We start from the raw sequence: 288358 nt of genomic DNA, 5'->3' as shown, positions 1-288358 counted from the left end.
CGACGCTTAAGCTTCTCGGCCATAGTGGGCATTTTTCTTTATTAACTCAACTAAATTTTAAAATATATAAGTACGTATACTTTCAATATATATGTTCGATAACACATATATTATGCATCGTAATTTAACTGACATATGCAACTGACAATCATGCTTCCAAAAGCTTCTACGATTTCTCACCGACTACACGCTGACCAGTGGCGTACTCATTGTATTATTACAGTAGATATATATATTTTTTAGCTGTATTTATATAACAAAAATATGAGGACAACTAAAAAATAACTATAAATATTCTTGCAACTAGTATTAACATAAATTATGTATAAGACTGATGAGAGTGATGAAATCGAATTAAATAAAAGTTCATATATCTACTTCTTATTCAGTTTTATTGTTAACTACAATTTATATATTCTGCTTACGTAAGAGTGAGTTTTGGTGGACGTTGTTTTATTAGCTTCAATGTAATTTTTACTCATATAAATTACCCAGTCTTTTATATAAATATTTCTGTGTCATGTTGTAAACGTTTTGAATTTTCAATGTGTCATATCCATCCATATAGGTACGTAAAATAAATGAATTTAAAGATAAAGTTAAATTTTTTGACCATGTAGGTATGATCCTAAGAAGATTATTATCGTATGGTTGATGCTAAAAGTTGATTAGTCGATAATTTGGGTATTTAGAGTATACAATAGAATATGTGTCTACATATAATTATTAATATGTATGCTAGAAATCAAATTCAAGGTCATATAACATACACATGAAGCACAAAAAATAACGTTATGCCTGCTTTAAGGGGGAGAGGCACGCCAGCTGAGAACCTAGCGGAAAAATACGAAGCTAGCAATTTGAGATTTTTTTTTGATAATTAACAATTTCAAATGTATTAATTAATAAATATGTATCTGAAAACATTAAAAAGATTCAATTTTTTTTTAATTTAAAGATAAACTTACAATTGTAAAAAATGTGAATTCGTTGCCTAATTTATCGTTTTATAATTTTTTTATATTTATTTTAAAAAACATCGATTTTTATAAAAATATAAATGTGTATAACTTCTTTGTTGGCATGCCTCTCCCCCTTAAGAGGGCAAGTCAAACTTTTAAATTGCAATTGCTCCATAACATGATCAGGAGATGAGGACTCAAGAAAACCTCAGCTGACCAGAAGGTAATGAAGATTACCATATAAACCCTAGGACTCCACTGCGGACCAGTCATGATTGTGATTTTCACGGTCCTATGAGTCTCTCCGTCCTCCCTAATATGTTTTCATAGATAATGATGTTTGTCGAGGCCTCGCTGGACTACGTCGCATATGCACCGAATGCCATACACGCTACACCCATATTCACACCTATAGACCATTTCACCAAAAGATGCAAACTCGTCAAATTCGGGCAATTTAAATAAAGCAGCAATAATGTATTAACCATTTAAGCATAACGCAGAAAGCAGATAATCCACACAGAACATAAACAAAGCAACAGGCACTTTTGTGTTCTTATTTGACTGTAATACAAAATATTTCTTTTATGATAAATAACATATTGTATTATAGTGTAAATAACTTTTAATGAGATAAAATTGAATATTTATGTTATTTTAGTGTAATATGTTTTTTGCTAATGGAAGGTGACATATTCTACGATCAGTGAAATTATAACATTATTGTATAACGATAGCCGGTGTAAAATATGCAGAGTGTAGAAAAAAACATGTTACATTTTGATAAAACATGGTAAGTCACTTTTGATCAAATCGGGGACTGACTCTTCCACCTTTACTTATGTATATCATACCTATATATAATACATATGACAAAATATATAAAATAAAAGCTGAAAAATGATTGCTAAAATAAATAATAATGGTAATGAATAAATTAGCTTCAAGTTGTTTCGCATACCAGGTTCATTTCTAGCTAAATCCGCCAGCATCCCTCACATAACTGTAAGCATTACAAAATAGGTACAAACCAATTTAAGATTCATCCAATCAATAATTACATAATTATCAAATATCTGCAGCAAGAAATAAAACTTTAATTTGTTAATAATAATTCTTTCTTTCGACCATGTCCGAATATATCCTAATAGGATCATATGGGCCTCCACAGAGTAGAGGTTTGTATTAACAGATTTTGTTTTTTACGAGAAATGGATGTCAGCCACATGGTCAACCTATTAGGTCCATACCCTGACAGACACAAATTGAAAAACAATATGTGTACTTGCCAGACCCAGGATTCGAACTTGGGACCCGCGGCGTTATAGTCCAACGCTTAAGCCGCGCGACCACCGTGGGTGTAATTGGTAACTGTTATTGGTGTAGTAATTATGTAAAATTATAGAAAATTGTATATAAACAATTCAAAAGCGTCAACACTAGATTAATTCACTATGGCTTGACTGATTTTATAAAATATACATTGCATTAGTGTAAAAAGTGTCAAACCAGTTTATATGATACGATGTGGTATTTATATGAGCAATCACAAGAAGTAAAAAATATCAGTGCGTACATAATAAGTAATTTTTCATATACTTATATAAGCCCCTACTTATATTTTTTCTATAGCTATCACCAAAAAATATCGAATCAAATCTTCACACGCCTTCAAGTTATGGTCCAAACTTTTTGATTTCTACCGACTTTATTATTGTGATAGATATTTTTAATTGTAATAGGAATCACATTGCAAAATGGACTATATCACGCGAGCGTTGTCAGTAATTGGATCATGTGATCATGAGAGCGGAAGTGTATGTCGGAGTGGATTTGACAGAGTGGCAATACCACGTAAGCAAAAATCATCGCAAAAAATAGCAAAAATTGGCACCGTACCATCGAGGGTAGCTGAGAAGCGAATAAAACTGCTACGATGTTAACATGTTTACGAGACTTTGCCTGGATAAAAATATACGACAAAATACGGATACGAAGACTATAATATAATCATCATATTATTCGATTGCCTCGGGCTAGGTCATCGAAACGCTCGAAGTTGTAATAATGCAGAGTCCATCAGATTTCTCAATTGCAAACTATATCAACAATGACTCTTGCAGTTTACCGAATATCCATGTATATAGCAAGTGTCATAGTTGATGATTAAATCTTGATATCAACAACCTTAAGCTCGGTCAGTTCAGTAGTATCAGCATCAATCTTGATCGTTCAGTAATCTTCGTGTCAGTCAGATCATAGTCTCCGCACAGCATCTCAGCCACTGAGTCTCGGACCTTGGAGCAGTAACATAACTCTTGTACCGACTGTTTATGCTGCAATAAAAACTTGCTCCTCCATCCATCGAAGCAACCACCAAATCTGACTCTCGTCTCAACATTTGGTCACTTAATAAGCGGCCTCGTTACTTTATAACGAGATCTGCCAAAATATACACTATATAATTATTTACTACTACATACAACAGCTTATTAAACGAGTGATTGATTACCTATCCCTTTCTGAGGCTGTGGATTATCTTCTTATTCTTTGTTCATATCCGCACATTAGTTGGAGGTTGGAGCATATGAACACCACACGGCCGTATATATCAGTCTGTGAATAGTATTTAGCGGCTTTCCAGGATGTTGAAATTCCGTTGGCTTGAAGAACAGGCAAGATACGGTGAAATTATCTTGAAGCATCCGCAGCATGTGGCCGAGCCAGATCCAACGTCAATTCTTCACCCTCAGTGTGATAAGAGGATGCTTGGTCTGTTCTCTTATATCCTCGTCACTCAAGTTATACCAACTAATATCCGGCAGATTCTATCCACTGCAAACATTTGTTTGCGAAGCTCAGTATAAGTTTGCTCTGAGACTTCGTACCGAAAAGCAGCACCATCAAAATGCTAAGACGCGATTTGGTTTTAACCTAGTTCAGTCGTAAATTTTTATATTTCGTTAAAACATTGTGAATTAGCATTTTTATTTATTTCAAACCAGCGCATGTGGGCTGTCCACAGAATGATTTTTAGTCATTTTATGTTGATCGAACATTCATTAACAATGTGGATTAGAAGCTGTGAACCTTGGTAATACATTGATGAACGTTCTGCCACTACTCCATATCGGACAGATACATTTTATTCGTATATATAACATATTTATCATTCTTCTAAGCAAAAAAATGTTTACTATTTATTATCTGCCCATTAATTTTTCGAGGTATTATTCAAAATTCAATCATGTGAAAAATCGCTTCACAGATTTTCTCCATAGAAACCAATTTAACAATGCTAATAAAGTGAAAAATATTTCCAACCCTCATTTGGCGTCTACCCTCTCGATATTGAAAACGACGACGCGGGTAGTTGCCGAGGGAAAATTCCATTTACAAAAATCATTTTTTAACTGTTATTTTTGGTGGTATGTGCACACAAATATCTTTAGAATTATTAGTAATATTAAAAAAGGTTTTGAAATATTTTATTAACCATAATTTATTCGATTCAGCAGATCTACAAAAATTAACAAGACCTATTTTTTCCTTTTACAGTGTTAACTGTCAATTTATTCATTGGGCATTGTATTATTTGATTAATTATTTGTAATTAAATGAAACACAATTTTATAGTAGGTACTCATTCCACTTTTTAATTAAATTCTGTACCGGTTTCGTCCTCTTCAAGGGGACATTATTATATTAAATACATTATTAAATAATATATTTTCTCAGAAGTGGTTTTTAAAATTATGTTTGTTCAATAATTAGAATGGTGCATTCTTAAATCTTGTGAATTATTCGTCGAATAATAGAAATAATTAATTAAAAATTATAAGCAAGTTCTAGTAAATTACAAAATAAAATATTGGAGAGAACCGTGACGTCGGTTAGTAATTAAAGTAGTGGGTAGGCACCTACTTTGATTTAATAAAGAAAACCCAATTGCCAATAGTAGCTTGGTTTGGAAGAGCGTTGATGAGCAGGTATTAATGGCCAATAGTAAAAATTTGTCGTAATTAGTATGTCACCTTGAATCATAGTAGACAATGCACATTGGGCGTAAACCCAAGAGATGCAGGTTCGATTCCTGCCGGGTGTCTTACTTTAAAAAAAAAAGATTTTTTTTATTGATTATAATATATTTAATGAGAAGTGTTTCAAAATTATGTGTTCAATTATTAGAGTGGTACATTCTTAAATTTTGTGAATTATTCATTGAATAAATGGAATAGTTAATTAAAAATACTTATCGATTGCTAACAACTTCCTTCAAAGCGCAATTAGCCGCATGTTAATATTATTGAAATTAAATTTGATAACGGTCGAGTCCTATATAATATTGGTAAATGTCGTCGTGGTAAAGCACGTTGATCGGAATCCAATGGATACGGGTTTGAGTCCCACTTCTAATAGACCGACTTATTTATGTTTCAAAAAAATTACTTTTACTAAAATACAAATATTATTTTTACCAAGATGAAGTGCAGTGGTTCAGTAATTCTACCATGGGTATCTAACGATACATCACGAAGCTTGCAATTATTTTATAATACTAGCTGAGCCAGCTCGCTCTCACCAGTCTGTCTCGCTAGGTCTTGCAGACAGCTTGTATAATATAATGTATTTACCGAAAGTTAAAATTTTAAAGTGTTTTAATAACGACTACTCAGTACTGATAAAATGACAATTAATTATTTATCTTCAAACATACGCATCTATATACCTACTAATTGTTATCTACCTACTGAAAAACATGCATATTTTTAGATAATAGAATATATAATGATGAATTCATTTGAGAAATATTACAACATTTAAGTTTCAAAGGAATTTCTCAATAATATAAAAATCAGTTATCTAGTTTCCAGCATTTAAGTATGTATATATTAGTAAGTTGGTGAAAAATTGTAATATATTCGTATTTTTTTTTTTTTTGGAAAATTGCGACATATAAACTACCGAATTTGCCATTTATCAACGTATTGCATAAACGTATTCCGTATTAAATCAGAGTACAGATAAAAAGTGCAGCCATTGGACTCATAAATCCCGGCCAGATCTTGGCTAAACCACTCCATGAAAATAAATCAAGGTAAACCTCGTCGCATAAAGAGTTTTACTATTAAACTATAGGTACATCACTGTAATATATTCCTGACACTGAAAACTTTTCAAACAATTTGTGAACAGTATTTATTAATAAATCAAATTATATTTCGAACTAGTGACATGTTTGGAGAATATATCTCTTAATTATTAGATGCCATACCTTTCCTTCAAATATTACCTCTACATTAACTTTATATGCTAAGTCAGTGATAGGTTTAGTGACATAGACGACCAACGCACTAACTCAGTGGTTTACAAACTTTATGTTACTACGCCTCTCTTTAAAATAACTAATCTTGGCGCCCCCTCCCCTTTATTTCAATAAATAATACAGACACCTTTTTAAATAGTCAACAATGTACATATACACAAATGAAAAAAAAATAAACAACGTTTTACTAAGTATATATCTGTTCATTTATAAATTTATTTGTTTTTCATGCGATGAATGTGCTTGTTTATTAGCACAATCAATTTCAATAGTAGTTAATCCAAATTTATCATCGTTCATTGACAAATGAATTCTATCATTAGCCCCACATCCTGAAGCGGACCTCGAGATCAGTCTTTCAACCACATATTTAAAATATTTAATAGGCCCGAAACAGAATAGCGCCGCAGGCGACTTGTTACTGCTAATAAAATAATGTTAAAAGTGCAGTATCAAACTAACCAAGAACTCAGTAAATAGATTTTTGTTTGCTTCAATATATATCTGGAGTAGAAATAATTTAAATGTGGATACATGGCAAACTTATTTTTTTGAAATTTTGATTTCCAAAGCTCCAAATTATTATGAATGCCTTCACTTTGTCTTTTTAAATCAGTGAATGCATTAGTGGTCCTTGCATTGATTTATTCACTCATTTTGTTTAATTTCAACCACATACAACAAAATTATCGTTCCTAAACAAACTTGCGTCAAATTTCAACATTATGATTTGACCCTTTTATTCAGACTTAATTTCTTCACGAGTTAGCCAGCGTGCTTCACAATAGTGTAGAAGTGAGGTATTATAAAATTTGTCTCCATATTTTCAGACAGGTTTGCAAGCAACCTTTTATAGGACTGTTTTTGTATAGTTTATAACTAGCGGCCGTTTTATAAACTATGCATTTGCAAACTGCAAACCTGTGGCTACATTATTTTTTTATTCAATTTTAAATAACTTCAACATCTAGATATTCAAATAAATATTTGTCACGTCACTTTCACTGTTAGAAAATATGGATTCTGGTTTTAAGTGAATTGTGTTAAACTTTTCGCGCCTCCCAGTTTGGAAATCGCTGCACTAACTGATCACTTTAAAGTAACAGATTTTGATATAGTTAATTTTATGACTGGTTTTAACTGTTTCTGTGCCTCTTTTTAAATCCTCTGATGAAACGATTGCGTCATCTACGTTAATTAGTGAAGCAGGCGTGAGTAGGTACTATATTGGCCTTTATTTATATTCGCACTTATTTCGGGATCCAGATCTTTAATCCAAGCTATCAAGCACCGACATGTAAGTTCGAGGTTGTGATTTACTCAATTTAATGCGCGAAGCGGACGGAAATGGGCCTGTTCATTATTAAGGCAAATACTCCACCTACCCGAGGCACCTAGCGGAAAAAACAAACCTTGCAATTTTTGCAGTACATATCCAAAAACATTAAAAAGGAGAATTTATTTAAACCCAAAGATAATGGGATAAATAAAACTTGAATCTGTATTCGTTAAAGGATCCCGTTATTTTATTATAATATATTATGTTATGGTTTAAACTCTCACAAAACTCGAAAGACCTCCAAGGTAGAATGCAAGAACTCGCGGATGTCAGTCAAACGGTTGGCCTAAAGATAATTGTCTCTAAGACAAAAGTGATGAGGAACTATTTTTCGGACCCTGCGATTATCTGTATTAATGGCACCCAACTCGAGCAAGTCAGTAGCTACGTCTATCTCGGACAGCAGGTGCCCATAGACGGAAGCATGCACGATGAAATTGCTCGCTTTTGTACGTCTGAATAGTACCTTCAAGAGTGACCTACCATTATGTCTTAAGCGTATGGTGTTCAACCAATGTGTGCTACCCGTGCTCACATATGGCTGCGAGACGAGCTTGGACCCTCAACACGAAAGATGTCCAAAGGCTAAGAGTCGCACAGCGAGGCATGGAGAGGTGTATGTTGGGCATCACGCGAAAGGATCGTTAGAGGAACGAATGGGTTAGGAAGCAGACAGGAGTACGCGATGTAATAGACGTTGCCAAACAGCTGAAATGGAGATGGGCGGGGCACATTGCTCGCCGAAAGGACGGCCGCTGGACAAATGCCGTCATCCAGTGGTACCCAAGGGGCACGAAACTGCCACAGGGTCGCCCTTAAAGCCGCTGGATTGACGAACTGGTAAACTTCGGCGGAAATACGTGGCAGCGAATGACACAGGACTGAGAGAGTTCGAAAAAGCTTGGGGAGGCTTTCATCGAGCAGTAAATTGACCCCGGCTGATGATGATGATATAATATATTATTAAAACTTATTTTATTACGATTTTTCTAGCGTACAGAAAATATTTTTAATGAATTTATAGCTGTAAGTTTTTTTATGTTTTATTTAAAACATCGATTTTAATAAAACAAAATTGTGTGTCACTTGAAATCCTTTCTATATATATCATCGGGCTTCAATACTGTGGTCATACCAGAATTAGATAAAGTAAGCGGAGGTTCAGTCTAATTTATGTGGATTAAGTAGTAATTTGTTTTATTTTATCAATTGCCAAATATCAAGAGAAGTAATCCTAAAATACCAATAAATTTATCTAGAGCGCAACTAATAATTTGATTATTTGAATAAAAACCCGAAATAGTATTGGTATTATAAATAGGGAATATGAAAGCTATCTAGGGTCATTGTGACCCTTAACAATAAGTTACAAAAATCAATTAATATTGTTTTTGTGGCCGGATGACTCCATCCTGACATAGACTCACTCGCCAAGCGTAACTTGCCAATATTTAAGTAGACGTAGGTACGGTGGCTGCGCGGCTTAAGCGTTGGGCTATAAAGCCGTGGGTCCCAGGTTCGAATCCTGGGTCTGACAAGTACACATATTGTTTTCAATTTGTGTGTGTCAGGGTATGGACCTAATAGGTTGAGCAAGTGGCTGACATCCATTTCTCGTAAAAAAAAAAAACAAAATCTGTCAATACAAACCTCCACTCTGCGAAGGCGCATATATTATCCTATTAGAATCGGACATGGTCGAAAGAAGGTGCATAAATCCAGCACGATGCATATACGCAAGTTCAAAATTTAACAGCATTTAACAGTGAAATTATATAATTATTGATTTTCCGGGTACGAACGTCCCAGAGCCGTAAAATAACGTCGGGGCAGCGAGCGGTTCGCTGCAATAATACAAAAAGATGCATACCTCTGCTTGGTCCAGTACGCTTCGCCGAGCATTCCTAATAGACCGCTAGATGGCGGGAGACGACGCGTAGCAAGTCGACATTGAAATCCTTTTCAATTTGAGAACCATTAATACAATTAGATGATCATTACCAAAGCAGACACAAAATACTAAAACATACCTACCTAATTTCAAACCGAAATCAAGAAGACATTTTTTAAATTCTAAATCTAGTAAATATCATTTTAAAAAAGAGGATTTATAAAAAATCGAAGCTCATAAAAAAATCAGCTGTAGCTAGCTGGTTTAGAAGCGTATATATTATATATCAGAGTTAATTATATAGATACATACCTATGTTAAGTACTTAGTAACTAGTACTTAGGAATACAAACTGCCACTATGCATGGGTTTTATAGACTATGAGAAGGCGTTCGATTCGATAAAGAAATGTTCAATACTCGACGCACTCAGAAAACAAGGAATCCCTGGGCGCTATATAAATATTTTCAATAATATATACAGTAGCGCAACAGCATCTGTCAATCTCCATAATCCATCGCGCAGACTTCCTATCAGCAAAGGAGTCCGACTAGATGATACAATCTCACCTAAACTATTTACAGCTAACCTTGAAGACTTATTCAGGCAACTTGACTGGAATGATAAAGGAGTCCCCATAAATGGAGAATACCTGAGTCATCTGCTTTTTGCCGATGACATAGTAATTTTAAAAGACCTCCAAAGCAGAATGCAGGAACTCGCTGAAGTAAGCAACAAAGTAGGTGTGAAAATAAATATAACAAAGACGAAAGTCATGTTCAACTGCTTTGCGGGCCAAAAAGAGATCCTCGTCAATGGCACTCAGCTCGAACAGGTGAAAAGCTACATCTATCTATCATATTTGATGAAATTGTTCGCAGAGTAAAGCTAGGTTGGAGTGCTTTTGGCCGCCTGAATAATGTCTTCAAAAGTGACCTTCCACTGTGCCTAAAGCGCAAAGTGTTCAACCAGTGTGTGCTTCCCGTGATCACATATGCGTGTGAAACATGGACCCTAAGTAAAAGAGAGATCCAGAAACTTAGAGTAGCACAACGTGGTATGAAGAGGTGCATGCTGGGCATAACGCGAGACGACAAAAAGAGGAATGAGTGGATAAGGAAGCAGAAATGGGTTTGCGATGTAATAGAATTTATTAAAAGCCTTAAATGGAGATGAGATGGACACATAGCTCGAAGAAGAGACAATCGTTGGACAAATCTAGTCATCCAGTGGTATCAAAGAAGTACAAAAGGTCCGCAAGGTAGACCTAGAGGCCGCTGGATCGATGAAATGATTAAGTTCTGTGGAAGTACGTGGCAACGCAATGTACATGACCGAGAGAAGTGGAAGCAGCTTGAAGAGGCCTTCATCCAGCAGTGGATAGATTCAGGCTGATGATGATGATAATGATATTAATGATAGTATTAAACTAAACAAAATAATATTAATTTTGGTTTGGGATCTGAAAAATCATAGAAAGTAGCTGATGAGTTCAGTAAGTTAAGTATATATTTTATTTCCCGATTAAATTCTTCTACTTAGTCAATTTCTATACTCTAATCGAGGATAGATACTGACTAAAAAACAGAATTTATAAAATTCAAGTGTAGCTATCAACTCAAAAAGCATAGTTCTGAGATAATTAGGAAAAAAGATTTTGGGCGGTTTAATCTTATACTGTAGGTATAACTAATTTTTGTAGATTTTAATGAAATTCTGGGATTACATAAAAAATATATTTAAAATAGTAAGGTATAATATTAAGTATTATAAACATAATTTTATGTTTTTCTTATATTAGATTAAAATAGGAGTTTTCAAAGGTTTCCACTGGATTAACGTACTTATACAACTAAAGAATAATAACCACTGTCATTCTAAAATAATCACAGATTATCAGTTGTAACATTTTGGAACTGGTAAATATCGGTTTTCTCATTTTCAAGCATTTTCTCATACTTAAAAATCTCAAACTGCAATTTTTTGACCTGTGTATACTTTGGAACTGAGGTATCGAATTATTATATTTAAAATAATTATTATACTACTGTACAATTAAATTACATAAAGTAAATGATATCTCAAGTTATTGGTATTTTATTCAGTAATAATGTTCAAGATATTGGATCATGATTTTGCATCAATTTAATTTATTGGCATTTATTTATAAAGAATTATGACCCGGAAATTTCACAAGACAGGAAATCAATTCAGAAAAAATTAATTCGATATTCTTTCCATTTCCCGTTGCCTCTGTTCTGCCCCCGCCTCATCCCTCACCTAACCCCGCCCTTTATCAGATGGGAATCCCCTTTTCTGCCTACGCCACTGCCTAGAGAAGTCGGAGACTGATCATCTCGCCATTTCTGTTTTCTGCATCCCGTTTTTTGCTCTTTTTGCTCATCTGCCTTTACGGTTTCAGGTGTAGTTACGACTGACAAAGTAAGGGCCAAATGCAAAGATATTGAAATCATTCAAAACTAACTAACAATGAACCATAGGCTTAGTTGACAGGTTTATAAAAAAAATACCTAAATAACATTGCAACGTCGCTTTTTTATAATTCCGACAATGATTATAATATGAAAACTGCGTTATTACAAATCAACAATTTGTAGAGTTAAATGAAAAAATATAAAATTAAGTGTTTATTATTTCGATGACTCACCATGCATTTAGCGAAAAAACTAATATGATAAATTAATGATAAAATCAACTTTAAATAATTCAACGGTTAGTTCATCAATAGTTTTAACATGGAACATGTTTTACTCATGATCTCCAACGCAAAAGCGTTACGAAAAATATACGTAGAATAACTATAGACGCGCAGTCCGCGCCCCGCCCCGATTACTTACGTGTGCCGATTATTTTCATTTTACGTTCAGTATCAGTACTACAGCCTACATTCTGTGCGATGTATTGTTCGTCTGTTATTATTACTTATTTAGTTTTATTATTGTCATTACATAATTTTCAGAAAGTAAAATTGTTTGAATACACTTTGGATTCAATTACTTTGACAAATAAATTTTCTTTCTAAATTGGACAACCAGCATTCAGAGAATCAGTAGGCAAAACATGTTCCATGTTTAATAATTTTAGCCGTCATGGTTTAAGTAACCATCATCTAAAGGGCCCAGGGGGGCGATGCCCCCCTGCGAGGCCCAAATCGCCGAGTTTTTTAATATATGTACCTACACACCATGAATGTAATATCCCTAGCATTTGGACGATATTACCAGAATTGCAATTATTGAAATAATGTGTTTAAATAATGCCAAACTGATTTTAAACGTTTGAAAAAAATAATAAATTACATTTTTTACTGTTAGTAATGTTAATCATGCTTGTGTAGACAATCGGTATTTACTACAATGTTGCTTTGTCTGAAACGAAATTCAATACTAAGTATATTTAGTAATACAGTGAACAAAAAAAGGTTTTTAACTATGACGATGATATAAAGTAGATTTATAGAATAAAGGTTTATAGTTAACTGTTTTTTTTATTCGACGAATAATTCACAAGATTTAAGAATGTAACAATTTTGAAAACACTTCTGAGAAAATATATTATAACCAATAGAAAAAATCTTTTTGAAAAAAGTAACACAAAGTGACACCCCGCAGGAATCGAACCTGCATCTCTCGGGTATCAAGCTCACGCACATAGTCAACTATGCTAAAGAAGACATACTTAATCACGACAAATTTTAACTATTGGCTTTTTAAGACTCACTGAAGTGCTTCCCAAATTGGGAATCCTTTTTCAAAAAAAAATCTATTGGTTATAAAATACCTAAGTATTTATTTATTTTTCAGAAGAGTTTTCAAAAATATGTATCTCGAAGAAAGATTTCTTTTTGATCGGAATCATTTTATTTTGTAATAATGATTGCTCAGTTATTGTTAATGTTATGTTATGTTTTTATTTCAGTTTATCATTTTTACTTATCTACTTTACCGCCCCATTATTTGTTACCTCTGTTGCTCGATCCTTGTTTGGGGCAAAGTTAGTGGTATAGGTGAACATAAAAGTAAGGGGTTGGCGTACGTACCTCCTTGCTAGACAGAAGACGACGTCTCAGATTTATGGCTTTTGTATAATGCCAAAAATGGTTTTCCTCTGGTAACGCGGGTAGGGAAAGCTTGCATAATTATTGATGCTTTCTTCATGAAAGTTTATGTTTTTTTACGGAACACATAATTAATTGTTGGCTTCGATAAAAATTTCTTTGCTATGGCGTCACGAATAATGTTACCACCGTAATAATAGATCAGCTATACGTGTGAATCAATTTAATATTGTAATTGAGATCGATTGACCAAAGCAGAGCCGGTTTGATTTTATTTGAAATCGGCACGTTTTTAACAAGACATTCCCTGGCTTGTGACGAAAACAATTAATAAACATAGTCTTCGATCTCAGACATTGTTTCAGATACCTGAAATAGGTCGGTTTATATCAGGGCTCGAAATGGACCAAAACATATCAGAGTGCCGCTCCGGTTCACGAAATCCTCAAATATATTGCCCCGCCCCGTGGAAAAACTAATTTGACCATCTGAACTTGATAGGCCATATAACAAAAAATCTAATAATTTCTTATTTTTATAAAATATACTCACATAAAATTTGATAAATAATTAAATATATTAATATTTTCGGATAATTAATTAATTAATTATAAAATTTTCCATTTTAAGCACTGTTGGCCATCACCCTTGGGAACATGAATAGGTATTACATTCAAAATGTAACAACTTCCCTAGGCTTGTTTCGATTTCAGGGCGAGAGAATGTAGATATAGTCTCGAGTCCCTTTCAATAAGTAAAACAAATCAATTCCACAAACATGTGTAAATTCTGGCCATAAAGAAAATTAAAGATATAAATGGAGGAACATAATTAGCCACATATCAATGCAACTACCCCTCCCAATCACCTTCTACGAAAAAGCAAGGGCACAGTTATTAATATTAAAAAAAAAAAAACATGTATATGTAAATATCGTCAAAACAGACGGTGGCTCACGTGAAATACGCAAATTTAAAATTGAGAAACACTTGGATCCAGACGTGCACTTCTACACTTCACAAATCCATCGCTACTTATTGTAAGTGCATTATTTCCGATAACTTTTGAGATACACAAATGAAACTCGAATAAATTAATACCAATCATGTAGTCAATGTGTAAGTTTTGTCATAGTTTTCGAGTTATACAGAATATACAGACAACATTAAAAAAAATTACTACTTAACGGCCCACATGCCCAACGTAGGTCAAAATGGAGATTTTATGGTACTTTCAAAGCATAATCCTGGACATTCCTTAAACGTTATAGATAATCTATTTATGTAGTTTTGAAACCTTATTGTCCTTTATATTTGTTTTAAAGATTTGATGACTGCATAAAGTATTTTTATTACATAAAATTGTATTCTTTTAAACCTCTATATCTAATGTTTTAGAATATAGTCATATTTCAGTACATCAATGTGCAGTGGTGTTAAGATTTTTAGATTTATTAATTTTTAAACGCATTTATAAAACTATTAGTAAAATTTATATTAACATTATTATAGTGAAATATTTATGATAAAAAATTATATTGATAATCTCTGTGATCCCAAAGCTCTTTTCACACATTTGACTCACAAAAAACAATCTAACACCTTATTAGGGCGACTTAAAACTCTATTACTTGGATGAAATTTTAATAAAGATATATAGGTAGGTAGGTATGTCCTTTATCCGTTCTAGAGGAATGCACGTAATCTACTCCCATATAAATTAATTAAATACGTAAAAATTGATCAATTTCTATTTTTGGTTGGAATCCTGGATATCCCCTCCTCTTCCTGATCAAAGTTTAGAAAAGACGACGCCAGATACCACTGGTGCATTCTGGTGGAACAAACACGCAAGATTTATTTTACACACAAGCTGGGTCTGTCAGTGACATCGAATGAATTTTGTTCAAGACACTTCACTTTGTTAAACGAATATCCAATTAATTCTCTCTTAGTTTACTGAAGTCTTTAGAGAAAACAATTCAAAAGCTTTAGTGAATAAAATCCTAGTGGTTTACATTGAAAAATCCATTCAAATTTAATATTGAAAACTGCTCTTTTCCGTTTTTCAGACATCGTGAAAGCTTCCATAATTTTAAAATTTGCCATAAAAACAATTCACATGTATAATGTGTAAGTCACAGTCTTCTCTTGCCGGGGGTTTCAGGTTCGTTCTCAGTGGGATCACAATATATCTAGGTATGATATTGTTGCATGTCTGTGTATTTCTTTCACTACTACACTGCAGCAATGATTCGATATCGTAGACACTCAATACAAAAAGAAAGAATAGAATATAGGTTACCGTCTTTTAATCCAATGCACAAAACTATCTGTATTTGTTCAACACATTATTTATATGACAAAGATAGCATAGCCATTTGTAATTATTTACAAGAAGAACAGAGATCGAGCAACTTACTGTCCGGGAAGTGAAATAAATGTGGTATCGAATTCAAATTGGTCTGGATTTTAGTCTAAAAGTTTTTTTAAATTATCTATTGGTAATTACATATGCGAAACCTTTTACATTGGGTTGTAGTACATACATATTATGTACGTATATGATAATACATAAATTAATTTAATTTGACTTTTACTAAACAATATAAAAATACCTACCCCTTTATCTTTTCCACAATATCCTTTGGTTGGTATGCGTAATATTTTTAGATAGGTATGTATTTAATTTCGATAATTATTACTGTCCGGATACACTTAAATAAAATGCTCCCCAAATATTTTTCACTAATGTATTTATTTGTTTTAATATGCATGTTATATATTATATTATATAATTATTATTAATTGTTATATGTCTTAAATTGAAAGTATAAAAAAGCACTGCATTTTCTTATAATAAACTGAAGTTGAAAAAGTTCTTTTATTCCACCGTTCAAACTATTACGAATACTATATAAAACGGCGTACAAGAGCAACGTACGTGTATACATAACACCGTTAAGTGACGTGATAGATAATCAGAAATCAATCAATCAAGCGGTAAGACGAAGTATCACTGCCCATCATCAGGGCATAACTGACCGGTCCGGAGGAATATCTCCTTATATATCCAGGCGGGAGCCATGATCAGCTGCATGAGAGAACATTCACCATCCATCCGAACAAATCTAACCGGCGAAGACCAGTCTGCCAGCGAACGAACCGGTGCCTGAAAACCCGAATTTCGTGGCTCAGTTAACCGTGAGGAAAACTTTAGTTCACGGGGCGCAGCGTCGCAGCTACCGCCGCCGCTTGGCTGTAGCCTCCTCGAAAGCCTCCACGCGGGGCTCCGGAGGGGTGGCGGATAGAGCCTTCCGTGGGAGGGCCGGCGCGGTTAGGTGCACATCACGATTTGGCGACGAAATCACGTCTTACCTAATGATAAATGATCGGAGTACATTTTTATGCTTCGATACAATCATTGGCTTATCAATTTTTAACAATGACACAAAATGAAACAAATAAATTTGAAAAAGAATCTAGTATAAAAATAATCGATGCTCTCTTTTTTCATAATATATACACATTTTTTTTATCTTCGAAAATATTACTATGCTAAGCAACTTATAATGATAAGTCATTTATTTCTTACCGACAATATACAATATATTATACGAAAGTACAGATCGGTTGAAAATGCGATGATTTTTACCTTGCTACTGGCACGGTCGTAGGACAGTTTGTCTAGTTTGACAAAATGAGAAATAAGAGTAACATTCTTGGTGTTATTAGTTAACTGTGTCTTGATGTGCATAAAACCAAAATATCTAACTAGATGCCCGGGATACAGAAACTTGGGGCAACATTGCTTGGTATGCTATGGTGAATGTTGATCATAATATTATAACATCAAAAAAAATGAGTAAGGGAACTTAAGATCATCCCGCCAACAACATTAATTATTTAATAGCATTGTAATAATAATATTATAATATGCAAAAAACTTTACATTTAAGTTGACAGAACACATAGCTCGTAAAAAATCTAATTGTTGAGTAAAAATCTAAGAGGCAGCAAAGTTGTGAGAAAGTAGATAAGTGGCAATGGCGTTGAGAAAAATATAATTCACATAGAAAGGTCTTTATCTATTGTTCAGTAGATTAATCCAGGCTACTGACAATTAAAATAAATGTAAAACTTGGCGGAGTAATGTGTTTACTACTAAAACATTGATTCAACATACAACTGTCCAAATCACAATGGAAAAAATATTGAATAGCGTATAGTAAAGTAGGTTACCTACCTCTTCTTACATTTTAAGTAAATGCAATGCATGCTAATTGTCTGACACAGGGAACTCAGAAATAATGGGAACTGAAATATCTAACGGGTAAGGCGATAGCAAGTAACCGACTCGAGTAAGTTTAACCCGACACACGTGTCAAGAATGCGTTGTACGTCAAATACTGCAAACTGCTGTCGGTGTATGCATTTACGCTCATTTAATGTTGGTATATTACACACACTATTGCACGTGCATAATGCGTGCTTCATTTTCGTAGGACACTCACACATTCAAAAACCCTGCATCAATATGCGGCGTATTGAATATAGCCTATCTGTATTCTATTTATTATCTGTTCTATGGTCTGACATTATAACAGTATACTAGTATAGACACGGAAATATAACTGCAATTAACGAATGCAACAAACCATGATCATGGAATACGATGTAGTCTCATTAAAAGCACACTTAATATAACTGTCTTAATTACGTGATATCACAGTAAGATGCATCTTGCTACGGCGTAGATATACGTGAAAATAAACGCAAACGGAGGTACGGCAATGGATATACGTCAAAGTGAACGTAAGTAAAGGGAGTTAGGTTCCGAGAACGAGGCTTATATTTACGTTTTGTGGCTCGGTGCTACAGATTGCGGAGCAGGGGTGCAAATGCCAAATTAATAACGCTTTATGCTTTCCCAAAGAATGGCGTTAAAGGATTTATCCGTTATCTTGAGTCTCTCAGACTCGTAACGTATATATATGTAGGTATACGACGCGGCAAAGGCCTGTTCGCTTTCTCGTAGATAGTGTTTTCCCATATAAGATTTTCAGCATTTTAACGATGCATATATATCAGGAATGTTTGGTTATTTGGTTTGGTATGTTTTCTGTTTATTTAACACAACTAACATCAGGTAATTCTTAATGAACCATTTCTTTTATTCAACGAATAATTTACAAGATTTGAGAATGTGACATTCCATATATTAAACATACTTTGATTTAAAATACAAAAATCGATAGTCATTAATAACGCAATTTGATAAGCATTCCATGTAGGAATTACTAGTTTGAATCAGAGCGTTGGAGCGGACCATTTTTTTAATTGCTCCGCTCCAGCTCCGCTTCGGGACCTAATACTAGCTCCAGGGTCTGCTCTGCTCCGGGTGAAAAGGGTTTTATATGTATACAATTGTTAAAAAAAAATTAAGAGTTTTTAAAAGCGTCATTTTCATTATTAATTATATTAAACAAAATCCCTGCCAGCAAATCGTCTTTCATTATTTGCATCTTCCGGCAGTGTTGCTGTATTTCAAATAATTCCAGTGTTGCAAAGTGTCAAATATAATATTTTCATTGGATTTTAGGGCGAAAATTTAATAATAAAAAAGACATCCGGAGCAGTGGAGCACTACAAATTTTCGGTGATCCAGCTCCGCTCCTGCTCGGCTAAAACCCTATTGCTCCACTGCTCCGTGCTCCTGCTCCGAGCTCCACTAAAACGCTCTGGTTTAAATCATCGTAATTAAGTAGGAGGTCTGTAGCATAATTGGTTAAAGCATATTGGCGCGATACTAGTGGATATACGGCTTCAAATCCCGTCAGATATTTGAAGGCAAATATTTTTTTTCTAGTGGGTATATTATCTGAGATGTCTTCAAGTTATAAATGTTCCTATAATCCTATTTGAAAAACAGTGTACCCATTCTATATTTGTACATCAAGATTTATTACAAATTTCATAATTTATTACTTATCTTAAAGTTAATGGTACGGATGTTACGTATTTGATTCGTATGACAGGTATTTTAGTCATTGTCTTTGTAAAACTTAGAATTCAACACTTTCGTTAAGATTTACAATTCATTCATGAATAGTTTAATGTAGGTATTGCAGCTTATGACATTATTACAGTAAAAATAACATTGTAGTAATATTTTTTTTTTATTGAATTTAGTGATTCCAAGTTACGATTTCAATAGTTCTTCGTCAAGATTTTCAATCAATTTATTAATTTCACGCATATATCAGTACTTACATTAGTATTAAAACTTTGGAAATCACATTTTCACACTTTTTAATTAGGTTCAGTTTTCAATTATTCTGTTTATGAATTATGAATTCAATATTTACAATCCATGCATTAATTTCAGTTATATATTCTACACAGGGAACTCGGAAATAATGGGAACTGAAATACCTAACGGATGTGGAGTAACAGGCAACCGATCTCGAGCGTGGAAGATTATGGGATAAACTAAAACACTTGTTAAGAATATGCTTGTCCTTCGTTCTGACAACTGCAATCATTTATGCATTGACGCTCATTCAATAATGGTCTATTTTAAGGTTGCAACACACACTATTGCACTCTATAATGTGTGGTTCATTTTCGTAGGATGCTCATACATTCAAAACCCTGCGTCAAAATGTAGTGTAGGTATAGTCTATCGGAATTCTATTTATTAATCTGTTCTGTGATTCTACATAATATTAGAGATAAACGTATGAATGACACATTTTTACCATTTTGCATGAAGGTGCATGCTGGGCATAACGCGAAAGGACAAAAAGAGGAATGAGTGGATAAGGGAACAGACAAGGATTTGTGATGTAATATAATTTGCTAAAAACCTCAAATTGAAATGGGCTGGACACATAGTTCGAATAAGGGACAATCGTTGGACAAATTTAGTCATCCAGTGGTATCCAAGAGGTACAAAACGCCCGCAAGGTAGACCTAGAGGCCGCTAGATCGATGAAATGATAAAGTTCTGCAGAAATACGTGGCTATGAAACGCACATGACCGAGAGAAGTGGAATCAGCTTGGAGAGGCCTTCATACATCAGTGGATAGATTCAGGCTGATTATGATGATGACGACATGAAAGCACTAATGAAAAACAATGTAGGTATACAATTTAATGTCGTTATAAAATTAAGCTTTTATTGAGATTCTGAAATAAACGTATGGATTTTGGCATTATTTGTTTAAATGTGAAAGAGTTAAAAACTAAATAAAAATTAATATACTTTGATAGATTGGTTAAAATATTCGCCCGCGATAGCATTAAAAAGCAAGCCGTATTGATACTTAACTATATTGGGTTTATAGTATAGTATCTTTTATCTTTATATTAATTCATATCGGATGCAGAATGTTAAAAAAATCTCGGGAAATCTTATCAAATAAAATTATAAAAAACCTTACTGCAACGAGACTTTTAAAGATGGCATAAAAATTGAAAATCCTGAAATATCTTCTCGAATGTAAACAGAAAAAAATGTTCCAGCGTAATTTACAAATGCTTAATTTAGCGTAGCGGGATTCCTTCCGTTTTGAGGGATGAATCTTTGCAGTGATTACTAACCTTTTCAAACGTTGCTTCCCAAAATTTTTCCGACCATTTATTTAATTTTGTAGTATTAAAAATGAATAGATGTCGTCACATGTAATTAAATATGACGATGTGTGTAAAAAACATATTTTTATTTATCCATTATTAATATGCAGTATCCGGAAATTTTTACGTAAACAGTTCACCGCATGAATGTATTACATGGTGAAATGTTCAACGAAGAACTCATCATTTGATAAAATGTTATACGAACTGATGTTCCACTTACTGCAGCGCACGAATAAGTGTCCCACGATGAACTGTATACGTACAACTTACATGTAACCAAAATATGCAGCACTCTTATGAAAAGAGTATCAAGAGATGGTTTCAAACATACGTCATTATTCGATTAGCTATACCTAAGTACACAGTGAATATGGAAACACATGTGATACCTAATACTTTATCAATGACTTTTGAACGGTCCACAGATATTAAGTGTTGAGATTTTATTACAAGGGACGAGTGGTAATTATTGATAAAACATTGTTTTTCACACGGGGTCAGTATTAATGCCAGTTAGACTTATTTATACAATCACAGTTACATAACCAATAGAAGAAAAATAGCAAATTTCTTATTATTATAGACACTTTTAAACTCAATTACACAATTATTATTACTCAGGGTATAACTGAATAATCTTTCTCGCCCTGAACAATAAAATTACAACAAAGTTACATTTTGACTGTATGATTTTTAGGTAAGTAACTGTATGCTTAGCCATCTGTAATTTTCCACTTTTCATGTACGGAAAAGGAAGAGCTGCTCAAGTCTGTGCAACTAGCTGTTGGGCCCATCGGACCATATGACCTGGTCGCCACAAAGGCCAATTTTGTTGCATTTCAAAAATTTGCGACGTCATACTATCAACGTGAAGTTCTCTTCACTTAGAATGTTCGGCAGTTTTGTATTAGCTTTTGATACTACAATTTTTAATAATGCCTCTACTTGCTCATCTCTCCCATGGATACTCTTAACTACACGTAATTTAAATTCAGTCACTGCACATTTGAGTGCATGGCGATCTCAGTCTTGGGTAACTGCTCCTGAGACATACCCATTCATATAAAAATGATGCTTCACATCAAACGTAGGGTTATTTATATTTATGTAGGGTTATTATTAATATTGTAAAGATATTTATATTTTCTTATTGCAGTTCAAGAGCCTCTTCTTCTGTGGAAGAAAACCGACGATGATGAGTTACATCATCCGTGTAGGTATCTTGACGAATATGTCAAATCTTATTTTAAAAAAATAAAAAATTAATTATTAAAAAAAATAGAAAATTCCACGAACCTTACTTTGAGAATCAATTGTGAAAATGAAGATGATGCGACTCGAATGAAAGCGGGTTACGATATAATGGTTAAAAAAGAAGGACGAGGGTAGTGGGGTTGGAAAAATTCACTGATGAGTGGAGGTTTATGAATGCTATTGGCTCTTGGGTCTTGGCTACCTACATAGGTACATTTCTAAGTTATTTTAGAAAAATATTTAATTATGTAGTGACTACTAATAAATAATATTATTCAAATAAATAAAATTACCGTCATTAATATTCAATCATGCACAAATCTAGCAGTTTTAAATAGTCATCTAGCTGCAAACTTTGCGTCTGGTATATAACATTAAATCTATCGTTATCGGATGCTTATTCTTCTTATTGTGCCATACCCTATCTGAGGTTGACCACCATCAGGACGATCTTAGCTTTGTCATTTGATACACAGGACAGTTCACTGGAGCTGCATTCGTACCAATCACTGAGGTTCTTATGCCACGCAGTGTGACGTCGTCTTCTGCTATGCTTACTGTTGATCTTTTCTTGTACGATAAGTTGGAGAATACTGTTCTTTTGTCCTTCCCCATATTTTTATCATAGTACTGCCCAGCGTTTTAAATCTTGAATTTTAACTTTTTCCTTGTTATTTGATTATTTTCTGAACGCTCAGATCCACCCTGGATGCCAGGCCCACTAGAGTTTAAGGCACGATGCCTGATTGTGCCCAATCATACCGCCTAAAGACCGGCCATTGTTTTTTTTTGGTTTTATGCATTCTGAAGAATTAAATGGCTTTCACAGACAATCCTTTTTCATCTACGTATGGTCATAAAAATGAATTGTTTTGTAGACAGTGAGTACCTACGAATTGATGAATGTGATTGGAAAATGAACTATTCCTATATTGCAAAAAAACGTTCATGTCATCTCATCATTATTATTGTCCTATTATACTAACGAATACCCTTATAATATGGTCATATATAGTATCTCGCATAGTAAAATTGTGCATGTTTGATGAACATTAAATTCTGATGTGCATATTGAAAATTCGCGTTCATATCTTTAACATGTTCTGCTAACGTGTATACTTTATTAAAATTGTGTATGTAATATTGAGTTATAGTAATAATTCAATGTGCACATTAATTCTGATTTTAAGGGGCAGGCGGTTTGTACTTTTTTCATATTTTTTTATTTTATTAGTGAGTCGTTTAGCCTTGCAACCGTAAATGAAAGATTCAACGTCATTAAAATGTGCTAACATGTTGTAAAACGTAAACACTGCCTTAAAACATTAAATTCTAGAGTAACCTTTGTCCTCTATGCAAATCCTGCGGCACTGTCAGGAAATAACGCAGTACCTACCGTAGGTATAGGTAAATCGTTTTACAGTGGCACCATGGGTACGGCAAATGCGGCTTGCAGTTGTAGTGGTATTGTTTGCTAGCATTGAAACAGGCATTGTCACAAGCAATTCAATACACGCGCGAATCGCCTATGGTGCCACTGTAGAATGATTTACCTATACTAGGTACCGTTTGTATCATCTGCATAACGAATATCGTGAATGACCATTGGCACGTACATACTAGGTATAACATATTATATTGCTTCTCCGGTCAAAGAATCAGCGAATATATTGTGTTGAGTATATATATATCATTAAAGAGTATATTATAATACAATAATACATTGACTTAAATTAATTTACATTGTGTTGTAGGATGTAGACAGTATAAGCAATTTAAATAGTAGGTATTCATACTGTTTGATTGCCTTGGTTGGCACCTATTGTCCCTCATAGAGAAATTACATCGCATATATTATCATATATATATAGGTATATACATTGGCATATATTATACGTTATTATTATGTCGCTTCAGTGTTGCGGCTTCCTATGCGCAGTTTGCATAATTTCACCAATTTCACACTCGAAATGCGACCACTGTGAATCAGAACATATTATTACATATATTATATCAACTTATATATACATATATGTATTCTATATGAAGATACATTTATAACTAACATAATTATTGTTAATGTAAAATATTTTATTAAAATGTAAAACTTTATGATTTAATTTTTTAAAGACTGACATAATCGATACCTATATCTAATTAGTTAACTCCATTGAATACCCCATACGTTGCCATTGTTTTCCCAATATTGACGATTTTGCACCTATTGAATAAAGTATTATTATCGATTATTATCTAATGATCTATTATTAGGGTTTTGACAATTTATACGCATATTGATTGTATTATTAGTGATAAGTTAAGAGTTTTTTTTACAAACATTTCAACTAGGTATTCATAATTTTTTTGTTATATTTTCTATTGTGATCCTTGACTTAAGGGGGGACATGCTCAGCGTACGCCAAAATGGAGCTTATATACTATTTTCAAAGCATGATCCTGGACATTCCTTAAACGTTGTAGATAATCTATTTACATAATTTTAAAGCCTTATTATCCTTTATATTTATTTTAAACATTTGATGACTGCATAAAGTATTTTTATTACATAAAATAGTATTCTTTTAAACCTTTCGCTCTAATGTTTTAGAATATTGTCATATTTCAGTATGTCGACATTATTATAGTGAAATATTTACAATAACAAATTTGACAAGAATTAGGCATTTTATTATTCAAAAAATGGGCAAGATTTACACATTTAAAGATACTTTTAAAGATACTGATTATAAGCTATGTCTATGACCATTCAACTGTGATAAACATTCTATGAATAATGTTTGCTTTATAATAATTATTGACCTAAGAATAAGGTAGTAATTTTTTGAAATACGCCATTTCTATTGGCATTTCCCAGTGGCTAAGCTATAACATACGGCTGTAGCCATAAATTGACAAACGACAAATGAAGTAGGGAGTAAGATCATAGTAATGCGCGTATTTGAACATGAATGAACATGAAATAAAAATACTTTATGCAGTCATCAAATGTTTACAATAAATATAAAGGATAATAAGGCTTCAAAATTATGTAAATAGATTATCTACAACGTTTAGGGAATGTCCAGGATCATGCTTTGAAAATAGCATAAAAGCTACATTTTGACGTACGCTGAGCATGTGCGCCGTTAATAGGTATGTGAGAAAGTTTTTACTTACCTTATTGTATTAATTTATTATATACGTTAGAATTAACTGTATTCATTGTCAATGTGTATTAACCTTTTGGTAAGTGCATATAGTACCTGAAGATGCTGAAAGGCAAATCCCGGGTCAGAAAAAAACGACTCAAATAGAATAGTGCAAAGCTTAAATCCATTAGAATTGAAAAAATAGAGCTTAGAATAAAATGTTCCACTTAATATGTCAATGAATTAATCGACAAGCTTTTTAGCCGGTATACTCAGCTGTGATACTGTGATGGATACTTTAACATTTTTTCAGAACGGATTTTACGGAAGAAGTACCGAACTGATTTTGAAAGCTCAAGAAAAGTCAAATCTCTAAATCCAGCCGACAGATGGTACTACGTGCATCGAATTTAGAGTTAGCAAATCCCCGAACCGCCTGTTTTTAACATCGTTTGTATGTGGCGCCCCAACAGTCAAACTCTATCTACTTTTCAATACGTTGAATATAAAAGCCAGAAACGGAAAACTAAGGAATATTTTAATAATTTATTAAAAATCATTGCAAACATAGAATAATTATGACTATTGCTGCCGGTCACGATCGCTAAGAAAGCATATTATTATACCTACATACTTATCTTCTTGATAAATTTTATTGTGGCTTATATTATCATGTATTGTACCAACGTATATTATATCTGAAACATTTATTAAACATAAAATATAATATAACAATACGTTCTCATGGTTAGGTTCAAGGCCGACTATATTCAGGTCGTGGCACTGAATTGCAAATTACGATATTATCGTAGTGCTAGTTATTGATTATCTTCGAATTTAATGCTTGTAACCTGAGTGCATTAAATGAAGACTTTAGATTGAATATTTCATTAAAATCATTAGTGTTTTTCATTATATATTATATTTATGCATGAAAAACTCGGGTTTCCTAAAAAAAGTAATATTTTTTACGCTTTCATGTTAATTCGGGTTTTTTTAAATTGTTTTTTTTTATTGGATATGAGAATGTAAAAATAATATATAAGTATGGATATTAGGTACCTACATATGTAGGCACATAACATTGGTGACCAGAATCATCGAATTTAGAGTAGGTATACTATGTATATAATAAGACCAGGATTTAATAATCGGAAATGAGCACGGAAGTTTAAAATTTTGTAATCTGGTTGCTGAAAAAATATATATTTTAGTACCTAGTATGGAAAAAAATGTGCTTGTCCTTTTTCCGAACGAGGGCCAAACTTGACGACCAAAGCTGAAGACATCCATCTCCCCTACAAGTGAGTGAAGTTTCATCAATCACGGGTATGTTTCCCTATTCTTCGCGGCGACTATCTGATAGCATTAAATGGAGAAGATTAAAAAAATACTTCAAAGAAATGTGTGTAGACACGCAAGATAAATTTGCTCTCGAAATTGATGACTTCGGAATGTTAACGACTTTTTAGAGTTTTTCCGGATGTTAACTGGTGCATGCGGATATTTATTGCACTTTTTATTTATACATTTAACACGTCCACTTACCTACTGGTTTTGATAAGAAACAACAGTAATTTTAATTTAGTTTATTTCATTATTCATTTATTATAATCCTTTGTAGGAGGTACGAGTAATTACAGTATTTTATATTTGTTTTGATTTATCTGTCTGCTGTCTGCAACGCAGATAAAGAAAACAAAATATATTATACGAAACTGTACGGGAGAGACCGAGAAAAAGAGAGGAATTATTAAAAGGGGTTAGATGAGAGAAAACATAGGTACGTAAATGTGTGAAGATACGACAAAACTAAGGAACACAAAATTAATGGCAACTGGCTTACCCTACTAGGTGTGGTATAATAGGCTAAATATCTCGTATGTGGAAAAATATGGGATAAACTTAAACACCTGTTAAATAATATGCTATTTTCAATAATTACTAATATGCATTTTAGTTTTTTTCAATCTTTGGAACAGTCGATGCGGTTTTTTTACTTGGGTTTTATCGTGGTCAGGCCATTCTATACCCTGCTTCTCAGAACATTGGTCCATTGCGATGGCTTTTACATTTCTATTTATTTATACTGTTCTGTGGACACAATATACACGTAGTTCCAGAGGACTTGTTTAGCACGTGTCTTGATAGACGTGTCCGTAAGTGCAATCTTGCACATCATTATTTATCAAGCGAAGCCCGTGGAGTTTCACGTCGAAATTGTAATAGCCGGTAGGGAATTGGCTAATTCGGTAGGTGGATTGAAATATCTTCGTCTGACGCCTGTAGAATTCGTCTGAAAAAATAAGAAAATTTTCCGGTCCTTGGAGCACACCGTCCAACTTCACTGCTTCACTGATATGTCTCGAATTCGGTCTTATAAACGAGTTTGCTTACAGTTTTCCTGTAAGGTACGTCCTCGGATCTCTGCTGGACGCCAGATGGACGCCCTTGATAACTGTGCTGATCACTCTCAAAAAGAGAGTTATCAATCCACTTACTTGGATATGAATGTCGAGAAGTAGCACCCCTCACCAGGACGGCAAACACGTGGGTTGAAGTTGTCCTATAGGATTTCGTTAACGTGATCAGCCCATGAGGTTGTTAAGTATGACGGTCCAAGTATACACTGGCAGGGCTCTAGCCTGGGGCCCCGGCGTGGCAGTTCGACCAAAATACGTGAGATACGAGGGTGGGTCAATAAGTCCTTAGAAAAGCCGACAGGTGGCGCGACTAGTACTGCAAGCGGTTTGTTTTCATGCAGCGGCACTACCGATTCAGTATGCTGCGAAGTTTCAATCAGATTGGTCGGGTTGTTGTGTGTTTCTCGTACATTTAAAAAAAAAATTGCTTGTGGAAAATGGAAAAATGGAAAATGGAGAAAATTGAGTTTAGAGCTGTTATTAAACATTTTAATATAAAAGGGTTAACAGCAAAGGAAATAAAAAATGAGTTGGATTTAGTTCACGGCATATCTGCTCCTTCACTTGCAACTATTTATAACTGGTTAAATGAATTTAAACGTGGTCGTACATCAACAAAGGATGAACCACGCTCAGGACGTCCTGTAGAGGTGACTACACCAGAAATGATCAATAAAATCCACGATATGGTGTTAAGTGACCGAAGATTAAAGTTGAGTGAGATAATTGAGGTTACAGGGATCTCAAAAGGTAGCGTCATTTCTATTTTACATGACAAATTGGGCATGAAAAATATTTCTGCAAGATGGGTGCCGCGTTTGCTCACAGTCGACAATAAACGCAGTAGGGTGGTGGCCTCTAAAGCCCTGTTGTCGCTCATGCAACGCAATCCGGATGAATTTTTTCGTCGCTTTGTGACTGTAGATGAAACATGGATACACCACTATACTCCCGAGACGAAAGAACAGTCAAAGCAGTGGATTGCGAAGGCAAACCATGTCCAAAGAAGGCAAAAACCGTAAAATAAGCTGGTAAGGTTATGGCTACTGTATTTTGGGATGCACGTGAAATTATTTTCGTTGACTATTTGGAAAAAGGAAAAACAATAACAGGGGATTATTATGCATTTTTATTGGACCAGCTAAAAAACAAAATTGAAGAAAAACGGCCTCATTTAAACAGGAAAAAAATCCTCTTTCATCAGGACAATGCCCGTGTTCACACATCGTCGCTATAGGATTTGTGGATATTCGGGAAATTTTTAGCGCTCTCTCAGAATAATGGATATTCGGGACAAAACATGGACGTTCGGGATTTAAGACCGTAGCGTATTGCTGCACGGCCCACAGATTACTGAGTGGTCAAAAAGTACGCGCCTCAAATGTTATATTTATTTACACGATAATTGTTAATAATTACCTCTACTATTAAAATACTTAATGATCGTAATTACCCAAGTTCGTATGTAATAATAACACGCGGCAATCGCTTTTTTAGGTTTTTTTCGGATTAAGTAATAAAATAGTTTTTAAGTAATTAACTATTTTTTTATTGAACGAATATTTCACAAGATTTAAGAATGTACCATTCTAATAATTGAACATACTTACATATTTTTTTTAAATCACTTCTGAGAAAATATATTATAAGGTATCTACTACTTCAATTACTAACCGACGTCACGGTCATTTCTCCAATATTTTATGATGGTACTTACTCGTACTTGCTAACAATTTTATATTAATACTTTTTCCAAAAAAAAAAAAATCTATTTATATATATCTGTATATTATTATATATATATATATATTTCTATAATTGACAATTAAACTTATTACAAACCACCAAATAAATATTATATATTTACTATTGTAAGGAAAAACAACACAAAAGAATAGCATGTATAAATTAATTACCATTGGCTGCTAATATTAGGTAGGTACCAATATCCTAAGTATATAATATCCACCAAATAAATAGTTACTAACATACATATTAAATTAAATTAACTATGAGCGCATTCAAAAATAAATAATAGCATCGCCTTTATTTTCATAGAAATACCTAGATTAAAAGTAAAATAAAGACAAACAATGTTTGATTAATAATAATTTGAAATAATAATTATTTTTTACGTCATAGTAGTTGCCGGGTCATACTGTAGAATTCATATAACCGTTGGGATTTTGTGTCATTTATCAAAACAAAATGCAGTTATTTGGGTTGAAATACTCACTTCCACAACTCTATTGTAAGTTCAGGGCGAACTGGTGATGTATCAGCTATGAATGATCTCTTCAAATTTGATGAATTCACTATTAAAACAATAGTAACGTTAAAAACAATATCAATAAGACGAAATTTGAAAGAAGTCTCCAGACGGCGGAAAAATATGAAAGTGGGCGTGATTGTTTTAGAGCTAGACAGCGTGAATGTGGGAGCGAGATGCACGGCGTGAGCGCGGTTTGATTGGCTAAAGTCATATTCGGGAAATAAACACTCAGCCAGAGATATATTTCGACCGAAATTAACTTGGATATTCAGGTACGAATAGTTGGACATTTGGGAGAAAACCACGGAGTAATTGTAACTTAACATGGCGTATTCGGGTTTTTTAAAAAAATATCTCTGTTCCTAGATAAAAATATATTGTTTTTATAAATGATTTCGGTAGAGTTCGATAAAAGAAATTGAACTGCATTAAAATGTCAATTTCGACAAAAATGGATATTCGGGAAACAAATCCTATAGCGACGACATGTTTACGATCAATGGCTAAAATTGAAGAATTGAAGTTCGAATTGGTCGACCACCCACCGTATTCGCCAGATTTAGCCCCCAGTGACTTTTTCCTTTTCCCAAACTTAAAAAAATGGCTAAGTGGACAACGTTTTTTTTCAAATGAAGAAGTCATCGATCGGACAAATGCTTATTTTGAGGACCTTCCGAAAACTTATTTTTCTGACGGTTTAAAAAAAATTGAGAAACGTCTAACCAAGTGTATTGAGCTCCAAGGAGATTATGTTGAGAAATAAAAAAAAAATACAAAAATAAAAACTGTTTTAATGCTTTTTTCTAAGGAATTATTGACCCACCCTCGTAGCACATATCTAAAATTTTCTTTAATAATAAAAAACGCAATTTTACTTGAAATACACATTTACATTTAAAAATATGTCGTTGTGCGATGCAATTTTAAGTATTATGAGTCGATACTCGATAACTTGAAGTGAATGTGGGTATTAAAAACACAAAAAATCGCTAAAAATACACTGGATACCTACCCTTAATTTTACCTCGAACATCATTTGGAAAAAGCGTCACACTGGTTTTAACCTTAGCGATAGGTAGGGGGCCCGCTTCAGGATGTGGGGCCATGATACACGTCCTTTGTTTATATTGTATCGTTCATATCTCTCCGAGTGACATTCTTTGCCACTGAACAATAGCAGACATCGTTTAATAACAAATTTTACAAAAAAATATATTTATACTGGTTAAATTATCGAACTATTACTTCATATTGTGAAAACTTATCAACCGGTTAACATTGGCTTGTGACGTCACTGTTTATATGCACCCCTAAATGCGCTAACACCCATACAGGGCCTGCCTATCCGGTGCCGGCGCTGAAATAAGAAAATTTACATACAAATCGAATTATAAACGTGTTAGCAAATATTTTAGTTGGATAGTACTTAAGTGCCGAGAGCCCGAAAATGGAATTGGCAACCCTTCACTTTAGCACCGTTATGTTTGTTTTTTTTTGTACAAACCACTCTGACAATGCAGTTTTTGGCACTTTCGTTCTGAAGATTAATTCGATTTAAAGAAAAATAATCGGTTCTCGGCACTTGACTTTTTATATGCAATGACGAAGCGGTTGATGTAATTTACATTAAATTTTGTATATAGGTACGTATATTGTTTAGAGACTGATATTATATTACATATATATAGAATCGAATATACGTACAACGTCCTTAATGTATTATTCAATATTGAAAGCTATCAATAATTGGAAAATATTATATTATTATGTGATTTGTGTAGGTAATTGATTATTAATATTTTAGACTGCGATACTGCCTCTGTCGATTAGGTTAGAATAATATGAAGCATTCTATAATATATAATACAATTTTCCAACTATTAATATACTCTAAGTATTGTAATACATTATTACTCAAGAAACTATTTTCGTTTAATCTGAATATAAACTTGCAATTTAAATTTAATTTAATCTCATTAATGTGCGCATGTACATTTTGGGTAACGATTGTTTTATTAGCATTCGCTAGACCCATCTCCCAGTAACCTTGGATATCATAAAATTTTCAATTTTTTAAACTCTTTCTGCCGAAATGTCCATTCGAGAAACTTTCAGTTATAATATGTCTTTTTAGCATTTGATTTAAATGTTGCTTCTACGGTTCAACCATTCAGCCATAGGCATCTACTTGAACTCTTTACTTCATAAATTGATTTTATATTTTGAGGTGACCAACTGAGTGTTAAGGCTATACCTCAGTTGAGGCACGGTCTAAAAAGATCGTGGCTAGGCGATGCGCGGATTGCGGGTCGCGGGTGCAAATGACGTATGTCAAACGAAATATAATTTGTCATATAAATCCAACATGTGTCCATTTAATGTTCTGTTTATTGTTTTATCAGTAACAATAATAATATATTCATTGATATGTTTTCTTTTTAAAGTAAATGGGTAACGTTTTTAGTCATCTTTACACATCTTAAGAATTAATACGCCCGTCGCCATCACGAAACAAATTGACGTGTTTCCAGTTCGACGTTCTCTCTCCGAATGGCAGCGAGTCCAAAATTTCATCGCGCCTACAGTTGAAAATTATTTGCCGTTTCACTGATGTGTCACCTTAAGAACGCGTCTTATTGCTTCAGCAGGGAACCTACTGTTCGATGTATTGCATATTATTTATCTCCGTATACCCACAACGCGTGTACATGAGATGAGTATCGATCAAAAACGTGACTTGATCCCGCGGCTGGAAGGCAAATACTGAAATACGAAAACACTTTGTGCGTTCTAGATGCATCGAAAATCCATAATGTATGGCCGATCGGGTTTACGCGCGATAGCGGGCTGGATCAGTTCAGATTATTTAATTGTCATAAAGATGGGTTGTCAGTACCTATTGGAAGAAGGTTAACGATGGATAGATAGCATTCGAGACAACAACAACCAAAATCAATGAAATTTCAAAAGCAACTGTTTAATTGCCGAAAACGCGTTTACGTGGCTGTAATTACACCAGTTATTACGTTAATTGATCACTTATGTAATTATAGATCTAAGGATCCCAGAAATCATGATAAGGGATCCTGAGATAACGGGATTGCAAATCTTAGCAGGTACCCTGAAATTAGAATTTTTAAAATACCTATGTATTTATATTACTACCTAAATATATATTTTATAATTATATATTTTTTGTACCTGCATATAGGTACCTAAGTATAATGCGGCGGTGGTATATAGAATAAATAAATAAAATTTGTACATCAACTTCGAATTTCCACCGCTGTAAATACATAGCTTAGTTGACGAAAGATGGCGCTAGTGCGCTCGTTTAAGGCTTATACCCACCCAGAACTTCAATTTCCCATTACACCATCTGGCGACGATACTTTCAGTTCATTTCACAAGCAAATTTCCTATTAGCAGCCTGACGTCGCGTATCACATATTGTGACTACCTATGTACCGATATATTTACACATACCTACGTATTTTTAAATAGCTGTCATGCATTATTAATATTTACTATAAAACTAATTACTTATACGTCTTGTAGGTAACAAATAGTCAAAATCGATAATATCTGTATAACATAAATGAAGTGAACATTAATTTGTATAACATTAGCACAGCGTTCATCATAATATAAAACAAACAAACACAAAAAAAACATTGCTCAACAAGAGGTACAAAGCGAAATATACAAGGCAGTGGCAAATGGTGACTTTTGGAACGATATAGGCTGTGGAGATCAAGGAAAAATAACACACTTGTCAGGTATACTTACGGAAAATAAGAAGATAATACGATGTTACTACTGATGAATAGGTACACACTAATTCGATGACATTTCAATAACGCACTGCTCAACTCATATAAAATTGAGCGATGAGTTTAAATTATATATTTTCCTAAACGTTCATACTTACACATCAAAATTCATTAAACAAAATTATATTTTTATTTTTAAAAAGATTCAAAGTAAGTATATTTATTTATATGTGATTGAATGCTATATTTTTTTTAAATCATCTAATTATTAATTATTTTTACAATATATTATTAACAAAGATTTAGAGCCTATCATTTTGTATGCAAACTCACGTGACATAAAGTCCATACAGAAAAAAAACATCAATTTTCCCGGAAAATTATTAAGTACCTAGATAAATTTGTTAGACAGCTGTTGTCGCGCCATGTCATATTGTTTTACACTTTTAACTGACGTGCTGTAATCTGTATTTATTTATAATACATCTCAATTTTTTTTTACATAATATGTCTTTCGACAGATGTCGTTGGCTAATTAAATTATTTTTTATTTAATCAAGAGTATGGTCAACATTCAATTAAAAATATTTTTATTAAGAAGGTGGTCTTTAAATAATCGCCTAGTATGGAGTCTTTGCCACTGATACAAGGAACTAAGTAGATATCCGAGTAAACTATAAGTTTATAAGTATCATAATACGTTAGCAATAATTTTATACCTTATCTAAATCCTATGAATTTAAGTATTCAAGGCTTATTTAGACAAATACTTTACATAGAAACAAGTATTTAGCCAAATGGCTGATTCTAAAATTTTAGTCAACGTGAATGTCATGGTAGAAGGGTGAAGTTCTCTTCAAATTAAACTACAATGTCAAGTCACTTGAAGCTAATTTAATCATTATTAATTAGACCAAAGGTCATTTGTTGTTTAAATTTCATACAATTAGGCTCCAACTGTATACTAGCAGAATTTTCTTTTTAACACAAATATGGTTCGGACACACTTAACTAATAAAACAAAATTTGCCTACTTCGATGTGTAATAGGTATGGTTCCGTGGCTCTTTCTTAACACAAAGCTTATAGGCCCATTTAATTAATTTTTAATTTAACGTGTTAATTTGCATTTGAAAAGTAATTAGCAAAAACACAATTTTGTGCGGCCCGTAAGCATTGGGTTAAAATCATCAAGTTGCATAATATTAATCGGTAAGTGATACCGAAGATATCGGTAAGTGACTTAATAACTAAATTTATAATAACCCCTCCCATAGCATAGGAAATAATTGTAAGTTAGGGTTGAGTATCCATATCGACTGTGTTTAGGAAAAAGAACGTAACCCTCAATTTTTCGAAAAGTGCATTTATTAGATATTAACAACGTATAAAACTAAATACAAGTTCTGTAAAAAGGAAGTACGCCACAAATGCCGAATAATTATCTAAATTCAGGTTTTAATTGAGCTTTAATTAAGTTTTAATTTAAGGAAAAAAGCATTTACCCACAATTTTATTGATTTTTCTGTAATAACTTCTTTAATCATTATTATATCGAAAAGATATTACACCAAATCATCAATCATCATGCATCCAATATCTGTGCCTACTATTTTTTTTTTAATTGAATCAAAATCATTCAAAAAACGTTTTTTGCCCCTCCTGTAAAATTTGTTCTGTGAGGGTTACGCCCTTTTTCCTAAACACAGTCGATATCTAAATAACAACTTATATTTTTTTTACTTATTCAATATTATGAACTAATCTATTTTCTTAAATAATTATAGAATTTCAAATGAATAATTACAAGATAAAAAGAACTTTTTATATACTTACCACGTTTTTAAAATTCTGTTGAATCTTATAAACTTGACAATTATATGTATTAATAAAAAAAATTTATTGTACTTGATAGAAATACTGAATAAATATTATAGAATACAGAATTGTCATTTTGACATTTCATATTGATTTCCATAGTAACGCACGTATATATTAATAATTTTGTTGCTAGGACCTACTTAGCAACCAATAATAGTGAGTAGTAAAATATATTACTTTTAACGATTTTTTTCCAAAACATACAAAACAGAATTAACTGAACACGAATTCAATTCTGCTTAAAGGTGGCCAAAAGTATTAAAAAATGCATTGTTGTCGTGTTCTGATATATTCTAAAAGTTTCATATGTCTAGCTAGTCGGGAAGTTCGTTGAAAATCTTGGACAAACAAGAAATACTGCACAAGAAAAAATCTGTGCCGGACAAACAAGAATACGAACTAATTAAAACGTGGTAAAAAGACCGATTATATTACAAAAAAAAAGTACAGCAAAATAACAATTTCGATATTTTTATTCGAATATTTAGTTTGTCCTAGGTTGTGATTTAATTTCGTAGTGAATTCATGTGTAAAAAGCAATTTTCACCCGTTCAACTTCTTTGAAGTGCTCTTTAGATGCACTGTGCACTGTGCCGTATGGCAACAGGAAAATATAATAACCAAAATCGGAATTATCGTGGATGCTACAATGACATCGAGATTAAATATGAATTTATTACAGAAAAAACGTTGGTTAGTTTAGTTCATTTTTATTATAACATAATTTTATCCAGGTAGATAGTGAAGTAGTTTAAAGGCATAACACCTATTAGTTGACATCAATATTTTTTGTAAAAATCAAACAAAAATAGGTACAATATATAATTAACATACCAATATAATTTGAAAACGCCTAAGATTTATATACCTTCTAGAAAAGATCTATGAAAAAATACGACACCTGATGGGACTCGAACACATGTCCACTGGATTCGAGCCATTGTGCTTTAACAATAAAGCAACGTTTATCCAATCTAATTGCTACAAAAGTATTTAGTAGTTTTTACATCTCCAAGTATGTACTTAACAAATTGCGTTAATTTTTATTTACTTTAATTACTTACCGGTGTCATGAATTCACCGTATTTATTATTATAACGTACTTGGACTATACATATCATTATAGCAGCCGACATAATATAACGTAGATATAATTAAGTAGCTAAGAATTTAAGGGATTCAATTGTAAAGGTGACAAAAATGAGTAAATCGTGTTTTCAGACATTTTTCCAGAAACCAGTTATTGAATATGCTTATAACTTGTCACACAAAGCAATTACACGTGCGAATCTTTTCTCACACATACTTATATGGTTTGCAATGATGTGAAAACTACTCATAGATATTTTTTACTTATATGCCAATTTATACACCTTTAATAGTATTTCGTCAAATCATTTTAATACACATATTTCGGAACGGTGACATTATTTTGCAGCCGATTTTATTGTTATTATGAATATCAAAGATTTAATAATTTAGAATTCCTTGCAAGACGTACTTCATGTACATAATTTAGAATACCTTATGTTACAATCAAATATTATACATCTGGTATATATTTGGACCAAGTGTGGGGTCTAGGACGATTTGGCGCCGGGACAACTGGACGCCACGCAATTCGAAATTAAATAGACATTAAGTACTTATAGGTACTTTAAAAAAATATTTAATATTTGATTTATATTTAAATTATTATTATGATTTAATAGTTGGCGAGAATTTAAATATGCGCACGTAAATAATGATTTAATCGTGCATATGTTTAAGTTCCAACGGAAAAAGAGTTTTTTATTTTGTATAAAGCCTTAGGCATGGTAATTCTCAATCCACAATAAAAAAACATTATGTTAAGAGTAAAATGAATTAAAACTACTAAGTAGTAGATAGACACTGATTAAAATTCCTCGTCTATGTTCTGGTTACGTGTCTACGACAGTGCGGCGTCCAATTATCCTGGCGTCCAGTTGTCCCATTCTCCCAAGTAGGACCTAAATCCATCCAATTTCTGTCAATTTACTTTAACAATTAAGCTACCGGTGCAATACTTATAACTGTTTTATATACACCTATGCAGCTGAGGTGTTATCATTTATTTCCTTACCATTATATACACCTATGCATCCCAGGTGGAATCATTTATTCCCTTACCATATTTTGTAATTTTGAATCAATATTATATCAACAATGCTACCTTTACCTTACGACTAGGAACGTCAACTTCTTAATTATTGCTTCATTAATAATTGGTGTCCTAAAGTCCGATGGAAGTCCAGCTACAAATATTAAAAAAAAAATACTGAATGTTTTTTAGCTATTAAAAATATTTTTTAATTCATATTTTATAATTAAAATAGAATAAGTAAACGCGGGTAATGAGTTTGGTTTTCATTATACTACACATCTTGTCGATTAGGTACATAAAATATGCAAAGCTGTCGTATTATTATTTCTAACTTTAAAATTTATCAAAAAATGTTTACAATTATTTTCACCCTTCTGACAGTTGTTACAAATGTTGTTACACTCTTGCAACATACATAAGTACTTTTGCACTTGACAACAGTATCGATAAAGCGTTTATATTTCAAGTATGTAATCAAACAACAATTTACGTCCAGTGCTTGACACTTGATGGATGTTATAAGTACGACGGACTTGATGACTATCAAATTGGTAAAAATATTCAAGATGTCATTTTATTCTTAAACACTGACCTATTCACTCACAATAATTATTGTTATATGATTATAGTTTTATAAGAAAATAAACAACCAAATACAAATAATTTATAACTATTCTCGCAGTATGTAATTCGAATGATCGATTTTACAACGTTTTTATTAGCTCGTATTCTTGTTTGACCGGTGTTTGTTTGTCCAGTATAAATCTTGCAATCGATTTTTAACTAATTTTCCGACTAGCTAGACATTTGAAACTTTTAGAATATATCAGAACACGATACCAATACATACCCATTTTTAAGCAGAATTGAATTCATTTTTAGTTAAATCTGTTGTGTATGGAAAGTTATTTCAGAAAAATCCGTAAAAAGTAAAAGACTATTATTGGTAGCTAAGGAGGTGGTACTAGCAACTAAATTATTAATATATACGTGCGTTACTATGGAAATCAAAATGAAATGTCAAAATGACATTTCAGTATTCTATATTTGTTTGTTTGTTTGTTTTTGATTTACATCATATCAAGTACAAGTTTGAGCATATTGAGCATAATAATTCAACAGAGAATTTAAAAACGTTGTATATAAAAAGTTATTTTTATCTTGTAATTATTTTCATTTAATTTGTTCATCGACTTCAAAATAATGTTATTTTAAATTTAGAACTACGTAGAATATATTCTGTACGCATTTCCGGCTTATTTTTGGAAAATTATACAAATTTCCGTATATAAAAATAGGATACTTTAATTAAAACAATATCTCTTCAGTTTAATGCAAAATTTGAATGCGCCTAACACCTTAACTTCTTTTTTACTTCTAAATTTACTTAACAATCTTTACAACAAGCATAAACGTCGCTTTATTATATGGGTTTATATATGTATATATTATATTAAACTTGATTGTCTTTATGATGGTTCAAAACGTAACGTACGTCCATTACTTCGTATATTTCATTTAACTACGCGGCGGCCACATGCCCAGATATCGTTGTCCTGGCGTCAGTCGTTGTTATCAAATCAGTGATGCCTAATCAAGCCAATGTCACACGTGGAAAATAGTCAAAATAAATAAATTAAGATAACATAATATCTGGATCATGTCTAACCGGACCTAGCTCGAATTTATAATTTCTCTGGTAAGTCTATTTTAGCCGTAGGAGTTTTATGAAGGAAGTACCTACCAGAGGCACCTAGCGGAAAAATACGAAACTTTCAATTTGAGACATTTTTTTGATAATTTACAATTTCAACTGTATTATATAATTAATAAATATGTAAGTATCTGAAAAAGTATGTATCAAAGATAAACTTACAATTGTAAAAAATGTTATAAAATGTGAATTTGTCACAGGACCGAAAAATTAAATTATATTTTATAGTCATATTTACTATTAAAATTTAGTTTATTAAGTTTTTAATTTTTCCTTGTAAAGATTTTTGACTAATTCATAGTTTTAATAATTTTTGTATTTATTTTTAAAAATCATCGATTTTTATAAAAATATAAATGTGTTAAGTTGAAATCCTTTTATTTATATCAAATCGAGCTTCAATATTGGGACCATACCTAAATAAGGGCTTAATGTCCATGACTCGTTTCCATATGCATATACATATATTTGTTTTAAGTACTTATTATTTTTTTAAGTTTTCTCAATATTAAATTATTATTAAAAAATAAATAGGTACAATTTAAATTTGCTAAAATAAAACGCCTTTCAAAATATCAATTGCACACTCTCTTCGGCATTGGATGGGGGAGTATTTATAATGCAAAGTCGAATAATATAAAATATAATACAATTCGCCTTATAACGGCTAGGGACGTAGGGGCTGCGGCCACTGAAGTGTGGATAACTTGTCTGGGGGGCGCGGCGCCCCTCCGATGTACGAATGGCGCTTTTCCCAGACTAGAAAAGGTCCGACGCAACCCTCAGCCTCACCATATCAGTCTTTGACAGGGATTGTGACTTGTGCATAATAGCTATGACTAAAATATAAATTTTGTGTTATCTTATCTATTCACAGTTATTTTTTCTTCGATTGATTCGACTGTTGTACGCATATAGGTATACACAAGTTATCGTATTGCGTTATTCATCACTAAGAGAGGAAGTGTCGCCGGATGCTGTAGAAAAGACAATCCCATTGAATAAAACCTTCTCCAGAAGATGGTGACTAAATAATACTATGAAAGAAAAGCTGGAAAGGGTTGTTATTTGAATTTCCTGTAATTTAATTAATAGCCTTTTCATTTAATAGTATTGCAGATTCGTGAGCAGTGTATCTAATTTATTATACTGCTATACTCTGATATTTATTTTCCAGGTATTCAATGAGATAAAAATGCCTTGCAGTAGTACCTATTACGAGCATAAAGCAAGATTTTATACATTGAAGCCAATTATCCCCACCAAACTTCAATACACTCGCATAGTACCCGATCTTAAGACCATACGTTTAGTGTAAAGCATAAGTATTGTATATGACTGGGAATGTTTCAGGAGCAGTTAACAAAGAACGCCCATACATCCAAGTGTACTTTGACTGAGTTGACATGACGTTAAGTTTAAAAGTACCAATGTGAGAGAAAAACACATATAGGCAGTATTGTGGTGTCTACATTAAAAAAGCCAATACAAATCTGCCGAATAGTCTAAATAAAAAGATCTTCACGTTGAGAGTATGACGCTGCAAATTTTCTAAAATCTAAATGCTTGACTTGAGCAGCTCTTTCTGTACACAATTTAGGACATTTCCTGATGATGTTGTTTTTATTCTGTACATATTTCTTCGTAAAAGGGGAGTTGTTGAACGGGTAACAATACCAAGCTGAAAGTTTTTATATAATATTTATTGGAAAATCACAAAAAATGCAAACAACGGTATATCATATGTACTTACATTAGGTATAACCAAATATCAAAATAAGCCGCCATCTCATCTCATAGTAGGTATATCTATAGCTATAGCAACCAAATATATTAAAACGATTTCAAATCATGAATTTAGTACCTACTGTTGTACAAGATTAGATTAATCTAGTTATAGCCGAAAACCTGTCAGATTATTTTTTAAACGTGTATTTATTTTGTATACAAAGAATGGGCCTAATATCACCCAACAGATTTTTCATGTAGCATCCCGGTAGAGGAGTAGTGGAATATTATCATCCAAAGATGATGGTTACGCATTTGAAAGGTGCGTGTAGGGAATTCACAATTTTCATTGCGTATTTTGATCATAAGTATAAATCTAATTGATTGACCAAATACTCGTTGCTAATAACCTCTTTAAGAAGCAACCAAGACCCTTAAAGCCATTGAACATAATGTGTTATGCTGTGGTGTTAAGAATATGCAGTTCATTATATCATGATATTTAAATTTGGAAAAATAAATATAAGCATATTAATTGGTGATAGCGTATTGCAAGATAATATTTAAAAAATTCCAATTCAATGTATTGAAGTCATTAATAATTACTACATGGCCATTGAGTTGACAAAAACCACCCCAAATGCCAATTTGTTGAGCTTAAAGTACGCAATAGAAATCGGTACCAACTTGCCCCTAACTGTCATTGCCCACAGTGAAAAGTGGACATAGGGTAGAGAGGATTGACAGGGTTGGACTATTTAAAGTTATCCATATGAAAATATATATAAGGCGTTTTCTTCTTATTTTTTTATATTATGTACTTAAGCAATTAATACTGATGCTCTTATTAAGTCGGTATTTTTATATTGGTAGTATTAATTAGTGGCATGGTTAGAATTTTGGCAACATCATAAAATTATTAATAAAGTTTTACTAGCTCCAGAAAAAATAATACAAAATTTGCTTCTATGATTTATTTACGCAGTGTGGATGGAGTTGGCAACAGAAAAAGTTTCCAACTCAATAGACTATTCAAATAAAATTTGACCATTAGTGAGCTTTTTCTATGTCGATAAAAACGTTTCGGCGTAAAGCTCGTGGGAGGCGGCGCGTCAATTTTTTGAGGGTCGCGACCAGTGACGTCCCTAGACAAAATGCCGCCCCATTTTTTATACAGTATTTTATATCATCCGTGCCCAGTGTCGTTTCTCGTCACCGAAGACTTCGAAGGGAAACAGAAATAAACTAGACATCGCAAACACGAAAAAAATTACAGTCCTGTTAAACATTTTATATTAATTAATACATTTTGTTTCAAACCGTAGAGCTAAATTTTTTAATGGAAAGATATTTTCGTAATTACTAAGTTTAGGTAGCTATTTCTATATGATTATACCAAATAATTCCCCTCGATTTTCCGCCCTTAGAGTAACTGCCGCCCCCAAGCGACGCTCAATGTGCCTACCCCCACGGGATGTTACTGGTCACGACCACTGAAGTAAAATGCAATGTGTTCTAACACTGCTGCGCCCACAGAAAGCGGTGGGGCGGATATTCTTTAGATTCTATTGACTATATTATAAAAGCTAAAGGATCGCTTATGCGAATGACATTTGCTGATAAAAAATAGCTATATACTAAAAAAGTATATTATTATAAAATATAACGATATACTTAACTAGGTTATAATAATAAGGAGAACAATTTGAAAAAAGGACTTTATCTTTTACTAATATTACCCCACCAAAAAATAACTGTGACATTGTCACGAGGTGTCTCTTGCTGATAAATTTTTGGGATACTGAATATAACATACGACAAATTCTAGCCCCATAAATTATTTATTTTCACCATAACATCCCCATCGACCTTATACTTAGTACCATCGATATTATAAGTTCAAAAATACGTATTACTAGTTGAAAGACTTTATAAATTATAACATAATAATACGTGATTATTATTTCTAAATATAAGCATTTATTTTATAGACGCGCTTTCTACTTTTGAATAGAAGAATTCAAAATTGTTCGAAACTGCTAAGAACCATTTAAATCTTTTTTTGTCCTAACATTTTTCATTATTTCGGCTCTGACCATACGATCATCCCTCAGAACTATAGAGTATTTTTATCTGTAAAGATAAGGGTCACCAATTTGGATAATCATCCCCATGTAATTAATTAAGAGTGGGGTAAGGGATATTCATCCCTACGGACTCTTTTATAAACTTTTAGAATACGTAGGCTAAGTTTAACAATATAATACTGCTCAGGACAAAAAATCACGCTCATTATAGAGCAGACGTTAGTACGTTGCGCTTTATATCGATGGGTTATGGTCTCGAATTTCAATACCTAGGTAAAAGTATCCTCATGTTGTTTTTTTTTTCACATAGGCGATCATCAAAACTTTTTAAGAAATAAAGATTTTTCAAAGATTAATTATTTCAGTACAATCCGTCCGTAGTCTTTCGTAAAGTAGTTCAACAACTGCGTTCTTGATAATCCTCTTGTGAAAATCTAATACTAAGTCAATCCATAAAAGTCTTATCTAAAAGATCTTGCCTGATCGCCCAGTAAATAACGGTATGAGCTGCAGGACTATTGTAACTAGTTAACTAGGTATCACGATACCTTTAGTGCCTTACGCATCTTCTTATAATGTCGTGGGTCCCGGGTTCAAATCCTGGTTCTGGCAAATGCGAATATTGTTTTTAATTTGTGTTTGGAGTTAGAGTATTGATGGACTGCTAAAACACATACTTTACTTACCATACACTCCCATATCAGAAGCCCGCCAAGATTCAATTAGTTATATAACCCTAAGAAAATAATTTATTGAAAATATTAGGTATATGAGTATTTTTCAACAGCGTCCCTGCAAGCAAAAATCATCGCACACCACTGGTGGGTAACTATCCTATTTTTTTAACAGTCTCATTGCTGTAATGTCACCTTAGGTTACCCAGGTCATTAAACTGCAAATATTTCAGTAAATATGCACTTCGTCGTCTTAATATGTTAGCTATTCCTAGAATCATCAATACAGCATCTATGTTATTATATTCTAAATCGATTGCATTATCCTGTAAATAGGTGCATATAATTTGTAGATATCTGTCAGATTTCATTTACCTGTCATTAATTTATTATAAATACATATTGCAAACAGAATATCGCATTCTATTGCGAATATAAGAGATAGATCTAAAAATATATGCATCTAACACAGAGCGAGATACTCAATTGTTAGAAAGAGATACGATCAAGTTAGTAGTATGACCGGCGTTTTTGTAGGCTGTAAAAATGTACAGAAATACTTTGTAATTAAGTTTTGATACCTTCTCGATCATTTCATAAATACAACAAATATTAAATAATGACGATGAAACATTATTAAAATTATGTATGTAGTCAAAATAGGTATTTCCCGTTTACCTACTATATGTAATATTGTCAATATCCTACGTTAGCCGAAGATGACATCCTCCGAACGGACGGAATTTATTAGCATCGTAAAGGAAAGGTTAAAAAACTGATAATAAACCCCACATCCGGGCGTCTGGGACCGAACCTCGGAACCAAACCTTTTATTAAAAAATGTGGGTTCTAACAGGTCTGGTTATAATATGAGATGAGTTTTTCAGTAATAATGTAGACACATCATATTCAGTTATTCATAACATATTTATTTACAGTATAGTCCAATATAATATACAAAACATAAGTGGTAATAATCAAGTATCGCCTATTCTGGAAACATTATAGTAGTCGTAATAATAATAATATAATATTTATAGAAAAAAGCAACATAATATGTTTAATAAATAAACTTAAAAATAATCGGGTAACCCTTTCTTATAAATATTCAAATGGAACTGATACTTAATAATAAATTGTTTTTTTCGGTAATATTTATAAGTAATAAACATAAGACATAATAATATTAATATTATGGTAGAACTCTCATGGAAATTAATACTATTGTTCGGCTTATATATATTGACATCTACGCCATGGCGCTGTATGCGACGAGAGTATTACGTCGTGCGCTTTTTGCATGCTTTTCAATAGCAACAGTTTTAGTTCTAGAAACGGCCACGGTGACGTGTACGTCTCGATATAGAAGCCGAAGTCTAAATGCAAGATCCTAATTGGTGGTACACGTGAGAAAAAATAATTATAAAAAAATCGTTAAAAGTATTAGTGGTCAACCACTTTATATATGATGTCACGCTCTAGCGAGTGTTCGGTCTGATATACGACATGGTTAGGGGGGGGGGGGGATTTCAACGATTTTGTTTTTTACAAATAGAGGGGGGTTCAAAGATGTGACATAATGTAATGTAGACGTGGGGGGAGGGGATAAAATACGGAAAACCGTGTGACATCATTTAATGACGACCCCTTAATCCATATTTATAGTAGTTTAATAAATAAACATGTAAAATTATACACATTAATTTGATTCATAAATGAAGATTTATAAAATAGATATGGTATAGAATTATACTAAATGTATATTCGAACATTTTTTTTGGCTTATGTTATAATAAATATTAAACTCATTTAGTATGTTTTTTTTATTGTATCAAAAATTATAAAATGTGAAAAATACTGTAACCTGTGACACTGTGCTTAAAAAGCTGCCTTTAAATCATCGAAATACAGCTAAGTTATTATTTTTTGTTTAATAATTATTTTTTTCATTTGGTATATTTCAAGTCTGAATATTTCAATATATATTATTAATGATTGATTTTAGGAAAAAATTAATAATATTGTGATTGTTATGTAGTATAATTATAATTTTATAAACAGTCGATTGCAATATATAAACAATATCTTCAATTCATGATTTTTTTTTAAACTTAAAAAAATATCGGATATTAAATAGGTTCTTAAACCTGTACTTACTTAAATAATTCTGTTGAATTAAAAAAAACTCTATCTTTTACATATATAGACAAATTCACTGAAGCAATATTGAATAATGTATATAGGCTCTACATTCAATTAAATAATTTATTAGGCCTATTTGTATGAGTAAGGGTTGACCCAAAATAATCGGCAACATCGCAAATCTATCAAACACAATAATTGTAAGCATTTTAAAATTAATTGATAACGAAAAGACTTTGAGCCCTTGTACAAATAATTAATAACTGCACCATTTAAATGGATATCATACTATCTTTTTACCTACACTAAGCCAAAAATTTTGAATAAATTTCCTACTTTTTTAATGTTTAAAACATTTCATATTTCCAGCCAATAATTATTACTTCAGACACGTTGAGAATTCATTACTTATTTTAGATATATCTGAATATCAAGAAAAAAAATACACCCACAAATCTAGTTAAGTAAATAGGTAGTACTTATAACAATAGGTATAATCATTCCGTTACATTGTTTGATTAGATTTCTTCGAGATTTGATAATTTATTCATCTATACAATGTACCTACATACATACTATATTTTGGTTATACATTGTAATAATGAAATTTAATAACTTGTTATTCAGATATATCACAAAAATTAATACATTCCTACATAACAAATTTTTGTGTAATTTTATATTAATGTATTTTTTAACATCAATCCTAAGAAATTTAGCGAATATACATTTTCCGACTTCCGTAAAACAATTAGGTACATTTTAAGATATGCCATATAAAAGAGAAATTAATTAAATACATTGTTCATTTAATAAAATTTCCTCCACATTATTTCGTTAGTGTGGTTTTTTTACTAATCTCGGTACACAATATCATATTATTATTTCTAATTTTGCCAGTTTCATAAATTTATTAAACATTTTGCACACAAGTTCTGTGAATATTTATAACCTAAGTCATTACAATTTGCATAGTAAAAACGTATATAAAGTTATACTTATGAGTATAAAGAAGACAAAGTTTGTTTTTTTTATATTAACTATCAACAAAATTTAGAGTTAAACATCTAGTTGGTGGAATTTTTTTATATTTACCTGATTGAAATATATTCTCTGCAACTCACCCCAAAAGCATTTTAAGTTGTCAATATTTCTATCACCCCTTGTAGTATAATATGCCATTTTTAATTATCATTGTTATTCTATTACTATTATTGACTATAGATATACCAATATAAATTGTCTAATATTCGAATTTGGAGCTACGCTCATTACAGTTTGTCATATTATATATAAAATACTGAACGATAATAATATCCCAATTGGCATATATCACCCCCACTCAACGGACAACTTATATCGGTATAACTATAGTATGAGTATCCTACAGGATGGTCTAGAAAATATGACCGCATATCCCACAAATCACAATAAATTATTATAAACGAAAATATCTAATTATTATTTTGAAATGTGATGTTTATATACACATAATATGTAAGAAAATCAAATATTAAATCGACATAATAGTTAATTGGTGTTAATCCAGTTGAGGATTTTTGATTATGTATAATGTTTGGTATTATCCGTTTCATTTTGTAAATATTATAATGATCCGAAAAATCGGTAAATTCAATTATACATACTAATGCTATTATCTATTCATGGATTTGAATATCAAAATTTAGATAAATTAGATAAACTGGTGGTTTATATTTTTCAGTAGGCAATTGAAAATTGTATAAATGACATTAAAAATTTAATATTATATAATATATTCTGTCTATAAAAAGCTATCCATTGATTTATATACTAGAATTTATGTAAGTATATAGTTTATTTAATACAATTTCACAATTACTAGTCAAGCATTATGTTTTTTTTGTTAAATAATCAGCTATGGCAGTGTATATTTATTAATACATGGATTAATCTACCAACATTCCATGCAATGTTGCCATAAGTCAAAATGGAAAAGGAATATAGATTTAACGTATAATAATACATTTTAGACAGTGACATAGATGTCATCAAAGCTTGTAAGGTTACATCAATATAATTATGTGTCATATCTTTCTTATGGACTCTGACTTTTCATAATAATATATCATTCATAATGCATAGCCCATTTATATCTAGTCAGATATTATTTACTTATAATGAGTGAATTTGAGATCTTTTGACGATAGATAATGTAGTAAGTATATTAGAATGATAATCATTTAACTTTAATACAAGAGTAAGAAAATAGTAAAATTATTATTTTTAGATAAAAATGAACAATAAAATTATATAATGTATGGTTGAACGTATTTTTTAAAAATTTTCAAGGATTCATTGTCACTAGTCTAAAACCACCGTAAGATATGAAGTTATATTATAACTATGTCACGACATAGCACTCAAAAGCATACATATTATATTATATTACACGCCTTTTATTAATATTATATTTCTTATCACATTAAATACTTTTTCGCATATATTTCTTTTTTAATTTAATCTTCTCTTATATTAATTGAATATAAGTATAATAATATAATAACTCTATCACTAATGTCGTTAGGAAGAATTACATAAAATGCGATTTTACAATATGCAAATAGTTTTCAATTTATTTGAGTTTATATTAGTTGCCTTTTGCTATCAATTATTATAAATTTTACAATATGGAAAAATATAAAATAAATGACATTAAAATCCTTAATTTTATGAGCAATCAGTCATGCATATTCTATTACGAATAACATATATATATATTAACCAATAGTTGATAGTTATATATATTAATTATCAATTTGATCAAATCGTATTTTATTTTTGAAGTAAATTTGTAATGTTTTTGGCACTGAATACAATAAAATTGCCAAATCTTTTACCTAAATAAATATTTTATTACTTTACCCTAAGAGATTTGAAATATCATGAGATTTCAATAGTTTAGATTATTTTGTAATTTGCCGAAATATACAAAGTAAGCAATAATAAATAAAATATACAGAATTTAAAAATATTATTTTTACTACAATTATCGCGCATTAGCCTGTGAAATAAATCAATAAGATAATATAATACACTTTTATTCCATTTATCAATAATAATTTATTATTGTAAGAAGATGCAAAATTTACTAACTGATTTAATTAAATTAACAATTAAAGACTAGTTTTCTTATATCACGAACCTTCTTAAACAAAATGATCGCTATAAATAATAATATTATAATAAAAATACTAAGAATGAATAATGAGTAAAAATGCATACCTATTATAACCTATGTGTTTATGTGGAAAAACTATTTATATTTTTAATTCTTGTATTCCCTTTATATTAACAATAAAAATCGTAACTGAAAAAATAATAGTGTATTGTCTGAATGAAACTTTACAGTTTGTCACATAGAACCATTGATATACTACTAGATGAATAGTCACCATACAAGTGTAATTTTAAAAATGTACCACAAAAGAAGATATTACGAATATCATCTAATAATATTCCTTGTAGGTATAATGCGTTAAGACCGTTATCATGGATTCCTGAATATCACCCGTATTACAAGGGCTGTAAAACTTAATTTCTGTGCATAGAATAGTGACCTATAAGGGTGTCTGAAAAACACTGTTTATGGCATTAATCGAAGCATAGGACTTTTTTCATATTACACAGAAAAAAAACAAAAATGATTTAATTCAACAAAACATTCATATAGTTTGTTTCAAAATATGATAAAACATGACACCTTTAAGGCGTTCGCACTCAATGTTCCATAATAATATTACATTCAATAATATTTATATACTTAATACTTTTTTATTGTATGAGATTAAATCCGTATTAATTAACAATAATAAAAAATGCAAAAAATATCTTTTACAGTAGCTTAGGTAATATACTTTTTTTTTTTAAATATTTCCTACAGTATGTATTTATTAAATTTACAGTATGTAATAAACAGCTTCTTATTGTACACTGATAATAATAATATTATTACATATAGGAAAAAATTTGTGCTGACATTATTGGTTTGAGTTCAAATTTTGATATTTCACACTTAGGTATTTATAGCTACTCTTAGAGGTCAGGTTGGATATATACTGGATATATTATTGGTATTATTGAATAATAAAATTAATAATTATATATTTAATAATTGTTTAATCCGCACACAAAATAGTTATATTTATATACAGTGATATGGAGTTCTGAATTAATTATTAATTATTTATGTCATTAAAGTGCATTGTCATATTATAATGACGAAACAAAAAAATATTTTTACAGCTCAGTTTCATTACAATAATAGATATCACGCTTTGAAAAAAAAGTATTAGGCAATAAGTCGTAACTACATTAATTGTCTTGTTGTAAGATGTTTTTTTATATAATTGAATTAAACACATATTATTTGTTATTTTGGGCTTCAGTCAGTAGGCATATTTTAGCAATTGGTTTATATTATGTCATTGCTATACATAATTTTATTTTCCTCTATACTCACTAGGTACCACATATTATTTTAAGTTCAATCTTAATCAAACTCGATTAAATCCCACTTACAACAAGTTAGAATTCGGGTGACGAAGTCGTAGTAGTTATATTAATTTGTTATAATGAAATATCAATGTTACACACGCTATCGAGATTACTAAACCAAAAGGTCGTAAGTGCCAATTCGATATATTATAATAATTGAGAGAAGGTTTCTATATATGAGTTGCCTAGAACTCACATATTCCAAAAATCGAATTTTGAGATAATTGCAAAATTACCAGAGCACTGTTTTTTGTAATTAGAAGAAAAGTATTGAACTCCATTGAATATTAATGAGTGAGTGAGTCAATTTGCATTATTTTTTTTTTAAATATATATAATACTCATACGGCTGCAGACACATGACAATATGGGAAATAGAGCGCCCTGATTGAATAGGAAGGCCTTGATGATAGAACTCACATTATTATCACGTGAGTTATGCCATCAACAGTCAACTTTGTCAACGATTTTCACCTGGTTTAAAGTCACTTTGATAGCCAACTATTTTTCTTTATATTATAGATAATGCCTTTAGAATCACTTCAGTACATTTAACTAACTTGTCTCTCGTGCAAAAAATTGCGCAATCTTAACACGTATCTTGAATTGTGCAAATTTTACAAGATAAGTGTTAAGATTGCGCAATTATTGCTGTTTGTATTTTTTTATTTTTCGGGGTTTCGGCCTTCGGGATTTCGGGATTTCGCGATTTAGGCTTCGGGATTTCGGCCATTTGGGATTTCAGCATTCGGGATTTCGGCCTTCGGGATTCAGGCCTTCGGGATTTCGACCCAAACCCGTAATTTTGTCACATAATAATAAAATCGTTGATGACGCACTTTGAACCACAAAAGATTACAATCCAATCAATATAACAATATAAATATAATTTTGCCAAAATGTATTTTTGGGGTAGTAATCTCGATATATTGTATAAAAATGTGTAAGATGATTAGGTATTTTGAAAAAAAAATAGATATGTAATAAATAAAATAATAACAAAAAAACCTGATTGCTCAAGCTCATCTTTTTTTTAACTAATAATTGTCTATATTTAGTTATAAATTTTCATTTAAGGATAATTATATTGATTGTATGTATAATATACATTTTAATTACCCGTTAATTTCCATTCATTAAATGTATCGTTTTGTATAACGTGTTTATTAATTTAGTGGATTTAATGCAAGCATTTAAAAACCTTGAATTAATTATCAATGTCCATCGAGTATACTTTTACATTGATAAAAATACAGAAAGCAATATTATCTTCTATTAAACACGGCTGACGAGTATATCGCAATAAAAATTTGAATTAGATAATATATTCATAATAACTTACGTACAAATCGATTTAAAATTTTAGTTGTTTTCAGATGTTATTAAATTTCTCTAATTTGCTCAGTGAGTCCGATTTTGAGTAAACATTTTGTCATTGTGTCACACTGTCACATCTTTCAGAGCTAATTCACCATCTGCGTATATTCAAAACAGAAAATTACTAAACCATAAAGCCGTAAGTCCACCACTTTTAAACGCCTGAAAACCTTTAACTGCGCTTTTATCGGGCTTAAAATATTGCGGCTCTCAGGTACAGCTGATTGTATTACGTCGATATTCTTGCGAAACCAACGAAATCGCACTAGATTTTACCAATAGTCTGTTTATCGATAATTATTTGACAAATTTCTTTTTACTGAATTGTAAAATATACAATTAAGGAACTGGATAGAAGAGGGTCCTAATTAAAATTTGAGCATTTTGCTGTGACATTATTTAAAAATAATTCACCAAAAATAATTTCAATATTAATGTCACCACTGTCATTAAAAATCAAAATGTAAATATACTTATTGATAAGCCTTATATATTATAAATATATAATACAGCACACATGCATATATTGATATATGTTGAAATATATTTTTGTTATAACTATATTTTTCAGTAATAATTTACGCCCCCTTTCTACCCAGTTCCCTACATAATATATTTTCATTTATATTCATAGAAGAAAGAAACATCAGTGATATTGACAGCTGCCATTTCAAGAGATCATAGTAATAAAGAACATCAACTAGTTGTATGAATATTTTTATATAGATTACTTTAACTTCAATAATTGTTATACAAAATTGAAGTAAAGAAAATCTAGAAAGACCAGAAAGTTTAGCCGGCAGTAGTGGAAGATCATTGATCATAATAACGATGACAAATACACACCTATGTTGTAAAAATATCAAGAGAAAATGTTGAAAATGATGATACATTTTAATATTGATTTTAACATTGATACGACTGACTAATCGAGGGCTTCCGTAATTCACAGGACAAGTATTCACTATGGTAAGTAAGATGACATTTACACAAAATAAGATTCCGCGAGCTTTGATCACATCATTCATATTATGGTAATCACATAACATTGAAATACCAATGTAAAAAGCGAAAATACTCTTAAACGAATACAGGTTCTCACAGTTCTTCGGCGACGGCGATTGGAGCTTTGGCGCCGGAAGTAGGACTTTTCCGGGCGTCGCCGTTTCTCGACGCTGATTGAAAATCTTCATTGGAAAGCGACGCTGCAATTGGCGCGACTTTTAATCTGTGTCCATTTAATTTAATCTCCGTAACAGAGTGTGATCTTCCGTGTACCACGTTCGGTCTGTCTTTGGCAGGAGTGTTCTGGTTATTAGCTGCCGTTTTTTCTCTTGTAGGAGTCTTTGCCTGTTGCGATATTTGGTTTGAGGAGTTAGATCTTGCTTGAGCGCTCTGATCGACTGAGGGCTTGGGAGCTAGTTCTCGAAGCGCCATCTGGTATGCCACTTCGAACGCCTGGCCTAAGGTGAGGATTACTTCGGTCGCTTGGTCCTGGAAGAAACATATACGAAACCTTAATTAATATTTTAATATTATCACGTATTCAGATAATTTATAACACCAATTTATTGTAAGGGATTCAATGACCGCATATTAGAAAAAAAAACCTAAAACGACTTAGAGAAAAAATCTTTTTTTTTATGATATTTAAAATAAATACCAAGGTAAGCACTATTGATATAAAATAAAAATTTATATGTATCTCAACAAATTACAAATATAAATTAATAGACATAATCTAGTTTTTTTTTGTCTCGATTGAAAAAATGCCTTTTCCGTTAAGTCACCTTGGAAATCTCTCAGATCCAAATGATTTTTCAAAAGATTCAGCAATCACTTGGTGATAGATAATTCGTGATAAAGTTCGACTTTAAAAGGCTCACAATGTGAGCGAAACACGCACAATCAAAACAATTTTTATATGTGGTGAATATCAAGTGTTATTCTCTTTTATATAAAATAAATAATTAACAATATTACACAACCAAGTAAAAAGGACACATCAATATTATTATATGGTTGTTTAATAATATTATTGTGGTTGCTTATAATAGTAATAGTTACACTTTAGTTAATGGGACTATTATAGTTACTACTATTCTACTAAATCCGTAAAATTGGCATAAATTAACCGTAAACTTCAAAGTAAACTTTTAAGACTACTTAATGACCTTTTTTATTTAGTAGGTAGATAATTGAAGAATAGGTATAAAAGACTTACAATCTTTCAGAGTTTGAATGAATGTAAGAAATATTGAAGTTACTGTCTCAATATATAGATATGTAAGTATATAATACCTATGTAGTACATACACGTTCATACATGTAGGCTAGGTTTGATCTATACCAGGGGGGGCAAACTTTTTGGATGGAGGGCCAAATTCAAGAATTCAAAATGAGCGGCGGGCCGCAAGTGAAATACCATTTTTAAATATACACTATTTATTATCACGAAAAATAAATATTACAAAAAAATAATGCAAAGAATGAAACTGTTGTACATTTTTTTTAAATTCAGGTGTTAATTTTGTAGTTGATATTCTCAAAACTGCTTGTAAATGGGCATCGGAGATATTTGATCGTAAAGAATTTTTATTGAGGTTCATGATCGAAAATGTTTGTTCACATATATAGGTTGATCCAAAAATAATGAACATTTTTCTTGCATAATCTTTAAGTTGGTCGAATTTGTCTGAATTAAGGGCATTGTAAAATTTGGAGATTTCTTCACGACGATGCAATTCTCTTAAATCAGTGTCACACTGCAGATCAATAATCTCAAGTTGTAGCTCTGTTGGTACACTATCAATATCTATTGAAAATGGATCGCATACTATTGCTAAAGAAATTTTAATCTATTGTCAATATATTTTTTTTAATTATAAAAAAGTTATTCGTAATCAGAAGTACAATTAATGATGGCGGGCCGCAAAAAAATATCCGGCGGGCCGCAGTTTGCCCCTCCCTGATCTATACATAAGAAAGTTCTGCTCAACATCTTCATGTCCTTGACTCAATTATTAATATTCCATCAAATTATTTATATAATTAGGTACATACCATAGTAGCGACGCAGAACACGTGGCAATAGTGACTCTTCGTGGCATTGTCCTTTGTGATGTAGGCAAAGTGAGTCAAATCGTCAGCATCTTGACATGCGCAATGAATGTTACGAATCTCGTGTTCACAGACCAAATCCTACAAAACAAAGAACATGAATATATATCATTAATATTTGGTGATTATCACGTCGCAGTGGATAAAATAAGTGAACTAATAAAAAAATATTTTAATACGTCTCATTATATTTTTACATTATAGTACCTATTAATAATCAAAGGTATGGTAAGTAGCGTACATTCAACACATAAGATGTAATGGTAGTTTCTACTTCTTCACATCATTAAGTTTTAACTTTCATCGGATTCATACAATACCCTCCGTACTAGGGATTCCAATCCCGGGATCCCGAGCTATTTTCGATATCCCGAAAGTTTCGGGATTGATTTTTTTATCAATTTTTATGGAAAATAAAATAAAAACGAAAATATAATAGAAAAAATACTTTTAATAACAAATAACTACATTAGAAATAAACTGAGTTCGAATAAAGTTTGATTTATACCCATGTCTAAGTTGCCGATTCATTTTATTTTTTTTACATAAATTTATAAAAATGAGAAAGATTGGAAAAAACAATGTTTAGCACTATTAACAAAGTAATTCCACCATGATCTCATACGTTTTACGGCAGTTTCATATTTGGCGGACTAATTAGATTTATGAAGCGGAAAGGCCATAAGTACACCATGATTTGCTTTACTATTTTAATTCTCGCTAACCCATTCATTAAGTCTTTACTATCAGAAACAGCAATCTCATATTAAATTCAAATTATTATTTATATTACAATATTATTGACTCCATTAAACTTATGTATTTCCAAGATTGAACGTAGATATACAATATTAACAATAAATGTCTTAAATAGTATAAATTATACTACATTTATTTTTGACCGATTTTATCAATGTTAGCTATTTGTAAATATATTTTTTTTTATATTAGCAATGGAAAAAAATGCCAATCCCGGGATTGCCAAATTGTAATCCCGAAATCCCGGGATCAGAATTTTGGCTCGGAATCGGATTCCCTACTCCGTACCTATGTCCTACACTACATCGTAAATAGCAGCCAGCAAGCATGTCCAACTTCTGGTAAGCTGTGACCAACTATCCAAAATATAAAAAAAGACAGTAATCTACCGCATTGTTATTCACCAACTTGAACAAACGTATTCTATCAAGCTGATAACTCTGAACTGTTAAAAAATAAAGAACAACACACTTTTGTTATTCACCATCAGCCAACACAAAGAAATACACCCAATTTCGTCGTGAAAATGAAATTTTTTTTGGCACTGTAAAACTATAATTCGACTGTAAGGAAAACTATGCCACAGTTTAAAGTACGGATATCCACATATTCAGTAGATAATATAAATTATGTGCGATTTCAATCAAATGGATAATAGCGAAACTTTGAGGTATAATTTACCGGGTATATGAACATTAAAAATCGATTAATAAAAAATTATAGTAAGCAATAAAATTAGGTGTAGAATTTAGAATGGAAATATTCAATTTTCTTACCCTTGTAATTGTGTTAAGGAATTTAACTCCTCTATATGAGATGGATAGGATGATGTCAGGAAGAGCTCGGGGTTCGTTGTTTGTCTTCTTCAACTTTTGGATTGATTTTTGCGTCGATTCCGTACCACGGAGTTCTTTTACTACAGTTGATCCTAAATACTGCAAAAAATCAATATACACATGGAACAATTAATTATAATAATATTAATCTTAATATTTTTTTGAATTAAATGTAAAAAATGTATTAACCTAATTTATTTTAAACTTTTAATGATTATTTTCAATGAAAAATAAATTTCCAGCTTGTGGTAACGTTAAAATAAAAATAAACAGTTGAAATTATTGACATACAAATTTAAAGTTGCTAGTATCGAATTACGTAAACAAGTATTACGCTCAAATTTATCATTTTCTCACGTTCTTATTTCAAACAAAATCAAACTTTTTAAACCAAGATTAATAGATGGGTACGGATTTTGTAATATAATTAATTAATAAAACATATTACATTTTAAATTGTTTCTCCTGTTATATATAATATTATTTTTGATTAATTCGATGATGCCATTACTGGGTAAAATTTTGACACATGAATGATGATAATATTAGGTACTAGGAACAATAGAAATAAATCACTGATTATTCAGTAATCATTATACCTAACCGCCCATTGATATTCAAAACTGTAGCTAAATCAATATTATATTTCATTTTTATCTACGACGTATAATATAAAAAGTTTCGGGATGATATATTTTTAGTATTTATTCAAATTAACCAATAGCGGTAAGCTATGAATGTGTTGAATGAAGATAGACTAGGTAACTGAGAAAACATTCTAGGACAATAATATTTAGGGTAGTTGAATTTGAATTTTATTTTACGTTCAGAATTTTACTGATACAATTTAATGAACATAACATATTCTATTTTACTTTTTTATAATATATATTTCATATGTCAAAAAGACAACATGCAATAAATCTGATATTTTACTAAAAAAAAGGTGATGCCCAACATTCTAGCTAGGGCCTCACTAGTTTAGCTTCTTAGCCAATGGAAACAGTCCACTGCGCGTAACAGTCATGTAATTTTATAATATACGCAAAGGCGTAGTCGTTAGGGTTAGGATTAGGTTAGGTACGCATGATTCGATTAATACATTTACCCACATAAAACAAAAATTTCATGGACAAATCGTGTCCAACTACATGCAAAATACTTTGGATTATCCCAAGCCTTTGTTTGCGTGCATAAGTAGAAGATTCTATAAACTCTGATACAATATTATCTATGTGTAGGTGAATTCTAAATTCAATTTAGTTGTATCTAATACTTAGAGATAGATGACTCTGTTGGTTTGAAATGTCTTTGGATGATTAAAATCTAATCTTCTACGTGAGGGGTAAAGAGTAAGGTAAGGTAGGCTTGAAACAATCGTCCAGTATTATGGTGTCTTTACCACTGACCAACAGGACCATAATATACAAGATAAATAATTAATAAGTGAGGTCCAATAACAGGAGGACGCAGAAATTATTATTAAATCAAACAGTTAACAAAGTTCTTGCATATCACTTGAGTGGAGGAAAAATATGAATATAAAAAATAGAAAATGAAAAATAAAAAGGTTAGACAATATAAAAGAAAAAATAAAATATAATAGTTATCCAGCATGGCAGGAAGGAACTTATACGGCAACTTATTTTGAAAGAGGCAAGGGAAAAAAACAAAACAACAAAATAATAATATACACGAATTAGAGACCACTAAATTAAATGATACTAACAATTCAAATAAAAAGATATATCACTTACATTGGCGACATACATAACCGAGCTGGTCACTAGAACAAATGGCTGGTGTCTCCACTGCGTTCTCAAAGCACCCGGTACTCCAACCAAGAGTTCACACGGTGCCCTGATCTCCAAGTCAGCCCCTCTGGTTGGTCCTGGTGGTGGTGGAGGTCTATTCTTCTTGTGGCTTCTCTTCAATGTCTCTCCTCCTGAGCTCTGTGTTGGTGGCGGTATCAGCCCCGGAGTGGTATTTGATGGGATTTGAGATTGTGGTAAAGACGTTATTTGGTGTGATGTAATTTGGTGGGATATGGGTAATTGAGGTATTTGGTGTGATGACGGTAGTATTGAAGGAGGTTTATGAGGTTCTGGTTGAGGTATGTCGTTGATTTCTGCGCTTAGATTTTGAAGATTTTTTTGCTGTTGAAAAAAGATATTTAAATAGGTTATTAACTTAAACTTAAAATTTATAGAAGATATTATTCTACATTTTTCATAGAAAACGTTCGCAATGTGTATTTATATTTATATTATATATGCGGTATATACCTAGATAATGCGAATCATCCCCATGTATTCATTGTATAACAATTTTATATTATGTAAATATTTTTGTTTAATATCTCAAAGCTATCATACCGCAATACCACACACAGCATATCTCTTCGTTCGCTAACGTTGAATTAGCTATGAACCCGATGAAAATGAATAAATTAGATAATAATATTTAGAAAATAGTAGGTACATATTAGAATTTTTATTCAGGAGCGTCTCCGTAAGAAAAAATCACCGCACGCCACTGGCATTTACGATTATGTTACAATACATAGCAATGTTAAACTATTATAAATTAATTTTAATTAACACCAATAATTATCCAATTATTCAACTGACAGTAATAATTGTGTACCTATACATTATACTTAGAAATCTATATACCAACTTACATAATATTATTATGTACCTATACTTTTTGTTTATGTAATATTACGTTCGAAGTCTCAAATATTTTTCATATAGATAACAACTAGAGCTATTTCCTATTCATTACTTGTCATTTTGTATTGCAAATATAAAAAGAAATACTATCAAAATCTCGTCTATAAAATGAAAGCTTCTCGCTTTGTCCGCAAAAAATGCATCCCAAACAGTTTCAAGTGCATGTTTCATTTGCTATTTATATAGAGGCAAACAAAGCCAATGAAAAGCTGTGTACAATATTCACGTCAAAAGCTCTGTTTACAAAACATCCCCATTCGCAACAAATAGAGATGTGAACTTTCGGGCATTTGAGTGTAAAAGCTCCTACAGTATGACTGGGTTGTAACTTCGCGATAGTTATCAGTTATCACTTTCCATGATATTGAATAGTTATAGTTATAAAAGCTATACGATTAATGGTTGCATGTTTTATTTTATACAATGATTGACTACTACACAAAGTGTTGCCTGACATTTGATTCTCTATTGCGCGCAGTTGTTTAAATACAATTATCTTCCAGATAGATATAGCGTAATTTATTTTATTTATCAGGGCCGACGATAAACTGATAAACTTCTAGTTGTATGGAAAACCAAAATATTTTTTATGAAAAGAAGGAGGCAGTTTATTTTTCAGTATACATAGATAATTTTACGATATCACATAAAATAACATAATATGGCTAGCAGGATATGTTAATTTTATTCTGAATTGAATTGAATATAAATGCCACATACCTATGATACAAATAACTTACCTTATCTTGATGTTATAACCTGGTTTATAATTTATTGTATCTTTGAATGATACTATTTTTCTTATACATATATGCTGAAGTAATATTATATTGGCTTAGAAAGGCCAAGACTATATATATCCTTATATTAGGTATACCTATTGTCTCAACAAGCCAGTAGTATAATTATGTTATATAAACAAATGTTTCTAAACAGTTTCTATACAATGTTTATTTGTTTATTAGCGTTCAACAATTATTTCATATTTAACGTAAACAAATTTCAGAACACCTCGTACTTAAAGTCCACTACACATTTTTTAAAAGTTCACATATTCACTTTTTGTACGCTTACAATGGTATTTCATTGAAGTTATCAAAAGGCGTGACGGATGTGGAATAAAAAAAAGATCCACCGGAAGTGATTCACGGCCGCTAATTAAGCTCGAGCAACAAGGCATGCGCGAAATCGAAACATGACAACAAAAAGCGCACTGAAGGCTATACTTACTGCAGTCAAACTGAATGACGTCTGTAGATAATTTTTAATTAACTACGTACGTTCATATATATTATACTCAAGACAATTGAGATGTTAGGTATGCCGTTGCAGAGTTGAACATAATCATTAATGAAATGCGTCAAAGGAATAAAACAAAATATAAATCTTTTAAAAGGTAAATATTTACTTTAGTGAATATAAATAGAAATATCGAAAGTTTTAATCGAAATATTGAAGACATATAAAAGGTAATCGTTTGTTTTTTTATACTGTTAACAGTAAGAAAATTTAATCGTTTATTATGTACATAGCTTAGTTATGTGTTGATTCGTTTAGAAATTAAGTCGCTGCGATATTATCAATTGAAATATGAACTGAATATTGTCTGTTTTGCGAAAATACTGGGGTAATTCGCAGTCAGAAGTTCAGCAAAGTCACAACACGTATTTCTGTGCAAATTTGCTTCGTTCATTTACCTGAAACTTTATTTAAATTTCGAAAAATTAGCTTATTAAAAATTTAAAAAAAAACATTTTCCAGAAGGAAAGTGATAACAAAAAAATATCTATAGTTTAGATTTAATACACAAATAAAGTTTACAACATAAAATTGACATTCACACCAATATGTCATGCATTTAGGCAAAAAGTCACTACGTGAAGAAACATTTATGTTTGAGATATTATTATATAATAGTATTTAAAATACGAGATAATATTATACTTAATGCCTTTTTATTTAGTTTAATTAAGTGAATTTAACCGATGAAAATAGTAGGTATACCTATATTACCTATCCCAATATATTTTGACGAAAAGGAGCACAACAAGAAGAAAACGTAATTTAAGATTTTCCGGACCTCATGTACGGTTTAAAAAAAATCTCATGTGGTGAACAAAGAACTATGAGGTGAACTGGGTCTGGGAACTGGCTACGTTATGTACAACATCTGTACCTAACCCATTTTATGAAATAATGGATGGATTTGAATGCCTGAATAACAACGCATTTATTGCAAAAGTTAACATATTGGTGAGGTTTGACCAAATTATAATTTAATAAATATTCAATAAACTCCAATTTGTTAATTTAACATACAGGTAATTGGGGTTCAGGTAAATTGAAATAGATCCTACTCATCAAAAATATAAAACATACAGCGTACTCTCCATTCGCTATTTTATTTGTCTAGCCTAGCTAAATGCACACTCTAGAATAATAAATCGTCGTGTGAGATAAGACGTATGTAGTAATGTTATCTGAAGTGGGAGGATATGTGTTTTGATTACTAATTATACCTACCGCTCTTTATGGATATAAAGAAAATATTTTTCATTCTGATCGCACACTTCGGAATGTTTGCTTGTCTTCAAATATAATATTATTCTTTCGGTTATTAGGATGCTATTTTTTAATTTATCAAAAATAATACGAAACATACAGAGGCGATTTTCTTGACGTTTCGTTTCCAGACTTTGGTGTAATTCAGTGGTTCCCAAAGTTGACTGGGCTCCGACCCATCTAACAAAAATTTCCAATCTTGGGACCCACCTCTTAGCTGTCTTAGAGAAAAGAGGGCATAAATTTTGGTAATGCTCAGATTCCCTAGTGGCGAGTCATGAAACTACTTAAATGCTGTCTTATTTGTTCTAATTGAAATAAAAAAATATTTTTTATAAGTGTTACGAATATGAATGAAAAACTGTTGAAATAAGAAACACAACCTGCAAGGTTTTTTTTACAAAGTTATTTCAATGGGAAGGATGTATTTGTTTCTTATTTTTCTTCATTACAGTTTTAGCATCAACTTCAACTTTAGTTACTTTTAATCGCAGTGAGTTTGATATATCCAATTTATTTCGGTATTTAGTTTTAATGTTAACCATAGCCGAAAATCCGACCTCACATAGATATGAGGTAGTAAAGAGGAGGAGGACTTTCATAGCTTCATTGAACAGGCAAGGATAATTATCAGCAACTGAGAGCCAGAATTTCGTTAACTGTTTACGATTGAAAGTATTTTACAGTGACGTATCTTCTGATAAATCAATGAGTTCTTCACTTGCTTTTGTTGACATGCTAGATGGTAAGTCGGCTTGAAATGGGTTACAAATCCAACGCAACGAATCAAACTTTTTCATCTCTTCCCCAAAATAGTCGTCAAAGCTATTTATTAACAGTGATAAATGACTGAAAATTTCAGACAGTACGTTCATCTTAGGCTGCACTTGGTTTTCAATAAAAAAAAGTTTCAAGTGTTTCAAAACAATCATACTAAGTTTATTTAAATTTTTAGGTATTATAAATAGCAGAATGAAATATCAAATTTATCACTTCCTATTTTTTGAATTCATGTATACAGTGGCGAGGGCCCATTCAATATTTGCTCGCGACCCACTGGTGGGTCGCGACCCATAGTTTGGAAAACCATGGTGTAATTCATTGTCAATTAACACCAATGTTTATATATGCATGGCAAGTCGACTAAATAATCGTTTTTCGGAAAAATAATAAATCTCGAGATTCATAAAATTGGATGTATGTGAAATAAATAAAACATCAAGTGTCAAACTAGTGAAATTAACGAATAAACACATTGAATTTAATAGAAAATTTGTTTTTAATTGGTTGATTGAACATGTTTTCATAGTAAGAATTAGCAAGTGATCGCAGTACGCAGGAACACAGTGCTTTTCATATATAAAACAAAAACACGTATTCGACATTAGATCTGATTCGTGTTATTTTTTTTGGCAAATTATTGTAATATAGTGAACTTTTAAATAATATTTGTGATGATACATTACGTTAAGAGCGGACGTGCTCAGCGTGGGTAAAAATGGAGCTTTTATTCTATTTTCAAAGCATGATCCTGGATATACCTTAAACGTTGTTGATAATCTATTTATATAATTTTGAAGCCTTATTATCTTTTATATTTATTTTAAACATTTCATGACTGCATAAAGTATTTAAAGGTACCTAACCGATTTTTTTTAAACGGTACATGTTCAAACACGCGCGTTAACATCATTTTACTCTCTACTTCAAGTATAGTTTGTCAATTTATGGCTACGGCCGTATGTTGTAGCTTAACCACTGGGGAATGCCAAAAGAAATGGCGTATTTAAAAAAAAAACACTACCTTATTCTTAGGTCAATAATTATTATAAAGCAATCATTATTCGTAGGATGTTTATGAAACTTGAATGGTCAAAGACATAGCTAATAATTAGTATCTTTAGAATTATCTTCTAATGTGTTAATCTTGCCCATTTTTTGAATAATAAAATGCCTAATTCTTGTCAAATTTGGGATCACAGAGATTATCAATATAATTTTTTATCGTAAATATTTCACTACGATAATGTCGACATAAATTATACTGATGGTTTTATAAATGCGTTTAAAAATTAATAAACGTAAAAAATCTTAACACCACTGCAGATTTATGTATTTCATATGACTATATTCTAAAACATTAGAGCAAGAGGTTTAAAAGAATACTATTTTATGTAATAAAAATACTTTATGCAGTCATAAAATGTTTAAAATAAATATGAAGGATAATAAGGCTTCAAAATTATATAAATAGATTATCTACAACGTTTAAGGAATGTCCAAGATCATGCTTTGAAAATAGAATAAAAGCTTCATTTTGACCTACGCTGAGCATGTCCCCCCTCAAGGGAAGTGGATAAGCGAGGCACTGACTGATTTCGAGGCCACACACGATAAAAAAAAACCCAACTACCAACGTACGTAGTATAATAATAATGTAACTTTTTCGTAGAATTATATCCTGTAGGCAACTAAAAATAAATATTATTGAAGAGGACAATAATGAGTGATTACACACAATGATATTGATGGTATATTTTATTACATACAAGTACGTGCGTATATGTTTAAGTTTTAGTATTATGCGGGTCTATTATATACACAAGGAGGCTATCGACGGTAGTTTATCATATTTATGTAATTGATGCTAATTGTTAAAATAAATTAACCGCCTAACTAAACTGTCAAAAATTGCTATGTTTTAACAGTCCCTCTCTTGGTTGGGTTAACTTTTAGAGAAATATACAGTATTAACAGTTTATACGGCTAATTTATTGTAATAATTATAATATTTCAATACATACATATGATAAAGTGATAATATGTATCGCTTTAGCCGTCGATAACCACTATATGTATAGAATAGGCCCAATGGTGTTAGTTGTAGGAATTTTGTTATGCTTTAGGTAATATTGTATACCAGTATACCTACTTTACACGTGATAATAATGATGAGTATTAAGGCATCACATTAGTTACGAAGTTACTTAGGTTAGTGACGGCGATGTAAACGTACGTGTTGTAAAAATACACGATAATGTGCTTTATTAATCTTGATATTTTGTAGACCAATGGCAAAAATAATGTTTCTAATTCATAATTTTGTATTTAAAATTGCTATCTGGCATGTGAAAATGTCTGCCGCAGAATCAACGTCATGCCACTTAGCTTAGCGTCTCATGGTTGATAAATCTGACAGACGATTAGACAGACATCTTGCAGAGTAAATTTTTATTTATTAATTGAGTTAGCATTTACTTGGTAGAGTCCATTTTACAAGAAATGAAAATATAATTAATATTAAATTCTACAGGTTTTTAAAAGGTTGTCGATAACTATTTCGGTTGAAACACTATTATCGAGACTTGATAATGGTGTTACAACCGAAATAACTATAGACAAACATTTTAAAACCCTGTAGAATTTAATAATAATTATATTTTCATTTCTTGTAAATTTTTATTGTAAATAGTCCCGGCACGTGCAATGTTCGACGAAAATTTTTAGTGTTTTGTTCCTGTTGGGTTATAAAATAACCTCTGAAAATGGACAACTGTATACTTAGATACAAATACATACATATTTTCGTGTCCAGAAATTTGTACGTATGCAGTTTGCCGTATCACACTTCACTGTGAAATATTGTATAGGAAATATATGGTCGTATATTGAAGACCGTCCAACCTCTTTGGGTCATATATCTAGTACTGAGATAAAAATGTTTAAATAAAATATGGTTTTTGTCGGTTTTCAGGAAGCCAGCGGCAAACAAATTTTGAAAATAGCCGATATACTGGATTATATGTTAGGTTAGGTTAGGTTTTCATTCTTGAATTCGTGAATTTTGCCAAAATCGGCTATGAAAATGAAAACAATATTAACGTATTTTTTTCATTTCAGTGGTATAGAGATGACCGTAAGGTATACGGCCATTTCTTTCCGATAAGAAAGCTTACATGCTACGATAAAATGTAAAACGTACAATTTACATGTAACCACATTTCTACTTTATATTTACATAATGTTTGTTATGAAATAAAGTTATCGAACTTTTTGACTTTTACTCATGTATTTTGTTAAAAAAAAGGATATAATTAGTTGGGAGTAAAACCTATGAGATGACAAAACATCACATTATTATAGTAGGAACATAGGACATATAAATAAAAAGTATGAAATTAAGATCGCGTTATCTACATTCTGATGAAAACAATTTGTTTTATATTACAATTTCTAAATTAATTAATTAGTAATATTTTGACAAAAGATGGTATAGTGTTTGTCATTGTGTAGCTAATAACCAGCATTGAATGATCTCGATATTATTATACTCGAGTGTCAATTTGCAATTTTATACCACTTTTCACCCCAATGGAAAAGCACTTTTTACATTTTCCAGCCACCGTAAAGCACTAACGATCTAGTCTATTGAACGAAGAGTGGGCGACAAAAGGTGAGGAAACTTCGCACAGGCGTTGTGGCGTTAACTAGTTATTAACACTGTGTTTTTTTGTATTTTTTGTCGTGTTAATTTCAATGAGGAAAGAAGCTAAGTGGTACGGTAGTGCCAATTATAACGATGCACGCTATTCAGAGTGTCGTGGTAAATAACGCGACGTGTGAAAATGTTACAATGCAGTGAAAAATACAGTGCAATAAAACCAAACAATATAATTTAAGTATTTCAAAATTGATTATTTATAATATGTTTACTAAAAGCGTACCTGCTTGTATCGATTACTATATAAATTACATAGAAAAATCTGGTCACCTATTTAAAGTGGAAAACGCTAAAGACGACCTTGCTCTATAGTGTATTGTGACGTAGAATACGTATAAGTAAATTTGGAAAATGTTGTCGATGCTAATGATTAAATTATATACAAGTCATTTCGCATTACAGAGTCATTTGTAGCTATCTTTATAGTCATACTAAATAATGATCATGGCCCCGCCCCACAAGAGGGGGCTGACAGGGCCTAGCCTGGGGACCCGGGCTCAGGGAGAGCCCGCCGACGCGAGTCGACCAGATAAGTGAGATAAACACACATCACAAATTTGCTTCACAGTAAAAAAAAAAGTCGACCGCGGCGCTATTTTCTTTTAATGATATTATTATTTAAAATTATGTGGTTGTACGATACAATTTTTAATAATTGTGTATCTATACTCGACTACTCCATAATTCAAATGGATGTATTAAAATATACAAAAAACACTAAATATGCACATTAATTCTACGCGTACACCATTTGGAAAACGCTACTGTATACCGTCAGACTGCATTTATCATAAGCAAAAGGTAAGGTTCCTCCTTCCTAGCCTGGGGGTCCGCTTCAGGATGTTGGGAACATGCTGATGATAGGTACACGGACAATCATGTGATAACAATACATTACTTACTTATATCAATATTACAGAATTGGAATGTGCCCGTAACGCCCCCTACACATTATGTTTATTCGTCACTGATATAATTAGCAAATAAACATACCTACTCATCTATGAGGATAACGTATTTATGATGGGTTTATCATTGGTATCCGTTTAAAATGTATTACAAAGTTGATTTGACCCTTTCTAAAATTCTTAGTATATTTACTTAGGTATCCGATCAATGAGGAAAGATTTCTGTTATCTTATAAACTTTTAACTTTCTGATTTCTGGAGATAACCCCAATAATCCAAATATACCTAAAGTTCATTCGAATTTAAATAATAATAATAAGTAATAATAATAATAATAATAATAATAATAATTGATATAATAATAATAATAAATATAATAATAATTGAAGATGTTGTTAAGTAGATAATTAACATTGTAAAACTAAACCAATAAATAAAATAACTCACCAAATTATTGAGATCATTCTTGATGTCGTCGACTGGTCCATTGTGCCTCCCAGCCACTGACGCGAGTATTCGTCTTCTGTGTCCGACTTTCTGAATTTCGAGAACTGCAGTCAGTTCCACTTCCCAGATCCTCCTGACTCGTTCCATGTCCACGTACAGGTGCCGCCGGAATGTGTCTTGGTAGCATTCGAGACCTGATAATTCAGAAGAAATGGTATGAGTTAGACGCCTGTGATAATTATTGTATAAGTATACATTATTACTGCTATTGACATAATAATTATTAAATATTGTTATATATTGTCACCTCAATACTACAACTAGATAACTGTGATTTGGTCATTGTTGGGAAAATGAAATTAAAATTTTACTTGATTAACAAAAATCTAGACTATAATTGTTATTTAAAATAAAAATGGTAAACTGTGCTTGTTTAATTGGGAACAATTGAATTATGTTCAATTGTATGAAAAAATATTGTAGATATACCATTTTATTTAATTAATGCATTTATGGTTTTAAAGTTATATAATATTTTCAAACACAAAATTAATACAGTTCCCATTAACTTCTGACTTAGGACTAGGGAATCCAATCCTCAGTTTATTTTTCATGTACCTAGTTATTTGTTATTAAAAGTATTTTTTCTGTTATATTTTCGTTTTTATTTTATTTTCCATAAAAATTGATAAAAAAAATCAATCCCGAAAGTTTCAGGATCATGTTTATCAATCCCCGGATTCATAGGTATCGAAAATAGCTCGGGATCCCAGTATTGGAATCCCTACTTAGGAGTTTGTTGTATAATATTTATATTGTTAGCTATCTCAAAAACAGTAAAAATCAAATTATCTTGTTGTAGTATTGAGGTGACGATATTATATTGGACATATAAAACTAGTTGAACCAAAGATGTTGAATATTCTTCCGTGAATACTCGCAGAAGGAAATATTAGTTTGACGTAAGTGTCTTTTATCAACATTTGTAAGAAACATAGTAAGGCTGTAGGTATTAGTTTTATCACCTTCGTATATTAAAACTCTATCTCTATGGAATAAGGTTTTATTTAACAACTTTAAGTTGAACGAAATATTTTTTTTATAACTGTCAAATCCTTGTAGAATTTCAAATGCGTTATGTTATAAGTACCTATAACTGAAAAACGTTATATTATTATAAAACATTCGTTCAACCCTTGAATAATATAATATAGAGGTACCAAATTTAAAAATGTGGCATTCGTTTTAATTGAAATTACATAATTAAGCCTTAGAAATAAATCAATTGAAAAAATCTTGGATAGAGTAGAATTTAAACATACCTATCAGGAACATACATAATTTTCAAAAAACACTTCTGAAAAAATATATTATAACAAATAATAGAAAAATCTTTTTGAAAAAAGTAAGGCGCAGCAATCGAACCTGCATCTCTCGGGTATCGCGCCCATGCACATAGACCACTACGCTAAAGGCGTCATACTTAATTGCGACAAATGTTAACTAATGGCTTCCAATACTCTCTGAAGCGTTTTCTAAATTGAGCAACTATTTGAGCTTTTGAGCTATTGAGCTATACCTTTCAGGGTTGAATTCTCTTAACTATAATAATTAATTGTTGTTTTAATTTAATAAAACGCAATTTTTTTGTAGTACTTATTCCACTTTTAATCAATAGATTAGGACCGGTTTGGTCCCTCTCAGAGAGACATTTTCAACTTGCAGTTGAAGAGTTGCAGTTGAAAATGTCCCTCTAAGGCGGACGAAACCGGTCCTAATCTATTGATTAAAAGTCTAATAAGTACTACAAAAAAATGCGTTTTATTAAATTAAAACAACAATACTATGCAGTGTCACCATGAATTGACAGTTAACAAAAAAAATATATATATAATGATTAACCTATCAACCTTCTTGTGAATATTTTTTTCCTAACTCCACAATGTGACATACCTACGTATCGTAGTATATTCTTGGGTTTTCACCGTGTCTCCTTCTTCCTTCTTTACTCGACGTTTCGGGCTCGTTGCAGAGGCCATTATCAAGAGATATGTTTTATGATGAAATGTGGTGTAGGTATGTGAATGTAAACGTTGCTCTAAGAATGTCAAAAGGAATCCGATTATCTAAGAGCAAACGTTGCTCAGAGTAATCTGTCAATCATTACGACCGGAGATACTGGCTCGAATATTAGATTTTGCTGATAGTGCCGGAAGCCATGACGTTTTTAATCGTAATCCATCATCCCTATTAATGTTTTCAGGGTTTCTGTGGATTTCAATGGCCTCCTTTACCAAACGTGCGAAATATCCTTTATTACGACCCAATATCTTGGTCTCGAAGTCAAGTCAAGTCTTGACTTCGAGACCAAGATATTGGGTCGTAATAAAGGATATTTCGCACGTTTGGTAAAGGAGGCCATTGAAATCCACAGAAACCCTGAAAACATTAATAGGGATGATGGATTACGATTAAAAACGTCATGGCTTCCGGCACTATCAGCAAAATCTAATATTCGAGCCAGTATCTCCGGTCGTAATGATTGACAGATTACTCTGAGCAACGTTTGCTCTTAGATAATCGGATTCCTTTTGACATTCTTAGAGCAACGTTTACATTCACATACCTACACCACATTTCATCATAAAACATATCTCTTGATAATGGCCTCTGCAACGAGCCCGAAACGTCGAGTAAAGAAGGAAGAAGGAGACACGGTGAAAACCCAAGAATATACTACGATAAAAAACAACCGTGAAAGCCTCAAACATTATATAACATACCTACGTGTATTGAATAGAATAAAAAAAAATATTTCTTATTATACCTATACGTATTATAGAAATATACCTTACCCTTTGGAAAAACCGTAGAAAAAATCTTGGGGTGAGTTGAACCAAATTGAAAATACACCTATCACTTTTCGGAATTCTTGCGAATAATCCTCCTTACAATTCCAACTATGAAAGGAAAGAATTAAACTTTTATTACCTATAGATGTCAACCACTTGTTGACCGCTTCCGGATCCGTTTCCTTTTCAGCTTCCTCGCTATTGCTATTTCCTGTGTGTCCGTTGGCGGGAGCTGCCGACATGACGTCGTCGATTTTCAGAGGGAGGGCCTTCGAAGCGTCCATGACTTTGGTATACTCGGCCTCTTCGATTGCCATCTCTGCAAGGTCGCTTTCTTCTAATACGCCGTTCTGCACAAATGAGAAAATATGAAGTGATTAGTATCATCTGTTTTTGTTTCAATACAAATAATTTTAAAACAGGGACATCGAAGAAATTCAAATACTTCAATTTTCTATAAACAAATGGTGAGCCATTATTTTATACCTAGATGAATGAATGCATAAATTAGAGACAATAATATACCATTACGTACTTATAATTTTATTTAACTACGTATTTTTTTCGACTTATACGAGGTATAAATGAGAACTCTGCCATTCTGGGCAGTGTTGACCTGTGTGTCCCTGATAACTATCTTAGAAATAGAGAGAATCAGTTGTTTATAATTCTCCCAAGGTGCAGTACAAACCTGCCACTGGTAATGCCAATTGGGAGGGCGACAACAATGTTCAACCAAATTATTTCAGGTGTTGGTATATTCCACTTGCGTAAAGATGAGTTTAGGTGGATGCTATTTTATAAATTCTTAAAATAGGGTCTCCTTAGAAAACTCGGTGTACTTCTTTGAACTAGTATTCAAATAAACCCTGCCTAATCCAAGCTGTAGTAGATAATGGTCAAAAAATATTCGTTTATAAAATATTTAAAATTATGCCATTAAGCCACACATAATATTAGGTAATTTATAGATAAAAGAATATTTTTTAACGATTATGATTTGGTTTAGGTAGGGCTTAATGAATTTAAAAAAAACTAACCAACACTATCTGTAATACGTACATATTCAAAATTCAACGAAAACAAATAAATATGACTAAAAAAGTGTGCAGTTTTTTGTCAGATCGCCTATGACATAGGGTTTAATTAAATTTTAAAAACTAACCAGCACCGTCTGCAAATTGTGTTTTTAGTTCAATGAAAACAAATCAGTATTCCTGACCAAGTTTAGTAAGCACTATTTATGTCGAATCTTCACAGCCTACCTCCACCCTTCGCCACTGGTATATATATATTTTAATGCGCCAATGTATAGAATATTTTGTCTAAGGCCATCAATTCAACCAGACTAAAATCTTTGGAGAATTACTACTATAAATTATTGTATTACAAAAAAGTTCATTTAATATACGTCAACAGTAGGAAGCACATTTGTATTTCCGGAAAATAAGATCGCAACTAATCAAAACATAGATACATCGTTCTTTATCTCTTTTATTTAGATAGCTTATAGTGCCTTACATATTATATCGTATAAAATATTTATAAGATTATAGTAGCCCTTGGATTTTAAATTTTGTAATAAATTTTATTTTTGCACTCATCAAACCCAAAACTTTTATTCAAGCTATCAAACAGCGAAATACGTTCAGTGTTTTGCAGATAATTTCAAGTATAACATAGAATTATATACTTAAGTATATTATAATACTAAGTTATATTTCTGTCATTGATGAAATTATTCTTATTAAAATAATCAAATGTCTAGTACCTATCCTTAAAATATATATTTCATATAAAATGCAGCAGAAAATTAATTGTTGAACAGTATATTTGGTGATGAGAAATAAAATCAAAATGCAAGTGGTATGGAATATTATTTAATATTAAATTGTCATAAATGTTTGTATTAATAATAAATATATTATGGAATAAATGTGCTGTCATTTTATTAGGTGTGGGACAATATGGAAAAATCGTACTTACAATACAGGCTTTAGATGTTTTACTGACAGCCTTTTTTAACGAATCGTACTTAAATTTTAGAAAAGAGCACATTTTCAAGTTGACAAACAATTTTATTTATGATGATTGATGATTGTACGCAACGAAATGAGTCATACGTCAAAAACCGTCTAACGTGACAACAAGAATAAGAACAAAACGTTTTACGTTTTGTGCACAAAATATACTACAAAATAATACTTTTCTACCTGCTGTAGATACTATTGTGTATTTCGTTATAGTATAGGTTGTATAATGAAGGGTGATCGAATCCAATAAAAAGGGTTTTTTAAACATGGCATCAGATGAATGTGTCCAAATGTAAAATTAAAATAACAACACTGAACAGAAGCTAGTTATTATTATAGTGTATGTGTTGTGAAAGATCACAGATCACTTACAGAAGAAAGAGTAACATTTAGTTACCACATTTAAATATCATGTTAATTATATCTAATTGGCAACTAATGCAAACGCGACAGTCGCGATGTTAGCACTAAACGATTAATAACGAACACAGGAGGAGCCGCAGATTTGTTGACAAAATTGTATTGCAAACTACAGGTCAATATTTACAAAGAGTTATTATTTGTCTCTAATTTAAGAATAATTGGAAAAGGATCAATATGTTCAGAGGTGGAGGAAAGCTTTGAAGAAGATTATTAAGATATTATTTATTAAATTGGCGTTTATATTATAGAACCACATTAGGTATAATCGGCAAACAGCTCAAACCAGTCATAAATTACATAATTAAATTCTACAAAAATTTAAAAAGGATTAATAAAAAAATAAACAAAATGCAAATAATAAATCGTTCGAATGAATGGATTTATTTGAAAAAAAAAATTGAATTGGGCCTCTACTCTACGTCACTAAATGCGCCACTAATTGGAAAGATTTTGAAACAAAATATTTTGTTAATTTAACCATAATTATTATCAATCAAATCCGACAGTGATTATTAAGAAAATGTATTTTGGCCTAAATCTTGGTATTTGATTGGCTTTCAATTGCAAAATATAGGTAGAGATAACGTAAATTATTCAACATATAAGCGTAGCACTATCACGCCGTGGGTCTCAGGTTCGAATCCTGGGTCTAGCAAGTACACATATTATTGTTTTTCAATTTGTGTGTGAGTCAGGGTATGGACCTAATAGGTTGAGCAAGTTGCTGACATCCATTTCTCGTAAAAAACAAAATCTGTTAATACAAACCTCTACTCTGTGGAGGCCCATATGATCCTATTAGGATCGGACATGGTCGAAAAAAAATCAACACTATAAAATAAATATCCAAACTGAAAATCAGTCAAATCAGTTGGTAATTGTAAGAAAATTGAAATTATCCCCGCCATTTTCGAACTTAGCGACTCCCGTGTGAACTTATAGCTCAATATCTTCGAATTCCCCGTTGGGACCTTTACCTAGATTCATGATTTTATAAAAAAAATAAAGTGTACGAATTATTGAATTTTCCGAGCTATGCCGCGCACTAAAAAGTATTCGCTAGGCGGAAGCTCCGCGTTGGATTGTACAATGTACAGTCAATGAAGAATAACAGAGAATCGTTATAGATAATAACTAGGCAATTAATATGATTGGATATTTTGCATATGGCATATAATGTTTATACCTGGTAGACTACTCAACTGTTATTAAGCAAACTATACATCCATTATTTGTCACGGTTCTTTTAATCTTAGTAGCTCAAGGTAATTTAGTAAAAAAATACTCTTTTTGAAAAAAGGTCGTTATGGATTGATAACACACAAATGATTATTCATGCATTTCTACGCCCTGTCATAAATTTGTTTAACCATTTATATAAATTGTTGTTGGTATTGATATATTCATTCTATATATTTCTATGGCATATTAAGTGCAGGAAAGCTACGATCTTTGTGGCCTCATCGTAACCGGATAATCCTGCTTACAAACACTGGAGTTGATAACTACTGTGGACGAAGAGTGGACGACGGAGTAAAAATGACGAGTTGGCTTGAAACTGTCCTGGTTTAACCCACAAAAGAAGAAGATGAAATAAGAAGCATATTTTATGATCGATCCTCTGAATGCCATGACCTTCGCATCCGTCAATATTGTATATAAAAAATGAACTTGCAATATTATAGACGTGTAATAAAATGATACTCACTATAAAGTCCATATTGTCGTATCCATTGTTGATGAAATTGGTCTCCAGGTTTGGCGGTAGGGAATGTGCTATGAGCCAGCCAGGAAGAGTGTTCGGAGCTGGACTTGATGCGGAGCGCCCCAAGGTTCCCATCTGGGCCCCCGAGCCGGCGAGTGCACTTGCTCCAGTGCCCACCAAGCCTAGCCGAGCTTGAAACTCTCGTTCCAGTTCGTCGGAGAAGACGCTCTCGCGAACCAGACGGGAGCCGAATGACGCCATTATTTCTGAGATCTTTGCCCATTCCTCCTGTTGAACATTATACAAAATAAATTAGATTCGAGAGATATTCACGCACTTTTGTCTTATTATACCTATTCCGTAATGCACATTTTGTACCCACTGAATAAAAATATTAATTAAAATAAAAAATATATTTGGTATATTATTTGTACTGAAATTTATATAGTAGAACTCTATTATAATGGTTTTTAAACAAAGTTATTTTAGTTAATTCTTTAACTGAGTCATTTACGTTGACAGCTGTCTCGGGCCATAAATACGTCTTCGAAGTGGTAGACTATAACTAAAGTTGATAACATATTTCAAATTTCGGGCTGTTATGATAGACCGAGGGGGTACCTATACTGGTCAATATATTGATATCTGTTTTGACTATCACCGTAAATAATTAAAATATCGTAGAATCACTTGGTTTTTCCTCCACCACCCGCCACGTCTCCACACCCGTTATGCAGGCGTAAACCGTGGCGTAACGAACGTTAGGTGCTCTTAAAAATTGTGCTGAAAGTGTCACAGGAGATCTTGGTTGGCGTGCACAAAAGTGAGCATGATTACTACTTCGATATAATGTATTACGGTAAATTTTTGATGATAAAAGACCGTCTCGCTCGCCGTGGCTGAGAAATTTTCCCTCGTAAATACCAAGTCACAGTGGCCGACCGATCCAACTGAGGGTCGGACCGACGTGAGAAACTATTCCCTTTCAACCGACATAATATGGGGACACCCACAGAGGGTGTGATCGGCATCCTGCAATTCGCAAAGCAACTGAGGTGAAACCACCGTATCGTAGTATCAACAAAAATTGTTTCAAAACCAGAATAATGTTGAACGTAATTAATTTTTTTTTTTTTAAATTAAATCCATGGTATACAATAGGCTACAAATGTATTGTTAACGTGTATGTAAATAATTGAAAATGTTAAAGATATATCACCTGTTCATCAAACGGACTCAAAATCGACAGGCTCTTATCCAGGCTAGTATTGTTTAAATTACTACTCTGGTCTCTATCCTGCAAATCCTTGCTTTGATATGCTATATTCAGCCTAGGGTCTTCATGGTACTCTATCTTAGATCCTGTGCATCCACCTCCCCCTCCTGTATCGTAGACGCTCTTCAGTTTCCGTAATGACTTGGGTCTTTCTGCAGGGGTCGGTCTGAGGCCTACGCCGTCCAGGGTCGTCGTGGACCCTTTGAAGAGGCCTGCAAAACGGAGAAAAAATATAATAGTTAAATTGCGTTCATAATTATTTATCTACGGATTCATAAAACTATTACACATGGAAGAGTTATGTTAATTTATCGATCTATGTGGTTTAAAGTTTGTTTTAAATTAACTAATATTATATATGTAGATAATTTATTGGCAAATACAGTCAATGGTTGCTAACCAAGAAACGAGACAGCCAAATGCGAAATTATTATACGATAATAATACATTTATAGAAAAGGTTGAAATACGTGTTCATCAAGCTCAGTGCTGCACAACCTATCTGAAAGAAGGGTCAATTTATCTATTTTCTAACTTTTCACGAGCCGCAATGGGTAAAAATGTTGAATAATAATGATATACACATTGCACTAGCCGAGAAACACATTTTATTTAATATTTACATATATATAATAGCTACTACAATCACTCTCCACTCTGCATTACGTACATATGTATTTACACGATAGAACTTAGTAGGTATACAGGAAATTAGAATTTTGTCGTATTCAATGAAAACTTTGATGATGAAATAGGTGCATATTATTTTAGGCCGTAACGAAGACCATTTTGGGCCGCGGTTTGTGCATCGGTGCTCAATTTAGGATGAATAGAAAAAAAACTAATGTTTTCACACTAAAAGAAATACCTAAGAGTAAAGACAAGCTCTATGAAATGTCTCCAATGTGTTCTTCAGTTCAATGAAAACATAGCCAAAAGGGAATAATATGACAATTTAGTCAATGAATTGAATTGATTTGTATTTCTCGAAAGATATAAGTTTATTTCTATGTCTACCTTCAATACGATAACAGGCGTCTTTATATTACCTACTGTTATTCGATGTTACAATATTTTCGTGTGGTCTTATTTTTTGCATATTAAATGGATTTATATTATTATATTTTCAAACAAATGGTAAACAAGTTCACACTCTAAGATTTTTTTAAATCTAGTATTTTTTATAGACTCTCTAATAAATCTCGAAGAGTAAATTGATTTCGATTGAAAGCATCCACCGTATAGAGTCAACAATAATCGTAATTTGTAAAGGCGCCGTCAAACCATCCGGGTCTATTATCTAATAATTACCATTTAAACGTATTATGTACCTACTTTTAATATGAGATAAAAATAAATGCTTAGGCTTCAGATGATAGTGACGATAATATGATATTATTTGTGTCAACGTTCGAAATGCACTTAAAAATAAAAGAAAATTTATCTAAATTAGACAGTTATATAAAATTTATGGTTTTTCCTATAAGTTTGGTAGATTAGTTTCAATACTGTCGAATTTATAAAAACTTATACTAAATGATAAAATTCTATAATTAATTATTTCTCAAAATTGGAACGTAGTGGACATACATGTTTATTATACCTTATTGACAATAAAAACGTTCATTATTTTATCTAACTGTAACGGCTCTCGTGGTGGAGTGTGTAAGGCGCTGGCCTTCCACCCGAGAGTTCTGGGTTCGATCCCGGTGAGGGCACAATATATGTGTTTTTCTCAAAGTCTGAGTGTTCGTAATTGTTCAAAATTACTAACAACCACCTTATACGAAAAAGCAAGGACATGGTTATTAATAATTCTACAAAATACTGTAATTTTCTTCCAGATTCTATAATAACATGTTTTTATGTACCTAGACATTCCATAAGAATTTAATTTACACTGCAAATTTATAATATTGATGAAAAAAAATGTAGGCGTGTCCAGTGAACAATATCGATTATGAAAAATTAATACTATGAATAATTTTAATAATTGGGTGAATGATTGAAATGTAATATAATAGTACAAAACATAATAATATCAAAGACAAAAAAAAACAAATACCATATTTTAGTTAACTGAGATTGATGAATTATGCATTGAAAAGTTAGTTTCTTAAAAAATAAACATGATACGAACTTTACAGTTGTTATAATATTAAAAATAAAATAGGGCAAGTCAGAGTAGCATTAAGTGGAAGTAATTTAGAGTATGTGTGTATCTTTCAATAGTTAAGAAATTAGGGTCAATCTATCAAAGATTTTGCAAGATGCTCTTTTATTACAGTACCTACTATTATGCAAATAAATATTTTGTTTATGTCCTACATTAATTCAATGCATAGGGCAGTGCTTTCTAACAGGGATTCCGCAGGAATTCGTAAAAAATAAAACTGAAAAAAATTTGGTAATAGAGCTAAAAAAAGGTCTTACGTGACCTATTTTTAGATAATTGACTATTTTAAAGTTCAATTTAAAAATTCGGGAATCCAGTTGTTAGTAATGATGGTCACCGCCTACTATGGACGGTTCATTTTATTTCTGTCAAAGCGTTTAAATTTGTGCGGTAACGTTATAGGTTGCATCAGAGAAATGATTTATTCCTATCTATAATGTGTTTACTGGCCTAATCCTAACCAATAGTTTTGGAGAATGTACCTATATGTCAAAATAACTATCATAGAAAATAGCAATAGATGGCGTTTTAAGTGGCACAATGCCTCGTTATGCCCATTAAAATCTGCTGCTTGACATGTATATTATATAATTTTACTATCTCTAAACCAAGTATGTAGTCCGAAAAATGTCCCAAGGGTTCCGCCGAACAAAACAAAAAAAGGTTAGGAATCACTTTCACGGGACATCATTTTTGGAACGTCATACCATTACAGCTGATATATTTTTCCATTCATAATATGTCTATACCTAAAACTACTGTTAACTTTTACAATATTTTTGGCAAAGATCATTTTTGGTCAAAACCGAAAACAGCTTTGACTGTTGGCCGTATATGTATTGGGAAAAGTTACGTGACATAGGGTAGGTGCTCCTTTGGTCAGCCAGCTCCAGTAGTCAGCCATGCCAAACAAAACATTGTATACGAAGTAAAGTAAACATTAAATTATTTAATTTATTTGATCCAATGCTCGGTCACCTAATAACGATTATTGAAGTGGTTCGAATGAGAAATAAATTTTAATATTTATTTAGTTGCAGTTGGAAGTTCGGAGAGTGAGTACGTGTTTTTGACGTTTTGGACGAGTTGACACAGTGCTCGAAAATACGATATACTTCAATATTCTGTGATAATTTGTTCAAGGTAAGTTTTCCTTCTACTTCATCATGATATATTTATTATGTTTTAGTGTAAAAAGAATGCATTTAAATAATATTAGTTACTTTTTTAAAGCGGCTGCCTTTAGGGTCAACTTTTTCCGAGTTTTCCAAAAGTCAGCCACCCGGCCGACAACTGGATTATTTGATAAAAAAATATATAATATCGCTTGGTATTGAAATGACAAGCTAATGATGTTCTCTAATCAATACAATTAAAAAATATTTATTTTTCTCATAGGATCCTATAGTCAGCCGCTTGTAAAAGTACTATTATGCTGGCGGCCGAGAACTGGAGTTCTCAAATCCTTAGGTCAGCCACCTTTTAAGTTCTTCATTTAATCATTGTAGATTTCTTTTATAATAAAATCAGCTACTTGTCTTTATAACGAGATCTAGTTGATAAATTGATTATTTGTTTTCAGTTTACAGATATGGAGCCAAAGAAGCGTTTGTTGCGGCAATATGACGAATCTGAAACGACTGAATCAAAAAAAAAATACTGTGCTAGAAGACATATTCTTACCAACCAAATTTCTCTCAGTTCCTTCGCCTTTTTCTAGCCATCTCTTTCACCTTTCCCCACTTCCAAGCCCATCTAATTCCAAACAGAAACTTTCCAAGCCCAGTGCGATTTCTTTGAGTGCATGGAGGTTGCTTGAAACGAACAAGGAAGCTTTAAAAATTAAAAAGGCTGAAGAAATAAGAACGAGGAAAGAGGCTCGTCAGAAAGCGGGAAATATAGCCGAAAAAACTAAAAAAAGAGCACTTTCTGTAAATGTTCTAAAAGAAAATAAAAGTGTTGCAACTACGGAGATGATACCCAAGTAAAAGCTGAAAGCACGTAAAGAAAACAGTGAAAACTCTGTTCTATCTTCTGACGATGCTGAGTGCGAATATTGCAAACGAAAATTTTCACAAGGTACATTAGGGGAAGAATGGATTAAATGCGTGGTCTGCGATGTGTGGTGTCATGTGGCATGTGCTGATGCAGACACGAACAGTTTTGTCTGCGATTTTTGTACCTAAGTAGTCGTAGTTTTCTATGTTTGCAGTATGTTTTGCAAGTTTTTTTATCGTCTAACAATAGTATTATACGTACAATTTTATATAATAAGTAAATATTTTTTACCTTTTTTAATAAAATTTGAGTACCCAAATTAAATAGCCCTGTTTTACTAGCATTATCGTAAGAGTATAATAATTCAAATCCTATTTAGAATCAGGCGGCTGACTTCTGGTGCTGGGGTGGCCAGAATTAGGAACATGGTGGCTGGCCACTGGGAAATTGGGTTTACTTTACAAAAACAATATTTATATGCTAAACTCCATGAGATATAGACATAATAAAAAATGTCAACAACACTTCGTTAAATTTCGCTTATTACAAAAAAAACACAAACACCCAATGTTAATTATAAACATATTACGTCAGTATGCACTTCAGATATGTGCTAAGTGGCTGACTACTGGTACAACTACCCTACATGTTAAAGGCAAGTAGTTGAAATACGCGTAGAATAGTAAAATGTCTAAGATAGTTATTGAAAAAATAAAGTATTTGGCTAATATAATATACCTATCAGTTTGCTTTAATCATGTTGGGATGATACACGATTTCGCCAAGACAGTGAATAAACGAAAGCGATCCTTAAGTGCATAGTATCCGTAAATTTGTGCGTATGCAGATATTCGTATGGCATATAATATTGAGATCAAATTCATGTCTAAATAAAACACGTAAACATACGGAACAGAAACCACCGGAATAGAAGGTAAAGATAGAATAAAATGGGTAAGTATATAATTCTGAATGAATCAAAAGTAGGTTAGCATGTAGATGCACGTAAGCATGGCCCCCACATCCTAAAACGGCCCCCCCACCTATCGCTAAGTTTAATGGCACGTGTGACGCACAACAGAAGCGTTTTCAAAATTGTGTTAGAGGTAAGGGCATTCGGTTTATTTTTAGGGATTTTTGTAATTTTAATACATCTACTTGAATTATGTAGTTGTCAAGACATTAGTATCACCACAAAACAATCAAAATGCATCTAACGACCTCATTTTTTAAATGTAAAATTCTCTGTCGTGAAATAGCGGCGCAGGCGACTATTTTACCTACTATTAGTGCAAATTTGTGATGTGTGTTTATCTTAAATATCTGATTGACCCGCCACGCCGGGCCCCTAGGCTAGAGCCCTGTGAGCCCCTACCTTGTGGGGGCCATGCACGTAAATATCAAGTCATACCAATATCTGATAATAATGACAGCGTTGTAATCAAATATTTGACACCAATCCATATTAAATTAAGGCTATACTTCAGTTGAGGAAAGATCGTGGCTAGGCGATGCGCTGGTTGTGCAAATGACACGTGCCGAACGAAATATAATTTTCATAAAAATTCAACATGCGTTCTTTTAATGCTATGTTTATTGTTATATTACTAATAATAATAGTATATTCATTGACATGTTTTCTTTTTCAAATACATACGTAAAATTTTTTAGTCATCTTTACATGATTTAAGAATATATTCATCCGACGCCATGACAAAACAAATCGACGTGCGCACACCTCGACTGTCGGTCTCCAATTGGCGAGTCCAGGCGACGAGTGCGAAATTTCGTCGCACCTACTGTTGAAAATTATTTGCCGTTTCACTGAAGTACGCTCTTAATGTTCTAATTGAATCTAATAAAAAAATTACTATCTGCAATGCTCCACTAACGTCGCGTCATTTTTTTTATCTCAGTGCTATACAACCATCTCTTGACGGTGCGTCAACTCACGGTGTGGCGAAATTTTATAAGTAAAATTTACATGTAACCACGAAACGTATGCGTAAACGTACTTACAGTAAAATCCCATTTTAACCGTTACTTCAAATAAATTCGATCTGTATGAACGATATAAATTACGAAGGGCTAGTTTAATTCTTCACACAAATGATAGGGTATTAGGTAATTGAGTGCTCAGTAACTAGAAACGATTTGTCAGTTTTCTCTATAATTCTTTTGTCTCCTGAATGCGAGGAGGAGCAACTTATAAATGTTAGTCTTTTAACATTGATATATGACACTTAAATTGAATTAAATTGTTGAATGTTGCGTCGAAGCAAGACGATGAAACAATTACGATGTTTTCGTTCGAAATGCGTCTGCCATATTTGTACGACAATGTGTATACGACATTTTTATTTGGTTATGTTATCTTTCGTCCAGACGTGTATTAAGGGCTAAATGCAAATATGTCGACGTTATATTAAACTAACTAAGGATGTCAGGTGGTTTTTTCTAGAGTGTAGGTATATGCATGAGATGTTTTCAAATTATGTATTTTAATTATAAACTTGTTGCATAGTTGACAGTTTAGACAACAAAAAATACCATAGCAGCGTCGTTGTTTGCAATCGAAAGTGCAGACATGATTATCCGATTTTCCGTTAATTTTAAAAATATTTTTTATTTTATTTATATACAACTAATGGTAAAATAATAATAATTGGGCAAGGTACCTACGATAGAATGAATATTTTTGATTAAGAATAAATAGTTAATTTAAACTTTAAATAACTACCCAGTTTAATGATTTCCTTATCCAGTAATAGTAGTACATCTTTGTGTTTATTATTAACATAGATCTCGTATGTAGGTACATACTAAATGCATGAAAATTATTCATTCGAATAGTTTTTTTCTTGGAGTACTTGATTTCTATGTATACCTATTAGATATGTATTCATTTGAGTGATTTGATAGTTGATACCTTCTTTCTTTTTGCAACTAGAGATGCCATTTCTTTTGCAATCGAAAATAAGATAAATACATAACACATAATTATACATACTTCTGTAAGTATAATTAAAGCACAGGGTTCAAATATCACAGATTCTAGTCAAATGGGTACCTACAATATTTACAATAATAAGTATATTATACGTACCGATAAAAATATTTTGAATTGTTTATTAATCAAAAATAATCTAGCACCATGGTCGTGAGTTCCAAACTATTATTAAAAACGATCAACTATATAATATTATCTTGCAAAACAACACCTGAAATATTAACTAATTCAACCTAATCTAACCACATTGATTTACATTATTATTATTCAAAGTATGTGTGGAGAAAATAAAAATGTACTACATGTTGTAAACTTATATTAAAATATTAATTATTATTCAAACTGATAGAGTACAGAACATTTATGGAGGAAAATTCAGAAAGTAAATCCTTATCATTTACTTTATAGATTTTTACATTTATCATTAAATTAAACGCCCTGTAATGAGTCAAAAGCAATAAATCTAACCCCTGACCTATGGCGTGTGGTTGTTAAAGGACGCGAAAAGTGTGCATACAAAATAATGGGCGCAGTAAAATCTTAATGCGGTTCCCACCATATTAGATGTAACGATTTTAATTGGTTTAATAAAATTGTGTTCAAAAATAGAACACTAAATATAAAAATGCGAAATAGCATAAATACTGAGCTGTTAAGTGCAGAATTTTAATGTTGCCAATTTGTATAACGTATGATTTATTTATTGGCTGTAATCATACTTTGCTTTGTAGCATGTATTATAATTATAAATAAATAATTATTCTAAAACAATTGCATCATTTGTTTCAGTGTTTTATAATTATACATTATAACAAACTCAACTCATTGTGATTGCCAACTCCCATCGACTAAAACATGACAGACGAGGTATGAAGAGAAATCATTTAACTTAAAAAATGCTAGAGTTCCTTTCAATTTCGTAAATTCCGATAAAGAGTCATATTTTCTTATAAATCTCTTCCATGTGCAATAAAAAGGTCGTCTTAGTGCGTCTATAATCATAAAATGATCATAAATACCAGTTACGATTACAGACCCATAGTAGATATTTAATACGAAAGCTCAACACACTAGAGGCACCTAGTGGAAAAATACTAAGTTTGTAATTTGTGGCAATTTATTGAAAATGCAGGTACATAATAAACTGTTTTAATTAATCAATCAATCAAATGCGTATCTAAAATCGTTAATAAGAAAAATAAACATTTTTTTTTTAATACAAAGACAAACTTACAATAATTAAATATATATAATAATATACCTATATAATATGTGCATATATAATATTATGGTGATTTTGTTAAGGGATCTCATATTATCAGTTGTTTGTTCTACCAATATAAAGAACTAACCTGTCATTGGTAATGCCAATTGGGAGGGCAATAACTCTGTTCAACCAAATCACTTCGGATATTGACATATTCCACATACGTGAGGATGGGTGGTGGGCATCGTTTTATAAATGCTTAAAATAGGATCTCTTAGCTCATTCGGTGGACTTCTAATTTGTAATTTTTGTATCTATACCTTTTTAACTTTTTGACTGTTTAACTTAATACTGATCTATTTCTTCTTTTTTTATATTTCTTTATACCGATACTGTTTTAATAATTTTTCTTCTTTCTTTGTTTTTAAATGTCATGTGAACGTTTTAATTTGATTTGATTATCATGACATTTTTTAATGGTTACGCTTAACATTAAAATTTTGTTTATTATGTAAGTTTTCTCTAATCGGTACTCGTATAAGTATAGAAATATTTGTACCTATTTTATATTTAAAAACATACTTCCGCTTGTCTAAAAAAATATGCATAACACAAAATCCACTTTATTTATTACCAAAACTATTTACTAAACATATCGTGGTCAAATATACATGGTTTATGAGTAGTTATATGTTACTTACATGCAGTATCAAGCCAATAAAATAAATTTACATATTCACTAAAGTTTATCTCAAATGAATTTTCCCATCTTACCCACACTACATATTGTGTGATGTAATTTACAATCGATACAAAAGCTAAAATTGTTATAGGCGCTTAATGCTCACACATTTAAAAAACCGGTTACGAACTACATCTCGTAAATTACAGTAATTACATAAATAAATGAACTTTGACTGTAATTTATATTGAATTCGATAAACTTGACTTCAGTTATGCGTAAAATATGTAAAGTGCATGGACATTAACAATAACAGAAACATTATTTAGATACATGTGGTGAATGGAAATAAGATGTTTCATAGTTATATTCTAAGATCGTTAGTTTATATTCTTAATTTCCAGCTGTAATCAAAGTGTACATAAAAACTGTGGCCAGTTCATCCATTACAATGGGATAGTGTGCTATCTCATTGCAATGGATGGTTCATTAATAAGTAGTGACGTCCCTAAGAAAAGTGCCGTCCTTAAGCAAACTTAGAATACCACCTCCTTTCATTTTTAGTTTAAAAATGTCTGATTCGTTAAGTCATTACCTACCTACATCAAAAATCTATAAATTGAATTACACACCGAAAATTTGAGCATTTACACAAAACCTACTCTCAAACAGTAGTTACTTTAGATTAGCGCTGACGTTGGCTGTGGTTTGGAGGCACCCTTGTGAAAAATTCATCTGTGCGATAAACCGCAATTGCAATATGTATCACAATCGGTACCTAATACAATATAAAAATGGTAATATTGTCAGGATTGCTTGTTCAGGTCTACAGTCTTACTACAAACTTCTAAGTGTTTATTTTTGACAAAACAAATCTCACAATGAAGTAGTATTATAAGCTGCCTCATTGTTACTTTTCTTTCGTCAAAAATAAACACTTAAAACCTTGTAGTTCTCCACTCACGAGTTTTATGGTACGATTTTTTTTTAACTAAGATGTAGATACTTTTTAATGAAGCGACAGTATCGTCAGCCTCATTGAAAGCCGCTACTGCTCTCAATAGTTGTAATATTGCCTAAAGATTTGTAAGTAAAATATAGCCTCCGAAGAATCTGGGTACATTGGTATAACCACGTCACAAACGTTCATGAGAGCATGAGCAGACACGTCAGTACTTGGTGACGAATACAAAAATACGCTTTATTAGACTGGGAGATGCACCTCGGATACCCTATACTAGCACAGTAACGTGGACTTCGTCATCGTGGCCGGCCCTCTCGAATTCTGCAGCGATGCAACAAGATCAATATACGCGCTCTCGCGATCAATATCTACATATATATTATACATCTGACATGACAAGAGTCGCGGGACGTGTGTATGAACTGAATTAAATGACACTACCTTGTGCTTGCCTAATGCTTCAATGTTGGAGGGTTACAGGGTGATTTGGTAAAGTAAGTATTTATTATTTATGGTCACATAAGCACTTTGAATGAACATATTATTTTAGTGTCGAGCCAGATTAGTTTAATATATGCATATTAGTCAAAATATAAATACCTAACGTGCTATGGCCGCCTTTTTGTAGCGTAAAAGTGTAAACGACGAAAGCGGGGTCGGGATGTATATATTATAATATGTGTACATTACATTTAAAACCGTAAATTAAATTGTAAACTGTTCCGAACTGTTGAGTATGGTCCAGTTTCGTGTCCCTACTAGTTAGACAAAAAATTGTGACCCTATCACGTTGATTTTTTAAAGCTAACTTCTCTGTTTATTCAATACCTCCGTTCAGGCAATCAACTCGGGCGTCAACATCTTTTCATATTTTATTTTATTGTACTTTTTATTCTACTTCATTTCAAATTTAATCGATAAACTATTGTATTTTTGTGGTATAAATTATATACCTATGACTGCAAAATTTATTATTATTCTGTGCCCTCTATTTTACTGTTATGTTTTAAATATTTTGTTTAATTCAAAAATAAATAAACAAATACAGCGAGAGACGATGTGTAGTTCTGTTGATCACCGCAAAGTCAAGGTATAATATTATTTAACAATATTTACATAAATTATTGTGTGGCTTCGATGCTACTAAAAGCTTGCTCAAAAAGACTACCTACATACAATCGGTAGCCCTAAGCTTTCATATGACAAAATAGTACAACTTTAAACTCAAAGCACTACTTTAATTGCAAATTTATAAAACAGGTTAGAGGAGGCTTTTATTTAGAGATGTTATTAATGCAGGCAGTTGATCATGATCGCGAAACAGCTTCATTGTTTTGTTTAGCTTTAGGCAGATCCATTTTGTAAAACTAACCAGCAATAACAATAGCGGTGCTATGCAATAATTTGCAAATCCATTGTGCGCGAACAATAGTTCCATTTCTGTGAAGTGTGCAACGCATTAAATTAAACGTCAGCCATTGTTCAGTTCTGATGTACTGTTAAAAAGATAGATTTAAACTGATTTCCTAATAATGCAATATGGACACTATAATCTTGTCAGGTAGGTGCCATTTTGTTTCAAAATAATGCATCGGTGGTGCATTAGGTATAATGCACCAGTATACCAGTAACGTAACAAGGGATGTGATAGATAAATTGACAAACGCCACAAATGCAGTCCAGATTACAGCATAAAACGGAAGCTTTATCGAATGTAGATACATAAAATAAAAAGATTGCATATTTCTTAAATTATGTAGAGTTATATAATATCAAAGAAAGGGTTCACAAACACAGGATTTTATTTATTGTCTTGAATCAACATATCGAAAACCGACAAGACCTCCTCTACAGTGTAATTATAAATCGCTATTAAATAATATAATTTATGTAGGTACATAATATATAAGTACATTTCGTATTGCGTAAGGGGCGCATTTCTTTACTGCCCGGGCGTTAAAATACGTAACTTCATTCGCAGTATCTACAACTTACTAGCAGTGTTCATTATTTATGTAACATATGTGACATATGTAACACATATAACACATGTGGAATATGAGGTCACATAAGCAAATGGCGATTATTAATTTCATATCACGGATACCAAAGACAATATTTTTAAAGGGGGTAACTTAAATGCATTATGAAGAGGCCATGTTGAACATTGAAAAGTTAATAAATGGCTATTAAAATGCAATTTTTCAGATAGATCATTCCAACATGATTGTTTTTCTGTGTACCTTCAATGTATAAACCTACCAAAAGGTAGACCAGGGTACTCAGAAATAATGAGAATTGAAATACCTAACGGGTGTGGGGTAATAGGAAACCGATATCGAGTGTGGAATAAAATGGGATAAACTTAAACAAGTGTCAAAAATACGATTGTACTTATTTTTCTACGTTCTGACGATTCCTGCTCTCGGTTTATGCACTGACGCTCATTCAATATTGGTATATTTGAAGGTTGGAACACACTATTGCACGTCTATAATGTGTGTTCGCCTATCGGTATTCTATTTATTAATCTGTTCTGTGAGGTAGACATAGAAGCCGCTGATTCGACGAGATAATTAATTTATACGGAAAAACGTGGTGATGGAATGTATTTATAAAACTGAATTGGTAGAATACGGTTGAAGAGGCCTTCATCTAGTAGTGGACTGATCCAGGATAACGATGATGAAATTGTCACATACCTACGTGTTATAAAATTCAAAAAGTAGGATAATATGTAGAGTTGGGTTTCGGGAATTTCCCGAGGGAAATTCTCGAGAACTGAAATTTTTAACATTTCAGGAAATCCCGGATCTCGAGAATCTTACCTCGGGATTCGGGATTTCTTTATTATCAAATATTAATTTAAAAAAAAAACGATTTTCAAAATGGACAGAAAATACAAAACGTTCAAAGACTGATCGGGGCATTTAACACAATTAAGCCAACATCGACTCAAAATGAGAGCGATTTTTGCAACATCAGGAAATTTTGTGTCTCAAAAGCGTACGCGATTGTCAGATGCAGCGATTGACAGTCTGTGTTTTTTGAAATTCTATTTTAATAAGTAATGTTTTTGTTTCTTCTATTTTGTTTGTCTTCTTACATAAATAAAAAAAACATATTTTTTGGAATTTGTCTGTTTTTACACTGATTTTAGGATTTTTACAGTTTTTTTTTTAATTTCCCGATATCTAAAGAATTCTCGAGAATTCTTTTCTCCAATCCCGAATCTCGAGAATTCAAAATTTCATGATTTCGGGAAATCCTGAATCTCGAGATTGAGATTTTCTCGAGAAATACCCAACTCTAATAATATGTACTGATTGTGGAATCATTAGGGTATTTGCCCTTTTGGTTGTGATGTCATAATATGACAGATAGCACATGTTGATAGAAATAGTATAATATTGGGATTGTAGGTACTAATATTATAATATGTACACAATATAACATTTATGCTGATATCCGAGAAAAATATAATCATAATATGACTAACAGATGATTTTATATAGAATTCTGGAGCAATAACTACGATAAGAATGCATTTTCAGTGAATAAATTAGTAAGTATGCTCTAATACTGACATTATAACGCTGTCATGTGCATGTGTACTTAATTTCCGTTTCATTTTATTTGTTAATGAACTTGGTACTGATAATAAAAGTAGGTAACATGACTTATCCATTGGGACCAGCGGTCGGAAAACAGCGGCTTGCGAGTCACGTACAGTGCATTGGAATACACATACGATTCTTCAGGAATATTTAATATGAAAATAAAATTATTCAGTAACCAGCAAACAAGACTCATTAGCTACCATGATTTAAGTCAGTGAAAAAGCAGTTCAGTTTAACAATTTCAGAAAAAAAAACTCAAAATTCTCTTATACCAACCTTTAGATTATATTATGCTCAATTGTAAAAAATATACCATCTATGCCCCGCCCCCTCTATCAAAATTTTATAGTTACCAAACTAATTCTGGAAAAAAATGATTGAAAATGAAACCATTTTTAATTTAATTTTCGTAAGTATATATGTATATCACGTTACATGTACAACTCGGAAGAAAATTAGTGCGATCCTTGTGTTATGCTTCGTCTTTAAATGATTTTCAAGATGACCTTTTTGCCCCCAAAACATTCAAATTGCCCCCCGGTGGGGCGTACGCCGCACGTTTGGAATCACTGCCTTAAAACAAAGTTGTATTGAGTTCTGATATAAAATATATATTAATGATCTCGGATTTTTATTTTAGATGGGAAACAGTATTCACATACAGTTGGTGTTTCAGGTCTGAAATAGGCGTTATATTTAGAAGTAATTACTTAAAAACTATCTCACATTAATTATACTTAGGTAACTATTTTATTCTTAAGAAATTGCATCCACCGCACAAAATACATAACTACTAACTATCAACTTAACCGTAAAATAATTATGAAATTTCAAACAATATTTTTACTATAACCAAACTCATAAACGTTATGATATAAATAATAGTAAACAGAAACTTTTAATTGGTTGATATTAATCATAAATCCTCTAATAAATATTTAAATGATCTTTGAACAGCCATTATGTTACTATAGAACCATTGCAAGGGTTAGCAAAGTTTTAGGGAAAAACAGTCAAATATACAGAGTACCTAGCATAATGATTTACATTTATTTGAAACGCAGAAATATATGTTTAGAATAATAATATTACAAAATATAAACTACACAATCTCCAAATAAATTCAATAATATAAATTTTTAACTGTTATTGTATTTCGTTGCGCCGTTTTGGAACAAAACTTTGGTATGATATTTATTACAAGTATAGTTTTGAGAAAATGTAATCCAAAAAATTTTGTCTCACCAAATCAACCCATAAAATAATAATGAATAAAGTATTTTGTAGACGTAAATATAATTTTGTCTAATGAAAACTAAAAAGCCAAGAAACCACACTGATATAACTTACGTCTCCAATTGTTGTGTAGATGTAGCAAGTAATAAATTTCGAGCCACGACTAAACTGTAGTAAGTATTTTACAACATACACTTAATTTAAATCGAATTATAACTGTATTGTGTTGAATAACCACAAAATATAATTGAGTTGAAATATGACAATTTAACAGTTGTATATAAGATTGAATAGTGATAAATGTGGTAGAGTTAATTAAAAACTACATTTCTTTGAGATACTGCCTCCAGAATTGCGTGTTATGTATCAAAATTATAGGCAAATCAATGGAGTAATCACTGAAAATCCAATAAATCAACTGTAATAATTATAAGTGGTATATAATAATTATAAGTATATATATATATATATATATATATATATATATATATATATATATATATATATATATATATATACACACACCACACGATGGCCGCGCAGCTTAACCATTGGCATATAACGTCGAGGGTCCCAGGTTTGAATTCTGGTTCTGGCAAGGACACAAATATTGTTTTTCAATTTGTGTAAAGTCAGAGTATGAACCTTATAGGTTGAACAAGTGGATAACATCCATTTCTCACAATATGATATATCTCACATATGATCCTATTATGATCGGACAAGGTCGAAAATATATATATATAATAATCTTAGTAATACTCACAATTACCCATATACGTAAAGAATCTGACACTTATTTTGTCCACAAAAATAAATATTTTTATTGTGGATTTGAAACAATCCTTCCCACTGCACATTTTTCATTTATTTTTTCAACACACTGAGCGCTTCATCGCTTTTTACGACATACTACACTGGTTACCGGAAATAATAAAGGTAATGATTAGTTTTATAAAAATATACTTCTTAACCACAACCCACTATTAATTTAACCACATAATAAAACTGCAACTAACCGTTTACTAAAAAAAAACACACAGCGTAAAAGATAGAAGCAAACTTTTGTGGAATTCGTGTTTCGTGATAATTTTAGGTCAATGTTATATCCATAAATGGTAGAATAGTGTAATTTAAAAAAGAAACTGCAGTGAGTTCTATAACACGTCTGACGCATGCAGTATTGTGATTCACAATAATATGTACCTAGTCAGAGTTTAAGTATAATTTTAGCAACATTCGATATAAGTATGACACAAAAATGGTGAAAATCGCAAAATTAATCATCTAATCAATAACTTCTAGTCAAGTTGAAACGGGCGCGCACACAAGGGGGGTTTCCGATTCCGTACCCCTCCACAGAAACGGAAAAATACAAATAATTTAGGTGAATGGAATATTATATCTTCGTATTCTTCGTCAGAACCTCATGATTGAGGATTGTGACCAGGATAATTTGGCGGTCGAAAAGCCTTTGCACTGGTTGAGGGAACCACTCTTGGAATTCTATGTCACGCACAAATTGATGGATTTAATATTTGATACGGAATGTTTAAAATATACGATAGCGCGTACGATACAAACGGACACTAACGATTTTAATAATATTCCGTTAAGCCACACGCATTCGATAAACACTTGCGTATACAACAGCTCGTAATAACTCGTAGGTGAATAACCTTAGTAATACCTGCATGTGTTTATCACTAAATTCAAAGTGTCTGGGTATGGAGAATGTATCTGAAAAGTGCGGTATTCCGCGGTTGAAACTACGAGAAGCTATAAGTAGTAGGTGGAGTAAATGTGGAAGTCAGATTCATTTTATTAGCCTCGTTCCCTCACACCACCTTAAAACGAATAAAAAAAATTGTTGATTTCTTTTCAAAATGGACCCCTCGAACCACTTCTCTGTGTGCGCGCCTGAGATGAATAGTAAACTTTCATAGTTTGGTGACAAAGTAATAATCATCATGAATGCACGGGTGGATGATTCGATATTTGCAAGTTTATAAGTAGGTTAAACATATTTTTTTTTATTATTATGGTAGATATTAATCAAGTTTGTGGGTATTTTGCAAGGATATTCTAATAAAATCATTTGAATATAAAATCAAATCATGGTTTTAATTTGAATATTTTATTTATGTTAGTAGTCCAGATTTATTATTATTATATTTTTACGGATAATTCGGTTTCTCGATTGCAATAATTATATGTAACAAGAGTTCAAAATAATAAGATTAATTACTTATTTTTGAATATTTTCATTGACGTTGGAGAATAATTAGGAAATTGATTATCGGCTGAATAAATTTTCCACGTTATTAATTTGATTAAAATTTATTCTGGTGTATTTATTATGTGGTTAATGTGGGTTATTTTAATACTATAGTTTTACTGTATGTCAAAACACAATTAATATCACAGAGTCAACGATATTATAAGATAAATAACACATTTTGATATTCAATAGAATAGCAAATAAATTAACACCAAATTTTCAACTAAATACGGCACAGTTTCAATAATATAATTAATAATGTATTACAGAATTATTTGTCTGTAGCAAATCACTGTTGATCAAAGACACTGAGAATACGTGACTACTGACAACTGATAAGAAGACAACTGCTTGATAGGACTAAATCGAACGAGTAAGTATGGAAGTACTAATAAAAACATATATATATATATATATATATATAATATATGTAGATTTTATATGACGGCTGTCAGATGTATTGAACATAATGTGCCCGAAGTGGGCATTGTATGAAGAATATGTGCCTACGTACTATTGTAAATTTTAAATAGCATCAGATTGACGCATTTTGTGTGCTATTTTGAATTCAGGCGCTCCCGGATAACGTTCATTTCAAATACTTAGTGATTTCATCATTATTAAATTTTTTTGAAAGATTTTCATTTATCCATTTTTTAATAAATTAATTTACAAGATAACATGATAGTATTTAATTTGAAAACACTGTAAGTATATTATAATCACTAGAAATTATCTTTGAAAAAAAATACGACGCCGGGAGGGACTTAAACCTGCATCCATTGGAACCCAGAGTCTTTTTCTGGTAGGTATATATCTGAGGTGCTTTCAAATTATGTATGTTAAATAAAGACTGTTAAATTGTTTCTGAAAATCTTGTGAATTATTCGTTAAATAACAAAATAGTTTATTAAATTATTAGGAAGTATAAGTACCTACCAACGTTATAAATAAAATTTGGAGAAATCCTGACGTCGTCTAGGAATCAATACCTATTAATTAGTACCTCGATTCGAATCATAAATCCCGATTATCAAAATTAACGCTTCCTACCCGAATACCTATTATCAAATTCATATTTCGCTTAGTTTAACCCCGAAAAGAAGCGTTTAAGAAGGCAACATAGGCCCTTTTTCTCCAGCTAATTGAAAGGCAGTTGGACGACAACCACTGCGCATAAGCTGTGGTGGCAAAACGTATTATTTAAAAAAAAAATACTTTCGAGAACGAAATATAACTTTTTCATACTCTTTAGCTTCTTTCTATATTTTAAAATCAATGTATGTACCTATAACCATGTAGCATCGATCATAATAATATACACTCATGTGTTTTGTTATATAAGTAATATCGATGGCCGCGCGGCTTAATCGTCGACCTCTGCCCTATAGTGTCGAGGATGCCAGGTTCTAATCCTGGGTCTGGCAAGTAGACTTATTGTTTTTCAATTTGTGTATGAGTCAGAGTATGGACCTAATAGGTTGAGCAAGTGGCTGACATCCATTTCTCATAAAAACAAATTCTGTTAACACAAACCACCACTCTGTTGAGGCCCATATGATCTTATTAGGATCGGACATGGTATCAAAAAAAAAAATTGTAAAGATGAATACCGTCGTCGGGATCTCGACTGTGTCTTCTTTAGCCATATCCGCCCCTTAGCTGGAGCATATAGACATCACACGGCGGCTCCAAGAATCCCTGTCGCTCGCCAGTTTTCTTGCTTCGTTCCAGGTTAAACCAGCATCCCGTAGCTCCGCCGTATACACTCTGTAGATTGTATTTAGCGGCCTTCCAGGTCGCCGGAATCCGGTCGGCTTGAAGAACAGGCAAGCCATGTTAAAGTTCTCTTCTGGCATCCGCAGCACGTGGCCGAGCCACGTCCAACGTCGCTTCTTCACTTTCAGCGTGATGAGAGGCTGCTTGGTGCGTTCTCTTATCGCCTCGTTGCTCCTAAAGTACTTGAAGCTGTCGATGCTCTCGATGTTTTGTCCATCGCTAATCAGAGGGAAATCTGGATCAGGACAGGTGCTATTGCACAAGACGTTGGTTTTCTTCGCGTCGATTTTCAAACCAACGCGAGAGGAGTTATTATGCAACCTGTTGATTGTCTCTTGAATGCCCTCGATTGATTTGTCGAATAGGACAGCATCATCGGCGTATTCTAGGTCGCATAGCTTCACCGTGGGGTTTAACAGGTATGCCTCGGTCGGGTGGTATTGACTTCCGTAGTATGAAGTCAAAGAGAATGATAAAGAGAAACGGTGCAAGGACACATCCCTGTCTGACTCCGGTCGTGACCCCGAACCATTCCGTGACAGCGTCTCCGATTCTGACACAGCATTCGCTATTCTCGTGCAGGCTTTTGATTATGGCAATGATCTTGGGAGGGACTGTGTAAGAAATGCTTATTATCATTTATTACGGAAATCCTCGAAATTAAATCCCGACTAGCAACTCTTTACCTATCCAGTAGAAGACAACAATATAGAATGGTAGATTGTTCAATTTTATTGTACAGTGACAGTTTTCTATCAAACCAATACCAAATATAAAAAAGTCAGCTGTGCAAATCAACCACACTGTTATAATAATAAAGTGAAGGTTTTGATTTAAAATAAGTAAAAAATTGTAAGTAATACTATTTCACTTGAGAACACCTACTGCAGATAACATAATTCAATATTTTGTATGTAGATAAACATGTCAATGAGTCCGTGATTCCAGTAATACTTAAATACGAGGAATTCGTGTGGGTTCAATTTTGCATTGAAGGACTGCGAGAAAATTAAAATATATATTTGTCCACGATAAGGTGATCATCAATAATTGTAAATAATTTTCTTACTATTGACTTATGATGTTTGGAAAGTCTCGGCTATATTTCCTTTTTCTGGAAGGTATGTATGTAAACCGGAAGGACTACTAACAACATTGAGGAGGTATTCTTTGCATCACGTTTTGTGGAATCCTGGTTTCATTCTTCCTTCCCAGGTGTGTCTATTATTTATTTTTTACCTATCTGACCACATCTTTAACTTTTACAATTCATTATGTTATATCTCCGAGGGTGCTGCATGCATTGCATCAGTTTTATATGCCTCCGAATAATAATAATAATAGGTAATTATTTATCGAGTGTATAAAAACCACTATTTTTTACATAATTTTAACGTTGTTGTCTACTGTTTTATATATATTTATTGCAATGTTTTACTACTCTATTGCCCGTGACATCATTTTGTACCTACATAGAAGATCTCCTTGTATCCACCTATTTTCAGGGAGCTTGTTATTCGGGATGGCTTAATAATATTTATAATTTTAATACTAGTCAATACTTGTGATATTATGCACTAGATGGCAGTCTCAGTGCTAACAAAATAATAAGATGAATCGAATTCAACTATACAATAAAAATCCTTTGGTGTATACATCATGTATACCCCAACAATGGCCTGATTGGCTATAATTAGCTTACAATACGATAGAATTATTATTGATTTATCAATGCAGCATGTTACTAGGTACCTACACTATAGAAAACTACGATAAAAAATGTTATCCAAGAAAATATTAAACATGATCGTAAAGTGTCTACTGTCTCATTGTACTACGGGTGACATTGCACGTTTAAACAATATAATAATAATATTATACTGATGCATTTTACTGCATCATTATACCTACACCTACCTACGTATAAATTTCCAACATTAAAAATAATAAACTTGGAAATGCTTTTATTATAATCAAAACGCAGCTTCGAAATGAAAACTATAAAGTTGAATTACTTGTAAATACAACCACAATTACATAATACAACATAATTTTCATTTCAGTTATGTAGGTTACATTTGATGCTAAAAGTTATATTATTATAAATAATGAGTACCTAACCGATTTTTTTAAACGTTACATGTTCAAACACGCGCGTTAACATCATTTTACTCCCTACTCAATTATAGTTTGTCAATTTATGGCTACGGCCGTATGTTGTAGCTTAACCACTGGGGAATGCCAAAAGAAATGGTGTATTTAAAAAAACACTACCTTATTCTTAGGTCAATAATTATTATAAAGCAATCATTATTCGTAGGATGTTTATCACACTTGAATGGTCAAAAACATAGCTAATAATTATTAGTATCTTTAGAATTATCTTCAAATGTGTTAATCTTGCCCATTTTTTGAATAATAAAATGCCTAATTCTTGTCAAATTTGGGATCACAGAGATTATCAATATAATTTTTTATCGTAAATATTTCACTACGATAATGTCGACATAAATTATACTGATGGTTTTATAAATGCGTTTAAAAATTAATAAATGTAAAAAATCTTAACACCACTGCACATTTATGTATTTCATATGACTATATTCTAAAACATTAGAGCGAGAGGTTTAAAAGAATACTATTTTATGTAATAAAAATACTTTATGCAGTCATCAAATGTTTAAAATAAATATAAAGGATAATAAGGCTTCAAAATTATATAAATAGATTATCTACAATGTTTAAGGAATGTCCACGATCATGCTTTGAAAATAGAATAAAAGCTCCATTTTGACCTACGCTGAGCATGTCCCCCCTTAATAATTTTGCGCAAAATCCATGTAACTGCCTATTATCTTATCAGTGTGATATCAGTTATCAGTCATCTAAAATTCGGTAAGTATCTACATATTTTAACAGAATAATATTATGTAAATAATAAATAATAATACTTGGTAAGTAGCCAATTACATAAATAATAATAAATAAAAATGACTGGTGAAAAATGTTATGAATCATTTTATCAAGAAAAGAAGATTTTCAGTAGTAGGAAAGTAATTTCTCGTTAATTTATCATGCGTAGTTTTTATTCAGTGAAAGGCTTGAGAGATTTTTTGTAAACATTTCGCAATAATAGTCGTAATACATTGATAGACGGATGATAAGCGAAAATAAATTAAAGTTATTTAATAGAAATATTTGTCATAATTAATGTGATTGTATGAAACGACATATCTTTGGCGACATCTAGAAACCAACATGTTTAACGTGAGGCTCCGCGACAGAGCGGCAGCTACGCCACGGAACCTCACGTTAAACTTGTTGCTCTCTTCCAGTAAAATATGTAAGTACCTACTCAATAAATGTAAATAATGGTATTGTGACCACACCAAGGGGAAATTTGATATAAATAAAAAGGATTTCAAGGTGCACATCTTTTTTTTTTTATTAGATACCTACTTAAATCGATGTTGTTTTTTAATAAAACATAATATTATAGAAAAACTATAATATTAAGTCTTTCTACGACATTCGATAAGACTTAATAAAAAACATTGTAATGATAAAAATAATAATAATAAAATATGCATATTTTCAACAGGCGTACATTATTAGTAAAAAATAGCGCCTATACACGTTAAAGTGCTGACTGTTTTGCCAATCTCATTCTTCTAGATCTAGAGTAAGCGAGACGCGATTTTGTCATTTTATGGTACTATTTGACAGGTCCTGAAAATTGGTTAACCTCAAAATGAGTCTCTACGCAGTGTAGTTCGTTTTTTTCCAGCAGGTTCGCCACTATCGTTCTACTGCGCAGGCGCAGATATCGCATAGTAAAATTATTGTCGCGTGAAAATTCAGAAGCTTCTGAATTTTTTAATCCATGCATCCAACCTTGCAATTTACATGATAATACGTGTTAACACATGCATTTTTTGTTATGGCCGCGATAATACGTATCTACTGTCAGCAGTAAATCCATGTACCTACCTACGTGTAAACGGGGTAAGTATAAGATTATCTTTTTTTATGTTTTAGATACATACTTATTAATTATAACCATTTAAAATGCAAATTATCAGTAGAATGTATTAAACTGCATAATATATCGTACTTTGTCGCTAGATGACTACCTACTAGGTATAAATTCAAACTATAACTGCGCCTTGCCTTATAATATCAGATTTAAATACATTCAAATCAATTAAAATAAACTCTTGACTAAAGGTAGGTTATTCACAGATCACAGCATTATTTTTAATTTTTGTTTACGATTCAATTTTGATTTATTCTATTATAATTAATTATTATCTTGCCACTACCAGAATAACCACGTCAAACGTAGTTTTCGACGAATTATGAAGCAACCGGATAACTTTAATAATGACGTATCGAATCAAATTGGAAGCGCTGTCCCGTCGCATAGCAACAGAACTGAAGAATAATAAACAATAACAAAGCGTTTAATATGGACAGTGATACGCCCATCCGGTACACTTTGCAATTGCAGTTTCGTTCTACAAGGCACTGATCGCCAACCATTTAGTGAACGCAATGCATGGTGTCTGACATTTATTAAATTGGAAAGAATTATATTTTTATTTCTGGTTTTATATGAGAAGCAGTCATAATCATAATTATAAACCATCAATTATTAATGTAATACATGAAGAAGTAAGGAAATATAAATAAATCGAATTTTTTTTTTTTTGTGTAAAGACCCGATATTAAAAAATATATAAGTAATTAATAAAAATGAGAAAGTTTGGGGAAAAAACAATGCTTCGCACTTTTAAGAAAGTAATTCCACCATGATCTTATACGTTTTACGGCAGTTTCGTATTTGGCTGACTAATTAAATTTATGAAGCGGAACAGCCATACACTACGATTTGCTTTTCTATTTTTAATCTCGCTAACCCATTCATTAAGTCTTTACTATCAGAAACAGCAATCTCTTGTTAAATTCACATTATTATTTATATTACAATATTATTTACTCCATTAAACTTATGTATTTTCAAGATTGAACGTACACAATATTAACAATAAAAATGTCTTAAATAGTATAAATTATACTAGATTTATTTTTGACCGATTTTATCAATGTTATTTGTAAATATAAAAAAATAATATATTAACTATGGAAAAAATGTCAATCCCGGGATCAGAGTTTTGGCTCGGGATTGGTTGGATTCCTTAATTATAACTATGTTATCTCTAGAAAAAAATGTGTTCATAATAATTTAGCCCGAAATATAAAAGGAAACCGAACGGATATACGAATAGGTGATTTTTCTCTTATTAAAACAATAAGTTATAAAAATAAATAGTTTACATATAGGTATATTATGTGAGTCAACAATAAAAATGCAATAATAAATAGAAATTAAAAAAATAAAAGTCAATTTAGTATGATACATATCAGTGGCGAAGGGTGGAGGTAGGCTGTTCAGTCAACCGTATTTTTTTCATTAAGACTAAAATATGTGGATAATGTTTGTTAGTTTTTAAAATTGAAATAAACCCTGCCTAATACAACCCATAGTAGATAATTGCCAAACAATATTTATAATTTATTGAGATCGAGAAATAATATAGCACGCAGTGTCTATAGATAATAGGTATAGTAGTTATGTTATCGTATTTTTTGTACTCATAGCAACAGTTCCTCACCACTGATTGTGACAAAATATCCAGGTGAGTCTGAAACGAGATGAATAACAGGTATCCATTCAATTCGGTGTTTCCGTTCTGGTTATGGAAACAATCTGTAAGATCATTCATGACTCAAAGTACCTAAGTAATATTAATACATATGACGTATAATTAAATATAATGTAGATATATAAACATTTATCAGCAGAGTATTTAGTGGGTAAATATTACTACGAATGATAAATATTATCGTTTCGTACTTTCGCTACAGAGTAAAATAAATATAAAAAATATATTATGTACCAATGTTCGAGACTATTTTTTATTAATTATTATTGTTACTTATAGCTTTCAATGTGACATGAAAACTGTAACAAATAATTGTAGGTATAGATATTTCGCTATTTCACAGTTGACAGACGGCAAAACGGATGTTGGACAGGTATGAAAGGAACACCTGTCGCCGGGGCATCCTGCACTGACCGGAAGTTATTCTGTCTGATCAAGTGATCAACCATGTCATTCATTACTTTATGTATAAATACTTCCGGTTGTCTTAAAATGAGCGCTTTCATTTCGATACAATACAATAAAATAAATGGTGGATGTTGTTTATCTATTTATTTGTCACACCTTATTAACGTCCGCGACTACTTAATTAAATCTACCAGACTCATCGCATACCTACCAATTAACGATACATAAACAATAATAGTTACTTATATTATATAATTATGGATAGAGTTTGTGATTGAGAGTTGCTGTGTTGAGAATTCTCGAGAAATAGTGTGAAAAGTTATTTTTCGAGATTTTTTTTCAGAAATTTTGAGATTCTCATTTATCGAGAAAACATCAATGATAATCTCGAGAAATTGAGAAATTCTTACCATAACGAGTGTGTGTAGGAAAAAGGGCGTAACACTCGATTTTTCTAAAAGTGCTTTTATTAGGTATATATTAACAATGTATACAACTAAATACACGTTCTGTAAAATGAAAGTAAGCCACAAATGCCGATTTATTATCTAAATTCAGGTTTTAATTGAGTTTTAATTAAGTTTTAATTTAAAGAAAAAGCATTTACCCTCAATGTTATTGATTTTTCTGTAATAACTTCTTTAATTATTAGTAGATCGAAAAGATATTACATCAAATCATCAATCATCATGCACCCAAAGTCTGTGCATATTTTTTTATTAATATTGAACCAAAATCATTAAAAAAACGTTTTTTGCTTCTCCTGTAAAATTTGATCTGCGTGGGTTACGCCCTTTTTCCTAAACATCGTCGATAAGTAAAAGAAAGAATATGAGCGTTGCAAAGAAAAAGAAAAAAAAGTCTTGTTAAACTCGCATTTCCTGGAAGACTTGAACATTTTTCGACGAAAACACATAAAAAGGCTCTCGACGGAATTTATTAAATTTGCAGATGGGTAAAAAATATCGGAATTTCTTAATCTAAAAGAGTCAAAGATCTCGATTTCAAATATAGACGATTTTTTTTCTATAGAGAAATCAATTAATCAATCTAGAATTCTTGAGAATCGGATATTCTTGAATCACCACAGGTAAAAGACACCGCACACCATCGCTGTTCATATTGCAGTGGCGAAGGGTGACTTTTTGAAAGAGGTAGGCTGTGGGAGTAACCATGCTTGTCAGATATATTTGCGGGAAATAAGAAGATAACCCAATATTACTACTAATGAATAGGTACGCTAAAACGAAGAAATTTCAAAATCTTAATTGGTTTGTTATAATTAGTTCATAAAAATAAGCAATTAGTTTGAATTACTTGTATTTTCCTAAACATTTATAAACGTAACATACGCTCAAAATATATTACCTATCATCTATGAAAATATCCGTTGTTGTAAGTATATAATATATTATGTTCCATAACAATTTAAAATTTAACCCGTAAAACTAGACATTTTAAAATACTTCTATATTTAAATCACAGACTTAGGTAGATACAATATCAGATATCTAAATTGTCTAATGAGTGAACTAATAAATAAATAAAAATCACGAGATAAATTATTTTATATTTTTAACAACAATCAATACATATTTATCTGATTGAATCCCATAGAAATTATTTTTTAATTATTTTGAATAAATGTGCTCTCGCGACGTAAGCGTTAACGAAACAGCTTGTACATTTGTATGCGGGACGCCAGACATTTTGAAATAATGAGAAAAAAACTTCATATTGAAAAACCCGTCGATTTACGCGAAAATAATCCTATACAAGTGAAGCGAAACGCGGTGTGTTCTATTTTTTTTATACTTTCGAGAGATGCCATAGATGGTGCTTATTAAAATATGGGAAAAGATCGTAAAATTATGACAATTATACGATAGATGTCTTTGGGCATATTGAATATATTATTATTTGTGATTATATAAATACGTTAACATGAAAATAAAAATTATTTTTCTTAAGAAGGTAGGCTTTAAATAATCGCCTAGTATGGAGTCTTCGCCACTGTCATATTGTATACATGAATTTCTTTCAAAACCATAACGGGTCATATTTTATGAGATAAGAAAAAGAACATTTTTTTTTATTATTTTTGCGACTTTTACTGTTTATTTAAATACCGTGGGATTATATTATTTTGAATATGATAATCTGACAGACAAGATAAGTCAGTTTTGTCTTATCTCCTATGTCTTATCTTATCAAGTTATCAACTATCATACTATAGTAAGTACCCTTGTAACTTGTTACTTGTTATTCTATTGGTTACTGTTTATATCTGTCTACAAACTATAATACGGTATTTAATATTGTAAGTATCTACTTACAATAGTTTGTGAAGTTGACAAAATATAAAATTTCAAGTTGCAAAGTCATCAATCAAACTACCAGAATGTTACCAGCAGTTATTGGATAGTTTGATTCTATAAACACATAGTTATTGTCGTAATTGACATGGCTAATCTGTTTATACGATTCCTTTAGAAAGATTACCGAGAGATATCTAATAAACCAATAAGTAATATGCTGCACCGATGTGTTCTCTTTTTGTGTATCATAATATATTATTATTTTGTCACGTGTAAGCAAAATAGATATTTTATATTGTAGAAATAGCTTAAATTGATAAAATCATTTAATAAAATTAATTATTAAAAACATTGAATATATTAATTAACATAATATCAAAAACGTAATTATACATAAATAATGTAAAAGAAATAAAAAAAATACAATTAACTTCTAAGAAAAAGTATTTTTAAAACTGTGATTTATTTCAAACCCGATTATCTCAGCTGCAACCAAACTGACTTAAGCACTTTTTCCGTTTTAAAACAGAACTATAAAAGAGTTATGTAACTAAAATTAGTTGGGTAACAATGATTATATGGATACCAAACTTCACAGATATAATATTAGGTTAGTATATTTCAAAGAATCTCATAAACGTTATCTAAGTGTACTACATATTATTATGCATACTGCATTTCAATTATTATGTAGACGAAAATAGAATATTTTTCTCCCTTATCACCCATCTCCAACTTGTCTATCTCTTGCATGGTACCTATGTCAAGATAACATTTTAATGTTTATACAAATGAGCATGTTGTTCATAATGTAATCTCAAAGTATTTTATTATCGTACGTCATCTCAGACAACGAATTTATTTAGTCGAATATGAGAAAAAAGTTTACAAAGTTACATAGTACATTGGTCTGACATAAAATTTGTACCTACCTACTCACAAAGTAACCACTTTCTATGTTTGTAAGAGATAGTGTTACTGTATGTTACAGGCTGGTTTAAAAACTTGGCATTTTTTTCAATTGCTGTCGGTCATTTGGAATTTAATTTTATCATGAAATTACAGATTAGATATACTAAATTACTTCTATGCCATGTCAGTTGTTGAAGAGTAAAACTCTCAAAGTGCATTTTAAGATAAGGAAATATATTTATTTTTATATTTGAGTAGGTAGGTATGTGAGAACTGTTTATGGAAACGAAACAACGTAGTTTACTGAATTAAATAATGATTAAAAATGCCATTAAAAAAAGCATTACAAGATTTAAAAAAATCTTAGCGATGGATTAAGTCAGGGAATGGAAACTTTTCATGTAAAGCGTATTAAGTTAGCTAATTAAAAAAACTTCAATTCGAAACACTTTATTACATACAAGCGATATTTTATATTACTTCAATTTGATCTTTCTTAGCGTTTCACAAGGACTATTCAATTACGATTCGGCGCCGGGACAACTGAGCGCCACGCAATCGAATGAAATTCGAAAATAAATATAATCTGTTTAATATTAATATTTAAATTATTATATTACTATTTAATACATGGTGAGGATTTAAATATGCACACGTTAATAATGAATTAATTGTGCATATGTTTAAATTCCAAAGAGAAGACAGTTCTTTTATTTTGATATAAAACCACAGGCGTGATAATTCTCAATCTGCAATAAAAAATATGTTAAGAGCAAAATGAATTAAAACTACCTACTACTTAATTAGTAGATAAAAACTGATTAAAATTCCTCGTCTACTTTCTTTATAAAATCGTAACGACCGTCTATTTATTTCATTCGACAGTGTGGCGCCCAATTGTCCTGGCGCCCAGTTGTCCCATTCCTTTTGCAAAGTTATTTCTTTGACAGATCAAACAATTCTATCTGCAGTTTTTCAACCTTGGAAGCATTAACTAGATGAATCAGAAATGCAAATATTATTTGGATGCCATGCATCTTAAAGTCAGTGAACCTGACGTACGTATACCGGATTTACAGTAATTTTAATATACGTCTTGATATCTAAAAGGCAATAATAATGCGGGTTTATAATAATTAAGAGAAGGCTTATTATACATATGTAAATAAAATAAATGGAACCAGATTATTATCTCAAAAAAAAAAATGTTGATTAAATGGATTTGTATTCTAACTGCCTCAGTTTGACTCGGCAAATGTGTCATTGCATTCACATTTTCGTAAATTTAAATTAGTCGGATTTGTACATTACTGAAACCAAAACACAATGACGTACCAAGGGGGTAAGGCAGGTCATGTGTTACTTGGGGGGAAAATTATGAAAAGCTGTTGACAAAAGAACGAATACTATCGTGACAACTTTTGAAAGTAGGTACTGTTTTCTAAATACCGACATCTTTAAAAAAAAATCAGTTTAAAAAAATATCATAAGGTGGCTTCAAAACTAGTCCGCGAAGTACCTAAAACCACCGCTATCTGAGACCAGGTTTCGTAGAAATTCTCTAATCCTCAGTGGATGATAATAATATGTAAGTTTTAACAAACAATTTTATATACAATCTGAGACTAAAAGCGGTAATGCGCATACAGATATCACTACAAAAACTACACACAGAATTAACGGGGACTGAAATACCTAACGGGTGTTGAATAACAGGCAACCGATCTGGAGTGTAGAAGAATATGGGATAAACTTAAACACGTGTCATACGTTATTCTAAGCTTGTTCTTCATTCTGACTACTACTCTCGGTTTATGCACTGACGCTCATTCAATATTGGTGTATTTCAAGGTTGCAACACACATTATTGAAGTCTATAATGTGTGTTTAATTTTCGTAGGACACTCACACATTCAAAACCCTGCTTCAAAGTGTAGTGTATTGGGGTAGTTATATATAGCCTATCTGAATTCTATTTATTAAGCTGTTCTGTGTATATTATATACTGTGGTTTTAGGGAAATGCTGATTAATAGTGAGAGGAAATGGATTAGCAGAGAGATATAAAATATGCATCTTACTTTATTCTCGCACCGAATATATGCAGATAAAAGTTGTACTCACCTGTAAAGATAGAAAAAATAAAACAATTAGTATCAAAGTTAAATAATATGTTATACATAATACTAAGACTTGTCATGTTTATTTATGTATATATAAACGCCGCATACACCTATAAAATAAAAACAAAATAGAAGAAAAGGTACCATTATTGCAGAAAAGAGGCGTATCAAGTCATGAAAAGAAATTGAGTAAGTAGACGCCAGAAAAAAATTCATATAGTATTGCAATGCTCCATTGCGTGAATGAAGGTATTGAATATATCAATAGACGAAAGACGAAGTTATTGAAATAACTTTTTGTTGAGCGAGCATAAGAATTTCGCTGGAGTGGGGGAAGAACAAACATTCGCTCGCTTGGTCTAAATGCAGTTTAAAAACAACAAATTTAAGCCAACTTCTAGTTATAAGTTCCGGTCTAATTCTAGTAGGGGAGTCATTTTAGTTACTGTTACTACATTTAAAAACTCTTTCTTTCTAAACCTTTCAAAGATACATAATGTAGGTAGGTATTAAAAATTGGATTCAACCTTTTTCCCGTATAAAGGTAAAAGATTAAAGAGTATTAAATCTTATTTATAGAGATGTGCCTACATACGCATTACTAATGAAATCTTATGCAATCGGACACATTTATGACTTCGTTATGCATTTTAAGATACTCGTAATTCAGACATTAAAGTACCTATTCCAGTATGTATAAAGTATGATTAATGCGTATTTATACGGAACTTATGGTATTTTGGTCCAGTGTTGCGTGAACTGCCGATAAATCTTTATTATTGAGAAAAAGAATTTTCAACAAATACATAATTATCTTTTTTAAATTGTATTCGTACAAATTACCGCGTCGAACTGGTTTGAATGATTTTCTACTTTTTGTAAATCGGTATGACAATTTCGGCCAATTTTCCTATGTAAACTTATCTGTAAAATTAGCGAATACGATGTATATATTAAAATATGAGAGTTATTTATTTGTTGCATCATAATCGATTACCTACTTATATACGGCTATTATTAATTATTCTTTTAGTGATGTCTTCTATGAAAGATTGGCAACCAAATTGCAACCATTGTATTGCATCTCCCACAGGGAACTCAAGAAATAATGGGAACTGAAATACCTAACGTGTAAGGAGAAGCAGGCAACCGATCTTGAGTAAGGAAGAATACGGGATAAATTTAAACACGTGTCAAGAATACGTCATACGTCGAATATTTAATATTGGTGTATTACACACATATTGCACGTCTATAATGCGTGGTTCATTTTCGTATGACACACACATTCAAAACCATGCATCAAACTTTACTGGATTGGTATATAGCCTATCGGAATTCTATTTATTTTCTGTGATCTCCCTATACTGAGTCAGTAGTCAGTCAATTATGCAGGTTGCGTAGCCATCCTACGATAAACGACAATTATTATAATACTATCTAGACTGGGCTGGAGTAAACCATACTTATTATTGTTTTTCAGTGATTGATAGTGGCTATAAGATTTATGGCTCATCTTAAAGACTCTTCATCAGGTTTTAAAGACTGTGATATCGACATTTTTATTAATAAAATACTTTTAATACGTAGCGGCATACGACAAATAAGAAATAAACCATTGCTCAAAATACTTTTACAGTTCCCACGATACAAATCCAAAGATATACCTAATTCAGACTGAAATGTCTACTAAGTTAATTATTACACTAAATTTAATTATCGTAAAAAATCTCTAATTTATACGAAATCTCGAGCCGGATCTTTAAATATAAATAAATAACAAATTTCACATCATAAAAAATGTATAATGCAACGTAACCAAATCGAGTGACGTCAGTAGACATTTTTTTATGTGGCAGATGCGATGTTATATTTAAAAGACAATAGGATACATTTTCATTTGATATATTTTTTAATTAGTTGTACTATGCGCCTGTGGACTGTATTTTTTTACGAGAATTGGTTGAAAATAATTCGATATGTAATAAAATTATTATTTATAGAGAGGTAGAGACTAGGAAAGGGAGAATATTATAAACGTTAATGCCCTTGATTTAAACGCACATATTATAACAACGGTAATCCGAATAAAATATACCTACGGACACTTTTCAATTGAATTTCAAAGAAAGTGTCCAGGTATATATTTTTGGAACTTTCGTGATTGCTAAATTCTGATGTTTATTGAATAGTTAAATACATAATAAATTAAGAAAGGAGTCATATTTCACCGAATGAAATGAAAAAGGTGCTGTAATTACAGTTTTCGGAGTGCCAGAAGAATGCAGTCATTAAGTGGACACATGATTTAACTAGTTAATGCACAGTTTTTTTTGGAAAAATCAAAATGTATTGAAATGGCTAAAACGCTTGATAAATTTAAAAATGCACACAAAGTGTACTAAATTCTACTCATTGCACTGAGGCATTAGGCGTAAAACCCACTTAACGGAGCGAGTGGGGCTCTCGCGCAAAATTTCACAAGTGGCGTGTAAATCATCGAAAATACAACGTAATCAAATACGCCAGCGCACACTGGATTTGACGACGCATTGTGCCCGCCTGCCCCATGAGTCATCATTTTTTGGCTTCTCAGCGATTCGAATTAACGAAAATACAACGTAGTCCATTCAATGAACACGGCAAGCAAAATCACGCTCCTCGAAGCGTCGTCGATAAGACGGGCGAGAAGCCATTATTTAATAACAGTGAACTCTTTGTTTAGTTATTGCGTGTCCGATATTAATTACATGCCCCGAGAAATTATTATTGCTTTGTTATGAGAGACGCTGATAATAATAATTATTCCTTGAGCCCCTTATTACATAGGTGAAGGGTAATGCGCGGGTGGGAGGGGGCCTAATCAGTAGTGAGCGCACCGAACGCTTTTTTGGTGGGCTTTATGCCTTAGGCTTAGCTTAGATGAAGGACTGAGAGATGTCCAATGTGCTATGGGAACGCTGTCATCTAGCAGTAGATCGAATCGGGATGAAAACAATGATATCAAAAAGACTGGATAATTAATTCAAGGTTATTATGTAGGTAGTAGGTACCTACTAGGTACCACATACCGAATATTTTTCTTATTATAGATACAATTTATTTTTGATACGAAACAGCAATATAAAAAATTACTTGTAAACAGTGGCATGAATTTTTAAACATACCGGTTGTTTCATAATTAATTTACTAAAAATAGTGAGTATGTAATAATTATTATCAGCACGTATAAATTGCACATTAATTTTAAATGCAAAATCTGCTTAATGTCACTGATTGCGTATGTAATGTTTAAACCATAAGCGAGGCATTAAATGCTACGATGATATGCAAAATAAATTTTATATTGATTTAACATTAATTTGCAATTTATATATTAATAAAACAGTTTAGAATAAGCGAAATTGAATTGGCATATCAGCGAATATTTTAATATAAACGATAACATAATGAAATTAATATAAAATACGCTAGGTCTCAGACCAAGAAGAGCTGGATAAACTGAATTAGATAATTTTTTAAATACCTACCGACATAAATATATTATAATATACAATATTTATTTCATATTGAAACATTATGCTCAAAAATTATGACCAATTATTAGATTTGTCATACTATTATGTGCAAACGAAGATACACTAAATTATCCAATATAAGTTGCAGGGTGTAATTAAAACATTTAAATGCATGATGTTGTATTTTTTTTTATCAAACTACATTATTTTTATTATAGTCCCCACAGCCTAGCTAGTCACTTTGTGAACACAAATATCATTGTCGCTTTCCCTCCCTAGATGCTTTCACATGAACCAGAGATAGAACATTCGTTTCACCCAGTGATATACTATAAAATCTCTATTATAATATGTATCTACCATTGATATGTATCTACTCATTTCTGTGTCAAACGAAATTTTCTTTTAAAACTTTTAATTCTCTACAGTGGTAAAAATTTAGTTACAAAATAGTAATTGGTTTAATTCATAGGTGCCACTGCTATTTTAAAACAATAAAAATCAATAGATTTGATCGATGACTATTAATAATCTTCTATTCAATATTGTAAATTCCGTATTGTCGTGTTAATTCATAATTTTCAAATTATTAATATCAGGTAGCTGGCTATTTACTATGCCTTTATTATAAGACGTTTTAATATTAATGTCACACATTATATGAGATTCACTGAATGTAATTAAGCTTGAAATTATTTTAATCGCTGATTGTTTACCTTGTTTGGAAACAAATTTGCATATCGGTAAACATGAAGAAGATGTGGATAGAAACCAGTGGATAACGATAGATAATATAGTATAAATATGTTTTTAAATATTGCAGTGTAACCGACGAATGACTGATAAAGAAGTCTCTAACTTTAATAAACAACATTTTGCTATACGATTGGTACATATTATACAGTGTATTATTATGCCTTTGTGTTTACTCACATGTTTTCTAAATACCAAATCTAATAAAATGTAATAAAAACTATCAACCGAGGATACCAACATGGTGGAATTTAACTATGTCATTATTTTACTTTTATGAAATTCCCAAATTGTCGTACTACTTAAGTACGTTACGTAAGTACTTTTGGTAGTTGGATCAAATTCACATGCTTCTTTATAATGTGTGTTTGAATTGGATTCAGAGCGTAATCTAATATGTGAACTGGTAAAAAAAAACCTTCCAAAAGTCTGTAAAATAGATGGAAAATCCATTTTCATTGTAGAGTTTAGGGGAGGAAATCGTACATATATGTTGTTTTTCGGGAGCTACTTACAGCGTTTTTGGAATAAAGTTTTTTTGGCAGATCTAGCATTCCACTTGCTAGCTAAAGTTTCATCTGGCACTTTGTGTCAAATCTAGCGTTTTTCATGTCGCGACTGAGCTGTGTTTTCGTGTACATTAAAAATTGGTGGTAGTATTGTTGATCCCCTTAACAAAAACTGACACTTGATTTCACTGTGTTTTTTTTGTAGGTTTTTTTACTGTAGATTTTCTCTGGCAGACCTGAAAAAAGTATCAACTTTTTCATCACGAACAAACGATGTTAACGGAATTCTTTTCTTTTTCAAGAAATCTAGCACGATTTCCGCCAAATAGCGTATTTTCTTAAAATGATTAGTACAAGAGGATGCATCTGCACACACATATTATTATAATTTATAATGCAATCAATTATGATCAAATTTTCGGGTGCACCTACGTAACATGAGAAACATGATACAATTAAGATTTATTTTGGTAAATTTAAGGGACCATTTTGTAATTAAAACAAAGTTTGGCCATCGCTATCCCACTAGTCAGGTATTTCGGCGATTGGAATCTACGCCGAGCAGCTCACTCAACAGGTGTTTGGCCATGAAATCGATTGACAATAACTTAATGTTTTGAATATAATAACACGAAAATTTGAATAATGTATAACTGTTCATTTACTTCCTTATTAAATATAAAATTAGTATTAATAATTCATCTATAATAGCTACACAGGTACCTACATACCTACGCCATTATATCCAATTGTCATTAAATCTATTATCGGAGTTAGCGATTTTACCACTACTTTTTGCATATATTTTAGCTAAATATCAAGCTACATATTGAATTGTTAAAAGTCAATCTTTGTACAAATACTGCAAGAAAACGGATGTTAGGGGTTATCCATAAATTATATTGTCACACGATTGTCAGTAATTTTATACCACAGCCCTCTCTCATCTTCACATTTAATCACAAAATATATAACTCTCCCATCTAATTTGATCATGTGTAGATACCACTGGCGAAGGGTGGAGGTAGTGGTAGGCTCTTAAGATCCGAAATAAATAGTGTACACTAAACTTTATTAGTCAAACATATTTGTTTTCACTGAACTAGACTACAATGTGAAGACAGTGTTGGTTAGTTTTTTTTTTAATTCAATTCAAAGTCATAATGTATAATATTAAAAAAACTATAAAATATCTAAAATTATACCCTTAAATCATCCATAATTTTCGATATTTTATAAATAGATTTTTTTTATCTATTATGAATATTTGGTTTATCCATTGTCGAATCACCCCACAGAACAGATAATAAATAGAATACCGATAGGCTATATTCAATACGCCGCACGTTGAAGCAGGGTTTTTGAATGTGTGCAATAGTGTGTGTAATACACCAACATTAAATGAGCGTAAATGCATAAACCGATAGCAGTTTTTAGTATTCGACGTACAACGTATTCTTGACACGTGTGTAAGTTTAACCCGGGTTCTTCCTTACTCGAGACGGTTACTTGCTATCGCCTTACCCGTTGGGTATTTCAGTTCCCATTATTTCTGAGTTCCCTGGATCACCCATAGCCTACCAAAACTATTATGGTTTGGTTTACGCAGGCTTTAATTGAATTTTAAAACTAACCAGCACTATTTGCGATTTGTAGTCTTAAGCTTCAATTCCATTGAGCTTCTTTGCGAGCTGTTTGTTGACGAATTTATAATCTGCCTGTAAAGTCGCTCAGTGTAATCATCAAACATGTTAGCTTGTTCGATGATTACACTGGGCGACTTTACAGGCAGATTATAAATTCGCCAACAAACAGCTCGTAAAGAAGCTCAATGTAATTGACGTTTTAGTTCAATTATAACAAATACATATGACTGAGAAGTTTGGTGTGCCCTATTTATGTCGGATCTTAACAGTCTACCTCCACCCTTTGCCACTGGTAGATACTTAGGTACCTATATAGTTTGTTTATTTTGTGACATCACATTTTTTTTAAACTCTTCAACCCTCCCCAGAGTCATATAATATGACTTATCCATATTATGGATCAGTCCTTGGTTGAAAGAGACCGATGCCCTTTTAATGTAGTCGTAAATAGTAACGGTGATCATTATAAGCTCCTTATAAAAATACTAAGCTGTCACGAATAATGATATTTAAAAAAAATGGAGGAATGCTTTCTCACAGAAAGTTGGTTGTAAAAATAAAAAAAAGAGATTGAAAAATGTTAAGTATTTTGATGAACTTTGATAAAAAAAGAAGTTCGTAAAACATACTATAATGAAGACAGCATTTATTAAATGTATGTACATGTTTACATTTCAAATGTTTGTATCGCGTTTCATACAAAACTTTTCAACTGTCATAACGAGACAAAAAAATGTTATGTTATGATGTTATAATTACGTCTCAAGATATTTCATGTGGTAAGTGGATAATGCCATGAAAATATTAAATTTGACGTTGTAAAAATATGTGAACAGTATCTGGAATACATGAAACTAAAATGTGACTAGGTTATTTTTTGTCGCTTCTATAGTATTATTTTAGAATTAATGGAATTGATACGTCTCGTTGTAAAAACATGTGCTCATGCTACGTCGCCAATTTTAGTTTTTTTTTTTTTTTTTTGCAGAAGTCACTGAATGTCAGTAGCAAAAGATGATAATTTCCCATTGTCCTCGCATTTATGATTCTCCTATACTTAATTCGACTAATCACAGAATGTAAACAGTTATGTCGTTAGAAGACTATCTTGATTCGTGAGAGGTAAAAAGATACACACTGACATTTTTCACAAAATGTTTAAGTAGATTCTGGCGCGCACAGAAAAAATATTTTGAAGGGGGTCCAGTTTGAAGAAATAACCATAATATTTTTAAGGCGGCGGGAGGAGACAGGGTTAATAAAATCTAGCACATACGAGTATCACGTACTTTCATATTTTCTCCGCCTACTACTTAACTCACAGTTTCACGTCAATTCAATATCGGTAGGAAAGTAGGTAGTAGTGGCGAAGGGTGACTTTTGGAAAGAGGTAGGCTGTGGAGATCTGATAAAAAGGACACACTTGTCATGTATACTTACGAGAAATAAGAAGATAATACGATATTACCACTAATGAATAGGTACACACAGCGCTCGAAATGGAAAAGTTTACGAACCGGAGCGCTCGACAAATTTTCTGAAGATATTTACATAGTCATCAAATCGTATATGTATTTTATAAAAATGAGTGTGTCAGATTTTCTATTCTATGGCCTATCTAGCTCAGACGGTCAACATATTTTTTCCACGAGACGGAGCGATAGTTTTACAAATTTCACAAGCCGGAACGGCGCTCCGGTGCGTTCCGTTCCATTTCGAGCCCTGGGTACACACTAATGACAACGACACACTAATTTAATGAAACTTCAAAAACTCACTGACGACATAAAATTAAGCGATCAGTTTAAATTAAGTACGTATTTTTACGTCACATCAAAAATCATAAGATAAAAGTTCTTTTTATTTTTTAAAACAATCTATATTTCGTCACTGTTCTGGCAGAAAACACTAATTCGAAAAAAATACATATTGAGTTAGTTATACCAAAATGTTCCTTATTTCAAACTTTACCGTCTAGAAACCTTCTTTATAAATAAACAGCCTTTATTTTAAAGTCATCCTTTTTACGATTACTTAATTAACTCACATGATAGACCATTTCAAACATTTTAACAACTTCAAAGTCAAATTACTCAAAACTAGTATTCTCCAGTTAGTGTGTTCTGCCAGAACAGAGACGATTTATTAATATTCGATTAAACACCATATATTTTTTATTTTTAAATTATCTAATTATTAATTATTTAGTTTTAGGCTCTGTGATCGGAGCTTACCTTAGTTCATATAATTCGATAGGCTGGGCGAGGCTACGTGACGTAAAGTTCATATGAAAAAAATTGAGAATTATTTGAAACATAATCCGACCTTTATAAGTTATCGTCAAGATAGATGGCGCGCTGTGGTATATTTTTTAAAACCTTTGCAGATTGTTTTGTAATTATCTGTGTAATACATTCCTACACATACGGCATCTCTCGCTGGCAAATTAAATTCTGTGGGGGTCACTGTTTCACTGTCATCAGAAATAAATCTGTTTAAATTTAGAGCTTTTTTGAGGAAAACTGGATAAATAGGTGAATTTTTAACTTTTAACAGTAATTTTGTAGAATAAGATGTTTGTTTGTGTGTGTTTGTAGTACTCTAGAGTTGAAACTGATCATTAAATGTTTAACATCGTTTTTCAATTAAATTATCATGTCACGTTCTAGTGTAAGTGCGTGTATTTCATAGCAAGGAGAGTAGGTACACAAAAGAAACTATTTCACAAAGAACTTGAGAAGAGTGGGTACACAATGTGATAAAATGGTACCATCAAATTGCTTAATTGACAATTGGTAAAACATGTCACTCGGGGAACGTATGACATAACCGCTGGAAGAATTCCACCGTAAATCTAACTGGACTAATGAATCGATTGCGTTCGGCGGAATTACGACCAGGGCTAGATTTACAATAGAGCCAAGGGCCCCTACGTATTTTGTCAGGTAGGTATGTCGATCTTGAAGCAGTATTATGTGCAAATGTGTATATGTTACACCGAATGTGCGAAATTAACTATTACATGAAATGGGCAAAATGTTGGCTAATTCATGTAATAGTCAAGCCTGTTGCCTTATTCATGAATTAGGTAAATTTTCTGCTGAGTACATGAATTCGCCAGGGTATGGAATTCTTGAACTGTCAACATGACAGAATAAAAAGTAAATTTAATACGGATGGTTTTATTAGTTATAATTGGACATAATATAATATTATTATTATTAGGTTAGGTTAGGTTTTGTAATTCTGAATTAAATTATTCAACTGAATGTCCATTTTGAGGTTAGCTATCAAGTGTCAACAAACTATCACAAACATTCAATCGACCATTGCACGTTTGATACCCAAGCACGAATCAAATCGCGAAAATACTTTTCAATAAAATTCTTCCGTTATCATATTATAGTTCTAGATTTTTTGCGCATAGTAAATGGATATGAACGTCATTGTAGGACGACATTTGACACATTTGTTTAGTTTGATTAGTTGCAGAAAACACCACCGGAGCGCGATCATCTATTTTGACCATAGATAATATATGTACATTTTGACCAATGCATGAGCATTTAATACATTTAGTTTAGTTGCAAAAAATACCACCGTAGCGCTACTATCTAATTTGTTCAATACATGAACTAGGCAGAAAAATTACTGCCGAATTCAAGCACTCTTCAGATATTTTGTCTAATTCATGAATAAGGCAACGGGCTTGCATTTTTCATGATTTTGGCAAAATTTTGCCCATTTCATGTAATATTCAATTTCGCACATTCGGCGTAACATATACATACATAAAATGGGTAACCAATAATTCAAAGTAGTTTTCTAAAGATTCGAATCGCTTCGAGAGAATTTGACTAGGTGAAATGTCATTCTCCACATTATTATGTACTAATAATTATTCTTAATGAACAATAAAATTAATGTGTTGGATAAAATCGATTATGTCCACTTGCTTTACAATCAACGGAGCCTGAAATGTTAAAAACAACAGATTTTAATGAAACACTCAGTAGTTTTTGCGAATAAAAGACAAGAATGTTATTTATTACGTTTTACATACTACGTTTAGTACCTACTAGAAATTTTAAGGGAGCCAATATTATATTGTATTAACCACAAAACAGATTAAAAATAATTTGAAGCCCGAATGACTCCAGAACGTCCTCAAATATTGGCAATATTTAATGTGCGCTTCGTTTTCGTGACAAACTTTATTACACATTATGGATACAGACATAACTAGTGAAAATAATATATTTTTTCATACGTTCACAGTATATTCCATTTTTCTACACACTCAAAATTTGTAACCCCAGAAGGTAAAGCACCTCCAATTATGTGTGTGTTCCCTGGTACAAACTAGCTAGTAAAAACCGAAACCTATAATGAATATAAATAGTTTTAATAAAATATGTACCGTATGGCTATTACACTAAATAGGAGATTAACTATTAAGAAGAATTGTCAATACAAATGTGTAACTGATGTATGTTTGTTTAATTTAAAGATGCGAAGATTGTTAGTAAGTAGCCCAATTCGATGTCGTAAACGTGGGATGATTCTTAATAATAGATGATACGAAAAGATTCTGGAACACCCTACGCATTTTATTAGATAATGTTTTTTTTCATGGACCACGTTTTGTTACTCGAAATATGGTCCCCACGTGGGTGACAGACAGACTGACGTCTTACTTCTGAATCACAGTCCATACGTCGTGAAATATTTATTGTTATTGCTTATTATATTACATTACATAGTTTTTACAATATATTATTATGATTTACAATATACGTTGTTTATTATTATTCAATGCATGGCCCCCACAAGGGGGGGCTGACAGGGTTCCAACCTGGGGGCCCGGGCTTAGGGAGGGGCCGAGTGGTGGGTCGAGTACACACCACAAATATCATCTAATAATAAAAAAGTCACAGTCACAAGTTTCACAAAAGGGGGTCGCGATTAGTCCTTGATAATATGATGCTGAGAGCCGACAATTCAAGTGGATTTATTTAAAAATATAAAAAATCGCTAAAAAATACACGGAATACCCTTTATTTTATACGGAACCCTGGAGTTAATATATCGCGGAATATCATTCGGGGAACACTATTGTAGAATATTACACTGCCCTTAACCTTAGCGATAGATTGGGGGGGGCTCCAAACGTTGTGGCCTGGGGGCCCGCTTCAGGATTTGGGGGCCATGATTCAATGGATTCAGTTTTTGTTGGTAATACCGTAATACGTGATCGATTTAACAATATTTTAAAACGTCTGCTCAAAATAAAAACTAAGTATTATTAAATTTATTATATCATAAGTACAAAGAGGTAATATAATATGTTTTATTTCTATTTCGAATATAATTAGATATTGTCAGAGGAGCCCATATTACGTGGTATTTATTATCAGTGTTACTAACTGTAGTCGACAACAATGTGCCGTACAGGATAAAATTCTTAATGAAGATCTTTTTCTGGTCTCCTTCTTCTTCAGTTATGTACGTATAGTCCGTCGCCGGATGGCCATATCATTGAGACTATAAGCATAATATCATCGATGGTGCAGCTGGATCCAACGAATGGCTAGATATCACAAGTTCCGCAATATCTTCATCTACATTCTACACAATCACCGCGTACCTTCAGGCAGCTTCTCAAGGGGTACTATCAAGAAGGCTAGTAAAAATAGTGGAAATTATTAGATTTTCTTCCTGTGCGAAGATTAGCATTTCCGAGCTACAAATTGTTTTTTTCTCTCCAGAATATCGATTTTAAATTTTAATTAAAAACTTTAAAGATCATCATGATATGAGAAAAATGACAGATTTAACACCACGTGCCTGAGCCAATTTTTCAATCCGGACAACTTATGAAGTTGATCTGGCAAGTTTTTTTTTAATATACCTAGGTACAAACAATCTTGTTCAGTTTGGACGACGCACTAGAGAATGTGACCTTATATTGTGACTAATATAAAATTACTACGAAAACACTGATGCAATTTCTATAAAACGTAGGTATTCCTGAGACAGTCCGGTCAGCCTAATTTCTTCATTCAAATATGAATCAATCAACCACAGACGTACGACATCGAATCAAGTTATTCTTAATTTAAATTAATATCTTGTATTAGGAGAATAATAATTGGTGCGTTATAAAAATACAGCTTTTCTAAACGTCGATACCTACTTATATTCTGTCATATAACGTATTGTGTGTATTTTCTACGTTTTTAAACGTCATATAGGTATACACTATGATAATATAAATTAATTGATCTGGTGTTTGTATGGGAAAACTACATTGTATATAAAGGTTTTGAAATGTAGTCGACGGGTTCGTAGCCCAAAACAGCTGTCAACATAAACAATTCAAATTATAATGGATTTAAGTTTTGTACTATTCCGTTTGAGTCGTTTTCTGCGACCCGGGTTTCGCCTTTCGGCATCTTCGGCACTATGTGCACTCACCAAAAGGCGAATACACACTGACAACGAATACAGTTAACTCTAACTTGTATAACAAATTCCATCAAGTACCTTCGGTCGATAGTATTAATATTATAAACAACTCAGCTAAAGTAGAAAAGCTTTGTTTTAAAACTACAATACATACAATAATTTTATTATTTAAGTAATTATTTGGTACTGTTCGGTTAAAGCGGATACAGCGGAAAACGCATTTTGAAAATAGCCGATAAACTGGATTATTTGTTAGGTTAACCTAACCAAACCAAACCTAACCTAACCCAACCTAACCTAACCCAAACTAACCCAAACTAACAAATAATCCAGTTTATCGGCTATTTTCAAAATGCGTTTTCCGCTGTATCCGCTTTAACCGAACAGTACCAATTATTTTTATGAATCATATTTATTGTATAGGTACAGAAATGTCTGACATAGTAATATCAAGAATCAGAAGTAGAGTGACTTAAGTAAGCTTTTCAGTCGCGATTAATATTTTGTTCATATAATATTAAGTGGTACGGTACAATTTACTACATAGGGACTATTTTACAGTAATAGACAATTATTATTATGAATAATTTTCTTATTAATTTGTCTACACTAGAAATTCATATGAATGTTTGGTAAATATAGAGTTTAAAACACAACGAACGTGATCAATTACTATCAAATAACCACGGATTACAATGAAAACATTATAACTATTACATACATGAGTATGAGAATTTTATTTTCGTGGAAAAATGAAAAAAAAATATTATGTTATTTAAGCATTCGACTGAGGAGGCCTTTAACCCCAATATGAATATTGATCTTTGCATTAGATAGGTAACGTTTGTCAATAATTCAACTATACTTAAACGCCTCTCTGCCGATACTTAGATAAGTATAATAATTACATTGCGAAACTAAATTCAACAAAAAAAATGCGTGGGATTAGGCACTTTTTGACTTAGCGATAAATCCTTATATCGGTATAAGCTGTCAACACTTCTTGTACGGCTTCATTTTACTATATACCTAATACAGGATAGCATTAATCTTTGTACATTCAGTAAAATACATCTCAATCCTAAAGTACGTATGGAAGACCTTGTTTAGTTATTGAAGTTCATATAAGGGCGACGACATAGGTACGGCGATGCAATTTTACGCACAAGGTAATGTGGAACCTGCTTCAATTCATAAAATATTCCCTTAATTATTATTACAGTAACAAACTATATTATTCTCTAACTTTTTGTGTGAATGAAATTTCACTTAAAAACTTGCAGTTATTTGCAGTGGACCTGGTGCTGAAAAATACCATAGATATTACTTCTAATTTATAATAATATTAAACATTAAATTTCGTCGATTAGAAAAGTAATACATTTACATACACATTAAAAGGTTTTGCCATGATGACGTATTTAAGGGTTAATAAAGGAATAATATACATCCTATCAAACTAATACAAGTAACTTTTTAGCTGATAATGAATTAGAACTGAGGACCTAAGTCATACTATTCTTAAAACGATGTACCTAGAAGGCTGCAGATCCACACACTTTTGTACTTACATATTATTAAAGTGTGATTATTTAAAACTACACACCCTACATGAAGCATATTAGTTTTTTTAACGATCGTTACGATAATTATATATTTCTGAGTGTGAATAACTTTTAATAAGATAAAATTAATATAATATTGATCTTATTGGTGTGACCATTCTGAAGCGGGGCTCCGGGGCATAATCTTTAGCGAGCCATACTACGCTCCTACGTATCGCTACGTTACGGGCATTTTGATTTTTTTTACTAAAGCAGCGTTTTCCAAATAGTGTTCCGTGTATTTTTTTTAATAATTCCACTTGAGTTATTGAGTATTGACACACAATACTCCAAAATTATTACATTTCACAACTACATACCTAGGTAAGTACATATTTTAAATATATAAAGTGAAGATACGTTGTTTCAGATTATGACGTATTACGCTATTAATTTTTCTCCTTCTAGTATGGGCTAGTATCCTTCATATTATATTTTCATTCTTGCTCTTCTCTAGAATAGGTATATCGAGCGCACGCTCATCGCCTTGGTGAGAGACCAAGGGCAGTATGTATGAGATTCAGAAATTTTTTATAAGCTATTTAACCGATTTTACACCATATAGCGTATAGAACTGTTTGTGACGTAAGCAATCTGACGTCACACGTCATTCAAAATGGCTGCTTTATATGTCAATTTAATAATGCATTCATTACAAAAAACGTTTGCTTGAGGCCCTCGTTAATTTTGTAGACTCTGTAAAAAATTTGCGAACTTTAAAAACAGTAACTAGTCGTGCTGTTTATTCATTTCATTCATGCATTTATTCTTATCCGTTTTGACATCTCATAATAGAAGTGATTGAAGTGAAGTTAGTCATAATATAACTGTATGTATTGCCATCAAATGGAAATGTTTACTGGGAATACTTTATCCTTTCGTACAGTAGAATTATAAAATAAATGTGATAAAATTACTGATAAATTATTTAAAGTTCATAATAATTATTCATTTATATGGTACCATTCGCACACTTTCAGACACATTTACAATTTCAAAATTTTAAATTAATGATCGGGGAATGAAATTTTATAAGTTTTCCATTATATGGACGCCATGACACATTATGACGTCACATCGTGACGTCGCTAACCAACAGATTACATTTGCATACAAATGCATACAAATGAGCAGTATTTAACCTATAAAGTATTTGGGAATCTCGTGCATACTACCACAAGACTCCAAACCGGAGGTTATTATTGGTCAGATCAACACATCGTGCACATCAGAATAATTTGTGTACGATGGGAGAAGATACTAGACTAGTATAGTAGCCTATGCTTGATTTTGTAAAGGAAAGTAGCACCCGTTTGGTATTAGATTCCATTATACTTATTCACCACCATCACCATGTAATTAAATGCGATGTTTGTTAGTATCTGTATTTTGTATTATTTGACCCTATAGAGCGGAATGCAGAAACATTTGTCATAACTAAAATTTCCTTAGCAGAAAACACTATGCAGAAACATTGTCCTTAGTTAAGATCATTTCTATTGAAAATAATACCATATTTAAAAATTCTCTTTCCTATAGTTTAGGTAAATTATTTTATAATTGTTAAACGATGACAACTGCATTTTATAAATGCAATAACTATAAATACATATTAATATTTAATTATAATACTCTTATGTTTCCGTTATAAGTCATTATACGTGATTCCACAGGCACCGCAAGATATTTTTTTAGCAGGGTAACACTAGCGTCAAGTGTCATTTTATCATCTGGCATCTTCTATTTCTGCGGGCTGGTGTATACAAGTAAAATAATATTCTGCAAGTACATGCCAAACGAATTAACACTATCAATATCCATATTGAGATAAATTGTTAAATGAATTTGAGTGTATGGACTGTTTTATAGCACGCGAATTTATTTTGACAGCAGCTGTCAGTGGTAAAATGGTCATACGGAAAGAGGCGTGTTCATAACAAAAGTTGTCTTTGGTTAAGGATTCCTTAACTCTATACTCAGTATAGTCTATAGTTAAGTCATCCTTTTCGACGACTTATCCTTAGGATCGAAATCTTAGATTGTGCATGCCGCTCTTAGATCTTAGCGTCCTCTTACGGTCTTCCACGAGATATTCAGTGATATTTAAACAATTTACCAAACACATAGTTAACCAGTTTTCGTTGCATGGCAAGGATAATAATATTTAAAATACAACATGCCACGAAGTCAACATTGAACGCTTAATTAAAACTGAAATGTTTCCCAAACAGTTCATTGTTGAAAAATGTGTTAGCAGTATCGCACATTTGTGATCTCGCGGTGCATCGACACACTGGAATCCGCCCCCAAAGTTTTTTTTTATCACACGGTGCAGCTATAAATACTGCGTCCGCGTCACAATAGGCGTCACGGTTTGACAGGCCTGCCCAAATACGACCCGCGGACCAAATTTAAATGATAACAATTTATTATTATATAATTTAGCATAATAATTTGCGTATAGTTATCAAAAGTGGAAAGAATTCTTCGGATAATATTAATATTATCTGTCAGTCTAAAACCACGTAGGTACAAGAGATACATTTAGTTCCAGTACTCGTATATTTTCGGAAACACGCGAATGTTCGGTAGTCATTAGCTTTGAAGTTTGAGCGAAGTGTTAAGATGAAAAAAAAGTTTGAAGAAACTTATCTATGTAGAAGATTACCGATTGTTTAGGTATTCCCCAAAACACACGAGCACAATTATTATTGATACTCTTCCTAAATGTTCGTGACGTTGTACCTAGAGTTTGGTATTTCCCGAGAAAATCTCATTCTCGAAATTCGGGATTTCCAAAAAAGAATTCTCGAGATATCGGGAAATTAAAAAAAAACATGTAAAAATCCTAAAATCAGTGTAAAAACAAGACAAATTCCTAAAAAAAATGATTTTTTTATTTATGTAAGAAGACAAACAAAATAGAAGTAGGAAAACAAAAATAATTCAAAACATTACTTTTAAAATACGATTTCAAAAAACACAAGACTGACAATCGCTATGTCTGACAATCGCTTACGCTTTTGAGACACAAAATTCCCCGATGTTGCAAAAATTGCGCTCATTTTGTTTTGTCGCTTATTTGTATTAAATGGCCCGATCAGTCTTTGAACGTTTTGTGTTTTTTGTCGATATTTTCATATAGAAAATCGTTTTTTTTTTGATAATAAAGATAATCCCGAATCCCGAGAAAAGATTCTCGAGATCCGGGATTTACCAAAATGATAAAAATTTCAATTCTCGAGATTCTGGATGGAAAATCTCGAAAATTTATCGAGAATTCCCGTCGGGAAATTCCAGAAACCCAACTCTAGTTGTACCTACCGATAAATATATAAATAAAAAGGGAAACGAGGAAACAGTAAGGAAACGAGAGTTTAGAAGTAGGTACTAGCAAGCTCATACAATGCCGTATTAAATTAAGAACTAATGGGTCGTCCATATATGATGTGGCGCACAGAGGGGGGAGGTTTGATATAATGTGACGATTTTCAAGGAGGGTATAGGGCAGTGGCGAAGGGTGGAGGTAGGCTGTGGAGATCCGACATAAATAGTGCATAGCAAACATTCTCAGTCATACTTCTAAGGGGGTGTATAAAATGTGAGGTCACAAATCATCAAAATATAAACTCATTTTCTCTGAGAATAAAATATTCCTTCAAAAAATTATACGTAGGTACTTACTGTAATCGATAATTTTACTTTTAGAGAATTCGTATTTTAGGAGTCGGGCGGGGGTGGCATAAGTTCAAATTGTAGACCGAAGGCAAAAGATTTTGTCGATGGGGAGGGTATCAAAAATACCGAAAATCACGAGAGGTTAATTATGGACGACCTCTACACTTAAACGAAGATACTTACGAAGATCACTCTCTGCTCTCAATCATCTAACGAATGAGAATATAAAACCATAAAATAATAACAAAATACGTATGAATATTCGAATTATTATTTGTTCATTAGCAAGAGAAAAAGCACTAATCTTAATTTAATTTGGGTTTAGAATTTTTTACAACTGATCAATTATTATAATATAGCAATAATGAATAATGGCTTAATGAGTTTTTATTTTTTCTTATTTTTATAATGTTATTCACCTCCGCAATATACAGGTATGAAACGAGCAATATGTTTCGCCAAGATTAATTGTTTGACCGAATTCAATTAACGTAGGTGTATTTGCAAAAACTAAAGCATAACATTATAATTATTGTTTCCCACGATGCCTTTTACTTTTGCGATACATTACAATATGAAATATAATTCTTTTGAGTATTATTAAAAATATCGAGGAAACGTCGAAAGCTAATCACGCTACCTACCATAACAGAAAGTGTATTTCTTGGCGCAATTCATTTACTGTGCGACGCCCAGGTTGTCCATGGTCCAGTTGTCCCATCGCTCAGTTGTCCAGGTGTCCAGTTAACGGTTCTAAATCGTCCAAATCACATTTTTTTCAAGGACTCGACAGAACATTGAAAAAGCTGGAACGGTGGAACATGTCGAACACATCATGGGTCTCAAATAGTCTGTTTAGTTTATGTAATTGAGTACTTACATATTATATTGTAAAAGAAATATAATATAAGAAAAATTAGGCGAAAAAATATATATTAGTGATATGGTATCAGCTGTAATAGGGAAATATGCTAAGAATATAATGGATATAATGGATAAAAATTTTTAGTCTTTTGACATAAGTGAACAATACCAGATACCTATAAGATATTCTAAGGAAGACTTTAAGTAGTTAAAAGTGTTAGGAAACGTGAAAGCACAAATAACATGAATAAAATAAAACGATAGTAGAAACCAATAATGAGATGATCAATCGAGCCAAGAGAATTTATATTTAATAGGAAAGCAGTAAGTATATTACTTAAGATAGCTTTTTTGTTATGAAAAATATGGTCTATTATGACCAAGGAAAACAAAATTACAAATTTTAATGCAATGTTAGATCGGTGGAAATTTTCTTGACCTGAGGAATATACTCAATATTAAGGGCGTTGGAGAATAATTATTATAATGTCATCGAAAGAACATAGTAATTTAGTTTGTAATCTTCGATAGAAGATGGCACACTAAAAAGAAGAGACAAAAATAAATATGTGGTAAATTGTGATTGGAATAATGATCGGGCAATATTAAATAGTAATAGTAGTCAAAAAATACGTACAGAAAGACCAGAAGGACCAGTCTAGGCTCATTTATCGTATGGACATGACAGAAGATGGAGAAGTGAAATATTAATATATTATTATTAGTAAGGGACGTCCCCACGTTGTGGATTCCTGTGGCTCTAACTCACAATGAAGCGCTACGTAATAAACACCAAAAAAAGAACAGTGCAACGACCAATTGTGTGGGATTTAATGTTCCCGTCGCTTTTCAATGGATTTAGACTATTTTCGTCGGCGAAAATTTCGATCAACATGGATGCAATGTTAATAATAGGATGAACCGTTACGCTACATAATAAATTCTGTTGGCTTCCGGTAGAGTTCCGTACAATGATGGGTGGTGTCTACCTGTTGCATTTTAACATTATAGGTAACACGAATATCTACGTCTAGTTATAATGATTCTGGTATGCTGTATAATGGCTTCCAACTTGAATTTAGAGAGACGTTTTTATTTATTCTTTTTAACACTACAACAGGCCATGACACTCAAAAATAGTAGTGAAATAATTGTGTAGTAGTAACAGTAAAATGATAACAGAAAAAATGGCAGTCACAAATAAACGCAATTTAGAATTGTAAAAACTACTAGTTAATTTCGTAGCAATTAGATATTTCTCTGGGGTGTTTTGAAACTATGTATGTCCAATAAAGAATGTTACATTCTTAAATATTGTGAATTATTCGTTTGTATAAAAAATTTAGTTTGTCATATCTTTGAAATTCGTAACATAATTTTTACAATTTCCAATTATAGGATTATTTATAATTGAAAGTAATCACTGCGAAGAAGATTTTCTCCGACGTAGGCAATATTATAGTAACAGACAAAATATGGATCTGTCAATATCAATGGTCAAGAATTTCGTGTATGTACCTACCTAAGTAGCCTATATGTTAGGTAACAAATGTCGCTTTGGTGCTACGTTCCAAGGCATTGAACCGATACTTGAAATGCATCTTGTAAAAAACACTAATAACAACAGTTGTCATGTGTCGTTCGGATACCCCCGCTGCATGACTAAGCATGGAAACAGTGTTGGGCTCATTTGTGCGGAGCGTGCTGCGTGGTATCTTCGGATCCATCAATGACACACAGTTGAGGTGGCAATGAAGATAAAATAACGATTAGCAGTCCATCAAATTGGGCCGTCTTAGATAACTGAGACATTTACACAAAAATTAAAGACTTACATTCGGGAAACCGGAACATAAACGAAGACCTTATCGACCTAGTACAAGATAGTAGGGATTGAGTCGAATTGGATTTAAACACCTTGGGTGTTTTAAACTTAGGGAATCTGCTTTGAACAGACATGGATAGAGGCAGTTGCTGGAGGAGGGCAAGACCCACGCAGGGTTGTAACGCCAGACAGAAGAAGAATTAGTTGGATCACACACCCACGATGGCCGAGCGGCTTACGAGTCTGCTGATAATGTCGTGGGTCGCAGGTTCGAATCCGGGGTTTGGCAAATACACATATTCAGCAAGTGGCTAACATCCATTTCTCATAAAAACAAAAATCTGTTATTACAAAACCTCCATTCAATGGAGGTCCATAATAATATATATCCTATTAGGATCGGACATGGTCAAAAGAAGAAAAAGAAGAATATAGCAAAGTGAAATTACTAAGCTCCTGTTAGTAATATCTATGGTAATTTTATTATTAAAGTAATTGATTCTTTAAAAAATATTGTATGCAAATTGACAAGTAACAACGTCAAAAAGGTGACCTTAAACTCTTACGGAGAATCTTGGCTCTTTGTTTTAAGGGGTTTTGAACCTCCCAAGTGACTATGAGAAGACCATTAAGTGACTAAATTCGTCTGGCGATTATTTAATACCTACATATATCCGGTAGGTGCCATTAAATTAGCTTGTTAAGGACTTTATAGCGAATTTAATTTTGTCGGTTAGATCGTGAGTACAAATAATGATAAAATAACGTTTTAATGTGCAAATCAAAAAGATGTATAAATCTACATTATAAGACCCAAATTAATAGCTCTTGCCATCACATTCAATGCCACTGATAGCGATTATTTATGACTAATGTAATGTTACACAAAGCGGGCAGAAGCTAGTTAATTTGTAAATTATTTAATGTCAGTCGAAATAAAAATAGTCATCCATTCAGCTATCATCCGCCTGCACAATTGCCAACTTGAATAACAATAAGTAGGCAATACAATGGGGTATAGGTACTATCATAATATAACTAATTGGTGGGAAACGATCGGAAAATACAGGTGAGCGGAGATGAATTACGTCAAATTAAAATTGCTATTTAATCAATGATTGATGAAGTTACAGTGAATGAACAGATAAAATTAAGGCCCGTTTCAGACGGGACACCGGTGTCGCGCTCGTTTATAATAAGGATGCCTTTGTATTCGAATAAAGGGGCCTTTGTATTGTGTTTATGAAAGCCCCAGAGCTAATGAGTCAAAGCGTGTCCGGTACACTTTTCCATCGGCCGCTACATTCTCAAGCCGCCGATACACTTGTTTTTATTACCGCAGCCAATTTTATGTTCTAATTTATATCGCGAAATTATGCATTGACTCAATAGCTCTGGGGCGTTCATAAACATAATACAAAGGCCCCTTTATTCGAATACAAAGGCCTCCTATATTATATCGAGTGCGACACCGGTGTCCCGTCTGAAACGGGCCTAAGACCATTGAATTATTGCAGGTAGATTATATTCATTTTATATAATTATAATATACCCACCAGTATTAATTTAAAAAAATCATTTAGTTTAGTTAATTATTATCGTAATACATTTTTGGGTTGCCATCGCGTGATCTTCCTCGTTTTTTCCGACGTTTCGGGATCGTTACAGAGGTCATTCTCCCGAGGGACACAAATGACCCTCAGGACACCCCGTGAGTATTACTAGTTTAATTATTCAACCTATCTTCTATAGATCCAGTGACTATATTTTTCATAATTTATAATATGCAGTTATTTAAAACCGTAGGATTATGTGAAAAAAGAAAAGTCTCATAAAACAAATGAACATCACCAATGTCTGAAAGCTGTCACGGCCTGAAATAAGCAATGATTTGTGACATAAAGGCGAACAATAACTCTTCCGAACTGTCGCTGAGAACGAATTGCTTGGTGCAACTCCGAGACAGAAAAGCGTAACCTTTAATCCTTTAGCCTTTGTAGTAGAGGACCTAAAAATAACTTAGCATTATTGTTCTAACTCACCATTACGAAATGGCGGAGAATTTTAAAATAAGCAGGCACTAATCGTAGAATACAATTTGTTTGGATATGTAGGTACACAATAGTTAAAATCTCAGCAAAACCAATAATATTTCGTGACCTCAATACTACAACTAGATAACTTCATTTTCACTGTTTATGAGATATCCATTGAATATGATTCTACGTTTCCTTCTCTACAAAATGATAAAACCATGTAAGTCAGAAGTTAATGGAAACTGTATTAATTTAGTGTAGATGACTTTAAAACCATAAATGCATTAAATAAATAAAATAATATATTTTCTACAATATTTTTTTATACAATTGAACATTATTTAATTGTTCCCAATTAGACAAGCACAATTTTCCATTTTTATTTAAAATAATAATTAAAGCCTAGATTTATGTTAATCGTGTACTTAAATTTTAAATTGCATTTCCCCAACAATGACCAAATCAGTTGTATCATCATATTATTAAATTTGTAATATTGAGGTGACGATTTCATTACACAGTGAAAGTAAACGGAAGGAATGAACAATGATTTCACTGCATTCTACTTCTTCACTACAAATACAATTTTCGTTTATTATATTTATTTCCTTTGTTTCATTACTGAGGATGGTAATCACTTTATTTTTCATAAATAAACACTTTTGTTTTTACATCATTTTTCTTGTCAAAATGTTAAAGTCTTAAAGTGAAACTTTTCATATAATATGTATGTCGAGCTCATACGACCGAAAAAACTATACATAGGTACTTCATTATACGAAATAATGTTTTGTGTTGACTATTGAATTTCATAATTCATTACACAAAGAGTATCGCAAAAGAAAATTTGCGAATAGAAAAGTCCTAATAGTAGACGATAGCGTATCTAAGCATGGAAACCAAAACAACAATTTTCAAGTCTGTCATACGTGGTCGTAATGCATATTTTTCCTTATGTAGGTATAATATAATATTTGCATAATACCCCGTTTACACATGCTTGGATTTACTGTTGACAGTACGTATTATCACGGCCATAACAAATAATGCACGCGCAAACACGTATTCTCATGCAAATTGCAAGATTGTGTGCATGAATCAAAAAAGTTCAGAAACTTCTGAATTTTCACACGACAATTGGATCGACAAGTTACTATCGCTACACACTATTGGTGCAAGTAAATCCATGCATGTTTACAGGGGCTATATTATAAGCAATTGTTACTAGAATGTGAAAAGTTTATCTTAACATATTATGGCAGATTGGTGTACTAAAATATTCTTCCGCGTTTACCTATTCCTTCCCCTCACCTAGAAAGTATTTGTTTCTTATCTGTGTATACTGTGAGACATTTCGCTGCGTTAATATTGTAAAAAGTATTGGAACCTGATAGATTCGTAATGCGATGAAAAAAAACGACAAAAAGAGCTTATTCGACCATAAACAATGTTGACGAAAGAATCTTAGCGATGACAAGATAAATCCTTTGACATTTCAATGTTGCAATATAACTAAAAATATCCCAACTTAATGGGGAAAAAATGCAATAAGTCATTTTATCTTATATTTTTCTGTTTGTACCAAGAATGTGGGGAATAATGTTTTCCAATCCTAGCAATACTATTACGATTCGATAACATCACGAGCGCCGCCACCAAGCCACAAGATAAACTTGTCACATTCTATTTTGTGGTTACATTAATCGTATTCATAATTTATTTGATAAATTTCCAATCCTATATCTACCTATATTAATCTTGGAACATCTTTAGGAATGGATTTATTTCTTTTCCAAAGGAAACAATATTAATAGTTGATTTGTATTTTGATAATGTAAGATTGTAAGTATAATAAAATATATACTTAGTTGATTCTTCGGAACCTTACCGCATCATAATATCTTTCCACAGACATTAGAAATGAAATAAAATAATATACATGAATGTAGTGTACATAATATTGAAAGAATTGTGATCTTTCTTGCCATACAGTAACCGAGTCTTGAGGAAATCAAAGGAAAATAATAATCTCAAATATTAAACAATGAGAATCATACCGAAACTTTATAAGTAAGATGAAACTACACACTGATAATATATAACTGTGTTAATATTATTTAGTTTTTAATCAAACTTCGTGTTGTTCAACTATGATTTTTGCTATGTGGCCACAGAACATCTATGGTGGCCACATAGCCAGAATGGAAGATGAGTACTCGGAGAGGCTCGTCGTGAATCGAAACATAAAGGGTCGCCAATTTGCTGGTCCGACCTACTTTGACGCTACGGGTTTCTGGAATAACTTTAGATATGGAGACAGCGAAATGCAGGGATCGTTGGAGATATACGGTCCTCAACACGAAAACGAAGAGACTTTCATTATTCAGAAAAGTGACTAAGAACCAAATAAGTTTTTCAGAATGGGAGAAAAACAGTATCTAGAGGTGTACACTAGAGGTGGGAAAATTAGTCGATTTTGAAGACTAAGTATACTTACTACCAGTATAAAAAATGCTTAGTATCGAAACTTGTTCCAAAATACTTACTAGTATTTGAAATATCGGCTTCAATATAATCACTAAAAATACACTGAGCTCGGCTTTTCGAAATGTCCTATTTATTACAAAATTTTAAACAATTTTAAATTTATGAGTTGTTTTTATGTTAGGTTATAATATTTTTATTCACATTTTTTTATTTTAAACATGTTTTGAGCGGTCACAACAAACCTTAATTTATAAGCCTTAAAGCGCATTTAATGTCAATAGTATTAAAGTCTACCAACCAGCGAGTGACTTGCGATGGTATCTTCATAAGTTTTTTGGAACAAGTTTATTGGGCCACACGTACTGAAATTGGGTAGTTTCATCCGAGACTTGAGAACACAAACCGGTGACAGTATTGCCAACTCACCTCCAGTGTAGGTACGGTACAACACTGGATCGACTGATTTTCAAACGAAACCAACACTGGTAAGTCCAGATGACATAATTAGTCCACATAACGAGGACGTACTTATACAAGTCGTAATAATCATTTATTCCCAAAAAAACTGTTCCCAAAGTACCTATTTATTTTTCTTTGCATTTGGTGATTTTTTGCTGAGGGAAAACGAAGACGGGACGAGACTGTCAGAAAGTTCTGCATTGTATGGCCAAATGGTGAGAAAAGACAACCGAAAATGCATCTTTAAGATGCGACGTTGGATAATGGGTATTCAGTGACATGCCGTCCGTTAGCGTTGATTTGTTGGGGGGCCTATCTATTTTTTTGAAGCAGTTTACACATTCGTAATACCACGGACCGTTTCAAACGTAAGCCTATTTAAATAACTGAGACAGTTAACTTGTTCTATCTACAGGGTATTTGTGATATGCATCATGTTAACCAATATGCCAACACACCTACATACCGATAAAAAGGGTAGATATTGTTTATCGAGATGTGGCTATATCGGGAAACATGAAGATATCTCGGGCCGATCACATTTCTAATGTGAAGGTTTTAAGACGAGCCAATAAGCCATTAAAAGTTATTGCTACATTAAAAGCTACGTATTTCGGCCATATTTTTAGCAATGCGAAGTACGGTTTACTCCAAACCGTATTGCAAGAAAAGGTAGAGGGCACCAGCAGTTCACTTAGCTACGCAACTTCCCTAAGTGACTCTAGGTCCCAGGCGTGTTCGGGATCTGATACAACTGGCCCAAGATGGTGTTGTTTAATCTAAGGGTGTTGTACTGCAATTTGGTCGTCAACGTTCGGTAGAAGATGGCACCAAAAAAAAGAGGTCCATGGAAATTTACACCAGAACCCCTGGTGTGACAAGTCAATACATTGGAGAACGAGGGGCGCCTAATTAATGTATGTGGTGGGCTGATTTGAACCTATTTACTGGAACGTTTTTGAGTATGTTAAACACTTTAAATAAACTATTTTTTTATTCAACGGTTAACAATTCACAAGATTGAACAATGTAACATTCTTGTATTAAAAATACTTATATAATTTGAGAACACTTTAAGAAATTGTGAAAAAGAAGTACAAGTACGTTATAACAACAATTTGGAGTAATTCTGACACTGGTTAGAAATTAAGGTACCCAATTTAATACTTGGATTTAAAATTCAAAAGTGCTTCACAATAGTATTGTAAAAACACTATTTAGCTTCATCGGAATTAGATAAGACATGTTAAGCTTAGTGATCAGAGCACATGGGTGAGAATCTCGGGGGCCACAGGTTCACACCTGCTGGGTATCTTACTTTTTCAAAAAGGTTTTATCTAATGGTTTTTTTATTTCTTCAGAAGTGTTTTAAAATTATATGGATACTTTTAGTTTGAGAACACCCTATAGAACAGCAAAAGGTGTCGGTATAGTAATGTTATTATTGTAACCGTTTAATGACGAGTACTGGTTGTTTAAAGATAAATTTGATGTATTTTTGGGCACAAAAAGTACATAAAAATGTAATTTACTCTACTCTATATAAACAATCTACGCATAGGGGTGGATAATGAACAAATAAAATTCTATGTTTTACTATCTACGTCATCCACGTTGTATGCAGTTCTTTAGCAATATTGTTCGACTAGGACCCGACGGTCTAATTATACGTAGTACGCCAAGAGTATTTGGGTAAAATAAAAAAAAACTACGATCAGGTTTATAACTCTGTCCAAAATACAACAATAAAAAAAATTAAATTCAGCGTTTGACAGTGTTTCAGGGTGGTCAAGATCCTAACAAAGGACCAAAAATAATATTTAATTTGTTTCAGTTACAGGAATTCACTATAATATTATATATCAATAAAATAACCACCGATATCCGTTTTCCTTATAGTGTAAATCTTAGCCACAGTTATGCGACAAGATACCCAACTAATTTTAATTTATTTTTTCTGAAAATAGTATTATGGTATAAAAATTCACCACAATACAAAGAGAACTTGAAGTAGACAAAAAATGACTTGGTGAGAGTGGGTATACATACTTATAAAAAAATAAATTAAACATTTCTTTTGCGATCGAAACGTAGGTCTGAGCACTCGATTGAGGGCTATCAGATGTTATATCAATATCATAGACGTTAGTACTGGTCTACTGAGTTGAAGTTAAATGAACGGACAGTAAAATGAATGGAGGCTTTTGTGATGAGGCTGTATAGGCGTACCATAACGACCATTGCCCATTTCCTATCGCTAAGATAAATGGCACTATGATGTTCTACAGTAGCATTTACCAAACCTATTCCACGAAACCCCGGGGTATCGCCAGATAAAATTAAGGATATTCCATGTATTTTGAGAGATTCTTTTGTATTTTAAAATAAATCTACTTGAATTATTGAATTGTCAGAACTCGGCATAATATTATGAAGCACTGATCATGATACCCTTCGTGGTAGTCAAGTAACATGCGACCCTTCGCCATATTGAATAAATACATACGTGGTCGCCAATTTCCAATGGAAGGCAGTACTACTATTTTACGATTGACACATTATTAATTAAATTATTTAATATTCAATACTGAATATACACAAGACTATCGAATAAGATCACTCGTCCGGATAGTGAAATGTGTAAGCAAGTTCAAATCCCACTCAGTCAAAATATTTTCTGGATTTTTTTCTAAATATTATGTTTTTGAAGCTTTTCAGCATGACGCATTTTTAATAATGCTTAATAACGGAAACTTTCTAATATACTGCTTACCTATTACGTAAATAAACAGTCTGTTGGTCTATCAGTCTATCTAATCTAGTGAAATGTGACACAACGGTGTGAAAACGTGTTAATTTTCGTCTCTATTGTAATATCGTATTACTTTTTCGTCACAGCAACAACGTCGCATCTGCAATAATGAGGAACAGGAAATGTGACTCAATTATAAGAAGTAATTAATTGTCTGTATAGTCACGTTGTATGAACGGAAAGAATAATGAAGTCACTCTTATTTTATGGTCCAATGCACTATGATTGTACAGTAGCTGATCTACTGGCAGACAAGATTGAAAAGAAATCAAAATATAAATACATAGATAGATACGTATCTATTTTTCTTTTCAATTTGAATTTGAATTTCATTTCACGGTTTATATTGAGCAAAAAGTTGTTTGAAAGAGGCGGTCTATTTGCAATATTGTAATATCTGACTTATAGGTGTTCAACAAAGTCATTTAATATTATAATCATTACATCGAACAAACAGGATAGTAGATAACGCCTGGAAACTGAATACAGTGGTGAGTAGTGAATCCAATCCCAAGCCAAAATTTTGATTTGACGATCCCGGGATTGGCATTTTTTCGATAGTTAATATTATTTTATTACAATATACACATATATCAATGATAAAATCGGTAAAAATGTCTATTATAATTTATATTATTTAAGACATTTAATGTTAATATTGTGTACGTTCAATCTTGGAAATACATCGGTTTAATAGAGTAAAAAATATTGTAATAGGTAAGTATAGATAATAATGTGAAAGTAAAACTTTTTTTTTATTTAATTAAGAAAAGATAATATTTATAAAATTCGGCGTAGAAACAAGTGCCTGCCTGCACGTCCGTGGCACTGGCGGTTAGACGCCGTTCGCGTGCCAGAACGTCAGTGGCGTCTAGCTGGTTGAATGAACGAATTTATTATTTTTCTGATGTTCTTACGATTGCGTATGACAACAAAAATGGTTATTTATTATTCGTGAGCATCCGGAGATTCCCCCTGTGACACGTAAAGGTACATACACTTCACTAACATAATTTTGTATCCACATATTGATTGTGATTGATAAAAAATCAATCCCGAAGGTTTCGGGATTATGTTTACTAATCCCAGGATTCATAGGTATCGAAAATTGTCCGAGATTGGATTCCCTAGTAGTGAGGGATAGAATACAATGGATGCCACTTGCTGAGGACGTCCATATATCAATACAGCATATCTACATGTTATTAAAGAGGCTTCATTATATAAATATAGTATAACTTTAATTTATAACTCTCTGTGTATGTATATTATATAATATAATCTAATTATTAAGTACTGGATTGGAATTATTGCTTCTTAAATACTAAAAATATGTTTCTTCAGAATTCGAAGGGGCAAGATTATCTAAAACCACAATTTACATACTTCAAAGGGCCATCATTATGTGTAGTTAATCTCTAGAATTATTTTTGAGTTTAAATTGTTCAGTGTCACAACATTGTTTTAAAATAACCTTTTTGAAAACTGTAGAATCATCTAACATCTTTAATACCCTTTTGGATTATCTTGTTAAATGAATGAAGCATAAAATGTTAATGTTCGATAATTGCCTACTGAATAATACAGTTTTAGGATTCTTAAAAATAATGTATACTTACCTACTCGTTCACAATCAAAATCTGTATTCATGATTATGTAAAAGGTACAAAATTATAGTTAGGTACAATAAGAACAACTTTGCATTATTAGTGACGATAATGTTTGAATAAATAAATTAATATAACCGATAATATACATACTAATATGACAGATGCAGATATCTTAGCCTGCATCAGTTTTGCCATCTTTTTCTATGCGGATCATAGTACAAAATTTACAAATTATAGTATTTCTGAAAAAGCTATAGTACAGAAACATTTTTCAAATTGAATTCATCAAAATTATAGCATTTTTGATGTATTTGACATACAATTATTATGGTATTTTACAGTTTTCGCGTAATTTTTTCTACTATTAATGTCATTGGGTTGACCGCACAACAGGACCTGCAACGTCTAGGTCAGTGGTAGGGAAACTTTTCATGTTAGCTGTAGTCTAATACGCCCCACACTTACGAAAGTTTAATTTGATACAGGGTAAATAATATTTTGTAAAATAGTTAGGTACTAACTTTTAAAACTAAAATAAAATTATATCATTGGATTTATCATATATTTGGTTTCATTTATTTAAAGGGCCGCTATGTCGCCATTTTTTGTTCATCACGTATCATAATTGTGTTGCTAGTTGATGGTATATCTCGAAAGTGTCACGAAAGTGAAACAATCATATTTTTTTTTGACCATGTCCGATCCTAATAAGATCATATATGGGCCTCCACAGAGTGGAGGTTTGTATTAAAAGATTTTTTTATTTTTACGAGAAATGGATGTCATCCACTTGTTAAACCTATTAGGTCCACACTCATAACTTGAAAGTCCACATTGAAAAACAATATGTGTATTGTGTAATTATAAGGATTATAAGGATTCGAACCTGGGACCCTCGACACTATAGACCGGCGCTTAAGCCACGCGGCCTTCGTGGGAGTCATCACAATCATATATGTAGTGTTAAATGTATATACGAATACGTCATGTCAAAAGGCATAATTGGCAGTACCTACCTATCCATCTGCTAACAATTTCAAAATCAAATAGTCCAAAAATAGTCTATGAACTATAATTATGACACGTAATAAATCGATTGAAATTATTATAAATATCTCGTAATAGTTTGTCGTAATCCAACTCATTCGAACCGTAGCAACTAACCAGTAGGTCATTGGTCTGAAATACACGACGCAGATATTAGCCATACCCTCTACTGACTGATGCTGCGATTGTGAGATGCTGCGAGTATTATTTTTCCAATATTCGATGAATGGCAGAGTTCTTTCGCGAATACCATCTGTAAGGGATCTTGGCATTACGTTTGACAGTAAGCTGTCATTTAGTGGTCATATAGCTATCATTTGTAAAAAGGCGCTACAAATGTTGGGCTTCGTCTTGCGTACTTCCCGGGTCTTTTCGGATGTTACTGTATTAAAAATTCTTTATAATTCCTTAGTGAGAAGCCGGCTTGAGAGTGGGTCGATTGTTTGGGCCCCGCATCAGTTGAAATATGACCTTATGGTGGAGCGAGTTCAAAAGAAATTTTTGAGACTCCTTTATTTGAGGTTATATGGATACTATCCGTGGCTTTATCCAACTGACTTTCTCTTAGGTATGCTAACATACTGTAGTTTAAGTGCTAGAAGATATCAATATTTGGCCACGTATTTTTTTCGACTAATACGTGGTGTGAATGAGAACTCTGCCATTCTTGGTAATATTGACTTATGTGTGTCCCTGATAACTATCTTAGAAATCGGGAGCATCAGTTGTTTGTTCTCCCGAGGAGCAGAACTAACCTGCCATTGGTGATGCCAATTGGTAGAGCAATAACTCTGTTCAACCAAATTGCTTCGGATGTTGATATATTCCATCTACGTGAGAATGAGTATAGGCGGACGTTATTTTATAAATTCTTAAAATAGGGTCTGCTTAACTCATCCGGTGTACTTCCTTGTACCTATATACTTCATATTTTTTGTATTTACACATTTATACTATAGAATAACTTAATATTGCATAATTACAATATTACATAATACTTTTTTAATAATATTTATTTGTTTCTAAATGTCATGTTGTGAACGTCTTAAACTTATAATTTGTAATGTCCACAATATGTAAAATAAATTAAAATTGAAATTGAAAAAAATTAAAATTGAAATTGAAATTGTGACAGAGAAAACCCAATAGGTCGTTGTCATCATAGGGATCCCTCAGTTTCAATTTTCAACCCATATCTTAAGTAGTTGCACCACAATAAATGACCACTGAATATTAATTTAGTCGACACTATGTCTACATATTATGTAGGCACTGGCTAAAATTTTAAAATGTAGACAAGTCACTAGGTATCACATTTATAAATTTTATAAGCTATTAGGTACCAACATGGGGAGTATGTTAAAAAAAAATTGAATTAAACTGACTTGGTGTTATTGTTGTTTGGAATTTTATGAGTAATGGTGATCGATGATTGACACAGAATGATCGGAATGTAATTCTTATAAATCCCATTCAATTTATCCAATTGACTGACCCCCTTAATATAATACCAAAGCAACAAGGATTCGTTCAATGCATCGTAATTTTATTTCATATTAAGTCTGGTGTCATGTCTGGGGTGGAAGTGCATAAGTCATGAGATATTATAATATTGTTATTCAATTTACACTTGCCTTCTTTATATATCGAATGTTAAAATGAAAATGGACTTAAGCCACACAAATCAAATTTTACAGGAGGCATAAAAACGTTTTTATGGTTTTCGGTCAAAGTTAAAATATACAATAGACATAAACCTGATTGATACGATTCAGAAGAAACGACTTCGCATATATTATAATAATATACTTGTATTGTAAGTAGGTACCTATGGATGTATCAAATTTTATAGCAATTAATCGAGAAATTATTTGCATTTTTGTTAAGGGGGGACATGCTCAGCGTAGGTCAAACCGTTTAAAAAAAATCGGTTAGGTACATGTTCAAACACGCGCGTTAACATCATTTTACTCCTTACTTCAATAATAGTTTGTCAATTTATGGCTACGGCCGTATGTTGTAGCTTAACCACTGGGGAATGCCAAAAGAAATGGCGTATTTCAAAAAAACACTACCTTACTCTTAGGTCAATAATTATTATAAAGCAATCATTATTCGTAGGATGTTTATCACACTTGAATGGTCAAAGACATAGCTTATAATTAGTATCTTTATAATTATCTTCAAATGTGTTAATCTTGCCCATTTTTTGAATAATAAAATGCCTAATTCTTGTCAAATTTGGGATCACAGAGAGTATCAATATAATTTTTTATCGAAAATATTTCACTATAATAATGTCGATATAAATTATACTGATGATTTTATAAATGCGTTTAAAAATTAATAAATGTAAAAAATTTTAACACCACTGCACATTTATGTACTGAAATATGACTATATTCTAAAACATTAGAGCGAGAGGTTTAAAAGAATACTATTTTATGTAATAAAAATACTTTATGCAGTCATCAAATGTTTAAAATAAATATAACGGATAATAAGGCTTCAAAATTATATAAATAGATTATCTACAACCTTTAAGGTATGTCCAGGATCATGCTTTGAAAATAGAAAAAAGCTCCATTTTGACCCACGCTGAGGACGTCCGCCCTTAACTAAGTAATTATATGTTCTTAAAAATACACAATAAAGGTATTCTCTGATACCAATTAAGCACATGAAGCTGTTTTTGTTAGAATACATATACACTTTAAAACTTCACAATTTCTTAAATATTATTTACCTATTTAGGTAGGTACATCACGTAAATGGGCATAATTACAAAAAATCTTACCCATTTGGTTTTGTTGCTCCGGCGCCATTTTGCGGTAAAAGATATCCCTTTTTTAATTAGGTAGATAGTCGTTAAGAGATCAGGCTTCCTGTTCTCACAAATTGTTTATTCCTTTTTTAACACTAGAGGAATATGATATACCTCAATAAACTTGTTTTTGATGTCAAACACATTTTGTCACTGCACTATGTAGCTAAAAAAACTTTTTTAATAGAATGGTTAATTATTTTACATTTAAGTTTATATATTAATTAAGAATCAGCGCCGCCGAAAATAAAATCATACATCGCTTATTTCACGTCAGTTTACTTTGTAAAGGGTACACAATGTTGAGTCTGTATTCTATAAGCTGGCGTTCACGTCACGTCGTTTGCGGACGGAAAGCATTGTGCCATCGAGTTCAACTGTTGCAAGTTTTTAATGGGAGGGAACGAGAGGGGATGCAGTGCTGAATGCTGGAGCGGTGGGGAAACCGCACGCCTACTTACAGAAGACAGACACACCTCGAACACCATCTGAAAAACACCATTTTACGAGTACGTGGGGATGGACCGGATGGTTTTGGTGTATAAATTGTTTTACGTGTGGTATGCCGAGGAATTTTTAGAAGACCTTGGTGTACCGTGGGTGAGAAAAGGTTACGGAGCACTGCTTTAGGCAATACGACAGAATTGTGCATACTTTTTCATTCATACTTATTTGTTTTCTACACATATTATTGGTTCATTTTTTTAAATTCATTATGCCCTGTCTAAACCAAACTATAATAGATAAAAAAAGTTATGTATGATTTAATTGCATCATTTTAGATAATTTATAGATAGATTTTTTTACTATTATGGCTTGGTTTTTGCAGGTTTTAATTGCATTTTAAAAACTATCTACCTAACACCATCTGTAAATTATTGTAGTCTTATTTCAATGAAAACAAATACGTATGACTGACAAAGTTAAGTGTGCACTATTTATGGCGGATCTTAACAGCCTACTTCCACCTTTCGCCACTACTGTCTTCTATACAAATGAATAATAAATATTACTGAAACCCGTTATAATAATTCCACTATGAAAGAAAAAAAAATATACCTATCTAAATTATGTAAAGTACTCGCATATAACATTACTTATATAATAATAATTAACGAAATTCTTTGGGCCACATAAAAATAGCTAAGAGCCAGTTTTTAACGTAGGCTTGTGCCACGGATTCCTCACTCATTTGATCTTGAGAATATACATAGTACCTATGAAACATTTTGCAAGGCTAACGTAAGTTATTTTTCAAATATGTTGTTTTTGCAGTGTCTCGTATGCTATTATGACATTTTGACAAATGAATCAATCAGTGTTACTTCTGAAAAATGATATTCTTATTTATTTACAGCCACACCGTTAGCACCCCAACTATGCGATCGATAGCGCGCGAAGGTCAGGAAGTCAACGAGATTTGTTAAAATAACAAGACTAATTTTCTTTTCACGACATTACAGACGGAGAGCTATTTTCGGTATTGCGAGGGGCATTCATTACCACATCGCTGCTTTGAGATGCATCTTATGCAGTAACTAAGTACCTACTAAACGAAATAAAATTGCACATGCATCTCTAAGATGCAGTAGGAATACAAATAATATAGATATCTTGCCAAATTGAGTTAATTGGCTGCTATAGAAATAGGTACACAGGTACTTAATTACTTTAAAAAATGATAGATTTTTACTAGTGTGTATTCTTAATATAAAAACTATTCCAGATGTTGCATTTTTACTTTAATTCCTTGATGTCTGAAGTAGTTACGTATTATCTGAATAAAGCAATATTTTTGTCGGAGCTTCTGTGTAGTAGGTATTTACGCTTATACTTCAATGAAATATTCCCTATTCTATCGTAAAATTGAAGTTACGTCAATGCTCTTCTAATTGGTGGGCCATGGATCAAAACTGATGAATACAACCAGCATAGTCATTTTAACACATTGGCAGTTTTACATTAAGCCAATGAGGTAGGTAGTTGCTTTATCAGGAAGTGATACTTAATATTTATCTTAAAACATGCGTTTTTTCTTCATTTGAGCGTAAACTATCAAAGCATAAAACAATCAATCAAGTAAACAAAAATGTCAGAACGTTGGGCCTTTTCGAACCTAAAACTACCACTGGATCTAGGGATCAGTAAAGGTTTAAAAGAATATTATTTTATGTAATAAAAATACTTTATGCAGTCATCAAATGTGTAAAATAAATATAAAGGATAATAAGGCTTCAAAATTATATAAATAGATTATCTACAACATTTAAGGAATGTCCAGGATCATGCTTTGAAAATAGAATAAAAGCTCCATTTTGACCCACGCTGAGCACGTCCGCCTTTAAACTGTTAAGACACTTCCTTTCCTATCGGAAAGCGTTTTGAATAAAATATTACGTCGAAGAAGTAAGTAACATGAGCTGTTGGTTATACTTATTGGTTGGTTATAATCTGTCTAGATAGGTGCCTAATAAATACAAATTTTCACAGATAAAAATATAATAATTAAATGTACTTAGTTTCATTTTTGTGAGATTTGAATGGAATGTGTTAAGGACATAATAATAAAGCTTTAACACCAATCATCTCATCTTTCGAAAATACATTGCTTGAATTGTACTTATATGTACAATATGTATAATGTTGTGAAAATCGATATGCTCCACCTTGAAGCGAAAAGGGGTACCTATTTACCATAAAGTTATGTGCTATTTCCCTGTCCGTTCAATTCATAAATTTAAACCAATAGACTTGCACAATAGCTTTCACAGTGAAAACATTTTATAAAACCAACATTCGATCGGCTAATGAAATTATTTAATCCATTTAAATTTGGGTTAACTTTAACTGGCGTGCACGTGGCTGTTTCGGCTGTCAGCCAAGACAAGACCGATGTGGCACAACTATTCGACATTTTAAAACACGGTGAATTAGAATTAACTGATCGATTAAGAAAGTGGTCCAAATTGTCTTGTCGTTTCTAATTTGAGAAACGTCCCGGGCGTATTACCCGCTGCGTTACTTGCTAAAGTTAAATACGTCAAAAGTCTATCATCGTCAGAGAGGCGCCTCTGTTGACAGCCCCACTAAGTTCGTGGACCTACCAATATTCTTAAATCTCTCATAAAAGAAATTGGAATACAAAACGTATTATCAGAGTTATTATAAAACTACATAAATAAAAAATGTTGCAAGATAAGCTATTGAATAGAATAAACAATTATTAGGCTCGGTCGAAATATACTTCAAGATAAGCAATCTCAAGACGTAGAGCAAATCTAAGAATTAGCTTAGGATCGAAACAACATTTTAGTGAGGGTAATTTAAGCTGTCAAAAAATATATATATAGAGTCGAACTCGCTTATTACGATCACGGATATAGCGAGATTTCGGATGTAATGAGGAAACATTCGTTGACATTTTAGTTTATGATTTTCTCCATACATTTATTCACTTTTATAAAGATATACCGAGCTAAAATATCGTCAAAAATTTTCTTAAAACTGTGTCGATCGTTTAAAAACATTTCGACCCTAAGCAATAAAATCCGACCGGACAGGATGCCGCCGGGATCGGATCACGTTTATGACACTAGTTACGTGTCTAAGTACCTACCTAATTGGTGTTTTCGCCGACAATATTGAAAAAGTATCCACGCATATTATAGTTGAAATTCCATGTAAAAATCCAAGGTTTGTCAGTAGGTAGGTAGGTACCTACCAGCGTTCATTACAATAAACAACTTCTTTTGTTGTTTATGAATGCCATGCTTGTTTCGGAGATAAATTCTAATTGTGTATCTTTGTTTGAATTGCGACTTTTTGTGTTATGTGACCGCTCATTTAAAAATACCTATTCTCTGATATAACGAGAAAATTCAGTCGGTCCCATCTTCCTCGTAATAACCAAGTTCGACTATATCTATATTATATATATGCCACACTGTGATAAATAGTTACATCTATAGGTGTTGACATTGATTTATTGGATTTTTAAATAACATTATAATGATACCTATATGGTTATTAATTAATGACAGTTACTATAGATCCACCAGTATAAGTTGTCCACTGAGTGAAGGCGTCACAACATTTGACATATTATCATCATATATCATTCAATACTTTTTATACTGTGGTGAATTTAGTTCTAAATTCGAACATCGGACCATTTATGATGGGTATATTATTATTTTATATACAATATCCCAATGATTTAATAATACTAGTAGGTACATGGAATTACTTATTCTTTCATATGAATATAATAACATGTAGGTTTTTTTTATTAAGTCAACAGTCACGTTGATTATAAATATGTAATATAAAATAGATTAAAATGAAAATGTTGCAACCAGTAAAGATTCCTAAAAGCAAGATAGTAAAAGTATAGAAAATAATTACAAGATAAAAAGAAGTTTTTATATACCACATTTTTAAATTTTCCGTTGAATCATACAAACTTGACAATTTTATGTATTAATAAATACTTTTTTTTGTACTTGATAGAAAAAGGTACTGACTACTGAATAAAAATATTATAGAATACTTACTGAAATGTCATTTTGACATTTCATATTGATTTCCATAGTAACACACGTATATATTAATAATTTTGTTGCTAGGATCACCCTTAGCAACCAATAATAGTATTTTACTTTTTACGGATTTCTTCCAAAATAACTTTTCATAAAAAACAGAATTAACTGAAAATGAATTCATTTCTACTTAAAGATTGCTAAAAGTATTAAAAGAATGCATTGGCATCGTGTTCTGATATATTCTAAAAGTTTCAAATGTCTAGCTAGTGGGGAAGTTAGTTAAACATCGATTGCAAGATTTGTACTGGATAAACAACCACCGGACAAACAAGAATACGAGCTAAGAAAAACGTGGTAAAATAAAATAGGATAACATAAAAAAGTATTAATAATTATAGGTACTACTTAGGTTTTGGTACCTCCAGAATTTAGAAAATTTGCGGTGGAAAAGTTGCTTTTACGAAGAAATCCTAAAATAAAATCGAACGAATTTTCGATATGCTTCATAAACAAAAGGGCAATCAGCGTAACGACGCTGGGCTCAAACGACAAATAGCCCTTGTACGAAAACCGTGGAGAAAGATCCTAATTTGCAGTGAAATTTGTTATGCTTTTGGTTTGAACGCGTATCCAACCAAGTAATTAAATAATAAACAAGAGATAAAAATATGTCAAATTTTCGGATAAAAATTTATTTATCTGTACAATCCGATGTGGATCTTTGCTGCCTTTTTTGTTTTTACGATAAATGGATGTTACGTTACTTTGCTCAACATATTTGATTCATCCTCTGGGTCATTGAAGTTAAAGTCCCTCCACCAAACCCGCCCCGTACCACCCTCGGTCTTAATCGAGAGTATCACGGGACCCATCAATTGGTGATGTGAAGCATCTAAGAATTGGCCTGGGAGTGTCCTGGGAGAAGATGCCCAAGACTTAGATTGCTACGCTCAAAGTGAGCTCTGACTGAGTTTACTGAGTTTACTCTAATGCAAAGTGCCAGGGAGAGAAAAAGCACATGGAAATTACTAAAAAGAAAAAGAAGCTACTTGTTTATTAAATTAAAGAACGAAGCTAATCATACAGGCAGCAAAATTTATGTGAAGAGATCTTCACGCCCGCCCTTCAAAGCGCACATTGAAAAACAACATGTAAAGTTTTGCTACACCCAGGATTCTAACACGCGACCCACGATATTATAAGCATGCGCGTAGCCGTTGTTTACTTACACGGTTTATATTTTGTGAATGAATGACATCGACAAATTCGAGGTGTTTCAGTCGAGACGCCCGGGCTAATACTTTCACAAGTAAATAAACAACATATTTATTAATGTATGTAATTAATTGTTTTTAATTCATTCTGTGAATGAATTTTCATCAATGGTATCACTATTACAGTATACGCACAATATCGTTTTATGAAGGTCATCCAAAGCAACCGATAAGAGGCACATAAAAAATATTATTTTGCAATCATTTTATGTTCATGTTTATATTATTGGTATTAAGTACATATGTATAAACTAGTGCGATAATTTGATATTATAATAAAATAAGATATCGACTGTAGAAAGGAAAAAGGACGTAACCCCCAGTTTTTTCAAAATAGGTTTTATTGGATAATAACGTTGTACTTAACTAAATACACAGTGTACGAGGGTGGGTCAATAATTCCTTAGAAAAAAGCATTAAAACAGTTTTTATTTTTGTATTTATTTTTTATTTCTCAACATAATCTCCTTGGAGCTCAATACACTTGGTTAGACGTTTCTCAATTTTTTTTAAACCGTCAGAAAAATAAGTTTTCGGAAGGTCCTCAAAATAAGCATTTGTCCAATCGATGACTTCTTCATTTGAAAAAAAACGTTGTCCACTTAGCCATTTTTTTAAGTTTGGGAAAAGGAAAAAGTCACTGGGGGCTAAATCTGGCGAATACGGTGGGTGGTCGACCAATTCGAACTTCAATTCTTCAATTTTAGCCATTGATCGTAAACATGTGTGAACACGGGCATTGTCCTGATGAAAGAGGATTTTTTTCCTGTTTAAATGAGGCCGTTTTTCTTCAATTTTGTTTTTTAGCTGGTCCAATAAAGATGCATAATAATCCCCTGTTATTGTTTTTCCTTTTTCCAAATAGTCAACGAAAATAATTCCACGTGCATCCCAAAATACAGTAGCCATAACCTTACCAGCTGATTTTACGGTTTTCGCCTTCTTTGGACATGGTTCGCCTTTCGCAATCCACTGCTTTGACTGTTCTTTCGTCTCGGCAGTATAGTGGTGTATCCATGTTTCATCTACAGTCACAAAGCGACGAAAAAATTCATCCGGATTGCGTTGCATGAGCGACAACTGGGCTTTAGAGGCCACCACCCTATTGCGTTTATTGTCGACTGTGAGCAAACGCGGCACCCATCTTGCAGAAATTTTTTTCATGCCCAATTTGTTATGTAAAATAGAAATGACGCTACCTTTTGAGATCCCTGTAACCTCAATTATCTCACTCAACTTTAATCTTCGGTCACTTAACACCATATCGTGGATTTTATTGATCATTTCTGGTGTAGTCACCTCTACAGGACGTCCTGAGCGTGGTTCATCCTTTGTTGATGTACGACCACGTTTAAATTCATTTAACCAGTTATAAATAGTTGCAAGTGAAGGAGCAGATATGCCGTGAACTAAATCCAACTCATTTTTTATTTCCTTTGCTGTTAACCCTTTTATATTAAAATGTTTAATAACAGCTCTAAACTCAATTTTCTCCATTTTCCATTTTTCCATTTTCCACAAGCAAATTTTTTTTTTAAATGTACGAGAAACACACAACAACCCGACCAATCTGATTGAAACTTCGCAGCATACTGAATCGGTAGTGCCGCTGCATGAAAACAAACCGCTTACAGTACTAGTTGCGCCACCTGTCGGCTTTTCTAAGGACTTATTGACCCACCCTCGTATCTAAAGAATGTAAGCTGCAAACGCCGGTTTATTATTTAAATTTAGCTGGCAATTTAAAAAAAAAGTAGGAATTGATGTGGGAGAAACTACTTAAGAGCGTACATAAGTGAAACGGCTAATAATTTTCAACTGTATGTAGAACGTAATTACGGCCGCGTTGTCATTCGGAGAGCGATAGTCGAGGCGTCTGCACGTTTATTCGTTTTGTCATGGCCTCGGATGAAAATATTCTTAAATCGTGTAAAGATGACTAAAAAACTTTACGTATGTACTTAAAAAAGAAAACATGTCAATGAATAAACTATTATTATTACGAATATAATAATAAACATAACATACAAAGGACGCATGTTGAACTTTTATGACAAATTATATTTCGTTCGGCTTCCGTCATTTGCATCCGCGACCCGCATTCCGCGCATCGCCTAGTCACGGTCTTTTTAGAACATGCCTCAGCTGAGGTATAGCCTTAACCATCATTTTTGTTGGTTCTTTTATTAAAATATCTCAATAATTAATATCAGATTAGGAATATAAAAACCAAATTATTAATTATTATGCACTTCAAGGTTATGTCTATTTTGTATTTTAACTTTGACCGAAAACCGTAACAAAAACGTTTTGTGCCTCTTGTAAAATTTGTGTGGATAACGTCATTTTTCCGTTCTAAAATCGATATTGTAGTAAACTAATTTTCGATAACACAGACTCGTATGTCACTAAAGAAGAACATAATATGTACCTACTTAATTATGTGTAGGCATTTCTAATACGTTTAATATATAGTCGTGTTACAATTAGATTAAACTAATTTCCACAGACGAAGCAGATGCATTCAAAGAATACTTTACTTTACTTTTTGTAGTTTTTTTATGTATGAGTGATGAGATAACAATGTTTTGAACGACTGATATCTATTTGCTGGTAAAACCTTCAAAAATCTTAATCCATGTTGACTCTCTGTTAATTTAATACCGCTGAATTCTACAATGGAGCACAATACAAATTTGTTTAAATTATTACCTGAGTTCGGCGAAATGTCGTTTGATCTATAAATGCAATACTAACACTGTCTGACATTGTTCGCATGTCGACTGAGAACACAAAATTGAACCATGCCCACGTGATTTGGAAGTACTGTTAAAATGAATAGTTATTTATTATAAAAAAATGTACATATACTGAACAAAACTGATAATAGTAACTAATAGCTTCTGGCTAAGTAAGTATATTATCCATGAAAATAAACGGAGGCGGTTACCTCAGAATCTAAGTGAAATATTTGATTCTCCAACGAAACGATAACACCTCGTTTAAAGCCCCGCCAAATTAATGTTTTCGTATTAATTCGACTGAGATAACTATGCAAATTTATTTAATTAAGTGACTGGTTGTGTAACCAGATACGAAAATGCCACCGAAAAGACACGTACCCTCGTAAATGTAGGTGCTTATCGGTTTTTCAAACAATTATTTAAACGTAAGTACATAAAATGGGATAAGTAAATACTTTTGAGATGAAATTCAGGTATATAGGCTCATTTGATTTAATTGTGACCAGGTATATAGTACAATCGGTACTTAACAGATTTTCTATGAAAGGAATCAAAAACAGAATACAAAATACAAACCGCCAAAATTCGTTGGTTGTATTTTCTTGTCCGGAAAATTGTACGGAAGAACTTGTACGAAGAAAAATTGCACGAGGACGTCACGCCGATTCACAAAAGGCAGAAAGCAGTCAAGTGTAATGGCAACATGTATGTAGCTACTCGTCGTGTCAGGAAATTTCTACGTATGCAGTTCACCGTGAGATGTTGTATCGGAAATAGATAACCGTATAGTATTGAGATCAAATGCATTTCTAAATAAAAAAAACTTACACAATATTTGACACCAATCACTATCAAATTTGAATCTAATAATATTAGAACATTACGTACTGTCTGCAATGCTCCACGAACAACGCGTATTTTTAAAATCTCAATGCTAAACGACCATCTCTTTCCGGTAAGACAGCGACCAGAGAAATATAATACGTAAAATTTACATGTAGGTAACCATCGTAACCGCTACTCGTAAGTACCACGTGATTAGTATAATAAATTATTTATGTATTTCAAATTAACATCTTTCAACAGTTTTCGAATAAATATTCCATCTCAAATAAGTGCTGGGTATATTTTTTCTATAATCTAAGGCTGGGTACTTATTTTCTAAATCGTATAAAACATTGCTTCGTCGATAATAAGCTGATAATTATTTATGAATCGGCCTGATGGTTTCGACTGAGTGTTTTCGTACAAATTACATGTAACTGTTGTATTATACATCTGTACTATCTGTCTCTAGTAGTTCATGATTCATTTACATGAATCATTAATTATATAAATAGTCTATTTATATGTACTATCATTTTGCGTGTTAGTTTCAGAAGTTGAAGATTTCAGTTTGCCTTTTATTATAAATTATAATTAAACATCTGGACGGAATACACAATTATTTATTATCTAGCCGTCTTACGCAATGATAAACACGATTGAGCGAAAACATTTCACCACATAATTAATCTTCCGACTTCACAGTTAAGCAACTTTGCAGTTGACTGTTAGTTTTGAACCGGTGTGAGAGAATATTTTAATAATTGAATAATTTCTTATCGTGTTGTGAATAAGAAATTAATTTTTACGAAACAGGTTATGGCGCACGTGCAGTACAAAAATAGTCTGCGAGATGTTTTATAATTCAATTTGGTTTCTATTTTGGATGCATTTTTTGTAAAAGTACTCACGCACGATATTCTGAATTTGAAATATGTGACCAATTGATTCTTATAGATTCGCAAGATTTTTTTGCCAATAAGGGAATGTAATATAACACGCCCTAAGTGTAGGAGGATATCTAATAAATACTAATATATAATGAAATTATTTTGACGAAAGAGACAAAAGGGTTTATAGAAAATGAGACGTCACGATTGACGTCGATTTTAGCGATTGTTTATTAATCTGGCGTAATTTAGACAAGGAAGTAAATTTTTTCTCTAACAAAGTTTGATTGTGGAGTTGGTGCGGGGGGGGGGGGGGGTTGGGGCGATTAGACCGTGTGAATTAGTATATTATTACACCTTGTTATAACGTTGTTCGATTATTATAGTGTGTAAAGAGGAAGGAAGAAAAGGAAATAAGGAAAAAAAAACTAAAGAAATGATACGACTTTGTTCCATGAACGAAGACTATCATTCTTATCTCTGTTTAAAGCCACCTAAAGCTAAACTGTAATAAATTATCTATACGAGGTTAGTACCTAATTGTTATTATTGAATCAAAAATAATTTTAAAATAAATCTCTTCTTACTAAGTTAGCTAAAGCATTATTATTGATTTCTCATAATATAAAGAGGTCATGGACGAAAATAAATCACTTTGTCACTTCAGTGTTAGTAGATAATATAGGTATCTACATAATATATATATAGCTAAGCTAATTTTAAATTAGACAAAATAGTCACAGTAAAGTTTGCTAGAATTATAATACTACTTAATCTTATGTATAATTTAATATTTTCCTAAAAAATAAGCCTGAAATATGCACATGTCTTCCACGCAGCTCCTTCGATGACAGATGAATATAACAAATAATGATAGTAGCGTTGTTGTCATACGCATTAGGCGTACTTTTGCACATTAGCTTCCAATGGGGAATAATTTGCAGGAAATGAAAGCTAGATTGATTGTAAGATTTTAGAAGACATTCTGATCATTTGGATGACTTCATAATTTATTGTGTAAATAATAGTTTTATATGCGCAAATTATTTTCCTTGTACCTAAGTGGTAAAAAAATGACGCTGAGATTCTGTAGGTAGCTACTAGTGGCGAAGGGTGGAAGTAGGCTGTGCAGATCCAACATAAATAGTGCACACTAATCGTTGCCAGTTACACAATTTGTTTTCATTGAACCAAGAATATAAATTGTAGATGGTAAACCAATGCTTAAACCAATCTATAATAAATAAAAGAAAAGAATTAATATTCTCTCTATTATAAATATATATATAATATAAAAAACTAACCAATACCATCTGCAATTTGTAATCTTAGTTAAATGAAAACAAATAATTATGACTGACAAATTGTGCGCTATTTTTACCGCACATCTCCACAGCCTACCCCCACTTATATGGTTTGAATAAGGCAGGGTTCAATTGAATTTTAAAAATTAACTAATACAATCTGAAGTTGTCATTATTAATTAAATGAAAACAAATATGTATGATAGACGAAGTTTAGTGTGCACTATTTATGTCAGATCTCCACAGCTTACCTCCAACCTTCGCCAGTGGTGCTAGCTACCAACTATATAGGGCAGTGTTTCCATGTCTACTGAAATTTCAGTAGATCTACTGAAATTTTGATCAGGAAAAGAAGAAATTATTATAATATCTGTGATGAATAAAAGTCACTTTTTACATGTTTTTTTAAAAGACACTTGTGAGATTATGTCAATACGCACGCTTTCACCAAACACAATCGTTGAATTTCAAACATTTTTGTCAATCTACTGATATTTTGAAGAAAAAATCAAAAAATCTTCTGAATTTTGAAAATTTTAGTTGGCAACACTGATATAGGGGGACTTTATGACTGTTTCTTTTATTGTAGGTATATGATGGCGTTATAATACTTAACAATAAATTAGATATTTTTCGTAGTTACATCCTTCGACTGGCTTCCATCTAGTTTATTATGATTTGAAACATATACTTATACATATTTAAATTATTTTAAATTTTAATAGGACTTGCATGACACAGTACGACGTTGAAAGATAAGATTTAACTCTCAGGGGATTCCGTTTTATTTTTCTAAGCTGTTTTGATCGTCATACCGAATAATATCTCCAAGCATCCACCGGTTATTCCTAGATGGGATTCTTCATGTAATATTAGCTTTGCATTGATAAAAGACGAAGGTAAACATGAGTGCCGTCTTTACAAAAATGTGAGTATCGTAAGAATATACTTACTTTGTATGTCTCAAGTGCACGAGGAAGCCATCTCTCAGAAATAATATTTTTTATGACACCTCTTCAAATCTTAAACTCAGCATTTACCGGTAATTTTACCGGAAACAGAATTCTCTAAGTTCCTTACTATTATGATTCGTTTACAATATTACCGAGAGTTTTTTTTAAACTGTTGCTGGTAAATTTGAATAACCGAACATGCACCTACCTACGTATTTACGACTTTAAAATAAATTCTCTTTATTCGAGAATTTAAAAGCTTCACAGATCTTATTGTTATTTTCTTTAAACGAAACCAAATACATTTTATTTTGACCTGCTAATTTATTTCAGACTCACTGAGCGACGTATAGTTAAAATTCACCAAGTTGACTGATTGATTACAACCAATAATTATATATAACAAAATATTTTTAAAGGCTAAATGCTTTCAAAATGATTTTAGTAAGATATGTTTTTAACTCATTTAATTATTAAATCTCGATTGTGAAATTTGAGCTAAACGTCTAAATGTAAAAAGTAGTCAGTTTACTGTTAATTCTTGGTGAAATAACATCATATTATCAATTAAGATAAATTACGATAATATATATACTTATAGCGATAGGTATGCAATCATTATTCCACATAATTAAATAACGATCCGGACCGGTTTTATCTACCTTAAATCGAGTAATGATATAGAAATTTTAAGTCATTTTGGGAAACTTTACATCTTTTATATTCATCTAAACATATAGTTTACTACTTAACTATAAGTGGCTTGCGGTGATTTTTGCTTGTGGAGATTCTGTTGAGAAAAACATTCATAGTACATACCGTCTACTGTATGCTACAATATTATCGACTTGGGGTTTTGTAACAATGTAATTACATTTCGATTGGCGGCCGATGAAGTTGTATCGTCTGTGGTGTTAACATAATATTTATATAATTAATATAAATAATACAGACAGAAAGACTACTTATATTTAAATTTACCATACGATTGCACAATTAAATATAGTTGGTACATGGTAATTTATAGATTATTTTTGAGGATGCTTTCTACGGCATCCATGGACCGCACACCACTTATTACTAGATAACTACTTTGTACACTTTAAAGTAAGTATATCATTGCTTATCTCGATTTAAATTGAACTATACAAACCTAATATTATATTGATTAGGTTTCATTTCATATTTCACTAATTTATTTTTTAACAATGACTGATTACAATGATAACTCACTTTTCTTGAATAGAAGTTTCTGTTTAGTACATGTTTGACATTATCATAAAATAGGTTTCCTTTTCAAAATCTCGTGAGTGACAACTTAAATGTAAACCCCCCGCATAGAAACAAACCACCATTGTATTAAGCCCAGCATGTGCACTGTGTCCTTAAATTGAAAACCACCCTTATTGACGTACACACTGACAGATACGTTTCCACTTTTTAAAATTCATGTCCAAAAGATGCAGTTTCCTACGAACGCATAATGATTTTTACGACTATGCATCGATGCAAAGAAACAGGACTTGTCACAATATATTCATTGTTATTATTATTTTCTACCTGTTTTCAATTTGAACACCTGATATTTTTAACAAAGGTAAAACTATAGATATAGAGTGACCAAAAATTCTTGAACGCTTAAATTTATTTTTTATTAAAATTTTATTGTTTGTTTAGAAATTTGGCAAATAATGATTGTGATTTTAATACGAGTCATTACCAATGTTACCGCAGAAATGTCTCAGTACATGGAAATTTTATTAATCATAATAATATTATGTTTTCCATAATAACCACAAATGCTAATGACTAATTATTAGTTCACTTGTGCATAACAAAAAAATATCAAGAATTCCTACATTCTTCTGAATTATGCAATAGCTTGATTTGAATGAACCCCCTTTGACTGCATTTATTATTCATCAATATTATTTATAATTGTTATAATTATAATCTATGATTAATTCATGAATTAATAATAGTTTCACTCTATACTGGATATTTTATAAATAATATGTGGTTACTTAGAGGTCGTCTATAGAATGTGATGTCTTGTACTAATGGGGAGAGGGTCTGATATATTAATGATAGTTTGTGATGGAGGGTTTGGGTTGCAGAAAATGCTACGTCACAAAAACAACAAAATACAAACTCATTATAATTGATCATTTTCAACGAATTTGACAGGACGATAAAAATGATGACGAAAGGGGGAAGAGGGTTATAAATACTGTAAATCTTGTGAGGTCGGTTATGAGGGTATTATTGGTTCAATCCCTTCGTTTGAATTACGAATGCTAAGGTAGATCATTTAAAATCAAATTTGACATATGTGCTTACTAAGAACATGATTGTTTTCAGTGAATTAGTTCAAATTAGAGTTATATATTTGAAGTCATTTTTGGTGCGTTATTATCTATTAGGATTGCCCGGGAAATTTCGGAAATCGGCAAATGCTCGTTAATCATAAAAATACATACTTATATCAGTTTGTCTCACCTACCCGCACTATAATGTATCGTAGCAAAATAATGGTTCCGTTAATATCGCGTCTATAAATGTCATGAATAACAATCTTCATACTAGTCGTTAAATTTTTTTTATAATAATATATTACCTATAATAGAATAATAGATTGTAATAACATAATTCGCTATATTCACAGACTCGATTTTCATGCATCGGATATAAATATTTCCTAAAGTTTGTTGTAAACTTTTGCAAGCAGGGTTTTATTTTTTAATTGGCTGCGTTGTGAAATAAACCAGTGTTTACATTTTTTTTATAAACACATAGATAGATACATCTTCTGAATAAAGTGCATCTCTTATAATATATGTATGTGTAAACACGAAACTGTCGATCAGCTGTTATAATTATTTAAATAAAGAACATGGCAATATCGATCAACAGTTTAACATACCATTCATAATAATTAAATTTTCACACAATCCTGAATGAACCACAAACTGAACTTCACTTTATGTTACGATTCACAAATTCACCACACACAAAACAATGATATTTCGTTTTGGCGCGATTTTTTTTTAAATCGCTCGAAATTTGAAACTCGTGCGCGCGAATTTACGTTATTATTTTCCCGCTCAAAGTCAACTGTCGTGCGCCAGACACAGCTGACTAGATAGTACTGAAGTTCGCTCAGGCGTATGGAGTCTCGCGGTTATACAGGGGATTTCAGACATTTCTTACATATTTTAATGCAGTTTGTTAAATTTATAATAATATATTCTCATACTATAAGTTATGTAGGCTGTTGAACATTGCGTATTTTTAGGATATTTTATTCTTGCTAACCTAACAAATGTTTTAGATATACCTAATAAGTAAATTGTATAGATTAGCTCTTTCACATTTTGATTTTAATAAGTATATTAATTACACGCACCTACTTTTAAATCTATCATTTAATAAGTATGAAATGACAAAGGAGTTCAACAATAAAAAATGTATGAGGATGATATACTTGGGTAGGTTTATATGGCATAAAATTCTGATGTAATTGTTCAATGATATAAATCACAATAAGGCATATAAATATTATAATATGTATGTAATTACATAAACTAATTAAAAAAATGGATAACAACAAACTGTTTTAAAATGTGTATTTTAAATTTATCATGGTAAAATTTATGAAGGCCAACGAGCAATAGCTATCGACAAAAATACATTTATTTAACAATTTAATTCTATTAAGTTAGGTACAGCTGTAGTACAGGTATAGCTGGCAGATCCGTTCTAGCTCAACCCCACCAATGCTTATCATAATAATATGTCAAATGTAATTTGTGTTTATACCTACATATTATTAGGTATAATAAATAATTTTAATAAATTTAATATTTGGTGTAATTTTTATATACACATTATAAACATTTCGAATTCCCTGTATCGGTAGGTATTACAAAAATACACTAAAACACAGACGTGTATGTATTATTAACTAACACCGTCATAATGTGGCTGGTCTCTGGCAGACATCGGTGTCTTCCGTAAAACACGCATCGTCAACTGGTTTTTTATTCTAAATTTGAATTTTTATTTATTCGTGTTACTTTTATTACATTATTCGAAACTTGAATTTTTATTTATTCATGTTTCTTCATCAAAACAACAAACAGTACGCATTTAAATGGCTTCTGTTTGGTGAAAAATCTGTATATTGTTGATAGGTACCTACTACATGTTATGCGAGTATAAATTTATTATTATCGGCCTGCAAAGTAAACAAAACATTTAATGGATTTGTTTGAAGTCGTGAAATCTCAGCAAATAAAAAATTAAGTAATAAAAATATTGATGTAAAGAAAAAACATTTCAACAAAATATACATAATATGTATTTGCATCTTTTATGAAAAATAATTAGTAACAACATGTAGTTTTCATATAGATTTAAAACACAAGAGATTAATAAATATAATTCCGATAGGCTATATCTCAATACACTACAGTCATTGTGACGCAGGGCTTTGAATGTGTGAGTGTCCTACGAAAATGAACCACACATTATAGACGTGCGATAGAGTGTGTTATACGCCAATATTGAATGAGCGTCAGTGTATAAAACGAGAGCAGCACCGCGATTTCCTAACTATCGACTCGTGTGGCACCAGACGACATGACGTAATTGTGATGTCAGCCAATACACGCTCGAAGCATGCCACCCGCGCGCAGTGCCCACCGTAGATATTATTACGATGAAACACCTATATGTGTATGGTGACAATGAATAGCGCCGCTGTCGGAGTAGCGTTATATTCTCGAGCGCTATTATCACTCCGGTAGTACGTCACAATGATGTCATATGACGTCATGTCGACCGGGCAGCTGGCATTCGCAAGTTCTAACATCAGGGCCCAGTTGTCAGAACGAATTTGAACGCGTATTCTTGATACGTGTTTAAGTTTATCCCATATTCTTCCACACTCGAGATCGGTTGCATGTTACTCCACACCGTTAGGTATTTCAGTTCCCTGATCTCGGCCTAAGATAAGATTGATGTAATTAATTAAATCATAATAAGAAGTTCCCTGATTTCAAACCATGAAAATTATCAAAGCTGTCTCTATTTCTTAGTATGTATGTTATAATTATACCTGTCTAACTTATAACGTCGCTTTGAAAATCGATTTGAATTTGATCCTCCATCGTCACACTTCACCACAAAAGTATTTTACCCCTAATCAAAATTATGTCGCATTCTTGAACACATTAAAATCGATCGATTTCAATATTTTGTTGTCACGGAACATTAATTTATTTTCAGATCAAAAAATGAGTTATACCTACCTACCTAATATAATGGTTTTGTGATGTCATTTTTTCTATAACCCCCCAAAATCTCGTCTCAAAAATTATCAGATCCTATTCCCCCCCTTAAGGATTGAATATTATAATATTCATGCTCGATTTTTATAAAAGACAACCCATTATTAATTTTATTTCTCTTATTTCTCAGTAGAAAGATTATATAATTAATAAAAATATCCTTAAATATCTAAATTTTATTGTAACTTTACTACCTATATTTGTATACCTACCAATTGTGAATGTCATAAAACGAACCCGGTTCTGATATTTTGCAAGTATTTAATATAAGTACTTAGTAAAAAGATTTAATAAACGCAAAACTGTTTTTTTTTTATTATTATATCATATCGATACCCCACCAGTTCAATAGGGGAACAACTCATAATTTAAAGGTTTTGAGTTAAGAATTCCATTCGATGTAGAAAAATCTTTTCTTTATAATTCAGCAAAAAAAATAGTCAAAAATGTCTTCAATGTGTCATAAAATCGAATAACCCTTTCTGAGATTAATTAGTAATTCCGTTATATAATCAAATTTATTGGTTAATTCCTTATTAAAATGTATAGTTTCATTGTACATTGATGAATTCCACTAAATTGAATATAAAAAATTATACACTTTCAACGAAATCAAGGCTTTAAAATTAAAATGAGAATTACTGCAAAAAATTCAAACGCCATTATCTTGGAACAAGGTATTATGAGTTGTTCCCCTATTGAACTGGGGTATCGATATATACTTGATAATGTGTAATTAATAGTAGGTATTCTGTAGTTTCCTAAGCAGTAAGAGTAAACAGTGTATATATTATACTGTATTGGTACTCATTAGTTGACGGCCTCTGCATGCAATGATCTTTGGCATGGTGGGCTACCAGCTACATTATTAGGAGTATGCACCTCTAGACGCCACTGATGCATTTTTATTCCACCCTGATAGGTGTGTTACATTATAAAGTAAATTTGGTAATTTTAATAATATTTAGGTATTGAAAAAATGCAACACCTCTTCTGCAATCGCCTCATTTGAAGTCTAGACGGATTCTTTTGCGGGGTATAATAATAACAACTGCCAATGTTTTAACGTCTCTTTTCCATGTCGGGTCCTCGGTTAAAGGATCCTGGTCGCTCTCCAGTCTTCTTGAATCTTCCCAGGACATGCTACAATACTGTGGCTCTGTCATAATGTTGGATCTTGTGGATGGTATTAAACAGCCTTCAGAATCCAGTTGGTTTGAATACAAGCCACGTTGAGATGCTCTTGAGATGTGGCCGTACCAGGTTCAATGTCGATTCTTCGCATTTGTTGTGAAACTGCGTGGTTTACTTCTTTATCTATTTGATATTTTTTTTTAATAATATCTACCACAGTATTGGTTTTGAAACCGAGTACAGTCATGGATCATAGACATTTTCTATAGTCATTCTCATTCATTCGGATAGGAAGCTCTCCTTGCGAAGTTCCATATAGATATTGTCTTGTGCACTCTCAAGTATTTAAAACTGTCAACACTTTCGATGTTCTGCCCATCGCTAATCAAGGGAGAAACGTTAATTTGCAAACTAACGCGAGACGAATTATGATGCAGGTTGTAGATTCTCTAGTGGAAGCCCCCAATTGAGTTGTCGATTGTACAGCATGATCTGTGTAGAACCATCCCTCGGTCAGATAGTACTGACTTTCATAATATGAAGTCGAGGAGGCCGATGTAGAGAAATGGGTCGAGAGCGCAACCCTGTCTGACTCCGGTGGTGATCAGTCGGGCGTTCTTACATACATTTAACAGCGCCAGGCAGCCAGCCGCTGCTATACACATTATTAATAATAAACACTGTCGTCACCAGTTATGGATGATGGTGATGGAATGTCTCAGTGAATACAAATACCTCATGTATTCCATTTTAATGGTGATATGGAAGATACGAGTCAAAGACCTTTGCATGGCAATTATTTAAAGTACCTGAGAACCGCAGGTAAATTGGCAGAAATCCTGAAATACCTCGGCTGTTATCTAATGAAAATTGGAACCGAACGGTTACCTACATGAATTAGTAGATAGTTACTTTTTGGCACATCTTTATTTCAATATGATAAGTAGGTTAGTATAACAACTACAAATTCTTTAAATTAAGTATACATTTTTCAAGGCATTGTTTTTTAAACATACATAATATGTTAAAAATTATTGATAATTATTATCGAATCTATAACCTATTTAGATAAATAATTACTATTAATTTCAAAACTCAGTATAAACAATGTAATGTAATGAGATATCAGATAATAGTATCCATTACCTTGAAAAATAAACGTTTGCAAATTTTGATACTTAAACGTTTTTCCATAAAAAAAATGTTCGAATGTGTTCCTAGTAAGTGAAATGAACTTGAATTGATTAAAGTCAATTAAGGAATTAATAATATAATATGCTGTTTTAATTGATGGAAATTGCATTTTTTATGATCAGGCGATGCCTTAATAAAGAATGTCATTTTACAAAATGATTGTAACTTGAAACGTAACAAGATTTCTTTTATTTTGTTAACTGTCAATTCATGGTGGAACTGCATTGTATTGTTGTTTTTATTTAATAAAACGCAATTTTTTTATAGTACTTATTCCACTTTATTAAAGTGGAATAAGTACTAAAAAAATAAAATGCGTTTTATTAAATAAAAACAACAATACGTAACAAGATATTTATCAGGTACGTAGAACTTATGGTTTATTATTCTAAATACCTATTAGTTACCTTTGTAATAGTTGCAAAGCAACTACATAGTTACCTAAACTCACCTTACCCAGGTGAAATATATATATACATACTATCATGGCTCTCCAGTGATGCCAACCGTACTATAATTATAGTACAATAATATAATTTTAATTCCGCGAAAAATGTAAAATACTATATTTTTACGCGAAATATACCAAAATACTATAATTTTACAGGATTCAAGACGAAAAATGTTCCTGTACTATATATTTTTCTGAAATACTATAATTTTTATGCCTTTGTCCTATAATCAGCATTGAAAAAGATGGCAACACTGTGGCTCTCACAAGGGGAGCGCTGGCAAGGCCTGGGGGGCTGGCCTGGCGGGTCGACTACTTAAGTGAGATAACACACACAACAAATTTACTTTAATAGTATAAAAATATTTTTAGTGTGTTTCTTGACTAATAGAAATTGCTATTTATCGAATATGGCGAAGGGTCGCACGTTACTTGGCTATCACAAAAGGGAGTCACGATCAGTGCTTTATAATATACATAATGCCGGTTGTCGAAAATTCAAGTGGTTTTATTTAAAAATAAATACCAAAAATTCGCTCAAAATACACGGTAGGTAGTGTAACGGTTTCGCGGAATACCATTTGGAGAATACTACAACTGTAGAACATTACACCGCCCTTAACCTTAGCGATAGGTAGGGGTGCCCTCCAAGCAACGTCGCCTGGGGGCCCGTTTCAAGATGTGTTCACAATGTTTAAGAAGTCCGTATGATCATTTAGTAACTAAGGCTGAAAACTATTTTTGAGATCAGTCCAGGACAGTGTTGTCATCATACGTTTTATCATAGTTTTATGTGAAATGTTTTTCTCTTCAGAACCAGATTCGAAGCCTTGTATTTTTTCCCCTTTTTTTAGATCTCTCGGGGTACCTACGAATAAATTATCAATATTCATTGCGGAAAATAAATACGAGAACTTTAGTCTTTCTTTCGTAGGTGTGTGTTTTTTTTATTTAGTGTAATAATTGGCGATGGCATTATCTAAAATTCTGAGATATTTCGTGTCCCGGATATGATCTATCCGAGATCCTGAATAGGTACTTTCATTCCGGGACAGTCCCAGTCAAACCGGGATGGTTGGAAACCCTATTAGCAGCATGAGTGGTAATTTACCTAACCGAGTTGTTATCATTCCTTTGTACTTATTAAAGTGTTGTTTTTGACACACATTAACTAGGTTAACGAATCGTCTGATGCATTAAAGCTAAAATAGTTTTATCAAATCATGTCAATCTTATCATAATAGAAAACTTCTGAATTTAGCACAGTGATAAATAAAACAATGCATTCTCTGACGCATCATTCAGTCATTCTGATTCCACACGAGTGTGCGAAGGAAATTTCTTGATTGTCAGGATGTGATGAAGTAAAGGAAACGACCAATGAATCAAATTGAAGAATGACAATGTAACTCGCAGATATTATAATAATAATGCATTCATAATTTCTTTGGAATGCCAGTGACACCAAAAGGGCGGAATTAATAATTATTATAATTTTGTCGACGTGTTAATGCATTTATTGGCTGTTGGCAAAGTATCAAAACGTTTATTTACACCACGTATTAGGTATATTATTATACTGACGTTAATTACTGTTATGGTGATAGGTTGTGAGATTGAAAGAGTCGAAATTTTATTAAGTTCGTATTTTTAGTGACGTAAAAAGTAGGTAGGTGTCGTTGTCTAATTTTTAAAGAAAGGAATATCTACCCATCTCAAAATAAGCAGGTAAGTGTCGTTGTCTAATTTTCAAAGAAAGAAATCTATCTAAAATCTCCATACCAATTTTAATTTAACAATAGTAAGTACGTACCGAGTTTCATAATGTTATTGTCTGATGATAAATACGTACAATTATTTATCTATCCTTTTATAAATTTCGATAATTTAATAATATTAGTAGTGAAACATCTCCCTCTTCCTCTGGTTAACTTTTTCTAGACAGTAGAAATCCACCAGAGTGATGATTTTAACTTATATGGTTCCGTTCATTTAATAAAATAAATAAATAAATAATTACCACGTGGCCGGTTAATACTTAATGTTTTGAGAATACCTAACAAAACAGCACATACAATTTTTAAAGTTAACGAATCATAAATCAAAAAAAGTCGGTTAAGGAGTAAAGTTCAAAAGTCATTGTGCGTTTGGGAAATAAATTTATACTTCTATTCTAACACACGTTGATGAGATTAAATATCTTGTTTTCGCGGAAAGGAAAGGGTTAAGAGAGGACCCGTTTACGTTTTATTCAACGGTAATATGCTATTTCAACTGTTCGCAACTGCATCTACGATGTTTGTAGTGAAACATAGCCACACTAGATTATAATTTCATTAAACCCTAACAACAATAATATATAAGGTTCGTTCTTTATTACTACATTATTAGATTGAGGACTGTACAAATAGGTATAGCATCAGGTAAATATTACGATTTTTTTTACAGTTTATCGTTATTTCGCTCTATCATTATTACTTACAAAATTTCTATTGACAGATTAAAACATAATAATAGTGTTTTAAAATTATAATGGATTTAAGTTTTGTAAAATTCCATTTGAGTCTATATTATTTAATATTAATTGTTTAACTAAAAACTTTTAAAGACTGATATCATAGATATAGTCATTATCATTACTCATTACTATTAGTTAACTACGTTAATTACCAATGCATTACAATTGTTCCCAGAATGGACGATTTTACACCTCTTGAGTGTGGTATTTTTATTGTTTATAATTTTATTACTAATGAGCTATTATTAGGTTTTGACAATTTATATACGCTTATCGAGTGTATTATTATTGATAAGGTAGGTGGTTTTTTACTAATACTTCAACTATTCATAATTATTTGTTTGTTATATTTTTTTATTGACTTAATAGGTATAGGTGATAAAGTTTCTAACTACTTTATTGTATTGATTTGTTATATGAGTTAGAGTTAATTGTATTCGTTGTCAGTGTATATTTGCATTTTGGAGAGTGTACATAGTGCCTGAAGATGCCGAAAGGCGAAACACGGTCGCAAAAAACGACTCAAATGGAATAGTACAAAACTTAAATCCATTAGAATTTAAATTCAAACTTCATCAAGTACCTTCGGTCGATAGTATTAATAATATAAATAGTGTTTTTGTTTATCACAGTGCATCAGAGGGCTCAACGTCCTCATCTCGTTATGACAAAAACACGCGACACCCCCATGTATCTATAAAAACGGTAAAAAAATCCAAGATACCCAGTTGTGTTAAGTTACATTTTGAACGTGTAAATGTTTTTACTAGCAAAACGTAACTTTGTCCTACCGGCCATCTCGTTGGCAATAATTAATACTAAAATATATTACGATCAAAACAGGTTATAAGTACCTACACGCAAGATATTATTAATTCACTTCGCTGGAAATTAATATTAAAAGGTTATGCCTCCAAAAATTATATAACACACAGTTCTTTAGTTATGCAATAAGAAGCAGTAAGAAATATTCGTAGATTAATCGTCATTAAAAAATAAGCTTTTGAAAAGCTTTATCATATTATATTTCTGTAAATACATTAGTAAACCAATGGAATAATATATACATAATATTTTATCAATTAATTTGTATGATGATATAGGTACATATAGAAGGTATTTAATTCACATAATTTAATAATGATCAGGAGTGGTTTTATCCGTTAATAAAGACATTTTCAACAGCTATTTAAACATACTGTTTTTTTATCATATCGAATCTTTTGGTATTTTTTTTTAAACAATATTATGAAACTATAGAAAAATAACAACTTTCATTTTGAAAAGTGCGAAATAATACTGTTTCTTTAAGTACTTACACAGTATAATAACATATTGATATATTTTACTTACAATATGTAAGTACAGTTTATTTTTAAAAATTGAGATAAATTTTCATTAACTAAGTTACCATGTACTTCTACTTTGTAGTATTCCATTGAACAACATGTTGATAATATAAATTATGTGAAAATTTTGATATTTTTATGAGTCGACGAGGTACAAGTCTGTTTACGTTATTAAAAGGTAGACGGGAACAGCGGAAAATTTCATGGCCGATTTCGGCAAAATTCAAGAATGATCACCCAACCCAGACGTTGGCAAATGCGGGTCTTCGTTGGGTTAAGTGCGGCTTCCAATATCTCTTGATAAAAATATTGGTATTTTCTTTCACATTATACTTCTATTTTCGCGAGTTTTCCTAGCGAGTGTAGAAATGTCATTAAATTAGAATTTGTGTATTTAAGGTGATGTCTCTAGGTAAAGTTGTTATCGAAAAATAGCTAGAAAAGTTTAATAATCGGTAAATATATATTCAAAGGTAATGAGAAAAATAAAATAAAAAATTAAAAGTTATCATGGAGAACGGTTTTCCAAAAATACGTGTCAAATTCGGTACATTTGAATCAGGGTGGCGACATTGAATGACGTAAGTTTTATTATCAAAATTACGATAAAAATGTACGTAAATCTATTAACTAGGAAAACGCTAAACGAGAATTGGAATTTATTATATTATCGTTATATCTTTTTTTTCAAAATAAAAAAACATCGATTTAGAGGTTAGAAAGCATGTAATTAAAATCGAAAAATCTCGGTTTTGACGCGGTTGATCACGGTTGTTTTTTTATCGTGGTAGATTTTTGGGTTTCCACCGTGTCCTTTTTCCTTCTTTACTTTGTGTATTTTATACTGCGTGAGAGCATGATTATGGTGTGGCTCTTTATATATGAAAATCCAGAATATGGCTCAGGTTGACCTCATGTATGCCCATCCCTGACCTAACCTAACAAATAATCTAGTACATAATATTATATCGGTTATTTTCAAAATTTGTTTGCCGCTGGTTTCCACTAAACAGACAAGACCGTCGACGACTGTTTCAGTTGTGGTATAAGATTATATTTATTATAAAACACAATATTATGATATACCTATAAAAGTGTTGGGTGGGACCATAACTATATTAATAATTATTTTACTGCGTAAAATATGTCATATTATAATAAACTAAGTAAGTATACGTTTTCTTACGAAACAAATTGGTGTATATTAAACTAGTCATAAAAAATAATGTAAGTATATAATAATATATGTATACCTACACTATTTCTAACAATACAACATAATAATCGTTCTTCTTCTCAGTAATCAGGAAATCTCAGTCATAATAATAATACTATATTATTGTGGTTGGCAACCATTGTGTGTATTGTACTGTAGGAAAAGATATGCTAATGAGAAATGCACGTATTTTTATAACTGCTGTAAAAAATACTATTTGAATTGTATTTCAAGAATTTTCTTATAATAGCCGGTCATTATAATAGTAATTAAACACTCGGTTTGGTCCGGAAAATTTGTAGTTTTGCCAAAGACAAGGTACTGTAGTTATAACACTGGTAAGACTATTAGATAAGCTAAGTATTTATACCTATAATGACATGTCCAATACACCAGTGGCGAAGGGTGAATTTTGGAAAGAGGTAGACTATGTAGATCAGAGAAAAAGAACACACTAACTTGTCAGGTATACTTCGGGAAATAAGATAATACGATATTAGTACTGATGACAGCGACACACTAATTTGACGAATTCAATCAAATTTCAATCAAACTGACGACATAAGATTGAGGGATAAGTTTAAATTAAGATATAACTATTTCCTAAACATTTATACACATCAATAATCATTAGATAAAATTATTTTTTATTTTTAAAAAGAATCTGTAATTATTTATTTATATGCGATTGTATTCCATAGATTTTTTTAAATTATGAATTATTTCGGACAACATATATATTCTATTTTCAAACTTGAATAAATCAAAACTAATAAATAGCAATATTAAATGTAATTTACTTGGTTGAACTCCATTCGTAATAATATATACAACTTTCACAAACATTGTTTATTAATACATAGCTATTTCAGTTGAATCACCCTGTCAAGATTATCTCAGTTAGTCTTGATACAACCAAAATATACCTATATCGACTATAAAACTAAATACCGTCTCAAACTTATAATATAATATATTATAATATAACTTAGAACTAAGGTGACGATATTATATAAATAAATAAACCAATGCAATCCGTTACATATTTGGATTTAAAACCGTGACCCAAAAAAAAACTATTGTTATGAAACAATAATATTCTTCGAGATATGTTTTTTTATTATACAACCTATATTATACGACCACATTTTATTTTTCAAAACAGGTTATAGTGACTTTTATTCGGTAGCTTCTTTTTTTCATAATATACTCTCTTAAAAATCAACAAAACGTTTGATGCGAGATATATCACAAAAAATGTTTATGTAAAAAATACATATATATATTCCAGAGTTCATAAACATTAATCTTTGTTAAAAAATCTGGCTTCTCGTTTGGAAGGGCTATTCGTTTTTATTTATCTCATATGTTTCCCGCACAATGTTACATCAGACATATTTATGGAACGTATACAATAAGGGTTTGCGATCCGGTATTTGAGGCCCAGGGTGGAATCGCAGTTTAATTTTTTACACGATTTTATATAAAAATAAATATTTTCATCACCTATAAATAATTTCATTTATTTTAAAGAAAGATGTTGGTTAATAAATACCGTATAAATATAAATAATAATATTAGAAATTAATATAACAAAATCACCAACCAAGGAGTGCTATAAGTAATCTATAAGGAATGTGTTTGTTAATATAATTTCACATCATTCCCGATACTAAAATTTGTTGAATTTTTGTTTTATCCTGAGATTCGATAACATTTATACTAATTTTATAAGCCTGGGATAGAAAATCATGTTCGGGGTCGCAACCCCTATAATAATAGACAACATGACCTTACAATTTTTCCTTATAATTGTTCAATAAAAAGAATATCTAGGAAAGATCCAACAGTATGTATGTAATAAAATAAGTACCCAACCTACTAACACCCTCTTTTAAGGGGGAGAAGCATGCCAGCAGAGAACCTGGCGGAAAAATACGAAGCTTGCAATTTGAGATTTTTTTTTGATAATTAACAATTTCAAATGTATTAATTAATAAATATGTAGGTATCTGAAAACATTAAAAAGATTTTAAATTTTTTTTTAAATTTAAAGATAAACTTACAATTGTAAAAAAATGTAATAAAATGTGAATTCGTTGCAGAGTCACATCTTATTATTACATTATATTTTAAGGTCATATTTATTATTAAAATCTAGTTTATTAACTTTTAAATTTTTCGTCGTTTAGATTTATGACTAATTCATCGTTTTAATATTTTTTTATATTTATTTTAAAAAACATTGATTTTTATAAAAATATAAATCTGTATAACTTGAAATCCTTTTTATTTATATCAAATTTTATTTTAGATAAGGTCCCAATATTGAAGTTCGATTTGATATAAATATAAAGGCGCATTTGGAGTCGTTGGCCATTAGATATAATAAACGTGTTATTTAAACGTGTCTGTGGTAATTAAAAAGTCAGCAGTGGTTGTGTTAATTGAAAGAGTAGATAATATTATTAGAAAATGCCAAAACGAAATTTGATAACAAATTACAACTACTGAAGTTATCTAGTTTTCTCATAAATATTCTGTTGCCTAGCTTTTTTTCTTTTAAAATAAGTGGTGATAAGTGATAAGTGTGTGTAATTTGAAATTAAAAAGAAATTAATTTTATAATTGAATGATTAATGAAGACAAAGTTTTTTGCTTGACTGCTTGTCTATTAAAATTAGTCTTCATCATTAATCAAATCAATAATAGGTACATAATGTTATTACATTTTCAAGGCTAAAAATATGCGACATAATAATATGCTCGATAAGTAGGATTTAAAATCAGAAGAAAAAATCTCATAATAATGTCGCCTAACGAACGTTGATTAATTAATTAAATAACTCAAAAATATATATAAGTCTTGAATGATGTTATAATGCTTTTTTATTTATTAAATAATACGCAACATTTAAGCATGTAACATTTTGTATTAAATTTACATCTTCTTCTTCTTCCACCCTGTCACGTCCCAACATTGGGGCATAGGGCAAGCACAAGTTGGCGCCACTTCTCTCGGTCCATCGCCAACTCTAGCGCCTCTTGCCATGTCAGACCTGCAGCACGTAGGTCGCTCTTGTAGCACCGCTGCAGGGTGAGGGAGGGCCGGCCACGGCGACGGAACCCTTGAGGCTGTGCCATAAGGGTACGAAGTGCCGCACTCTTTGGCGGCATCCGGAATACGTGTACCAGCCACGCAAAGCGTCTCTTCGTCTCACGATGATTTTACATACTACAATATAATTAGATGCCAGTGGCGAGGGGTGGAGGTAGGCTGTTAAGATTCGAAATAAATAGTGCACATCATAAGACGACTCGGTAACCGCTCGCCCATCATTAATACCTATCTTGATTTAAAATTATTGATCGCGAATATTAACAAAGTTCAAAATATCACCTTAAATGCAAAGCAGGTAGGGATGATTAGTAAAAATGTGTTAAAGCCTTATAAAATAATAATAATTCCAGAATTCAACTTAGTTTTTGCTCCCTATAAAATGTCATTTCGGATTTATGAAGACAGCGAAGAGAGGGACATCACTGTGTTCTCCTATAATAGAATTTATAGTGTAATGTTATCCATTTAGCAATTTTATAATATATAAACGTTGTAAGTAACTATATGGAAGTATAACTAGGCAAAATATTTATTCACCTATCAAACAATTCGTTTCATTAGTACTGTTTCGTAATTCGGAAGTGAGTAGCGGTATTTTTTTTTGCAGCAGCAGCATTTTAATTGTATGCATATAATTTTGTGTGTTTTAAAAATAATGTAGGTACCTAAGTACCAATAATTGTGGCTCGCTCAGAAAGGGAAACATTCGCAGAGAATTCATGAAAATTTTGCATTTCCTGTGGCAAAAAAAAAACTCTTTTGGAAACAATATATTCAACATGACTGTCTCTTGCATGTTTTTTATAAATAAAAAATGCTATGTTTATAAATAAATTGTTAGAGTCGCCTGCGTTTAAACTTGTAACGTTTACTAACAAGACAACCATTATCTATCTACTCGAGAAAAGTTTGTAAATCAATGAATGAATACTATAATAGTAGTAAAACATAATTAATTATAATACAAATTGTCATTCAAAAATTTAAGTCATGAATCGACAACCATACACTTTTCTACAATATTCTCGATTTGTGTTGAGAAAAAGTTGGTAGGAAGACCAACATTACAAAATTTAAATCAACATATTCATAGCTAGGGAATACAAAAATAAGGTAAGTTTGTTACCTTCTGAATGTGGCTCTATGGAGGTTAGATAAACTTATATACGTGTTAAAGAAATTGTTATTCTCAATATTTAACTACGCCTGTGACAATAAAATGCATTCATGTTTGTCCCGTAAACAAAACGCGCATTTAATAATAGTAATATTTGAGGACGCTCAGCGGGCTTTGTACTTCTTGCGTTTATGGCATAACCATCATTAAGTCATAAACCAAAACTGACTTCAAATTCGAGGACTATGACGACGAACTTTCGCGTCTCTATTTTATTAATCTATTCTGTGTATAGTAGGTGCCTACTTGAAACTGACTCCGGATGGAGCATTCTCTGGTGGCCATAATATCCAATAGTTGAGGCCCTCAGAGGCTAAATCCGCGTCCCTAAGTCAGTCGGTCGGTTCTTGCCCTTACCACAATGATACGTTTGTATTGCAAACTCAAACTATTATGCCGCTAAAGAATATGTAAATAATATTGTAAAAATGCACACTATTGTGTATGTATACAGGCACATCGTCTTGTGTAACACAAAAGTCGATAAACAAATTTAATGTTTACACAAATCTTTAGCATGGTTATCGAGAAGAAAATATTGTTGGTTCGGGCCGTTTTCAATGTGAGACGAAGGTTCTGTACATAAACAAACACAAGTCGCGTGTTCGAGGTTTTAGCATAGGTTTGGCCTATTTGTTCTTATTTGTTATTTCAATAGGTACCTACTACCGGATTTTAAAAAGAAGCTCGAATTTCTTTTAATCGCGTTCACGTGTAAATCGATGAAGTTGTGAGATAGATACAGTAATAACGACCTACATAAGAGCCTAAAATAGATGTGATTGAGATAAATGCTACAAAATAATTGACATTTAACATATCTACTTACATAATTTCGAGAACACTTCGGAGAAAATATATTATCTTAACCAATAGAAAAAATCTTTTAAAGTAAGACACTCCGCAGGAATCGAACCTCCATCTCTCGGGTTTCGCGCCCACGCACATAGACCACTATGCTAAAGGTACCATACTTAATTACGACAAATTTTAACTAATGGCTCTTATAATACTCTCTGAAGCGTTTTCAAAATTGAGCTACTATTGGCTGTCGGCATTTGTATTTTAAATCAAAGTAGGTATTGAGTCATAGAATAATAACTATAGTATTATATGAAGGCATAAATGACATTTAATAACGTAAAAGATCCTCATTAAAAAGTAAATATTTACTTTGAATCATACATATTGAATATCGTGAAACTATTAGATACTTTTCAATCTCTAAATATGTTATGTTTATTTTATGTAGACGAAAAAAATCAAAAATATGTTTTTTAAGGATTTGTTCATCAAAATTTGACCTTGGAGTTGGTTCCCCATCCCTGACCTATATTAAATATATATACATATATGACAAGTAATAATACTTGTATGTCTGTTTCATTGGTTGTTTATGATTATTATGGATAAAAATATCGTTTTGTGGTGTAGGCAGCTACACAAATAAATTAGTACCTACGTACTTATAAAAATAAGTGACATACGTATCAAACTATATAACTAAAACACCTGTGGCATGTGTGTACTTTTAATACGCAATAATATTATTTAAATATTAGGCAGGCATGCCAATATTACAAATAATAATAAAATACGTGTTTATTATTCTGTCGTCGTAACAAGGCAATAGATCAATGACACTTCGATAGTATTTGAATTTCAAATCTTAGGGCAAATTCCTATGATTAATTCATACCTGAAATACCATTGTATAATGATTTTATGTACCTACGAAGGAATATATACACTCTACAGCAGCAATGCACAAACCGCGGCCCGTGGGCCTCATGCGGCTCAAAATAACAAGTACTTCATCACCAAATTGTTCATTGAATACGACAAAATTATAATTTCCCAAGTCATATCGTGCAAATATACCTATATATGTACGTAATGCAGAGTGCAGAGTGATTGGAGTAGCATATATACCTACCTATAATTATTAAATTAAAAATAATAAAATGTATGTCTCGTTTAGTATAATATATCATTATTATCAACACTTTTACCCACTGCGTCCCGTGAAAAATTAGAAAATGGATAAATAATTGGCCCTTCATTCAAATAGGTTGTGCACCACTTCTCCACAGAAACACGATTAACATATTATTTGAACCCGGAATACCTATATGCAATAAAACGATATATTATTATGAACCCAATACCCAGGTATTTTATGAATTAAGTCATAAATAAACAGCTGTTTCTGACTTTTCTCAAAAACAAATTTAATTGATTGTTTACTAATTACACAAGTTTTTTTTTAAATTATTTGAGTACATATGTACATAATACCTATGTTAGAGTTTAATTAGTAGAATCTTATTCGTCATTTAGCATTTCTCAGAATTGTAGATTGGTATTAGATAGATAATTCTAAAGAATGAAGAATGTTATTTTAATTTTTAAGAGCTATTAGCGACAAAACACACTTACAAGTGGCCGTGGAAAGCACTTGCTTTTAAAGCAAGTACCGTTCAGCCTCCTGCGTTGTGCGCGCATCGCACGTTTTCATGGAGTGTGCTCCGCAACTTTATCTGCGTAAGTGAAGGATGCAAGTTCGAATCCCACATGGTCAATATAATGATAAAATACGGGTTTTCTAAATTATCTCATGTTTTGTCCCCAATCTTTTTACACACGCGGCCTGATAAAACTAGGAGAAATATTTCACGGACCGCTAACCCAAAAATAAAACCTATTATATTATTATAGTAATATTTTGTTCATTAGTTTTTAAACATTATATTATGACAGATATAAACACACAGTCTGATCAGGAATACAAAAAATAAAACTTAACACTTCTAATGTGAATTGAAATCAGAAACCGATCAGTAAGTATATTAATAATAATAAAAAATTTGGAGTTTTGAGACACTAAATATAGGTATAATTTAAAAAAAAATAGTGTGATCGATCATCGTGTCTTCGAAGCACTGCATTAGCATTCAAACTATTGGACACCGAAGGTTTCTCTGTTTCGTTTTATTTATTGGCTGGATAATAATAATAATAATAATTGTATGTGTGTTTAATTATTTTTGAATGACGATTTGAATTAAATATTTGGCATTGATATGGACGACACTTATTTGCGGACCGGCGGTTTTGAAACACTGAACTAAAGAATAAATTCTGTAGAATGTCATGAAACTATTGTTAAATTTTTAAACATGCGCTCAAAGACAACGCTCGACAGTTAGGTAGATATTAGGTAGGTACGTATAATGTGCAATACATATGATTACATAATTAAAATATAAATAATAACAAACTGCACCTGATGGTAAGTACCTATTTAAAATGGAACTATAGAAACAACTGCATCAAGGCAGTCGATTTTAATAATACGCTTTTACATATTATTTATGTTAGGCCCTTTACAATAATTACTGGTGAGGTGCAGTTTACGAGGGCAAATAATTTATGGGCGAAATCTCGACGAGCGATTGTTTGTATGCAATTAAGAGCATTCAAATGCAGTCTTCTTGGAAGTCTTGCCAAATGGTAGTATCAAAATAATATGGGTAAGTATTTACAAAGGCACACTAGCTGGCACTCGACCTCTTGGCCGCCCTCGATGGAGATGGGCGGACAACATTCAAAGGGATGCGGAAAGGCTGGGGATAGTCAACTGGGAAGAGAGAGCGCTGGACAGCGATGCCTGGAGAAACGTTGTGCAGTCGGCCATGGACCTGAACGGCCCCTAGCGCCAGTTTAATAATAATAATAATTTCATTATTTATCCATCTATATCTATATCCATCATGTTTATTTTAATCTGCTGTTTTGGAGACCGACATATTTTTCTGGTACTTAAGTAGGTACCTATCTTTATTTAAAAAATTGTAGTTTCGAGTTTATCAATGATGGTCTTCTATGAGCTATGCACAATTAACCATGGCCTCAACATCCTAAAGCGGGCCAGGCCAGGATTTTTGGAGGGCCACCCTACCTATTGCTAAGTTTAATGGCATATTTGTGACGCACAACAGAAACGTTGTCAAAATTGTGTTAGAGGTAAAATTAAAGGCCTTCAGGTTATTTTTAGTAATTGTTTGTAGTTTTAATACATCTAGGTACTTGAATTATGGAGTTGTCAAGTATCAACACAAAACAATCAAAAATTGCATCTTATAACCTCATTTTTAAAATGTTAATATTCCCACCGTACAATAGCACCGCAGGCGTTTTTTTAAAAATTCTTGATCTTACTATTATTAATTTGTAAAGTGTGTTTATCTCACATATCTGATCGATCCGCCACCCCGGGCCCCTAGGCTAGAGCCCTGTCAGCCCCTCCCCTTCTGGGGGCCATGCTATTAACTATAGGGTCACTAATTTTGATAGGAACATTCAAAAGTACAAAAAAGCTTTATGATGAAAATTAGGTATTCATGTATAGAATAATGTTATCAACTTTCGAAGTGTGGGTATTCAGAAGTAACTCCGTATCTGCATTCAGCTGGAGTGTCTGGAAATGGAAGTTACGAATTTCGAAGAGATGTCGATGATGAAAAAACAAAGTTATAATCAAATAAATTCAGATTAGAAAGCCATCATACTTTGGGCACTTGATGCAGCACCACGAGACGACGTATTAACTTTTGGACATTATTATTTAAGGAAAGTTTATTGAAAAATGAAGCTTTGGGAAATCAATAATGTCTTGGCTAAAAAATCTCAGATGTTGGTGTGAGCTTTCAGATTAGAACCTACTCCATTCTTATTTAGGACGGTCTCAAATATAAAATCGTTTCGACTGAGACATGGTCATAAAATATCAAAACCACCATAAAAACAGCAAAACACAAATGTGGAGTAGGTACATCATACAACTACGAAATCAACGAAGAATTTGGTGAACTCAACACAATCCAAAACATCAAAAATTCCCGACTAATATAAATTAGTTATGTCCGATGAAAGGACATGTTTTTATGCGAAACCGTCTACTTCAAATTGCAGTGGTTCAATCGCGTAAGCCAGGAACTGCAATCCATTTTTTTGTATCCCGTATTTCAAAAGGATATAAAAGAATGGGAGCGACAATTAGAAGAGACCTGTGCACACTACAGGCTGTGGAACTACGAATTAGATATGCGTATTTAATGTACGGCTGAATTGAGACATACGCGTATCATACATACATACCGTAAGTCAATACGGGTTTTATACACATGCTTAATGATTAACTGAAATCATTCAGCCAACGTCTTTCGTGAACGCTGTGAATTCAGGAGCAAGTCAGAACGTTCTAAGTGAACGTTTTCGATGAAAAAAAAATTTTGTTATTCGTGACTCGAATTGGCTAATCAGTAAGAACGAGACATTAAATGTAATTGTCGCGAAGTTCAAATTTAAGTTACTCATTTCCCACGAGTCCGACGAATGATGATGGTAATGAATACTCACGTAGATATCTACAGTAAAAATCGAATTTCGATAACAAGACATTAACCCCGGCTTAATGTTGCAAAATGTCGTCGATCATTTTGATTAAAAATGAAGGTTCATTTTCAATGGAGTGTTTATCGACTAATAATATTTTCTAATACAATATTATTATATTATGCTTTAGGCGCTGTAACCGAACGTGTAGAATACGCAGGTAATATTGTATTAACAAAGAAACGCACATGTAAAATAAATGTACCTATGTAAGTAGATAATTTTTTGTATATCTATATAAGGTTATTACTCTTTGATGAATTTGCCATTGTTTTTCTATAATAAGATATTGCGCTTCTAAAAATGTTGTTCTCTCATAAACCCACAAAAGAGATTCTCAAAACAAATATAAATGCGGGTAACTAACGTTCATTTCTAGTGGATTTCACACTGATTACATGGAAAGAGTAGGTACCTACATGATTAATTGAATAATATTTTAAAACATTCTGGCACATATTATTATGAAGTCCTGTTTCTTTTACGTAGGTATACATGGTTACTATAGTTTTATAGACGAATTGTTGTTTTTATTTAATAAAACGCAATTTGTATGTAGTACTTATTCCACTTTTAATCAAGAGATTAGGACCGGTTTCGTCCGCCTCAGAGGGACATTAAATAAAAAGAACAATACAATGCAGTTCCACCATGAATTGACAGTTAACAAAATAAAAGAAATTATAGACGAATCTTAAAATTGATATATATGTACTGTTACATCCCCGAATGGTCCCCATTTGGGGATGTCTCTGTGTACCTGGAGAGGCCCGAGTCGGTATCAAACCAACAGATAGTAAGGGTTGATTGCATTAAATAATGTTAAATATCTGACCGGCAACATTGTCTGAATGCCGTAACAAAAAAATACGAACGGCAACGCCGCATTTGTACCACTCGTAACCGGCCGTTTGTTTTAGCACGGGAGAAGCATTTTTGACAGCAACGCAGTAAGCAGTGTTAACCTCGCTATCCGCCAAAATTAAATTGAAAAGAATTTGTATAAAAATGTAACCATTAGATAATAATGTAAATACATCTAGCAGTTTCCAACACAATTCCAGTGTGTTATTCGTCCACCTCCAAGTCCTGAATCCAGACGAAAAACCACAAAGAATAAAAGTGACAGTGTGTTTTCACTTTCTAAAATGGAAGGAGATGACAGCACACATTCTTAAGTGAACATCAAGAGAATTTTGTTTTACAGTAGATACTCGTAGATAGTGACACCGTCATGATGCATCGATAATGTGTGTAAACGGATGTACCTACCTACTATTATGATTTTATCTTGGCCCTAACATCATAAACCGGCTCCCCCTACCTATCGCTAAGGTGGCAGTGTGATGCTCCACAATAACCTTTCCCAAATTCTACACATTAATAATTATCATTTAAGTAATATACTTAATCATCATAATATTATCACAATATTAAATTAAATCGCACTACCACGCATTTAAAAAAATTATAGCAAATTTATGATGTGTGCTTATATTTTCATTTATCTGGTCGATCCGCCACGCCGCCCCATCCTCTATGCCTGGCTATGCAGGCTAGAGCCCAGTCAGCCCCCTACTTGTGGGTGCCATGATTGTCACATTTTCACTTAAACGTGCCCGGTTAAATTTCTGTAAGTACATTTGTTATTTCATGCGGTTTTGTCAAATGAAGGTTTGAGACTTTGAGAGCAAATCGACAGACGCCACCTGATCTCAAACGGTGAGCTTTATGACGGTCAGCTGCATGTCTGAATAATTTTTAGTCAGTCTCCGATTCACCGCGCTTTCGCCCTTGCAACAGATTTCATATTTTATAATAATGTAATTCACATTTTTTGTTGTTTGAATACTAGGTGGGAATAATCAGCAATTCTCTTAGCCCCCCATCTGAAATCTACTTTAAGATAAAATAAATACGTTTGACGAGAACCCATTTACAGTAATTACCTACCTAGATACCTAGTAGTTTCCAGCTTGGGTAGTTTCCTTTTAAAAAATAAATAGACTAACTAGTGTGTTTTATTATTTTGTTATTAGCTGAAAATTACAAAACCAGTCTTGATTTATAAACAATTAACAACATTACGTAGATACCTTCTGATTAAAAAATATTATTAAATACTAAACCATAGTGGAAAACCCCATGAAGTCGTATGGGCAGACTAGAGAAGTGTATGACAATTATTTATCTACCACAAATAATAATTAATGTTGCATTAGTAGCAAGCATGATTTTTAAATCACTTTTAACCACATTTTGCTAGTGGAGAAAATATTCATTTTGATAAACTTGCAATCACTGATGCAAATGATATGTATGTCTTGGATTTAAATCCCAGCATAAATATAATTATGGTGGCTTATTTAAGAATATAGTTATTCAGATTTGTTCATATTATGTACAAGCAGAAATGTTGATAATCTAAAAACACATAAAATGACAACTACTGTCGATACTTATCAAACGTTCAAAAATATCAGTACTTTAAACGTACACAATACGTTTATACAATAAATATTTCTACAAAACGTACATACGACACATTCAGGCTCTGAGGTACCTAGGCATGGCCCCCATAAGGGGGGGGGCTGACAGGGCTCTAGCCTGGGGGCCCGGGATCAGGAGGGGCCCGGCGTGACGAGTCGACCAGAAAAGTGAGATAAACACAGATCACAAATGTGCTCTTATAGTAAAAAAAAAGTCGCCTGCGGGCTATTATACTTCAGTGATATTAATAATTCAATATATTTGGTTGTGCGATGCAATTTTTAATTGTTAGCCGATACTCGACAACTCCATAATTCAAATGGATGTAGGTACATATTAAAAATACAAAAAATCGCTAAAAATACACCTTGGAAAACGCTACTGCAGCGTGTCCCACTGCCTTTACCCTTAGCGATAGGTAGGGGGGGCCGCCAAACATCCTAGCCTGGGGGCCCGCTTCAGGATGTGGGGGCCATGTATCTAGGTATAGGTTAAAATAATTTTATATGAGTTATCGCCACTGTGGACCGTATACGTGAGCTCAAAGATTGATTTACTATAATTATACTTTAATTTATGACATAAAGCTCAAATAAAGATTAATGTGGGTTTTTTTTAAATAAAATAAATCCAAAGGATTTTCCTATACGATGGTTACTGTAAGTCCGTAATTATAGTTACAGGTAAACCTAATCGACAATTCTTTATAAAAAAATCATGTTAATATTACATTTATTATAAAACGAATATTGTAGAACCAACAATAATTATTTTATTGTTCGTAGTATGGGGTCCAACACGGGCCATAAATTACAAAAGTGTTGCAAGATTTAAAATCACTGCCGTAAAAGTTAACGGTAATAGACAATTAAAACAACTTAGCATCGAAAAGATATTAATGTTTAGTTAGACTTTTAAATACTTCGGTAGGTAGTTAATGTGTATTGTTAAAATAGCCGCCGGCCCTACTCATTTTCACAGTCAACATTAATCAACCGGTTTTGTATGAAAACAAAAATGTTTCTTCATATCATTATCATCTACTAATGTAACAACGCACCACCATTATTTATTAGATAAGAGCAGCGTTTCCCAACATTTACTCGTCACGAAATACTTTTGATTTTTGACGTCACAATATTGTTAATCAAATACCAATCGATACGAAGTGCCTATTTATTATGATTTCAAGAAAACTGATTTTAAATGAACAAATGGAAAAAAAATATACTTACTATCGACAGTACCTCTAGATATTTGGGAGAGGAAAGATAAGTTTGACGCACGGAAAATCTGTATAGTATCTTAGTAATGTTTGGTGATTTTAATATTGCGATACCTCCTTTATGTGTCTAAAATTTAGTTAGATGAAAGAGATTACAAGCGACTAGCGTCACCAAAGACCCCTAAATGCCACAAATACCACATGTCAAAATGTCAAAGGTATTTTGCGGAAAACCACCCATAGCTTTTGGAAAACGGCAGAGATGTTTTAACCATAACCAGACATATTTTAACCGTCGCACAGCATCTCTATCAGAAAAACCGTCCGGCAAGGTGATGCAATCATACCTAAAATATAGCTGCCTTTGATGATTTATTGATAAAAATTGACTGATATGGCCGCTCTACAACTACGCCAATGTGGATGCACTTACAGAAATAAAAATGTACCCACTGAGAAACTCAACCGTATTTATATGCATTAATTCTGTAGTTATATAGAATAAATGTAACGTTTTGCATTATAGGTAGGTTTGAACATAGATGGAGCCAGTATATTGTTTAGATGTTCGATATTCGATGCTTAAATATTATTGAAATGGTAATAGGTAAACGTGTGAATAATATTTAAAACCTAAAATTTAAAACTACCTATTTTCATATAGTATTATATCATAATCAATATTAGTAAATATATGCCAGTGTATTAATTAGTTTTTTCGATTAATTCGAACAGAGTTGGGTTGGAACTTAATAAAATGCTATATTTTTACCCGCCAGACGGCGTTGGCGCTGTCCACTGAACCGGACATCCGGTGAACTTTTTCAAAATCACGCATCAACAAGCACTCGAAACTATGTATCAATATTCAGACCAAAATACTGCTGCAACTCGACAATGTTGACTGTGCAAAAAATTTGAACGATCTTTTTTTTATATCCGATGGCAATAAATTCGCAAAATATAAAGTGCAACTGAATTTGAAAATGGAACGATATAAATTACTTACTCCGGTATTGGAAATTTAAAAAATGATCATTGAAATGAAATGTAATGTTATTGGAAATTAATAAATCAGCATACATCAATGTCATTACAATGTATTACAATAATTATTTAAATAAGAGTGATCCAAATAATTTTCCTAGTAGCTGGCAAATTAATTTTTAAGAATATCGTGTCCGTGGAAAGTAGGACTCACATAAATAACCGAAAATATTACCCCTTAAGCATCGATTACATTGAACTACTTCACAAGCTACTTGTCGGCGAATTTACGATCTGCTTCATCATCGAACTAGATAACAAGCAACTTGTAAACAATCTACCGAGAAAAGTTGAAAGCCGGGCTAACTCTGGCGTGTGGGCCGAACTGCGTCTGCGCAGTAAAGCGATAGTGGCGACCTCCCGATAAAAAACGAACTACTCAATACGTCCTGTCAAAATAATACCAAAAATGGAGGTTTCAACTCGTTAGCTTGTTGGCTTCTAAGCGAGTGGAAAGTTTTGTGTGTCATCATCACAATCACACTAGCTGACTCGCCCGCTTTTAAACTCGCCGACAATTAGCTTGTAAAGTAGCTCAATGTCATCGAGACTTTAGAGGAATATTGAGTTACTATGGAAACAGCATCTCATAGACACTCTTTCGTAAATAGATTAGACATTCAATAAGAGTGCATATACACCCACGGTGGCCGCGCGGCTTAAGCGTTGGACTATGACGCCTTGGGTCACAGTTTCGAATCTTGGGTCTGGCAAGTACACATATTGTTTTTCAATTTGTGTCTGTCAGGGTATGGACTTAATAGGTTGAGCAAGTAGCTGACATCCATTTCTCGTAAAAAAACAAAATTTGTTAATACAAATCTCTACTCTGTGGAGGCCCATATTATGATCCTATTAGGATCGGACATGGTCGAAAAAAAAGAGTGCATATCGCAAATTCACATACATATACGAAAGACTTTTTGGCGGGAAAGTTTAAAACAAATTAGGCGCTGTCAAATAATTATTACACATTGAGAAAGCCGTAAAATGAAACAGTTTAAAAACCACTAGCCTGAGAGATATAATAACATTAATAACATAGCAATATCAACAAAATATAATAATATACTTATTACAATCTTGGAGCTTCAGTCGAATCATCAGTGCTACAGGGTAAAACACGAAAAGTCTTTTATGGCAATTAAATCTACTCACCAGCAAAGGGTACTTCCGCTACGTACTCCTCGACGCAGTGGTCTGTGCTGGCGCTGCTCGATGGTGACGAGCATCTCCCGAGGAACCGAGGATCCGTTTCCGTCTCCATGTCACGTGACATCCGCTTGTATTCCTGTCGAAAAAAGATATTTGGCAAAATGTTAATAACTCGTCCTACAAGTGTGATAATTTGATGCAGATTGTACAAACATCTCATGTCTCACATTCTATAGTCTATAGGGCAGTCACATAGTCTATGTGATGTTGTAAAGTTGTTACCTATAAATAGTGAAGGACAGAAATAGTGACAAGTTCGCATGACGCCAAACGCTCTATAATATTATAATATCCCAAATACTAGTAAGTATTTTGGAACAAGTTTCGATACTAAGTATTTTTTATACTGGAAGTAAGATTACTTAGTTTTCAAAATCGACTTCTTTCCCACCTCTAACATAGACTGCGTCTAGTATAAAAAATGTAGTAAGCTCTCGGGCTCGATGAGTTATTCGCAGTTGACTCTAAAAAAACATTAATTTAAAAAGTTATAAAATTTACTTATTGCCACTCGTTCTTCTCATATCTCTATAAACAGGAAGACAACACACTAACAATAATTTTATAACATACTTATAATTTTAAAAACACTTCTGAGAAAATATTAAATTATAACCAATACACCCCGCAGGAATCGAGCCTGCATCTCTCGGGTATCGCGCCCACGCACATAGTCCTCCATGCTAAAGGAGTCATACTTAATTACGACAAATTTTAACTATTTGCCTTCTAATACTGAAGCCCTTCCCAAATTGAGCTACTAGCTTTAGTGTCTTCAAAATTATGCTAAAATATGTTCAAGAATTAATTAGAATGTAACATTCTTAAATTTTGTGAATTATTCGTTGAAAAAAAATAGTAATAGTAAAATTAGATAACAACATTTCTATAGAAATACGGGATTTAACGACATTCTAAAAATACGAATATTTAAAGAATATGTAGTATGCATGATTTATAATAATATACCTATTAAGGTTATGGTATGTAATTGAGAGTGCAGGATTTTCAGGCACAGTGTAAACAAAAACAGGCGCCAAGCAAAGTTTCATCTGCTATTGAAATTCATTTGATTCTTTTACCAAAAATATCACAATCTCCTATTTTACGAATTTTATATTTTAAAATCGATGTTTAAATTGTAAATTGTACATTAGTACATATTAGAATATTTGAACATTATTTCATAAGTTTATTCCATATTCCATAGTTTTAAATTAATCTGTTATTGGGAAGGTATTATTGGACGGATAATTATTTATGTACCTATTGTTATATTATTTCTATCGCTTTGAATTTTGTTTGATAAATATTGTTTTAAAAAAATGTATTCAGTTGAAAATGTCCCACTGAGGCGGACGAAACCGGTCCTAATATATTAATTAAAAGTGGAATAAGTACTATAAAAAATTGCGTTTTATTAAATAAAAACAACAATATTCCATAAGTGTTTGATTTAATTATTTTGATGTCTAAGTTTAGTAGGTAGTACCTACCTACCTACATAATATTGTAAATGCGTGCATTTGAATGGGGTGATATTTTCTGCCATTTTTATAAAAATAGAAAATCATCAGCTTCCTATATCTGACTACGTTAAGTCAATAATACAAATTGAGAAATTCTGTTAGAAAATAACCAGAAACAAAAACATGTATTGTTTCTCAATGAATATACTTCACGTGTATAACAAAAATAACGCCTAGCAATTCGCCAGGGGATGGTTTGTACTCCTTCACCGTACGCTACGTACGCTACTGAATAGTTATGTTTATGTTTGGTAGGTATTCATAAACATTGATCTAGAAATGTTAATGTTCATTATCAATATAAGAATATACTATATAGAGTAATCGAGAGTATCGATGTAAAAGATCAAGGACCTACAGCAATTTATAACAATAAAAACATCAATATTTGATTTCATTTAATGTTTTTGTATTTCTGATTTGCCTTCGGTAACTCCACGAACGGGCAAGTTGAATCTGATCGAAGATTCGCAATATCACATTAAATCTAACTGCGCTTCGTGTTCTCGATTATATTTTAATTTATTCGTCTGCTTTGATATAGGTACATCGTGTACGGGTTATAAATAATAAGATGTCCCAGGGTATAAGTAAGCCTTGTATCCAAAATATTTCCGCTCCAATCTACGGGTTGTGGGTAATTTTATTTGACTGACAATCAATGTCGATATCATAACATTGTTTATTGGTACCGAAAATCCGTATATCTTCAAGAGGAAGTAGATGCACATCGATTACTGCTTTTAAATACTGTGAAGAGTTTTCAGACGAATTTTTATACTGAATATCTAAACACACCAGACACTACATCTAACTATGATGAAATGCAAAATTAATAGTATAATATAGATATCACACAACGTCAGATTTGAAGGTCGCTTATTATTTTCATTATTTAAGCCTGCGTTTCTCAAAAAGGGTTGCGCGGGATAAAATGAAAGGTTCCTCAAGTGTTAAATTCTAATGAATGGTGCTAGGTGGATGGTGCGGTGCCATGGAGGGTGCCGGATGGACCCAGTGCCGTTGTTTTCCCAATATTGACGATTTATAGCCTATTGAATGTATTATTAGTGATTATGTATCTAATTATCTATTAGGGAGGGTTTTTCACAAACACTTTAACTACTTATTCATAATTAATGTTATATTTTTTATTGTTATACTTAATCCTTGACTTAATAGGTAGGTAATAAAGTTTTTTATCTACTTTATTGTATTAATTTATTATATAAGTTAGAATTAACTGTATGTATTGATTTTTCAGTGTGTATTTACCATTGGTGAGTGTGCATAGTGTGTGAAGATGCCGAAAGGTGAAACCTGGGTCACAAAAAATGACCCAAATGGAATACTATAAAACTAAATATATTAGAATTTAAAATCAAATTCCACCAAGTCGACAGTGTTAGGTACTGGTTTTTATAATACGTACATGCTTTAGACAAAGGAAAGACTAGCTAAAGCCATTTTAATCACACTTAAAACTATGGCGACGAACCGCTCCATATAATTAATGTTATTAAAAGTTAACCATTACAGTTGGTACATATCAAAACCTCGTTAAAATGCGGCGACTTGAGTTGCTGGCATGTTTAAATGTAAATAAAAGGGTTCCATGACTAGATTCATTGGGAAACGCAGCCCTAAACTATCGCTACAATGGTACTGTGGTACATATTATTATGTTATTTAATAAATTAAATTATATTAAATTTTCGTCGTATGCCCGTAGCTTAATTGGAAAAGCATACAGGCGCGAATCCAGCAGATAGAGGTTCAAACCCGTTGGGTGTCGTATTTTTTTCTACAAAACGATTTTTTCTAGTGCGTAGGTATATACATGAGATGTTCTCAAATCATTAAGAAATATTTAAATTTTAAGGGGAGGTTAGGGTAAACGAAAAAGGTGCGCAACTGACTGTAGGTATAATCGTCAAAGCTTCTAACACGATGTGGAATATCTTGTCAAGCAATCACAAATCATACAAATAACCAGAGATATGATGATATGACATATTACAGTGAAGATAGATAACCGTACAAAATATCATTTGTAATAGGAATCAACCACCTTTTTTAAGCAAATTAAAAAAAAACTAGTTGTTTTATTTATCAGAACCGAATAATAGAAAACTCAAATAATGTATCAAATAATAAATAAATAGTAAATTTAAAAAATATATAACGTAGTCAATCAGGGCTCGAAACGGAACGGAACGCACCGGAGCGCCGTTCCGGCTCGTGAAATTTGGAAAATTATCGCTCCGTATCGTGGAAAAAATATGTTGACTGTCTGAGCTAGATAGGCCATAGAATAGAAAATCTGACACACTTATTTTTATAAAACACACATACGATTTAATGACAATGTAAATATCAGAAAATTTGTCGAGCGCTCCGGTTCGTAAACTTTTCCATTTCGAGCGCTGTTAGTCAATTGAATCCGTAGATATCTTATTGTTTTTGTTTATATATTGGTAACACATCTTTCATGTCTTTAAAATCACGATTATGATATAAATCAGTCTCGGGTAAGGTTCCACAATAATTTTCAAGCGAAGACGAAAAAATCTGCCAACGAAAGCAAGAAATATGGCCGGTTTAGGTTCGTGTTTGGATGAGAATAATATAAGTAGTGGGTGTATCTCTCTTCTCGTGGAATGAAATAAATGTATTTCAGGTGGAAGTGAATGTTCCATCCAGTGGGGTAATGGGGTATAGTTTAGTAGTTTGGTAAGTGGATGATTATGTTTTGTATCAAAGATGTCTTAAGACTTACACAGATATAGTTATCATTTATTTTGAAAACCTTAATAGAGATGACTGGAACCTGTCATGGTAAGCCAAATAGTATGTTAAACCTAGCGCTGAACGATGCACTCGGACATCGAGTTCGGCCATTTTATCCCTCTCCATCGCTCAGTGGCGAGTAGGGAATCCAATTCCGGGATCCCGGACAATTTTCGATACCTATGAATCCCGGGATTAGTAAACATAATCCCGAAACGTTCGGGATTGATATTTTTTATCAATCACAATAAATTAGTATGTGTACAAAATTATGTTAGTGAAGTGTATGTACCTGCGCATGTCACAGGGGGAATCGCCAGATGCTCACTGATAATAAATAACCATTTTTTGTTGTCATACGCAATCGTAAGAACATCAGAAAAATAATAAATTCATTCATTTAAAACCAGCTAGACGCGACTGACGTTCTGGCACGCGAACGGCGTTTAACCGCAAGTGCCACGGACGTGCAGCCAGGCACTTGCTTCTACGCCGAATTTTATGAATATTATCTTTTCTTAAATAAATAACTGTTTTACTTTCACGTTATTATCTATATTATTTACTCCATTAAACTCATGTTTTACCAAGTTTGAACGTATACAATATTAACATTAAATGTCTTAAATAGTATAAATTATTCGAGACATTTTTGACCGATTTTATCAATGCTATTTGTATAAATAAAAAAATATTAACTATCGAAAAAGACTCCTAGAAAGCCAATCTCGGGACCAGTCCCGGGATCATCAAATTGTAATCCCGAAATCCCGGGATCAAAATTTTGGTTCGGGTTTGGATTCCCTAGTGGCGAGGCCATAGAGATCCAACATAAATAGTGCACACTACGCCAGTCACGCTAATTTGTTTTCATTGAACTAAGAATGAAAATTGCACACGGTATTGGTTAGTTTTTTTTTTAAATTTAATTATCTAAACCCTGTATATATAGACGCTAATAACGCATAACGCTAGAGGTAGGCTGTGGAGATCCGATAACAATAATGCACACTTTGCCAGTCATACTTACTAATTTGCTTTCATTGAACTAATACAAATTGTAGATGGGTTTAGTTAGGTTAGTTTAAGATACTTAATTACTCTTTTTAAGTATATTTTATGTAGTTAATTAATGGCGTCATCAATCGTCGCAGTCAACAGCGTCGAAGTCTCATTGTGCCAGCGGTAATTGCGTGCAAGGCGATTAATAACTCTAATAAGCAACACTTCTTCTCACGGCAAAACGAAAGGCAAAACAATGCGTTGTCACTATTATTATTTTGTTGTGAACGAGAGGCGCCAAGCTGACGGGTGCTAATATTATACAGGGACCACTACACGAATAGGTACTTATTCGGCAGAAGTAGAATAAGGAAATTTCGTAACAGGGATTCAGTTCTCTGACAATTCGTCTTCGTCGTCTTCATGTGCTTTCTTCTCAACGAAAGTTGGATACCCTATTGCCAAAGATTAATTCTCGTCTTATTCATAATATTCATATTCTTAAGAACTATTATGTGCTTTGGTCGTTTCTTTGGCCAAGAAATGCATGTTATTTTGATCTCTATCTTCCTTCAAAGTATGGGTAAATCACCTAACCTAACCTATATTAACCGAATCAGTGTAAATTTGTAATTTCCGTGATGTAGCATTACAACAAAATTTAAATTTAACTCAGTCACTTCCATCAATTACCTATTAAAGTGCACATATTGCTTAACCTTGAAACGTGAATTTGATATGAACGAAGAGTATTGTTTTTATTAAAATTAGTACCTATACCTACACCACTGACCTTTTCGATTATGAAACAATGTCGACTTGTACCGAAACTAAGACATTCAGATTATAATTCAAATATTTTGGACAGACCGCATCAACCTACGAACAATCACATAGGTATGTACCTACAAAATATATAACATTCCCATTGCTAAACACATACAGCTATTTATAACTAATGCGTGTAAAAGAACATCAGCGTTATAGTCATTGTTTATAATATGAGCAATGACGAAAATCGCGTATGCACTAGAGATGGGAAAACTGGTCGATTTTGAAGACTAAGTATACTTACTACCAGTATAAAAAAATACTTAGTATATAAACTTGTTCCAAATTACTACTAGTATTTGGAATACTATATAGATCGTTTGGCGTACGTACGCGACAAAACTTTCATACTCAACTGAAACTAAAACCATCTCCATATTAGTAGTATTTTAAAATACGTATCGGCTCAGGGAACTCAGACCGTGTATCGGCTTCAATATAATCGCTAAAAATACGCTGAGCTCCGCTTGTCGAAAAGTCCCATTTATTATAAAATTTTAAATTTATGAGTTGTTTTTCTGTTAGTTTATAATATTATTGTTACTAAAATGAATAACAGTGATTTTTTTTTAAATTTAAACATGTTTTGAGCGGTATATAAAAAGCCTAAGCCTGTGCGTCATCTCACCACTGTGCTGCGACACAAAATGTATGACCTGTTATTCATACATTCGAACGCAATAGACTAAGAGGCCATCCATGGACTGAAACCGAATGCGGTTCAGATCCGTGTGCCATACTAAACTTATGATTTTTGTTCACGAAAATATATTTTCACTAAATGTGTAAGTGTATGATATAAACGGATACGATCAGATGCTTAGGTATAATATACTTTGTGGAAATCTATTTCCATGACCAGAAAAGATAAGCTTAGTATTGCACACGGTTCGAAACCGCATACGGCTTCAGTCCGTGGATGGCCTATAATAAATTAAAATATACCTATATTCAAGTTCTATTTCGTTCGTGCGCATTTAATGTCAATCGTGTTGAAAGTCTACCATCTGGCGAGTGCACAGAACAGCGACTCGCGATGATATTATCATCACAAGTTTATTGGGCCACAAATACTTAGTATGGGTAGTTTCATCCGAAACTTGAGTACACAAACTGGTGACAGTATTTCCAACTCACCTCTAGTATGCACAGAAGGCGATACTGAAACGTCAAACCAGTTATTTACCAAAGATGACTTCTATAAATAGTTATGTACAGCGGTCATCTTTGAATGCACCAACGTAAAGAATAGTATTATTTCTACGACTACCATTTCAAACGCACTAAAAAGTTTCTGAATCGCCAACAAGCATTGTAATACGAAAAGTTTACAAGAATCACGTTAGTTGTAGACCAAACTCTTAAGTTTAGACAGGTGCATTGGAGGATATAGGTTTCAATGTCGGTTACCTCCATTTTTGTTGTTCTCTAGGCACTTTTACGTAGTTGTATTTTCATAAATTATCAATACCAACTCAAAGTGTTGGTAACATAGTATTAAGCCGGAGGTGGACTGTAAAGTCGGTTATATTCAGCAGCTCTTTTTTATACTTCTCGACCAAGTTAAGACATGGGTTTTTTTAATTACTCTTAATTCGTTTTATTGAGATTTACACTACAATCCAATGTTGGTCAAGGTCATACAAAGAGATTTAGAAACAGTTACGAGAAACGGGTGTTAGCCACTTGCTAAACCTCGACACAAACAAAGACACATCGAAAAATAACATGTTAATTTTTCGTTCATACGTTGCCACCCGGGCATCGCATGTAATTTTATTTAGCTATTCCCTTTTTCTAATTGTTTACTAATATGTTTGAAAGTTTTGCGATTATTTAAAAATGGTGGAAAATGGAGGTAACCGACTTTGAAACTAATAGCCTCGTGATCAAAAAAAATGATTAAAGTAATTTCTATATTGTTTATACATACACTGCTGACGAATTGTTTCCGTTTGTGCAATCAGCCATCAAGTCATGTGCACGATTATGCAGATGCAAGTGAAGATACTGAACTTGCATTCGGGCGTGCATCTTGCATACAAAACACATTTAAAAACAATATTTTCGCCGTACAATAAAAGGAAGTTATTATGTCATTGTTTGTTCACGCTTCCTCAAAAACAATATTCGGAACACAGTGATATTAACTGCGGACTAATAATTATTTCCATTTATCAAACGAATATTAGGTAAAGTAAAGTTAGATGAATATAAGAATTACAATCCTGAAAATTTTACAATACCGTATCGGGATTAATATTTCTAAACTCGGAATCCTGATATTAATGAAGAAAAAAAATGGATTTCTTCATATGTTCCTACATATATTTTTTAATTTAATCGTTAGTGTCGGGAAAATATAAACGTATAGCTCATGATAAATTTGTGGTAAACAATTTTGAATTTAGTTCTAAAGGTATCCGATCAATTAACTATAGTAAACTGTTTTCATGATTTTGATACAGAAAGTATTTTAGACTCTATCCAAATAGATTAAATAATTAACTAGTTTTTTATTGACCGGATATCTAATTTACAAGATTTAAGAATGTAATTTTATTTGTCGAACATGCATATTTTCCAAATCACGAGTGGTCAATAAAGAATGTTAAATTCTTTAATCTTGTGAATTGTTAATGGAATAAATTTATTTTTATTTTTATAAAATATTAGCAAGTCTAAGTACATACGTTAAGAGTGAAACATGAAGAGATCTGGACGCAGGCTAGTAATTAAGGTAGATACCTAAGTATTTTAGCTATACCTAGTCGACCGTTTCGAAGATAGGTTTATAGCTCGAAACATTCGTCGAAATAAATAACGCAGATAAGTAGAATCAACAGAAAACTTCGTTTCAAAGCCATAATAAAAGAGTTCTACCACGTAAACGTCAATTCAATTAATTAAGTAAGTGTGTAGTACATGTTATTAGTATTTACATACCTTGATCCAAACTACAAAAGCCGGTGTCCGTTGCATGAGTATTAGTGAATTTCGACGTAATTAGGTGAAGCACATCCCGCATCATATATATTTTTGTCTAATGTGTATGTTTCTGAGGTGTTTCCAATTTTTTTATTGTGTTAACTGTCAATTCATGGTGAAAATGCATTGTATTATTAATTTAATTTGATAAAACACATTTTTTTATACGTGTACTTTTTCCAATTTTAATAACTAAATCTGAATCGGTTTCGTCCACCACAGAGCGATATTTTCAACAGAATGTTGAACAGTTGAAAATGTCCATCTGAGGCGGAAACCGGTCCAGATTTATTTATTTTATTGAAAGTGGAAAAAGTAGGTACTATAAAAAAATTTACGTTTTATTAAATTAAATTAATAATGTTTCTATTATAATATAATAACGTTTTTATTAGCTCGTATTCTTGTTTGTCCAGTACACATTTTTTATTGTGTGTCCAGTCCTAGCAACTAAATTATTAATATAATATATTGATATGATTGATCCATAGTAATGCACGTATATTATACGTGCATTACTATAGAAGTCAATATGATATGTTAAAATGACATTTCAGTATTCTATTTATTCAGTATTTCTGTCAAGTACAAAAAAAGTATTTATTAATACATAGAATTGTCAAGTTTATATGATTCAACAGTAAATTTAAAAACGTGGTAAGTATATAAAAAGTTCTTTTTATCTTGTAATTATTTTTATATTAGTTTACTCTTAATCAACATCATGGTGTATCTACCCACAATATTGACGGTACAATAACCCCATAACACAATAATTCTTCCTTTCCTCGTATTGAGTTAATATTGCAAGAAGGCACCGTTGAGTTTAATAGCAATATATAAAATAACCTTATAATCCACCGCGTATATTATATATGCATATGACGCAGGTAATGTTATTTCTGGGAAATGCAATTTGCATGAAGATGCGAGCTCACCTGCGTATGTAAACGCAGATGACGAATGCACCTGGTAAGGGTCCATAATATCGTGGAGTCTTGATACGATATTAATTCACTTAGTCTATAGGTACAATATTTTTAGATAGCCATTGCCATACTAATGGAAGAATAGTTTAAGAACAACACATCTCTTAAACCTTAAAGCCTAGTCCAAACCAATACCATCTTTAGATACATGAACAATATTTTCAACTTGCGTCGAGAACGTAAGTATATGGATATTTTGTATCAGAACAAATCGTTCGTAAATGTGTGTCTCTGATAATTATTTTTAGAAATCGGGACGTCCATTGTTTTTTCTCTAAAGGTGAACTAGCCTTCCATTAGTAATGCTAATAAGGAGGGCAATAACTATGTTTAGTCAAATTGCTTCTGATATTGATACACTTACGTGAGGTGAATTTATGTGGACGGTGTTTTATATGATTTTAAGATAGGCTCTATCAACCTAGTTCACTCTGTGTGCTTCCATGTACTTTTATTTTTCTTATAGCGGTAAGAAAATTAATCAGATGTCGAAATAAATAGTTTTGTAATTGAATATCGGTACAATTTTATACAAAATCATATATTTTTGTATTTCTTTATTCATTTTCATAATAATATATGATAACGATATTAGTTATTTACATAGGTAAGTAGTGACTTTATCGCAATTCGTTTGCTCATAATAAATCTCTGTACATTCCATGCATTGGAGGAACGTGCAATATTGAATTGTAAGGAAACAAATATTTGATACCTATATTATGAAAGGTATGTTTATTGACATGCATTGTAAATATGCAACACTATGAAATGCGATAAACTATGTTGTATAGGTACATTTTATATTCATATCAAAATATAATAATTTAGATTAGATTAAAATAATGAGTGTGAATCTATTGCAATACATTTATGGGATTAATAATTAATGTCATGTATTAGATTATGTTCGTGTTATTCAAAATTAGCAGAACCTGTTTAAAAGTAAAATAATCTTATTTTCGCTCAAGTGAAGCATATTCGCCTACGCAATATGAAGTTTAGATGAGCATACGTTTCTTATACAGAATGGTTGTGAACCTTTCATTCAACCCATTGGTTGGGTCATTACTCTGGATCTAACACTCGTCGGTTTTGTAGATGCAAGATCTGAGCCTACACCCATGTGTTCGAGAGACATGCTAATTACAGATAGATTTAAATACATCGGTGACATGTTTGATCTGTGGACAATAATTGCAAAAGACACTAGAAAAGCTCTCTGCTCATTTTCTGAACACTTGATTATCAATTGTACGTATCATAAATCCTTCCACTTGAGACGAAGGTACACATCTGACATTTACAGTGAATGAAAATTGTATTTACTTTAAAAATGATCCAGTGCACAAAGCGTCATTTTCTGAGCTCAGCATTTCGGATTTCAGTTTGGAGTCGATATCCTCGATTAGCTACTACAGATAAGTTCAATTACAGATGGTACATGAGGAATTACGTATTTGTTTATCTAATTTAGAGCCGATTTTGAAATCGGTATTTTTTACTCAAAATCAATTAAATCCTCACCTACAAATTATTATTCATTTATATACCTATCTATGAATGTATATTATTATTTATTATATATTGATAAAGCAATATTATTTTATTGTTACCTGATTTTTTTATTCTTATTAATAAAGTATACCTAAGTATTTAATCAGTGATGTCCCTAGATAAAATGCCGCCCCTAGGCAGCGCCAAAATGCCGGTCCATTTTTTTATACAGTATTAATTATTATCATCCTTTCCAATATCTAGGAAATGTGTTGTATGGAGACATTACTAACAAAATATCAGACATTAATTATTCGCAAATCTGCACGTGTCGTTTCTGGTCACCAAGGACGTCGAAGGGCAACGGAAGTAAACTAGATGTCGCAAACCCGACAAAACAAGTGAGCTGATTTTCTTATTGGAAAGATATTTTCGTTATTACTAAGTTTAGGTAGCTATTTCTATATATTTCAAATGATTCTCCTTGATTTGCCGTCCTCCGAGTAACTGCCGCCCCCAAGCGACGCTCAATCTGCCTAACCCCACGGGATGTCACTGTATTTAATTTCAGCGGTGTGCCACGAAAGAAATTCACCTTCCCTAGTGTGCTGCCAGGTAAAAAAGTATGGCAGATAGATACTGTTCTAAGGTACATATCGTCGGTGTTTTGTAAAAAGGGCGAATTAACCAAAATGCTACTTTACAGGAGGAGGATTTTTAACTTTTGACATTTATTTGTTTTTTACCTGTAGATGATTATAAATATCTAACAAGTTTATAATAAAGCTTAGAAAGAATACTGTTATTATAATAGGTATTATTATATAATATTTTAAAAGGCCTAATATGTCACATTTGCTTGTAATTTCTTAATTTTAATTAATTTAATTTTGGTCGATTATCGTTTTTAAGTACTTTCCTGTGGAGATAAAAATTCGCCTTTATACACAAAAAAGCTAGTGGGGTACATATTGTATTTTCATTAAAATCTCGATTTCGCCAAAATGGTTGATTCGCCCTTTTTACAAAACACCGACGATATTATTGTGTGCTTCATTAATATAACGTACATCATTGTTGTTCCGTACCTACCATCTCAAAGCAATTAAATATAGGTTCTAGTACGTGATTAACAACCGGTTCGTGCGAACCGGGCGGATGACACCATTTCACATACGATTGTGTTACTGCAAATATATCTCATATCAGAATTCGTATGCTACGTAATAATGCACGGCAAATATTGCAAATCATGGATGCATACATTGCCGTTACACTGTGTCGTAATATGTAGCAATATTAAACTAATATCAGATGCTCATATGATGACGTACGACATGTCATGTGAAGAAAATAATATATTTGACAACGACTATAAGATACTTCATAATACGAATACACCTGTATTCAATCTCACTACATGTAAGTACAACAGTTTCATAGATTGGTACCTAATATATTATGATGGGGGTGAAGGGTAAGTAGACATTGTCAGGGCTGTAACCAATGACGTTATTAACGGACAACGCACTCAATACAGTTGCTATCAAGGAAATTCGCGCATAGCGACATTCGCACATGTATAGGTAGACGTCACGCAATTTCCATTATGCGATATCACGCATCGGGAATTTCTTGCAATATCACCGTTATTGTAATGGCGTTAGAACAGTGTTTCTAGTGTCAATGTTCATTTGAGCGAACCCCTTCGAACCGAACCATTCGGCAGACCCGACAAAAAGCATCGGGAATTCATAGCAATATCACCTTTATTGTAACGGCGTTAGAACAGATTATGCCATTCGGTAGACCCGACAAAAAAGTGAGTGTCATTTTTTTCCAGATGCTTCGTCCATATTAATGTCATTGGCTGTATGTGAAAAAATTCTCCTTTTCACGCATATATTATTATCGTTCATTCGTTTATTTGGCGTACCTAAGCATTGCGTGACCTGCTTAATCTCACGGGATAAGCTTAGATAATTATTGTTCCTGTTGATGGCCGCGCGGCTTAAGCGTCGGCCTATAGCATCGTGGGTCCCAGGTTCGAATCCTGGGCCTGGCAAGTACACATATTGTTTTTCAATTTGTGTATGAGTCAGAGTATGGACCTAATAGGTTGAGCAAGTGGCTGACATCCATTTCTCGTAAAAACAAAATCTGTTAATACATACCTCCATTCTGTGGAGGCCCATATTGATCTAAAAAATATTGTTCATGATTTTCCATAAGTGGATTTGTCAGTGATGGATGCAAACCACATCTTCCATGGATGTCCGAGAATGTGGTCCGAAAGGGAAGAGATGCTCAAGTCAGACCAGCCATCGGGCAGTCAATATTGGTCACCACAAAGGCCAGTTTCATTTAAAACGTGAAGATGTCATCACAATATAGTTTGCATGTCCGTATTGTTTTGTCTTTTTTTTTTGTAAGTATACTATATTAATTAGAATTATTTGTTTTTTTTTGTTATTTCACCGTATTCCCATCTTCCGTGGATACTTTTTATTAGAAAGTCGTAAAACAAGCAGTCAAAAGACACTCGAGTTCGTGGCGACCTCCCACCTACCCAAGATTTAGGTCTGATCCTGCTCCTGAGATATTCCGCAGTGAAAGCGAAGTTTCACAACCATACGTAGAACCTCGTGATATGCCAGATCGAGTTGCTTTTACTGTCAAAGACGTAAGGCAATACTGAAAAGTTTCTAGCGATACGGTGGTTAATAGACACATAATATGTTCCAAAGTAGAAATTAGGCAATTACGTGTGTATCTAGATCAGTAGTTCCCAAAGTTGACTGGGCTCCGACCCATCTAACCGAAATTTCCAATCTTGGGATCCACCTCTTAGCTGTCTTAGAGAAAAGAGGGCATAAATATTGGCAATGCTCAGATTCCCTAGTGGCGAGTCGTGGAACTATTTAATGCTGTCTTATTTGTTCTAATTGAAATGAAAAAAATATTTAGTGTTACCAATATGAATGAAAGACTGTTGAAATAAGAAACACAACTTAAATAAATAAAAATTATTACTTGAATACCTACACCTGAAAGGTTTTTTTACAAAGTAATTTCAATGGGAAGGATGTATTATTTGTTTCCCTTTTTTCTTCGTTACAGTTTTAGCATCAACTTCAACGTTGGTTACTTTTAATCGCAGTGAGTTTGATATATCCAATTTATTTCGGTATTTAGTTTTAATGTTAACCATAGCCGAAAATCCGACCTCACATAGATATGAGGTAGTAAAGAGGAGGAGGACTTTCATAGCTTCATCGAACAGGCAAGGATAATTATCAGCAACTGAGAGCCAGAATTTCGTTAACTGTTTACGATTGAAACTATACTAACTTTTTCATCTCTTCCCCAAAATAGTCGTCAAAGTTATATCACTGGAAATTTCAGACAGTACGTTCATCTTAGGCTGCACTTGGTTTTCAATAATAAAAGTTTCAAGTGTTTCAAAACAAGCATACTTACCATTCTCAATACAACTTTTCCACAACATAAGCTTTTTCATGAACGCTCGGATTTTATCGTGAACTGCAAAAATGTCTGACCCGTTTGATCCTTGCAAATACAAATTAAGGCGTTGTATGGCGGCTACCCATTTCTTCACATAGTTTTTAAAATAGGCGGGCTTGTAAGGGTTTTGTTTTAATATAATTTACAATTTTTATCTAGCCAGCTAGCGCTAGCTGGCGATATTCCGCGACTGTACTGACATCTGTAGTGCATTGGCAATTCAAATTATTATTATTTTATCACAATGGTTAATAATAAGTTTATTTCAATTTTTAGGAATTATAAATACAGGCACTTGTTTTGTCTGTTTTAATTTCATAGAATTCATACTAAAAGATCAAATTCTACTTTCGCAGCTCAAAAATAAAATCAATAGCAGGTATGTATGTAATTAAATTGCGTGTAATATTATTACAACATAATCCAATTCGCACGATACAATCACATACCCACATGCAAATGCGTTGGGAATCCAAAGACAATAACTAGTTGAAAAGTTCAATCTGATGTATTTATTGTTTCTTCGTAATTTCTCATGAGAAATACCTTCTAATATTGTGTCTGTATGGCGTCATTACAATGAAATATTTATTACGTATTTTTACTATCTTTATGACGATAAATAATTTTGAGGGCATGGAAACTTATCGAATGGGGAGACCAAGCAACTGGTAACTTATAATATGTCAGTATAATTTCGTCAGAAACTCTCTAACAAGTGTGCCAAAATGTAAAAAACTAAATGTCAATTCAATTAATAATTAGGTCTTTTATTTCTCATCAATTATTTCTTTTATTCAACGAATAATTCACAAGATTTAAGAATGTACCTAACATTCTAATTATTGAACATACTTACATAATTTTGAAAACACTACTGAGAAAATATATTATAACCAATAGAAAAATCTTCTTTGAAAAAAAAACGACACCCAGCAGGAATCGAACCTGCATCTCTTGGGTTTCACGCCCATGCACATATACAACTATGATATAGGTATCATACTTAATTGCGACAAATTTTAAACTAATAGCTCTTAATACTCTTTGAAGCGCTTTTCAAATTGAGTTACTATTGGCGATCAACTTTTGTATTTTTAAATCAAAGTAGGTAACCGACGTCATCGGATCAATCCCAATATTTTTTTTACCCGCGATTGAGAGCGCGAAACCCGATAGATGTAAGTTCGATTCATGCTGGGTGTTGTATTTTTTTGCAAATAAGTTTTTTCTATTGCTTATATATAAGTGTTTTCAAAATTATGTATGTTAAATTAATAATTACTTACTTTTGGCAGATTACTTACACACTTCAGTGTTAAACAGATATTTTTTGTCTTGTAAAGTTTGCGATGATTTTAATACGAATACGTTATCTTAGTGAATCTGTAATATGTCGACAAGATGTACATAGGTCGTAAAGGTATGACCATATTACCTCAACTTCTCAAACTTGTCTCATAAGGCACACCACTATTATGTGCACACCACAGAGGTTTCGACGTTACGTACAAGATGTGAAAAGATAACGTAACTCGCATTTTCGGTTCGACGCGCGCTCTACATCCGGAACTTAAAGGGAGGGTGTATTCTCGCGGAAATTATGAACATGAACTTATAGTAAGGTTCGTCAAAAGCGCGAAAATACGTTTTATAATGTAGGTATATTTATCACTATATCTATATTATAATGCAGAGAAAAAATAGACAAGTAAGACTCAAAACATTTTTAGAGGCTTCATTGAAAATGCAGAAAGGGGAGATTGTCATAAATAACTCAGACTTGAATCTACGTATGACAAAATAGAGCCAAAATATTGCACAGTTTTACGTGTACATTTAGTACAATATCTACAAACGGTACAATTTACCATTTCGGGAAAGAAATTCTTCTTTCTGTGGCATATCCGCCATTGAATGGTGGCGATGATTTCGGCTAACTTTTCGTTTGCCGCCACTCTGAACAGGGATGTAGGCCAAAAAGCTAACGATAAAAATGTCATTTAGCGTAAATGCTTTTCCGTCATTTGTGAATCAGTTTCGGACAATATTCCTTCGTCTTGGTTACAAATTACATTTCACTGGCAGCACAGCATTTCATTAGTAAACGAATATAAATAATATATATTGTTTTTAACACTACAATAGACCACTAGATTAGACCTAATGGCAGTAGTGTAGTGAAACAACAATGTAGTTAGTAATAAAACTGAAAGAATCACAAACACTAAGCCATTGAGAAAATCTCATAAATATTTATTGTGACCTCACCGAGTCGAACCCGGAGCGCCTTACGCACTGAATTCCGAGGATCGCCATAACCTTAATATAATATATAGATGAGACACAAGTAATCACTGATTCAACTGGGATTTGAGCCCAGGGGTTTTCAGTGCAAAGCACAAGTTACTTACATGGCTAACCGGGCAAATTAAAGCAATTTAGCACATGAATAATTAAGTGTTGACATTGAATGAGTAAAAAAATTGTCTAATCAACGCGATGATTGGTTACAACCGCACATACTGTGAGATGAAATAATTACTCTGGAATTCTGACGACTAATTGGGTCACATAATATCCACACCACAGTTGATTCTCTGGTCAGACTATTTCCCATAACATAATATTCTTTTATGAAATGGTAGGTATATGGTGATTCCATGGGTATAGTATCATACCAGCTGACCAGCACCGCTTCCTGTGTGAGCAAATGTGGTGGGAACGCGGTATTTGATAGTAAATTTAATATAACTAGTATTTATAGTTGAAAAGTAACTATTTACGTTGATTGATTTCATTGCAACTGATAATAATTGTGTGCTTATTGATATTAATACATTGTGTGATGATAGGAAACAAATTTAATTGTTTATGACAGCAATTCTTTCATTTTATGAATAATACTATCAGCTGAAAGTAGTTACCTGGAATTTAAGTTTTATACTATTCCCTAGGTTTCGCTACACGTGTCTGAAGGTGCCGAAGACGAAACCCGGGTCGCAAAGATAAGACTCAAATAGAATAATATAAAACTTAAACTTTTCGTTTTAATGTCGATATTATTATGAGAATTTAATGTTTAGTGGATAACGTAGGTACCTAGAATATAATGTCTTTTATTTTAATTAATATCACGTACGTACATTACATTATATTACCATATCCTATCCTAAGAGGATCATAATATGGATCCACGACATTACAAGCCGACATGTTAGCGCTCGGCTATCAGTGGCGAAGGGTGACTTTTGGAGAGAGGTAGGCTGTGGAGATCTCATAAAAAGAACACACTTGTCAGGTATACTTACGAGAAATAAGAAGACAATACGATATTACTATTAATGAATAGGTACACACTAATGACAACGACACGCTAATTTAATGAAACTTCAAAAACTCACTGACGACATAAAATTAAGCGATCAGTTTAAATTACAAATTTTTTCAAAACATTTATACACATCAAAAATCATTAGGTAAAAGTTCTTTTAAAAACAGTCTAGGTATATTTATTAATATTCGATTAAACACCATAGAAATTATTTTTTTTAAATTATCTAATTATTGATTATTTAGTTTTAGGCTCTGCGATCGGAGCTTACCTTAGTTCATACAATTCGATAGACTGGGCGGGGCTACGAGACATAAAGTCCATATGAAAAAAAATGAGAATTATTTGAAACATAATCCGACCTTTATTTACGTCAAGACAGATGGTGCGCTGTGGTATATTTTTTAAAACCTTTGCAGATTATTTTGTTATTATCTGTGTAATACATTCGTACACATACGGCATCTCTCGTTGGCAAAATAAATTAATTTATAGAAAATATAATCAATAATTCAATATGCAATTAAAAAATGTTTTTCTTAACGGCCCACGTGCTCGTCGTAGGTCAAAATTGAGTTTTTATTGTATTTTCAAACCATGATCCTGGACACTCCTTAAACGTTGTAGATAATCTATTTATATAATTTTAAAGCCTTATTATCCTTTATAGTTATTTTAAACATTTGATGACTGCATAAAGTATTTTTGTTACATAAAATAGTATTCTTTTAAACCTCTGGCTCTAATGTTTTAGAATATAGTCATATTTCGGTACATAACTGTGCAGTGGTGTTAAGATTTTTTACGTTTATTAATTTTTAAACGAATTTATGAAACCATTAGTATAATTTATTACGAGATAATTTTTGTAAAATATTCACGATACAAAATTATATTGATAATCTCTGTGATCCCAAATTTGACAAGAATTAGGCATTTTATTATTCAAAAAATCGGCAAGATTAACACATTTGAAGATGATTCTAAAGATATTTATTATAAGCTATGTTTTAGACCATTCAAGTGTGATAAACATCTTATGAATAATGATTGCTTTATAATAATTATTGACCTAAGAATAAGGTAGTGTTTTTTTGAAATACGCCATTTCTTTTGTTATTCCCCAGTGGTTAAGCTACAACATACGGCCGTAGCCATAAATTGACAAACTTTAATTGAAGTAGGAAGTAAAATGATATTAAAGCGCGTGTTTGAATACTTTGGGATCACAGAGATTATCAATATAATTTTTTATCGTGAATATTTTACAAAAATTATCTCGTAATAAATTATACTAATGGTTTCATAAATGCGTTTAAAAATTAATAAACGTAAAAAATCTTAACACCACTGCACAGTTATGTACCGAAATATGACTATATTCTAAAACATTAGAGCGAGAGGTTTAAAAGAATACTATTTTATGTAACAAAAATACTTTATGCAGTCATCAAATGTTTAAAATAACTATAAAGGATAATAAGGCTTCAAAATTATATAAATAGATTATCTACAACGTTTAAGGAGTGTCCAGGATCATGGTTCGAAAATACAATAAAAACTCAATTTTGACCTTCGACGAGCATGTCCCCCCTTAAGAAGGTAGGCTTCAAATAATCGCCTAGTATGGAGTCTTCGCCACTGTCGGCTGTATATGTTTATATTCGGTGTATATTTATTAATTTAATTATTTACTTATGTATTTTTGTGTACGATTATGATATTATGTTTATAATTTGCCCATTATACCCACACTTCTGGTTCACCGTCAAAGTCGTAGATTGCCGAACATAGGTGATTCAGACTATTCGTGTGAGCACTATCAATTGAATTTAAAACTTTACGAAGTTGCGATAAAATGTTGTAGGTTTGTAATAATATCAAAGGGTTCAAACGGTACGCTCTGGAGTACCAACATTGTTATTAATAAAATTTTCAATTAATCTAGATTGTTAGATAAGATACAAAATTATTATTACTTACTTGTTTTGTCCATTACGGATTCCGTCAGAGGAGAATCAAATCTTATTATAAGTGCAAGAAAAAATCAAGGAACCAAGGTAGTAGCCATGACCTAACTACCTCTAAGCCATTATGTATTTAACAACGTTTTTATTACAACTTTTTTCTTAGGTCATATTCTTATTTGTCCGGTACAAATCTTGCAATCGATTTTTAATTAACTTCCCGACTAGCTAGACATTTGAAACTTTTAGAATATATCAGAACACAATGCCGATGTATTTTTTAAAAATACTTTTAGCCATCTTTAAGTATAATTGAATTCATTTTCAGTTAATTCTGTTTTGTATGAAAAGTTATTTCGACACCATTATTGGTTGCTAATGGTCTAGGGTCCTAGCAACAAAATTATTAATATATACGTGCGTTACTATGGAAATCAATATGATATTTCAGTATTATTTCTATCAAGTACATTTTTTTTTGATCGTTTAAGCTAGTCAAGTCAAGTTTATATGATTCAACAGAAAATTTAAAAACGATGTAAGTATATAAAAAGTTCCTTTTATCTTGTAATTATTTATATGAAGTCTGTAACTATTGACTATATTGGCATTGTCATATTACCGAAGCTCGATTAGAATGATGTAAATAAAGAGGTTTTGAAATTATAAACATGAATTATTCAAACACCTTCGAGAGAACGTATGAAAATGTATATTATCAATGATACACAATAAAAAGAATATTTCTAAATGTCCTCACTAAATGTCTCTAAAAGTACGTAATATTTAAACACCTGTTGATAAAATATATAAAATTCGGGCATAAATCAATAATATTTTATTTTTTGGTGACCATTAGAATATTGCTTTTGCCATTATCTCAAAACTAATTAATTGGAGATGTCTGACTAATGAACTGGACGATCGATTTTTTTAAAGTTTATGTACATATCTATTGATTAATTAAAATGTGTAAATTAATTTTGTGTAATTGCATGTTTCGTAATTGATTAACATAGCTTTAAAAATATTACCTGCATAAAAGTAAGTTCGGATTTACCATTCATATACGATCGATGTAAATTTTTGATTTGTCAATACATATTATACCTAATATGCAAATTGGAAATAGAAATGTATATAGAAAGTGTGTAAAATTACTGTTGCTAAGTTGCTGTCTTGTATTTGAACTATTGATAAACGGTTTTACGTTAACATAAAAACAAATGCAAACAAATCAAGCATCATCAAGAAAAATATAAAATAGGTTGATAGTGATCTGATTACTTGTAGGTACTTACCAAACTGGAACGTTTCTTGGTTTGATAACACACATTTTGATAATAAATACTTGATGGTTTTCAGATTCAAGCTTTGTAAATGGTATATACAACAATCAATTAATATTAATGTATATACAAAATGGAAGGATGCAAAACATAGGCAGGTAAATTAAAAAAAGGAAAGAAAAAACAAGAGTTAAAAAATAAAAACAAAAATATATTTCAAACAATAATTATTTCACTTTCATTCGTTTATAAAATAGTTTTGGTAACTTGTGCATAAAAATAATAACTATTGAAAATAATACATTTACAAAATCAAAAGCGTGAAGGAGAATGCGTCATTAAATCATTAAGAAATTCAAGTAATAACACCTTCATGCGATGCAACTTAAAACGAAAATGCACACGAATAAATGTCTCAGATCAGGCAGGGAATATGCACCATATATATTATATACAAAGAAAAATAAATATATATACCATAGACCACAATACTGTTTTCGATCCTGACTGGAGACATTTATTTGTGTCTTAATGAACTCAATCATAAGATATATTATAACATATGAAAAAAAATATACAAAAATATAATTAAGTACATTGCATTTCTAGAAAATACAACAAACAATATCACGTCTCAATAATTTAATTCTTAATATAAACATTATTTTTAATTCTCTGTAGAAAAAATATGGGAGAGTTGTGAAAAATCATAATGATAATTAGGTAGATACCTAACTGTAAGGTAGGCATGGGTATGTAAAATTATCAATACATAATATATAAATCTGAACATCAGAACCAGTGTGTCTCAAGTCTTGTTTTTGACTTTGTAGGTGCCTACATTATCATATTTTACAGGGACAATTCGCTTTTTGAGTCCATTGATTACAGATATCGGTAATTATTAAAACCACAAAGCAGTCATGACAAATATCAAATTATGTTTTGTCGAAAGTGCTTGCGACACTGGCTCTCAGGTACAGACGTGGATTTCCGAATAAAAATCATAAATATAATTTCTACTCCATAGAGATTTTCTTGAGAAACAATTACAAAATAAATCATAATAGCAATTCATGCAAGCTTAAAAAAAACTTCATAATGTTCAATAAATTTGTTAAGATATTCAAATTATTGAAACACACTTTTGAATATTCTGATATCATTAAATATATTACAAATAAAATCAATACATTAAATTATTCAGTGTTGGCATTAGCAATGTATAGTAGTGAAACGAATTCGCGGAATGTATAGTAACTACACATAATGAATGTGTTTAAATTACATACTTAATTGAGAGTTTAACTAGCAAAATATGTTTTTTTAGGTTCGCCCCACACGTGGACCGCAAACTGCTGCGTTTATGTTGCAATTTGCGGTGCGCGTGTGGGGCGACCCTTACAATGTTTATTAAAATCATGAATTACATGTACATATCTAAAGAGAATAAGATAAAACAATGTTTTATGAGGAATGTTTTCGTATTAAGTTAATATATTATTATTAAAAATGTGACAACTGTGTGCAGTCGTACAATAAAAACGGAAATAATACATTATTAATCACTAGCAATTTCAAAAGAAACAAAAAAACAACATGTGTGTAAGAGCATGTCGACAATATTCAATTGATAATATAGTTAAAACGAATTAATACCGGGATGGGTTTGTTTTCTTATTATTACTATTTAAAAAAATATTTACATCATTATATAGATAAATATAATATTAAACATAGGTAACAAGATCGTATAACTATTCACTATTTCATATCTAAACCAAAATACCTGTACCTTAAGTGCAAAAGAAAGAAGAAATGTGTGCATTGAATAGATATGTTTTATTCTTAATAATATTAAAGAAAGATATCTTGGGTAAGGAATAATATTGTTTTCTAAAATAAGTACTTGGACTACTTAGAGCTTAGGTGGGATAAAATTAATACTCAATTGACAAATATTAGGGCCAATGATTAACGCAAAAGATTAAGTTAAGTAATTATTATTCGGTAAAAATATTTTAAGATTATCTCTCAGTATGTAGGTATTATTGTATTAATTTATGTTACGTATTGCATCGATTTTTAATAATACTTGTAATTGTGCTTGTGATTTCTCGACGTTTTATAGATGCTCGAGATTAGAGAATTATTAAAGAATATTTGATTCTCGAAAATTACAGAAATCGGTGTATTGACTTGTCAAGAGTTTTCTTTCAAAGTTTTATGATTGGGAAATATTTCTCAAGAATGAATTTTATCAATTTTTTGGTTGTTTTTTTTTTTTTAATTTGAATGTTTATTAAATGTAAGTAGGCCAATAGAATGTGCGTATAGAGTAGCTAAAGGCATTACTTAGCGTTATTTAGATGGGAACTGATAACGAAAAACAATATTACCTAAATTGTTTTTCTTGCCAAAATTGATAAAATGTCGATAAAAAAATACCCCAACGCAGTAATGCCAAAGCGGTCAGGCGATTCGTAGACCACGAAGTCATCTGAGATTGCCAATGACCAATAATGTTTATATCTGGGGCCAGTGACGTCCCTAGATAAAATGCCGCCCCATTTTTTATACAGTATTTTTATCATCCTTTCATGAGTCCAATATCTAAGAAATGTGCTGTATGGATAGGTTCATTACTAACAAAATATCAGACTGTAATTATTCGCAAATCTGCACGTGTCGTTTCTAGTCACCAAGGATGTCGAAGGGCAACGGAATTAAACTAGATATCGTGAACCCGACAAGACCAGTGAGCTGATTTTTTTAATGGAAAGGTGTTTTCGTTATTACTAAGTTTAGGTAGCTATTTCTATGTATTCCAAATCATTCTCCTCGATTTGCCGACCTTCGAGTAATTGCCGTCCCCAAGCGACGCTCAATCTGCCTACCCCCACGGGACGTCACTGTCTGGGGCTTAGTGCCAAAGTGCCTATGTCAGATTTTGGCATTTTGAGTTAAGTATGAGGTACTTTAAAATGTTCCTTCTTTCAATGCTAGAATTCCCTATGTCAGCCGATGTAAAATGAATGAAATACGAGCACATTGAAAGTGTTTGTAAAAATAATGTGACGGCATATTTTAGACTTTCATCATTCAAATTTTGAGATTTCCTCATTTTCCAAAAAAAATGTCAATGCCCTTGAGCTTATTAATAATATATATTTTTTATAACCAGGTTTTCATGATGTGTACTGTAAAAAGTTAATAATATTAATAATTATTGTTGATGAGAAATAAACGATCGCCAGTACTGAACAATTAGGCACTTTAGCATTAGGCCCCAGATGTAAGTACCTAAATCATATTCAAACGAATAAAATCGTTAAAACGAAACTTCATTGAAAATAGCCGATGTTTTTTTTCAAAATTTTAAATTTAAATGAATATTATGTGTTCATGACTTTTTTATGTTTGGAATTTTGTGATGATTTGCGTGGCATTTCAATAAGAGTTGAACGTCACTGTCCTAATATTTTAAATTACTTACACATACGTGATACTGATCACTTCATAGAATATTAGGTACTGTCGTCAAGGGAAATTACACACTATTAATAGTCTCTATACGTGTCATTGTTAATTTATATTTTATCAAAAGTGTATAATGAGTAAATGTAATAAATATCACTTCATAATAATATGCAGCATTTATTTACTTACTAATAAAATATGAAAGTATTCCTCTGCTAGATGACAATTGTGTTAAACTTCGCCAATACACTCAATAAAAAATAAACCTGTATACACTTTTATTATCCTGTACTGTTTTAATTTTAAGACTTTATAATTATTAAGTTCTTGTCGTTATATAATTATATATAATATTAATGTAAGATTTATGTATGTACTTAATAGTTCTGTACAATTACATAATATATTATTATGTTTACTAATATTAGATTCAACACTCACTGAATCTATTCAAAATAATTGAGTTCAAAGATAAAACAAATAACTTTACTGCACATTACAAAGGTTATTTATAATTTCTGCAATATTATTCATAATAATAACACTATTCACATGTAATATAATGTTTACAAACCAAATGTGTTATATAATATAACATAACCACAAGTAGCTACTAGTTTTTACAATAGAATTCAATGAAATATAAAAATGCACGTTTTCAAAACCGGTTAGATTAATAATAATTATCTTTTTTTATTGATTTATGTTTAACAGCAACTGACGGAAGACACGCGAGCAATCCAAGACAAAGCTGACGATATTACGAGTAATTAATGTTTCATAATCAAGCACGTACAATTAAAATCCTTTGCACAGACGTTATTCACGTGGTTGCATGACACTACTAAAAACCACGCCTCCACGTCCCAGTGGCATTACCGCATCAAATGGATATTTAGACAAAAATCAGCTCTGCTTTGATATGTTAATGTTAATCCAAAGTCACTTTGAGTAAAAACGCGACGTTCCAAAGACCGATTCAAACCATATTGCAAATTGCAAGCTATTTTGTACGATGTGGGATATTAATTATCATGTTGTGGTGGCGATATTGCAGAATATTTTCTTGTATTCTAATGGTTACGTCAACTAAATTAGTACTTCAGTAATCAGCTATGAAAATCAACTGTAAGTAGGTACCGGTAGCGAAAGGTGGAGGTAGGCTGTTCAAGATCCCCCATAGATAGTGTGCATTCAACTTTGTTACGACTTACGACTATAATTTACAGATGGTGTTGGTTAGTTTTAAAAAATCAATTAAACCCTGCCTAAACCGACTCATAATAGTTTTGGTATACTTAGGGCGATACGACAAAATTGTGCATACTTTTTCATTCATACTTATTTGTTTTCGTTGGATTAAGAATGCATTCATTACACATATTGTTGGTTAATTTTTTTAAATTCAGATAAAAATATTATTCTATCTATAAAATATCCAAAGTTATGGTTGATTTAATATCATAATTTTAGATATTTAATAGATGAGTATTTTTTGACTATTATATATTATGGCTTGGTGTCATAAGGTTTAATTGGCTTTTAAAAACAAACCACCATCTGTAAATGGTAGTATTATTTCAATGAAAACAAATACGTATGACTGATAGTTTAGTGTGCACTATTTAAGGCGGATCTTTAGAGCCCACGTCTACCCTTCGCCACTAGTAGGTACCTACATATATTTGAGTGTGTGCTCACACCAAATGAACGCCCCTAAATTTATCATTTCATCTTACGTTCCGTTGCATACGGATCTGTCAATTTACGTAAGTTGAAGCTTTTATAATAAAAATATGTCTAAAACGATCGGGAGTGATGTTAGAATTTATTGTTATTAGTAAACTTTTGGTTTATTGCGAAGAAGAAAATGAGTCGCAACTAAAAGAAGAGCCGATGCATTATTAAAATACGCCTTTAGCACGCGTTGCCGCCATAACAAGTACGTCGTCACTAGAAGTGAAAGTGTTCACGGTGAAACGTTGTATCGGAAATATATGGCCGTATATTAAAGACCGTCCAACCTCTTTGGGTCGTATAGTACTGACATAAAAGTTATGTCTAATAAAAAAAAAACTGTTCTTGTCGGTTTACACTTTACAGGAAGCCAGCGGCAAACAAATTTTGAAAATAGCCGATAGACTGGATTATTTGTTAGGTTAGGTTAGGTTTTCATTCTTAAATTCATGAATATATCCAAAATCAGCTATGAAAATTGAATTAATGTTCATATTGAATCTAATAAAATTGGAGACCATATAGTATACGGTCATCTCCTTCCGATAAGAAAGCTCACGGCGAACTGTGCCACGGTGAAATGTTTTAAGTATAATTTACATGTAACCGTTGTCTGACAATAGCTATCTATAGCAGTGATGCCAACCGTACTATAATTTTAAAGGCTTCAAGACGAAAAATGTTCCTGAACTATATATTTTTCAGAAATACTATAATTTTAACGCCTTTGTACTATAATCAGCATAGAAAACGATGGCAACACTGATCGATAGTGAGTATAATAGAACCAATAACGTCTGCAGAAATATGTTCTTACGGTTGCTAAAATAAATTGTCGACTGTAGGGGGGACCGAGGTGGGTTGACACAAAGGTGAGTTGACATAACGACGATATCTCAAAATGTATTACTGTTATGAATATAGCAATATTGCAGTTTAATTCTTTTAACAAGTGCACCGATCTGTTGGTACATGGCAAGGCTGTGCGACAAGCGGTTGTGATAATATAATATAACCTATGTGCTGCAAAATCAACTAAAAGCAAATTTTTACATCGAGCTAATATTTTTTCAAATTAAATATTTTGAATGCACGTATCGCAATGCAACGGTATTTTAATGATGGATCGATTAAGACGAAAGCAGGCATTGATTTATTGCTTAACGTTTGATTCAACTGTACAATTTTTAAATGCCACTTACTTTTACGGCTCCGTATATTTTATGACTGGTTTTCATTGCATATTAAACAGATAACATCGATAGTTTTTAAAGTAATAAACATCCAGTTATTAAGAAGATGTTACCGTATCTGCAACGGAGAGATAACGCAAAAACCATAAATAATGGAAACCACAGAACAGATTATGTTAACTAATGGGAACCAGGGCCCACGCGCCGTATAAAGGTCGAAAATGAACATTTTTAATAAATTTGGGAACTAAGCGTAATAAATCTGTAGATTTCGTAAGAAATATGTGTGCCCTGCATTTTCTCACCATTCAAATCATCACATAATAATAATATTATATTGCATCGTAAGTAAAGATCGATAAATTACAAGTCAATTATAAACGCCAATAGAAAGGTAACCTAATATATTTTACAATAGGACTTACCATTATAGATAATAATTTGAAAAAGTGCTGTAATCACTGATATCATATTTGGTTTAATTTGCATATTTTCTAATGACACAATATACATTTTTCCTACAAAGTCTACGAATTATTTAGGCTTAGTTCCCAAAAATTCCACGAATTGTTCAATTTCGACGGGGCCCTAAATTAAAGTTAATGATTATACTTAAAATGGCATGATTGGTGAAAAAACCTACTTACCACTGTAGCTAATTCAGCGAAATGTAGGCATAACACAATAGGTACCTAGGTGTTTACATATTTAACAATATATTTTTTTCAATATGAAGCTGGAAACAAATATAATCATTATTAATATGACCGCTTGAAAACAACGTTTTCGTTAATTCTACAATTGTCGAGTTAAGCGTCAATTACATTGAGCTTCTTTACGGGCTGTTTATCGGCGAATTTAAAAGCGGGCGATTCAGCTACTGCGATTTGATGATTACACACAAAACTTTCCATTCGCTGAGAAGCCACAAGCCAGCGACTATTTTGACAGAACGTAGTTCGTCTTTTTACCGGGAGGTTGCTACTGCACTCTACTGCGCAGACGCAGTAGGCCCACACGCCGGCGTGTAGCGTGTAAAGTTGACTGGCTTTCAACTTTACTCGGTAGAGTGTTTACAATCTGCTTGTTAGCTTGTTAGATGACTACACTGGGCGACTTTACAGGCAGATTATAATTTCGCCAACAAACAGCTCGTAAAAAAGCTCAATGTAATTGACGCTTCATGATGTTGGCGAGTGTTTCATCCAATAAACTCTTTGTTATAATGATCCAATTACTTATATCGAAAATTAAATATCTATTAAGTGAACTTTAATTATTATTATTATTCTGAATATTGTGTCAGAATCGAATGGGTGTGTTCATGGCCCCCGCATCTTGAAGCGGGCCCCCAGGCTACACTCTTCGGCGGCCCCCCCCACCTATCGCTAAGGTTAAAGTCAGTGTGACGATCTACAGTTGTGTACTACAAATAGTGTAATTTAGGGTATTTTATAGCGATTTTTTGTATTTTTAATACACCTATTTGAATTGTACAAACAATAATCGAAAATTGCATCGCACAAGTACATATTTCGAAATGTTAGTATGATTGAAGTGAAATAGCGGCGCAGGCGACATTTTTTGCTATTAGTGCAATTTTGTGATGTGTGTTTATCTCACTTGGCTGGTCGGTCCGCCACCGCCACGTCCGTCGGTGAGCCCTGTCAGCCCCCCCCCTTGTGGGGGCCATGGGTGTGTTATTTGATTTGAATCCTGTATGCCTCGATCTTTGGTGACGAGTAAAGGGCGGTGAACTTACGTCGAATATAAAATTGTAGAATTAACCAATAACTTTATTTTCAAATCATTATAATGGAGTTCTACAACGTAAACGATGGTTCAATTAATGGATTAGTTACGAGTTATAAAATAGTTAAATTGGTTAACAGTTTTGGAAATTTGAAAGAGGTATGGTTACAATTTTTTCAGTCTAATATTCAGTTCTACGCGAAGTCAATTACATATTGATTATCTAGGTACGTATATTTTCGCCTCATTGATGGCTAATTTAAATACAATAAAAGATGTTTACCGAATTCACATTTGTTTATTTTAAATATTATTATTATTAGAATACAGTTGTGTAAAAAAATGCTTTCGAAAAAAAAAATGGAAAATAATGACTATGTACGTATTTTGGTAAACGAATACCAAGTAATAACCCTGTCTACGAAATAAAAATAATACACGACGAACAGACGAAATGAAATGATAGGATGTTTATAAACTACATTAGAAGATTTTGTAGATCAAAAAACACTGGTCAAATATTTGAAGAAGCACAAATATAAAAAAATGCAAAGAAAGATTCAGCATGGCATAATGTCAGATAAACGCATAATAACGTATTATAGTCAGTAAATAAATAAGGCAAATAAACATAAAAAAGGTGATGCATGGTTGGTTCCTTATCTTTCACGACAAAATCAAATAATATACTAAGGTATGTGTAAATACTAACAGGCAATATTTATAATACAAACATGGTTTAGCTTTAGTATAATTATTAATACAATGCAGATTCTTACAGATAGATAATATGTGAAATAGAGATCACTAAAATTAATATTATACAAAAATAAAAATGTACAAAACTTTTCCTATCACTGAGCGACCTCAAAATACTTAACGAAACTAATCAAAAATGATTTTGGAAACACGTGAGAACATTTAGTGTAAAATATGTTGTCAGACAGTTGCCAAAATGTTGCTTAGTGCTTCTTTAAAGAAACATTCAAGAATGTTGCTAATTTTATGTTTCTTTGATGTGTAGACTGCTTTAGAAATAATAAAACATTATAAAAGACCAACAAGTTGGCATGCTATTGGTCAACATTCAGTAATAGTATTTCTTGGTGTTGCAAAGTCATTTTTACTCAAAGTGTAATTATTGCATACAATATTTCCGAGGAGCATCAAGCAATGACGTAGACCGTCTATCACATTTCAACGAAGAATTTGAATATCATCTATCTTCACCGTTCAATTACTAACCTGACTAAGCGGCCTGATCCTCTCATGGATGCTCATTTCAGCCTGCTTCGCCGAAGGTGGAGGATGGTCAGGGGTCGGAGGTTGATTGTAGTGAGTCGGTGACAACGGAGTAACTGCCCCTGACCCTCCACTAATTCCACCGTCATCTCCATCATAATCATCATCAAGCAGACTCTCAAGAGAAGACTTTTCGGCTTTACTATTCGGCCTGAAGTCATTTCTCCTTAATTTTCTTCTAGGGTTCTGCTCCTTGATGACAACATTCTCGTACATTGTGGATATCGCGACTGGTTGGTCTCTTCGTCCAGCTGCCAGGAGTGCGAGGGATGGCCTCGGCTGGGGCACAGGTCTAGTTCTAGGGGAAGCCTTCACTTCGACGTATTGCTCGACGGAGCGGCCGTGGCGAAGGGAGGAGTACTTTTGGCTCGTCACCTGGGTACGAGGGGAAGAAAAGCGATTTAAGCAGGGGTACAACATTGACACAACGAAAGTCATATAGAGATTATATGATACATAGTATACGGAAGAAAAAAGCAGAAGCCAAAGTAGTAAAGAAGATAGGTACTTCTATAAAAAATTAAAAAGAAAAAATGTATAAATAACTATTTCAATGATTTGTCGCGTTCTTCGTAGGAACCATTTAAGTTACCCACTTACTTTCTTTACCATCATGGCATGGTCTGACAATGATACGGAAACCGAAATCAGAAGACGAATACAGACACTCAAAAAAATCCAGTTGAATGTGTAAACATCTGAAGTATAAATTGGCATCTCGGAAAACGAAAACCCAAAAACACAATACACATCTGAGACCAGTCGACATAATATGTGGATTAGAACATTGGGTCATGTCACAGATCTCAAGACAGTTTCATGATATCGGTAAGAAAGAATCTAAGAGCGATATTTGAAACCAATAATGAAGATATTAATATATAGTATGTAGCGTAGCGTACGTAAGTCTATGAGGGATTTGAATAACCCAAAGCATCAATGTTTTCCGACTAAGATGAAAATGGTCATGTCCATGGCCCCCACAAGGGGAGGCTGAAATGGCTCTAGCGTGGGGTCCGAGCTTTGGAGGGTCGACCAGTTAAGAGAGATAAACTGACATCACACAAAATGCTCTAATATTTAAAAAAAAGTCTCCTGCGGCGCTATTTTACTTTACAATATTATCATTTTAAAATATGTGGCTGTGCGATGCAATTTGCTGAAATATGATTGATATGAATCAACTTAATAATTGAAACGGATTTGAACATACATAACTTAAAAACACTTCAGATATTATATAGGTACCCACTAGAAAAAAATATATTTGAAAAAATACGAAACTCGACGGGATTTGAACCCGTATAACCATTGATGTCGCCCCAATCCGTGCATTTAAGAAGCATTTCATGTATAACTTACTAGTTTAAATCGTCGTCATTAGATAGGAGGCTCGTAGCATAATTGGTTAATGCACGGATTGGCGCGACACCAATGGTTATACGGGTTCAAATCCCGCCGAGTTTCGTATTTTTTCAAATATATATTTTTCTAGTGGGTGGGTATATACCTGATGTGTTTTCAAGTTATGTATATTCAATATTATATGGAATGTTACATTATCAAAATCTTGTGAATTATTCATTTGAATAAAAGAAAATATGGTTTATTTAAATATATAAAAAACCGCTAAAATACACGGAATAGATACCCTCCGTTATACTTCGCAGAACCATGGTGAACTCTAATATAGAGCATCAAACTGCCCTTAACCTTTGCGATAGGTAGGGTTCCCGTAAAACGTCCTGGCCTGGGGGCCCGCTTCAGGTTGTAGGGGCCATGGTCATGTCCATCGAATGGACATGGATCTACCTGCTCGGAAAGTTTTTGAAACCAAGAAATGTAGTTGAAAGACAAGTTGCGGTGGTCGGGTAGCTTGACCGAGCAAACGGCATCTCGGATTAGAAAAGAATATTATAACGAAACGGGAACAAGTAAAGTTGCCCAGAAGACTTACTTTCTCATCTGCTTCCTTACCAATGTCGTAAAATAATAATCCGGTATTTAATTCAAAATATATTTGGCATCAGATTAATATTTTAAATACTTATTGAGAAATAAAAATCATTAGAGTTATGTTTTAGCTGGGCTCTCACAGCGTGAACTTCCGCACTTGATAAGCTTTATTAAAACATACGGAGCTCGTATAATAAAATACCTGTGGTGTAGGTACCTACTGATGTCGATTTAAATTCAATATTTTAATGGCATCTATTTATATGATAATAAGTTTTATATTGGGTATTCACATTGGTGACTGGACCGTTATACGGGATGTACATACCGAATTCGATTTCTAACTCGGAACATAACTAATAACCAATCCATCAAAGAACACTACAGGACTCGGAAGTATAGATTTAAAATAACCAGGAGTCTTATATATTATGAGGAAATACCAAAGAATAGGATTTATTTTACTTTAAACTACTTTAGTTAATCATATGGAGGAAGATTGATTGTAAAGTCCAGTAAGTATAGCAGTGGCATTCGTTGGCTGATTTACGTCAGTGGTTTAAATACGAAACCTTCGTTTAGTTTAGAATATTGGTTCCTAACCTCGATTCGAGATGACATTTCAGAGTGTGCGATAACTTTTCCATAGTGTAGGAATATAGACTATCAATGTTAGATGATGAAGAGATCATAATATGAATTATGGACAAAGTTGAAAGCAATGCTTTGAAAGAGTACATATTTATGTTCAGAACTTGTGCATAAAGTCGATAATCATTTCTGGTCCTCAGTCAATTTTAGACGTCATAATTATGTGCATCTGTTATCTTTTGCCAATCAAGACAGAACCTAAGAATATATCTACATAGCCTAACAAGAGAGTTACACATTTTCACACCATTTACAACCAATTGGGACAAATAAGTAATTGAGTTGAATGATCACAATTGGGACACATTTTACGATTTACATTTTTTTCTAATTGTCCAATTATTGATATTTTGATTTTATACAATGGTTCAATCAGTGAGTCAAAAAATAAATATTTGACTTATTTATTTTCAAATGTGATCCTCGTTTAGTACCTAAGGGGTGCGAACATTAATTAATCAACTATTTCTGAAGCGTGTAGGGCATAAAATAGTTTGAGAAATCCTTGTTGATTGGGTGTTGGGAACAACTCCTGATGGTATCAGGTGGACAATGCATTGATGTTTACTGCAAGACTTGGGCGTCAGTGAGTGACTATTATCTGTGTTTACGTCGTATTGCACTGTTTACCGAGATCCAAGAAACCCCGAAACATTAATTGCCTCTGATAGTGTGCTAGATAAAGTGGGGAGGGTGAAAGCGAATGAGGTGGAGTGACCAGATTAAGGAATTTACTGGAAAACTTATTGTATACATCAATAATCTGAATAATGTTACATAACATGTATATTTGAATGTCGGGATAATTCATTCAAAATTTATACTGAAGATCAAAAATATAGTACTTATTCGATATTGCCTGCTGAAGGATTTGACGGCTGTCCCACATTATTGTTTGGTAGTTAGGTACTTTGATTCATAAACAATAAGTTAATCACCTGAGGGTCATCAAGGTCGTCCTGGCTTCTCGTCTGAGCTGTCCTCATGAGGTAGGAAGAGATGTGGGGGCCAGTGCCTGCTTCCCCGCACCCTCCGCAGCCGCCGCAAGCGACTCCGCCCACGCCGCCGGCAGGTAACAGGTGGGTCGGTGAGACGCTCAGGTTTCGCCTGGGGGGTTTCTTCGGAGGTGTTGGCTGCAGGAAAAAAGGTGACGGACATTAGTAAATGACAAAAATATAAGATTTCCTGCCTTGCGACACTGCTACAAGGGCGATCTACATGCAGCAAGATTTTAATGGAAAGGAGCATGATAGTGAAATGAGTGATTCAGTCGCCGCGGTCGACCCTGAAACGAAGCTACAAAAATTATCCACGCGGGGTCTCGCATCATAATATGCCAGAAGATGCTGGCTGTGGGAACAGCGATGCAAATATGCTTCGATACTGAAGCGTTCAAGAAAGTATGTCTACACTTCCCATTAAGCTGTTGCCACTGTTATTTTATAACTATATAATATATCAGAACATGATTTCAACGCACTTTTTTAATACTCTTAGCTCGTATTCTTATTTGTTTGAATTCGTTGTTTGAATTCATTTCCAGTTAATTCTGTTTTGTATGAAAAGTTATTTCGACACCATTATTGGTTGCTAAGCGGATGGTCCTAGCAACTAAATTATTAATAGGTATACGTGCGTTACTATGGAAATCAATATGACATTTCAGCAGTGGCGAAGGGTGGAGGTAGGCTGTTAAGATCCGCCATAAACAGTGCACATTAAACTTTTTCACACATACATATTTGTTTTCATTGAAATAAGACTACAATTTACAGATAGTGTTGGTTAGTTTTTAAAATTCAATTAAACCCTGAGAAACCAAGCCATAATAGATAATAGTCAAAAAATACATGTCTATCTATAAAATATCTAAAATTATGCAATTAAATCATACATAACTTTGAATATTTTATAAATAGAATAATATTTTTTATTTATTATAGTTTGGTTTAGGCAGGGCTTAATGAATTAAAAAAATTAACCAACAATATGTGTAATATGTATTTGTAATACAATGAAAACAAATAACTATGAATAAAAAAGTGTGCACAATTTTGTCGTATTGCCCAAATTAGACCAAAACTATTATGGTTTCGTTTAGACCGGGTTTAATTGATTTTTAAAAACTAACTAACACCATCTGTAAATTGTAGTCTTAGTTCAATAAAAACAAATACATATGACTAAAAAAGTTTAGTGTGCATTATTTATAGTGAATCTTAACAGCCTACCTCCACCCTTCGCCACTGCATTTCAGTATTATTACTATTAAGTACAATTTTTTTTGATCGTTTAAGTGAAGCGTTCAAGAAAGTATGTCTACACTTCCCATTAAGCTGTAGCCACTGTTATTTTACAACGTTTTTTTTAGCTCATATTCTTATTTGTCCGGTGGTTTTTTGTCTGGTATAGATCTTGCAATCGATTTTTACCTAACTTCCCGACTAACTAGACATTTGAAACTTTTAGAATATATCAGAACACGATTCCAACGCATTTTTTTTAATACTTTTAGCCTTCTTTAAGTAGAATTGAATTCATTTCCAGTTAATTCTGTTTTGTATGAAAAGTTATTTCGACACCATTATTGGTTGCTAAGCGGATTGTCCTAGCAACTAAATCATTAATATATACGTGCGTAACTATGGAAATCAATATGACATTTCAGTATTATTTATATGAAGTACAATTTTTTTTTGATCGTTAAAGCTAGTCAAGTCAAGTTTACATGATTCAACAGAAAATTTAAAAACGTTCCATATAAAAAGTTCTTTTTATCTTGTAATTATTTTGAACTATCTTTGATAGATGAAATTCTTATCTTCCGTATTATGTTGATCTCTCAAAACTAAAGTGCACAGTAGGTACGATAAGACAGTACATATAGCGGTCCCTGCCAAACTTTTTTACCTGACGGTGCACTGGGAAAGAGGAATTTGTTTCGTGGCACATAAAAAAATACCCCAAAAATATATACATAGGTAGGTTATATAGATAATAATTTTATTAGTGAGAAAAATGCAATGGATTTGAAGAAAGAATTGTGTCAAAACAAAACGATCTAAAAGGCAAAAGAGAATTAACATCTGTAGTAGGTACTAATCGAGGATATTTACTGATTTTTTCCCACTGTTTATATCAAATTTGTGCAGACGTATCTTGCAAAAAAATTGATGACCCATTCGTATATTTCATAATTAAGTTATGCAAAATAAATAAAAAAGAAAATAGATAAAAATAGCGAGATTTTCTGCTATCTTGTACACTTTTCACAAAATTTGTCTACGTCTGAAGCGTCTAAACTCTACGAGGCCACAGTTCCCAATTGTCTGTCAGCAAAAAAAAAAAAAATTGTTGAAATTGTACCTAATATTTTGCTTCTTTCGCGGCACACAGTTTGGCAGACACTGCAATGCGGGGATGACGGGCGGTGGCATTGATAGAAAAATCGACTGCTATATATTTGACCGATCCGTGGGTTTGATAGCGCCGAGCTTTAAAAATCGCACAGCTTTAGTTTCAAACATAAAAAGCTTCAGTCCGTTTATATTTTTCATTGAGGAAAAAGCTTTGCCGACGCACAGCGTTCACATTTAGGAGACAGGCGTACAAATTTCGTTGACGACTTTGAACTTGGCTTATTTTCTGCATCACACGGGACCAAAATACGCCGTGACGATGGGACACGTGTGAGATACACTTTTTACGAACCACTATGTACCTACGTATTATTTCAAATTCGCTGTCACATTGCGGGAACAATAATAACGTGTTTCATAAAATATACACATAGTGCAAACAGTAGAGTGATGAATGAACGCCTGCTTCCAAAGATGCGAATCACGGACAAATTCTGCAGATGGAAGAAAATTCACATGCTGTTTTTCCAATGTGTGTTTTGAATCAAGAGTAAGAATATACCGGTTTCAAATGGCTTTCTTTGTAAAGGTAACTTATTATTTTAAAAACTAACCAGCACCATCTGCAAATTGAATACTTAGTTCAATGAAAACAAATAACTATGCCTGACAAAGTGTAGTGATCACTATTTATGTCGAATCTTAACAGCCTACATATACACGTCACCGCCACATATATTTTATTTTAGACATCTATGATATAATAAAATTATATCGTATAACTTGAACACTTATCGTTGTAAAATCTAGTTCAAATCAAGATACACATTTGCGTGAACAAATGAATATTGTAAACAAACCGTTCATAAGCTGTATAAAAATATTTCTATATGAGCATTTAAAACGTTCTGATACGAATGCGAATTGGAAAAACATTGCCCACGTACCTACATAAATAAGGACTACACGAAATGTCACAACTGGTATACCTATACGGTGGCTGCATTTTTGTCTATTATGGCGTTCTGTGATAGCCACAACGTGCCGAATGATGGATTAATAGGTAATACTAACACCTATAAATCTTGTTACACGATACAGGTATTTGAGGATTTTTGAATTATCAATAATATACATAATATTATATGTGTGGTGGACAATAAGAAATATCATCTATCAGAATAACATGTATGATAAATAATCATACGCGTCAACACGTTGAAACTTACAGTCAATGTCAACACCGAAATAGAAATGAAAGAAAAATACATCTTGAGCTCGAGGCTTATTTTACACGTCATAAATGTAGGTATATAGTGACATTTGTGTTTACTTTTTTAAAATTGTATACATATTATATGAAAAAATAATATAAATTAACCTTTGTCCGCCTGGTAATAAAGGTGGTACAATTCAATAACCCAACAATAATTGACTGACGTGCATGCAACGACAGTTTTGTATGCGATCGCTGTCAATAATTTCACTTGAATTAATCGAGATAAACGATTGAATCCAAATATATTATGTACCTACCTAATTGCAGAGTAAAATCCCGGGTAACAAAGACTTAAGTCGATACTGAAGGGGCACACCGAAGAGAGATTACAAATATATACATTTATAATATAACTGAATTCAAATTCGTTTTGCAAATTAAAAAAGTATTTTTCCCCGTAAGGAAAATTGGACACTGGGTCGCAAAACTGACAACTGATTTATTTCAATCAATATAAGAATTTCGTCCTCGGAACGGACGTAATATGTTATGAAAATTGCCAACGACCGATCCTAGTAAAAAAAAGCTGTCGAGATACCTCCAGATTGTCAAGATTGTGACTTACATTTTGTGACAGTGCACGTTAACTAATACTTATTTTGCAGGTATTAATAATTGAATTAATCACTAATGCAGAAACAGTTAATATTAGGTAATTAATAACACATTTATGTACATATTTGGAAATCCTATATTAAAAAAAAATATACCTATCTAGCTTTAACGATTAAGCACTCCACGTATAATTTTGAGCTGTTATTGAATTTGAAGTGTTATTTCACTTTTAATATTGTTATCGAAAATGTTCTTTTAATTTTTAATCAAGGTAATCGTATTATCAGTACTAGACTCTCTAAATTTGAGTTTTAACGTATATGCTTTATTTGTTTATATTCAGTATTAAAACATAATATATTATGTATAAAATATCTGTCACAAAGCGAAGACACTTGTAAATTAATAATGACATGTTATCGTTAACCGGTCGAATTAAATAATAATTCACAAAGAAAATAATATTATGAACACAATAATAGTGAATTTAAGTGACAGATGGATGAATTTTCTCAGCATGGGACGTCTGGCCGAGCATGAAAATAGCGTGCCGCAGAAATTATAACGATAAAAATCGCGAATAAGGAAAAAAACATGGCGTCTACGCGTGTTAAACAATGCTAAGCTACTGATTTTGTGAATTTATAATATTACTTACAATCGAATCTCCATGTTTAGATCTCCCGCAGAAGAAACTGACCATAGACCACATAAAAACAGTTTTGTTGACTTTAAGTCACTAAAACACAACGCGACCCGAATGCCGCTTATACTCCAGATCTTCACTAAACGCACTGGCGTATGTCATAAGTTACAACGAGGGGGTTTAAAATAATAAAACATTTTTTTAAACACAATAAACTTATAATATGTATAACACACCCACGTCGGCCCAGAGGGTTGAGCGGGGGTCTTTGCACAAATACAAAGCAGTGTCAAAAAGAGATGTATCTATAGTCTAAGAGTATAAGTATATTTTTTGATATGAATTTAATCTATCCACGACCTCAATGAGTTGGGCAAACGCCTAACAACTCATCCTCGTAAAAGTGATAAAACAACCTCTATAATGTGGAGGCCAATATGCTTCGATTGGGATCGAACATAGTAATTAACATCATAATAATAGACTTGTCTTAATATAATACTATGGATCTTTGTCGCATCCACTGATCTATATTCTCTAAAATTACTGCATCTATTTCTATACAGTCCAGCCACCGCAGTCTATATTTTCCGACCTGCTTTTGGTTAAAATTGAACTTATGCATATTTACAGTAGTAATAAGATATTTTTTGTCGATAGCCATGCCATGTCCGCTTTAACACTTTTTTTTTTTAGAATTATTAATAACCATGTCCTTGCTTTTTCGTACAAGGTGGTTGTTAGTAATTTTGGACAATCACAAACTCCCAGGCTTTGAGAAAAATACATAAATATTGTGTCCTCGCTGGGAATCGAACCCAGAACTCTCGGGCGGAAGGCGCTTTAACACTATTATTGCGATTAGTGCGATAGTGTTACATCCAAAAAAGCAATCGAATAAAAATGGTGTTTGTAAAATAATTTTCCACAGAGTGAATGTCTCATTTAATTTCAAATATATTACTCACTCCCAAACCAACACTGCATAACGCAAATTGACACGTTTTCTTCAAAACTGAGTTTAATACAGGCGTTCACACATGGTGAAGGTAATTTTCAAAGCCTTTTACGATGGTTGTTAGCCATTCGTTCAACTTGCAACTTTGAAGACAGATGTTATGCCACTATTATAATGTGAGCAAAATACATATATAGGTACATACTACAGCTTAAAATACATACGCCAAGAACAGTTCTGTGATAATATGTATACGATCTTGAATTTAGCGAAAATTTATACGCCTTTGTACCAATTTAGTTGTTAGTAATACATACCGCGTAAAAATATATATATTTAGTAAATAAAATAGAAGTCAGTGAAAACTAGAGATTAAATTTCAAAATTTCTTTCCTTCACGAAAGGAGTAGAAACTTTGAATTTAGCTAATGTACGTAAATAATACAATGCCAAATAATACAAAATATTAAAATTATGCGTGAGGACACCACTGCCCGCGGAATAGATGATTTAATCCAGACGTCGCCAAAGCAAAACAACTCTAATTTAAACATACAATAAGATCTAAATTCTATCACAATAACCCTGGAATAAGCGTGGCCACGTTACAGGAAAACACACCTTACTGCCATGTGCATATGAGTGAAGTTAGCGTGATCAAAAATAATGTGAGGTCAACAAGTAGTTTTGGCGGGAAGCCAATGAGCGCGGGAAAGTAGCGATGAGTTTTTGAAATTCGACATCTTTCAATTGGATACATTACGATTATGGGAATTTAACCTGTTGGAATTAGAGAGGGAATTTTAAAAACGATATTTTGGAAATGGAATTTAGCGTCGGAAGAAATTAAAGTTACCACTACTTATTTCTTGAATATTCGCATTTTTTTAAAACTAAAATTAAGACACAAGGTGTCTCATTAGTCGCGACGCAAATGTGCAAATGCAAGAATTTAGGCAACCGTTGTGACTATTGAAATAATCATTTTTGGTGTACTAAAACTACACTAAACGTATATTTTATCATCACTTTGACTATAATATTTTCTGTAAGTGTAAACATAAGTTTTTAGCAATTATTTAGAAGTTTACTATAAGTTACACCGACTGCACAATTACGCAATCATTTCAGAAACGCAGAATATAATATAGTGGACACATTCGGATTTAATTTTTAAATGAATAAATAAAAATTGATATATAAATAATTATTAAATAGTAGGTAAGTACTATCTACAATGAATTTAATAAAAAAAAGTTGGGGTACGGCTTCTATAATCAAATTTCGAGGCAAACCTTGGCACGGCTCTTAAAAACATTTGATAACTAAACGAAAAATCTAAAATATTAGATTCTATCATTTAAGAGAATAATATTTTTAATAGGTATTCATTTGACGTTTCATATGCGAGAAAAATGTCTCGAAACCCAACGACTTTTGTGCGTGTCACCGACGTGTCAAATTTGGACTGTTAACTCAATATTCTTTATAATGTCTACTTGTAACTAAACAATAATGTTGTATATGAAAATTAAAGAATAGTTATTCTTAGGAAGGATACGTCATTAGCAGGACGTATTACAATAATGTCCTTTCAACGATATAGTGTCAAAGACAGGATGGTGGATTACAGATAAGTACCAATTGCCTGCAATAGTCATAATGTGCTATGACAATATAAGTGGACGAGATATTTGCCTAAGATTGGTCACATTATTATTCAACAGTTTATATTATCATTGAGATGAGCACAACAATTATGAATGATAGTATGCAGGAAAATTTTAGCAGCTGTCTTATTTTAAAGCGAAGATGAACACCTGATGCGCGTTGAAAGGGGGGTTCTCGTTACTTATTATTTGTATGGGATTAACAATGTGCGTGCGCAAGTGGTAATTATAGTTTAAAAGGGTCGTCACACAATTTTTGGTATTATTAACTTTTATTTAACACTACAACAGGACATGAGGTCCATTAACCAACATTGAAGTTAATGGCCCCACCAAACCACAAGCCCCTGGACCACACCCGGTCTTAATCGGACATATCACGGAACCCTACGATTGGATGTGAAGCATCATTTTTATTTATATGACTGGGAATGTCTCACGAACAGTTACCCAAGACTAAGGTCGCCATGCACTCAAATGTGCTTTAAGTGAATTTACATGACTTTAAGTTAAGGCGAATGGCAATGACCAACAATTATTATGCTTTGAGAAAATCATATTCATGTATGTATTGTTACTTTACCGTGTCGGACCCGGAGACTTCGCATGAGAATGCAGTGCCGTACGCACTGGACTACGAGAGCCGTCGATTTTTACCACCCCCCCCCTTTCACCAAGCGTCACACTTTGTCAAAAAAAACTACATATAAAATAAGCTAAAAAAACTCAAAAACTAACTACCTTCCAATCATTCAAAAAAATTTCGACGAAAACGATCGATTTCAGTTTGAATTCTGTTGTGTTACGTCATATTTTCTACTAACCGCCCCCCCCCCCCTCCTATATCCATTTCTCAAGAATCATTTTATCATAATATAAGACCCCTCTTGGGGCGAATGCATATTACGGATGATGTATTTCAGAACTTACCGAAACTTTGCTATTAGATCCAGGGCTGTGCGCGTGGTATCCAGACGCGCCCATAGTGATATAGCTTCCACCAGCGCTGGTGCACGACTCGTTCGTTCCACTCCGCTGCCTCTCCCTCGGACTCGGGCCTCCCGTACTGGAAGTTGTCGAAGAAATGCTCAACTGGTCAGGATCCCTCGGCCGGCTCTGGTAACTGGACGACAGCTCTTCGGAATGGTAGCTACCGTCCATCATCATCATCGCCGAAGATTTGGAGTAGGGAAAGTGACCACCGTCAGATCCGCTGCGAACACACAAAGGCCACCGGCCACCCTCAGCTACAAGCGCACTCACAGAACAACTACGAACATTTAATGGACATTGCACAACCTCAACCTCTGGATCAGATTTTTGAATCGCGAAAGACTTTTTAAGGTCTATTATAGCGTTCACAAACACTTCGGAAGAATTACGACTCGGCCATGAAATAGCAGATGAATTCTCGTCGATGATTGGCGTCATTGGTACATCTGTATCACCGTCAAAAGTATCAGTAGCAGAATAGAAGGACAGGGAAGACGAGCTGGAGATTTTAGGAGTCATGTCACAATACTCGTTTTCAGCGAAAGCTGAATTATTTTTGTCATGTGTGAACTTCGGTAGATTATTAGTGACTTCGCGAGAATCATCAAAAGCGTTAGCATTTTTAGAAGCAAAACAATTATCAGATAAGAAAGAGCGGTTTTCATAATCGTTAGAAAAAGAAGACAGATTTGGGAAAGACACAGAGTGAGTAAGCACATTGTAGGAAACAAACAAATTTGATAATGGGGGTACTTTCGTATAATGGGAGTCACAGGAAACATCTTCACAATAACAAACAAATTTATCAGAAATGTCACTTATTCTCTTGATCTCATCTACTTTTGAAATATGTTCATTTGTATCGCTTTTTTCAGGAACTGTCTTCGGTGGCGGTTTGCAGTAGCATTTTTTGGATTGTGGCATAAGAAAAGTCCGCGTCGGACTTTTAAAAAATGGTTGAACGTCTAAATTATTTATCGACTGAGTGTTGAGTGCATACATATTGTCTGGGCATTCTCGGTCCTTGTAAATGCAATTTTCTGTTCCCCTCACATGGTATGATAAGCTTGTCGGCAGAATTTGTTGTGTTAATTGATTTTTTAAGAAACTTCTTTGTTCGACAAATTCCATGTTCCCATAAATCACTTCTTCTGTTGCTATATTAGTCTTTCGCTGAGAAGGATTTGGTATGTTTTTTATATGAGTTTCGTTCGCTTTCGGCAATACTTTTAAATATCCACTCATTGGCAGATAAGAATTCTCCATACTGAGATCGGAAGTAGCTGAATCTGTGGAGGGATCGAAATATGATGCACTCAACTTAGAAAGAATACTTGATCTATCTGATACCCCACCAACTGCGATTGTTGATGATGTTTTAGAGCTGGCCTTATCTTTCGGCTGCTGGGATAAATTTTCATTCAAATAATCTGGAGGATCTGTTGTAAAACGTCTTCTCCAAGATTTTGTAAACCCTCCATTATCTTCAGATTCAATAGAACTTCTTTGTGATACTAATTTTCCATCAGTAGTAGAACACTGTTTGACTGGCTTGACTTTGCGCAGAGGAGCTATAGGTTTCCGAGGCATTTGAAGGTTTTCTCTGGAAACCAGAAGGTTTTCTAAAGATTCTTCCGATGAAGAGGAATTTGTTTTATGCGAAATTTTTTCGTGGCTTTTTGTTAACTCTCTAGGCTTTATAACAGGTTCATTATTAATAGTATCAGGCTTTACACCAGATGGTAGAACATCCAATGGAACAAAAACAGTACTGCTTTTGCGGCATATTTGAATCGGTCTAAAAAGCGTTGCAGAATCTTCATGTCTAAGTTCAATTTTCTCAAAATCACTCTCAGTTTCTGTCTTGTAATTTTCATCATTGTTATTGGCAGTGGTGAATTCATACGGTTCGTAATCGTTATTGACTGCTTCTAGCTGCTTTTTAGTTTTAGCTTTCGAAGCATCGTGATTGCCGAAATCCAACAACGCGTAGTATAGAGAATTTTTTGGATTAGTATGCTTACTTGAACGAAAACCCATTTCGGAATAGTTAGGATTATTTTTGAATTCCAACTGATCTTGACTCCAATTTCTAAGAGTTCTGTTTGAATGGGAATATCTGAGATGATGTTTTGCAACATTCTTATCGAGACAAGATTGGCTTTTATCGATTTTTGTCATTTTTTGATCAGCGTGATCTGCATCTTGCATATAAGAATCCATGGTTACGTATTTTCTATAAGGACTACTGTCATCAATGTAAGTCTTATGAATTTCGTCAAATTTTAAGCTAAGCGACTTAAATATACCAGAATCTCTGTTATACGCTTCACTAAGTGAAGGTGGCAGATTTTTATCATCCATATTACTGAAATCTTCTTCAAACGGTAATCGAGTTAGCTCACCTTGTGAAACATAATCCGAAGATATCTTTACTGGGTCGCCGACGAACATGGAATCTGCATAAATTGAATTGGAAACAGATTTAAATGAAGCGTTGGAGTCATCACTATTATATTCCACCGCTTCTGGCACTTCTGGTATATTAGTCAAAGAAGATACTATTATATTCGATTTACATTCAATTTGAGTACTTTCAGTTGGTTTATTGTTTGCCATTCGCGAATTAGTTAACCAATTCTCAAGTTCTTCGTTTGATTTAATTTTTCTTCTTCTAAAGAATTTACTTTTGCCAATACGCAATGTTGATAAATTCGAGTCCAGGCTCGGGTTATTATTTTGTTTTGTGTATTTTGATTGCTGGGTTTTGTAATAGCCTATGGATGAGGAACTAACTTCCGACACCGATGTGGACCTTTTCTTAAGACCAAAGCAACTGGAAGCAAGCGAAAACATATAATAGGAGGGTGGGTGTTTGACAACTGACAGAGCAGTCGATCCCATTGTTAGAGTAGAATTGGGACCTGCATCCGATTCCCTGAAAATATTGATATTAAAGGGATATTGAAAAATGACAAACCACATCAATACCAAGCAATTAATATTAGTACCTAACGAATACTTGAGATTTAATGGAATGTTTCCATGTATACCCAAGGAACTGGGGACAGTGGGGAGGGCTTAATTCTATACATTATTGGGTTGCTATGCATTTTATAATGATTGTAATTACAGTGAGAGATTAAGAAGTAATAATTAATATAATGGAAAAGATATTAAAAAACTAAATTATATCTAATTTTGACTTTTTAATTAGATGTTTAATATTGCGGTAGGTAATTCTTCCCCATGTGATAATTTAGAAATCCGAAGCTATTAAAATATGTATTATAGTTAAGTTGACATATTAGGTTAAAGGTTAAACCATGAAGTATGATTATATTTGGTTAAAAATTAATGGGATTCTAACCAGAAATCGGATTCTATGTTTTTTTTTTTGTAGAAACCTAATAAATTATTTCCCGATATGTTTAAAGAATGTATTTTAAATAGTTGTTAAGTTAATTAGTTTAATGTTTATTCACAGTAATTTTGTCGCAAATAATGAAAGAAAAAACATTTGAAATTTAATACTTTTGAATTCAATGTCTCAATTGGAATTATTAAAAAAAGTATATAATAAATGTACAATAATTAAGTAGGTAGGCATAAAGTTGCTGCAGGCATTTTACCAGCAATAAATAGAATGGAGGCATAATAATTTAAATAACATATTAACGTATTTTGAAGCATACGTATGTCATAAAAAAAACTAAAACCAATTAATTTTAATGAGATGCGTTATAATTTAATTTTTTTGTGGAGATACGCAAATGTCTTTTTAAATTTAATAAAATCATCAATTAAATTTGACATGGCCATGTAATAAATGAATCTTTAAATGATTTTGAGAAATCGATGTATTCAAATTATTACCAAAGTCATTATTAATTTTTAGTCCTGGCGCCAAGCAAACACTGATACGTAAAAATATATACCTATATAAATACCTATATAAACACGTTGTTGCAATTTCAATTGATTAATTTTATTGCAATTTATTCTTGTTTGAAGAAGTTTGAATTAAGAATATAAAATTAATCGTCATTACCAGTGACACCTACCTTGTCATTTGTTACTAGTAAGTAAGCAAGCAACATTTAGGTATGTTTAAATCAAGAAATCATCTAAAACCAAAACCAAGGAACTGGAAAAAAATGTTCATACTATGCAAATTAAAAAACCAAGATCAAAGAAAGACGACACACTTTGTCCATGAATCGTTTTGCATAAGGTGTCATCTTTAATGAGAGAAAAATCACATGCGGAACACAAAAACATGGCTCGAGACTTTCAAGCCACGCGATTAAAATGATGATCTTTATTTAACTCTGCTTTGCGCCTCAGCGGGTTAAAGGTTTTAAGGGTTAGGTGTTTTCATGAAAAGTTTTCAACCCAATGAGGGCCGATGCAGAAATGTATATAGGAGAGTATGCATAGGTATGCGGCTTTTTATGTTTTCACTAATAGGATATTTTAAATAAAATGAATACTTTTTAAGGAAAATAAATAATATGTAGATATTATGAATATTCATTTAGAAAAAATATTTTAGATAATTTACCTGAAGGTCTTCAATTATCAATATCTATATAAATATAAAATTTGACTAGAATATCAAATAAGCAACATTTACAATGAATACTTCATAGTTAACAACAACACTGAACAGATATCAAATAAATTTCCGATAGCACATACATAAGTTATTATTTATGATTAATTTTTTTCTGCAATCGTTTTATTGGTGGCATTTTTAAAGTTACTTTGTGGGAAGGACGTGATATTATAAAAAAATATTAAATGTCGGGATCCCCCGCTCCATTTGTAATCCCGAAATTCCGGGATTTAAAATGCAAGGAATTTATTTTCGTGTGATTTTTATGATCTTAAATAACATGTTATTGAAATCGATATATGTACGATGTATCATAAAGAAATCCAGCTACCTACTCAATAAGTCTCTATATGCGAAAATATTGTGATATAATTAATATACATATTAGAATTTATGAGAAAATTACATTTTTTATAAAGTCAGTTATTTCAATAGAATAATAACTTTGTTTTTTTTTTGTTTAAAATATCATTGCCTTTCTTTCCTCCAGTGCGTAGAGTACTGGGTTCTTACCCTTTATCCGATGGCACTGGGTTCGATTCCCGATTAGGTCACAATATATTTATGTGGTTTTCACAAAGCACGGGTATTTATATGTTTAGACCGTACTAATGTTTCACTACATTACTGCTATTGCGCTTTATGGCATATTGTAGTGTTAAAAAGAACATAATATGGGCACATATATTACATATTATATTATATTCTTTGGATTAGTAATTATATGTTTTTATAACAATAATATTATAGACATTAAACTGATATTATTAAAAATGAATCATTGAAGGTGAAAATGAGTGAATTTTTCTGTGTTGCGGGATTGGAAAAAAACAATGTGTATATAAAACACGCTGAAAATTACGATAATCGTGTAAATATTTATATGAGTATTTTTACGGAGAGAATTTTTTTATTCTTGAGTACCTATTATAGGCATTGTTTATTTATTTGAGAAAACAAAACATTGCGGACATTACAAATCTAAATTCAAGACGTACACAACATGAGATTTATATTATAACAAATATTGCCCTCAGAAGATGTTGGGAATACCAACTCCGAAATCTCGGTATTGCAAATATAATATCATAGATAATATATATAAAACTAGAAATACTACCTAGTATTAAATTTGTGTATGTAGCAGTATTTTTTTTAAATGCAATTATCAAATTCAGAATTTTAAAATAATCACTCGATTTAAGCATTTACCTACTTATCCATTTATTAATTTCGTAATCTTAAATAATTCATGCATATTTACAATATATTATATTATTTACTATTTAAAAGTACATTTGCCACAAGCTACAGGGAAGTGTTAACGCAATGCATTCCTAACCCCTTAGGTGCTGAGACACTGTCCCACCGCACGGCCAAGCACCTACCAGACAACCGGGAGACAAGTATGCACGTCCTCAGTTTGATCTCCCGGCGGAAACATTAAACGGCCAAGTGTCAAAGGGCTTTGGGAAACTCGTTGGGGGAGGGGAGGGGTGTTGAAGACTCGCTCGGGCGACTTTGCTAATTGCCGACTTCTTGACAAAACTTATAAACATACTTATTATGTTGTGTCAGGTAAGCAGATTAAAAACTGTAGTTTAAAATCCAGAAGAGGAAGACTAATGAATACTATATCAATCTCAGAGCCAGCGCGTCTCATGTCCGATGTTACAGCAGAAAATGAATTAAATTTATACCTGCATTATCAGATTTTCAAGGCCAATTCATCATGTGAGTGTATTCACAACAGAAACTCGAAACACTTAAAGCAATATGCCATGCCATAATATACTACATTAACATTGTAGGCTTGAAAAAAATTAAATTACGTAGTTCCGAAAATGTTCTTTTTGGACATAGAATAGACTGGCTCCCAGATTTTATGAGTATTCGATATTAGGTATTTAAATATTACATCACGTTTTAAGATTGTATTGGGTATTTTTCTCTGATAATATGATTTCAAATGACTACCTACGCAAGAAGAAAAACGAGGATTGATCTACTCGACAGCAGTGGTATATTCTTGATTCTAATCAGTCCTCTATTATCAATATTCATTCAAAAGTAAGAAAATACAATAAAAATAATTCAACGAAATTGCTAAGATAAAAGGGCGTAAGTAAGTGATAATTTACAATTTTATAAGAGAAATTAAAACAATTTTATTTGTTTCGACATATTTAAAAAAAAAACGAAAATATAGTTGTACATTTGTCACGGAATAATCAATCTACAAATCACTCATTATCACCATTTTGCTTAGCAACCTCGACACTATGGACCTTCTTCTTACATGGATATTGCCGAAGTCCCCGACACCCTTCGTCCATCCGATTCCGTATCTCTTCTCTCCCAGACCGCCCTGGTAGACTGTCTTTGCTGAGGAGGTGGCTGCATGGACCTGACGTTGTCGTACGGACTCCCCGGACCTCCTTCCTGGACAGGAATCGGTGGAAGGTGTTCTTCGGACTCACTATCGAAGCCATTGCACATCCGGTACTCTGTATAGGAAGATATCATAGATCATAGTAAAATAGTCAATAATAAAATTAGAAGTATCCTTTAGGGAATTACCGTCTGTACGTATCAGTAAAATAATGTCGACATTTATTTATTTATTATTATTATTATAGTATAAAGACACATTGAGCACATAACAAATTATTAATTCAAGACGTTCACAACATGATATTTAGAATAAAAAGTACATTATAAAGAAAAAATAATTTCATAGTGAAAGATATAAAAAAAAAACAATATGTAATTCAAAAAAAAATACATATTAAACAATAAAATAGAATTCTAAAAACAAAATACATAATGCATCCCTAAAAATGTCTACATCTCTAGGGAGTGCATTGACCAGCCGCACAGCCCTCACTATTGGTGCCTGGTGAGCCTGATATGAGGAAACAGCCTTCACCCAAAATAGGTCATGGCTGCAACCACGCAAGTAATTGATGGGTGCATAAAAATTGAAATTTTCCAGAATATCGGAATTTGAAACTATGCCACGTGAGATCAGGGAAAAAGTGACCCACGAGTTTCAAGAGGATGGAAGGCGAAGAAAGTTAGAAAATACTCGTTTGAGAAACTGTCAAAGGAAAATATTTTAAAATTAAATTCTTCGGACATATTGTTGGTTGTGAGTGGGACAATCTATAAAGAATAGCGGTTTTGGGTAGTCTTTAGGGGAGGCGAAGCAGAAATGCACAGGCGTGCTAGAGCGAACACGCGATGGAACGTAATGGGGGCAGCATTCAGTCTAACGTGAGAGAAGCAGAGGACGGTATGGGGTGGAGAGTCTTTGTCGCTTAGGAGACGACTGCATTTAGGAGTGGTCACAATTCTCAGCCACCAAGAACAAACCGAGAAGTTAAAGTATTGAAGTCCACCAAATCAATCCAGTGGCTGGACAACGTCTGGATATTTGAATATTGTCTTTTTTTCTGTTGATTGATTAATAGAGTTCATTCTTCCTTTACAAAAAGCACTGTTACTAGACAATATTTTGCAGGATGCGAACTACATCCTCTGGGAATGATCGAGAATGTGCTCCGAAGCAGTGGCGAAGGGTGGAGATAGGCTGTTAAGATCCGCCATTAATAGTGCATACTAAACTTTTCAGTCATACGTAATTGTTTTCATTGAAATAAGACTACAAAATTTACTCATGGTGTTGGTTAGTTTTTAAAATTCAATCTGCGAAAACCAAGCCACAATAGATAATTGTCAAAAAATACTCGTCTATCTACAAAATTTCTAAAATTATGCAATTAAATCATACATACATTTTAATATTTTATAGTTAGAATAATATTTTTTCTATTATTGTTTGGATTAGGCAGGGCTTAATGAATTTAAAAAAAAATGAACAATATGTGTAATATGTATTCTTAATTCAACGAAAACAAACAAATATGAATGAAAAAGTGTGCACAATCACCCAAAATATACTAAAACTATTATGGTTTTTTTAGGCAGCGTTTAATTGATTTTTAAGAACTATCCAATACCGCCCGTAAACTGTAGTCTTAGTTCAATAAAAACAAATACTTATGACTAACAAAGTTTAATGTGCACTATTTATGGAGGATCTTAACAGCCTACCTCCACCCTTCGCTACTGTCCGAAAAGGAAGATATGCTCAAGCACACTTGAGTGTGTGATGACCTCAGTCTTGGGCATCTGCTGACATTCCTAGGCGTAAACAACTGCCGATGATTCGGATCAAACGTAGGGCCTAGTGATATGCTCGATTAAGACCGAGTGTGGTGTGAGGCGGGTTGGTTTGGAGGGAACTATTAGGTAATGTAGTCGGATGGACTGAATAATTTCGATCCCTTTTTAGATTCATCACTTTCAACTCCTGACTCCTCTGTTTCGGCAGATTTAAAGATAAATGACGGCAGAACAAGTCAAAATTCTTTTTTCTTTTTAACTCTTTCTGCACCTGAGTGCAAGGTTACTACATCAGTCCCGTGCAGCATCGTCTCAGGATAACGAAGTGTGGCACTAAAATCTTTTTATTCAGGCACGTTCATAGGCGACCGTGCACAAATCTTGGCTGCATATACATAACGGGTTGAGCTGGGGTAACCCAAATCACAGTTAAATGTAGAAAGAGTATTAATATTAGTGTACATTCAATGTTTACATGGAAAAGATAATTTTACTATGTGGAAACTATGGAAGAATAATAAAATACCAACCATTGATGATGGAGAGGATGTCATGAGTCACATGATTTGGAAACTGCTTCAGCAGGTCGTGCACGGTGAGCCCTTGCCGATCGCAGGCGCGCGGATCCGCCCCTCCAGCCAGAAGGGCCCGCGCCGCACCCGCCTTCCCACACAAAGCTGCTTCGTGCAGCGCGGTTCCTGAAGGCGTCCGCGTGTTTGGACTGAACCCGGCGCCCAATAGTACGGACACCACTGCCCTAGAATGCAAGAAACAAATTGTATGTTTATTAAATTCAACAAATAAAAACGGTTACGTGTAAATCATACGTATTACATGTCGCAGTATCACAGTTAGCTGTCGTAACGGAAAGAGATGGCCGTATAGCATTGGGATTAAAAATGCCGCTCATTCAATTCATTATCATCGGACATTTGACTAGTACGACTTGATACTTGCTAACCTACTTTTGAATCATTCAGTACATATCTGATATAAATAAATACGATATGACTGCATTTTTAGTATACTTACCAACATATTCCTTTTATGTATTTCCCTTGTATTATGGTTGTTATTGCGTATTTTTTAGATATGCATTTAATCTCAATGCTATACGGTCAGCTGCATACGTTCAAAAGGTATATCACAAGAATCGCATGTCTATGCTATTTTTTTTCTACTTACGTTACTCTGAGCTAATGTATTAAGATTCGACAAGCGTCTGCGATCCTAACCGTAGAAATAGGAATAATAATTTAAAACTTAATACTACACAGGTTTGTTCTCATCACTGTTTTTCTTAAAGAGGTTCAAAGCAGTAAGGGTGTCTAAAACTCAAAGGGGAAAAATGAAGCAGGATAATTACTCACTTGTGTCCATTTTTGCTTGCCCTATGCAGTGGAGTGTGTGTAAAGTACCCTCTCGGAGTTTTATATGGTTCTAAGAGTTCAGGATGCGTTCTTACTAGAAGTTCCACTGTTTCTAGCCTAAAAAGAAAAAATAAACAAATTAACTTCATAATATTACCTAGATCATATTGTTGGCTACCTAGTATCTATATAGTTTCTTCAAAGGAAAACGCAAGTAGGAACCTACTATGACGTGTATCGTAGAAGAAATATTTATAGATAATATTATCTGTTTCAGTTTTGAGAATTCCACATCGAAGCACTACACCTACAGCCAAACATGTGTATTAATGAATAAAGTAGGTACAAGTATAAATGAGTAGCCTAGAACCATAACTCAATTCTTACCTTTTCTAAAAGTCAGAAAATCGAAAAAAAAATAGAGCACAATTTTTCGTAATTACGATAAAGTAATGAACTCCCATGAGTTAAACACTTATTATGAATAGACCAATATATTCTTTAAGAAAATAGATGTTTATGTGAATACAAAAAAATATTTTTAAAATATATATATTTGTTTATTTACCCAATTAAAATTTTTCAAAACGCAAAAAAAATCACAAGAAATTGTATCGAAATATCGAAGAAATAAAAGCGGTTGTCGTCTGGTTTTTATACCTAATATCGTAATAATATGTAATTATTAAAATATTTTATTTTTCGGTTTACTTTGACATTCATCAGCCAAACATAAATTAATTATCGCATATATCAGGACTATTTATTTACAATAATTAGGTACTCCGCGCAGAAAATCACACGTGCGAAGTGAATATGGCGTGGCAGGCATTTTCGCGCTCATGATAGTAATTTTAAACAAAAAATGACTAAAAACTTTATTATTTCCCTTGAAAAATAAAACAATCCAATCCCAGCATGGATATATATTGGATATATAATCAATATATATTATTTTACTAAAAAAAAATCGCCAACAATTGAAAATATTTCATATTAGATATCTCTTGATGCTATTACACGACGAATCTATTTAGTCGACGAAAAATCAAGATTAAGAAATCATATATTATCGTATATTTTTACACCGTGTACGGTCTCTTCTTCGCTTAGTCTTCGTGACTAATAAGATTGTCAATTCCCATTATTTTTCTTATAATATATATATAGACAGCTCCTAAAATCAACTTCTCGAGATGCGAACTCCGCCATGATAGTGTGAGAAATACGGATGGGTTATAAAGGAACAGAATTCACCCAATCGTCTTCAATGGTCAATATCTTTGGAAAAGGTGGATTAAAAGATTTCAGATGACCATCCAACTATTTTTATTTTTTAATACATATTGATTCGGCGGCTCTCGTAGTGCAGTGCGTAAGGAGCTTGCCTTCCACCCGAGAGTTCTGGGTTCGATTGCCGGCCAGGACACAATATTTATGTGTTTTTCTTAAAGTCTGGGTGTTTGTGATTGTTCAAAATTACTAACAACTACCTTGTGCGAAAAAGCAAGGACATGGTTACTGATAATTCAAATATATATATATATATATATTGATTCATTTAGAATCATTATTGTAACATAAGTTATTATATCATAAATCATTGTTACATAAGTAATTTCAAAATATATGTTATGATTCTAGGTCACTCAATTGTTCGGAAAACTCATATACAATTTATACTTTTTTAATTGTCATTTTTGCCTTCGAAGTAATGATGTTAGTCTAATTTTGTGCAAAAATAGTCATATCCTGTCACCAGACCACGTAGGGTTTTTCCATTGACTAGATTTAAATTTAAAAAAAATATGGCCAGATCTATGTTAAGATCTGTATAAGCAAAGTCTAGTGAACCATGCATTCTACAACAAGATTGCAACCGACCCATACAGCTTGCCTGTTGCAACATGGGTGGACTTTCGTTTATTATAATATCAGGTGTGCTGTACCGTACAGGTCAAAATATCAATAGCGAATTCTCACCTGCCATACTGGCACGCTAAATCTAGGGCCGTCTCATCTCTGATGCTTCGCACAGTGGGGTCCGCGCCATGGTTTAGCAGCATGGTCACCACTCGAGTGTGGCCATACTGCGCTGCACAATGAAGCGCGGATTCACTATCACGGGTCTGCAAGAAAAAAACATATTACTAATTATTGAATATTTTAGTCAATCAGTTAAAAAGTTTCTAATAATAGGTAGTGGTACGCACTTTTAATTATATTAATATATGGCTTGAAAAACAGTAAGCGCCCCATTTCTGTTGTACGTGCTATAAATATAGTGTAAAATCATCCCGCCATTGTTTCGGGAGCTAGGAGATTGTGTCTGGGTCCTTTTTATTTTAAATTAATGTATTTAACTATACAATGTCTTATTTTGTTTCGATTGAAAAATCTCCATAAAAATACATATACCAGCACGTTAACTAAATTTGTTGAGTTTTAGGATACCACGAAACCTAGTGTAATAGTGCTATCACTGCCAATCACAACTTTCTAACCGCAAACACGAGTTTTTTTCCACGCCGTAGTAACTAGCATTACATGGGAACATGCGTTACGACTAGAGCTGGAGTTGAAACCGAAAACGAATCCTGGAATCCTGAGAACCTCAAACTGGAAACGGAAGCCCTTAAAAATGACAGCGTTCAAGGGATACCACGTTAAAGATTTTTATTATATAGTTTTTGGTACTAATTTACCATTTCGTTATTCCATTTTTTTTTTAAATATTTATAACATCATCCCCACCTGGTAAGTATCTATATATTTGATAAACAAAAATGTATAAGAAGGTATACAAATACTTTAAGTATTAGTTTTTAAATTAAAATTAAAGTTAAAACATCCATAAGATACCTAGCTATAACTAAGTGGGTAGGCACGTACCAGTAGGTAAGTAATCAAACCCCATTTGATTTTTCCATTGGAACCGAACCTAGATGGCTACAGAAAAATAATACTCTGCACGTTGGCGTATTAAAACATTTAGCTACCTATCTATATACGATAATTGACGCGGTCAGCCATCAGGCCATACGCATGTAAAATAACAAAAATCGCATTAAAATATTTTTAAAGCAGCACGTACCTACGTGTCATTTTATGTGTTTTTATATAATAATATTATGTATGCTTATATAAAACAACAGACATAACTTTAAATGCATTTGTTTATTGAAATTGAATTGTCAATGTATTACTTTAACTGACATGGTGGGGGAAAGCGAAGATGCAGTAGGTATATGCCCTAAAGGGGGGCTTTGGTCCTAAAAAGAAACTAGTGAACCTCCACTTAGATATATTTTATTGTGGTACATTAATTATTGATACACAGGCAATTCCTTGGAATCTTATTTAATTATTGTTCAAATATTCAATAAATAATTTGAGCATTTTGAATTTTGTTAGAGTAAATATTTATTGATTCTGTTCCAGTTCACAATGCCCCTTTGAAGAAGGTAAAACCGGTCTTGAGTATTAATTATTAAATGGAGTGGAATTAGTACACAAATTAATATGTTTTATTTTAATTAAGTAAAATGTTGTACCCATAAATGGAATTTAAAAAACGCAGTTGATTGTTTCCTAGAATTATCAAAATGAATAATCAATAATATAAATGTCAATTTAGTTGCAACTAATGATTGTATTAGTATCTGAGAAAACCGCAAACGGTCCGAGAAAATGCGACGGCCGCACGGAAAGTGGTGAAAAAACAGACGACGCTGCGACAAAAATAATACCCGGCGGGGTCCGTCCGCCGAACCCCAATTTCCCCTTTTTCCAATCTGTTTAGATTCGAATCGAAAAGCAATCGGCCGCCGCGGAGCACCCCACGCTGCCGTATGATTGTAGTTTTCGACGGCCAAAAACATTCTCCATCTGTCCACACTGACTATGGTGGACACATAGTGAGAAGAAAATGATGAAACATTACAAACTATATCAATCATCGTCTGGTGATATTTGTACGGCCGCCGCCTATCAGTGGCGACGGGTGGATGTAGGCTGTTGAGATGCGACATGAATTATGCACACTAAATTTTGTCAGTCATACTTATTTGTTTTCATTGAACTATAAATACAAATTGCAGATGGTTTTTAAAATTCGATTAAACGCTGCCTAGACATAACCATAATAGATAAAAAAAATATTCTTCCATCTTTACAAATATACACTATAGATAGATAATGTACACTATTGTTGTCGGATCTCTACACTCTACAAGTCTACAGCTTACCTCCACTATTATGGTTTGGTTTAGGTAGGGTTTAATTGAATTGTAAAAACTAACCAGCATTATGTGCAATTTGTATTGTTACTTCAATGAAAACAAATTAGTACGATTGATAAAGTTTAGTGTGCACTATTTATGTCGAATCTCCGGCCTACCTCCACGATTCGCCATTGCCGTCTATGTTAGCTAGAGGCACCACCATAATACCGCACTGGTAAGACTTGTAAACCGATGGATTAATATAATGAATGATTGTGATAATTTGACCTAAATATACCCGGTTAATTTTTATAATTTTTATATTTCGCCCAGTCCACTGGAACAGTAGATTATATAAAAGATAGACAAAAGTACGCAATATAATAGAGGTCATCAAGCTGATGAAATAGCAATGTGCCGGAAATGTTGCTCAACATGTGAATAACCCCGTGACTGTGGAGTCCGAGGAACACTAAACTACTGCCGGGAGCGCCATAGAACCCTTTGAGTAAACGAATTTACGAAGAAGTACGTGGCAATGAAAATCTAAGATCCGAGAAGTGTGGAAGGAGCTGGGGGAGGCCTTCATCCAGCAGTGTACAGATTCCAATATGTTAAGAAATATACACAAAATTTAAATTATCTTAAAAACAATTAGCAACCAATGTGCGGCGACCAGCCAATAAAAAAATGTCCAACCCTCCCACCCCCTTTGCTGATGTATATTTTATCGGATGGCCAAGCCAGACGCAGCCCGAGTGAGATTTAAAACATAGCCTTTTTTACGAATCGCACGGGAATATATACCTACAGCTTGCTACGCCGTTGGCAGAGATTGGCAAAGATTTGCTGGGACATAAGAATTTTTAAACCCAGAATACTTAAATATGTAAAAGAAATGGCCACAAGACAAAAAACAATGGCGCAGAAACTTTATTTATACATCAATGAAGATAAGAAATTCAGAGACTCTATTTTCTATAAGATAAGATAAAAAATGGAGAGAATATTCCCACCAGCACAATAATATATATTATATTTGATTACTTTACGTATCAACGCTTGTAGGCAACGGTGGCATTCAATATAGCCTATGCCTCAAAGGGGTAATATTTGTATACTTACTTGTACACATGTAAATTAACCGAAACCATAAGGCCGATACACAAATGACAGAAAAACACTTTAAGACGAAATGGTAATTTGTACGATTTTTGTTTCTAAACAATGACACTAGTTTCAATTAAAAGGACTGGATTACCTAACTTAATTCGAAACGAAATATTTGATAATTACGGTGAGTTTCCCAGTGTCAGCCGCTACTCAACAGTAAGTTGTTGATAAAATAACATAGGTGCCTACCCTGTTGGTAGATATATTTAAAGATTACATGTAATTTACATGTAACCGATTGTTTTATGAAATGTCAAATAATATAATGAGCTGAAAGCCTTTTCTACATGATAAATAAATAAATTAACATTACACAGTAATTACCTTCGTCCAACAGGTAGTATTTGTCACTGACACAACAAGCAGATACCCAGAAACGGTGTGGTCCCTGAATCGTAGCCCTATTAAACCAATGTAGTTAGTGGTTTATTGTGATGGACATTAACATGTAACATTCCCTCCGGGTGGTCCGATTTCATTGGACCTTCGTCGGTTGGTATCGGGCCTGAGGTGTGGTCAGTAGGTAGATATATATATGTTGTTTTATTCAATTATCAATTATTTTGACCACATTTTCCTATTCATTCTAGCTATTGCTAGTGCGATCTATTATTGATTATTTTTCAATAAAATAGTATCTAAGCATGGACACCTGCGTTCTGTTCAGGAAGCAAGAATCAACGCATAAAGTTAGTTAACCATGTGCCTACTAATATGGTTACATGTAAATTGTACGTATTACATTTCACCGTAGCACAGTCGCCACGAGCTTTCTTATCGGAAAGAGATGATCATAATATACTATACGGTCATCTCTATAGCACTGAGATGAAAAAATTACGCGTTGTTCATGGAGCATTGCAGACAATAATGTTCCTTCAAAATTGAAAACTTAACCTTAGCTAACCTACCTAATAATCCAGTACACCTATAGAGCTATTTTCAAAATTGGTTTGCCACTGGCTTCCGGTAAACCGACAAGAATCTTGTTTTTAGACAGGAATTTTATCTCAGTGCTATACGACCGAAAAAGGTTGGACGGTATTTAATATACGACCATAAATATTATTTCCGATACAACATTTCATGGTGAAGTATGATACGACCAACTGCATACGTACAAATTTCCGGATACGTACAAATTTCCAGATACGTACTAATTTACGTTATAGGTATGTTGACAACCAAATCGAACTGCATACGTACAAGTTTCCGGACACGAAATCAATCGGGTTGTATCACTCGATATCACTCATGCGAGTCCAAACTGAACATTTCCGCTTGTAAAGTCGTCTCTATGAGGACTGCGAGAAATTTCAAATATGATTGATTGCTATTGAATGATACATACAGTCATTGATACAAGTATTAACTATGTATCAATGGATACAGTAGAATAGTAGATAGTGATGTGTGGCAATTTGGGTTTCCCAAATATAAACACTATGTAGGTACAAATTTCCGGACACGTACTAATAATTTACGTTATAGGTATGTTGACAACCAAATCGGACTGTCTGGAGGGTCTTTAAGCTGAATATAAACACTTTTAAAAACGTGATAAATAATTACTCTGGCTTCTCAAAAGTTTTGAGATACGACAGATGTCCTCAACCATAAAACAAGACGAAGAAAACTAATTATGCAGATTATGATTATGCCCGCAAAAATATTCCACGCCCAGCTTGCAGTCTTAATTATTAGGGATGAATTTTAACCCTTCGCCCGGCGCCGCGGCCAAAACTAAAAACACTCTGCTCCTGACAGTGACGCGCGCCGTGCAAAAGTTTCACTGCGGTATTAATTAAAATTTTAAGCGGGTGTCCCCCGCAAAGATTCGACTATTCAAAAATGTCACCGGAACAAAGACCGCGAGACTCAGCTGCGTTAATTTTATAGACAAACACAGAATTTAGTTCCCGAAGTTGCATGGATGATGACATAACCATTATATTCATGGTTTCGATTTCATTAGCAGATCTTTATACTGTCTGCTGCCAGACATTGATGTGCAAATCATCGTTGAGCACTGACCACATAGACAAAGAAGATACTAAATTTGAATTAGATTTATGCAGTAGGTGAATCGTTCGAAATCTGCGACATCACAGCACTTAAAGCGCGAATTATATTATGGTGCATGTCGCTGACTATCACGTGACGTCACAGTAAGCTGCCGCTACAGGAGACAAGTGTGTAATGTTGTTTTTATTTGTGTTTAAAATGTTAAAATCAGACTGATGCTCACACCCCGTAGCACATTTTGAACCTTTAAACTAACATTGTCAGTATGCAAAATCTGCCGAAATCAACAGAAGAATAATGAGGTCACCTCACGTTGAACTGCACTGCATCGATACCTACATGACCCAATGAACGTTTTTATCATCTTTTACATGCCTACAAATGCCAAAATCACGTTTTTTTTGTTTTAGCGGTTGGCACTATGTATTTTCTATAATAATGTTTTCTATTATCTATGGTCTGCAGGTTGGGTTCTGTTTAAAATATTATCTATGGAAGTCATGTCGCAAGTAATTTTAACGTACGCACACGTAGAAACTGTTTAAAAAATTAATTGAAATTAGCATGAATAATTAATAATAATTCAAATTACTAATACATTATAGTTGGCATTCTTCATCAGTGTCATTATTCAGTGAATTGACAGAGATGGTGATCGTTCAAAGTATTCTGCAAAATGACGAAATTTTCGCGCTTTAGGCCCAATATTCTGTATAGTTCCAACATAAAGCATTTGCCAAGAATCAATACTATCCAATTATTTATCATTTACTTTGAACAAAAATAACACCTATGCAATTGCCACAGAAACCACGAATTTATGTCTCATTCCACCCAATTATTTATCATTTACTTTGAACAAAAAATACCACCTATAAGGCAATTGCCACAGAAACCACGAATTTATGTAACCCGTAAATAATGAAATTAATCACAACATGAGAAACTACTGACAACTTCAAATATTATCAGATTATTGGTCCTGTAATCCTAACTAATATTTGTATACACATAGGAGATTGGCGTCGCGCTTGGAAGAGATAAGAACGATCAGTTTTATATACAAAGGTCAACCAGTTTATTCTGGTATTTACTAATCTATTTAGAAAATATAGGTAGGTACTTACAACATTTTATCTTTTTTGGAACTATCTGGCTATCGGTTTTAAAGAACTAATATGAATAAAACCAAGGACATGGTTCGCAATAAATAATAATAAAAAAAAATGAACGTCACATGTCTAATCAATACTCATACGCGTCGGCTTATCATGTCATGGGTCCCAGGACTCCCAGGCTCAAATCCTGTGTCAAATTGTGTTTTCAGTCAAGAGTATGGACATAATAGGTAAAGCAAGTGGTCAACATCCATTACTCGTAAAAACAAAAATCTGTTAATTCTGAGGCCCATAATATGATCTTATTAGAATCGAAAATGGTGAAAAGAAAGAAGACAATTTGCCAAAGTTGTCATACAGCAATGACGTATTTAGTCTAAATTCTAAATTTTAGTAATATTATTAGTCTGGGTTTTATGGCGAAATCGACGAATAAGCGAACTAGTATGTTTGTTTCCTGTCATTATTAATGTCAGAATCTTCTTACCAGGACATTGACGTTTGTGAGTGCAGGTCCGTGTGTGAGGAGTAGCCTGACGATGTCAACATGACCCGCCCAGGATGCCAGGTGCAGCGGTGACGATCCCTTGGCGTCGGGAACGTTCGGCGACGCCTCGTGTTCCAGTAGTAGGAGTACGATATCCCTACGGAGGAAGAACATTATTTGGTAATTATCATAGAAAAGGTGCTTATTCTACGAAGAATTCAAGTACTTAGAATCAACCAACACTATTTACACGTGCGATGTCGTCGAAATTTTTATAAAAGCATTTATCAACTCTTGATGTCTTCAAAATAGAGCAAAATATAGAAATAACCGTGTCCGGAAAATTGTACGTATGCAGTTCGCCGTATCACACTTCACCGTGAAATGTTGTATCGGAAATATATGGTCGTATATTAAAGTACTATAGTACATTAAAGTACTATGGTATATCTCAGTAGTATACAACCTCTTTGGGTTGTATAGTGTTGTATAGAATTGTATAGATACTGTTAAGGCTGAGATATAAAATTCATGTCTTAATAAAACACGGTTCCTGTCGGTTTACAGGAAATTTTGAAAATAGCCGATATACTGGATTATTTGTTAGGTCGGGTTATATTGTTTTCATTCTTGAATTCATTAATTTTGTTAAAATCGGCTATGAAAATTGGCGCGGTTCCCGCCTGGCTTACTATAAACCGACTTGTAGCTAAAACACTTAATACAAAATAAAAAAAACCACCGAAATACAAGGAAAGACAGTTGAAAATAGGTAGGCATGTAATTAAATTAGAAATACAAAACAACGCGCAATTTTTCATCTCGGTGCTATAAATATGACCGTATAGTTTACGGTAATCTCTTTCCGATAATAAAGCTCACGGCGAACTCTGCTACGGTTAAATGGAATACGTACAATTTACATGTAACCAGAGATCATAGTTTAGAAAAATACGTTATTTACAATTCTACACCAGTTTCATAGATTTATCGTATGTTTTATCATCCAAGAACAATAATAAAATTCAGGAGAGATGATTTTCTAATTTGAAATTAGATTTTTTATACACTCCTATGGCGGTAGGTTGTAAATAGGGAATCCAATCCTGAGCCAAAATTCTGATCCCGGGATTGGCATTTTTTCCATTGTTATTATAAAAAAAAATATATTTACAAATAACATTGATAAAATCGGTCAAAAATAAATCTAGTATAATTTATACTATTTAAGACATTTATTGTTAATATTGTATACCTACGTTCAATCTTGAAAATACATAAGTTTAATGGAGTAAATAATATTGTAATATAAATAATAATGTGAATTTAATATGAGATTGCTGTTTCTGATAGTAAAGACTGAATGAATGGGTTAGCGAGATTTAAAATAATCTCCACTCCATAAATTTAATTAGTCAGCCAAATATGAAACTGCCGTAAAACGTATGAGATCATGGTGGAATTACTTTGTTTAGTGTGAAGCATTGTTTTTTTCCAATCTTTCTCATTTTTATTAATTTATGTGAAAAATAAAATGAATCGGCAACATGGGTGGGTATAAATGAAACTTCATTCAAACTCAGTTTATTTCTAATGTAGTTATTTGTTATTAAAAGTATGTTTTCTGTTATATTTTCGTTTTTATTTTATATTCCATAAAAATTGATAAAAAAAATCAATCCCGAAAGTTTCGGGATTATGTTTATCAATCCCGGGATTCATATGTATCGAAAATAGCTCGGGATCCCGAGATCCCGGGATTGGAATCCCTAGTTGTAAATGATATACAAGAAAAACTATTATTAGTGACTTACTTGTGACCATTGAGGGCTGCATGGTGAAGAGGAGTGTACCCGCTGCTGTCTTGGACATTTGCCCCAGGACCTCTTCGTAAACTGGAAGAAAAGAAAATAATCAAATACCTAAGTACAAATATAGCGTGATAAAACAATATGGTGACGGTAAGGGTTAATTTGTCGATTCCCAGGGATGCTGCCGTAACATCCGACCTGTGATTCATCAAATAATAGATTCAGGTCACAACAGTGATCCCAATCGTAGATACTACAATTTTAGTACAATACTATAATTTTACGCCAAATATACCAAAATACTGTAATTTTAAAGGATTATAGAGAAGCTGTTTTTTTTCTAGATGCCTTTATGGATACCTTGCATTTACTATCGAGGTTTCTTCAAGGACTTCGGCACGAAAAGTACTCTACTTGATTCTAGTCAAATAAAAATTGTGCTGGCTGAGAAATATGCCGTATTGAAAACTATTCTTCTACCCGCATCGGGTATTGCTAAATTTGAATTAGGCCAAGGCTGTTCTGATTACTGAATTAGAAAAAAATCTAGCAACGAGCACCGCAGGAGGAAATAAAATAAAGAGGTAGCCAGATACGACTTCAGACGGCAGATAACAACAAATTCTATATTTAAAAAATAGGTAATACAGGTAACTGTTGATTACGGGGATATATTTTCAACAGCGTCAATACAAATTTCAAGTTCAAGTGAACGAATCAACATTAATAACAAGATATACATACACAAATTTTGTTTCGCAATGCAAAAAATCTAGGTAGGTGCCTACATATTATTTTACTCCATGCATCTCGTAAGCTCATGATTTTACTCATTATGATGATTCTTGGGGCATGGCACATGTCAAAATAAGTGGGATAAAAAAAAAACAAAATATCAATCGTGCGAATCAAATTCGCACTCGCCGGGGTCGCGAAGAACGAGGGTCACAATATGTACAACAAACTACAATATTGCACTGAGGAGATAGTGATAGCAAGTTATAGCATATTAGTTTATTGTTTTGTGCGGACTGACAAAATAAAAAAAATCCGCAGTCGGTAGGATTCGAACCTACGCTCCCAGAGGGAATCTGATTTCTAGTCAGACGCCTTAACCGCTCGGCCACGACTGCCACTGACCGATGCGAGATAATTAACAGATTGAACCGGCAGATACTGATAACGGTAATCTAAATTTAATATGGGTGAACCAAATGGCTTGCGTTTACATTGGGCCATTAAATCATATTCAAGTTATCTCTTCAAACAACGAGATCAAATCAGGCACAACATTATGTACCCACCCATGATATTACCCATTGAAGTTGTAAATTATCAGTGAGTGGGGAGGGGCGTCGGAATGAGAGTCAGATGAAAACTAAAATAAACAGTAATATTAATTACCAATTAGTACTATTTTTATGAAGTTTTCGAACTTATAATTAAAAACACAAAATATTAGTTGCAACACTCGGTAGTAGCTTTACGTAAGATTTTTTTTTTTTTTTTTTTCTAGATGCCTTCATGGATACCTCGCATTTACTATCGAGGTTTCTTAAGGACTTTGGCACGCAAACTACTCTACTTGATGCTAGTCAAATGAAAATTGTGCCGGCTGAGAGAATATGCCTTATTGAAAACTGTTCTTCTACCCGCATCGGGTATTGCTAATTTAAATTCGGCCAGGGCCTATGAAACCGCCTTGCAAAAACCCTGGAAAATTCTTAGTAGCGCAAGGCGGAGGTGATTCTGATGAATATTTTGTCGTATTCATTGGGAACTGAGGACTGCGATTTGTTCCCGCATTCCAACGATCCCAACACGCCGATCATCGTATGTAATTACACACAAAGATTCAGATACAAATTGGATCGTCTCGACACGTGTGGTTTATAATATAGATATTAACGTTGCCAGTCTTAACAATTACTTACACTTGACAAAAGAATAGTTTTTGGTCAGTTTTGTGGCTACACTAGGTAGTGTTACCTTACCTCGCAGACTTTCGTAGATTGTGTTTGAGCAAGTAATAAGTTGCCGATTGATGTACTATAAGCATGTTTGTGTTTCGTATTAATTTTAGTTGTTCAAATATTAAATATTATTAATGCAATCGTCAACATGCTAGCTATGCTAACACGCGCAGCTGGATACAGACGTTATCCGTCTTCTTCGGATATTTTCGTCCGTTCTCGGTAATCTTCGAGCCAATATTTCAATTCAACCACCCGAGTTGGATAGAAAATAATATGTTTCTTTGTCGCTCACAACTCGATGAAACGATTCAAAGTAATATTTCTAGATCGGCCAAACGGTCACCATAAAATTATACCTAAGGTGAGTATACCCCTGTTATAATTTTATATTCAGACGGTTGCTTTTGTACGTGACATGTGATATTGTATGGGCAGTGTTGAACGACACTACGAGTTAGTATTTGTATTATTTATATGGCACAAACACATTAGCTGTTATTACACGGCAGATAGCATGAAGTTATATTAATCTATGTTTTGAGTGTAAAGGTTAAACATAACTCTTTTAACTTGATAATTTGAAAAAGGGCTGAGCGCCCTTGCAACATCTGCATATTATATTCAAGGTCTCTAAACAACTGTCATTTCCGACTCGCATTGTATATGTTCTAAACACAGAACAGCTGAGTTCCCTGGTTTTAAACATGAGCATAGACAATAACGTGTCAGTTGTAGAGTTGGGTAAAACCTCTATAATATAACCGTCATTGAATTTATGCTCCTTACAGAATTCAGGAGTTATCCTTGAATAGCAATATGTTCTCGCAATACAGGCAACATTGAGTTCATCTCATTATATTTTTCATTATTTACACATTTACAGTAAAGTACTACAACATAGACAATTACATATAAAAGTATAGGTACTAATGCGTGAAGTATGGTACATGTCGACTTATACCTATTTTGTGACTGACGGGATAAAGCTCATAGAAATCAAATTATAGATCGGAAAATGATTTTGTGTTTTTTTTTCGACCATGTCCGATCCTAATAGGATCATAATATGGGCCTCCACAGAGTAGAGGTTTGTATTAACAGATTTTGTTTTTTACGAGAAATGGATGTTAGCCACTTGCTCAACCTATTAGGTCCATACCCTGACTCACACACAAATTGAAAAACAATATGTGTAACTTGCCAGGCCCAGGTTTCGAACCTGGGACGCACGGCGTTATAGTCCAACGCTTAAGCCGCGCGGCTACCGTACATAATACTATCACTTTGATAATAAAACACATATTATTCAATTATGACAATAATATAACGACACTATAATAATAATATCTTAGGTACTTAACTTCGTTATTGTAGGAGTGAGTACAGGATGCGTTTTCGCATGGCATGTTACTTGCCGAAGACAAACTGACGTCGAACATCGAAATACAGCATGTTACTTTCTAAGTGTAAGCGAGTTTATTTAGACAACCTACGTTTTCATCTCCATTTCCACAAAACTCAGCAAACGGTTACGATAAAACAATTCATTCAGTTATTAGGTATTACTTTTGCCTATTGACAGTGTGGAAAGCAATGAGTAGGTACTCAGTGTAATTAATAATGTATCTAATAAATTATTAGTATACCTAATCAGTGAAATCACTAATGGAAATAAGTATTCAAAAAACATGCTCAGATCAGAACGATATTTTTTTTCTAGGCTAATACTTTTGATCAATGAATCGATACGTGCGATTATACCATCAGAATAATGTGTTAAATCAAGACATTAAGGTAGTAATTAAATGTAAAACAATTATAAACACTTCGTAAATACGTCATCGTCTAGATGAGGGTTATTCTTTCATCGTTGAATCCAGGGAACTAAGAAAGAATGTGAACTGAAATACCTAACGGATGTGGGGAAACAGTCAACTGATCTCGAGTGTGGAAGAAATGGGATAAACTTAAACACGTATCAAGAATACGCGCTCGCATTCGTTCTGACAACTGCTCTCGTTTTATGCACTGACGCTCATTCAGTATTGGTGTATAGCAGACACTATTGCACGTCTGCAATGTATGGTTCACTTTCGTAGGACACTCACACATTCAAAACCCTGCGTCGAAATGTAGTGTATTGGGATATAGTCTATCAGAATTATATTTATTAATCTGTTCTGTGGTTGAATCACTAAATATGATATAATATGAAATAGGCATGTATTTAAATATTACATTACTTATTATGTATGGTTATCAGTTATCATGCAATAATGTATTGTCACCGCATCAGCTATTGTGTACCAAATTCCAAGAGTCTATGTATACGGAAGTAGGCGAAAAAATCATTGGCAGTTTAAAGGACATAATTTTGTAGCGAATGGGACTAATTAAAAATATATACATAATTGCTTTTATCGATGTACATATTCTAAAAATTGAACATAGTAACTGAATAAAAACCCTTGGGAGACACTGTTTAAAATGTATAGGTACATCAGAGCTTCCCAACAGGTGTGTCACGAGCCATTGGGAAATATGCAACGAGAAATAATTGTTACATTACAATAAAATGTCAGTCGATGGTCACTATTAAGAATTTATAACCGTCATATTTAACCTCAGCGGGAATGCCGAGTAGCTCTTTCAGGCATCGGTTCAGTCACAATTCACTCACTACATACATAGGTATCACTGAAGGAAAGAATGATTAAAGAATTAATTATATTAGTAATATTTCAATGGCGGTCTATTATATCGAAAATAAACAGAAACTAAGCATTAGTATCTTTATATTATCATACTTATATTAATAATGGCCATTATAGTATATGCTTGTCAAAGTGCGATTTTCAAACGTTTCCAAAATTAATTTAAAAAATAATATACCTACTTACCTAATATTTTTTGTGTACTGCGAATATTTTATATTTTGTTTAGTGGTGCAAAAATGTTGAGAAACACTAGTTTAGATAACAAATGATGATTAATGAACTAAAACATTAAATTGTTTGAATAAGTTAATACCTATCTCAATTTTATTCACTGCCTTATCATCTTTCATTGTTTGTTTGCTTTGCAAATATTGTTATATTAGTTAACTAGAACCATTTTATTTGTAATATGTACCTAGAGACAACTAGGTACTGAGAACAATATTACAAAATAATATAATCGGGTTTACAAATTTACATTTATTATTTTGGAACTATGAAGAACTCGTTTTTGATAAATTAGTTTAATGGTTCGTCGAGAGATGACATACTTAATAATAATTATTATACCTAAGTATTGTGTTGTATTACAACATACAAAATTTAATCATAATAAATTACGAGTAAACTATATAAATAACATTACCAACATATTATATTATGTGTATAGTAATATTAGCGATGCATTCTTCGAAGTTTTTCTTTAGTTCAATGTAAGTAAGTATATTATGATTTTTTAATGAAGTGTAGGTATCTACCTACCTACTTGTGTGTAAAAAAAATGACTGGTCCAGACTACGATACAGCTATCCGAAAACACACATTGTATAAACACAATTTAAATGTTTTTATATAAAATACATTTGTTTTGTATATCTTCGCAGATGGCAAACATAATAAATTATACAAATGTATTGACAAACAAATTTGGCTGTATTTGAGAGGGAAAGTAGCAACATGTGGTCTTGTCTTGTGGTCTGTTATTTTGATTGAATCGTGTTGTACGATTTTAAGCACAAAAACGTACGATGATGGACTGTTCAAATTATATTTTTTATAATTTGATAGCAATGTTTACAGACTTAGACGTGCAAAGTTTTGAACAAATAATTCTACACGAGCATTTGTGTTGCGGCAGAATAAGTTTACAGACAGTTGCATAATTTGCAGGCGCGAATTTACAAGTACCTAGGTACGTAATTTAGTCTGAGTAGGTACACGCAGGATAAGAGGCCTTGGCCAACAAGGGGGGCCCAAAAATAATTTAAAAAATATACCTATATTCTGTCGTGACGGTACGATTTTTCGTGTGCGACATTTTTTTTCAATGGATAGATGGATGTCAATAATAAAATTTTACAAAATAACATTTTGTTTTAAATATGTACATTTAATAAACAAATAATTAAGTATGGCATGCGAATGGATATTCGTGCCATTTGTCATTTTTGGGCTTTTGAATAAATTTTAACTAACACAAAAAAAACTTATTGGGGGCTTCAAAAGGCACTGCAAATTGATCCTCCAACTAGTTAAACCACCCCCGATAATTTGTCTACAGATATATCTACATTGGTCATGTTTGGACTAGGCATAATAACGCTGTCCTGGCAATAATGATTTTTACTAATATATTCATGAGCCATGTGTAGATAAAGTAGGAGGTAGGTATGTTAAATATCACAGACGTCGAAGAGTGATTGAATTATCTGGTAAGTATGTAGATACATGTCATATTTTAAAATAATATGCCTACAAATAATTATTGGAAATATTATAATACTAAAGATTAAATTAGCCATCTACGAAGAATATAGGTATTTATACGGTCGCTAATTTAACTAAGTGCAGAAAACGATTAATTGAAATCGCCAAGTGCAGAAATACAAAAAAAAAAAAAAATGATCCACCTAGATATACATAATATAGCTATTATAGCTCGCTGCTAAAATTAAATTTTTGAGATCTCAATTTGTAATACACGTCCGTCAGAGCTCTAATCTCATTATTGACGTATTACTAGAAAACTAGGTTACAAACAAAATTAGGTAAGTATGATATTTTTAAGCAAATAAAAAAATTCGATCCTGCCAGGATTCGAACCTGGAATCTTCTGCTCCGTAGTCAGACGCGTTATCCGTTGCGCCACAGGACCCATGTGAAAGGTGACATTTTTAGATCACACAAACGAACTGCGTAACCATCATGATAGTAAACGTACACCGTATTTTTACCTTCACGATATTTTTATTTTAGAAATAAAAACAAATTTATTAAAATGAATACAATTAACATTATTGAAACGGGGATACAAAGCATGTTACTTAAATATTTATTACAACTTAGTGGCCTGTCGACAGCGCTCGAAATGGACAATTTTACGAACCGGAAGCTCGATAATTTTCCGAAAATATTAAAGTGTGTTCAATTTTTTGTTATAGGTATTCCTACATTGGACGGACAAATGCAATTATTACCGTCTTTCAACTTCTGATATGCGTATCTACTGAAGAAAAAAAACTAATTTATAGAAAATATAATGCCAAAAATTGTATTAAGTATTCGCAATTCTTCCCAAGCACGCTATTCCTTGGGACGACACTGATTTGTATTTACCTATGAATAATATATTATTTACGATCATTCAATGTTAATTTATTAATAACGTATAATATATCCAACAACCCAGAAGATGTCGGAAGACGAAACCCGGCACACTAATCCCAAATCATATCATGGAATACTACAACAAGCTCATTATTAATTGAAGCAACTACAAAGTAAAACGTGCATTCATGTAAATATATAAATTAAGTACCTATAGCAATCATTAACTATAATTACTAGGGTGGTTAACGCTTTGTTTAGCACCCGTTGATGTAGTGGCCAGTAGCCACCTAGTTTGAGGGTGTATCGTAAACGCATCAAATTTTTTATGAGCACGAACTTTCGTATTACTGTAATAAAACGTGGAACAATTATTATGACACTAACATAACTAACATTATGGCAGTAACAATCCATAAAAAACAGTCTGTTAACTTTTTTTTAGCAAAGTAATACAAAAGCTTATTATTGTTTTTAGAAATAGGAATTGACGACAAGCCATTTATATTTTTTTACCGTGCGTTCGACAATTTCGTATTAGACTTTAAATTTAATTATTCCATTACATAATGTGCGAGTAAGTTAGTGTTATTATAACCAAAACTGAACAAAACTGCGTTACCTAGTTAATATTATGAAAACATTGAATTGACACTTTGTAATTAGTAGGAAAACACGGATCTAAAGCATGGTTTTCCAAAGTGAGGGCATTGCTTGCCACGGGGGCAGTTGTATGGGGTCGTTGAGGAGCTGTCAATAATATGTCACATTAACATTTTTTAAGCAAACACTTTACTGTACAGACATACTTTCACTCATCATGCGTCATCACTGAAAACTAGTTTTGACAAACGCAATTTGACGTATTTCTGCAAACAAGGTCCAACCCATAGGTGTGACATTCGGAGAAGAAAATTAAATATTTGAGAAAAGATTGATTTAAAAATGGTGTGTGACTACTTGATTTAAATATCTGTTGATGTACTTAATTTTTATTAATAGATCTCGTATATCGTATTTCAATTTAATAAATAGTGTTATGGTCTCAATATCAACATATTTTATTTCCATATTATAACGTTATGAAATTCAAAAGTTACACTTATATTATAATAGGTACATAAAAAATAAATAATTCCTATAAATAAGTACAATTTTAGTTTTAGTTATAATAGATTTTTCGAGATTTGCTGTAAATTTTCTGGGACTATCATATTGGTGGTTGAATCTAGTGTTGAATTCTGCGATGATGAGTGGCTGGTGGTACGAGGGGTGTCTATTTCTAAAACCACGTTGCTCATTCAGGATAAGTTTTGTTGATCTTTGACGAAGTACTAGACAATGTGTATTACGAATATTGGTTTTACTAGGTACCTAAGCGTATTGACACGAATATTGATGCAAATAAAATGATAGAGCAACGCACCTCGTTTAGTTAAAGCAAGACAGCATACAATATAGAAGTATGGAAAATGATGCTTGTGCAAACATCAGTGTTCACCATATATTTGTACGGTGTCGAGTAATGGAACCCTAAGGGAAAGGGAGCGGAAGGCAATTGATATCATCGAAATGTCGTGTTGGCGTCGAATGCTTCGTATTTCTTGGACAGAGCACATGACGAAACAGAAAATCATCCAGAGATTACAGATAAAGGGACAGCTCTCGACAATATGTTTGAGACGCATTCTGAACTTTTCTGGACATATTGTTTGGCGCGGACCGGATAACCTGGAGAGACTGTTGGTTTGGGTAGCCTCCAGGGAATGCGAAGAAGAAGAAGAGCGTCAGCGCGCTGGAGTGACCGAGTGAAGGAGCTGACTGGCCGCAGCCTTCACTCACTAGTCTTGGTCGCTCAAAAGATGACAAAATTTCTGGTGGTCACGATCCTCAGCCATGAGGGAACGACCAAGAAGGAGAGATGGAAGTACATAGGCACGAATATTATATGAACTAAAACTTCGATAATTAGATCGTATAGACGAGCTGGTGTCCCCAACTAAATACGCATTCTTCAATATGTGGGATGCAAAAAATTCGAAAGTAGGATAAGATTAATTGCGATAAATTCAAAAATGAATGTTCCGAACAATTTAATCACATAAATATTAATTGAAATTCCATCGAACGACAATAATTTAAAATGTAAATTAAAGTCATAGATACCAACCTATCCACATTTATGTTTTTCAGGGAAATTGAGTGTATATTATCTTTGATATTCACATCACGCGGTTGCATTGGTCAGTGTGACACACTTTTATACTACGTGGTATTTTGTGATTGATATTTGATTCAATGTTGGTTCAGAAAAAAGAACACTCCCTGAGTTTCTCTGAGGTACCTACTTGAAAAAATATTATGGGATGTAGTAAGATAATCTCAATTTGTACGGTTGCAACTGTAATCTTAGACGATCGTTACGTCATGATTAAAAAAATAGAAATTTTCTGTGGGGTATACCCATAATTATTATATCTAATCTTTGAAATTGAGGACAGGATAAATTAATATAAAAGCACACTCAATTCATTCACTCGTGTTGCGGCAAAGTGTAGGTGACTGCATAGAGATATTTAAACAACACCACAGTCACAAAATACATAAAAAAAACACTTAAGAGGCATCGGTAGAATCTCAATCCATACCAGCACATTTTAATCAGCTTGTTTGGTGACATAAACTCCCAGGGAAGACACGCAGGACCCTGATTTCAAGAACATGCTCAGCAGTATGGATTTCTTCACATTTACATAAAGGCGACTAGTTTAGTCCCTACGTACGTACCGGACAAAATGTATGTTCATCATGTACTTTAGGCAGGCATTAAGACTTGATATTTGACAAAAATATTTCATGAAATGTTTTAAAACATTTCTTTTATAAAACACGAGAGGTCATAATAACACTGGGTAACATATTTTATTAAAGGTAGGTTTAAAAAATGGAATGGGTTTATGTTTTCAATCATATTTCTATTTTTATAATCTGGTTGGCGATTATTATACTTATTATATATTTTTTTCAATAATTTTATTGGTCTCTCTTCTGTCTTCCATTCTGTAATGAGCTGTCAAAACAACTTACATCCAGTGTCACATGTTTACTGAAATTTCAGTAGATCTACTGATACTACTATAAATATATTGGTATAAAGGTCACATTTGTGTGATTTTTAGAAGATAAATAATACTCGTGAGATTATAACAATAGCACGCTTTGAAGGTCACTATTCTATTTTTTAATAAGTAAAGTCGTTGATTTTCATAAATTTTATTTCAATCTGATGAATTATACATATTTCATTTGGCCACACTGCAAGACGCTATTTCGGGTAATCGTTGATAAAAGGTAACGTCGCGATATTACCTTTGATAAACGATATTTTATGAAAAACACATAATACTAAACTTATTATAAAAAAAGTCTAATATCGGATATTAATCATCGCCATTGTTATAACAAAATAAAATAATATATTCTATATAATATACATTGATACTATCGTTAGGTATTCATTATTTGAGAATAATGAAATTGCGTGGCATATTTCAAACATTAGTAATAAACTAATAACAACCAATGTAGTCTGTATGTAGGTACATGGTGAGAATAGATACGGGCATTATCGTTTTGCACGTTTTTCTGTTATTTTTGTGAATTTCAGAACTACTGATAATAAATCTAGTGATGTCAGTTATTACGCGCAATTATCTATGGCACAGATTAGCTCTTCAATGACACCCTTTCTATATGATAAGCGACAGTGGATAATACGCATAGAATTAATTCATTTTAATTACATTAAAAATACACGTGGTGTGATATAAAAAAGCTTCTTTCGTTATGTTGGGTACGCAATTCCAGACACGCAACCAATCCACACTCCTCGATGTTGCGTGCATCCAGCGGTAAGGAATATTAAAGTGTTCAATTAAAAAAATAGAACGCAGTGATAAAGAGTAATACACTTTAGTATTATGTGCTATATTGCTTTCCCAGAATCATATAGCGTAATCAACCTATTTTCATAGATGTACTCAATGACGGTTATTACCTATTGTTACTGTCTATAAGTAATGATAATAATTATACACCCCCCCCCCTAAATTACGCAAAAAAGACAAGCTAGAGCTATGGAATAACAGATACACAAGCTCCTCCACAGGATCAATAACGCGAAATTTATTCCAAAAATAATCTCTGCCATCACTCTTGCCAGGAACACAAAAACATCACACGAACTCCCACAAATATTAACAGGCCACGGAGCACTGAGAGCATATTATATAAAAAAAATATTTAAATTGCCCTCAACAATGACTGCTGTCTATGTGATGGTTACTTACACATCTCAAACTATGTGGCATGTCATCAACGACTGCCCAATACTAGAAAAGGAGCAATGGACTCTCGGTACTGTGTAGAAATAGTAGACGCTCATTTAATATTGGTGTATTACACAAACTATTGCACGTCTATAATACGTGGTCCATTTTCGTAGGTACCCCTGCGTCAAAATGTTGTATACCATCGTAAATCGTCGGGTGTTCGAATTTAGAACTAAGCTCATCTCAGTATAAAAAGAATGAAATGATAATGTCAAATGTTGGCATGTGGTGACCTCACTCAGCGGACAACTTATACTGGTGGATCCAAAGACAAATTAATGTGTGCGCAGGGTTTCGGTGGAAAATACACTAGATATATCAACCTTAGCTTACTACAACGACGTCTTATGAGACTTCTTCTTTTCGTGCATTGAGTTCGGCCAATTTATCTCTGTCTATCGCTCAGTGGCGAAAGCTGTAGAGATCTAACATAAATAGTTCACACTATGTCAGTCACACTTATTTGTTTTCATTGAACTAAGAATGAAAATTGTAGACGGTATTAGTTAGTTTTTTTTTAAAATTTGGTTAAACCATGCATAGAGCTATGGAGATCCACTAAAAACAATGCACACATTGTCAGTCATACTAATTTGTTTTCATTGAACTAATACAAATTACAGATGGTTTTAAAAACCCTCTTAAACCCTGCCTAAACCAATATGTATTCTTAGTACAATGAAAACAAATATGTATGACTGACAAAGTTTGGTGTGCACTATTTATGTCGGATCTTCATAGCCTACCTCTACCCTTCGCCACTGCCATCGTTGCTCTAAATAGGGATGGAGTGCTGAGCTCAAACCAGCAATAACTGCAACCTTTTTTTAAAGTCAGACTGTTTACAACCTTCCAGTGTATGTGAAAGAACACCTAAAATGATGACTGAATAGGTTGATATAATATTGAACTGTAGCCAGCAAAAAAATAAGTCGCCTATGTTGTGTTTTTTTTTGTTGAAAATATATAACAATTCACTAACTCATCATCGGTTTTTTTTTTAAATTTCGAGTGTCAATGGTTGCCGATACATGCGGTTAAATTTACTCTGGATAGAAGATTATTCCTATGATTCAGTGCTCTTAATAGCTTAAACAGATAAGTGATGGATCTAAAGGAGGCTAACTGCTGGATGCAATAAGTACACGGGTACGGTTTCCTTTCCATTATGAGATCGTTACACCGTCTGCTACCAGATAATGAATGCCTCAATCGAATGATGCATCAAACACTGTTGACCACTGAGTGCCTGGCCAAAAAGAGACTTGATAATGTAGGATTGATTTTAGACTGTCTATTTTAGGTAAATAAAGATAGGTATGTGATTTTAAATAATATTTCCTGCTAGCCAACAGAAACATCAGCTGCAGACAAAGTAAATTACCTAAGTAAATAGGAGACAATCCAAAATAAAACTATCACCGCGCCGCAGAAGCAGGACCGAATTAATACAATATGAGTGTGCTTTATTGGCTACAGTCCAAAGGCCTCCATCAAATCGCATTTATTCTCTTGTTGCACTACCCCAACTTGTTATTTGAAAACACGTGCATCACCTGTCAATAAATAGAACCCGAAGTATTTTGTCAAATATGAGATAAAAAGAAAAGGACCTTCCTGGATACGACACTAGATCACTTCACCATATAAGATTTTACTGCTTTCTATTTTCAAAACGTATATTAACAATCCAAAACGTCAGTGACGTCCCGTGGGGGTAGGCAGATTGAGCATCGCTTGGGGGCGGCAGTTACTCAAAGGGCGGCAAATCGAGGAAAATCATTTGGAATATATAGAAATAGCTACCTAAACTCAGTAATAACGAAAATATCTTTCGATTAAAAAATTGAACACATTGGTTTTATCGGGTTCGCGATATCTAGTTTACTTCCATTGCCCTTCGACGTCCTTGGTGACCAGAAACGACACGTGCAGATTTGCGAATAATTAGTCTGATATTTTGTTAGTAATGTATCAATTCAATTCATTCATTTAATTCAATTCATTTTTTTTTTAACATATTGTGGACATTACAAATTATAAGTTTAAGACGTTCACAACATGACATTTAGAAACAAAGATATATAAATATAACAGTATTACATAAAAAAGAGATATACCTATCAGTAGATGAATTAGATAGGTACAAGGAAGTACACCGGATGAGTTAAGCAGACCCTATTTTAAGAATTTATAAAACAACATCCACCTAAACTCATTCTCACGTAGGTGGAATATATCAACACCCGAAGCAATTTCGTTGAACATAGTTATCACTCTCCCAATTGGCATTACCAGTGGCAGGTTGGTTCTGCACCTTGGGAGAATAAACAACTGGTGGTCTCTATTTCTAAGATAGTTATCAGGGACACACAGGTCAACACTGCCCAGAATGGCAGAGTTCTCATTTATACCTTGTATAAGTCGAAAAAAATACGTAGCTAAATAAAGATTTCTTCTAAATTGCAGACTGCAGTATGTAAGCATGCCTAAGAGAAAGTCAGTTGGATAAAGCCACGGATAGTATCCATACAACCTCAAGTAAAGGAGTCTCAAGAATTTCTTCTGTACCCTCTCCACCATAAGGCCATACTTAAACTGGTGCGGTGCCCAAACAATAAACCCACTCTCAAGTCTGCTTCGAACTAAAGAATTAAATAAAAGTTTTAATACCGTAACATCTGAAAAGACCCGGGAAGTACGCATGATGAAGCCCAACATTTTAAGCGCTTTGTTACAAATGGTAACTATATGCCTAATAAATGTCAGTTTACTCTCAAACGTAATGCCAAGATCCCTTACAGATGATATTCGTGACAGAACTCTGCCATGCATCGAGTATTGGAAAAACAACACTTTTGAGGCTCTGGTAAACGATAAAAGATTGCATTTATCAATATTGAATTCTAGTTTGTTACGCCTGCCCCAATTTAATACATTATCTATATCAAGTTGGAGCTGACGACAATCGTCCAAGGTGACAACTTCCAAAAAGAGTTTCAAGTCATCAGCGAACAACAAAAGCATAGCATTTTTTATTACCAATGCTATGTCATTTATAAAAATCGTGAACAGCAACGGCCCTAAGTTTGAGCCCTGGGGGACACCAGAAAATGTGTAAAAGGTCTGTGACTGATAAAGGCCGTACGATACGCATTGTTGACGGTTCCTAAAATAACTCCCGAATAGTTTCAAAAATCGATCCGACAATCCAATAAGTTGGAGTTTTTCCATCAGGATGTCATGATCGACCTTGTCAAATGCTTTCGAGAAGTCATTGTAAGAACAGTCAACCTGGTGGCCTCTATCCAGTGCCGATGACACATAATCGGTAAATACCATCAGGTTAGTTTCCGTTGATCGGCCTGCTCTAAATCCATGCTGTTCATTTATTATAAATGACTCAATTTTTGGAGAAATCATGTTGTGCATGATCATCTCAAGAACTTTTGCTGGTGCAGAGAGAACAGCTACCGGCCTGCAATTCTCCACTGATGACTCTGTACCACTCTTATGGATTGGAGTAACCTTCGACATCTTCCACGTTTCCGGGAAGATACCTGTCTCCATTGCGAGATTAAATATATATGAAAGCGGGCCTTTGACGAAGTCAATACAACCCTTTAAAAATTTATGTAGGAACATAATCAGGTCCCAAAGAGCGAGTATTCTTTAGTTTTTTAATAAACTGAAGTACATCGCCCTCATTAATTGAAAAAATATCGACGGATTGGGCACCACATGACGGTTTTCCTGACGTTGAGGCAACATCTAGATTTGGAATACTACTTGCGTAGACAGACTTGAAATGACCAGCAAATGCTTCTGCCAATCCATGTCCGGTCACCTCTTCGCCCTTCCAACTCATCCTATCGGTAAACCCACCATCTCTTCTTAACGATTTTATGTAATTCCAAAACAATTTAGGATTTTCGCGAATGGAATCTCCTACCGTTTCCATATATGTTCGATAGGCCCGTCGAACAGCTTGTCTCACTTTCGAACGATAGATGCTAAACATGATATAGTCAGTCCGATCATGCCCAGCCTTCCATGCTGTATGATAGTTATGCTTGACCTTAATGTCCCCAATAATCTCCCGAGAAAACCACCTCGGGTATCGCCTTCCACCACGACATGGCGACTTCCTCGAAAAACATTGATCAAAAATATTATAGACAATATTGTAAAAACATTGTACCGCCTCATTCACATCACAAATCTTGAGCAACTCACTCCAGTCCACTTCACTCATCAATGAGTAAAGTAGCTTGAAGTTTCCGCCTTCAAACCTCCACCCGCCGAATTGGTTGGTTTTGTAAGAGGGAATTGGAGTCTGAAGCGGACGAGTCGACCGAAACCTGAGCAGAAAAACTAAAGTTGGATGATACACATCTTCGCGTACAAGAGGAGACATGCATCGTGAAAGCGATAAGTCGATATTGCTAAATACCCTATCCAAAAGTCCATTGCTAGAGTTAGAGACATCATTGTGCTGAGAAAATCCAAAAACAGAACACAGAAATTCAAGGTCATCGCTGACTCTTTTACCACTACGCGCTGAGTTTAGATTAAAATCTCCCATTACAATAATCTTTCTATCTCCAATTAAGTTGATATTAGATAGCATACTCTCAATAAAACACTTATACACCTCCAAGTCACTTGCTGGTGGAAAATAAATGACGCAAACGTAAATAGTGTCTCCGTCGTAGGTCAGTTTCACCCAAAGGTCCTCATTTTGAGTCTCTAAAGCACGGAAACGTTCGGCCTGTAACCTTTCCATACTTCTTACCCCCAAAAGACAACCCCCACCCTGCCTGTGGCCTGCGCCGGAGTCTCGATCCCTCCTAAAGACTGAGTACTCACTTCCAAAATATTCACGGCTAAAAACACTATCATTGAGCCATGTTTCAGTTAACCCTATGATGTCATAGTTATCAGCCAAAACACTGCTCAAAAAATCGACAGATTTTGTTTTCAAGCCCCGAACATTCTGGTAGTAGAATAAAAATTGCTTAGGGTAATTATTATTTTTATTGTTATTATTAAGTCAGCTACTCGGTAGCCGTGGTGTTTCCATCCTGGCAACCCATTCTTTAATAAATGAATGGCGGGGCCAATTTTCCGCCTTCAAAACCAACGTGCTTAGCTTAGTAGGGATCCCTACCTTAAATGAAGCGTAATCACCCTTTGACTTCAGTTTAACTATTGTGAAATCAGCAGTACAATTAGTAATTTTTTTAATATAGTCGTTCATGTCTGCAACTGTGGTGTCTCGATAAAAGGGGTAGAAGTGGTAATTTTTAACCACCTCCGCCCCCCTCACCGCCCCACCAAAGCTACCACGAATCGCAATGGCTGCCCTCTTCCTCTTCACTACCGTTGACCATTCTTCACCGGTAGTGGAGTTTCCAAGAGATATTTCATTTCCTGATACCGGTGTCCCCTCAGATTTCTGAGACGTCGAGGCCTTGGGAGTGACATCTCGCTTTCCCGCTGAAGCCTCCTTTGCACGAGTTGCGTCTTTTAAATCTCCGGCATTTTTTTGGGATCTTGTTATTATAGTTGTTGCACGGGTCAATACAACACATTTATTAGATATTGGATCTCATGAAAGGATGATAAAAATAATGTACTTATAAAAAAATGAGGCGGCATTTTGGCACTGCCTAGGGGCGGAATTTTATCTGGGGACGTCACTGCAAAACGTGATATATCTGTATACCAGAGGTAAACTAAAATGACAACTTCACAGGAGAGACGAATTTGTGATTTTTGGAACTTTCAACTTGTGGCGTTTGTGAATGGAAAAAGATAAAATTTATCTATTTATCAAAACATTTTTGCTTGTTTACCGCTGTAGTTCGATTATAAGTTTCATCAAAAGAATTGTATGTTTTCTTACTGTTGTTTACCTCTAATAGTTATGGAGTTACAATGACATTTTAAATTTTTAACTTTTATAATAAGAGTAATGTGAGTTACAGCTGTTTACGACGTATGCAGGATAAGTAATGAAGTAACAATATAACAATAACTCCACTTCACGATTTTTGGAGTTACAATAGTTTACCTCTGGTATACAGATATTATAATAGTGTAATTGGGTAAGAGTGCGTTATATTAATTCTATAAAAAATCTTAAATCATTTTTAATATTAGTAGGTATCTATCTAATAAAAAATATATTGAACTGTATAGTTACAAGACTGTTTTAATCCAACAATAAGAATATTAAGATTATACTAAAGACGAACTAAATTCAATACAGGCTGTTTACTGTTTTCTTTTTTGTCTTTTGAAAATATTACCGGGGACGGTGGTCGGTGGTCCAGGGTACATGTATCCCAGTTATAAAGTCTAAGTCTAGCCCTGTGCGTAAGAATACAAAACAATGGCGTACGTAATAGGAATGGATTGGACACAAAAGTAGGCTAAGGCAGTACGTTCCTATAATAATATGGTATGTTTCTTACGAATTTAGACACAGAATAAACGAGGACAACTTATGATTTATGTCACAGTAAGTGATACTCATTGTCAAACAGATACGGGGAAATTAGAGGGAAAATGGTCAAGCTACAAGTATTCAGCAACGCTAATGATAACTCACAGAACTAACGAAGCATAGAACAAGTTTTATGCGGAAGGTTTGTATCGCTATTCCCAGAAAGATAATAATAACGTAAGTATTTGCATTTTAATATTGTAAAAAAAACAAACAATGGTGTATCCTGTGTAATGCGCGAGAAGAATTTCATTACAATAGGATCGTGTATAATGTGTATTAATTTAATGTAGGTATTGTTGAAAAAAATAGCTATATTACCACTTAGTTGTATTGAATTATTTTCCGTAACCTTAAGATTTTTTCAGATTGGTAGCTACGTGTACGTGCATTGTTTGTGCATTTTGCACACAATACTTTGTAGGTGGTCGGTATATTAGTGCATGGCCCCCACAAGGGGAGGCTGACAGGGCTCTAGCATGGGGTCCTAACGAGGCGAGTCTACCAGATATGTGAGATAAACACAAATCACAAATTTGTTTTAATTGTAAAAAAAAATCTTTTTAATTGTGTATCAATACTCGACACCTCCATAATTCAAATGGGTGTATTAAAATATAAAATAAATAGAAATATACACATTAATTTGACCGCGTACACCATTTGAAAAACGCTACTGTAGAGCGTCACACTGCCTTTATACTTAGCGATAGGTAGGGGGGCCCGCTTCACTCGGTTAAATTTAAAAATAAGTTTAAATAAATACATCGAAAATATATCAACGCATCAGATAGGATTGTTTCTTTGCTCATTTGATCGGTATCGACATTCCATACATTACCATTCCAACAGAAAAATGGTCACTTTTCTAGGAAAGGTTATAGACCTCTGGCAAAAATACAATGTTTATTATAATGTAGGTATTACACATCGGTAGAGTTCAGTTGTAGGTACACAATATAATATGTACATATAAAAATTATTATCTTTCAAAATATTCCGGAAAATTTAGTTAGTTTCTCTAACTTATTTTAAATTATAGTAGGTACAAAATAATAATTACGTACCTATACTAATTTACGCAGTTTTGAAATTGACCCTTATGAGAATGCAAGTAGATTTGATTAACTTGTATCTGTAATTATCTGATTATTATTATTATTACAAAAGAATAACGAATTTATGCAATGATCATGGCAACAATTTTATAGTAATTTTATTTTTCAAACACGTCGTCCATACAATAATACGACATTCGTATCAACTAAATAATACTATAATATTACAATGATATACAGGTATACAGTAGTAGTGACATTTTAATTAAATCAATTTGATTCATTGACATACTTACTAGAACAGGCGTAGGGAATCTTTTCTTGTTGATTGGCAGCATTGTATTATTATTAGTGTAACCTAGTCGTTTAAAAGTTACCTAGTCATTTACTAACTTGGACGAGGCTGGTTTTTAAAGAAATAATTTTAAGGTTTATTGCAGAAAGGATATCTGCAGTTTAGATTGATTCTGTTGAATGTAGATGGATACCTATTCGTTTTCTCTGAATAGTCTTTTTGAGTAATTTAAGGAATTTAAAATTAATGACATCTGTAAATGTTTGAGAGATCTGACGAATTTAGGTCAAAAATAAGAAATGTTTGTCACTTTTAGCGATAATAACAATTTACAAATTGTCTTCTCATCAACTGAAGACAATAACCAATGAAGCATATTATGAAATTGTGATCGTGCTTCAGTGCATTTGATTAATATTGCCTGGATTTTTTTCTCGAACATACAGCGGCGCACACTTTGAATACCTACTACTTACTGAGATAACAAAAACCCCAAAAATGCCGTCTCAATATATGATACGATAATATATAGATTGAATATTCAGATGAAAAATCACAAATATGGCAAACACGTAAGTATATTAATTGCTATGCTATCAAAAAGTGAAAACAGAGATGGCGACAATAAGCAAGTCGCCATGTTTCAATTCAGAATAGACAACTGATAAAAATATATTAATGTTGCTCTGACTACCAAATTTAATCTACACCACTAAAAACGTAGCAGAAATGCCATCGAGTGTTTAAATACATTAGTTTCATAAGCTCCCCTCTCGTTATATTATTCTAACTCTTTCGTCGGTAGAAACTTCTGAAATGAGACCATTTTTCTAAATCACGATGTTGTCAGGAATATTTTTTGTAGTCAAATTGAAACTTTTACCTACGTAAGTACCCACATACAAATAATATTATGTTGTATGTATGTATAGCCATATATCAGACAGGGGTCAGCAACACAATTTATAATAGGTATATAAATATATAATTATTGAAAAAATATAAAGAAAGTAATGTTGACGCTAATGCGTTGATTTTTCAAGTATTCCACATAGTCCTACATTATATCTGTAAATAAAGCTCTTAATTTTATTATTGTTGGTGCGAATTAAAATACATTTATTATTTATAATACCCAGAGAGTTACCTACTAGTGTATTGTTGATAAGTATTATAATATTATCATTTTTTAAACATAATTTTATCGCGTGGCAGTAAATAAGTAAACAACTACACAGTATTGGAGGTAACAAGTATTAAGACGTAAATAATATGATGACATTTCAAATAAAAAGCAAACATCGAACACCTTGTAATAATATGCCATTTCGCGGTCAAACTCACATAACACTGCGGTTTTTTGCTTATTAGTAGTTAGGTATAAAATGTCAACTCCGATATATTATAAATTATAACTTATAACGAATAATATATCAAATACAATATTACAACAATCACAATATTGTTGAGATATTACCTACTTAATAAAATATAATTATATAATTAAGATAAAAAATGTCGCAATTTATGTAAGTTAGGGAGAAGTTATTTATTATAATGTCAAGTGGTCAAACATTATAATGCATAAAAAGTGATTTTGCAAGTGAATGATTTATTATAACTCCTAATAGAATAACTAGAAACATTTCCCAAAATCAGAAGTTAGCTAGGAAAAATACTGGTCATCAATCATAAAAATACAAGTGGTAGATACAAACATTAATGCAATAGAAAATTAAGCTTTTGCGGTATAGATAGATTTATATATCAAATAACTTAAGACGTAGAACTTCTATTACTGTTCACGGCATAAATAACTATCTAGCAATAAATTATTTAGCAGTTAATTGTGATTAATATTTACGATCGTACAGGTAAAAAAAAACATAATTTGCTTCTTACTTATTATTGAATACCCACAATATACATACTTACTTAATATTATTAAGTATGTGATTGTTAAGTTACGCTACAATAAATTATTGATAGAAAATATGATACATAATATTAACACAAAACAATCTTATAGAATTTACAACAAAATTTAGGTAATTTATGTATAATGAACTCATTTCTGAGTTTACCAACATTGGTCTAAAAATGTTTTATTATTTAATTAGGTAGGAAAGTACTTACTTAATATTTACGAAGTTAGTCGGTAAAGTAGTCTCAAATTATTTAAATTTAATTTATGAATAAATCTATAATTTTGGTCTATATTTATCCAGGTGAAGGGTCAAAGACCGATGCAGCACCAGGGTCGATACATTTTAACGAAAGTGCTGCGTAACTCGCGAGTGGGAAAATAACAAGTGAAGTAGGTAAGCGGGCTGCTGGTGCATCGGATTCGTTCAAGTGCATCCGAGTGCATTCCCATCTCAACGGTCGCATTATGCAACTGAATTGGGTTAGCGCGCCCAAATTAGGATCGAAAAACATCTTTCAAGGGAAACGTAACACACTTTAAATTATATCGTAACGTGATATTTAATTAGATTACAAACAAACATCTTGAAACATCGGTATATGAATCTAGCAACGTTCAATACTTACATAAAAAATAATACAATTTACAATTTGGATTCTTAGTAGGTACTTAGGTATTAATGCAATTAAAAAGACCCCAAAAATACTATGACAAAGGAAACGAATTGTGTTGTCAATTTGGAAAGCGTTTTTGTAGTGGCTCACAAGAAACTAGGTTATGTACCTAGGTGCTACATTAAAGTCGATGTAATGAAACATTACATTTTTTAAAAATATAAAAATCACGTAATTTAAACATAACACTTACTTATGTAACATTAAATAAATGAATTAAAAATATATCTACTTATAAAAAAGTAAAACATATTTGAGCTACCTATTAATAATAATAGTACCTAGGTACATTTAAAAATAATTGTTTCTTTTAAAAGCAACAATAAAATGATATTAGGTACCTACCTACCTAGTAACGATAATATTATTATCACTGTATTTTCACGATTATTTTTTTATACTAGATTGTCCATATTAATTAATTAATTTGACAAAATTGTCCGGGTGTGCTTTTGCTTTCATCCCATGTGAAAACTACGCCGTCTTGTCTAACTTTACATGTCGAGTAAACCGACTTCATAATAATAATATGGGTTAATAATAAATTGTCAAAATAAAATAAATTGGTTAGTATTGATTTCGTCAAATAAGTGAATTATAATTACTCCTAGTACACGTAGCTACATAACCAAACAAATCGTTGGTGTCATACAATAAATAAATAACAACAACCCACTGCTCAAAATGTTTACAACCCCTCTGATTTTGACGTTTGATGAACACATAAAACGTCAATAAATCTGTAGACCTATTAAAAATAAATATTTGCGTTGTGATATTGTCCACTTTGATGAATTGTGATTGTAAATAAATAAATGATCGTGTACACTTTGAGAGGTGTGGCGGAATATATAGTTGATGTAAAATACTATAACTGTGTTTAGACAAGGAATATTTTATTAAAACCAAAGATAAGGCCTGATAAGAATCGATTGTCAGATGATAAATGAAAATTTGTTTTTAAAAGTTTAGAGCTGAAGACTTATATATTTGAAAATATCAGGAGGTAGATATTGAAGAAAATTAACTTCTGATATCACGTAGCAGCACGTTTACGTAAAAACAGCTCCTAAATCATAGAAAACATGAATAATAACAAGTGTCTGGGACGATTCAATAGATTGATACACCCACCTGGCCAGAGGACCACTCCTTTTGGCTCGCTGATTAAGTATTTTCTCCACTACCGGCACATTCCCGTTTCGAGCCGCTTCCAATAATTCTTGGTCTTTTCCCATGGCCCATTTAAATTTTATCACTGCACAATATAACAATATTCATCATAAACCTAAGACATTCCCACTACACTACTACAATCGATCGTTACCGCCATCTTACTATAGTGGCGCGCTCTGCCGGCGTCAAAGGAACTAACAATTCAATATTTTACATTGGTCTGAAGATAGCACTTGTTCGCGATTACTACGAATTTTAAAAAGCTTTTTTGTTACGCAGTTTTCATTATTTTAATATTGTAAACGTTCATTTTCCACTTTAGTATAACTGTATATTAATAAATAAAGAAATAGTATTTCGTATTTGCGTATGTCATATAACAAATCGCGTGAACAAACATTTTTCTTTCTTAAATCGCGGGAATCGATTTACTATGAAGTTTGACACATGACGCAAATGACCCGAAAATGGTTCAGTAGTTTTTGCGTACTATCAGCTGTTAGTAGTATAACGTAAATATGGCTTGATGTCTGTCAATCTGTGCATTTATTGTTAATATTTCATTGTATGTGTTTTATTATTGTGTTTTAAGTGAAGTTCAAAATGGGTACTGGAATGAAATGTAAGATGTTCAACATCCGCGTGCTCTATTATTGTATAATCTTGCCAATTTTGTGCAATGTTATCAATGGAGACGAACTGATCGGTGAGTAATTCGACATTATTATTGTTTGACTCATATTTGATATGTTTTAATGTTATGTTAATTGTGATTGAATATTGCAGATGAAGTGATGACTGTTTCATTGAAAGGAATAACTCCGATGCCCACTAATTCGGAAGTCTATTATACTACAAAAAATCTAGACTCCATGTCGCGGTTGACTGTGAATGTTGAAAATATCTCACCGAAAATTGCCTTTCTGATAATGCAGGCTCATTCCTTCCAATACAACATTACCGTTTCGTACATTCCAATATTGGATATCAAAAGTCATGTAAATGGAACTAATTTAGGCCTAATTTATGAGCCTCCGACGCCAAAGACATTCTTCATTTCAAATTTTAACGATAATAGCAGCGTTATTGTATACATATCCATACATGCGTATAGTGGAAAAGGTAATACATACATCATTTTAAATCCTCATAATACAATGTTGATATCCAATTACAAAATCTAATTCTAAGCAAAGATGCAGTGATGATTGACACATAACCTCAAAAATATACCTTTGTTCTATATTTAAACTGCTTCCAAAGCATATTGAGCAACTGAATAATTGGTGACCTTTAAGACCTAGGTACTGATCGAATGAAATTCACTTATTTGGAAACTAGTTTTCTCCAGATATATTATGCTATTAAGAATCCTCTACAGATTTTTTTAAAAATCTTTGCCAATGTTAAAAGTCGTAAAGAACCTACGAACCTACGAACCTCAAAAATATATTAATAAACTCTGGAATATATATATTGTATTATTCCACATAATCTATAATCATTTTAATAGTAACACATTATACGGTTTCACCGTTCTTTGTTGTAACGTCTGATGATTGATATACCAATCGCATATTTTGTTATCCTTGGTATTCTGATATTATTCAAGCATAGTTAAAAGTTCATTCCGTCTCACTGAGTCATTTGTACAGCAAAATAGTATACAATGAAAGATCTATCATCACATAACATTTTTAACTAATCAGTTTCCTACTCCTTTCTTCCATGATGTAATATTACATATCTAAATTCTCTCCATTTTGTTAGCTCCAATACCAGGCGGTTGCAACATGGAATTCAATGTATTAGATGCTCCATACCTACATGTGGGTCTTAATCCTGACACGGTTACATTGGAAGCAGCTCCTGCCAGACTAAACTCTAAATCCCAATGCGACAACTCGTCTAAAAACATACATCATGATTTTTACCATCTATTCTTAACGGAGACAAACTTCTCCAGTGATGATTACTTTGCTGGACTCAAAAAAATGATTACGGTAGAAAATATCTTACAACACGGCCGAAAGGTGAGAACAATTTATTGTTTCAATTAAGGAGATGGATGGAAGAGCGGCGTAATTGCTAAATTACAGTTTTCGTTGAAAATTTATTTAAATATTTGTATACTTACAATTTTTTTTAAAATGTAGGTAGTAAGTAAGTAAATGAGATGTAGTCTCAGAGTAATGATATATAGAGAGGGCCTATTTTTAAGCAAAATAAAGCCGCGTTTCTAGCGTTTCTAGCTATCAACTTACCTATGAAACGTTGTACCATCGTGTTGCTTCTTCTCAGTACGACCACCAAATTTAAACACATCATAGTTAACCATATGTTCTATTAAAATAACTAAAAATAATTACCATTCACTTTATATTTAAAACAAAAACAATAAATTTCAGCAACACGTGCTCGCAGTTTTTAAATGCATGTAATCAACCAAATCAATTTTTTCCGGCAACGTTTTCATATTTTCAAAATTCAGCCGAAGGAATTCTATCTCTATCTAACGCATAGAGCGGAGATATAAGCGTGCCGAATGTTTGCTCACTCGCACTTATGGTTCATTTTTGTTTGCGCCTTGGATGTAGTTTACTTTTTTTTACTGAGCAGCGACACCTGTAATTATCAGATTGAAATAATTTTTGGTGACATGGTAGTACGAATCGAGAAGTCTAAAAACAGCAGAATCACTCAATTTTATTTAGGCCTCTCTTCTTTTTAGCTCCTGAATTAACATTAATATAGAATTTGCAATCAAAATGGCTGTCTAAAACAGTTTGTGATAGAAAATTATTTTAAGATATGAATAATAATTTGGCTATGGCCCTTGGTGTAAAATAATTTAAAAGTACATAAGTAAGAAGAATGCTAAAATTTATTAAAAATACATGACAATTATGATATGACAACATCTTCCCAATTCTTCGACTCTATTCGGTCCCTAAGCTGAGCATATGGTCACCACACTGCACCCAAAGAATGACTGTAGCATTCTATCTTTCAGTTTATTTTTATATCATACCATAATCTCTGCCGTATAAATCTGGTAGATGGTATTTGAAGAAATTTTAAAACTTCACCCCGTCAGATTGAAGATGAGGCAGGCCAAGTTGAGACTGTCCTCAGGTGTCAATGGCACATAACAAGTATTATTTTGTTAATAAGGCTGACTCCAGGTGATGTGTCGGTTTGATCGAAGTCTGTGACTACCATATCATTTGTATACCAGTGCAGTTATGTGACAATATTCAGGAGAGACTCAAGTTATGATAACACATAATTTTTACTCATTCGTAGGTCAAATTTTAAACAGTTATTTCTAGTCCCATAAGTATAACAGTCCTTTTTTCAGCAGCTGTATTTAAAAATATTTTAAGAGCGTGTATTATATTTAAAGGTATTGGGTTTTCTTTCATTGGTGTATTTCTTCATTCGTGAATATATCTTTTAGGTTCCGAGAGTGTATGGCTATGCTCAGATGCGAAGACTATTTAGCCTGTATCGTGGAACCGGCTCAATATATGCGGTTATATCCACTAATAACAACGTCAGCTCTGCGTACGTTCCATCACACACTTACGGATGTCCAAGCTTGGAATTATGTGAACGTACGTAACTTTTTTATAACTTGACAGATACCTTTTTACTAACCTCACAGTGATGTCTCATGGTGGTATGCAGGTCATGCGTTGCTTAGAGGCAGCACATTACAAAGGGCGGCAAACGATGAAACAAATATTATAACTTTTGCGAACAGTGGCTGTTTTCCACGAAGCAGACGATGCAGTCGATTCGTTGCGAAGTGCCGACGTCTTGGTTTAAAAAATAATGGAAGCATTCAAAATCCTGATAACCTTAATAATGAATATATTAAATCTTATTATTGCTATATTTTTATTGTAATACTCAATGACGGTTTATCGAACAGGAAAAATGTTCACAGTTGGGCCTCCAAACCTGTCAGGGCCTCAGTTTTTACATATTGTATAATATTACGAGTCTATTTTCAAAAACTGATAAATCCATAATTCAATAATTGGGACATAACATCTTTTTCATAATAATTATGTTTAGTGTTGGAAATTATAGTAGGTATGTTACATATTGTGTGAAATATGTGTGTATGTTAGATATTGTGTGAAATTATACAGAGTATGTAAGTACATATATTTTTTTTAGATTCTGATGTGGATTATATTATATCTGTCTTTAAACTGTCACCTTTTCATTTATTTCTCATATTATACTAACCCAGATAGTGTAGTGACAATATATGAATACGTGTATTAATTAAGGCGCTATGTACCAAAAACAAAAAAACTGACATACTAACCCAGATAGTGTAGTGACAATATATGAATATGTGTATTAATTAAGGCGCTAAGTACCAAAAACAAAAAAACTGACATTTTTATAGAAAAGTGTTCTACATACTAATGCTAATAACTTCAACTATGGTCTAAGTGCCTCGAGCAAGTCAAAAAAATACAGCAAAATATTTAAACCTGTCGACGTTGTAAATCCGTTGGCCTGTATATAATGGTGTAAATAGCACTACAGTGGTCAATCTCATTCAATATAAAATGGCTGACGATGGCGTGTTGACACTTCGAGTTCTTAATACCTAAAATTATAGAAGCTGCCGTGATTGCTTCACACTGTAAAACCACATTTTTCAAAGGGTCTGCTTCACGAAATTTTACTGCAATGACTCGGTATTTTGTAACTACAGGCATTACTACTTTTTGGTACTTAGAGCCTTAATTAATACACGTATTCATATTATATTAAAATTTTTGAGCGATCCGATGCTCGTAACATGGCGTCCCCACGTAACGTTATTCTAACTTGTCTTGTCAATTAGGCTATTTTTTTTGTCTAATCTTCATCATAACTAAGGGTAACATATAAAAATACAAAATTTTATTGTGAGCACAACTACAATAATTCAATGTAAGATCATTTAAGTATTTATTATGGTAATTTTTCCTTTAAATTATTTTTTCCTATTCTTATAATACAAACTATGCAAGATTCTTAGTCTGATGCTGAAGCGTGCTCGCATTTAATTTTTTTTATTTATAAATTCTTTGTTCAGCTTGCTTTTGTGTCAGTTATTAGTCAGTAATATTTTAAAGTATTATTTTCAACTGATATTTTCCTTGTATCAACTTCCCATTCTATTCACCAGCAATGACTCATTTTTTATCTTGTAAAATGTTTTTAATATCACATGAATGTATCCCTGCAAAACATAAGTATTGAATTGTCAGATAATTTTATTGTATCATTAACATACTGCACTTGATAATCAAAACTGGCCATGTCCATTGAACTCAGTTGTACAGAAATGAACATTTTTTTTGTATAAGTACATATTGGTTTTAGATTAGATAATCAAGCAAATAAATGTAAAACCATTACTGGATTTATCCAGTTTTGATCATAACCAGGGAACACAAAATCAAACGGAACTTACTTACCCTACTGAGTGCGGTGTAATAGGGTACAGATTTCGAGTATGGAAGAATATGGCATAAACTTATACACGTGTTAAAGAATATGCTATTTTCAACCGTGAACAGTGAATCCGGCTTCAAAACCTTGGTCCATGGTGACCGGCTTTCACATGTCTATCTTATTAATCTGTTCTGTGATCATAACCTATTTTTCATAAGTCAGTGCTTTTCAAACTTTCTTGTCTTGTGGTACCCTTTTGTATCTAAAGTTTCATCACGTCGCCCTAAAATTACCAACTAGTTAAATGGGTGAGCTCGCTTCGCTGTTCTCCACACAGTTACTCATATCTTGGAATCAAACTAGACACACCTCGTCCTTAAGTAGACACAAAATGCTCCACCATATTTTAAATCTAAAATTTTATATATTTTTCCTACTACCACATTATTTTCTATTTTATCTTCTATATCTATATGTACAGGCAGATATTTTTTTTTAATTATTTTATATACTTACATAGATCATTACCACCATAGGCACAAAATTTATCGTTTACACGGAATCTACTCACTTCGTATTATTCACATTAATTCCTTAATTTGCCGACCTCAAGCAACACATGACCTCATAGCCATAGCTCATATAATGTTACCTACCCTCATTTCTATCAGATCTCAAATCCATAATATCTACATATTACTTACTATTATTTTCAACTTAAACTGGTTGATAAAGTAAAATAGGTGCTGTTCAAAACCATCTAATATTGTGAGAAAAAGCGTTTGAAGTTACAAACTGGTCCAATAATGGAATTTATCAGCACGTTGTATTAAGTTTGTCTTGAATTATTATTTTTTTGAAACAGTCTGCAGCGCAGCGCCACAGCACACAGTTTGTGTACCACTGACATTAGCACTTGTATAATTTTTTTAATTTAAATATTATTTATTTTTTAAGATCCGGTATATTTGAAGGCATTTTTTGCGGTGATTTCAATTGTGGGCCTCTTTATTTGTCTGCTGGGTCACTACTTCTTCAAGACGCAGATGGTCATTTTTGGATTTTTATTTGGATCAACTATCACTTACCTATTGACGGGATCAATAACATCCATCTCCTTTCAAGGTAATAGAAAATATGTCAAACCATTTTCTTATTCGCATATTGCACAAATGATAAGTACGTACCTACCCAATTCGTAGGTATTGGAATCGTTTTATTATTAATAATTTACCGCACTTGGTTCCATTAACTATTTACTTACTTGGGTCAAAAGTAGACTTAAGTTATATTGTATCTTTTAATGTTTTTTTTCTGTCATTTGCAGCTGTGATTGGAATTGTAATAGTGTCCGGAGTATTTTTTCTTCTATTTTGGATGACCCTCTGGAGAATTTACAGGGTTCCTTTGTGGTCAATATTTCTGGCAACATTTTTGCTAGGGCTGTTCTTATTTTTGATAGTTTTCTTTGGGTTAACAGGTATTTAAACGGGTTCTTTATTTAGTATGCCATTAACCATGCTAATGATTTACCGGACAATGGCATGGTGTGATTTTAATATTGATGTCTTATCTGTGGTTTTTTCGTTCCAATGTTGTTGTGATTGAATGTTTGGCTTAATATTATACTACTATGGTGAAATTTGTGTGATCCAAAAGTTCAACTTAACCTACCTTTTAAATTACACCAGTCTGCGACATGGACTTCTACGAGCAAATCCTTAAAAAAAGCTCACATGAATTAAGTATTCTTATTAAGAAATTAATTTCATAACCATCTATATATATCTCAAAAGTATATTTTATTGGATAATAATCTAATAGGTAGTGTATCCTAACTCCTCCAGTGGATCTATTCTATACACAAGGCGGCTATCAACGGTAGTTTATCATATTTATGTATTGAGAGATTGATTGTTATAATGAGTTAACCGTTTAAACCAGGGGCTCACAAAGTGTGTCCCGCGCGAATTTTTTATGTGTCCTGCGAGATTTATGTTAAATCTGTATTATTTTTTATTCTTCATATCGAATATTAAAAATTACATTTAAAATTTTTTGCCTTGGGTTTTTTAAAAACAGAAAATATTTACAAAAGAAAGGGCAGCCCGCCAAATATTTTTAATTTCAAAATTGTCCCTTCGACGAAAAAGTTTGTGAACCCCTGGTCTATAAACTGTCAAAAAGTGCTATGTTTTAACAGCCCCTCTTGGCTATGTTAACTTTTAGAGCGAGATAGACAGTTTAGACAGCTAACTTATTGTAACAATTATAATATCTCAATACATAAATATGATAGACTACCGTCGATAGCCGCCGATGTAGAGAATAAACCACCAGGTTTCCCTTCCACAAGACAAAATGCCACAATGCAAAATTTCAATTCGTTGTTGGGTTCATTCAATTGCAGCATACACACGTTAACGTATTGTTTGAGACAGTTTGTATAACAGATAAGGACCAGTTTTATTGAGATATGACTACTTTGATTTTTCTAACCATAGATAGTATGTAGATACCATAATCAAAAAATGCCTGCCGGCACCTATGCAAGTTGTGTGAAACTTTTTTACTTATAACACAATAAATAATGAATATGAAAATATGAAATTTAAAAATCTTTGATATCAATTCCCTACCATAATAATGGATCAGTACACATATTTTCTAACCGATGCATTATTGTGGTCACAGTACATGCATAATATATCGTACTTGCATGTACTACCTACTTAAGGTCTGAGCTGAAATCTTAATTTGGTCATACCAATGTTCCATGAACCATAGGTGCTACTTAATTTCTCCATAAATTACTTAAGATACCTCATAATCTGGTAACCATATTATGTTCATCCGAGGATATGGCGGAAAAATATTGTGATTTTAAAATAACATAATTGAAATGTACGATATATTTTCAATTATTATCCGTCACCGAGTGTCAGTCAACCTGTATTGCATAAATAACTATTTCCATATTTGAATTGTGGCTAATTGTATTCCTATTCTTTTGTATTCGATTTTTGTCATCTTTTTGGTAATAGGGGCTGTGTTTTTTTTTTTTATATATTGCATATTGTATGACGTTTTAGTAATGCAGGAACAGTTTTGAAACATAAATTGAAATTGTTAAGTTCTGTTACTGGTTGGCCATGCCTAAGGTTTAATATTCCGAAGTCAAATTCAAATTTTAAAAAAATTATGCTGATTTTTAATATAATTAAATTTCCCCTACTTCTTCCCACCCCCTGATAATACTTGTATGAAGAGCTAGCTAACTTCCACTTTTGTGTTAGTCAAAATACTGAGATTGAGCTAAAACTACAACAAATCTGTATCTGAATTTTAAATATGTTCGCATTATTTTTATTTTGGCTATATTCAGTGCATGTTGGTTGAATTCAATTTTATAATAATGATGAAACAGAAGACTGATTTTTAAATTTATTTGCAGCCGTCTTCGCAACATCCATTGTCTCTGGTGTCCTTTTTGGTATTATTTGGCTGCACTTTTGGAGATATGTCGGTATACCGTTGGTTGCCATCATGGTGGCAACACTGTCTCTAGGATTCCACGTGGCTTCGATTGTTTACTTCGGGATACCAGGTATGTTTCTGTATCAAAATATTCTATATTATGTTCATTTGTTAAGCGCATTCACAATTTAAAAATACTTTTTGTTAAACACACTAAACAAGGCCCAGTTAATATTGTGTTAGGGCAGTGGTTCTTAAACTTTTCCATTTCATGGTGCCCTTGGTGTGTAAAGAATCTATCACGGCGCCTTAAAAAAAATCTGAGAACATTATAGAATTATTTTCCTTCAGGATCACATTCGAAATACTAAATTTTGGTGATTAGCCGTTTGGAATTGGAGTTGTATCCGATTTTAACTCCATGCATGATGTCTGCAATAAGAGAAGAGCAGTTGAAATGTCGTCGCCTAAAGAAAACAGCCACCGAAGCATGTGAATCTATTATCATGATCATGCATCAATCCATTGAATTGAAATTGATCGTGATTTTTTTTTTTTTTTCGAACAGCCTGCGAAGTCCTGGAGTGATGTCCGCACACTTTAAATACCTCTATGATACTTATAAATCTTGAATTAATTTTAACTTCTTACCTATGTTATAATATTTGGTTTCTTTTCCAATTTTAGATGGCATCTCTCTTCTTCAGGCTGACTTAAACTTCTGGTCGATATTCCTGTGCGTCATTATGATTGTCAACATTTTGATTCTGCCGCTGTCTCATCACGCCAACATCATGTCATGTGTCCTTATTGGCTCCTTTGCTGCACTGGTCCCACTCGACCTGTTTATGGGATCCCACCTGCGTTACATTGTCGTGAACGTTATTAGGAGGGCGACAGTTGAAAACTTCAGTGACGCAATAATTGATCCGCCGTACCAATGGAGAGGTTAGTTGAAATTTTATGACCAAAAAGGGATGATGTTAATAATTGCTAAAAAGCTGTCATTTAGTATATAATTTTTTTGAACCTATCGATTGAGGACATGATTAGCAACCGGGTATAGTATTCGGTGAAGTTCTGTTGTATGAAGAAAACAGAGACTTGTCATTCACAATTCAATATTATTTGCGATTTAACGACTTTTTGGGCTGCTAGTTTAAATGATTGCATTTAATTTTTTTTTTCCACCGTTCTATGTCTTCAAATTATAACAATATACCCATTATTAACTGATTAACCCCTAAATATAACCAAAGATAAAATTGGACAAATCGACATTTTATTTGTATCTTTTAATTTTATGGGATTCTGTAAGTCACTATCGTCATCCGCTTTACAAACCAATGTGGGTCTTACCCGCTTCCAGGAAAGTCTCCACTCCACCGTCTGCTGCAAGCTCCCTCCACCACTTTAGCCTCATGGACGCTGTGACTCGCTACATAGTCCTACTACCTATAGGTCCCTCAACCGTCCTTTTACGTTTTGTACTGTTGAAGGGGAGTCTCTTTAGTGATTGGGTGTCTTCCGTTCTTGAGACACGGCTTGGATCATTGCACAACGTGTACCGTAGTCGTACCTTTCTCGCCACGTGCAATCTTTCTTGCAAATCTCTTCTCAGTATCTTCCTTTGAACGATGTCCAGTTTGTTCATATCATTTTTTGATAAGGCCTACCATTCCAAGTCATAATGTAATGCGTGATTCACGATATATAAATTCGTCAGTGTTTGCAAATTCGAAATAATTGATCGTGAATAGTGAACTTGGTGGAGCCTCACTCGCACATATCTACTGACCTTGAGTGATTTCCTTGGCAGCTCTTTCCAATCTGATAAATTCTGAGGGTGTTTAAAATCTTACCACTTCTGTAAGTTAATAAGTTCTTTTTTAACATAATATTTTGATAGTCACAGTTGATTGCATTTTGTGTGAAATTACATTTATAGAATACCTATGTGTTATTTTTTTAGATTTGACCGTATATAGACTTAATTATTTTTGTAAATAAACATCTCATATGCCTAATTTACATAACAAACATGGCATAATATGAACACTAAGATTATAAGGATGGCATCATTAAAGGTGAAAGAGAACAATGATTTAGAAATGCCTTTTATTGTGAAACTTCGGTGTCTTATTGCTAAGCACCAAATTGTACATAGAAAAATCCATTCATGGTTTCGTGTTATTTTCATTATGTTAAATTACTTCGCAATGAGTGTTTTATTAAAAACGATATAATATGTATGTATGTTTGAAATGTTTTTTTATTTTCGTTACTTTCAGACGCTTTGATGACGGGAGTATGGGCCGGTGCGGCGATTGTCGGCTTTCTCACGCAGTATCTGATGAGCAGAGGAAAACCGCCTTTCCCACCACCTCCAAGAATCTCAACCAGCCAACGACCTTCGGCTCCCGCGTGGGAACATGATCAGGTCAATGAACGATCTCCATTCTTGGGCGATGATGTTCCGGCTCCGAGGATGTTTGGTGCTGTGCCACGGCTTTCTACTCCCGAAAGACAGGACAGTGGACTCCCATGGCCTTATACCGCTCCGCCGCCTTACTCGTAGAGTGATATATTTGGATTTTAATGTTCTTCTTTCATATGTCCCTTATCTATTTTTAACATACTGAAGTAGCCACTCCACTGCTAACTGGGTTTGGCAATGTTCTATACAATGTTTGCAACCTGGGTTTATTTTCGAATGACTTCATTCTTCGTTCAACTGTCTGATTTACAATATGTCTTCCAAGTTTAGTACAAGTTAATATTACTATGATTTTTTATAAAGATCAAATCACAACTATATCAAATTAAATCATAGATTAATCATTTACTAATCATATTATAATAATTTATGTTCAAAGTATCAGTGCAATCCACTGTAAGCTTTGGTCCTATCCAAGAAGCATCTTCACTCCCCTCAGTTTGCTCCAAGCCCTTCATTTGCTTAGCCCCAGGATTAGCGTTTCTTCTTATATATTATAACACCTATAAAAATACCATCTATCGATTACTTAAAAAAATGTGGACCACAGTATCATGGCCAAATAAAATTGTTGTTTAAAAATTATAATATATTAAGGCTAATGAATAATTAATTATATAAAATGTATTGTTATTGCATATTCTTTGAATTATTAATAACATTTGTGATATAACCGACTGTTTTAAGATATAATCTTACATCTAACTTAAATTTTCCTGTTTATCAAAAATCATATCCAAACCCTAAACCAACAAAAATAAGTGATTGTTTTACTGTTTGTTATTTACATAAGTGTCTATTTGTTTATTTTAATCATTATAAGAAAGTATTCTAGCGTTTGCACTTTTTTATTAAATGTAAACTCTTGATGCCATATTGAAAGTTGTACAAGTAACAATGGCAAAGGGTGGAGGTAGGCTGTGGAGATCTGACATAAATACTGCACACTAAACTTTGTCATTATACATCATCAACATACTTATTTGTTTTCATTGAACTAACAATACAAATTGCAGATGGTGTTTGTTTTTAAATTCAATTAAACCCTGCCTCAACTAAACCATAATAGATAAAAAATAAATTATAGATTGAAGAATATTTTTGAATGCTTAATTGAATTTTAAAAATTAACCCCATCTGCAATTTGTATTTTTAATTCAATAAAAACATATATGTATGACTGGCATATACTATCTATGTCACATCTCCACAGTCTACCTCCACTCTTCGCCACTGACAAGTACGTACATAAACTATAATCGTGTTATAATATTAACAAGTATTGTTTTCATCGTCTACTAAATTAGTTTTCATAATAATTCATTGTCTTGCATTTATGTCTAATTGTATTCTTACAAGACAGACAACCATTATAACATAAACATGATTATGGAAATCAATGTGTGTGGCAAAATAATTTTTGTACACACAGAACACTCAAAATCCACCCTAAAAAAAGACTGAAATTACACTTTTACATATTTGGAATGAATTAGTTCCGAGGGGATATCAATTTAATGAAGCCCTCCATTTCAGTTTCATTTATACTTCTTTGAATCCTTCCTGTCACAAAATTTTAAAACACTCATATTATTTCAAATGAATACTTTAATAAGTAATGATTTTTTTTTTTAAATATATATGTAATATGTTTTAAAATCATTGTTTTATTTTCGTCACGCGGATAGAATAATGCCTCTGACTTAATATTTATTTAATTTTAAAATCAATTATCATGGCATAATCATTGCATTATATTTGTCTTGATTTTTCTGTATGTAACGCAACACAACACAGCACATACACACTGACACACACACACACTCTCTCTCTCTCTCTCTCTCTCTCTCTCTCTGTCTGTCTGTGCATTGAACACATTGTGCTCATAGACAATAATGATGACAGGTGGCACTACCACTTGGTAATTTTATCTGTGGTAAAAAGTATCGTAGATTTACAGATTCGAATTGAATTTTAGGTAATTTACCAGTTGCAATTGCATTACTGAACACCTTTATTTTAAGTTTTCTATATTAATGTTTTTAGTTACATACATTAAAGAATATTTTATTATTTGACATTATGTTGATTAGTTCAAATTAGTATCACTTTTTATTAATTTTCTATTACATATTTTGTTCCTATACATGTGCCAATAGTGATAATTCATTTAGTATCTGACATCGACACCAAAGCATAAAATATTTAAAATAACCCATTGAGTCTATTGTGTTAAAATGTTACGCTATTCAATGCCTAAGTGGGGAGGGGAGAAATATGTGCCTATTTAATCCCCTTTGTTAATAGAATGCCAGAGCTTAATTCCCCCACTGTACCAAAGTTTAGTTACCCCCCTCAAATCCGACATGTGTAATGCCATTCATGTGTGAAAATTGTATTTTTCACAATGGCATTTACCTCACCTATTTTTGCACATGGTATTTTTCTCATATATTTTTTAGCTCACTATTGCCAGAAAGATGCTGAATTTGCCTTCTAGCTCAAGAATAGAAACTGCATCAACGCAATATAATATGTAATTCTTATCCGCTTGAAAGCATGATTATTTTATAAAAACATTAAACCTTTACTACACTCTTGTTAATTCCTTAAAAACATTATAATTATTCTGTATTAGTCTACTTGATGTTATAAATATAATTATTGATACATTATGTTTAATCAAAATTTAATTATGGTTCCAGTTATTGTTTTTTTTATTATTACTGGCAATTTTAGAAATAAATTATTTTGGTTGTTGCGGTAGGTACTACATATTATTATCACAATGAAAAATACTCTAAAACTCATAATAATAATAATATGAATTAAGCCAAAGTCCTTACATAAAACCTGTGAATTCTTTATTGACCCTATTTGTATTTATTTATATATCGACAACTCCTATGTATAATGTCAGAACTACAAAATTGTAACTTTTCAGTAGAGCCATTTTAAAGGTGCAATTACAATAATTACTTTGCAATGTTATATGCCGATATTTATATGCGATTACAACCGTTAATATCTTCTCAAAAAATATATTTTTTTACTTTTGATTTTATAAAAACGTGTATACTTTAAAATTATTTAATAAAAGGCATTAACTCAAATTAGTCAAAAACTCAGTTTTGACATTTTACGTAGTAGATGGCGATATACATATTTTGGAATAATATAATATTATAATTTACACGGCAATTTATTATTTATCTTTAGCCATTTTTGACATTCAATTTTTTGTATTATCGCTACTTTATTATAATGCATTTTTAATATAATATTATTGTACCTAATACTTATAATTTTGAATGAATTTAAACCTCTTCAAATTTTGCATTCATAAATATTACAGCTTAATCCCCTTTTCAATTTGGGATTTTATTTTGAATTGCGTATCCATTATGTTTGTAATGCGGTATTCAGTTAAAATCCACCCCTATTTTTTTCACGCACATTGAAACTATTTCTTTTGTTGCACTTTATAAATCATTTTTCTTCGGGGAGTTTAATGTTGCACAGTTAGTTTAAGTTTTCCCTACACTATATGCATTTTTTTTTGCTTTCTTTATAATTCTAAAAAATTGCTCATTAATTGTAGGAAAATAATATATTTATGTAATAATATAATAGGTATGAAAAAAAATATATTTTAGACACTATTAAGTACTTAGGAAGTCACATGCCCTTTTTATATTAAGACAGTATTTTATAAAATTTTGTAATTAATAGATTATGTACCTACCTATATTTAATCAATAAAATGATAAATAAAAAACATGTTTTTTGCATCAATAATATTTCTTTATTAATAATAACTTATAAACTATGTCTTATTGTTATAATATTACACATAAAATTAATTAGCAAGTCGTCATAATATTATTATTAATATTTTTTCTTCAAAAAAACATAAATTATTAGTCAACACATTTTTACATTTCTTTCAATCAAATTTTCCATTCTTATTAACAGTTTTCATCACAAGATAATAGGAAATTTTACAAAATTATTTTAATTTAATAAGTATGTACTCATACTGATAAATTTTAAAATCTTCAATCATTTTTTTATCTGGTACATAATATTTTACAGAAAAATATTATTGTTTCGAATACCTGCTACAAAAATCTTTCAAGGTGCATTACCAGATGGCAGTATACTGTCATAGTAGGAACAGATACAATATTTGGCAAAAACTGACAATGTTGTTACAATCTTATTAATAATTAATTTTCCAGATAAAGCTTTAATTCATATTATATGAACATAATTTGACAAATCTAACAGTTTATTTACTTGCAACAATACAGCACTGTTTTACTATTATTTATCGATTGAAGTATGTATCTGCACTCAATGATTATTTTGAAAAATTAATGGCGATAACGCAAGTGAACGTCATAAAAGTGTAATCAATTGGGTTACAATTTCTGTGTTGGTTTTTAATAAGGGTTACAGCTTATTTATTCGTAAAGCTGTGTTAACGGTTCCTAGATAGTATTCAATGTTAGTATAAAACCGCGTGAATAATCTTGTTGTTTTTATCTTATTAGTATTAAGAATTAATAGAAAATAATTCACCAGTTTCATTATACAAAAGTCAGTTAAAATGTTAAATAAATAAATATAATATATTGTATTAGATTGTTTAATATCACTCTTGAGTTAGTCAGTGAGTATTCAATTCATTTCCTAGTTAAATGATAATAATTACCTTTCCACTAATCGTCATTTTAAATTATAATCACAGTAACAATAATAATTTATCGGAATCAATGTCACTTTTAATATTGTATAGGTACACCAACCACGACATTTACAAGATACAATATAACATAAAGTCATTTAATATACAAATGAACAGGCTCTTTAGTATGTAGGTAATTAATTTGTAACCTGTCTCAGTAAAAATTTACCGATTTATTGAATTTTATTAATATGTACAGTTTAATTCGTGTTAAATGTATTGTGACATAATAAATTAAAGCCAAGATTTGTTAATATTAATTACAAATGTGCAGTTTTACATCTTGATAAAAATATTTTAACAAATTAATATGCATTAATAAACGGTTAAGTACTTAATATGTGTTACAAATAAAGTCAAAAAGTCAGAAGCATGAAGATCATGAACACACCAAGAAATGCATAATAATAGTAGGTGAGGATGATTAATAAATATGAGGCGTTTATTTCCAAAAACCGTTAAGTCCATATATTATATGGACAAAATCTAATAAAACATAAATATATTATGTATAATTTAGGTACATATTCTATTTGTAATTTCACAGAATATGATATAATAATTTATAATTTCCAAAGCTCATCAACAGGTTGCGAAACATATTTGAAATTTAATGTGTTACAGAAACCGATTAGGTAGGTACGTAGGTAATTAGAATGATAATTATTATTTTCACTGTTCATTCTTGATGAAATGATATGTTATTAGACATAACATATCATTTATCAAACTTACAATATTAGTTATAATATTCCACAATATATGAATATAAATCCATGACCAGTTTCGTCCTGATGGACATTCTCAATTGGTAGGTATTGTGATAATAATTGAGAATGCCTGTCAGAACGAAACTTGGATAATAGATTATATTCAAATATTGTTTAAGTGGTAAAAAATAAATATGTCATTAAAATGATACATAATATGTCCAATTTTATTTGGCTAATGTTTATTGCAATTTATTGGCAAATAAAAATGGCCATATCTAATATGAATATAAACTAACCTTAAAGCCAATCATGTAAACATCTTAGTTTACCACCAATAATAAATTGTAGACTTATCAGTATTTGTAAATAGACACCTCATATAACTTGGGATGTGTGAAATAAAAAGTCACAAAGAACTTAAATTTTTTTTTCGTCATAGATTAATAATTTTCCAAATTTAGAATTTCTTACAAACAATTTTTGTACTTGCACAGATTAATAATATAATAATTTTATTGAAAAGAATCATTTGAAATTAATTCAATTTTGTACAAATTTATTTTATACTTAGTAATTTTATTGTGATTCAAAATTGCATTGATCTTTTTTGTTTGTTAATAATATAGGAGGAATAATAATAATGTCATGTTACGTTATGAAGCATGCACATTTAATATATTATATTATTAGCACAGTAAATTTATAGTAAGCCTAGGTTACAAAACAGATTCAAAAATCTTCAGTTGGTTTTGAGTTGGTAGGTATTTTAATTGAGTTTTCAATTTTATTAACCTTTTATGTTGGTTGTTCGAAAGGTTTGTTTGTTAGAGTGGTTTTTGCAACCATTTTAGTATACTATCTATGCAACCATGTAGTTGAAAAAATTTGGCTTTATTGCATTATTTGAACAGTACCTACATTGACAATTTTATCATAGTATCAGTATAATAAATCAGAGTATTACTCTCTTCTGGATAATGCATATTTTTAAACTAAGGATTCGTCAATACATTCTTCTGACATAATTGCGTTTAATGGCTCATTAATAATTTGTAAGAAAATTTATAAAAAATATCTATTAGGTGGGTACCTAGATAAATGGAAAAATGAAATAATTTGGGGCATAATTATTTTATTGATTTCACCTTAATGCTACATCTGAAGATAGAATCCCTGCCTCATAAGCATAATATTGTTATATCACAAACAGAAAGTGAGTACTTGCACGTTAATTTAAAAAGTTTTATTTAGC

The 288358-nt window shown here is 32.5% G+C and overlaps 2 protein-coding genes and 2 non-coding genes across 4 annotated transcripts; 1 reads left to right on the top strand and 3 right to left on the bottom strand.

Moving 5' to 3' along the window:
* Window positions 1–52925: 52925 nt before the first annotated feature.
* Window positions 52926–270365, bottom strand: LOC147078069 (uncharacterized). The gene is made up of 19 exons (XM_085961165.1): window positions 270159–270365; window positions 246872–246952; window positions 245058–245214; window positions 238015–238160; window positions 236032–236148; window positions 235192–235418; window positions 232773–232980; window positions 225793–228793; window positions 217334–217528; window positions 213732–214163; window positions 182527–182659; window positions 76472–76740; window positions 75256–75540; window positions 71231–71441; window positions 68240–68433; window positions 58844–59242; window positions 57027–57185; window positions 55435–55572; window positions 52926–53865 (listed from the first exon to the last, which is right to left on the bottom strand). Exons 1-19 carry the CDS (start codon window positions 270260–270262, stop codon window positions 53470–53472), a joined length of 6852 nt encoding a protein of 2283 aa, XP_085817291.1. The 5' UTR covers window positions 270263–270365; the 3' UTR covers window positions 52926–53469.
* Window positions 247920–248001, bottom strand: TRNAS-AGA (transfer RNA serine (anticodon AGA)). Its single transcript has one exon. It is a non-coding gene; the product is annotated as a tRNA-Ser (tRNA).
* Window positions 253644–253716, bottom strand: TRNAR-ACG (transfer RNA arginine (anticodon ACG)). Its single transcript has one exon. It is a non-coding gene; the product is annotated as a tRNA-Arg (tRNA).
* A 66-nt stretch (window positions 270366–270431) lies between the features above and the next one.
* Window positions 270432–285405, top strand: LOC147078068 (transmembrane 7 superfamily member 3-like). Its single transcript, XM_085961164.1, has 9 exons — window positions 270432–270906; window positions 270987–271322; window positions 271971–272233; window positions 273661–273817; window positions 276627–276794; window positions 279124–279276; window positions 279834–280094; window positions 281438–281725; window positions 281759–285405. The coding sequence occupies exons 1-8, from the start codon at window positions 270804–270806 to the stop codon at window positions 281722–281724; spliced, it is 1728 nt and encodes a 575-aa protein (XP_085817290.1). The 5' UTR covers window positions 270432–270803; the 3' UTR covers window position 281725; window positions 281759–285405.
* Window positions 285406–288358: the final 2953 nt, after the last annotated feature.

This window comes from Rhyacophila brunnea, unplaced genomic scaffold (genome assembly GCF_057557595.1).
Source record: "Rhyacophila brunnea isolate RB1 unplaced genomic scaffold, BYU_Rbru_1.0 scaffold_12, whole genome shotgun sequence".
Lineage (NCBI taxonomy): Eukaryota > Metazoa > Arthropoda > Insecta > Trichoptera > Rhyacophilidae > Rhyacophila > Rhyacophila brunnea.
The sequence above is the reverse complement of the archived record's forward strand: the minus strand, read 5'-3'. Positions and strand labels throughout refer to the sequence as shown.

What these genes read in the sequence shown, in the direction of transcription:
- LOC147078069 (XM_085961165.1), bottom strand. Translation starts at nt 270,262, where the DNA reads ATGGGAAAAGACCAAGAATTATTGGAAGCGGCTCGAAACGGGAATGTG. An exon ending in GCAGCCCTCAATGGTCACAA is followed by an intron (nt 245,215 to 246,871) that starts GTAAGTCACTAA and finishes CTTCCTCCGTAG; the next exon opens with GGATATCGTACTCCTACTAC. An exon ending in TCCTTAACACAATTACAAGG is followed by an intron (nt 55,573 to 57,026) that starts GTAAGAAAATTG and finishes TTTGTTTTGTAG; the next exon opens with GATTTGGTCTGTGAACACGA.
- LOC147078068 (XM_085961164.1), top strand. Translation starts at nt 270,804, where the DNA reads ATGGGTACTGGAATGAAATGTAAGATGTTCAACATCCGCGTGCTCTAT. An exon ending in AAGCTTGGAATTATGTGAAC is followed by an intron (nt 273,818 to 276,626) that starts GTACGTAACTTT and finishes TTATTTTTTAAG; the next exon opens with ATCCGGTATATTTGAAGGCA. An exon ending in AACATCCATCTCCTTTCAAG is followed by an intron (nt 276,795 to 279,123) that starts GTAATAGAAAAT and finishes ATTTATTTGCAG; the next exon opens with CCGTCTTCGCAACATCCATT.